Genomic DNA, 282,696 nt, shown 5'->3' on the forward strand with positions numbered 1-282,696 from the left:
CAAATAGATGAATTCTTAAAACTCTATGTGTACACCCATAACAAGCGAGCCGCCCAATTTTGCCACCAGCACGTGAGCTATCGTTTAAGATTATGTTTTAATAGATAAAATGCTCATATTAGAGAAGCGGTATATGCCGGCTGCGCGAAGCTAGAGAAGAAAACATGGATTTTCAGAAAAAATTTAGCAAAAAATTTTGGACGTAATTTTTTTTTTAAGTATTTTTTACGTGATCAGTGTATGCAAAACTACAAGTTCCTTCGCGCTTAGTATACCAATAGCGGGACACCCTGTAGAATTGAGAATATTTCCGATACTTTTTTTAGGTAATTATTTTGTTAAAGTAACTGGTAACCCATCAGTACGAAATGATTTTTTAATCGAGTGGCTAAACAACGTTTCAAAGAAGTTTGCAGACATCATGAGTTAAAAGTGACGTGTCATGAGATGAGAACCATTCGTGACATTGAGCACAAACGTATACAAACCATGTTTACTCAAATGTAAAAGGAAAGGATCCTACGCCTTTCATTAACTCATAGAACCCGAGGCTAGAATTGTGACAAAAAATAAAAGAGTAAGAAAAAGGGTTTACCTATATTACATCGTGCGCATAAGTCTGTCTTACGATGATGCATAGGTACCTACTTGAGTTTGGTTAACCGCGTGCGTACTGTGGCACACACCAAGCAATAAAAAATCCCTTCCCGACATAAAACTTAACGCGTGCTCATCCGACACGCAACAATTGGACGCAACTACGGGGACAAATATTTTTTACAAAAAAGTGATTTTATTTTTAAAAAATACCTTTCCCCCGTTAAACAGTTTAAAAAAGCCATAATGCGTCCCCGAACGAGCGCGAGCCGGCTGAAGATTTGACGCGCTCGCGCATGTGTTTATAATCGTCCCCTCGGAATTTACAATTTTTTCAAAAAAAATTCAAGCAGTTCAGTACGCAATGGCGATCGATAATAATGCGATCAAAAAAAGAGCGAATTGTTACATGCACGGAGCGGACAGTGAAGGAATAAAAAAGATTTTGAGTAGACGGTTCCGCACTTTTTCAACGGCAGGGGTCGAACGGCTGGACGTTATGGGCTCAGTATGTATAAGTAAGCTTAACGGTTTTTGTCTGACCCCCAATTTACTACACAAGGGACACATCGTACCTTGACATCTTAGCGTGCGTGGAGTTTAATGTAAATGTGGTACAAAAATGAGAATTTAAATGTGTAGGTAGCCCTTACGGAAGGCCCTTTGTATAAAATAGCCGTTAATACCGGTTCTTGAATAATTCCCTAATCTTGGAAAAAATTGGCCAAACCTATTTTAAAATTTTGGCTGCTAACTGTTATATTATGTCGAATTTATTTATACATGAATATAAAATAATACATTATACGATAAGTTAATAAATTCTTCACCCATTAATAATTATAATTTACTTGCATTATACAATTACCTGCAAGTTAAACTGAAACAAATTTTGAAATTAAAACGAATTCGCAGTAGGTACATCTTATGATTAATTATTTTTCACAAAATAAAAAAGCAATTATCTACTCGAGTACCTACTTAACTTAAAAAACAAGGTACGAAAATTATATTGAAATAGTTTTCAATAAATTTGTAATTTACGTGACTATTAAATAAAATAGAAAACTTAATAAAATATTCTCAATCTACATTAGGAATAGGCAGGAGATAAAAAAAATTTGGTAATTCCTAGAATAAGCTTGATATATCTTATCGGTTTATCTGCAAAAAATGTTGCGTCGCACAGGAAATTAACATGATCCGAGTTTTCCTCTGGGTACAGGGCTGAGATATCGGCAATAAATAAAATTGCCAAAAAGCAGCGGCGGGCGACCAATGGGCGGAAACGGAGTAAAAAACCACCAAGAATAGTGACTATTGACCCCTCGCCAAATACTGCTGTGTTTTCCTTAGTATCGATAAATTATTATTCCATTAATGGCAAAGATATTGGTAGGTAGATGACTTGATATTTTATCTAAAAGTTACCTTGTTACATTTATAATACTTCCCAACATTAATTATCAATTTCACGATAGAAAACACTACCTATCTACGAATCGAGAACGTCGTTTATTAAATAATGTCGATAAAAAACAAGATAATCTTTCTAAACATTATTGTATTGTTAACATTTGCACAAGTGAAACTTAAATAAATATCTATAACCTACTACTACTAAGTTTGGATTTCCTTGAAACATTTTGTTATACTAAAACTACATGCAAAACAATATTATTCCAAAACAAAACACATTGTTGATCTACTGCAGTCCACGCAATGAAAGTCCAATCTTAACGAGATATGTTTAGTTTAGGGCGCGGGTTAGGGTCAGACGCGTGGTCGCCGGGAGATAGCAAGGGAGACGTGAGTTGCACGACTCTTCACATGAAACGCATTTACATCAAAGCCTCGTTACCCGCCTCCACCAGTCGCCGAGTCATCGACAATCCACAACTATCAAAAACCAATGTCAAAAGAAATGCCTTGTTACTATTTTTAAGAAAAGAAATCATAAGTTGTGCAAATACAAAGCTTTTATAAAAAAAAATCATTTATTGGAACGTTCAAAGCAACCTTCTCAGAACCATTATTTTATGAACCTTACAAAGTTTAAAATCTGCAACATCTGTTTAGATCGTAAAATAAGTACAGGTAGCTGATTATAATTAAAAAATACTCCAGTCTGTGCGTGGACCGTGGTACTTTCAGTAAAGATAATATTTCATTTATTATGAAGTAAGTATTCTATAAATAATATCTTTATGTGAACGGAAAGTTTTCTATGAATAGGGAGCTTATGAGTGTATATAGTTGAGGGTGAGGAGTGAGGCGAGTTATTCGACGTAACCCTTTAATGCGGCAGTGTGGGGCAGGGCGGGGCCGCGGAAGGGTTACCGCCCGGTCGGGGCGGCAACAACCCCGCGCCCGACGCACTTTTACGACGAGCTTTTTTATCGTGCGTGCTGTCGTTTTTCCTTTTCTATTTTTTATGTTTATTTCCCCGACATCATAAATTATGTTTGAAAGAAGGGAACTCTCGGACGTTCTCGGCGTCAGGAACCAGGGTGAGCACGAGTGAGTTTTCTGTTTTGTTTTTTATGGTCTCTCATGCGTTGTCGAAGGGCTGCAGCGTTGCCACGGCAACTGCATCGCATTAGGCGGAGGAGGGTCGCTTACCACTACCGTACGGTAACCTGATTGCCGATACAGTAAAAATAAACAAGAATATTTGTTGTTGTAACGCGATCTGCACTGGCAAACATGCTTGTCTATATTCATTCGAGCTTTGTTTGTAGACAAACTGGCAAGATGGACGCTCTATCGCACATGTTTGCTCACACTCACTGGACCGTGGAGCGTGTAATTTTATCTGACAATATTTCGCTTTCTTATTTTGTGTATAATTTTTGATATAACTACATACTTATTATTTATAAATTAAGTATTATTTTTTCTATCTCCCACTTTCTTTTTATAGCATACCTACATACTAAATACCTATACAGTATTAAGGTAGGTACTTAAGTCTATTTCACAATAAACAATTATTTTTGCCCATAAGTAGGAAATTAATAATTATCTTACGTAGGTGCATTGTACCTATACCTTACTTGTAAATGCTTAATCGTCATTGAGTTTTTCTTCTCCACAGTAATTTGAACCCACATTCGTAACGTCTTTGATTTTTTTTTACTCAGATGCAAGAGATCATATTATTGTTGGTTTCATTTTTGCTACCTAATAGTAACTATAACGACCGCAATATATCCCAACAAAAGTAATTTTGTAACCAGTTAATTGCTCACCCTTGCCCGCGACAAAAAAAGCACACCATATTGCGTCCAGCAGACTAACCACCCGCGAAAGAGAAATTTACGAATAAAGCCGGAATAGTTACACGCTGCATTTAAAATTAAAACCCTTTAGGGCGCCACGCCGACAGACAAAGGGCGAATGGCGAATTGTCGGCAGGTAGCGAATATGCCAGAGTGAGCCCAATAATTACTAAGGGCTTCAGTTTAATAAATGGCTCTTTTTCTAAATTATGAAGGGCCGATCGCGCCATACGGACGTACCTGCCGCAAACCCTTCGCTATTTAATGAGTTAAAACCATTATATCGACAATCGAAATGGAAAATGTGATTGATGTTGGGTATTGCAAGACTTTTTAGTTGCTCGGAAAAAATCTGACCATGATGTAAAACGGCTATGTTGAAGAGTGAAGACTACGACTAGCTAGCAAGCTTTAAATAATTATCATTTTATTGGTGGTATTCTATTAGTTGTAAGTAGTTATGCCAAATATATTTTATATGAAATACCTCCCTATAGAGCAAAAATTTATTTGTAAAATTTTACGCATAGATAGGTAGGTATATGACATAAAATTTTAGGTAGGTATCTACTATTAAATGTAGATTGCATTTTATTATAATATTATAGCCTCTAATAAACAAATTAAAATGTATTTGATTTTAGATTTATGAACTTAGAACTTAGAGATAAAAATTACATTTCCAGGTGGTTCGCTTTGCATAGCAAAGGCCAAAGTCCTAAACAAAAACGAATGCAATGCACCATTGATATAATATTATCTAAAGGTAGACCTACTATAAATAGGTATTTATAAATAAATAAAAATAAAATAAAATAAAATAAAATAAAATAAAATAAAAAGCCTTTATTGTTGATCTTAATTTAAATTACAAAAACTTTTCTAAGTATGCCTCAGAACTAATTACTACTAGTAGTAATTAGTAGTAAATAGGTATTTATAGGTATATAATTCACAAGTATTTTACGTTATTCAATCACTATATTATTATACGAGTATAAATAAAGTCCTGATATAGGTATCGACTAGCTTTAGTTGAATATCGAAACTTAGGTAGAGCAGCAAAAAATATTGTAAAGAAGCTTTGTTTGGAAATTTAGTACCTAAATAACAGTATCAATAAAATGAAAGGGTAAAAATGTGACAACAAACACCCTTTGCCCAGAGGCAATGATCTGAATCATAATGATTTGTAATTCCGTGTTTTCGCTGTTAAAATCGCATTTCCTGAAGGCAACATTTAGCAAAGTCATCGAGGCGCACACGAGGACCTACGCCTGATGCCATCACAAAGAATATCACAAACAATACTTTCCGACTATTTAAAACGAATCCCTTGACGACTCCTACACATCTAACAAAATGTGACATGGTCCAATTTATAAGCGGACAGATAGAACAGAAATGTATACCAAACACAAAAATGTATCCCGTTACGTCTTCTCTGTTTTAGACTTAATAGGTATTATTTTAGATTAGTAGGTAGGTATCTTCGTCAGTTATTTTAGTTCATTTAATAACCAGTTATTGGAAACTGCTTTCTCTTTATAAAACATGATTTTTGCTTACTAACGGGAAATGTTACTTACGTAGGTATCACTTATACAACAGACAAAAACAACAACCTCCACTAAATATAATCAAACAGTATTTAAATAGAGATTCTTATACCTAGCATAGGTTTCATGAAAACAAAGTACATATGCCTCTCTTCCCGCTTAAACTTCTCACTTGTACCACAACATGATAACAAACAGTAGTTTAACGAGTGTCTCTGATCTAAAGTAACACACTCAACCGTAAAAATACCGCCGCTAATCCTTTACCGAGACAAGCCTTTCACGAGCGATAGCCTAGAAATATTTGTTAAATATTTTGGCGGATGGCACATTGTATCCATTGTACGAATCCATTACAAGACCGGTAATCTTCGAGAGAGCAGGAAGAGTTTAAAAAATATAGAGATATTAAATTTTGCTTCATTGTTAGTTACCATACTAAACGATTTATAATAATAAAAATCAATTTAATATATAGACAGGTACAAGGATTTCGTTTGATTTAAATAAGTGTGATATAGTATGCAAATATAGGACACTAAAAAAGGATTTAGTGAAAGAAGTGAAAGAAGAAAATTATGTTTTGCCCTTTACCCGGGAAATTAAGAATTGCCTATGTCGCTCTGAATAGTTTAGATTTATATTAGGGATGTAACGATACCGATACCGATACCGATATATCGGCCGATATATCGGCAAGCCGATATATCGGTATCGCCGATAATAAATCAACCGATACCGATATTTTTTTATTAAATTCTTTCTTTTCTTTTATGTTTTTGCATTGTATTCATTCATATTGTTTTATTTCTGTTTCTGTAATAGTGTTAAGGAAGAGCGGAACCTCCTGACACAAGCATTTTATTTGCTTACTAGGAGTGTTCCAATCACAAATTTGTTTATGTAAACTGTAAAGGAAAGAAATAAATAATTTTGAATTTTTTTAATTTTTAACGTGATAACGTTTTTAAAATCGTTTTAGTCGGGTGACATGTTCATAAACTTGAATGTGTCACACCAAAACTTCACGAGCGCGATCGCAGGTATAACGAGAGAGAGACGGACCGATCTCCCGTTTCATCTCGAGCGCTGCCACTGCATTATGTTATCACGTAAACATCTCGATCGTAAACCTACTTTACAAACAACCAATTTTTTTGATATCAAATAATTCAAAAATCCGCGCCCAATGAACGATGCGGGAGGCCGCCCGCGCGTGCGCACTTTGTTTTCTGAAAAAACTCTACCAATACTGCCGTCTTTTAACTAAAAAGCCGTTAACCCTCAAATGGTCAATTTTCAGTTTTAAATGTAGGGTGATAGAGTTCAGAATTCTCTATCTTTCTGTCTAAGAATCATTTCTCTAGCATTAATAGTTCAGCGATTCCATAACTTGAAAGCGTCTAACCAACACTACTTCGCTAAATTTCCTTTAAAGTACCTTAACCGCCAGATTTAATAATTATTTTTTAGCTTTTTACTTGACTAAAAGTACGTTATCAGATTATACTTGACTATAGAGACGCAAAAGGACTATAACTGCTTTATGATATGCTTTCATATAACGATTCCAATGGAAATCCTTACCTTATTTGCAGTTACTCGCCCTTAACGCTTTAGTTAAGTAATTTTATTTAGGAAAAATTCTAATAACACTTTTTTGCTTAGCTACAAAGCAGCTAACCCTCATTTTTTAGCTAAAAGGCAGTTATCCGATTCTGGTGATGCATCAGTTTTGGGGATGAGAGTGATGATGAAATAATATCGCTCCCAAGCAGAGTACCGATTGTTTTTGATTTTCTTTTACAAGACGTATTGTTTCTGATCAGGTTTACTAAGTTTTAAACAATCTAGCAGCTAAATTACGGAAAATATAACAAGTCAAAGTTACGAAAATTTGGTAGGTAATGGTTACGACAGTGCGAACTTTCAATCGTACTTCTCTGTTTAGACTCTGATTTGTCTCTGTAACCGAGAAAGAGAAGAAAGACAGTCTGTACTATTTAATTTTTAAAACTATTTACTAATTATGTAATTTACCCCTTGGGTGGAATTAGTAATCGACTGTCAAGCAATGTACTAGAGATGGTGATACAAAAATTGTTAGGAGTACACTACCTTTGACCCGCTGACGGGGAGTCCATTTTGCAACTATTGCTATTTTTTCTTATCTTTATATGTATTAGATTATTAAGATTTGTATTTTTTACATTGTAGCAAATAAAAAGTTTTCTACCTTCTGCTATTTTCCACATATTCTGGTATATTATATTTTCTGAATGTGGATGAAAGAGTCTTCTAATCATTTGATAAGCGGTTCTACATTATTTATTAAGAGCATCCCACATGTAAGAGCTTGAAGCCCTATTGAAACCAGGGTGTATTTTTTCAAAAACCTTGTGCACAAGTCTTAATTTTTTTTCAGGAAACGATTTATGTTTACATTGTTTGTGGTTCTATATGTACTCACATATCCGTGACTCGTATGATGGCTTCGCAGAAGAATATTTATAAAATAACGTTAAAATTGCAATACTAAATGAATATACGGTTCCAAAACCTATATAAAAAATGTACTTGTCCAGAGAGCCTATTACAGTATTAAGGAATTTATGGACGATAAAAACCCATGGAGGGTTGTCGCGTAAAAACCACAGGACAGTTCTTTGGCATATTATGATAATATATTATGATATTACATATGTAATTTGTAAAATTGTAAATCTGACATGATTAAAAAGAGCAACTATGGAGTTTCTTGCCGATTCTTCTCCGTAGATACTGCTTTCCGAATCGGTGGTAAATGTTAAAAATATGTACTTAATGACGTTTCAAAAGTGCTTCTAGAAGAAGTCTAATTGAATAAATAAATGTTTGAGTTTGAGTTTGAGTTTGAAAAAAGAAAAGCGAGAAGATTTATCTCAATCTTAACCCCTTAATGAGCCACTGTAATGAAATAAACGTGAACATGACGAGAAATAAAGGTTAATTTTATCGAAAACTTAAAAGAGTCATTTAGTAAAAGAGTTTAAAATATTTGTTACTCACAATAAGACGCTAAAACCATTAATTTAGATAGTGTTTAAATCCTTAATACTTAAACCTAAAAGCTTTTGATCCTTTTCCTTTCCATTGGTTGACCTAGAGGATGTAATTCCCGAGAGCAAAGCCTCAGACAGCAGCAAATTTTTAACATTAGTAAGATTAAAATTTAGTACAACTATATAGAATCATAGTACAAAAGCATCCAAAAGCCCTTAAACGCTGATTATAAAGTTTTTGAAATTTAAATTAAAACGAAAGTCATAGCTTAAAAGTAGTTATAGTAGCTTAACGACGTTTTAGGTAAGCATTTTATTACTAAATAAAAAAAAATCACAAAATGAAAATAAAAATACTAAATTACTTAGCTAAAAAGTCGCTTTGGTATGTGAACGGCCGTCTTGTCCAGTAAATAGTTAAAATTTTCAGATTATATGCTGAACTAACCGAGAAAAAGTGAATTTAAAAATAAATTATAACAGTTTCTGGGTAAAAACTAATATTTATATATAATATAATTAAATGTCGATCGATGTATCTCACAATAATTATTGTAAGTGTCATAATTTTTAAGAAATAACGATTTCCGTGTTTTTTGCCATTTACTCGAAACTCACTTCGTGGGCTTAACGGCTTTCTAGTTAAAGGACGGCAGAATAGTAAACTTTTATTAGGTACTGATTGTATGAGTATTACTTAAAGTTTAACTGACTTCGTAAAATAATAATACTAAAATAAATGGTTTTGTTGTTTTTTGATTTGGCATTTTTATTTAAAAGAATACGATTAACAGTTGTCTCTGTTAAATGTTGGTAACTTTTTATGCATAATTCACTATTTATTTTTCTACCAAGCCATCGATATCGGTATCGGTATCGGTATCGCCGATACATTACTACAAATATCGGTATCGGTATCGTATCGGCAAAATCATGTATCGTTACATCCCTAATTTATATGTTAGAAAAATTTCCATGATCGGATCAGGATTATCTTCCTAAGTTAGAAGCTATTCCTTATTTTAAAATTAGTCATAGATGTAATGTATTAATTGTATTTTCACTTTGGGCAATATAGAATTCTACATCGGTCTGTGCATTATCGTTGAACCTACGGCTACCTACATAATTAAAATTAATTATATTGGTACTGCTGTTCTATAGTAAAAATCTCTTCTACACATATCGTGATCTAATAAAACTTTAGATATAGGTATCGTGCGATTTCTTAACAATCATTTTCGTTCAATGGCCTGGTTTAGTCAGTACTCTTGAATAAATTGGTGACCAACACAAGGGATCTGGACACAAATGCCGATCATTAATACACGTCACGTAGAGACTACTAGATACATTTGAACTAAGATCACATCATTAATATTGAGTAGTGCTTGTAGGCGGTACCGGCAGAAAAGGATAAATTTCATGCAGAGGTGCTTTCGCCTTTCACCCGTTACGAGCTCAACTGTTTGACGAAAATGTCGTCTCGTACGCGAAATAAAAGATTCTATTCTTCAGTAAGCAAATACAGTCGGAATCATTAATATAGGTACCTGTGACAGTAATGATATCGGTTTTGTTACATTTCTTTTACAGGAAAATTTTACGCTTGTCTGAACGTTTAACATATTTAGGCTATCTCCCCTGAAGACTTATTTAATTTGAGTAATATTATATCCCTACAAAAAATCATTATACCTATCCTATATTAATAATAATATCTACTTTTTACAATCTCTCATATTATATTAAAATCCTTAGATACTTAGGTCCGGTAGCTACAAATCGAAAAATGTAATTAGTTGTAGACATTTGGAATTCCACAGTTATAACTGTGGTTATAAATACCCGATAAGGTATTTCCACCGCAATAATTCTTTTGTTTGTTATGACATCCCTTTCCTATAAGCCAAAATCCTTACAAACCCTTTGCAAAACTAAACATACCTAGGTAGTTAACTACACATTAGACATTAGATAATATTTTGTGTCACATGCGGTGAAACATATAATATACAAATCAACAAAATTTGGTAATATTCTTTAATGCCTGGATATAATTTTTTGCTCGCTATATTATCCTTTCGCATGCATATCCACACAATGACGCAGTAGTCGGCCGGTCAACCCATTAGCTGGCACGGCTCTGCGGGAGCTCATGATCACTTTGCTCATGTTAATTTATGTGCTTTGTTGCTTTGTCCACTCGACAATGGACACATTTTATTACATTCGGCTGCCGGACACCCAGATTAAAATCGACGTTAGTTTTGCCTTTCTCTGGTTTTGTGCAAGGACACAATGATCTAACTCTTACACCTGGCATTAATGGATTTAAAGTTATGGGCCAGCGAAAAAATCACATAAATATTGCTTCTGTCAATCTATTGTACAAAATAAGCACAAAAGGGTTGATTTAATGGTGAAATTGTGCCTTTGGACGCTATGGGAAAAAATTATTGATAACTATTTTGTCGTATAATAAAACACGTAGAACTTACAATATTTTATTATTTATCAATACTAGGACCTATAAATTAAAATATTTATAAACATAACTTTAATAACTTTAATTAATAATATTTTCCTATACCTCATAGAATTGTTACTAATGTCCATTCTGTTTCCTGGCCAGTTCACCATGTACTCGCACGCGATACACGCAAGTATACACAGAGTGTCCCCAGTTAGAGAATATCCTCAAACGAACTAAATTATACGGCTTAGCAGAAGGAGCTTGTACTTCAAAAAACTGTATGGGTTTTCCTTCTTTGTCATATTCGAACGATCCAAAATCATGTGGATACGGATCATTACGGAACTCCAAGCCTTCAAGTTGAAATAAGCGAGGTGCTGAAGAAATCTCTCTAGAAATAATTCAAATTAAAAGTTTTAAACGCAAATGTACATAGTGTCTGTTTGTAAACAATAGTTTTTTATTGTTAAGTAGGTACATATAAGTAGATGTTTTGGAATTAGCTCGCTATTTGAAATAATGCATTTGCCTACTGCAGTTTAAATGCTCTATCTACCTTATTGTACAGTCACGAGCAATAATATATGCCTAGGGGGCGATGTGCAAAAATATCTGTCACTAGAACTAATTCAATAATATCTGTCTGCCCGTATACAGCAAAAATATCTGACATTAGTAGGCAGCATAATAAAGTGGCATCAAAATTATGTGACGAAAATGTTACAGCAAATAATTGTGACAACCTCTCACGGCATAAATATGTGACATCAACTGGGAAGCAATAATATCTGACACAATTTCATATTTCTGTATTTTGCATCGATTCCTCATACAAATCTATACTAATATTATAAAGAGGAAAGGTTTGTATGTATGTATGTATGGTTTTCACGCATAAACTACTGGACCGATTTTGATGAAATTTGGCACAGATAATCTTTAGACCCTGAGAAAGAACATAGGCTACCTTTTATTTCGAAATATGTACCACGGGCGAAGCCGGGGCGGACCGCTAGTCATAAATATGTGACATCAACTAGGTGGCAATAATATCTGACACAATTTCATATTTCTATATTTTGCATAGATTCCTCACAAAAAGCATAAATATGTGACATCAACTAGGAAGCAATAATATCTGACACAATTTCATATTTCTATATTTTCCATCGATTCCTCACAAAAAGCATAAATATGTGACATCAACTAGGAAGCAATAATATCTGACACAATTTCATATTTCTGTATTTTGCATCGATTCCTCACACAAAGCATAAATATGTGACACCGACTAGGTGGCAATAATATCTGACACAATTTTATATTTTTGTATTTTGCGTTGATTCCACACTAAAAGCATAAATATGTGACATCAACTAGGAAGCAATAATATCTGACACAATTTTATTTTTAATTTAATATTGAATTAATACAAAATAAATAAATTTTATTTTAACTACGTTGTTTTAAAACATTATTACCATATTAATTAATATGTGCCGTCGTTGTATACTACATATTGTATGTCTATATATTACATATATCCTACTAGTTTAACACCCGCGGCTTCGCCCGCGTTTTCAAAGAAAAACCCGCATAGTTTCCGTTCCTGTGGGATTTCCAGGATAAAAGCTCTCATAAGCGTTAATCCAAGTTACCTTCTATGTGTGTGCTAAATTCCATTTTCTCTTTTATTTGTGTGAAAGAGTAACAAACATCCTTACATGATACTCACGAACTTTCGCATTTATAATATTAGAAGGATAAGATATCATGACAAAATTAAAGTATTCATATACTTATATGAATGCCCACTTGGGTAGATCTATTTTATTTGAAGGTTCAGTGTAACCTTCATGTATTATTTAGAAATTGTTTTGTCACATGTTTTGTTATATTTGACGTTAGCAGCGTTTGACACGATTGCTCCGTTATTCATTTTCATTTACCTATAATAATAATTAGCCTATAATATTGCTATTATTTTATTGAGTATCGAAAATTATGGCAAGTTATCATATTATCGTAATTTTATTAAAAAAAAATATTTACAAAATATAATGTGTCTTTTGTTCATATTCTTACCCCAGCAAAATACATATAACACTAATTCAATAAATAACGTTTTGCCTTTTTAAAATCCTATCCTATCTTATCCTACTAGTCCTACTATAATCCTACTTCCTATCCTACTAATCTAGTATTATTAATGCGAAAGTTTGTGAGGATGTGTATGTGTGTGTCTGTGTTTGTTACTCTTTCACGCAAATACTACTGAACCGATTACAATAAAATTTAGCAGACAAATAAAGGGTAACTTGGGTTAACACTTAGGATAGGTATTATCCCAAAATTCCCACGGGATCGGGAACTATGCGGTATTTCTGTGAAAACGCAGGCGAAGCCGCGAGCGGAAAGCTAGTGTCACATATTTATGCTTTTTGTGAGGAATCAATTATATTTTACAATACAGAAATATAAAATTGTGTCAGATATTATTGCCTCCTAGGTGACGTCACATATTTATGCTTCGAGAGGTTGTCACAATTATTTGCTGTAACATTTTCGTCACATAATTTTGATGCCACTTTATTATGCTGCCTACTAATGTCAGATATTTTTGCTGTATACGGGCAGACAGATATTATTGAACCCGTTCTTATGACAGATATTATTGCTAATCTGCAAATGGTAATATATTTATGCTTCTGACTGTACCTATCTAGGTATATCTATAACGTACTTAGTTGGAGATATATGAGGCGGTATGTGCTCCAAGCTCACTCCAGTTACATGAACACTGTCGAGTAAACGTATTGTTACTTCTCCTTTAGATCCTCTAAAGGCCCAACATTCCCCGGGTAAAGTACCAGGTCGAATAATAGCAGTAGCGCCCAGACATTCGCGACAGAACATGGCGGAAAGGACATGTAAAGCCCAGCTCACTGGTGACTCGTATATTAAATGCTCTACAGTGTTGCCTGTATCCACAATCTTAGCACCCGCAGATTCTAATGCAAAGTCTGCGATCTAAAATAAATTTGATTATTTTACCTTCATCTGTATGTGACTTCATAATTAGATTCGATTTCAACCCACTTAGACAGATTTAATTCAAACTTTGCTTTTTATCAAGGATCGGTGACAAGACCATAAATTTTTGGGGATCTGATTCACGGTTTTATTTTCTAATGATGATTATTACCTAGCTAATAAATGTTTTTACGTTCACGTTACCACGTAGATTAAAATAATAAAAGATTCTACATATTTGTTATTTTTTTATAATTGGTCCCACAATTACCTGTCTATCATAATCATGTACATCTACAGCATGTCTCTGATACCGAGAAGGTTCGAGCGCTTCCTTAGCACGACCCGCTGCAGCGGCAACCGCGGGAAGCGCTGTAGATATGCGTTCCATTTCTGTTTGCAATCGCTCATGCTTACGATTTATCTGTTTAGTGGTTGGTTAAACATTTTAAATGGTAATGGTAAAATGACATTGTTTAAAAAATAAAGAATAGATAATCTAATCTGCACTAGATGGATAGAATCCTGCGTCTTTCGTTTAATGGTGGGGTTGTGGGTTGAATTATTGAATACCCGCGTTGTGCTTTTTTATCGTGTAAATTTTTGTAAGCCGTGCTAAAACCACTCAAATTGTATGGCTGCGGATACATACCTCTGTAAGTCCGTGTGATAACTGTGTTATAACATATTTTATATCTGAAAAGTCACCCTCAATATTTTCTGTAGCTCCCCACAAATATGAGTAAACTTGCAAGCCAAGCAGCAAGGACAAAACTACGCAGACGAACGATTTAAATACATTCCGAAAACAACCTTCCTGTTCGTACTCGTAATCCATTTTAACAGAAAATACGTTATTTTAATATTGCTTTCCTATAAGTGCTGTTGTATTTTAAAGTTTCCTTTACTAATGTTCCCGTTCCGTTCCCGTAACGTTCCGTTCGTATTATCGGCCAAATATCGGCTTACAGTTTGAAGATGCATAATATTTATCGATATGACAGAAGTCAATATTCCTCTAAAACTGCCATGACAATATGACCGTCACTCAGAGAAATTGAGTAGAATAAACTTTTTAAGGAGTTTGTATTATGTATTATATAAATTCAACTGCAACTTCACTTGCAACTGTTATAAGTTGGTTACAAGAGTACAGTACTCCAAAATTAATAATGCGCATGCAGATCTTCGCCAATTATCTTATTTCCAGAAACACTCGAAGCACCCCGAATCATTGAATCGTAAGTGCCCTAAACAATGCACTTGCATCTTGCACCTTGTTCGAAAGAAATAGGAGTCAATTCAGAGTCATACACAATAGAAAACAATTCGGGCGATAGGTGACGGTAGCCTGTCAGGCAAAAAATTCAAAAATCCGTCAGTCGTCTTTATATATTGGTGGTGACCGCACGTATTATCTCTGTATGGAATTATATAGAGCTGCTGTTACATACCCTTCTTAGCTTTGTTTCAAAGTTGAATTTTCCGATAGAATGATTATTTGCACAGGTAGCAGATAGCAGTGGGGAAAGTGAAAGTTAATAAGAGCATAATGAAAGTTCTGATCATTCTACGATATCAGATAAATAGATAGATTTTTACAATCGAGTGTTTTAAAATATTTTTTTAAATATAAACTTTGTCTTATTTTAACCTTCCATACATCGATCATCACGCCAGCTTCAGTAAGACACTTTAATAGTTCTAAGTATAGAATTTTCCAAGTAAATCAATACAACAAATATATATTCGCAATCGTGTGGCTTATCCTCGCTATTAATTTACACATTGAATTATCGAAACAAATTTCGTTACTTATCTCTTTTACCATAAAACCACAATAAAACTCATAATTCTAATAAACTATGCATGAAAAAAATACATTTAACCACTCTATATACATATCGTCTTCGGAGGCTCGGGGAATATGACAGTTGCCGAACAGTGACGAATTTTTCTATGCGCATTATCAGTTTGGGAATACTGTATAATGTTATGTTCCTCCCTTGGTTCCTCCACACGCGACTTATTTTCTTTTGCTAAACCTTCAGATCATTTATTTAGTAAAATATAAACTTACGATAAGATTTCCCTTCAAATTGATTATCATGAAAAAATTATCTTACTTAGAAATTAGAATGTGTTAAACTATACTAAGACACAGAAAGACACAGAACTATATAGAAGTATTAAACTCATTAGAATATGTTCATATGAACTGCCACATAATAGAAAATTTAAGTATTATTAATTAGAATTAAATGACGATATACGAATAAAATGGAAGGTAGTAGGATTGGTAGTCGGTATCATAAATATACAATATATATATTAACTTCCAATACTTTATTTTCAGTTGTAAAGAAAGATTATCATACAAAATTGTGACAATATTACTTTTTACAAGATTTTTTAAACTTTACTAGAAAATGAATATAATTGCATACTGTGTTGTTTCTAAACCAATGTTCAGATTATTTTTTTCTATGGATGCGACACACTTCTTACTTAAAAAATGCTTTCATTAACTGTGTTTCATAACAATAGAATAAATACTATTTCAAATTTCTTTTTATGATTGATACATAAAATTTCATGACGGTTATTGAGTTTTCTCACTCATTTTTTTACCATTAATTCAGTATGTCGCAAGTTTCAATATTATTTTTCTATTATTGTGTAATATTCCCATCGCATTTATTTGCTAAACATAGGTGTTATCTGTCATAGTAGCCAGCTAATCATAGAATCAACGTTGGAAAGATCTTTATATGGTAGACAGGGTACATTTTTTTATAAATACAAAATCCATTTATGTGAATTTGCGTATTATCAATAATACGCATCTTAATTATATAAAGTATGTTTCATAGTTTTCAAAGCTTCATAAATTAAAAAATAAAAACCAATCTGACATTACTATATCAAAACATTTTGACACTGACAGCTGTCAATCTACAACAGATAACAAAAATTTCAAACTAATCAACGTTCCAAAACCGCAACACTAATTCGAAATTCAAACACTATGTTTAGCTACGGCGTGCGCTCAGGGTTTGGGCAGCTGCTGCGCGGCGTACTCGATCTGCGCGGTGGCGACGGACTTCATGGCCTCGTGCGCCTGGTGCACGTTCGCGCGCCACGCGAGCAGCACGTCGCGCAGTTGGCACCACTGCGCGCGCCCGAACGTGCGGTGCATCGTGCTCGATACGCGCACTAAACGCTGCGCTTGGTTCACGCGCGCGCGGACTAGACGCGTTTTTAGTACTGTAATTTTAGAAAACACATTTTCAATTTCTCTAAATATTATTCAAGATAATATAAATACGTTTATATAAACACATGTTGGTTGCATTTGTATACAAACATTCAGATTAAGCTTATTAAAGTATTTTTGAAAAATTCTAACAATTAACATAATTCCAAACAGTTAGAATTCTTAAATTGAAAATTATGTTTATGGTCTCAATATCGTCATAAGTATAGAACATTATCATTATTATTCAAGAATTTACCTTCAATAATAAAAGCTTCAACATCTTTCTCTTCAATCTGAAGTTCGGATGTAATCTCATCAAATGACAGTTCGGGATTTGATTCAGCCATTTGCATGAAAGTTAATATCCTCATTTTCTTAATATTCTGTTCATGGTTTAGACCTGAAAAAAAAATAAAAATTTGTAATAGACAGGACAGACAGGACAGATAGGAGGGTATCTGAAGAATAAATTACTCAAGTAATTTATAAATGTTGTAAGTAATTTTTTTTTTTTTATGAAAACTTCAGGGACGTGAGTGATTTCTACTTCCTAAAAAAATCCTATTTACTAACTGAATAAATAAAACAATTTATATCTTACCTTGGGAATGAACAAACTCTTTATGGTTTTCATAGAACTTTTGATAGCTGGATAGTTTTTCCGATACAAATATTGTTAATAAATCGTGAATAACCTCCCCTTCAAGGAAACGCACTGGTTTCAATTCCAGAAGGGGGTCCAAGAGGAATGATGTGGGGTCGGCTAATGCTGTGACAATACATTTAATGGCATCTTCTCTAGCGTATGAGGCATTCTCATCTGTATATGTACCTAGTAATTCAATCATCACTTTTGACGCGAGTTCACTGAAAATAATATGAAAATTAAACTTTAAAACATTTTTATTTATGTAAACTTTTATGAGCATTTATGAATATTCAACTACCACCAATTTGGATCATCAAAATGTATCAGTATAATTAATAAAAGTCATCTAATCAAACTCATACTGAAATGTATCTAATCTTTATGCAATAAATCAATAGAAATATTAACATTTTTACTAAAAGATACAAATGCAATTACCACTTGCAGATAATAAGAAATAATAGCAAAAATCAAAATAAATACCTAGAAGCAAATAGGTCATAGGGCCTAGGCAAAATCAGGAGGTACCGAACTATGAACATTATAATGATAAAGATATTAAAAAAAATATTCATATAAATACCTGTTTTGGTCCTTCAAAACTTGATGTAGCAGCCTATATAACTTCTGCATCTGTTCATTAGATGGAGGGCAGCTCGCAAACTCTTTCTTCAATTGTTCCACACTCTTGAACACATCGCCGACTGCACCAACTCTTGCCGCCAGTTCAATCACATGGTAGTACACATGGTACCTTAGGGGAGAGTTGGCCTCCAGATTGTTATATAGACGCCATAAACTGAAATAATACATTTTTCTTTCCTATATAACTCGCTAAATATCAATTAACTAGCTAAAAATATTAAAACTTATTTTCTGAAAGATTATGATAATTACATATTTCTTAGTAGATAAATAATGTATGACTATAAACTTACGATTGTAATGCCACCAAGCCAAGTTTGGGTCCTGGAGCTTTACCCAATCGTTGACTAAATGCTACAATCAAGTTCTCTCCACGCTCCAATGGAATCTGAAAAATGAATGGTTTGAATTCAAACTTATTTACTCCTCATTAGTTCAATAAATAGAGGAAATGGAGGCTGAGAAATTAATATAATTTATTTGTTGTTTGATGCAGGTTTTGCTTTCTAAATAAAATTTCATATTTTATATTTGATACATAATAATAATACTTACAGAAACCATGATGGAGACAATACTGTTTAAAATTGCTTCAATATCGGCCTCATTATTCTCTTTAAAGCACACATCACAGACACCAATAATTTTGTGCAAATCATCTTCAATACCTTTAGGTGACTTCTCCTCAGATATTTCAGCACCTAGACTCTTGAAGTATTTTCTTAATTCCTGAGCCTATCAAACATTAGCGTAATAAATATCAATAAAAACACAATTTTAACAATAATTTATGATTTACTATCTACAAAAACGTTTTGATAACTTAAAATATCTAAATTAAAGCGGTTTAGATCGATACATTTCATTTTAACTACCAATATAAATTCACAGAGTACAAGAATCGAATTTTCAACATATTTACAAGACGACAGCGAGGTTATGTGACTTCATGTGAACTTACTTGATCCTCAAGGGATATATCCATAAACACTGCCGGACCTTGCATCTTGTTCAGTTTATTTACTTCTGTAATGAATTCACTTCAATTCTTCTTCTAAATAAAGTTTAATCAAGTAAATACATGAGTACGTGGGATGCACGACCACAAAAAGAAGCCAATCGCAATCGGTGACAACAATTGACAAATGCTGTCATTTAAATAGTGATGCCCATGTCTCGCCGTCATACAAAAACCTAAGAAGCTGTTCACACTTCACGCAATATTTCATGATCTAAGAAACTTTCTGAGAATGTTGGCGAATACAATATTATTTAGTATCAATTTTAATATTAATGTTGAACACAAATTCATAACGCATTCAGGATTAGCTCCGATTATAAGGAAAATTACATAAATTATTAGTGTCCACTGAAGCAGAATTTCCGTAACGCCATGTTTCCTTATTTGTTTATTTAGTTCATTATAAAATAATTGGATAATATGAATTGGTAGCATTCGCCGTTTATTGTGTTAACTACACAAATTCTATTTTGATTCTATTATTTGCTCCCGGGTACAATATCTATAGTGACGATTCAAATAACATAGTCACGTGCACATCCCTGTATGTCAATTCAATTGTCAATGTCAATGCGCGAGTTCAAGATTTTGTTTACGAATGTGATAAATGTTCAGAAATGTCTGGATTTCATAAAATTGCAGATTCTCATTTGACGATTAATGGAACTAAAGTAAAAAATAATTTACCACTAGTTTCCTCAGGCATCCCATCCTTAGACTACGTAGTAGGTGTGTTCTGGAACTTGCATGAACTAACCTTTGTGGTAAAGACATGTTTTTCAATTAAAATTTTCATTTCCAGGCGGAGGTATACCTGCTGGTGGAATATTTGCAGTAGGTATGTATTGTAGAGGCATTTTCTTATTGGGCATATAAATCTCTTAAAATATTCTTACATTCTTTGACTAATAAGAATCTTTATATAAATCTTTCAGAGGAAGATGTTTTGGGAAGTTACAGCCGAGTACTGACAAAGTATTTCCTCGCTGAAGGAGTTGTGTGCAAACATGATTTGTTGGTAGTGTCAGCTGATGAGAATCCAAAGGGAATTGTAAGTTAACACACAACACAAATCCAATAAGAATACAAATATTTAATACTAAGAACAAATGCATATATGTAATAATAATCCAATCCAATTAGATAAATTCATCTAGCATTTATAATCCTTAATATTTATACCATAGCATTAAACTGTATATTTGTTTTTACTTTAATTTTAATCTCAAATCCCAAATTACATGTGAATTACTATAAATATATGTGCATAAGTATATGTCGGCGCAACGACGATAAACGACTACTCTCAAACTACTAAATAATTATAACTAGCTAAAGTTTACTTTGATCTTTTTAAATAAGTGGTTGATTCATTAATCAACCACTAATGAAATAATTAAATTAACGAAATAATTAATCTTTGTTAAAAATGATAAAAATTCATTGTAAAAATTCGAGTGGCAACACTCAAACTAATTCTTGTGAGTCATGGTTTGCTTTAAATGCGATCGCCCGACAGCACAGAGCACATTCACACGCCGGCCGTCGGAGCGTTCGGAGCTCTCTCTATAATTTCCACGTAGATTAAAAAGGCAGTAAAATACCTACGGACGTTCTACTTCGATTATGAACGTCCGCTCTGATGATGTTGACGTCAGAATTGCTGACGTCACTCTTTTTAAAAATAGCCTGCGGGCCCTTCTCCCGTCATATATATTCCTATACATCTATTATTATATTGTACAGGTTAAGGAGTTGCCTCAGCCATGTGTGGTTCAAAAAGAAGACAGTATCCCCATCGCTCCAAAAGATGAAATGAAAATTGCATGGAGATATGAAAGTTTAGCAAAGGTGGAGTCCTCGTTTGACAATGAAATAAATTTTGGACATCATTTTGATTTGAGCAGATACATTGATTCTGATACTATTAAGAACAGCAACATTACATATTGTTATTTAAAACCAGATAAAAATTATCAGGACCATGGTAATTATTGCTTAATTATTTACTTGTAAAGATTAAGTTTTATGATTTAGTTGCAAGTGCATTCCCTTAAAAAGTTTGCTAGTCTATATTTAAGATTATTTATTGAATTAACATTTAAATTCCAACAGCAAAGGATAACTTTTAGGATTATATTTTCCGAATTGCTTATTATCACAAGTAATCATGATATTTTTATGTATAACATAATTATAACTCCACAGGTTTTAAGAATGACCTATATATGCAGCTCCTTGCTAAAATTAAAACAGCATTAAGTAAAGAACAGTACAAACGAAGCAGTAAGGAAAAAAATATTTTGAGAATCTCCATACAATCTCTGGGTTCACCAAACTGGATGGCAATGGATTGTAATGAAGAGCCTTTAGATAATAGTTACGGCCAAGACTTAATTAAATTTATGTACTGTTTGAGACTGCTACTGCAAGACACTAATGCTGTAGTGTTTGTAACAATTCCCGCACATTTATTTGATGTAAGTAGAATACAATTTGATAGAAAAAAAATAGATAAAATTATGAATTACTTATTTATAGTTATATCTCACTCAAAAAGCTCTTGTTTCCATGTACATACTTACCAAAAAAACAATTTAGCAGATAAAAAATGTTAGAAGCAAATCTTTAAAACAACTTTTTATTTCACTCATTTCCAATACAGCACAATTATTATTAACCTAGCAATTTTTTTTTTCATTTTTTTCTTGTATTGTATTTCAGGATGATCACATAATGAATAGGCTGCTATATTCAATAGACAATGCAGTCAGGATAGAGTCATTTGCTGGCTCTGACAAAGAGGCTAACCCAGTTTACAATGAATACCATGGCCTATTCCATCTGACAAAACTATCAGCTCTGTATTCACTTGTGCCTTTCGTACCTTCGAGCTTAGACCTGGCCTTTAAACTTAAGAGAAAGAAGTTTGTTATTGAAAAGTTGCATTTGCCACCAGGTTAGTACAAACTACAAAGCATTCAGATTTTTTTAAAGGACAAATTATGGTTTTTTTAATCTAAAAATACATGAATATTAATTTAACTAGGCAATATAAATATTCAAGGGATATAATATGGCCCCTTTTTTATTAATGCTTATATACATTAATATTTTAACTTTACGCGTTTATCATATTTTGAATATTTGTTTTAAATTATAGTGTATTTTTTTCTTATTTTTTAGAACTGCAAGAGTCCAGTGAACGTGAACAAGACGACATTACAGCTACCCCACGCACTTGCGGTGGATTTAAAAAGAAAGATATAGATTTTTAAGCTAATAAAACAGCATAATCCAAGATGTAAATAAATGGTCTACACTGTTCAAATGTGTTTAATTTATTCTTCGAATACATTTATTACCACCATAAAGCACAGAGTTGTGTAATTGAGTATGTAAGCATATAAAAAAGTAACTCATGCATTAATTTTAAACGAAAATTCCTTAATTATTAGTCACCCCACCTGACTACCAGAGCGTATCTCCCTTAAACCGGCGCATCTATTCATCGCATATTTGGTCAAAACTCGAAACGGCACATACGTTTATATTTTACTCTAGGTCTAGTGTTTCATATAAATGAAAACAATAGATTTGAATCAAAATGAAAATAAAACAAGTTGCAAGTGCTAATTTGCTTTTTGGGTGTTTCAATAGTGTATTTTTTGTGAGTATAAAAACGGCGATACCTAATTTTTACCCGACTACGGCAAAGCAAAAGGAGGGTTATGATTTTGACAGGCTATGTATGTATGTATGTATGTATATATGTATATATGTATGTATGTATGTATGTTCATCTGTTCCCTCGTAACTTCTAAACTAGTTATCAGAATTCGACAAATGACATATCATTAGAAGCGTCTTAATTGTCCGCTGGTTATAGGCTATATGGGGTTTCACAAAATCTAATGTGGCGCCCTCTAGCGGACAAAACATACAGAGTAAAAAAATAAAGTTAAGATAAATATGCCGTGTTTGGTATCATTTGAAAGCTTTTTACTTGCACATTTTGAATATATATATATTACTAGCATTTGCTTGTGATTGTGTTTACCTGTATTCATGGGCTGATTGCATATAATTCACATCTTTTCGTTCATAGCTTCTTTATTAGTTCATCAATTTAACTTTTGTTTTATACTTTTTCAGCGTCGTTTTTTGTCGTAGTTGGGTTTTAGTTGTTTTACTTTTTATCTTGTTTAAATACTGATGGACTGTACAAATAATCTAGGAAATAATATTTTCTAGGTTTGTGGTTTCGTTCAAGTTGTGGGTGGTTTTTATCTCCTTTGCGATACACGGAGGATTCTTTTGTCGCGTTTGTTGGCGACGCCTGAAGAGGGGCTAGAGGAGCCACCGTTTTATTATGTTGCTCTTGCGTTGCTTGTATCCGGTTTGGCGATTTGCGCTCTTGCGTCTCTTGGTGTGTGGGCGACTTGTATGCCGGGATATATCGTATTAACATTGGTAAGTATCATAATCACTATCCATACGAATATACTAATATATACTTACTAATAATATTATAAATGCGAAAGTAACTCTGTCTGTCTGTCTGTTACTCAATCACGCCTTAACTACTGAACCAATTTGCATGAAATTTGGTATAGAGATATTTTGATACCCGAGAAAGGACATAGGCTACTTTTTACCCCGGGACATAGGATAGGTTTTATCCCGGAATTCCCACGGGAACGGAAATAACAATTCGATGCAATATTTTTATCATCATGTTGAAATAAAATTGTTACATTTAAAAGTATATCCTTTATCATTTCCAGTACTTCCTCGTAGTATTAGCGCTACTTCTATGCGAATGTGCCGCGGGTGTGATAGCAGCTATATGGCCCAGGTGCTTCGGCATACAGAACACACGCGGTGGTGCGGTTGGAGCGTTACAAGGATACTATGGAGTTCCTGACTATGAAGATTTTACTTCTGCTGTGGATCTTGCTCAGACTCAGGTAAAATGGAGTCGGTATTGTAAATAACTTGCATACAAAAAGCCGGATTAAATGCTATAAAACATTAATTCTGCGTATAATATTGTGTTAAGTAAAGCAGTTTTGGACAATATTTCAGTTAAAATGTTGCGGAATGACGAGTGCCCGTAACTACGACATGTCGGTGTGGCAGCTCCAACGTTTGGGCCCGCGCGGAATGGCCGTTCCACTTAGCTGCTGCGTCCAAAATGATCTAGAAATTTCTTACCTCAACCCAGCTCCTTTTAACCAGTCACGTTGCCAGGAAGTCAAGCCTAATGCGCAATTTCGTCATGTACCGGTGAGCCATTTAAATATTTTTACAAAACAACCGTGATTTAATGCTAAATTATATTTCTCATAGAGACGCTATTGCATAGCTTCTATCGCGGGCCTTGAGCGTGGGGACCGAATCGAGAAATTCCGTAACGAAAATACCTCACGCTCCCCACTCCGACGGACACGGAGGTGTGGCTTGAAGGCATGCTATGCGAGTGCCACACGTCTTTTTTAGTCAGTCTTTTTTTACATACTTACATATTTTTAGTCAATCATCAATCTATAGATATATTATAGTCCTATACAGTCAATTCTTAGCAATTCGCTTGGGATCTAATATTATTTTCGCTCGCAGTAAAAATATAATAAGATAATTTATTATTTACAGGGATGTTTAATGAAATTGGAGGATTGGTACCAACAGCAGTATTTCGTGTTCATGCTGGCCTTATTCATCATCGCCGTATTCAAGTTGGGCATACTTCTCACTACAGTTTTCTCTTGTATAAGACTGAGGAAACGGCGCCAAGAAATTCACATGTACATAAACAGCGGTAAAAGGAATGAGAATATTTACGAACGTAATATGGGTGAAAAAGACGAACCGATCACCACGAAATACGTTCATCCAAACAACTTCTACAGTCCTCGCGTGTGCAACCCCAGGCTTTTCCACACAAAACCGAATGAGATGGTATGAGAATTAGCCACGGAGATAAATTCTTTAGAGAAAAAACTTGATAAATTCTCCGATTTTCTGTACAAGCACCAAGCGGACTCGCTGATGTGGTAATAAATTCAGAAATTGGAATATTCACATACATAATTCAACTTTAGTGCCATAATATTCGTGTTCATATCAAACTCATTCTCATTTTTAATCTTGCTCTCTAAAGGATTTAGCTCCATTGTTCATAATTGTTTTTCGAAAAAAAAAATTGTTATGATTTATATTAGGATAGAAAATAAAATGCGTATTTTTTTCAATATGTAATATTATTTTTAAAAGAACATTCAAAAATTGGTCCTAAAGTTAAAACATTGTTAACAATGGCTCTGGAATGTTTTTAACATTTACAATTATTGGTTTATTGTTGTATAATAAACAGAGAGCTTTATATCGCCTTGACAAAATCATTAATAAATACATACATATCCTTACTTAAGGCAGTTTTAAAATATATGAAAATATAATACATAAATAACTTCATGTAACCAAAAACTCAATAGTTAAAATAAAACCAACATCGAGTATTCCAGAATTCCAAAAACCTCACCCTAAATGATACATGAGATCCTTAACAATAACAATAATCTATCTATTTATAATAATTGATACTATATTACCTATTGACCGTTGAGACCGACATCACAGTATAAACTAATAATTACATCTTAGGTACAGGAATGATCTTACGATATACTAAACCCTTAAAAAAATGTACATTTGCACTACAATTAAATATAGATTGGGCCATTCCAAGGCGGATAGAATAATCCCACCAATAACCTGTGCGCGAGAGACGCAAGATTATCGGTAAGACGTCAGTGGCGGTCCAGAAAACAAATAAATTACTATGCTGTAGTTAGATGGTAAAATACAAAATTCATCACTATAAAGTTTCTATAAATGTATTGCCCCGAATCTATTTCGTCATAAATAAATTTATTTCAATGTAAATAAAATTTATTGAATGTCTTTTGTGCTATCTTATTCCTATAAAAGCTATAAGAATAATAAATTTAACAATAAATAGTATACAGTTAAAAAATCTACACTGCGATAAAATGGAAAACTGAAATTTTATGGCATTAATTTCAGCTATTCTGGCTGACTCGAGTTTCACACTACGATAACGTCACCGAAAACTCTATATTACAATATCTATACAAACGAACGACTCGTGAACAATCGCAAATACTATATTAAAATACTACGAAATTTTACAATAAATAGTCTATAAAACGGAGCGTCATAAAGATTTAGGAAGATCACTACATTAATAAACGTTTACAAGAACATGATTATGAAATCTGGTGATAAATTCCTGTTTAATAACTTTGGTCAATATTTTACATTGGTCACGAATTTATTTTAGTCGGAAACGATGCGATCGTTTCGGTTAGATTTAGAGTATGTCGTTTAGGAAGGAGTTATCTAGAGAACTGAGTAGTTCTTGTGCGGTGAGGTTGGAGGTATCGGAGGAGGGCATGTTGTCGAGGAAGTCCAGGTTGAAGTCTGCCGTTTGTCCCGTGAAGGAAGACGTGTGCAGGGAGGGGAAGGAATGGCCTGCGCTATTTTGGCTTTGCATCTGTCCATTTTGTGACATCATAGAGTTCTGTTGCATGGGGTTGTTCTGCGCATGCATGGAAGTGGGCTGGCCTTGCATGGGACCATTCTGCATGGGACCGTTCTGCATGGGATTCCCTTGATGCGCGTTACCCATGTTGCCCATCCCTTGCATCGACATACTCTGCGATTGATTCATGTGTATGTTTGTCATCTGAAATTGTAAACAAATATTGTTTGATCGGAGCAACAACAAACATTGTTATTATTGACGATTATATTCATACATAGTATTAAATCATCGCAAATAAAATATGTATTAGGTATTTGCTGTTATATAAATATTTTACATGCTAATTTGGCACAAAAATGTTACGAATGAACGCTAAAAAATTAATACAACTTTTGTGTGTTCTAAAATATTATTATTTGGATATTATTATAAAAACAAAATTGTAATTACCTGTCCTTGTACACTCATCATTTGATTCTGCTGCATAATAAGATGTGTCATTGGTGACTGTTGCTGATTGGACGCCCTACAAACAATACATAATATGTATAATAATTAATAAGTATAATATAATAAGTAAATAACACTTCATGCGGTCAAGAGGAAAACTTGGATATGAATCATATTCGATTAAAGTTTTATGAATGAATTATATGCCCGTTGTTTGGGCATATTTGTATTCGTTTACGCATATAGAATCGGGGTATGTTTACATACTTTCGAAGATAAAACTGTGGATTTTAAAAGTTAGATGTTTTGCAGCTGCATTAAGTTAATCAATTTCTATTACCTTTAGTTACAGATTTTTTGATTTTATTCATTAACTACCACTGTTTCGAATACATAGGTAAATTATAATCTCCGAACTAATGTACCATAGTTGCAATATCATAATATAATACAAATGCAATCGAATAACATGAATTATCGCTTAGTTTCTCTAAAATTAACCTATTATAAATTTCGCATACAAAATATATTCATCAGATAACGGGACTTGACATTATTAAGGACAAATCTGTATTACAAAATACATAAATTCATACCTCTGTTGTTGTTGCTGCTGTTGTTGTTGTTGATGTTGCATCAACTGCTGCTGTTGTAAACGCGCTTGTTGCATTTGCAACTGTTGTTGCTGAGTCATACTGTTAACCCCGCCCACGTTGCCCATACCACCCATACCGCCCATGTTGAAACCTTCAAAGAAATGATAAGAAATTATAATTCATGAAAAAAAAGAAATGTAACTAATATAATATTATAAATGTGTTACTATCTTTTTGAAGTGAAACTTCTTTATCGGGGTTTGAAAAAAATTTAGTCTAACATTTTTCCGTTACTCGCCATCTTGTTTTTATCCCTACCACGCGTGATTGACGTATTTCTGTAAAGTTGCATAAAGGAAATTATTTCTTGAAAAATAAGGTCATAAAGAAGTTTCACTTCTTACGTGTGTACCTACACTAGTACACGCATACATTTTTTTCATTTCATTTTTCAATCACTCACCCTGATGGTGGTGCGGGAACTGCTGCCTCGCGCTCTGCTGCTGTATGAGCACGTGTCGCCAGTCGGGCGGGTAGCGCGCGTGCGGTGCGAAGGCGCGCGGCGCCGGGCGGCGGGCCGCCGTCACGAACCGCGCCTTGTACTCCGGCGGCGGCGGCCGCATCTGTTGCTGTTGCGCGCGCAACATCTGCTGTTGTTGCTGTTGCAACATTTTCGCTTGTTGCTCGCGCGATATGCCCGCTGCTGTTATGCCTGTAAATGGGAGTGTATTGTTGTGTGTACTAGTTAGGAAGACGAGATTGTGTACTTATTGCATTTTATTACCAGAAGATTAGGCAAACGAATCTGGATCTGGTGGTAAGCTATTCTACAGCCCATAGGCATCTACGAGGTGTCCGTAGTGTTGCCAAATTTTAAAGATGGAGATAGGCAAAATATATGCCTACGGATTTGTATTTTAAAGTTTGTACTCTCTAGTATATAGGAAAGAGTACGTTGTTTCTGCAGTTTTATCGTGAATACCCCAGCCAAATATTAAATAAGTCTTCGTATTTCTATTACAACATTTTTTATTTTCAAATATTACAGCAAATGTTTGAACGGAGCAATCAATATGTATGATGTAAGATTTCTATTGAATATAAACTATAGCATCGTGTAACAACAAATTATGTAACTTTGCGACTACAGAGAACTCTAATTCTGTATGTATTAAGTGTCGGCAATGGAAATAAATAGGTATATATACCTAATCGAAACTGAATAATGAATATTTTGTAATAAATTAGGTTTGCTTACTAAAGCTAATGTAAACAACTAAATAGGTAGTTCACAAAATCACAAATATTAATGGATGAGCCTAGTGTCGGTTTATTATACACTGATTTATTGAAACTACAATTACGTTATTGAATATCTGTTAAAATGCATCCGCCAAATATACGTAAAATATTTCTCGTCTCTCAGTTTGAAATTAAATTGGTTCGCCTCATATACTGCGTCTAACGCGACCTCAATATTCGCAATACAATTTCGATTCCTAGCAATTGACGCATAGGTAATTTTCAGAAAAGTAGGTTAAAGCTAATTGATTTATAATTAGTTATATTGTAACTTATTCATGATATGTTCATTATTCTAGTAACACTGATTACTAAAACTGCATACTTTATCATTAAAATATTTCCTACTATGTATTTATTTGTGGTTTAAACGTAGATACATATTTGCAAATATAGTTATTCGAAATACAGTTTAAGTTTTCCGAAGTTTATTATTTTAATATTTATAACTTAGAATATAGATTAGGTAACTACTAGTATTTTAACCAATATTGGCGACCTGCCATAAACTAATAAATACTAGCCAGGTTAATAATGATCATTGACTTATTATTTGTTAAACATAAACAATACATTGTTTTAAATAATATCGGCAAGTAATATAGTCATAATCAACGCGAAACAGTGGGCAATAAAATATTTGAACGTGATAAGTGTATTACGTATGGGTTTTTGTGCGATTAACATTATATCATCTCGAGGTACATTCATTTAATATACAGATGGTAAGAATTTGTTTTATATACTTACATATTTACTAAATTTAGGTAATTCAGATAATAATTATCCTCAAACTTGTATTTGTTAGAAAAACCCCATGTTATATCAACACCTAATCGTTGCTGTCATTTGTATATTTTAATATTCTGGAATTTTTACTTTAATTTTATTATTAAATCGAGGATAATTTAGAAAGTAGAAATTAAGTATTACACCCATGAAAATAACGATACATATTTAAATAATATTTCTCGGTTGTTCTCTCAGTAGGTATTCATTAGTTGCTGGTTATGATAACTGATAAGCCTATAAAGGAACAAGTCGCGAATATGCTACATATAAAGTTAAATTATTATTTAGTTCCAGTTGGAAGTAAGGAACGCTATAATGAAATTAATTTTTCACTAAGTAAATAGGTGTTATCATGCGTCAACTCTACGCATTTGCATGACGATAATGACGCAAGTTCTATTACATAGGTACGCCTTTAACTTTCGTTATTTAACTGCTGAATAAGTGAACTAAAGATTCCCTTATTTGTTGCATTATTATGAAATAAATCACAATTTGAAAACCAATTCTATCAATACAAATTTATATCCGTGCAGGTAAGCTTTAAGTCTTCTGTTTCCTGCCAGAATACCTCAAGTGCAGACGAGAGATAATCCCTAAATAAAAGTTTAATAAAAAAATTTAAAACAAATATTGAATTATAGGATTCTTACCCAAAGGCGGTTGTGGTCCCGGCGCAGTCTGCTGCGTGGGTCCCGCGGGCCGAGCTCGCATGCCCTGCGAGAAGTTCATACTCTGCGACTGAGACACGCTGTACGAATCGCAACCACCACCTAGAAAGCAACAAGTTCTATGAAAAGATGAATATAACGAACCCAACCTCGATGGACTTGCACGAACACCTTTAAGCTACATAATCGGACCCTGATCTACGTATGAAATTAGTAAAGGAAGTCTCATGATCATAAATGAATAGAAAGTAGGGGGAAAAAGATTCTTAGATATTAACTTTGTCACAGCTCGATCTAATCATCTTGTTTATATTTGCCAATAAAACAAAATCATCTAAAGTTGACCGCAAGAAGGACGTTAAGCTAGTCATGTAACAGGTTTAGTGAAATGAAATCTAATAGTACGTCGGTATAGAGCTTGCAAATATGTAGACAGACATATCTAGATTTTTTATCATTTTATTAATGATACAGTTATTTTTCTTTTTTTTTAGGAATTACAAAAATATCTGAAATGTTTTTCTGATAAATTTAGTAATTTATTACTTAGTGTGTTTATAAATAGAATCAAAGATACAGTTAACTTTATTTTTTTACGAATATATTTAGAATATTTTTTGTTGAATAATGTATATATTATGTATGTAATAAAATAATGTATGGCATTTACATAAAGTCATACACTGTGGTGACGCAAACTTGAATAGTCATGTATTCAAGGCTAGACAAGTTATCTAGCTTCGTTATAAATAATTTAGCCTAATAATTATTTTTATTATCTGTTTATATTAAAATCCTTGTGACATTTTTACGCTAATATTATGAGGAAAATCCTTTTTATTTTTTGAATGTAAACTTAATTGAGCGATTTCGCAAATTCTTTCACATGTTAACACTAAAAAGCTAGGTACATTATTTCTAAATTCTAAGCTTCAAAGAACTTTTTCTTACTTTTATCCCGGTTCAAAACAAGCGAAGCCAGAGCGAGTGAGTTATGATAAAAAACCATCTCTTGAATTAGAAAGTGACAAATTCTTAACTCAAATCTTAGATAGTTTTTAGATATTAATTCAAGTCTCGCTATCAATTGATAAAATTATTCATACAGAAATACGTAAACCAAGAAATTTTATAGATATAAATTAAATAAGATAAAATTCATGGTTACGCTAAAATTTCATTCATACAAAACAATTTGTTTTACGTTAGCATTATTGGAGATTTATGCAATTACACATCACGTCGCACTGACAAACGAGTCTTACCTGCTCCCTTTGCCATAAAAAGGGCAGGATATGAAAGGTTATCGCTTTGAACTTATCGACGATTGGATTAGGGATTCGAAAACGTCCTACAATAAAAATAAAACATTACGAGATTTGGAAATGCAAACGATCGTGTATAAACAGTTACGCATAATGTAAAAAGTGATATACAAATTACTAATTAACAAGATATAGGAACGTAATTAATAACAAGTATTTATAACAAGTTGGCATGATCACATGATTTCCTTACTACACTATGTTCCGTATAGGTACGTACGCTTCCTACAATTTAGAAAACGTGATTTGTTTATATTTTTCGAATTACACTATTTCCATATTTATATTAAACCTATAATTAAGTTAATTAGTATTAAATTTATTATTTATCGATATTTATCTTATCAATGAATATAAAATAATATAATTGTGAATAATCTGCACTACAATAATGAGCTTAAGTATTGAATTTCATAGTAATATAATATAAATACCAGGAAATGTTCAAAAACACAAAAGCATAGAAGTATCCCAAAAAAGTATTATCGAACTACCCGCTATTTACGATATACCTACTACGATCTCCCGCTAAATCGGTGGTCCTGCGCTGAAAACCATTCAAATGTACAAAATTAATAAGCGTTAGTTATTATTTTATGAATACTATCTATGAATATAGCCAATAAGTTTGTAGGAATGACAGCAGAGAACTGAAATTACAGTTATTTAGGTACGTTGTGTTGTGGTATATCATAAAGCGTACCCTTCTTCAGCGGATTGCGCTAGTCGTAAAAGAAAAACCCAAAATATTTTCACGTAAAGACCAAAAATACTTTTATTATAATCGAAATAAATAGTATAAAAAAGCTTTTAAACATTTATTATAATATTTTACCGACCTGGCCACAGCTCAAGTATAAAAGATGCTTATTAAGAGAATTCAAGGAAAAATCATTGGTTTTCATTTACTTAGACATTGGACGTGTCAACATAACAATGTATAACATCCCCGAAGTGTTCAGCATGGCGCATTCCCGCAGATCGTCAACCTCAGATGTTCCGTCCCCCCTCCCTCATCTGCTGATCATCCACTTTCAACCTTACATAACACTTAACACGTTAGCATAAGGCCGAATATGGCTCATGACATGCCATCTACTAGACACATACCCCTTCGTGCGTTGTACCGGGTGTTATGAAAAATAAAATAAGAATGCGATGTTTTACAATGTAAACCTATAAGTAGCTTGACATCTGAATATATGCGCAACGCATCCATTTATTGTATTGCTTATCCTTAACAGTGAAGGAAAAGTGCGTAAAAATATTATTTTGTAGAAAATTGTATGTTCTGATGTGTATTGTTTTCTTCAAAACTGGTTTCTCATTCGAGCAGTTAAGCCCGTATATGTCGTTATATAATATGTACTAATTTAGCTGTTATTCAAGCAGAGTGTAATTATAAAAATACACTACAATACGTGGCAATTGAAGTACATAACTGATTTCTAAAACTGTTTAAAATATTCATAGGGACGCGGACGTTACCGAAAAACTGAACTGTAAGGAATTAACAATGCATTATTAATTATTGAAAGGTTTATTAATAGGTATATTATGTAAAAGAGCCACTGCGTCGATGGACAGGTAAACAAAACAAGTTGCGATTACGTTCAAATGTTTTTGTTGAGACAAAAACGTTAACAAATTGTTTATCATTAATTTTCAAGTGAGCGCACGGCATTGATCGCTGTTCATACCCACTAGGCACTAGGTAATCGTAGTGTAATTCGTTATGCTAGGCGGTTTCTGATTAAAGAAAACCTAAAATCCCAATGGCAAAATAATGTCGAACTTAGACAAATAGATAATTAAATTGACAGCATTACTATTTACGGGGTTATATTGTCTTTCAAGGAAACCATTTAAATTGTTTTTCAATGTACAAGGAAAAATTGTATATTTGTGTAAAAATACCAGCTAAAGATTATGTAACGTATCTTTGAATAGTAGTGTGTATTCCGCAAACTGCAAATAAACATGTTTAACAAACGTTTTTCGAAAATCATATCGTTCAATTTCTATGTAGTATAAAATTGCATCAAAATTGTTTTCTGGTTATTTCTTTATTTCTGGAAGGTGACTTTCCGAATTCGATCAATGCACCAATATTTTTGCTATACAATTAATAATAACGTTCTATACTCAGAGCGCATCATAACAGAATTCACAGCTTAGTGCCCACTAACAATCATCAAATAGTGCCAAATAACGTAGCTGAGGAAGTATATAGGTATCTTACGTTACTGACTTACTGGTTACGTATGAAACCCGTCTCCTAGTCTACTATCTTCTACTCACGCATATCATATCCGAGCCATCTTACATGAGTGCCGTTTTAAAACAGTAACTAAAATCGCTGGACTACAAAATATAACAGCTATCAAGCCACAGTTTAATATTCCTTATGCTGGCCATACACCATACTTCCTATCGTCCATTCGGCATGACGCTACCGATTGGATCAGTTAGAACTGACCATGTGTGGGAGTGGATTGGCATTATTTGGCATGATAGTTATACTTGACGGAACAATCGAATTTCGATTCTTTTGGCTTGATCATGGCGATTGGATCATGTCGATTGGACCATGTATGGCGGTATGCGATCGTCACTTCAGTCTGGTCAATTTTCTGGTCATTTTTCGTCCAAGCTGAAGCATAGGCGCTTCGCTCGCTTGGTCGATAAATATGAAAGTATATGGATGTTTAGATGTCAACGGTTGCGGATTTGAATAACATTTGTTTGGGAGATAGATGAAGTACCAGATTACTTAACACATTGGGTACTTCTCATTAAATAGGTACATATATATAACAACAATCTTCCCGGCATATAATCCTTTTTTTGTTTCATTTTTACGAATAAAACGCCCAAAACGGCTACAACATCGTCGTCTGTCACCGGTGATGCCATGGCTTCAACTGAACGTTGCTGCCGATTGGACAATTCAAACGTTGTGTGTGTGGTCTCTATGGACAAACTGCAGATTGGATCAAGCTGCAGCGTCATGCCGATTGGACGATAGAAAGTATGGTGTATGGCCAGCATTATGAATACAATTTTAAAAGACACAATTGTGCTTGTTTATAAAATACCGGTTATTTTATTTTATTTAAACCGAGTGCCTGTAGAGCTCGTCACTGATTACGTAGCGTCATCCAAATATTCATGCATTATTCTTTCGTCAAAATTTGTATAAACATAAGCCTGAGGCTGATTTTTGATAAGGAACTTAACCGCATTCAAATGTAAGACGGTTAATCGGTATACAAATCATTATCGATTTTAAATCTTTTTGTCTCAAACTCTATTTATATCATTTTTTAACTTCAAATATAATTGTATAAGCATACAATATAATTATATATAGGTAAGTATATGTATTTAAATTTACTTAAGTAAATATTGATTTTGTTATTTAAATTAAATTGACCCTGCAAAAAAGAAGTTCAGAGTCCACCCCTCTTTAGGCAAATGTTTGACTAAGCATTTTAAGCTCAGTCATTGAGAGAATTAACCCAGCCAATGTACTTAGTATTATACAGGGATCCAAATAATTGCAATGTAAACCTAAATGTCATGAAAAAGTGATTTTTAGTACTTTTTTTACAGTACAATAGGGGAGCGCTTGGCCACGATCTCGCCTGATGGAAGCATCTTACTGATCCATATAATAAACTATAGAACTAGGTGTACCGTGCAGTATGCAATCAATCAGAAATGCGTATGGTCGCATCCCATTTCTGACTTGTTATTGCATTGATTGATTGACTGCATTACCCTGGAATAAAAATATTTCATTGGATTCACTTACCCTGGTGATGCTGTGATGAAGGTGTGCCTTGGTGTTGAAACGACGCATACATCCCTTGCTGGGCCGCAGCCGAGACGTGCCCGCCGCCCGCGCCACTCACTTGCATGTGCTGTGCGGCTGACACCTTATGTATGAAATGAAGATTTAATGCATGGCATTTTGGGATAAAAATGTGACTAATTCTTAGTTTTATGTTTCGTTCAATTGCAGGATTGGTAGGTTTTAACTTTGTATCAGTAGCGTGTAGTATGGTGGTGTAAGATATCGAAATGGTTTGTAAATTTGTGGCTATAGGAACAGATTTACTACATATAGAAAAAAAGAAGGAAAATTTTGCCAATATTATGTGAAACATAAAGCAAATTATCGAATAAAAATTAATTCTAAGAAAAATAGATCGAGTTGAAATCGGTTTACAAATTTTGCATAATTTATTGGGTTCAGCCTTCCTAAGCGATTCTATAAAGTGCGACTCCATCGCAGACTTATTTTTAAATCGTGTCCACAATATAAAACCTGTTTCAACGGATATCTTTATGGGTAATTGGGATATCTAGCGCTTTCGCCGATCGAAGCAGATCCACGACTAAATATACCGTTTCCGTATAAGTAAATACTACTTCGATAACATGTAATTACTGCATTTGTACTTTCTTCGGCTGTCGGTAGTTTTAGTCTAGAGTGTTTCCTGTAGATCCAGTGCGGGGTTCAAATCGAAGCATTGGGAAGATGCGTACATGGGGTTTGGTGCGTCTCGGTGACAGCTGCCAGTGAAGATAATATGAACACATATTCACACATTGGTTCTACCGGACGCCGCAAACCAGTTTTGCCGCCCGCACGCCTCGCCACGGTTTTGCCACTCGTCGACCGTCAATATAATATGCGTAATAGCCGCTTAGCCGTACTATACAGCCAGACAAGCTAACGGCACCGCTTATCTAGTCGCGCATCGGCTTTCCGCGCCGTCCGAGGATTGCTATCACGAATGCAGCCACGGGGTAATGCACTAGGCGAAACCGGCATACATCTATAGCATGTGTATCGCATGTATCCCGTTAGATATTCGTAGATTTCCTTAATAATATAACTATAACGCTGCTATATTTTTCATGTATAAACAGTTTTGTATTTCTAGAGTCAATAATAAAAACAATCATAATAATTAATCAATAAAAACGCATTCCCAATCTAATTCCCAGTAGATTGCGACGAATCCTTGTCGACGTGACGTCACAGGAGCAAGCTAACGGTATATAATATAGCGCGCCTACACAACTACGTCACTGACGCCCACCATGAACAGGTCAAAGGTGAAGTCTATAATTGTACCTGCATGGCTTATATAATTTTAAGTACCATACGCTGGTATTCGTGGAACACAAAAGGAACATCAATCAATCAATAGTTTGGCATTCGTTTTTTACGAAATAACTTGAATGTTATATTTTTACAGTATGTGCTAATTTAATTTCAATAGTTCAATATGTATATGTAATGATCTAGAAAATACTTGAATGCAATATGAGCAATAAATCATTACCAAGAATTATCATATTATGTTGATGAGATATTCACGATGGAGTGCAACACGTCACCTTTAGTATTCATACAGGCAACATACAGGCATAAATGATCAGACACCCGAGTGAAACAACTTACAATTTTATTAAATACTAACATAACAGTTTATGTATTGTTTGAAAGCAAGGGAAGCTTCAGAAGTAAAAGAAACAAAGGTGTATTGTTTTTGTTTGTTCTTTATGAACTCTCATCTAACTTCGATGTACAAACTCCATTACATAAGACGGCACCATGACTTATTTTTGCGTTTAAATAAAATTAAAGGAATTTCCGACATGACTAATACATTAGGGTCTAGGGATAGATTTTGTTAACGTTGTTACTATTTCTGCCTTACCCAAGTGATTGATTTCACTTAATTGTGACACGCACAGGGTTAGTGCTTTACAGTCTACCCTATCATGGAGAAGGTTAACCTCCTTTAATATTCTTTCTTTCTTGTTATATAATGCTCACTGAATTATTTTTAAGTTATTGTTTAAATAAAGCCTTTTTTTTTTCAACATAAACATCCAGCCACTTAATGATTATACAGGAGGAATTTTAAAAATATCATTTGTAATTTAAAGTGTTCTAAAGCTTTTAAAAACATTCTAATAGTTTGTGTAGAAATAACTAATGAATAAGACTTGCTCATATCAGCTGTATAAAATCGATTCTATAATAGTGCGAATCCATTACAGGCACTACAGCAAAATTACTAGCGTATTCCCATAACAGTATTGATTATGTATTTCGCTTATAAAATCTTTTATCTCTGAGTGCGCTTGGTACTGTGTTTTTAATTAAGGGAGTAGCGAGATAGTTATGGGTGGGGACACGTGTGTTCACAGGAAGTTATCGTGTAGACCGCTCTTTTTATACCATTCGAATAATACCGATGTCATCGTTCGTGTCGCGGCGCCTTATCGTACATTGTTACACTTTAGAAAGTTGTGGAGAGGACCGGTTCCACACAATGTACGGGGAACTAAGAATATCTAATACAGACCACTTACCGTTAATGTAAACCGATGACAACTTAAACAATGGAAATTAAGAGCGGCTTGCGTGGATGTTTACTAAAAACGTGTTAATCGAACCGGTGATGTAATTTCTATTTTGAGTCTCGCTTCAAGGTATCCGGACCCTACGAAATGCATTGTTTATTTTTTATTAGATCCGAATTGATGAGGATATGGCATCCGCATCGTTTACATATGCACCTACCTATTTATCAACTAAACTCTGCGCTTTTTCCATTAATATTATGCACGAAATAATTCAGCATCATATATTATGCATCGGTATAATGCAGCAAATATGTGGAAACGAACATGCTCAAACTTATTCAAATCAATTCTTTACTTTATGCTCCCGAGTCCTACACCTACCTAATGTTATATGTACATACATGATAATATAACTGCTCATGTAAGTAACCGTGCCCTTTTATGTCATCGTCTAGCGACAAAATATTACACTTATATTTAACGACAACTACAATGCCCCAGAAAAAAGTGAAAAGCCTAAAAGTAAATTAGGGCAGTTACAATGAGATTGAGTTGTTAGACGCATTGTAGAATTTTCGGTATGTACGGTCCTTGAATAGAGTTATGGTAATAAAGATAATTATTTTCAACATCCTAAGATGACATGAACAAAGTTCAATAATAGTTTTTTAAAACTCGCAATAAAACACGTATTTAAGAAAATCCCGAATAGCTCGATTAGATATATGTTAGTACTAGTGACCAAGAGGGAAATGGTGCATGATTTTACTACGCGAGCACACAAGTATCGACTTAATTACTTGTTCAATTATTCAAAAGTTTACACTTTCGAAAACAAAAGTGCGGCTCTTACTTTGCAATTCGTATCGCCGCATTGTTTCCGCAGGTCACAGATAAATCCTAGCAAAATAATATCTGTGAATCAAGTACGCGCAACTTTTTCACTTATAGACGGAACTTTATTTACAGTTCAAATATTGTAACATGTGGTCGGGCACATGTGTTATTTGCGAATCTTATTAGTAAACATAATTTAGATCTCTACGTAATGTGTTACGTTATTTATCTCAATGTCCATATAACGTATTAGTGTAAACGGGTAGATTGAACAGAATTTTTAATGGCATACAAATTAGCAAGTGCGAAATCGCGCTTGTTCATTAGCACTTATTTCGAAGCAGTGAATTCTAAGACATAATTTAGTGAAGCGGGCGTGGGTTTAGCTAGAAGAAGAAGGCACGGATAGTCGTGTCGCACTCGTCAACCCTTCGCAGTCTGCGAGTGGACGGGCAGCGCGCGCACTCTCACCCCGGTCGATAATACCCCAGACTCCTATGTTTTTTATGTCTTTTCACGTCAAGAATTACTCAATAAAGTAGAAACAATTATTAAATGCAATATACATACTTAAGTTTCATTACGTTTTATTTTCTTTTATCGTATTAGATTCTCATAGAAATGATACCTACATACAACCGATATCTTTGAACATAGGTCGCATCGGCGCTTTGCATTTGTTTCGTTTAAGTTTTGGCGCGAAGACTGTACCCCAACTTAATTGAATATATCGTTCTCTATTGAATTGTGAATAGAATAGAATTGTGTTGCTGTGTATACCAGTATACCGAATATGAATGAATAATCTTTGTAATCTATACCTAGTATTAGTTAAAATCTTACCTGTAGATTATGATGCGGTTGCGTAAGATGTAATTGTTGTTGCTGGGACATATGCAAATGGTCCATGGTAGGCTGGGTCGGCCGCGGCCGGTAGTTGTTGTACCCTCGATATCTCGCCCAATCGCCCCCGGTCGCCTGTTGGTGCTGTTCTGCCATGTGTTTGAGCGTTTGCGCAGCGGGTGACATCTCTCCTCCTCCATATGGTCTCGGTGCCGGTTCCCCTTCTGGCGGTTCTAAACTACCTATACTTCCCCCATTCAATTTTCCACCATCGAGATCGAAATCTTTCATAAACTCGGGATATTCCGATATTTCAGTAATGAGATCTTCAAATGTATCATCGCCGTCGTCTTCTCCTATTAAATCGGCTAAGCCCGGGAAGGCTGACGCGGCGTCTCTTTCTAGTGCAGCTGCACATTCGTCAAGACCAACGAATTCATCATCCGCGACTTCAGATTTGCATTCTGCTTTACATTCTCTTTCGCAATCTAAAGGCGTTGGAACTCGAGGTGGTTGAGAAGGTGGTGGCGAACCAGAAGTTTTGACAGCGTTGGCTAAAGCCTTAACTGTAACATTTGTTGAGATTTGCTGCGGTTGGGAGTCAGCTGCCGAAGTAGTAAACTCTAGCTGCTGAACTATTTCGACGGAGAATTTCGTAAGAGCTTCGCCAGCTCCGCTTCCGCCCGTGTTGCCACCTCCGCATTGTAATTTTGCGGGCGGTTCGTAATCACCGCATCCGAATTTTTGTTGCTGCAACAAACACATTTATAAGGAGTTTGTTTGTGATAAAGGTACTTAAGAATGATAGCAAATTTATAGTTAAATACAAATTTGAAACTTTTTATGGCTGAGGAACTTATTCCAATTGTAAGTAATGATTCGTGTAAGTTATTTAAATCAACACATTTGTCACGAATAAATATTATGTAATATTAGGTAGGTAGGTACATAATTTATAGTCATCAATGTTATTCGATACGAATACCTAAAGACAGAGCAGTTAAGAGTTCACAATGAAAAGATCATTGTAAACGTTTAATTTCCTGTCTACAACGAGCTTCACTTCCAATACCAAGTTGACTACACCCAGTCGATACAAAATATAGAGTCAGTCAGCATAACTATGGAAATGTTTCGATACAATAATTTAATGCTTTCCAAAGTAAGAAAATAAATTAACTGATAAGTTAGAAACTATAAAAGACCTTGTTAAAAGATCACGTGTTTAAATATAACACTTACTAACATACGTGTACGCGAAGTAAACAAAATGTTCACATTACGCGTACATTCGCCTCCTCGCTCAACGACAGCTATTTAAAGACATTGATTCAACTATGGGAGTGCAATGAGAGCAATAATGGAAAGAAATTTTACATCAATTCAACGTTTCAAAATATTCTGTTAATACATATTTAAACATGTCAAGAAGGACGTTGCAGACAGACATTGGCGTCTCTTATTTTTGTTTCTTTGTATTGTGTGCTCCAAAATTTCATAATAGATCGTAAAAATGTTCTTACAACAACCTCAATTTAAAGAGACATTGACCGCCAGTCATGAATGTAAATAAACTGTATAGGTACGAAGCAGACGATCACGCATTGTCATTTTGTAATAACATGACTACGATAACATTTATCCAGTGCCTAACGTTATTACCGTGATTGCAATCCTTAATATATAACACTTATGTCACATAACTTTCACTTTTCTCATATTTAGTTGAAAGGGATTAATTAAAATATTCCTTAGAATTATGAAGAAAATATTAAATAACCTTCAAGTCATACTTCGCTATTAGTTGGAAGATCAGGGTCTGTACTTTGTCGTCAGCACATTAAAATGAGAATAAAATTAAAAAATAATATTTAATAAAAAAAAGACCTGTGGTGGCACTCGGGGACTGCCGAGGTAAAGCTATTGCATGCTATGCCTTCAAGCCACACCTCCGCGCCCGTCGGAGTAGAGAGCGTGAGGTTTTTTCGTTACGGAATTTCTGGATTCGGTCCCCGCGCAAGGCCCGCGATAGAAGCTATGCAATAGCTTAAAAATTACCACAATACTGGTATCAAGACGAATAATCTGGAAATTCCTCAATTTTTTTTTAATTTTACTGACCAATAATGTTGATGTTGTCCTTGGTAGACGAGCAAAATTACCTTTTGGACCTCATTTGTAGATTTCGTTTAAAAAAAGGATTTTTTTTTCTATACTAAACCAATAATCCAGCGAATAATAAATTGTTTAATTAGGAATTTGATCCAAGATAAATGCAGTTTTGACTGATTAACCGTTTATAATTTATATGGTTACAGAAAACGGCTCAGGGCGCGCAGTCGGAGGTCACCGTAGTGAGCGGCGCGAGACAATGCGAGGCAATGGTTGCGAAATTGCGCAGTTTACACAACCGATCTGCTCAGCCCTACCATATATTTTCTAGTTTCAATGTACAATTACAATACCTTTGAAGGTTTTATGTAATTATATAGCGAGAGCTCATTATTCACACAATAGTATGTAAATAGTAATTTAGTAAATACATAAGTTTATTAGATATGGAATTCGCGAGCTATTTTCGAAAATGCGGATATCAGCTCCGTTTTATATTTCTCTGAATTTCTTAAATATATAACATCTTACATCACTATTCAATCTGTCACCGGACAAACCTTAACTCTGAAGTAGGGTTCGACAATTAAAGACAAGTTTAATGGCTTCCTTGTTATTTTTAAGTGGTAGTTTTAAATTTTAAAATTTCCATATTGTAACAGGTAACACGAAGGACTGCTGCATGCGTCATCACTAGGAGCGTTGTACCTACTCTGAGGAATCCATGACACATCGGATATTGCATGACTACGATGAGCTGCTTAAAATTAAAATTCTTGTATTTGAAACGAGAAGTCTCAAAATATTTTATTTAAAAGCACAAATTAAGCTTGAAGGATTTTCTAAGTGCCTGATATTAATTATTTGCGATTAAATAGCTATGTTCCAATAAAATGCAGTCAAGGGTAAGAATTGAATTCTTGTAATATCATCATTAGATAATAATGTATTCAGACGATAACATGATCAGGTTTCGAATGGTTTTGATTACGTTAGTGATTAAATAAATCTATTATCACGTCAATTCTCCGTAAAAATGCAAGCTCATCTGCATGAAACATAATATAGCTTATAAATTTAGATTTGCAGGATGAAAGAAACTCTGATGACTAACGGCAAGTTTAAAAGTTCATATTATAACGAGATCCTTGGAAATCCCCATAGAGACACATTTAAAATACCGCAATTATAAATGGACAAAATGTTTCGGCAATAATATCGGTGCGTGCGCGTAGGAAGCACGGGATGCGATGGCAGAGGGCAAGTCAATTGACGCCGGGTTACATCCGGGCGCGATTTCAATTGTCCCTACGAGCACGTGCTACATTAATTACAACGCTCCACCTGCTTTTACATTCCAACAACGTTTACATGCAAATAAACGAAAAATACCCTCGTGACGTGCTATGAAACGACTATGAATGATTAACAACGCCAAGCAGCAAAAAACTTAACTTCACAAAACTTTATGTAACGCCAACAACGCAACATCTAATCAATGAGCGATACTGAATACAGAGCGACGACGCAATTCAACATTACCCCATACGAACATAAAACAAAGTATTGTCGATGTTGCTAAATCTCAACGCAATAAATTAACAAGTCCTGCAGTATTTACTATACATAATATAACTCCATAAAAGGGCTGGACAATAATCATTGTAGCGCATTTTTATTTCTTATACACAGGTGGCGTGTGTCCATCACGGTGACACGGTGAAATAGCGGCGACACGTGTAGAGGCCTCACGTGTCACCATCGATACGGAAAGTTACGAGTATTTCTAATTGTTTTGTTGCATCTATTAAACATTTGAGTACAGAATATGTTGATTGTAAATGCAGTTTAGTTTTTTAAGGTTCCACACCAAAATGGTGGAAACTGGAAAGAAGACAGTATTTTTAAATTTCTGTTTCTACGGTCACAAAGTAGGTACTACTATATGTAAAAACTTCAATATGTCTCACTGTGATTTTTACAGAGATTTAGAATTTGAGTAACTTTTTAATTTGAGCTGGTAAAAGATGGTATGGAACATGAATTTAGCCACTTAAAACTAGATTTTATTAAAGAAAATCTACAATAAAGATAAATCTAGACTAAAAAAAAGTAAGTATAATCTTCTAATCTAAGACACCAGTCAAATAAAACAGTTTTATCCCTCATAGAATGTCAGGTATGCCAAATCCCTAACGGTACCTCATGAGTATGTCTACAGATTCCATTACATAGATTAGAATGTTGTCAACTCCATAACAATAACTCCGCTTCGTTATAAGTAACACTTCTGTACCATTCCGACATCTGCTCTTTTACCTTTCAATTTACATGAAATGCGCTTTTAATTATGGCATTATAATCGATATCAAATATGAATATGAATAACAGTCGAGACATTACTTACACCATAAAATTGCCATTATTATGTGTTAAATATTTAAAGCAATGGGATAAAGAGAAGATTATTAAGTAAAGTAGCTCACACAGCTCACATGCACGCTGCTATGCAGATTGCTGCTAATTGACGGCAGGTCCGGCTTGCGTTCCGTCTTCTTCGCTTGCCGCTTGGCCTTGCCTTCTAGGAACCTCTTCTGGAGTGCACTCGTCTCCAAGTTCTGCTGTTCGCAGGCGCCGGTGAACGACTGGTCGAACCTTGGCACACATTCCGATTGCCGTCGTCTATATGTTTCTATTCTTCGTCTGTGGAAGGGAAACTTTTTTTAATAAATAGCCAAAATGTATAATGCTTTCTTGTTTGGAGAATGGTTGGAATTAAAATCATGAAAAACCCTTATTACTACAGAAGTCGACAGAGGTGCAAAACAAAGGACAGAAGGAAGTTGTTCAATGAAACTGATATTGCGTGAGCCCGACACTAGGGTTGCCAACCGTACTATAATATATAGTATTGTACTATATTTCGGGTCTGCGTACTATATACTGTTGAAAACATATATAGTACGCAAAAATACTATATTTTCAACACCGACAAATGTCACAAACAAATCTTTAATTTAAAAAAAATGGCTAAGTCATATAACCTATTGCGCATATACCAGTGGCGAGAAGAAAGAAACAGAAGTAGTGTATCAATAATAAAAAATGAGCTTTTGATTTATATTAATTTAAAAATTGAATGTGACAAAGCTTGATACTTTTATTTTAAACATAAAAATGACTGCGTTAAAAACAACCGACTTCAAAAACGGAAAAGTACAAAATAAAAAAGATTTGATATCATTAATTACTACATAATACATATTATTTAGATGTGCTTTTTATTAAATAGGTTTGAAGTCGGTGCCAAACACTTAGTATTAAGCCCGTGCACCGACATCAAACCTATTTAATAAATAGCATATCCAAGCCCAATCTCAATAAAGTTGAGTCAATGTATTATGTACTAAGTTCCTATGGCCACCTTCCGATTCCATCATCAAATCAGCTCTCTGTCATGATAATTTTTCATCGCTATCCAATTTACATACCTACGTATACAAAATTTCAGCTCAATCGGTTACCGGGAAGTGAGTCAAAGTAACTTGGTACATTTCAATTAAGTCATCTAGTACAGACAAAAATGCTCATAAAATAAAAACTACTGGGCCTATCCGAATAAAATTTTTCTGGGATCAATTCGACACCATTCCGCATCGAATAAAAAAAGAATCACGTAAAACGGTTAAGAAACCTCGGAGTAATCAGTGTACATACTTAAAAGAAAATTATACCGGCCGAATTGATAACCTCCTCCTTTTTTTGAAGTCGGTTAAAAAAGCTGTTACACAGTGCAAGAAGTGCAAAAAAATATAGTTTTTATAAAAATAAATATATATTTGTCAATTTTTTTGTTTTTCCTATAAAATACTATATTTTTTTTAATGTACTATATTTTTTACACCTTTTTTGGAAAATACTATATTTTGATGATGAAGTGTTGGCAACCCTACCCGACACCCAATCATGGCCATTTATATTTATTTTTTATTAAACTGTACCGATTAATTTTATATATAATCTGCTCAAACGTATAAGAGATTTTTAGAGCAATGGACAGAAATACTTCGAAAAAACATGTATTTTTTCTAAGTGTTTTCCATCTCCCTCCATATTATTAAACAGGACAAGATTATTTCTGATGCTATAATAAAAAGAAAATTTTTACACATGAACTTCTTTTTTCTTATCGAAAATCGAAATACGAGGTGTCTATCTATTAGTGACATCACGAGACTGGAAACCGATTGGAGGCGCACGATACATGCAGTAAACAGTATTCCGAACGACGTGATGCTCACTCAGCCGCAACACCGACGGTCACCTTGAGCAAATGTTAATGCGGACAAGTCTACTTCGTAAAAAATATCATTACCAAGCTTTTCATTTATTCGACGAAAATATTTGTTTCCAAACGATATATTGTCCAAGGTTATCGTCAACTATGCTGGATTTGTAATACGCAAATTTAATATTCGAATACCGTGTGTCAGACGAAATTGTATCCATTTATACCTATCTACTTAAAATGCTGTAACCTTGAATGAGTTTCATGTACTTACTCAAAAAACCAAATTATAAAGTTCGAAATAAATGTACGTATTTCCGAATACGTAGTGATAATATTATAATCATCGCACGTTACTTTACAGTAACATAGAGCAGATAAGGTAGTAGACTGTCAGAAAAAAAAATCGGATCTTATTTTCAAAGCTCGGAGTAGGTGCCTAATATTTCAAATTTACGTAGACTTTACATACAAAGTAGGCATTTCACACAACGTATGTACGTATTCTTAACCATTACCTAATCGTTCGCTCGTACCTCTAGACATTACATAACGAGTTTATATCAACGGAACACGTCATTCGATTTCGGATTCGATATCAGCGCGCATACTACAAAATAATAAAAAGTACAACTCTTTATAGGTAACAAAATATGTAGAAGTATGTAGGTATTACGTTTTTCTAAACTACTAAGCACAGTAAAAGCCCTTGCAATCGATGTTTTGCTATGGAAACTTAAGATACTAAATATGTAGTTAGTTTTTAACCAGTCGCTTTTCATACTAGATGGAGACTACACAAGGAATCCATACTAATATTATAAATGCGAAAGTAACACTGTCTGTCTGTCTGTTACTCAATCACGCCTCAACTACTGAACCAATTTGCATGAAATTTAGTATAGAGATATTTTGATACCCGAGAAAGGACATAGGATAGGTTTTATCCCGGAAATCCTACGGGAACGGGTTTTTCTTTGTAAACGCGGGCGAAGCCGTGGGCGGAAAGCTAGTATGATATAAATACACCATATAGAATAAATCTATGGATACTAAGAAAAAAAATAATTATTTAAAATAAAAATATAGATTGTTGTAAGTACAAGTTTCTTTTTCACTCAATCTCTCATAGAGTATTCAGTTTCTCGGATTGCGTGTGAAATTTACTGTACCAGTACGTCGAAACTGCAATAAATTACTTTCTCTGAGTGAAATAGGTAATTTTATGATATTACCGACGAAGGCACTATAACTGAAGTCCATTATATGTCTGAGCACCCAGTAGCTGGGCATTGAGAAATCTCGGCATTTATAAATCGAGGGGCATGCATGGGTATTTCCTTAATACATATTAGAACCATCTTTAAAATTAGACATAAAACTAAAGATTTTTTTTTTTGATAAATACCTAATTTAAGATATAAAGTTACTTTTATTCAGCAATACTTATAGTATTTAGGATAATTTACAAAATATTCACAACTCTACTGAAACACGTTAGCTTGATTTTCACTCTTATTTTGTGATCGGGTAAGTACGTCTTGAGTTCGTGTGCCAAGTATACACAGACTGACAGGTTAGTTGAACCCGAAAGAAAAACCTTTAAGTCAACGGAATATAGTAATGACGTTGTTCGTCACGCTTGAGCTAGAACTCGACTCGTTGAGAAAACGGCATCCACACTCTTACTACGTTGACTTAAAAGGTTTTTTGTCTGCGGCAAGCCGATTCTTCATTGATGCATCGGGGGACACCTAAGGGACGCGAGGAACGATATGGCCGACTTCTGGTTGAAGGGTGAGCGACTAAAGGCGTATCGCACGCTGACGCACTATAAACTCGTAGGTGTTTTTGTTCAGTTCATTGACCAGCCGATGTGACTTGTAAGTGTCGCACACACCGCAAACAACGCCATCGATAAGTCAGAACATTTGATTGGACGTCACGATATGTCACTGACATCATTCAAGCGAAGATTATTATTTATCCTGAGCTTTTCCACCTGTTCACTTGTTTATTTGCGTTTGCGATTTAAGTAGCGTCTGGTTTGTTTCTCATCCCATTTAAAGTTGATTGCCATACATCCGACATAATATCAGTAATAATTATCAAGTTACATATAACTTATAACTGCATAATACATTGTCGGGGGACCAGCTTTGAGACTGGAAAGAGATAGACTGGAGAGAGTGGCAAGACTTATAAAACTAAGTGTAAAGGTAATCACAGTGTTTATTGGTTAAACCAATAACGTGACGTGATGAAATAAAGTCAGTTAATAGACAGAAAATCTTCAAAATATAGGTATGCTATACTATTTCTTAGTTTTATGATGATGGCCTCTATTTGCTCAATTGGAACGGTTAAACTAGTCTGATTTCCACATTCAATATAAATGACATAGGAGACGCAAATCTTATCTGCACTCTATATTAACTACTTTCACCGCACCGTCGCGTTGTGTACCTACACATAATGTTGCTCTAATATAAATAAGAAGACGGTGATTGCATGTTTTTATGAAAAAATAGTTGGGAATATTTTCAATGCCATACCAACAATTTATAAAATAAATCTATAATTGAATTGTTTACATATTATGTATTTAAAATTTACATAACATGCTTCAATTTGGGGATATACAGTGGTGGACGTTTAATTAGAAACAGGTAACACGATGAAGTAGTCATCAAGTTTATTTAACATTTGTGTATTAAAGTATTAGAGATTAAGCATTATTTCATATGTAATAGAACACCCGTTTATCTAGTTTTATAATAAATTGCTTAATTTTAATCAAACGTTAGCTTAAATTAATAAAATCAAACAACTTTAGGTGAAGTCTGATTTCCGCGTATTTTCAGTCTGGACAACAAATTAGAAACAGCATGTTTCGAGTGTTCTAAAGTCAAAACCTATTAAAATGCCGTCAATATTTTTTTCATCTATAAATATTTGCACCGTTTTTTAAACATTCTATCTAAAAGTTTCTGAAAATTAATTTACTTTGCAGCAAAAATGGGTAAAAGTAAGATTCGTGACCCATCAACAAGAAAAATAATTTTAAGTTTACATTTTGACAAAAACTGGAGTTACAGGAAAATTGCAAATCATTTAGAGTGTTCGATAAAAAGATATTCAATGCTATAGTTTATTTCAAAGAGCATGGTACTTCTGATTAAGTGCCTAGAAAAGCTTGACCATGAAAAACTACTGCTCGCGAGGATAGCTAAATTATTCTTTTCGCAAAGATAGATCCATTTAAAGGTTCCAATTCTATTAGGAAATATGTTTTTGCAAACGTGTGAAAATCTCTTACAATCTGAGCCACGACGTTGTAAAGCCGTTGTTGTCTATAAAGATTATAACAATCTAAAAACAACCCCATACTATAATGTTTCCTCCGCCTTGCTTAACTGTTTTTAATTTATTATCTAAGGTATGGTTAACTGGACGACGCGCGTATCTTTTGCCATCAGAATTGATTAAATTAATTTGTTTCGTCCCAAAATAAAACTTTTTCACTGGCGGACTGTTCTCAAACAATATTTCTTAGTAAATGCAAATCTTCGTTCCCTGCCTAATAAGAAGCTGTACTTTCCTGGCGTCTCTCACAAACAATTTTGCCTCGACTTACCACCCGAAAACCGATCTCATCGACACATGGCGTGGTTCATCTTCGGAAAAAACTAATTTTATAATAGAATTTGAGCTTTTAAATGGATCCATTTTTGCCAAAAGAATCATTTGCCTATCCTCGCGAGCAGTGATTTTTTATGGTCCAGCTTTTCTAGACACTTGATCAGAACTACCATGCTTATTGAAATAGACTGTAACATTGAATATCTTTTTATCGAACACTCTAAATGATTTGCAATTTTCCTGTAACTCCAGTTTTTGTCAAAATGAAAACTTAAAATTATTTTTCTTGTTGATGGGTCACGAATCTTACTTTTACCCATTTTTGCTGCAAAAAAATTAATTTTCAGAAACTTTTAGATAGAATGTTTAAAAACGGTGCAAATATTTATAGATGAAAAAAATATTGACGGCATTTTAATAGGTTTTGACTTTAGAACACTCGAAACATGCTGTTTCTAATTTGTTGTCCAGACTGAAAATACGCGGAAATCAGACTTCACCTAAAGTTGTTTGATTTTATTAATTTAAGCTAACGTTTGATTAAAATTAAGCAATTTATTATAAAACTAGATAAACGGGTGTTCTATTACATATATGAAATAATGCTTAATCTCTAATACTTTAATACACAAATGTTAAATAAACTTGATGACTACTTCATCGTGTTACCTGTTTCTAATTAAACGTCCACCACTGTAGGTACTTACATAAATTAGATAAAACATAAAAAATTACGATAATTTCCTTCTAGGTATCGTAATTTTAAAACTGTTTAGAGTGTGTACAAGGTACGCGCTGGTAATTGGTATACCTATATTAAGAAGAGCTGGAACGTCAACACATTTAAGGCTTTGTCAGATAGGACGCGTATTTTAGCGCTGCGTAGTAGCGCTACAGCGTCCTGTTTTAACGTCGCGCGAGGCTTCGTCAAACAGAACGCTTTAGCGCGCGTTAGGACACAGCAATTGATATTATTAAAGCTGCATGTTGTTTACATAATTATTACTTACGAACAAAACAAGGTACAGCGATATTAACTCCGGAGTCGGAAGAATTTTTTACTTACCAGTTTCATTAATTTCTTCTCCGATTTTTGCCCACAATTTTGCCTTCATTGATATATCTTTATAGTTTATATGAACTATCCTTCGTATTATATAAGCATGGATATTTTCTAACCAATTCTATCAAATTTTCGGTCATTATGCAGTATTTTATTATTATTTTACGCCTATTAACTCCGACGCTAAAATAAAATTTGTAAAAAAATACAACACCCGACGTTAAAGCGTCCTAACGCCGCGACAGAGCGTTGCGTACTGCTAGCGCCGGCGCTCTGTTTGACGGTATTCTACGATGGTAGTAGAACACATCTTAGCGTCATATCGCGGCGTCAACTTAACGCTCTGACGCGCGCTAAGTACGCGTCCTGTCTGACAAAGCCTTTACACATTGCACATGTTAGGCCGGGAGATACTGACACAAAATTTCGGGTCATTTGTAACAGGATGGCGGTCTAGAGGGGTCTTAGTACGCAATGACAAAAAGAAAAATGATGGTCAGAACTCAGAACGCTGGTACCGGTGGACTAGTCGCGTGGGCGTTAGTCACACTCGTCGGATAAATAGCGAAAGTCCAACGATTTGTAACACAAAAATTTTAGAATTTACCGATAGCACAGACTAATAATAATATACTACGTATACAACAGACGGTGCACTCCATACAAAAAAAGTTGCACTATGAATTTACGCAATTAAAGCGCCAGTGGGGAAATAACGTACTACATGATCGATTATATCTCTTAGTCTTTTGCTTTTAACACACTAGATGGCACGTTAAACACTGACTTGATGTTCTTTTCCTTCCAGAGCCACTAGATGGCACTAATGTAAATATATGTACACGTACCTTTTATTTTCAAGTCTTTGGCGTCAAGTGTCAACTGTCAACTGTCAACATAATATTTTGTACACGTTCGCAATAACAAATTTGTTCAAGAGAGGAGAAGAATTAATCCATCCCAAATGTAAATACGATTCTCCACAAAAACATTGTAGACACAAGAAAGGGATTTCTACATTTGCTACTAAGAAGGATATGGGATCATGAAGGATTTCATCTGTTTTAATACCAGTAAAATGGAATGAGCGCCGTGGCCGTGACTGTGTTTGGTACATAAAGAATGACAAACATTCAACTTAAAATTATTATGAGTGCATTACGGGCAAACACACAATAAGTTGTCCTTTGACTAAGATGTACTTAATTTTAAGGAACACTAAAATGGATGGCTAGAATAGGTATAATCGCATACATAGTATTTATTTCTAGTCTGTTGTATAAATAATCAAAGACTACAAAATATATAGTGAACTATGTCTTTAATATTAATTCTACAGTTTACAGTGTAGTGTGCAATCTATTGTATGTGTGCGTCTAGAATATATAGTCCTGTTGTTCTACAGTTTAAGCAGTTCAATACAAGCTTACAGTCGAGTCAAGTGTTTCATTAACCACCAACCATTGCATGGCAACCCTGCCAGTTTTGTAAATTGTAGTCTACCTAACCTGACTGTTGGTTTTGATTTGTATCACACAAAGAATACTATACCAAATTTCAAGAAATAAGAATTAAATATTTGATTAACTTTTACTAATATACAGGAGCTTATACATCAAACAAGACCAAAACAGGGCTTTGGAGAAAGTGTGTATGGACAAAGACCACAATACATATGGTGCGGACAACTGCATGAAAAGCATGCAGTAAGGGACATTAAATAAATAAATAAATAAAACACATTTATTGTCAAGATCACAACACGAGATACATATATAAACGAAGGAAAAACAAAAAGAAATAAAAAGAAAAATAATTAAATAAAAATAATCTTATTCCTAAGAACTGTAATGTGGCAGTGAGTGACCTGACAAATGGAGCCAACTCAGTATATGATGGCAAGGTGATTAATACCTCACCACCACTGATTTTCAGTGACCCCAAGTGACTATTGGAGTTTCAGTCTAGAATTGTATATAATGATAATTTAACATGAGTATATTATGTGAAAGATATATTTCTATTAATATGATAAATACTAATAAATAAATACATCAGTTAAAACATGATATACATATATATACATATATATATGTATAGGTAGATATAATATCAGTATGTAATTATGTATATACTTAATGTAAATAAATAAAATGAAATTATGTATAACTATGTTACCGGAAATGTATGAAATCAAGGAATTGTATACAAATCCTAGTGGTCTAAGATCCGAATATAAGTCGAAATGCAACGGGGTGATAATAGAATGAGACCAATTTTATAATAAATTAAGTGTATTAAAAATGGTTTGACTGGAAAAATCCTGGACAGGATATTTTTTATTAGTTATTAAAAAAAAAATATTTTCATTTTTTATTAATTGCAGTTTCGAGATAATAAAACAAACGTTATTTGAAGACTTATTTACGAATGGGTCTCAAACTAATAGGAAAAGTGTACAATGCCGATGCCACTTAGGAAATGTATAAAATATTGTTTAATAAACTATTTAATGCATACATATCCTAGTAAATGTATAATCTTCCTTGGAATTATATATAATTCCAATATCGTATTAGGAAATGTATATAAAGTAAATGATTTCTGTAATAAAACACGTTGTTATTTTTTTTTATTATAGCACTTATTGAGACAATCGGGTAACAGTCTTACCGTAAAATAATAATAATATGTTCATATTATCTTACTAATTAACATTTCTTAAATCAACTTATATTCAATCAAATCAAATTTTCATTTATTTAAGGGTGCTATTACCGATTTTTAACAAAAAACGCTATTTTACGGTACCATTTTAACTCAAAGCAATTACACGTGAGAACAAAGTAATATCTTAATTTAAAGATAATATATTCAGATCTACGATCATCTTATAAAAATTGTACGACGTCATACAAAATTGTCGCTGAAATACGATTTTCCCAGCACAATGATCGCATAAAATGCAAAAAAATGGGGTCTAAAACGGTACAATTTTAAGAAAATTAAAAGCCTAATCTATCTTCTTACCTATAAATTATTGAGGGATATATTATAGTCCTTTATAGATTCTGATAATTTTTTTGTATCTAAATCAAAATTTTATTTCAATTATTAGCTAAAAAAATACTTCTTGATTTCTTCATACATTTTGCTCTCGCGGGTCGTCAGACCGCGCTCAGAAGCGCTCTTGGAAGGACGGGTGTATCGCTCCTTGTCCCAAAAATAAAACGAATTAGAAAAAGATTATTGTGCGTGCACTGTCGTTTTCGTGATTTGAAATATTTGATACTTATCAGATGCTCTTTTTTATGGGTTGTTGAATAGATTGGTGGGGTAAAACAATTCAAGATGGCGTCGACGAAAATTTGACTTTTTTTCGTGATGGGTGTCATTTTCATAGTTTTTGGGGTAGCTATTAACGAATATGAGGTCAAAACTGAAATCCAAGATGGCGCCGACAAAACTTTTACATCTTTTCGTCATGGGTATCATTTTCATGGTTTTTGGGGTAGCTATTAACCAATATGAGGTTAAAACTGAATTCCAAGATGGCGCCGACGAAAATTGTACATCTTTTCGTTATGGGTGTCATTTTCATGGTTTTTGGGGTAGCTATTAACCAGTTTGAGGTCAAAACTAAAATCCAAGATGGCGCCGACGAAAAATTTTACATCTTTTCATCATGGGTGTCATTTTCATGGTTTTTGGGGTAGCTATTAACGAATATGAGGTCAAAACTATAATCCAAGATGGCGCTGACGAAAATTTGACTTTTTTCGTGATGGGTGTCATTTTCATGGTTTTTGGGATAGCTATTAACGAATATGAGGTCAAAACTAAAATCCAAGATGGTCGTCGAATTTCAAGATCGCGTCATGGTAATACTGTCGCGTTATGGAGCAAGGCGGCGATTTTGGTATCTATGAATCTGACACGTTTTCTCGGCACACACGTTCTTTTTTTTATTATCTTCGTTTAAATGTTTTAGATAAACTTTATTTTAAAAAAAGTTTAGCGAATATATTTAAAGTTAATAATATCTGTCAGAATATAAACACAGATGATGATTGCCACAGAGTTGCGTTTTATATTACATTTCTAAATTCTAATATTTAGAATTTAGAAATGTAATATAAAACACAACACACAATTTTAAAGAACATTGAAATGCATATGCATTTCAATGTTCTTTAAAATCGATCGTTTTTTTTAAGACTTTCTACAAAACTGTAGTTGTTAACGTTTTAGTTATTTTATTTAAGTTTACTTTAAAGGAGTAAGAAAAATATACCTAATTATCGACGGTTACATTGGGGATTTGGTAATACCTACATAGCTGTCTCAAAAACCTTGATAATGACACCCATGCCGAAAAGATGTAAGAGTTTCGTCGACACCATCTTGGATTTTAGCTTTGACCACATATTGGTAAATAGCTACCACAAAAACCATGAAAATGACACCCGTGATGAAAAGATGTAAAATTTTCGTCAGCGCCATCTTCGATTTTAGTTTTGACCTCATATTGGTTAATAGATATCCCAATAACCATGAAAATGACACCCATGACGAAAATATGTAAAATTTTCGTCCGCGCCATCTAGGATTTTAGTTTTGACCTCATATTGGTTAATAGCTACCCCAAAAACCATGAAAATGACACCCGTGTCGAAAAGATGTAAAATTTTCGTCGGCGCCATCTTGGATTTTAGTTTTGACCTCGTATTGGTTAATAGATACCCCAATTACCATGAAAATGACACCCATGACGAAAATATGTAAAATTTTCGTCCGCGCCATCTTGGATTTTAGTTTTGACCTCATATAGGTTAATAGATACCCCAATAACCATGAAAATGACACCCATGACGAAAATATGTAAAATTTTCGTCCGCGCCATCTTGGATTTTAGTTTTGACCTCATATTGGTTAATAGCTACCCCAAAAACCATGAAAATGACACCCATGACGAAAATATGTAAAATTTTCGTCCGCGCCATCTTGGATTTTAGTTTTGACCTCATATTGGTTAATAGCTACCCCAAAAACTATGAAAATGACACCCATGACGAAATGATGTCAAATTTTCGTCGGCGCCATTTTGGATTTGACCTCATATTGTTTAATAGCTACTCCAACTCCTTGAAAATGACACCCATGACGAAAAGATTTCAAATTTTCGTCGGCGCCATCTTGGATTTTAGTTTTGACCTCATATTGGTTAATAGCTACCCCAAAAACCACCCACAATTGCAATTGTGTTGGCTACTTAGGAAAAGTTCAGATTTAAAGATATAGATAATGTGACGAATTTAATTTATTTAATTCCGACTGTTTCTCGGAATAACATACCTACATTTACTAAGAATTGCATACAATGCCGGGTTTAATATATTGCCGGTAACATAATATTATGTATGATAATAATTCTTAAAAAAGTATTTTATATATTTCTTAAAAAGCTTCGATATTGTATACAATAATACAATTCATATTCAAATTGTTGTAAAATAGTCCCACTTTTTTAAGTTGGTTGAATACACTAAAATACTTATAAGGATCGTACCTACTAATAAAAGTAACAAAATGAATTTTTTAAAGTTCCCAGTAATCTTCTGGAATCAATTTCAATAAAAATATAAAAAAAAAATATCAAGTATGAAGATGGTCTATAAAATGGATTGCGCTATGTTTACGTGAGCGTGATGTCCCGCGAACCACGTTGCGACGTTAAATACCTAAATTTGAGTAACGCAGATTTGTGACAGCGTCCTTAAGGTAATCAGTCCCCTCGTCCTGCTGTCCCCGTGTACATGTCGCAGTTGGATTATATAATCCGCCGTATTACAAACGGCCGGCATTTTGTAATATGCCGAAATTCGTCTTTTTCAAACATTCTACAAAAAGACGGTCGCGAGCCGACGGAGCCCCACTTCGTGGGGCTCCTATTTCTGTTTAGTTCTAAAAAACACGAACCTAACCTAACCCACCCCCTTATCCAAACCAAAAAATTCTGATTACGAATTTTCGGCATATTACAAAATGCCGGCCGTTTGTAATTCGGCGGATTATACAATCCGATTGCGACATACATACCCCTCGTCCCGCGTACCTTCCAATATCTTAGATGTTTTACATTTCCGACTGTTAGTTAGGAAATGTATGGATTTCCTAGGAAATGTGTACTATAAAATAATTTATTTCACACATTTCCATGCGATTTTAGGAATTACATATACATTTCCTGGGAATTTTATACAATGACGGATTACATACATTTCCGTTAACATATACTTACAATGTTTATAATTATAATGATAAATAGGCAGAAAATAACGGTCTATATACTTAATGTTATGTTATATTATAACCAGTAAATAAAATAAATATTTAATTAAAGTTTATGTGTAAACTGTAATTCGATACAAATGCAGGGTTAGAACAGGATTTTAAAATATGTCTCCGGTATTGGAAACGAAAATTATTAATATTTGTTAAACTGGTTAAATGGTGGTGGAATGTTGTTCCAACACTTATGGCTCTTTCAATTTATGCGTTTCGTATCGGACCGCTAGTCGCTACAGTGCCGAAGCTGTGCGTTTGTCGTAACTCGTACGGCGCACGGCCGGTCGTTTGTTTTCATACAAAATGCACGGTGCGGCAACAGCGCGGCGTCCGTACCTAGGGAATGCAATCCGGATTGCCCGAAATCCGATAAATCCGGATTTTGCTCGAATTTAAATAGGCTTTTAAATCCGGATTTAAAGAAGGTTATCCGGATTTTTCGAACATATTAGCACAGTATTACAATATTTATAGGTTCTAATGTTTCTTGCGTTAGACGATAGATGGCACTGTAAGTGCATCCCGTTCCCGCGCAAGCAGTCGAATTTGGCGCGAATCGCGACACGTCGCGAAGCGGGCCTAGAAATAATACGTTTGAATTTAGATTTTATCACATTGCATTACTGTTGACTTTTGTTTACAACAATTTATTACCATTCGAAGCGTCGACTGGAACGTATTTCAGCTTACGCAGCTTCGAGTATTCGAGTGAAGACAGGCTAAATAATGGAGTAGCTTCCATTTATAATGTTTTATTTTAGCTATGATTAATAAGTATTTTTTTTTAACTTTGTAGAATCTTGTTTATTGAAGTTATACTTTGTGTGTAGTTCATGAAAATTTGAATTTTGTTATTACTGATTTTGATAAAAATAAGAACTCTGATGGAAAGACTGTCATCATTACTAATAAAGAATGAAAAAGCAAAATAAGATTTTGCTTACTGATTTAGAAAATTGAAGGTGTTTCGTTTTAATATGTACACTACATAGTATAAAACAAAGTCGCTTTCCCTGTCGCTATGTCCCTATGTCCCTATGTCCCTTTGTACGCTTAAATCTTTGAAACTACACAACGGATTTTGATGCGGTATTTTTTAATAGATAGAATGATTCAAGAGGAAGGTTTATATGTATAGTAACATCCATTAAATAGTGGAGAAGTACTGTTATTTTTGAGGTTTCTAATGTGATGTCGTAAAGAATTACATTTTTTCCGCTTAATATATTGCAAACGCAGGCTAAACCCTACGAGTTTTATCAAAATAATGTACTAAGTATTATACACATTGAAAAGGTCTACAGAAAAGTCCGCGATGGTATATGTCTATCTCTTATGGATAATCCACAATAACATATTTTTGTCATTTACTTTTTACGACAAATAATAGCTAATTTTCGAAGTGATTTTCACTAGGGCATGCACCCGGGTTTACCCGGTTCCGAAAAACCCGGGTAAACCCGGGTTTTTTGATGATCTTGAGAACCGGGTCTGAATAGTATGAAACCCGGTTCTCCCGGTTCCGACCAAAATATTAAAATATAAAGTATTATTTATATTTTGCTGCATTATTTTAACAAATTTATTGTATCTGGCAACGTCAGACTCACGTGCATCGCGAATTTTCGTGCCACGCCTCAAGCGTGACTCTGATTGGTTGTCTAACCTTAGATGCTATTAGTTTCCTACGGTTGTATTACCAAAAAAATAAATTAGGCTTCGAAAATGACAAAAATTAGGCTACAGAAATATTTTTATTAGATTTCTCGTGAATTTGAAAAGCTGTTAATTTTACTGTTTCATATAATGATCCAGTCATGTTTTTGTTTTTGGTATCAAGCTGAAATTTATATCGATACTCAAGTCTTCGGTCCCTTTTATGTGAAAAAGTCAAACTCACAAGCCAACGCATCAAAAGATACAGCCGAAATGCTGCTGAAAAGACATGCTGAAAATTTTCGCAAATTTCGATATTCGCATGGATCGCAGGACTCAAAACCTATAGCTGGGTACTTTTCATGTTTTTATGTGATATTATGATAACAAGAGCGCCGAGACAACCGTCAAAACGCTAAGGAATAGAATACGCTATCGATACAAATTGACAAGCGTATGATGTTTTGCCTAAGGATTCGGTCACCCTACCAACGACGACGACGACCACGAACAAAATTTTCATCCAGTCGAAATTAAATAAAATTGTGCAAAACACAAAAATTTTTTTTCGAGATCAATGGATAAAAAATAGGTTTTCGTAGAAACGGTAGCTCCTAGGAAAAAATGTATTTAACCTTTTTTTATAGATAATTTTATGATCTAAAATTTTGGTTCCAGGTGATTGTATGATAAACTTACCGTCTCGGCGAAAATCGCAAAAAAAACTATTTTTTTATTAATTGACCTCGAATTAATTTTTTATCCGAGTACCATAATGACGGGAGATTTAAATATTTTATTTTGAATAAATTTCGGCAAGATTGGAATTTTGGTCGTGGTCGTCATCGTCGTTGGTAGTGTGGCCGAACCATTACCAAAATGTCATGAGCTTATGTCAATAATAATTAGCGTTAGCAATTTCTATTCCTGGGCGATACTGACGTTTGACTAAGGGCCAAGGTACTTTTATAAGACTGATAAATAAAGAGAAGTATTGAAATTATTTTTCTTTATTAATTTAATAAAATAAAACACAAGCCGCGTAAAATAAAAGGCCCATCAGGTACTTTTACAGTTACTTTTGTTTAATTTCGTATTTTTTTCCGAAGTATTATAAAAGAACCGGGTTACCCGGTTCTACCCGGTTCTGAGCTCGATTTGGAACCGGGTTTCAGAAACTTGGAACCGGATCCGGTTCTGCATGCCCTAATTTTCACCAATAGAACATTAATTCTTAACCAATTATTATATATATATATTATTATTATCATAGGACATTATTACACAAATCGACCTAGTCCCACAGTAAGCTCAATTAAGGCTTGTGTTGTGGGTACTAGGCGACGAAAAATATAATATTTAATAAATACATATATAGATAATAACACCCAGACCCAAGAACAAATAATTGAGTTCATCACACAAATATTGCCTTGCCCTGACCGGGGATCGAACCCGGGACCGTCGGCTCAGTAGGCAGTTACCTCACCACTGCGCCAACCGCGTCGTCAATTAAATACCTTGAATACATTGTTCATTTAATATAGATCTATATGGCCCTTTACACCGTATGATTTAAGTGAATATTTTCGAAGATATTACAGATTTAAAAATTGCGGGACGTAGCATTTGCGGCGGTACCGGCCGGCCGCCCGGGCCGCTATGTTTTTATATACAACGTTCACAGTTTTTCTGTAGTGTATTTAGTATCAGCATTGCACCCGTGCGAAGCCGGGGCGGGTCGCTAGTTTGTATATAATGAAAACTCTGTTTGCAATTTATGTTGTTTCTATTATCTAAGAAAATATTAAATGTTTTGTTATAATGTTTATGTCTGATGGATGTGACAAGGAGTCTGCTTTATGTTTTTTCTTTACCAAAGTGTAAAAGTTTTTATTTTATTAGAATTTTAGAGTTTGTCTAGTTAATTTCTAGGTATTGAAAAATATAAATACATTTGATTTAACTAAGATTCATGTTTTTTATTGATTTTACATAATAATAAACGTTTCAAACGGAAATGTCAAATTTTTCATTCAAAATCCGCTAAATCCGGATTCTCCGGATTATTGTATTAATCCGTTTTTCAAAATCCGGATTTTGTAAAGTAAACGGATTTGCATTCCCTATCCGTACCGCGAACGCTCGACAGCAGGACGGCAATCTACAGATCACCCATATTTGGCAATCTCGCTTCACCTAATGGCCTTGTCTGTTCAAGCCGAAATGAATTAATTACCTACTGCAAAAATTAAATAATTTAGATTACCTGGAAAAGACAAGGAAAATAAATTTTAAAAAAGTGTTCGACCGATTATTACCAAGTAGGTAAATAAATTAATGACAAGACAAGGTAATATGCTAATAATTTCCTAAAGAAAACATTTTTTTTCAAAATTTTCACATAATAGGTACTAGTACCTAACTAGACTCAAAAGTTTATGATAAGTCAATGAATGATAAATAGAATATGTTTAAGTAAAATGAAGTAGTTTATTTTACAATAAATTAATCTTATAAATTACCAACTTTCATTCTACGGCTTCAACCGTGTGCCTTATTCAATCCCTGTTCCTACACCTTGAATCCAACTAATATTTATGCAACAAAATTGAGATGTCCTTTTTCAACGTAGGTATGTACCGTGTATGTATATCGAAATTTCCGTCAAAATCGGTTCAGACGCGTGCGGGAATACCTATTTTCTCGTGGTCCCACTATTTTCTATTTTGTCCTACTATGACGGAGTAACTTTCGTATTTATCTACAAAACAGAAATGATTTGATTGTTTGTTTGTTTGTATTGGATAGGATCCGAAACTACTGGATTGATTTGAAAAATTATTTCACCATTCGAAGCAAAAATTATACCTACCTGATGAACATAGGCTACTTTTTATAACGGGAAAATACTTCATTCTTATGGGAATCGATGTCGAAATATTTAATTTTAGGCGCATAAAGAAAAAAAACGCAAAGGATCATTCAAAACCTTTTCTACGGTTTAAATCTCAAAACTTTTTGGTTCATACTTCATATAAAGGTAATCTGATAGGATTATTTAGAAAATAAAACAAGATGACGTAGGTAGGTATTTAACTTTAGTTTCGATTTATTATCATTATGATGATTTCTTGATATTCTTAACGACGCGGTTGGCGCAGAGGTAAAGTAACTGCCTACTGAGCTGACGGTCCCGGGTTCGATCCCCGGTCAGGGCAAATATTTGTGTGATGAACTTGATTATGTGTTTTTGGGTCTGGGTGTTATCTATATATGTATTTATATCTATAATATAAAAATGAATCCCAAAATGTGTTGGTAAGCGCATAACTTGAGAAGGGCTGAACCGATTTCGTTAATTCTTTTTTTATTATATTCCTTGAAGTACGAGGATGGTTCTCACGTAGAGAAAACGTAAATATGTACCACGGGCGAAGCCGGGGCGGACTGCTAGTGTATTTATAAAATATTAAATTATATTTATCATCGTCTATACTCTGTCCATTATATTATTTGTTTTTTGACAGCTTCACGCCTATGAAGGATTGTATTGTCTATGTTAAAATGTCATACAAATAATTATCGTTCTTCATGGACAGGTCCCGCCCACTTAGTGATGTCTACACAGAATTATTCAATGATGGGTCGATAGATTATAATAATCGATAGAAATACTCTGTAAAATATATCCGATGCAGAATAACTCTTCTATTATGTTATATAATTTAAACGTAAAGACAACCAAATTGTAAGATAGAAACCAATAAATAATAAAATATTAGTTTAGTTTAGTTTTAACATACAATGCATAGATATGTGGTCTTATTATTACATATCTTATTAGTACGTTTACGTTGTAATTATTATTTACGTACCTGATTCGATTTATGATAATATTTTTAATTTATAATTGAAATGGTATCACAATCGATAATCTTTTGAACATCACTTCTGGTATCACCCGTCGAGCTGTCAAAAAGCAATTCTTATAGTCTTAGGGCGTATTCAGAAAGAAAGCTTGAAACTTATAAGCGCTTAAAAGCGCTTATCGGCGCTTATAAGCGCTGGTAACCCGCGCAGGAAAATATATGAACATGCGCTTATAAGCGCTGATAGGCGCCGACAAGTTCCAACAAGTTACAACAAACTTGTCGGCGCCGATCAGCGCTTATAAGCGCATGTTCATATATTTTCCTGCGCGGGTTACCGGCGCTTATAAGCGCCGATAAGCGCTTATAAGCGCTTATAAGTTTCAAGCTTTCTTTCTGAATACGCCCTTAGATTATACATCTAAGCTTATAGTGGACAGACTATAGTACCCACAACATAAGCCTTAATTGAGATTACTGTGGGACTAGGTCGATTTGTGTAATATTGTCCTTTAATATTTATTTATAATTTATATACTTATAATTAAATGTGACTAGAAATAATATACTTACTACGGTTTAAGTATAGGTTGTATTATGTATATTATTTTGTAATGAGATCTTGCAATCAAATATTCACACAATCTCGCAAGTTTTCCGACAATTCATTTTTCGTATGAAAACGATCAATACACTAGGTACCTACCTAATATAAGCCGCTACAGGAACGCAGTTAGTAATAATTAATAACGGCTTTAACCCATTTACAATATTTTTTATAGGTACTGCAAAGGCAATGAGGTTATGTATTAAAAACGTAGTACATATATTATTATTAGTCTGTGGTCTGTGATATTATTATTAGTCTGTGTTAAAAACGTGAAAAGTAACGTAAAAACGTCTTAGTGCCATCTAGTATTCGTTTAGCATCGCCAAATCGGAGGAGAATAACTTGTTTATAGTAGTTTCATGAGATGGCGTTGTTTTGAATATAAACTTTTCTGTAAAATTAGTTAAAATCGAGTGAAAATTAAATTAAATAGGTAGGTTCCATTTACAAAAGTATGTAAAAAATTATAAAAAGCAATGAAATTGCAATTAAATCTAATTTTGTTTCTTGCTGGTTAAAATGATACACTTAGCGGCATCTATTGGTAGACGGATGGCATTAATCGTCTTTTGTATGTAGTGCACCAGACATGCCGATAGCCCTTAAAAAAGATGTAGGCGGTAGTGTCATGCCATACTTTTACGATGTGACTTACAGTCCGCCTTACCGACGTGAATGCGTTGATTTAAAAAAAACAATTCAACCATTTGTATCGGGCTAACTTTTGCACAGGTAACCATCGTCGTGCAGCCATTTACTAAAATCGCCATGCCATACTTTTCGGACGATTCCAAATAGTCGCCATACCGCGGAAAATCTGCAAATATTTGAATTTTTTTTTCTCGCCAAACGATTTGTACCACCCTACATTTTTTTTCAACAACTCCTGAATGATTATAAATAGAAGTATGATAATGCCATACCTGTGGGAGGTGGCGAATGTGTATAAGATTTTTTTCTTATTGTAAGATTTTATTCGTAGTTTGAACGATTTGTAGCAGTATGGCACTAATTTTTCCCTCTATTAAAAGTATGGCAAATATAATAATGGTCACGTTGCATCATATACTTTCCAAAAATGCCGTACTGGTCAACGGCAAACAACCGACCGACCGACGACGACAAATCGCCAATTCTTTTCATTTTTTTTTACGTCTTGGCTTAAGTCTTACAATCATCCGCCCCATGTTTGCAATCTGCGATATTTTTTTCTAGGTAGAATTGTATACAAACAAACGGAATATAATGATCCCATACTGTAAAAAATTATTTTACGTATTGTACAGTCGTATTTTTGAAACGTGACGAATAAATTAATTTTTCAAGTATGGCAGCACTTTTTCCCACTACTAGAAGTATGGCAAATATAATAATGGTCACATTTTATCAAATACTCTCCAAAAATCCAAATGCACTACTGGTATAAATTGTTTGGCGAAAAAAATTTTTATTTGCAGATTTTCGACGGTATGGTGGCCATTTGGGATCGTCCGAAAAGTATGGCATGGCGATTTTCGTAAATGTCTGCACGATGATGATTACCTGTGCAAAAGTTAGCCTGATACAAATGGTTGAATTGTTTTTTTTTTTTTTTAATCAACGCATCGCGTCGGTATGGGGGGCTGTAAGTTACACCGGAAAAGTATGGCATGACACTACCGCCTACATCTTTTTTATGGGCTATCGGTAAATTCTAAAATTTTTGTGTTACAAATCGTTTGACTTTCGCTATTTATCCGACGAGTTCGACTAACGCCCACGCGACTAGTCCGCCGGTACCAGCGTTCTGACCATCATTTTTCTTTTTGTCATTGCGTAATAAGACCCCTGTAGAACCGCCATTCTGTTACAAATGACCCGAAATTTTGTGTCAGTATCTCCCGGCCTATGTGTAGCTTTTATTTTGCAATTGTTTATAAATACAGGGTGATGTAATTGGTGTAGTACGAATATCTAAAAATCTATGAAGAATTTTGTGATACAGTAAATGGAAGAATTACAGACTATTTACAGTATTTAATAAAATCATTTAATTTTTTGTTCATTTTCATTAGAAATGTCAATTTTTCTCACCAATGTGGAAATTTGGATGATAAGGATCTTGTTATAAAAATATAAATTTTGACTAAAATCGGCATTTTTTTTTTCAAAAATCTAATTACTAATTAATTATCAGAGTTATCACCATTTACATTAATTTACAAACGATATCGGTTGTTCTTACTTAAAATTGAATACCAATGTCTTATTGCGGTAGGTAACACATATTTGTAAGCGCGTATTGGTAGGTATTACGTACTTACTACAAATATAATATTTCTTAGATATCTTTACTCGACCAAAGTCAGGACAAGACTGCTCCGCAACTGCAGAAGACGTCCGTTATTTAAATCATTATCAAAACAACCATCCGTGTGTTGGGAGTGAGCGTACACGTGTTATTTGTATTGTTTTTATGACCTGAAATTTAATTATTACTTGATAATTGAATGATTATTATATTAATACTTTTATCCAATTGATTATTATTAGAATAATTAATAATTAAGTTTATCAATTGATTTACTTTTAAATTATAATTTTACAGGTAAATTATGAGAGCTTTCATAATTATATTTGCATATATTTATCTACAACGCACCATTTTACAATTCAAGTCTAAAATGAAACTAGAGAGAGTTTTATCGTGACAAAATCAAACGTTTATCTCGAGAAAAAAAGAGCGCCAAAAGTGGTTTATCGCAGATAAAACCAAAACTAAAAGTAATTACACAAAATGCTCTGACAAATATCTTGCAAATGTTTTAATATAATTGTTTATGAAAAAAAAATCATAATAAGTATTACCATGTCAAGTAGAAAACGTAAAAGTGTGAAAATTAGAGCTAACTTGGTGATTTTTTTTTATCGAGTAAATTTTAATATTTTATGTTTTTGATTAGACAGAATCGTTGAACATATCATCTAGTTTGATATATATTTTATTTTTTAGATTTGGTCTTGCATATTACACGTATCATCTAATAGAAGATTGGTTATTTTGCTTTATGCGCCCCCTTAAGCATCGCAAATAGCTACGAATTACCGTTAGCTCCTAGCGCCGATAGAAATATACACGGTTTACATACATTACTCAGGTATGCAATACAAACTGCAATGTTATATTTAGCAAACAGACTCGATGCGATATAGAAACGCACAAAGCATACTATCCATATGTGCACTGCATATTATATTTAATGTTTCACTTGTGTGTACTTAAAGTTATGATAAGTATTAAACAAACGTAACTGATAAAGTGATAACTGATAACCAAAGTGGTTCAAAATCAACCCCAAGACCTTCACCAGGTAAACAACCTAAAAAAATATATAAATGCATGATTAAAATTATATTCAGAAATAAAATTGTAAAAAAATGAAAAAATTGTAATTGTTTTTGTTGAGTGTCAAATATGAGTTGAATTAGAATATTTTTGGAGGTGCTGAAATATTTTCTTATTTTGCGAATTTATAATTTAGTTATTTTTCTGTTCATACGAACCTCATCAAATAATTAGTGATTAGTTTCTATGACTTTATTTAATGGAAAAAGCAATCAGTATCTATCTATGCTATAAGCAAATAATATGGTACCTATATTTCAGGACTGATGGTCAATTGTTGTTACTTACATTTAAAATTATCTTAACATTTTTTAAAATATATGGTTTTAAAATTACAAATTTTTATATTTTTAAAGTGAACTAAAAAAAGGAAACAAGATTTCAAGATGTCACTGTCGGGAACTTTTTAGAATTTGCCTCTATGTAGATACCAGATTAAAATTAAAAGCTCTGACAAATTGAGTTTAGTTTCAATCCTAAATTACTTAAATATTCACTGACTTAATTTTTTATTAAATAAATTTTATTTAAAAAAGTTAATCAAAGAAAAATCTTATAAGACTAAATCTTATTATTTTTTGTCTAATCCTATGGTACATTTTATATGAAAAATTGTGCCAAATACAACACAAGCATATATTTCAGCTGATATAATATCTATTTCTATTTTCTAAGACTTCATTAGCAATGGCCATTATAAATGTTGTAAATTTGTAACAAAAGCTTGACTATAATAACTAATAAGTGTCCCTTAATTAAGAGCCCCTTGTACTGAAAGTTTAGGCATTTTAGGCACTGAGATGGCTCGCGCCCGCGTTGCGCAGGAGCCGGCGCGGCATGAACTCCGGTGACCTATGAAGGCGGGCGATTATGCCACAGTATAAATAAATCAGTAGTTCGATTTTATTTGCTATCGTAGGAATGTTGTTGATAAATAAATTTACTACTTATCCTATACCATTAAACGAGCAATATTTGCATATTTATATATTTGTTTGTATATATACAGTGTGGAAATTTTCGATGTGCCCTGAATGGAAAGTACTTGAAATACTAGGGATAGCAAATTTTTCTGAAAGGAAACATTCCTTTTTCAAATTTTATTTTATTATTCAAATCGATAGAAACAATATAAAAGATAATTTATTGTTAATTTCTCGTAAAAATTTTTTGGTCTATTTTATACATACATTTAAAGTTTAAAATGAAACTCTCGTTCTGGATACATTAATTTATTTTCTTCTGAAAATATTGGTAATAATAATTAAAAGTAAAACAAATAAAAAAGGCAAAATAATAATTGAATATAAGTATGTAATAAGTAAGTTAGTGTATTCAACCAACTTAAAAAAGTGTGACTATTTTACAACAATTTGAATAATAATCAATTAATGATTTGTATTATTGTATACAATATCGAAGCTTTTTAAGAAATGTATAAAATACTTTTTTATGAATTTTTAATTATTATCATACATCATAATATTATGTTACCGGCAATATATTAAACCCTTCTTAGTAAATGTATGTTATTCCGAGAAACGGTCGGAATGAAATAAATTATATTCGTCACATTACCTATGATATCTTTAAATCTGAACTTTTCCTAAGTAGCAAATGTGGGTGGTTTTTGGGCTAGCGATTAACCAATATGAGGTCAAAATTAAAATCCAAGATGGCGCCGACGAAAATTTGAAATGTTTTCGTCATGGGTGTCATTTTCAAAGAGTTGGAGTAGCTATTAATCAATATGAGGTCAAATCTAAAATCCAAAATGGCGCCGACGAAAATTTGACAAAATTTCGTCACGGGTGTCATTTTCAAAGAGTTGGAGTAGCTATTAATCAATATGAGGTCAAATCTAAAATCCAAAATGGCGCCGACGAAAATTTGACAAAATTTCGTCACAGGTGTCATTTTCATGGTTTTTGGGGTAGCTATAATTAACCAATATGAGGTCAAAACTAAAATCCAAGATGGTGTCGACGAAAATTTTACATCTTTACGGCATGAGTTTCATTTTCAAGGTTTTTGAGACAGCTATGTACAAATCCCCAATATTACCGTCGATAATTTGGTAAGTATATTTTTCTTACAACCGTTTACATATTTTTCGAGCAGAATTCAGAAACCTTGAAAATGACACCCGTGACGAAAAGATGTAAAGTTTTCGTCCGCGCCATCTTGAATTTTAGTTTTGACCTCATATTGGTTAATAGCTACCCCAATAACCATGAAAATGACACCCATGACGAAAAGATGTAAAATTTTCGTCGGCGCCATCTTGGATTTTAGTTTTGACCTCATATTGGTTAATAGCTACCCCAAAACCCATGAAAATGACACCCATGACGAAAAGATGTAAAATTTTCGACGGCGCCATCTTGGATTATAGTTTTGACCTCATATTCGTTAATAGCTACCCCAAAAACCATGAAAATGACACCCATGACGAAAAGATGTAAGATTTTCATCGGCGCCATCTTGGATTTTAGTTTTGACCTCATATTTGTTAATAGCTACCCCAAAAACCATGAAAATGACACCCATGACGAAAAGATGTAAAATTTTCGTCGGCGCCATCTTGGATTTTAGTTTTGACCTCATATTGGTTAATAGCTACCCCAAAAACCATGAAAATGACACCCATGACGAAAAGATGTAAAATTTTCGTCGGCGCCATCTTGGATTATAGTTTTGACCTCATATTCGTTAATTGCTACCCCAAGAACCATGAAAATGACACCCATGACGAAAAGATGTAAAATTTTCGTCGGCGCCATCTTGGATTTTAGTTTTGACCTCATATTGGTTAATAGCTACCCCAAAAACCATGAAAATGACACCCATGACGAAAAGATGTAAAATTTTCGTCGGCGCCATCTTGGATTATAGTTTTGACCTCATATTCGTTAATTGCTACCCCAAAAACCATGAAAATGACACCCATCACGAAAAAAGTCAAATTTTCGTCGGCGCCATCTTGGATTGTTGTTTCATAAAAATAATATTTGTCATACTCATTGAATACAGATCAACCAACATCATAATAGTCTTTCTACTAGTACTTCAAAACTTTGCCGCTATTCCTATTCAATAACCCATAAAAAAGAGGATCTCAGGCAAGGTAATTTTTAAAACATAATTTTAAATCACTACATAGTATAAAACAAAGTCGCTTTCACTGTCCCTATGTCCCTTTGTACGCTTAAATCTTTGAAACTACGCAACGGATTTTGATGCGGTTTTAATAGTTCTTTCGATTCCCGGTCGAAGAAAATGAATTTTTGAAAATCTTTGAATGCAGTTCTATTTCTTTTTAAAAATAAAGGATATTTGCTATCTCCAGTATTTCTAGTACTTTCACCCAGGGCCCATCGAAAATTTCCACACTGTATTTACAAACAAATATATTAATATGCAAATATTGTTCGTTTAATAGTATAGAATAAGAAGTTAATTTATATTTACAACAATAATCCTAGGATAACTAACAAAATCAAACTACTGATTTATTTATACCGTGACATGCTCGCCGTTTTACTCGCCGCTCGGTTCTAATACGCGAGCGGCGACTGCAACGTGGTCGGGAGCAAAACTAGCACAGGTCCTCCTTCGATGACGTCCGGCTGGACTCTGGCGGCACTGACGTGGTGCGCGCGAGTCGCATTTTACGTATTATATTTTATATAGAAAAAAATAAGGGCTAAATTAAAAATCTATCCAAAAATTTCCCTGTAAAACCTGATTAGTAAATGAAATGTCAAATTTTCATAAACATAGCGTTCCCCTAATTCTCATAAAACTGATTATGCTTTTAAAATCGATGTTACTTCTGATTTTTTTTTGATCGAGTCAAATGTTTAATATTGTGTTTTTATCCAAAAAAGTCACTAGATCAAACGTTTATCTGTGCTATATATTTTTTTAGGATTTTAAATATGATGATTTCTATCCAAAAACCATGATTTAGAAACATACATTTCGGAGCAGGGCCCCTTAATTGCTCTCAGACATTAGTAATATTATTATGTATTTTAGTTGAAAATTGTGGCAGTACCATTTTTACAGCCTATTTATTTAATAATTAATATCAGAACAGAACAGTTTATATAATTTATTGTTTTATATGAATATTACTGACAATAAGCTGTTTCAAGTATGTACTTTATGTATATTCATCTTTCATGCCCATATTTCTATAAAATGTTTGTATCATTTCCATTACTATCAATAGCAGTATAAAATAAAAATATAATAAATTTAAACATGTATTTTATTTCAATATAACCTTAACACAAACAAAACCTTTATCAACATATTCATGGAGATAAGCAACTATACAACATTATTTTTATGATGAAAAATGCAGACTGTATGTGTTATTTTAGGTCTCTTATCATCATAATCTAAAATTAGAAAATATGTATGATAAAGTACAATAATAATAAAATACATATTAAAAAGAATAAAACAAATCATGAATAACTCCTGTATACCAATAAATATTGAATGCTTACCTAAGACGATCAACAACCGCTTGCCGTTTGGGTGGTAATATCATCTCCTCCATGGGCTGCAACATGTTCGGTGGATGCTGGGCGGGCGAGGCGCCGGGCAGCAGGCCGCCCGCGCCACCGCCTCCCACCAGGTGCTCCACGGTGATGATACCACTTCACCTCTGATCAACCATTGTCTTTTTGTACAATTCTACTTCTCAGAGATCAAGTGCTACAACGCAATTGGGACAACACAATGAGAAAATAACAACAGTTCGTCCTGTACACTCTCAACACATTTTTCATGTTTACACCTCCAACAGTCACTTGTTTATCACAAACTCTACTAACCAATAATTTAATGCTTAGTTACATTATAAAACTCCAATCATTTTGAACACAGTACGTATATTAAGATTTGAGCAAACAAAATATTTTAAAACAAAACTTGGAAAGTCACATCACAGTAGTCGTTGGGAAATATAGTTTTTGATGCAACACTTAGCAGCAACCCTTCAGAAAGTTTTGATGATGTGTCTTTTATATAGTAGAAATGAGTGTACTATATAATTTTTAATATTTAATACAAAAAGAAAATAACTTCATGCTTCAAGTCCACAATAACAGTTCAACGCCCACAAGTTCACAAACAAGAACTGATGATAAACTGACGGACGACGGCGACGCTACTTTGAAGTTTGCATTTTGAGTTTGACGCTGAACTAGCGAGGTTGCCAGCACAGAGCAAATAATATAGGTTGCCAGTACGCAATGTATCGTAACCTGTGATCGTACGATTCTCAACTTGATTCTCAAGTACTCTAGATATAATTTAAAATTTTCTCTATTTTAATTAAGTAGAATACAGGTAAAAAATATTATCAATTAAAGTCTTCGACTTCAAATATTTAAACATAAAATAAATTAAATTAAATTATATCTAACGCAAACAAGATTTTGAGATCGCATGAAATTGCTCTACTGATTTATAGATATATACTCGAGGGATTTTGATCAAATTTTATATTTTAATTTTGATGAGGCTGTTTATGAATTCCTTAAAAATAAGGCAAAAATTGCATCCGATCTGTGATCCGATCCATTATCCACAGAGTAAGTAGTATGTAATAACTTGCAACATTGTTGACTGTGTCAATCTCCGAGGTGTCAATTTAATATTATGTCAATTCGAAATTTGAATTGTCAAATCACAAATGTAACTTGAAGTTGTAAATCTTTTGCAGCAATTATTTTATCATAAAAAATTCTGATTTTCAATAAAATTGCACATAGAACTTAAAATAATATAATTAAAAAATAAAACAAGTGTTAAATTTTATTAACAATTATTTTCTGAATTAGGCTACAGACAATGTCGGCACTTCGAGCAAGATTATGCTCATCTCTTGTAGCAAGACGTTTACTTAGTCAAAATTTAAAGAATTCTAAACATATAAATGGTGTCGCTGTTTCTTCTCAGAATCGCAATGGTACCTACTTACAAAATGTAGCATGCAAGTACGATGTATGTCCATGTCGTGTCCAGTCTTTATAACCTTCATTTGTTTAAGGTACGGTCATCTTTCATACAAAATACAGCACCGTGTCTGATCAAAAACCGGAGGAAACTAAAGCTACTCCAGAAAAGAAGGAATTTCAAGCTGAAACTCGAATGTTATTAGATATAGTAGCCAGATCTTTATACTCTGATAAAGAGGTATGTAACCTATTCTATAAAGTTATTTGAAATATTTATGAATTGGATGAAATATCTTAAACCACTCAAAAAAATAAATTAAAGAAGAAACCTATAATAGCATTATTAAAACATATTTTTTTGTCTTTTAATTTTTTTCAGGTGTTCATCAGGGAACTTATATCGAATGCAAGTGATGCATTGGAGAAATTCCGATATCTTAGTGTCAGTTCTGCTCCAGATCTACCACCATTGGAGAACACTGACAGATCTTTAGAAATAAGACTTTCTACAGATAAACAAAATAGGACATTAGTATTTCAGGTACTATTTATTAAACACCACAGTTTTATATACTTATTATACTTTATGACTGACCTTAAAAAAATAACATAAAATTCAATATAAAATGTTATAGATGCTTAATATGTCTATATTTAATGTGTATGTTTTCCTCACACTATTATTATAGACATCACTCTAATCTATACAATCTGTTTTCTAATCAATATTTATGATCGTTTAAGGACTCTGGAATAGGTATGACTAAAGAAGAATTGATTCAAAACCTGGGTACAATAGCAAGATCGGGCTCAAAGTCATTCATAGAAGAGATTAAAAAGCAAGGGTCTGATCAGGCTAGTTCAATTATTGGACAATTTGGTGTGGGATTTTATTCAGCATTCATGGTTGCTGATAAGCTTGAAGTTTATACAAGAAGTAGTAAAACAGGATCACCAGGATTCAAGTGGAGTTCAGATGGGTAAGCTATTTTATCTATTTGCATATTACTGATTCCTTACAGCTATTTTTAAAACATTTACTTTAGTAACACTATAATATTGTCCCACGCTTTTTGTAAGGTGACACTTAACTGTGTGTATTCATACTCAAAATACTGTTTGCAGTTCCGGTACATATGAGATTGAAGAAGTAGATAATGTGCCCATTGGTACAAAAATAGTAGTGTACCTGAAAACAGATTGCAGAGAATTTGCAGATGAAGAGACAGTCAGAAGTAGGTATTTCATATTGTTAACATGGATAAAAGCTGTTATAGGTATTAAAATAATAATAGAAAGTAAGGACAGATAATATAGAAATGAAATTATGTAAAAATACAGCCAAATTATTGTAAAACAATGTGCTGCATATGCAGAATTTATTTATTATCAGCTTATATAATACTTTCACATTTCTTTCAGACATAATAATGAAATACAGCAATTTTATTGGAAGTCCCATTTACTTAAATGATGTTCAAGTGAATTCAATAAAGGTATGTTAAACTTAAATGTAGTATTGTTGTATAACTTAGGGTTTTAAAAATAGTGTATAACCTAGTCACATACCAACCAAATATGTACACATAAGTCTGTAATACAAGAATTATGGCTACAATATAAAGATTATTTTTATATTTTTTTCGTAATGAATAATATTTTTTAGCCTCTCTGGTTGATGGATCCAAAAGAAGTGACACATGAACAGCATGTGGAGTTTTATAGATTTGTTGGAAATTCTTATGACAAACCCCGCTATACTTTACATTATAAAACTGATGCTCCATTGAGTATAAGATCAATTCTGTATGTACCTGAAGGGAAACCTGGCTTGTTTGAAATGTCAAGGGACTCTGATGTCGGTGTTGCTTTGTACTCGCGAAAAATTCTGATTAAAAGCAAAGCAGAAAATATTCTTCCTAAATGGTTGAGATTTGTAAAAGGTAATGTATCAACAAAATCAAGTATTTTAACTTTTGTTCTAGAAACTAAAGTGTATTAAGTATAAAATATGTAATTAAAATTTCAGGTGTTGTTGATTCTGAAGACATTCCACTTAATCTCAGTAGAGAATTATTGCAAAATAGTGCTTTAATTGCGTAAGTATTTTATTTAAATGTAGAGAAAATATGTTATTGATTACAAAATATAGCAACAAACTACTAATCTAGTAATCGTCCATATTATATAAAATAATGCTTTATTTTCAGTAAACTTCGGCATGTTTTAACAAATAGATTCATTAAGTTCATGATTGATAATGCTCAAAAAGACCCAGTTGGCTATGACGCGTTTTACAAAGATTATTCCTTATTTTTCAAAGAAGGTATTGTCACTAGCCAAAGTCCGATAGAAAAGGTATGTATTAATGTTCATATGTGTGATATTAATATTAAAAAAATGGAGTTACTAAAATAATAAATATTATTTACAGGAAGACATTGCTAAATTATTGCGTTTTGAATCATCGAAACTTGAAAATGGTGTTAAAACGTCTCTGACAGACTACAGTACGAGACAAAACAACGATCAGAAATCAATTTACTACTTAGCTGCACCTAGGTAATAAGCTTAAAATATTTTATATTTATTTTTAAACATAACAGCTAATTTTTTGTCACAATAATCTGTTATCAGGGAATATTAGTCTCTAACATCTACATAACTTTCTTGGAATACATAAGAAAAAACATCAAATTCTGTTTATTACATAATATTATATTTTCCATACATTTATTTTTTAATATTTCACAAACAATTCACGTTTCTCAGTCGGGAGTTGGCCCAAACATCGCCATATTACGAATCTCTCAAGAAGCGCGACGTTGAAGTGCTGTTTTGTTACGAAATGTATGACGAACTTGTTCTACTTGAGCTCAAGGAGTTTGGTGGCAGAAAACTTGTGTCCGTAGAGAATGACATGCAAACAGACCCGGCTGCATCATCAGATACTATTATTGGTAAATAATATTTTAATCAGCTCTAGCAGAATTATATATATACTAGGTTTCCGCCCGCGGCTTCGCCCGCGCAGTCAAAGAAAAACCCGTATAGTTCCCGTTCCCGTGGAATTTCCGGGATTGCGTCATTTTCCCGGGATAAAAAGTAGCCTATGTCCTTTCTCGGGTATCAAAATATCTCCATACCAAATCTCATGTAAATTGGTTCAGTAGTTTAGGCGTGATTGAATAACAGACAGACAGACAGAGTTACTTTCGCATTTATCATGTTAGTATGGATATATCTTTAGCGTTTGTTGTAACTAAATTAAGTATGGACCTCTTCTGTTATGATGGAACTGAAAGTAGCTTAAGATAGTAGTTTTGAATAAGTTGGATTTCTTCATATTTGAGACTTGAGTTACATAATTCATGCCATATGATATGAAGTCCAAACAGCAAACAAATCTAATTTTAATTCAATTGTTTTTTTTTTCCAGGAAGTGAAGACTTACAACAAACCCAAGTGAATGAATTGATTTCATATCTCAAATCACATTTATCTGGCAAAGTATTTGAAGTAAGAACAACCCAGAAACTAGACTCGCATCCATGTGTTATAATTGTGCCGGAAATGGCTGCAGCAAGGCATTTTATTAGAACCCAAGCACAGAGTCTTAGTGAAGAAAATAGATTCGCATTATTGAGACCACAATTGGAAATTAATGCAAAGTAAGTTGAATAACACATCATTTTTTTCTTGTTTGATATGAAAATGTGAATTATTACCTATTTTCCGTTATTTTATTTTTTTTATATAATATGAAATATTATCAATGAAGATTCATATGATATTTAAGTATTATGTCTATTCACTAAAATGCAAGCTTGGATCATCGTCTTTTTAATAATATATTTTATTTTATTACAGACATCCAATCATCAAGAAACTTCATAAACTGATATCTAGCGACAAGGATCTGGCTAACATGGTTGCACAACAGTTATTCTCCAATGCTATGGTCACTGCAGGACTAGTTATGGATCCTAGAAATCTAATCACAAATATTAATGAACTCTTAGTCAAAGCATTAGAAAAGCATTAGTTATTATTTTATGATATAATGTTATCTTAATAAATATATTTCGTTCTGTTATCCTTTATTTTATGTGCTTGTTTTATTATACCCAGAATATAACTTATATTTTTAGCTGATACACTATAATTTCTAAGGAACTGTGGGTGCTGATGTACCTACTGATAGACAACCTTTATACATAATCCATGAGCTTTCATTTACATCCACATCCATTGTCTGGAGACATTTAAAAATAAAACTGGCAACATTATTTTAGGCGTTGGAATTGCCGCGTCAACAGGCCGCGTCTCATATAAATTTCTAAAACATAAGAAGACTATACCACAGTATTACCATTATTTCCTACAGTAGTGCGACGAATGTACTTGTGCAGAGAAACGGAGGGGAACTGGCGGGGGTCGGGCGACGCGGGCCGCGTAAAGCAAACACGCTTAGTTTGCTTTACCTAGCGCGAAAGGATGACGCAGTCGTATTTTTTGTGTAATAATTTTATTATACATAGGTACTTACATATTCTATTATGGCGCGCACAAACTGTTCGGTTTACGAATGTAAATCTACATTGAAATCCCAGAAGGAAACAATATTTCAGAAAGATTGTATTAATTGTATCTGTTGAATTAAAATCAAAGCTATGTATATATGTTGTCCTCATTATTTTCTAATCAGATTGTACATCCCAATGCGAATGCATTACTTAGTTAAATGTTATAATATACAATTAAGAACATCCAAAAATAAAGTGTCCACGTAAATAATATTTAGCAGTGCAATATCTGTAATTATATATTTATGAACAAATAATTACATCAGATTTAATAATCGCAATTATTTTGAATGTACATATGAATAAAGATTTCATCATAATATTAATAATCACAATTGTTCTATTTCCCATTTGTTGCAACCCTAGCGTATTTTCGTGTGGCAGCGTAAGTACCTACGCTGGCGGCGGCATCGCGCGACATCAAAGGCGATTCCTTACTGTAGGAAATAATGGTAATACTGTGACTATACTACGAGCAAAATATGACTTATTTTCATGTTTTAAAAGGTTTTCCTAGACATTGAAATAATAAGTAGATTATTATCTAACGGTGTTTACAATATTCCGATAACATATACCCAGACATAATTATATTCATATTCCGTAATCGAAACTTCCTTAGATGAAGTCTCGCATTGGGGTCGAATTAACCTGGTCCAATTTAACCCCAATAAGACACAAGTCTGCGCATTTACCGCTAAGAAGAATCCCTTTATGGCGACTCCCGTTTTTCAAACTACTCCTCTAAAAGCCACAGCCAGTATCGGAATTCTTGGACTCGAAATCTCGAGTGATGTGCAGTTCTCTTGTCATCTGGAAGGTAAAGCTAAGTTAGCTTCGCAGAAACTAGGTGTACTCTGTAGAGCGGGGCAGTATTTCACTCCGAGCCATCGCCTTAACCTTTATAAGGCGCAAGTCAGGCCGCATATGGAATACTGCTCCCATCTCTGGGCCGGTGCACCTCAACAGTATCTCCTTCCATTTGACCGAATTCAACGGAGAGCTGTGCGACTCGTTGGCGAGCCAAGTCTAACCGATCGGCTTGATTCTTTGGCATTGCGTAGAGAAGTCGCTTCCTTATGCGTCTTCTACCGCATTTATCATGGGGAGTGCTCTGAAGAACTGTTTGGTGCACTGCCTGCTGCTGAATTCCACCATCGTACGGCACGTCATAAGCTGAAATTCCACCCATACCATCTGGACAGCTGGCGATCAACAACTGTTCGCTTTAGAAGAAGTTTTTTGCCTCGTGCTACCGAAATTTGGAATCAGCTCCCGCGGGCAGTGTTTCCAATGAGTTACGATTTGGGGACCTTCAAGAAAAGAGCGTACACCTACCTTAAAGGCCGGCAACACACTCGCCATACCCCTGGTATTGTGGGTGCAAGTGGGCGACGATGATCATTTACCATCAGATGACTCGTCTGCTCGTTTGCCTGCTCTTCACATATAAAAAAATATATATATAAACTATGTTTTAGTTCTTAGTTCTTACACGTTCATAAAATTTAAAGGATACTAGCAAACCAGAGACACCTTTTCTTTGCTATAATTACACCTCACGGAGCCCGAGACCTTTCCAACGAATGCAAAACCGTGGAAATCGGTTCGTGCATTCTGGAGTTACAGCGTCAGGAAGGAAAACCCGACTTATTTTTATATAGTAGATTTACACTAGTTTTTCTAACAATTTGTCACTTATTTTGTGTGGCCATGGTCACCTTATTAGAAAGAGACAACTTCCCAAAAGAAACGCTCTCACTCGGACAGGTTTTGACGGTATAATGCGCTGACTGCGCAGTTTTTAGTATATGTTATAAGTTTATAACGTCTTTAAAGTTTGATAATATAATATATTGTGATCCCCTGGGATTAAAACTCACTGTCTAGATAATTTCATTCATAATATTCCACCCTATTTTTCCATCTTGTACAACAAAACTAATAATATATTAAATAAAAAAATACGTGTGGCACTCGAGGACTGCCGCGGCCGGCCGGGGTAAGCTATTGCATAACAATTAATCATTCGCATCGCTGTGCCGGTTGGAGTGGGGGGTGTTAGGATTTTTCGTACGGAATTTTTACATTTATTCACCGCGCTCAAAGTCTGAGATAAATAGTCCATTGAATGAGTCTGTAGGGGCTTGTAATGTGCGGGTGTAATAAAAGATGAAATAACTACGCAAAGGTTATATTTCGTTAACTACATATATATATTCGTATGTAATTAATATTCGACCTAATGCGACCAACCCGCGTCCCGACAAGCCCTTAACTAACTGTGCATAACGCACAAACTGTTTATATACGAGTTACCGTGTGAACCTATGGTGGGAACTTTCTTAGTAGGTACTACACTTGAAATATTTCGGTAACTCGTAAATTGGCTTGTCGTCGCTACATCATTCCCCCCTTAAAATAAAAAGGGTATACAAGTAAAAAAATCTTACAATAAAACTAAACAATAAACAAAGGGGTATATATAAAGTGTCGCTATATAAGATTACAAAATGTTTACAATATAAAGTATAAAAAATGTTCACAATATAAATCAATCATAACGTATACAAGTGGTTACAGTTAACACCTAATTTCGTTAAACTATTTATGGTTTTACAAAAACTCGGTTGGGTCTTCTAAGTGGCGTGCGATAATTTTTACACGTCAATTAACACTTAGTAACATCAACATTTCAAATCTCAATACGTTCTTAACACTTGTATCGTTTAATATTACAAAGGCTATTACTATACACTCATAAGCCATAAATCAAAAGTACTTAAATTTCTAAGTAGTAAACATTACAATAAAAACTCAACACAAACATAAATTTGAAATACCATACTTAAAACGTTAAACAATGAACTCATTTCAAAATTACTTAAGTTCTATTATTTATTAAATACGATGTGTGCGATTCCCATACTTTCGACCGCTAAACGATCTGCCTCTCGAGCCTGCAGATTCCAGCTGGTTTATCCGCTGCGTTAACTGTGTAATCTGTTCAACCAGCGTAGGTTGTATTGAGGATATTTTATCTCTGGCACACGATACCTCCTGTATCTCCGCGAAACGTGTCGTTTCTATAATTTTATCCGCCATGTTAGCTAATTTTTCTAAATCTTTTAATTCGCTAACTGTGAGGACTGCTTGCACGGCTGCGGGTAAATGTCCCATCCACAGCATCGTCAATGTTTCCTCCGAGAATTTATTTCGAGCCAGATCTCGCATACGCCGTAAAAGTTGCGATGGCTTCTGTTCGCCCAACTCAAGTTCTTTCAATAATTTCTGGACCTGACGCACTTCCGATTCTTCATAGACTACGAGCAACCGGTTTTTCAATGCTTCGTACTTCTTTGTATCGGGTGGTGCCAATACAATGTCACTAACCTGCTCAACGTGTTCGCGATTTAATTTCGCTACCACCAGGTTATATTTCGATTCGTCCGCCAGCTTCTGATTCGCCACCACTGCTTCAAACTGCGCGAACCAAAGTCGTGGTGATTCTTTCCAGAAGTCTGGAATTTTACTCGACACAGTGATCTGCGCGAGAGCATTTTCACTCTCGTCCGCTCTAATTGGAACTGCCGGATTCATTTTGAATTAAATTTTAAACAAACGATATCTATGCAATTCACTATATAATAATGTTCACTTTTCGTCGGGGGTCACCAATGTAGGGGCTTGTAATGTGCGGGTGTAATAAAAGATGAAATAACTACGCAAAGGTTATATTTCGTTAACTACATATATATATTCGTATGTAATTAATATTCGACCTAATGCGACCAACCCGCGTCCCGACAAGCCCTTAACTAACTGTGCATAACGCACAAACTGTTTATATACGAGTTACCGTGTGAACCTATGGTGGGAACTTTCTTAGTAGGTACTACACTTGAAATATTTCGGTAACTCGTAAATTGGCTTGTCGTCGCTACAAGTCCCTCCAAGGGGGGTCTAGAGTGCGTGAGTTAGTAACGTAAGATGTTTCTTCGGAAACATGTCAAGAGTCCCTAGGTAATAAACATACTAAAACCCCGGGACACTAGGAGGAGCCCCGGAGTGGGGGGAGGGGGGAAAAGGTCGATTTTTTTCATTTTTCGCTTAAATCTCAAAAACGGTACATGATAGAGAAAAACTTTCAAGGAAAAGTTGAAAGGCCATAAAATTATCTACAAGTTGTACCTCAATCATTTTTTTCTATTCACAGCCGTTTTCGAGCTACATCCCATGAAATGTGAAAAATTCGAAAGCGTTTTATTTTACCTAACTACTCTAATAAATTCAATACCTCCTAAACGCCTCCATGGTGGAATCTGTTTTTTTTTATCAATGATAGACCTAATTATGAGCAATCAATCTGAACCGGTCACAAGTTGCACTTTTGAGTTTTTTGGAAGAAAAAAATAAAAAGATCAAGTTCAGTACATATAACTCAAACTACCCTAATATAATATTTTGACAATCGATTCCTCCTAAAGGCTTCTATGGAGGAATGTGTTTATTTTACCAATTATAGACCTAATTAAAAGCAATCTATCAGTACCGGTCATTAGTTGCACATTTGAGTTTTTTGGAAGAAAAAAATAAAAAGTTCAAGTATCGTAACTACCCTAATAAAATTCAATTCCCCGTAAAGGCCTCCGTGGTGGAATCTGGTATTTTTATCAATGATAGACCTAATTATGAGCAATCTATCTGTACTGGTCACAAGTTGCACTTTTGAGTTTTTTGGGAGAAAAAAATAAAAAGATCAAGTTCAGTAACTCAAACTACCCTTTTTTTTTATGTATTAGCGGGCAAACGAGCTGGCGCGTCACCGGATTAATGCGATGATTGGCGCCGCCCATAATCACCCACAAGACCTGTATGGTTGCAGGTGTGTTGCCGGCCTTTTAGGGAAGAGTACGCTCTCTTTTTGAAGTACCCTAAGTCGTATCTGTCCGGAAATGCTGAGCTCGGGAGGTCGTTCCACAGAGGAGTGGTGCGTGGAAGAAAGTTCCTCCTAAATCGCACGGTGGAAGAGCGCCAAGTGTCCAGATGTTGAGGGTGACCCTAATATAATATTTTGACAATCGATTCCTCCTAAAGGCTTCCATGGAGGAATGTGTTTATTTTACCAATTATAGACCTAATTAAGAGCAATCTATCAGTACCGGTCACAAGTTGCACATTTGAGTTTTTTTGGAAGAAAGAAATATTTTTTGATCGTATGGGGAAATTGTTTGAGCCAAAATCATTATTTACTGCGTGTAACTCAGAAACGGTAGGATATAGGAAAAAATGATTTCGGTACAACTTGTAGATAATTTTATGGCCTTTCAACTTTTCCTTGAAAGTTTTTCTCTAACATGTACCGTTTTTGAGATTTAAGCGAAAAATGAAAAAAATCGACCTTTTCCCCCCTCTCCCCACTCCGGGGCTCCTCCTAGTATCCCGGGGTTTTAGTATGTTTATTACCTAGGGACTCTTGACATGTTTCCGAAGAAACATCTTACGTTACTAACTCACGCACTCTAGAACTTTTTATTCAATGGACTAAAAAGCTATGCAATAGCTTAAAAAAGCTTATTTCTCAAGGCTCGAAATCAAAATTATAGAGCAATCACCAAATATATTGTAAATACGTTATAACATAAATTATCTGTTCTCACTATGACGCATCTCTCATCTATGTTTTATACTCTATTGCATTATATTATCTGTGGTAAAAATCAATCGACTGAAGCGGGGAAAGTCTATGGCGGGGAAGTGGAAGTGGGAACGGCGCGGCTTTCTTTGCATTGAATTTATAAGTAAAAAACGAATCTATTTATTTATTGTTCTCTTAAAAACCAGATTGTATACAAAATATTTCAAATTTCTTCCGTACTTAAATACAAAAATCGTTGTTTAAGTGCGCATTGGTTGCATTAAAGGTTTGACATCAGAAGGTTGGAAAAAATATAATAATACAATAGCTCATACAATAGGTAACATCATATTTATGTCCTTTATACTCCATCAAACGCTATAGTTACCCTTCTATATCTTCAGGATAATATATAGTGTTTGATTTCATTCATGGTTTTGTGAGGGTGAACTGAAAAAATGAGTTCCATTGATATTAACAAAGCCGACACCGAAGATGACAACAAAACACTTGACAAAAAGCAAATAGAAGCCGAAGAAAAGGAAATAATGTTAAAAGCGGAAACCGAAGAAGATGTAGAACTGAGGCGCGATGGAGGTCCCGTTAAAACAGCACTGTCAGGAGATATAACAGAACAAGGTCGTGAAGTCAAACCTAAGTTTATTCCTATCGGGGCAATTAAAATGCCTGGATTCTTCACTAGAAATTCTGATAGAGAAAAGTCAAAGGTAATAATGTACACCATTTATAATAATGCATGGTATTACTATTTAGGATTATTACTATTAGATTTTATATTATATTGATTGTTTAATTATTTATAATTTATAATTGTATTTAGGATGAAGAAGCAATAGAAAAAGATACTGACAATGAAAAGAACCAGGAGAAAGCAGATGATGACAACCCTAAAAATCATTTCAAGTTTTTACAAAGTTGCCCTTTTTCAAACTTTTTAAAGAAACCTCAAAATGATGGTGGTATGTCTTTTTAAGAATTTTATCTGATATATATTTCATTAACTTATATTCAGAATGTTTAAAGCCTATGCCTTGATATCCTCTTTGTTTGTTACTTCTTAGTTTACAGAACTTATCAGATTTGAAATTCAACAACTCATTTACAAATTCTAATATCTGTTCCATATAATTTTATTATCAATATTTTTTTAGATGGAGATGTTGAAAAGAAGGAGTTTGTATTGTTCAATTTCACATATTCAAAAATGTTTAAGAAGCAACAACAAAAAAATGCAAGCGCAGCCCTGGCTTCTATGGAGACATTAGAAGATAAACTTGACACTCCAAATGATGGAATGGAGAATATTAAGTTAGATGTAACTGTAAGTTGTATTTTATTTAAACTTATATCTTAGAGGTTATTAAAAAATCATTATTATGCACATAAGTTACTGCTAGCAAACAAAATGTGGTTTTATTATTAAAGAAAATTCTTTCTTTCTTAGGAACCAGAAGAAGGAAAAGTTGCCACTCGATTGCCACTAAAAGAAAGAATTCGTCAAAAGAAATTCATAATTGGTAAGATATTTATACATTTTTTTGTAATACTCTAGTAATACAATTCAGGCCCTCAATTGTGCAAAATGGTAACAGATTTAAATTATGATTCAGATGATATAGTAGTGTGCGGTATTGTTCTGCTTGTGTTCCTGGCGGTGATCATTGGAATAGTGATTGGGGCTCGAGCCGGGCCACCATCTGAACGCCCACTGAGACTCGGCAAGTTCATCACCACACAGACTGCATGTGGATTAGTTGAAGGGTAAGTTAATGCTATAATCACAATAGGTACAAACAAATGTATTTTCTCTCTTTCTTTCTTATTTATTTCGTACTGGCTGCCCCAACAGACATTTTATTATATTTTTCACATTTTTGCTCTCCATAAGAAGCCTCCTTGTTAACAAAAAGTTAAAAAAATTAACCAAATTGCTGAAGCTATTTTCGAGTTTTACTCTTAGCAACACATTTGGTGATTCATTTTAATTTATACAGATTTAAGTTTTTAAAACATGTTTAATTAGAGACAAAGAATAGCACTCAATAAGACAATACATATTATTATACATATATCTTTTTCATACCCCACAAAGATACAGGATTTCAATTTCTATAATAGATGTAATGTAGCAGTTAAAATTATTTTCAACTTATTGTACAATTACTATCAACTGTTTTTTTTTTTCTTGTTAATTGGAAGTTTAACAGTCAAAGGTACTGGAATGATCTTTGAACCTATTGGTTTTAGATAACATTTTCGAAATCACTTTTAATAATTGGGTGATGTTCAATGTTGTTAAAGATTGATCAGCTTAAAAAAATCCTTACTGCCTATTTTTTTATGTATATTTAGGTAGTTTCAATGAACCATAAGCTTTATATCAAACATAATAGTGATGAGATGTCATTGAGTGCAGCAATAATTGATAAATGATACCCTTATTGGTATGAAAAGATAACTCTAGTCTGAGTATTAATAGAAAAATTACTACTATTTGTTGTGTTATTTACGTCGTGGGAATGATCAAATTCAAGACGATAAAGGCGGGCAGATAGTACTAAAATATACACAACTAATTTCCGCCCTCAGCTTCCCTGTTGTCTCAAACTTAACAAATTGTTAATAAAAAACCTAGCTAGAGATTTTGAGTTTATGGCTAGCCAAAAGATAGACAAACACCGTGCAGGACTTTATTTTATTTATTGCCACTGTAAAGCTTCTCTCTGCTTATTTAGCTGTTCATCTTAATACGAAGTACGAACCCTTTATACCATCAATACATACTTACTATAAAACAAAGTCGCTTTCTCTGTGATGCGGTGTTTTCTTTCATAGGTAGAGTGATTTAAGAGGAAGGTTTAAGTATATAATTTATTAGGTTTTTAAGTAAAGCGGGTGAATGCGGATAGTTGTACAAATTGTTATTTTTTTCTTGTGAAAAAAAAATGTATACAGATGCTTAGCTTAAGAATTATGCATTTTTTTTTTCATCTAACCTCATTCACTCATGCCGCACAGGATTTACTCGTGCCGCATACAGCTCATGTTGATGTAAATTGTCTCCCATTAAAAATTACCATTCCCTTATTTTTTCGCCTCTAAGTTTTATTGATGCGCGCTTCAAGTGTGGATGTATATTTTTGAAATTATATTGTTATGAAAATTTGTTTTTCTGGTGTCTTTATTTAAATATGCATTAAACATAAATCTATGTATTAACAAATTTTGATATAATATGAAAAAGTATTTATTTATGTGAGACCTATTTTGTTTCAGGGTGTTAGATGAAGGCGTTTACAAATTCCACGGCATTCCGTACGCAGCACCACCCATTAATGAACGAAGGTTTGCTGACGCACAACCATTCAACAACCTTTCGATGTGTTGGAATGATACCCTCGAAGTACACGAACCTGGACCTGTATGCATGCAGTTCTTAGAGAATGGAACAATTATTGGTGAAGAAGACTGCTTGACGCTAGACATTGTGACACCCCATGTACGATACGACTCCCCGCTTCCAGTCGTGGTTCTGATCGGAGCGAACACGTTGGCCGGCGGTATCAGCCCAGCTCAACCGTCAGCTCTATACGCTCGCACAAAAGAAGTTGTCTTTGTACGCCCTAACTTCAGACTAGGCCCATTCGGCTTTCTAGCCCTCGATATTATTTCTAACTCCAAATACCCGGCCACCTCAGGAAATTATGCTCTCAGCGACTTATACGTCGTATTGAAATGGATCAAGTATAATATTAAACATTTCGGAGGCGATGCGGAGTCTGTTACGCTGTTAGGTCACAGAGCCGGCGCGACGTTGACTGCGGCTTTGACTACCATTGATAAAGCTAAGAAACTATATTCCCGCGTGTGGTTGTCTTCCGCCTCGGTGATCTTTCCTGGCGAACCGTTAGAGGTTTCCGAGAAAAATAATGAACAGTTTAAACAAATCAGTAAGTGTAACGACATCGATTGCCTACGTCGCATGTCTGCACTAGAAGTATTATCTTCAACACCCGATACTTGGTTAGGAAATACTGTAGATACGTTGCCGAAATCTGAGGAATTTAAACGCTCCTGGCTCGTCCTAGACGGTCAACTGTTGCGAACTCACGCCTACGAGAGTTGGGATGCACAAAAAGAAGCGAAGAAGGAAGGGAAAGAAAAAGTTTTTAAACCTATGGTCTTCGGTACGACAGAACATTCCGGGCATTCAGATTTATTGCGTATGAAACACCTCAATTGGACAGCTGATATCGTCGAGAACATGGTGAAAGAGAGCTACATAGGCGAAAAGAACTTGACCGCAACAGTATTTCAGCATTTCAACAAAACGTATGAGGGATTAGTTGAAATAATTTCTTCGATTCGAACCCTTTGTCCATTGGTAAGTTTGGCTAGGATGCGTTTGGTGGCGCCCCTGTACGTGGTTCTGGGATCGGGAGCTAGCGGTGGTTTGAAGGGTTCACGTATTGCCGGCGTTAATTCCGACGTCGAGGCTATTTTGGGCACCTTCGATTCCGAAGTACCCGAACAGAGACGGTTTATGGCAGCTATGCAACAACTGTTTTACTATTACATTTGGCACGGCCGTTTGCCCGGCCCCGAAACCGGACTCATCGCTGTCGGACAAGACTTGCTCCCACACCACGGTCTACCCGCCTGCGATATGCTCATACAAGAAGACATCGTCCCGAGGTACGCACACGTTGACTAAATGAATATAGCGTTTTGAAACATTTTTATTCGTATATACGCGTTTATTTAATTGTATGCTTAAATGTTTTTAATCTTAAACCCCAGTAATTGTAATGTAGCTGTAAGAGACATTTTGTTTTCGTACCGCACGTTTTTTTATTATTTAATATTTAGTTTGTAATGTCGAAACTTGCCACCGCTCGATCTCCAAAGAGGCTTTTATAAAACCAACGTTAAGATTTAAAAGTATTACCTTAATGTATTTTTGAGCCCTACAATTGAAGCGCTTATTGTAATTTAAAATACTCAACATGATAAATGTTTCATATAAAGTACAAACTTTTGAGAAATATACCATCTCAAATCATTTTTAAAATATTGTGTATATTATAAGACTGACAATGGATCTGTTCTACATTGATCTCGTTACTGCTTTTATAACCAATTGATCGGTGATAATTGATAAAAATAATGCTCATTTGATTTTTAAGTGTATTGGTAGTTACCCTGTTTACATTGAAACATACCATAAAAATATAGGCATAGACTTAGTTAGGATAAGTATAAGTTTTGTATTTTTTTACTTTCGTAAACTCCATTTGTATTTATAATAATTATTGTGAACTGTAATTTATATCCCAAATGTTTACTTGTGATTTCATTTAAAGTCTGATTATCCAAAGAGTGATTATTATAATTAGCTTTTGTAACACATAACCATAGTTTGTATTGTGTCATGTAACAATTTAAGTGTGATAGGCATATTTAGTCTTTTTAATAGCATTTAAATATTCATAGCTTGAGTTTAACGATCAAGTAATTGTGAAATGCTTTTAAAGATTTTATACGATTTTTAATACTATCAGATGCCAAAGGATACCATTGCCGACTTGTTATTGTCGAATTTATAATTCTTATCTGCTTTGAAATGTGAATGCACTTTGTGATGACACTTTTTTCTGAATCGCGGAAGTGAAATGTTTTTGTTACTTTAACCAGAAACACCATTTCCCGACAACATACTTTGGGGCCTTAACGGTTAACAGCCGTCTATGAAACAAAATATATTGCTTGCACGATTCAGAACGAGGTGTACACTTTTAAACATATCTTTAGTTTTAACGTGTGACCGTATTTTTATATTTAATAAAACAGCCTATAATTTTTTTTTGCGATACCATTGAACACTAGAATAATTAAGTACATAGATAGTTTTGCTTTGTTTTGTAAATTGGTATTTTCGAAAATAAAAGTGTAAGACTGTAACTCGTTTCTTTATTTAAACGACACAACTCCCTTATAAATACCGCTATACATATTAAATTCCACTTGAAAAATAACCACTAATGTTGTTATAAAAAGCTCATAAAGGTTATTACTTATTACATTGCTCGATAAGCTTTTAAACATTTGCTTACACTAGTAGTATGTGTCAGTTGACAGCCGAAAGGTTTTTTTCTAGATTCATCGAAATTAACGAAAATCGAAAAAAAAAATGTAATCAAAACATACACACAAACATGTATGTACATGTTTTTTTTAGATATGAATAATATGAAGCCGTTGCTTATGTTAAACCAGCAATAGCTGGTATTGCCCGCAGCTTCGACCATGTGATCAAAATAAATTTTCATGTTACAAACTTTCATGCCCGAGGGTAGAATTTAACAAAATCTCTTTAGCAGGTGCCTTATAGTGGTTATCCGCATGCCAAATTTCAATCTAATTGGTCCCTACACGGTGTGCGTTGATAGATCAGTCAATCAGTTCATCTTTACATTTTATATATTATTATTAAGATTCAGAGAAAATAGTGAAACGGGTTTTAGTTCTATACGTAGTATATTATTATTAGTCTGTGGTTTTAGTTTCAATAAGATAAAAAGAAAAAACTGAATAAAATCACAAAATATATTTATTCAAATTTTGAACAGAAATATTCATTACAAATATTTTTAAATGACAAAAAATTAAAAAACACATGCTCAATGCAAATAAATAGGTAATAAATAGAAACAGTAAAACAGTACAAATAGTAACATGATTTTTCCTTTAACAAATTTTACAATTTCAAACAGAATTATAAGTTATACATGGACTAAAGTTGCATAAAATCAACTGTCAACTTAATGATTTCTTTCCCGTAACGGAGAAATTATAGTCTGAACATTTTCTTTTCCCATTTTATGAGCTTTACGCATGACCGCTGGGGACTTGGGTTTCATTTGAATTTGTTCGGCTTCTTTCTTCATCTTGTCAAGAAGAGACGACTGCTTAGCCACATTCATGGTTAGCTCTTCATTTTCTTGACGCAATAGGGATAATTCAACAACCAAAGATTGCTGATCTTGAATCTGAAAATAAGTCGACAAAATATGTATAATCATTTTTTTTTCTTAAAAACCCTGAAAAGATAGTCATTGTAATGATAAAATATGAGTTTAAAATCACAAACTATGTGATATATTATTACGTTCTACGTGATTATTTATAAGACCTCATTCACACGAGAGTTAAAAAAGCGTTGCGTTAAAACCCGGCGTTGGCGCTTTTTAAACGTTCTCTCTGTGATTGTTCATACTAACGCTTTAAAATCACTCATGTCTCGTCTCTGGCTTCAGTAAGACGTGGAAATGGTTTCTGCTAAATTAATGGCACTAGCGATTTGTGTTATTAAAAGACGAAAAAGAAAACAAAAGGCATTCTGGGTACATCCTCTGAATGAACAGAGATACTTAAAAGGGCAGTTTGTGACACTGTACGAAGAGTTAAGGCAATACCCCGGAATTTTTTTAATTATTTTCAAATGTCTATAACGATTTTGAATACAGGAACGGACGAGACTCCACATCTATAATTAATAGTTCGGGATCAACAATCCACGACATCGTATCGATTTTCTGATGATTATAAGCACAACAAACACGTGCTACCGCTGAGCGAGCGTGCGGCATACTGAACGCAGCGCCGGCGCTTTTTTAGCGCTCGTCTGAATAATAGTAAGAAGTTTCCTATGGTCTATTTTATTTAACGCCCAACGCCGAGCGTTGAAAATAGAACACTGAGCGATAAAAAAGCGTCGCGCTTTAAAAGCGCTGACGTGTGAACATATACTTGGGAATGCATTTGTTCTATTTGGACGCTTTTTTAACGGACGTTAAAAAAGCTCTCGTGTGAATTAGGTCTAAGAAACCGTTAAAAACCAAACAAATATTAGCACCAAAATGTTCCCTATAATATCAAAATTCACTATAGGTAGTTAAAAAAAAAGACGGGTTGCACTCCGGGAGTGCCGGCAAAAGTGAAAACTTGATTATTAACGTTGAGCATGTTTGATATTTTGGAATGGTATCCGTCTTACGCTTTTTCGATCAGGTCACGTGTCCTGACGCGAGTTTAAGATTTAATACCCATTACAGAAAAAGTGCTCAAGGCCGCTAAAGAAGTTTTCACTTCAAAAATTGACTTTTATAGTGTACCTGCTGCTGTAGACAATGGTTATCCTTCTCGAGGCGCGCGATTTCTGCCGCAGCTTGCGCAAGTAACACGCGCGACTGTTCCGCCGCCGCAGTCGCCTGACCCGCGTAATCAGTCGCTAGCTCGCATAGCATACGCTTCTTTTCGACCTACAATAATTCATTAAATAATAAATAAAAAAATGTTGTGTGGTTTTATGAAACCACGGTAAAAGTGAAACTTAGGCACAAAATTATCGTATTTGTACGATAATTATCGTACGGTTCGACCGTCACGCGACATGCGCTACACAGACCAAAAAGTTTGAGACGATGTAATAAAAGTTTCACTTTAAAATTCATTTATTTCAGGCCACATCGCCCATATAGTATTCGTAAAATTTTATCCTAGTGTTAGTATTACAAATTACCTACCTATTAACTAACTACATACATTTATTCCTACAGCCTAATTTACAAAGCCAATGTTTGCAAATAGCATTATCAAAATAGTTTAATACCTTTAATTAATCATCATTTGAATACTTTTAATTTTTATAGGATATAAAAATTTGTGTCTATTTGTGATTTCAAAATAACCGTTTTCTTACTTTAGAAAACGGTTATTTAATCCCTGTATTTCATAATATTATGTTCCATGATAATCTCAGAAATGGTTAATTTGTTTTTATCTTTTACTGCGTTTGTTTGACAACATCTACCTGCTTAATCATAAAAAAGTAAAAATTTTTACATTTTTGAAAGTAAAAAAATTTGGATGCACACAACAATCTACAACAACAATCACAGCATACTTTTCTTACCTCATCACGCAGAATTTTAATTTGAGAGTTTGATTCTTTCTTCAATAATTCAACATCTTCAATCAATTCATATTTGATAGTTCCAAGTTCACGGTAGGCCTCTTTTTCAACATTCTGCAAACTTTCTATCAAAGAAACATTGTGTTCCATGATACGGTTGTGTTCTTTTGCCAGAGCTGCTTTCGACTTTAATATGTTCACAAGAGCTTCCTTATACTCATTGCATTCCAGTAAAGTATTGTTCAAACTGTTCTTGTAAGTACTGAGCTCTTCTTCAAGAACTTCTTTTGAATTAGTTAGTGTTTGTACCTGATTTTCTAGATGTTCTAGCTCATTATCAGATTCTCTAAGACGCATTGTTAAAACTTGTACAATGTCCCGAGTAACTGATAATGACATTTCAAATTTATTCTTTTCTTTGATAGCTCTGTCTACATCCACAGTTAGCTTATTAATTTCATTTTCATAGTCAATATGTTTTTTCTTGTTTTCTTCTTTTAAATCCTCCAATTCTCGAACAATTGTGGACTTCTCATTCTTCAGTATCTCATTTTCATCCTTCAAATTGTTCACTTCCTTTAGTAGTGTACTATATCTATCTTCTGTGATGCTTAATTTGTATTGAAGTTCCTTTGCTTCAGTATGTAATTCTTGTATTTCTTTTTGTTGTTGTTCCCAATGCTCTTGAATGTTCCTACTGCGCTCCTCAAATTGAATTTCACATAATCTCAATTTTTCCCGAGTGGCTTCATCTATTTGCTCCAATTTAGCCCTCATCTCCTGATCCTTGGCATTAATCTGTTGTTGTAATTCATAAATTTTATCATCTTTTTCTTTTAATAGTTCATTCTTTATTGTTTCAATTGCTGTATTGTATTTCATCTTAGTCATTTCTTGTTCAGATTTACATTTGCTTATAATGTTCTGTTTTTCTTCCTCCATTTTCGACCTGAGTGTTTCTAATTCCAGTTTGTATTCTCTCCTTATGCTTTCATTTGCTTCAAGAGCTAAGGCATGATGTCCTTTTACCATTTCCAATCTTTGTTTGGTCTCTTCTAATGTTGCTTCCATATCAGTTAATTTCTTTTGTAAGTCTGAACACAGGCTATCTCTAATGGTGATTACTTCTTCCAGAGAGGTCAATTCAACTTGTTTGCTATTCAGCTCTTGTTCTAAATATTGGCATTGCTTATCTAAGTTATTAATTTCCATCTTCAAATCTTGAGAAGTTGTTTGTTCTTCTCTTTTCGTGTCATTGAGCAATGTAAGTTCATTGAATTTTTTATTTAATGTGTCAATATTAATATCCCCTTTGGTCAGTTCTTTTAAAAGTTTATGCAATCCTGCTATTTCATTTTTAAGATCATCAATTTGTTTGTTATATTCATTTATTGTGTAATCTTTATTCCTAAAATGGAATACATGATGATTAAAAATTGAACTAATTATAGAAAAAATATATATGTATAAAAAAAAGAAACATATAAATAAAAATACCTTATTTCAACCTCATGGGCCTTAATAAGATCCTCTTGTAATTTAACATTGCTTGTGACTTTGGTTACTGCTTTGGTATTTGATTTAGGCAAGACTGTACTTTTTAGAGAACTTGAAGTTTTTATTGCAGGTTTCACTGGTTTTGGCTGTAAGCATATACAAATTAGTTTAAAGTCTAGCAATAAAAATAAATAGGCAAATGAGTCAAAGAATTAAAGTCACTTACGGTAACAAAGGATTTAGTACTTCGGACAGAGCTGCATTGGGATAGAGTTTCTACATTTTGTTTTGAAGGTGTTAAAAGAGGTGCCTTTATTTTAGGGCATGTGGTCTTCTTCAATGGTTTATCATTTTCTTGTTTCGGTAATACTTTGGCTTGACTTTTGGTAGGAGCTTAAAAGTATAAAAATATATAAGAAAAACACATTTTTAACATACATGATTGATACACATACTGGTTAAACTACTTTACTGGATAAATATATTAATGTTATTTGTTAATAGGACAGCACAGCACCTAGACAACATACAAGTATTAAGATTTGTTGCAACAACTTACATAGAGAAATTGAACTTAGCCAATTATTATTATTTATGATAAGACCTGTGTGAGACATATGAAGAATATGGTTAATAAATAAATTAAAATTACCTACTTATTTAAGAAATTCAAAATATGGATAATATTGCGTAGTGTTTCAGAGTTAAATACCTATAGTATTTATTTTACTTTAAAGAATATTAATAAGTAACATTGTTTCGAGTAAAAATACGTTAAAAACTATGAGATTATAAATAGACAAAATTATTAAAACTTTTCAAATTACTTACCAATTGGTTCAAAACGTTTGGCTTTTGAAAACATAGCTTAAATAACTTAAAACTAAATTAAAACAAACTGATCTGTACTAAGTTTAGAAGCTTTCCAATACAAAGTAATAATTTTTTAGAAAATCTATAGAACCGAACTGTGACTTCGTGTAATAGCGCGCGAAACTGAATCTGCAGAACTCAATGCGACATTCGAGCTCAACTTCTTTGTATTGTTTTCTTTTTTTTTTGTAAAAAAGTCCGTTACATTACGTTCCGTTTCACCACAGTAGCCTTTACGGTCAAGTAATATGTTGAAAAAGAACTGTATAATATTATATTATCTGTGGTACTAGTAATGAATAAAATAAATATTTCATGCTATTATTTAAACATTTGGATAGTTAAAAATAACACTATTTTCTATTTAAATTGGTTTAAGTCCAATATAATCATCCTTATTATATTATACTTAACCCTTATTCAAACGCGAGCCTGTGGAGGAGCTAACAAAAAAGTAATATACGTTCCTGGGTAATTTTGGGTCGTAGATTTCAAAAATACACACAAAAAAGGGGTTAGTGGGGGGAAAGTACCCTTTTTTCGGTGGGAAGTATATATCCCGTCATCTGTTCTCTCTTGTAAAAAGTTTGGAAAAGTGGGAACTATAGCTCCCAGTGTCCACTCCAGACATCAATATTTTAAAACACTAGTTAGTTGCCCTGACTCCACTTGTGAATTTAATGTTATCGTAAAAAATTATAAAGATCAAGTTTTATAATAAAGGAGGTGAAAGTACTCATAAATGCAAGTTTCGTTTACTGAGGGAAGAATTCGGGAATTGAAAAATGAATGACTTCAATATAAAAATGGCATTTTTCTAAAACAAAATAAAAACAATAGGTAAATACTAATGTATTGAGTTAAGATTTCTAATTATCTGATCAGGAAATAACGAATAACAATAAATAAGTTGCTTATACCAACTAAAAAAGATTTTTTAGACACACAGATTTTATAGAATTTCCGAATGTCGTGTGCAGTGACGAACACTGGGATGATATCTTCCCACTTAAAGACTTAATTTCAATCGACTCTACCAAGGTATATACGAAAGATTCTGGGTATATTTTTACGTTTCACGCAACCGTAATATAGTCAAGTTTACATAGCTAGAACTCTCTACTTATCTAATTTTTTTTTGAGCACTACACCAAAAACTAAAAAATAACGGTCGTTTTCGGCTGCAAAATCACGTCTTCTAACTTTGACGTGTGTTTACCATTTACCATGACATGTAATAATTCTCTGAAAAGTGTTTCCATGAAAAAAAGTTCTCTAAAATGTTAAGATTGCGTAGATAAATATTACACTGCATTAGGTTTAAGCATATAAAAATGAAACACGATTTACTTCAATCTGAGACGTGGGAAGTATAGCTCCCAGCGTTTTAATAAGGGTTAACTAGACTTCCGCCCGCGTTTTCAAAGGAAAACCCGCATAGTTCCCGTTCCCGTGGGATTTCCGAGATAAAACCTATCCTATGTGTTAATCCAAGTTACCCTATATGTGTGCTAAATTTCATTGTAATCGGTTCAGTAGTATTTGCGTGAAAGAGTAACAAGCTCACACACATCCTCACAAACTTTCGCATTTATAATATTAGTAGGATTATAAGTTTTTTTGCGCTTTCACGAGGAAACACGAACTGATTTTGATGAAATTTTGTACATAGAAAGTTTACAAAAAAAAAATGGTTGCCTGTAAAGTCGGTTTTACGGGCGAAGATTTTACGTGACAACCACAGACATGTATCAAGATAGACTAAGCGAGTGTATGTACTTCCCGTGTCCAAACTAAGGTTATGAAACTTACTTGACGCTGGCCTACACTCAGTCCGCGCTCGCAGTTCGCCAAGGAAAGACGTGAAGCTGAATAAAGTAAAATGCCGAATTGCGCCGTTATAAACTGTAGAAACTCCACAGCTGTGAGTGGCCGAGTTAGCAGAGATGTTTCCTTCAACCGGTAAGTAATTTTCTAATCAGAATATGCACTATTTATTTTAAAATCAAATAAAGAATATCTGTGGAAAACGATCGTGACAAACACGGATACCAAATCATACGAAATGATTCGGAATACATTGCGGCTTTTACTTGGCACGGTAAAGATCGCGTCGTATGATAACAAGCAATGAATAGCGTCTTCTCATTTTTCTGTTCTCATTTTTCTGTCCAATTTTGTGGTTAGTGATGTTCATTTGATGCAACAGTTCTCGATTCTAATCGATTTTATAATCGAACAGAAAAATGATAATTTGAAGGAGCAATTTTTCAGAAAAAAAGGCATAGATTTTTTTTGTCACTTAATACGACTTGACCTAGAACTTTTAAGTATTTTAATACAAAGGTACTAAAAATAAATATTATGACATGGACGCCATTAGTTAAAGTGTCATCTTGGGAGTTTTTTAAGAAAACTCCTTATTGCTTAGACTATGTTTGTTTTTTCAGTTTTCCAAGTAACCCGAACATAAAAGGAAAATGGATCGATGCAACAGGACATAAAGATTGATTGATTGACAGTTTCATTACTTTCTTTCGATGGCCTCTCTAGTACGTAGTACATGGTAACTCAATGGGCATATGTAAGAAAAAGCTAAAACACATTAGTTTACTTGTTAGAATATTAAAAGGTTTATAACTTTATTTTATCATTCCTCTGTCTATGGTAATTATCATTTTTCTGTCTTGAATCGATTTAGTAATCGATTACGATTCATTTATTTGACTACCTCTTAGACATAGATCTAGTTTGATCTGATTTCTTTCGATTTACTTCGATGGGATAGGACGATACTAGAATTGCCACGCGAGTGGCGGCCTAATCGATTTAGCGTAAAATGAAATTAACATCACTAAAAAGCGCTCGTGACGTCATAACGCGTCAAGGTCAGTACAAAAAATATGACACGCTTGGTTTTCATACAGATCGCGGTACTTGCGTTGTCTACTTAAATATACATGTCTGTGGTGACAACGTCTTTTTCTCGATCATAGTTGAGTGGGAGAGAGACGCAAGGCATTCGGCGGGCCTCTCTCTCGTTCGGTGACTCATCGTAACGTTACCGAGCGTTACACCACAGTATTACCATTAGGAAATAATGGTAATACTGTGGTTACACTTTTTCTGTTTTCTTAAGTGACTCCCAGTCGCAACCTAATTTAAGACGTTGTCACGTCAAAAATAATAACACCTGCAATTTTTTTTTCATGTTTTCATTACAGAAATCACTCTTGAACTACAATTTTATTATATACTAGCTAAAAAACCCGGCTTCGCCCGGGAGTTGATATGAGATGACGTGGTAGAGTCGAAGTAAAAAAATAAACAATGACGTAAAAAGTAAAAAAAAAGTTTATTGAAAACGTTTTCTCATTATTTACAATACTTGTTTATAAACAACATTTTTCATTTTATTGTCCGGAGTATAATATATACATAAATTTTTCGGATTTCCTACTCTTGAGCAAGCTACATATAGCGGACCGTGAGAGAAGCAGGATTCTTTGAGGTTAATGCCACAACATTATTTTAAAGTTTGCCCTTGCGCTTTGTTAATTGTAAAACTAAAGGCTAATTTTATTGGAAACTGCAGTCTTTTAAATTGAAATGGCAATTCCGAAGAGATCAGAGGTATTCTAGGTATAAATACTGTCTGTCCTTTGGTCTTTCCAGAAATAAGTTCAGCTTCAATGATATTATTCGATAGCTGTTTTACGATCATTCTAGTTCCATTACATAATTTTGGGGAGTTGAGATTTCTGAGTAGTATGACGACGAAGGCAGTGTAATGGCATTCCTGGTACTTGTAAAGAGTTTAGAAATTCAGTGGGGAAGTTTTTCGCTGTTCAAATTAAACTAACTCTGGTGAGTGACACCGGGCTCTTATATATTCAGAGACACTTCAGAGTGCTAGGCTCTAGAATATTCGAGAAAATTTGAAAATATTCTCACACCTTCTAGAGTATTCTGGTCATTATCGTCCGCCATAATAAAAGGTTCTATAGCGGTAGCATTTGTAGTAAAAGCGCGAAATTTAAAAACCTAAATTAATGTTTTGAGAACTAATTTGGATAACTAATTTTATGTCGCTTTAACTCCAAAATATAAGTTAGCTAATGACGTATAAATACACAAAATTTAATAACTTTATTATAGCATCAAATTAAATTTAAGACTTTATTGAAATTGGAATTTTAAATTTCATGTCACTACTACACATGCTACAATTGCTCGCAACGCTTTTGGAAATTCAACCCAAACAATCGTTGGCCTGAATGAAGTTCAAATATTCGATAACAGATGGCGCCACTGCACTTAATTTCCAAGTTGAAAGGTCGGAAAGTCCCCTAAATCTTTAAAAACATGCCCTTTAGATTAAAACGGGAACTTTCTTGTTCGAGGGGGGATAAAGGGCTATCACACCACATAAGTCCCTTTATCGTGTCGGGACTCCTTTTTAAGTTTTATCGGCACGCACATTTTATCGACTTAGTTTTATTATATATATAGATATAACTATATGTATTGATATTTTAAATTAGAGAATTAAGATACTAGTAGCAATTTGGGTATAATGTAAGGTAGTAATAATGATAAAGCAAAAAATATTTGTCCTACAAAATCTATGGTTCGATCAAAGAGTCCCCCTTTCCAATGTGTATCGATAACGAAGTCATCATAATATATTATGATTACTAACCAGCTGATTTTTTTATTTTCACTTATTTAATTCAACAGACATATTGACCTACAAATTGCGTAATAAATATTTGAGAACCGTCAAATCAAAATTTTTTATCCTTGTTACCTCTGTAAGCTACCACAATCGAGAGTTTCGTACTTGAAATTATTGGGCATCTCATCAAAATAGAGCTACTCACGAAAAATTAGCTTAGGGCGATGGATCCCGAACTAATCATTAAAAAAGTCAGTTTTTTCTAGTAATAATACTAGTATTTTAATGATATACAAACAATATCAATGGTTTTTTCTTATTTATTTTATCAGAAAAGTAATAAAAATGCATATTTATCTTCACCAATTTATTTACAATACAATAAAAAATTACATAGAAGGAGGAGGTGGAGGCACTGGCATCAAAGGAGGTGGTGGTGGCACTCCCATCATGGGGGCTCCAGGTGGGGGCGGCAGACGAATGCCATGATTCTCCCACATTTTCGGTGGAGGCGGCGGCATTCTCAAGGGCTCCAATTTAAATGCAAACTGTAGGAAAAATTGCTTTGTATCCTTATTCCAGTGTGTCCAAAACTTGGAATCATGTTTTTCAACTTCCCTACTCGGTACTTTAAATGCAATAGTCTCATAAGGTTCAGCAGCAAAGAGCAAATATTGCCACCTGCGGTCTGGGGGCTCAATTTTTTGCTCATACGCTGACATGAAGCGATGCCTTGGCTGTACGCTATCTGCAATTTCTGAAAATAATGTACAGTTGTTAATTTTTAACATGGCATAAATATAACAAATTTTTTATTTGAGACTTTCCAAATTCAATCTGTAGGGGCTTTGTCAGAAGGTTGCGTGTTCATAACACGTCGATGTCACCAATGTAGGGGCTTGTTATATGCGAGTGTAATGAAAGATGAATAACTACGCAAAGGTTATATTTCAATAACTACATATATAATTTTGTATGTAATTAATATTCAACCTATGCGACCCACCCGCGTGCCAACAAGCCCGTGACTGTCCATGCATAGCGCACGAACTGTTTATATACGAGTTACCGTGTGAACTTTCTTAGGGCTACACTTGAATTTCGATAACTCGTAAATTGGCTTGTCGTCGCTACAAATCCATGCAAATGTGAAATTTGTTTTTACTTATAAATGAATTAATATAGAACTATCTATAAAGGTCTTTCTATATCTGTAAAGTAGAGTGATAATGATGATTATATTGGTGCTGCGCTTAAAAATCATTTCCTATTTAAGGGTAGCACAAGGGTACAACTAAATCTGTATGATTTTGTAAAGACCAAATTCTATATTTGTAAATACTATTCTATTTAAATTTATCAAACTAATGCATAGTAAAATAATTTCAATGAATTATTTTAATGTTTTATAAGTAAAAAAAACAAAAACCCATAACACCCATATAAGACAATATAGGTATCTACCTGGATAATCAACTTGAAACAATAAACTCTGCTGTCCATTCTCTGGGTCTTTTTGTTTGGTTACTCTGTAACCAGGACGTCCAATTTTAACAAACTTCTTAGGTTCAATTCTAGGTTTCTCTGGAGCCAGTTGCTGGGGAGCTTCCTTAGCTTCTTTTGCAGCTCTGCGTGCTAAATTAGCTTGATGTTTTTTTCCTTGCGTGTGAGCAAGATAACTCCCCTCGTTATTGTGTAAAGTTAGACATAACTTGCATTCATAGGAACCTGCAGACGAGAAGGAAACGATAAGAGTATATTACATACACTAAAATTAAATAAAATGAATCGTTATAGATACAGACCTAAATGATTTTTCATAAAATAAGGGTCCTTGTTAAGATCGATTGTCTCTAAAGCGAGTTGACGAAGTCTTTCACGTCTATCTCTGTTGCTTTCGGACCATGATGCCACTCCTCCACCTCCCGTTTTTCCTCCTGGTCGATTTTGAAAATCCATTATATCTGCTGTCCTACTTGTCTATTTTACCCTACTACTGTTTTATGAAATGTTCGTTGTTCACGAAAGTAAACAACGCATACTTTTATTAAACTTAAAAGCAACGCCGCAACTCGAAAGTGGCACTATGATGTTTGACACATTTGAATTTTGACAAATGACATTTGCTGATCGCTACCGACTTTTCTTTCTTTCTCCTTGGCAAGGAGATATGTCTTTTTGCCAGTGACATTTATCAAAGTATGACTTATGGGCGTATTCAGAAACAAAGCTTGAAACTTATAAGCGCTTATAAGCGCTTATCGGCGCTTATAAGCGCTGGTAACCCGAGCAGGAAAATATATGAATATGCGCTTATAAGTGCTGATAGGCGCCGACAAGTTTCAACAAGTTTCAACAAACTTGTCGGCGCTTATAAGCGCATGTTCATACATATATTTTCCTGCGCTGGTTACCAGCGCTTATAAGCGCCGATAAGCGCTTATAAGTTTCAAGCTTTCTTTCTGAATACGCCCTAAGAGACCATATCTTTTGTTTGTAAACTCGTTATACTAACGATAATTGGAGTAATATTGAATATTTGGAGATTAATAATGGTTATTTAATACATAATATTTTCTTTCTTATATGTATTAGATCAGACAGATTTCTGCTTCAGAAAAGCTGTCGTTTGAAATTGTCATGTTTACTTGCTGAAACTATGGACTCCGATAATCTGATAATTGAAAAAAAATATTGCACGCCTCATAAGCGAAGCGTTGAGGTGGGTACTACTGTCACTTCGCGCAAAACATCTGATTTTTCAAACTTAAAATGTCTTTATGTATCATACATTGCACTTGTAAGATAATACATACACACACATATTAAGAAAAAACACTTTTTTTAACGTTCATGATATTTTTGATGTCATTTTTGTTATTTAAACTAGTTAAAAGACAGTTTAAAAAAGTTCTGTCTTGGACGTCCGTGTGTCTGTATGTGCGGATCCTTTTTCTTGTTAACACGATAGCGACCGAAATACTTTACTAATCGAGTCTTTTTTTTTCTCTTACGCTTGAGTATGCTCAGGAATAGAACCCTTTCATTTTTCAGGGTCTGATTCGATGTGGTTTAATTGTTATTAAATAAACAAAAATAATAATTAATAAATATTTATTAAAAAAAAATTATGAGGCGTGCACTTTTGGATATTTTTATAATATTCTTTCTAAAACTATTTATAAGATTACCCTATTACCATGAATCCTACCAAAGAGTAAATACCTACCAAATGTCAATTTAAAAAATAAAGTGACATATGTCAAATTTCTGGTAAGTTTTGAAATTTCGGAATCTATGACACTCTTTTTACTTGTCAAAAGTTGCCGAAGGTACTGTTTTTCGAATAATAATCGATCTTTATTTCTGAAATCAACAAATAAATGTGAATTAAATGCAATTAAATTAAAATCGAAACGTCCGAATTATAAAGTGATACAAATATTTCTTTGGATATGTGCAATGTGAAAACTTCAAAATGATAACCTCGGTCACTTTCGTGTTTTGCAGGTAGTGGATCAAGATGTTGATGCCAAAACAAAACCGTGTGGCTATTTATGAGTACCTCTTCAAAGAGGGTGTTATGGTAGCCAAAAAGGACTACCATGCTCCCAAACACCCCGACCTGGAGAAAATCCCTAACCTTCAAGTTATCAAAGCTATGCAGTCACTGAAATCAAGAGGTTATGTTAAGGAACAGTTCGCCTGGAGGCATTTCTATTGGTAAGTTACCATACGATAATTGAGGAGCTTCGGAACAAAAACCGCTAAATCCACTTTCTAAGATTTTTGACAAATCGGAAAAAACGTTTTATTTCTTTGTTTTTTTAGGTAAAAGAGAGTAGAAAATCTTAATATATCAACATTAGCAACATTGTTTGGTGGCCAAAACAACAGATTCGTGTGTGAAGTAATAAACGAAAAAAAAAATAAAAAAAAATGGATATAGCGGTTTTTGCTTAGACTATCCGGATTTATCGTTTTTTGAAAAAATCAACTAAGGATTTATCGCTTTGTGAAAAAACCATTAACATTTTTGGTTAAAACTAAGTATATGAGGAATTAAATAATTAAAAATAAAAAATTGATATATCGGTTTTTGTCTCAACCTTATAAAAATCTATCAAATTTATGTAGGATTTATCGGTTTCTGTTAAGATATCAATTTTCTTTTACCTCATCAGTGGATTTATCGGTATCTGTATAGATCATTTAACTTGAAGCGCATTTTTCTACTAGATTCATCGGCTTTAGAACAGATTCAATAAGCTTATCATGTAAAATTATGCAAAAGCATCGAAATTACAAAAAAAAAAAAAAAAAATACAGCATGTCGTTTATCGGTTTTTGTTCCGACCCTCCTCAATTTCTACCTACTTCACGAATATTGAATATGTTATCAACAATTATCAACAATAAACAAGTTTAATAAAATAGCGCCAATTCGTATATTTCAAAGAAAAGTGATAAATGATATTACTACCCGTTCGCTTCGAGTTGGCCGTCGATGACCTTTACAAAATGACGTCACAGGCACATCAACTGATACCGTGGACAAAAAAATAATAACACTCCGAAAAATAAAATAACAAAAACAGTTCGTATTATTACTTACTACAGCGATTTCCTCGCTAATAGCAGTAAAAAACTATATAAAACTTAGCAATAATAATCAAACTTAACAAAACGATCAAATAACATAACCAAAAACAACGGGAGCGATATATATTAGTGACGGACGGGCGCACCGCGCACGTGATAGCGTTGCTGTCGGTACTGACAGGGTCTGTCTAGGAGTGCGGTGCGGTGAAGCGGGAAGGGTGGGAGCGGCCAACTCGAAGCGAACGGGTAGTATAAGTAAGAAGTAGAAATATTTATCAAATTAAAAATTAAATGTTGAGATTTATGAATTTTTCCATGCTTAAATTGGTCAATAGGTTTAATGCTTCACCTATTTTTTATAGTATTAGTGAATAACATTGAAAGTCAGTCAGTGAATTCATATGTATTCATCCAGAATATCTTCCAGGTACCTAACTAACGAGGGCATCGAGTACCTGAGGATATTCCTTCACTTGCCCCCTGAAATTGTGCCCGCTACACTGAAACGCTCAGTGCGAACAGAGACAGTCCGCCGCGGTGCCGTCGGCCGGCCTGACGCGCCCGCACGCTCAGCCGAAGACCGGTCAGCTTACCGTCGCGCCCCAACAACTCCTGGTGCACCTCACGACAAGAAGGCTGACGTTGGACCTGGATCAGCTGATGTTGAATTCGTAAGTTATTTGTTAGTTACTGAAGAACTAAACATAATAAGTGATTAAGTGATTGTGGAGCTTTTTTTTAGAGTTAGAAACAGTAACACCTTTCTTGGTCCAATTATAATTTAAGTTAAATCATATTTTCCTGGTTTTAGTATTAGTAAGTATAGACAAGAATAAAACAATGATAAAGAGAGAAGCTTTAAATGCTCTAAAAATGTTTTTAAAATCTTAAGTAGAAAAGATCACATACAGTATTGCACGCCTCATAAGCGAAGCGTTGAGGTGGGTACTACTGTCGCTTCGCGCAAAACATCTGATTTTTCAAACTTAAAATGTCTTTATGTATCATACATTGCACTTGTAAGATAATACATACACACACATATTAAGAAAAAACATTATTTTTAACGTTCATGATATTTTTGATGTCATTTTTGTTATTTAAACTAGTTAAAAAACAGTTTAAAAAAGTTCTGTCTTGGACGTCCGTGTGTCTGTATGTGCGGATCCTTTTTCTTGTTAACACAATAGCGACCGAAATACTTTACTAATCGAGTCTTTTTTTTCTCTTACGCTTGAGTATGCTCAGGAATAGAACCCTTTCATTTTTCAGGATCTGATTCGATGTGGTTTAATTTTTATTAAATAAACAAAAATAATAATTAATAAATATTTATTAAAAAAAAATTATGAGGCGTGCACTTTTGGATTTTCCAAATTATTTTATCTTGATACTAAAATTAATACTATTTGCAGCACCTGCAATGTAACTATGTAGTTCACCCAATTTTTTTTGTTAAAGATCAAAATAATTCTAGATTCTTTTTAAATATACTCAATAATTTTTTTCTGTTCTTACAGAGAGGTGGATATGGACGTGGCAGGCCTGCTCCCTAACTTAGGTTTAATAAAATATAATCTTTATTTTATTTTGTTTCATTTTAAACCATAACTTATTTCACCCCCCTGTATATGAATGAACTACTGTACTGTTTAACTACACCCATTTTGCAATAACAGCTTTTCAATTATAAAATTGTTTCTGAGCAAATCTACCAATAGATATGACAACATATCAATACAAAATACATTTTACAGATTTATAAAAGTAGCCTGTGTCACATTAGTATATTATTTATTTAATAAAATAAATAAATAATATATGCCTGTATCTATATGGGTCTGATCAGCTTTTATTATGAAAGATTGAATAGTAATATCTATACATTGAAAAGATTTTCGCATTTACATTATTATTAGGGATTGGGATGGGTAAATTACATGTGTTAGAAAAAGATAGGTAATAATTGTGAAATATGAAAATGGTCTACTCTACTCTATATACCTTCTTATTGAACTCCGGATTATTAAGTTTAGTAAAAAAGTAAGTGATGGTAATAATTTATTTCAATCCAATCTACAGATTTGACATGATATAAATAAATTGCGGCCGAACCCTTTCTACAGATTTACACTTGATTTATATTCTTATTCGGCATAGACTGGGGGTGGTGGTGGTTTTGGGAACTCTCCGAGTTGGTCAATGTAGAACAAGTAAGCGCGGTATGGTTTCAGTTCCCATGGAACTTGATCCTCCATATGAGTTAAGGTCACACCAAGGTCTTCTAGAGTTGGCAGATTCTTGTCAACAACGTCAGTTGTGGCCTCCTGCAATAATGCAATTTTAACATGAATTTCTTATACTAATACTATAAATGCGAAAGTAACTCTGTCTGTCTGTTACTCAATCACGCCTAAACTACTGAACCAATTTTCATGAAATTTGGTATGGAGATATTTTGATATCTGAGAAAGGACATAGGCTACTTTTTATCCCCGGAAAATGACGCAATCCCGGAAATCCCACGGGAACGGGAACTATGCGGTTTTTCTTTGACTGCGCTGGCGAAGCTGCGGGTGGAAACCTAGTTTCTTATATGACAAGTTATTTTCAGGCGCAATTAAATGGTAGCTACCTACATAATAAATAGAATTGATACAAAATTAATTGTCGTATTAAAAGAACTGCTAAAAAACATTAAAGATTGTATAGAGAGAACAAAATATATTGTCGCTAAATAGATTAGTATTAAAGTAAACAAGTATAGAAAGTCATCTATCACCTTTTCGAGACCTTCCCAGTGCAAGCAGCCAAACGGATATGCTGGTGACAATTTATTGGCCAGAGCCACTTTGAGTGGGAACAGAATAGGGTCATATTTCATGTCGTAATGCTTGAAGCCCCAGCTCTCATCCTTGCGCATCAAGCGATAGAACCATGTAACAAGATCTTTCCACATGTACCTTTTTGGTCTGCAAATAAATTAAATTAATTGTTTGTTTGTACTATCTGAATACTGTATGTATATTGAAAGGGATGCCTTTTTAATGTGGAAGATTATATTTGTCGTTTAGTTGTAATGATCAAATACCAACCTATGTTTTAAAGAACTTGTGTTTTGTATAATTTATCATATCAGATAAAGAATTTTATTTTATTTTTATGAATGAAATTATAAAATTTCAAATGACATCCATTTTAAGCCCACATTTTTTTAAACTATAAAATCTTTTATTTATAGAGTATTTGTAAGAAACATAATATACATATAAATACCCACCCAATAGCTTGGTACACTTGACACCTAGTGTCGGGATCGCGAGCTGCATTCACAATAGCTTGAGCTACGTCAGAAACGTAAACAGGCTGTTTGATTGTTGCCTCACCGTTCTTGTATAGTGGTATGTAGTGGGTGTGCAGCCTCCAGGGAGAGACAATGCTCCTGAAATTTAATTTAAGAAACCATTTTAAATATTATTTTGAATAAAATAATTACACATTTTTTAATGAATTGTTGAGGTAAGCATGAGAATTGATTTATATACAGTTCATCATTTTACAAAGATTTCACAATTCAGAATTCTACAATACAAGAAAAAGAAAACTTATGGTTTTCTCCCATAGCATGTTTCATATTATTATAGCTTTTATTGATTATCTATGGGCTATAAAAATCAATTTAATGTGAAGTTAAATAAAAACCAAAACCAAAAATTTAGAATAGCTGTAATAACTTCCACTAGACATGACACTGTTGAGTATATTCTAATGCAGAAAATAATTCTAAAATTCTAAAATTAAAGTAACATTTTCTGGATAATTACCTCAAAAATCTATCCTCTGAGCCATAAATATCAGAAGCTCTAATGATTGTGGCAGTAGGGAATTCCTCTTTAACAGCACACTCTCCCAAATATTTACTGATTTTGTACATAGAAGGAGTTTTCATAACCAGCGGCTTTGGGTTTTCTTCAGCATTTAAATAAGATAGATGTATGAATCTTTCAACACCCATTTCTCTGCTTATTCTGTTTAAAGAAAAGTTATCATATAATTTAATGTAAAGTAAGTATTTCAGAATATATTCATAATTCCATTTGCCCTTATTTCATATAGAACAACTAGTTTTATCAAAAAACATTCTTTATTCTATTCAGTTAAAACTCTTTTTCCAAAATTATATAGTTATTTATTATTGAATTTAATAATATGTGTTTAACAAACCTTGCAAGGCGTCTAGCACCTTCAACATGCACATCATTGTATTTAAAGTTCTTAGTTTCATAGTCTCTGCCAACAAGGTTGATCACTACATTGGAGTAGCGAACTGCTTTTGCAATGGATTCATCATCGCGAATATCAAATGGAGTAAATAGAACTTGGCCCAGATCTCCACAGACTTTCAATCTAGCAGCGTCGTAGAAGTCACCGCGGTACGGTAAAATCATCTAAAATGTTAAGAAAGTTTTACTGTATAGTGTATACTTGTTTTGAATCTTCAAATATGATACTTATTCCATTATATATACCTGAGTTCCAATCTTGCCAAGTTTGTTGCACAGGTAACGACCGACGAAACCAGTGCAACCGAAAACTGTGGCGACGATGCCATTGAAGCTGCTTCTACCCCCTGTTCCTCTTTTGTAAGCAGCAAGGTTAGTTTTAGCATCAGAACTATAGGATTCCGATTTTATGTAAATAATGCTGAATGATCCATTTTTGGCTATAAAATAATTATATTTCTTGAATAATAAATAAAATATTTAATTAGAATAGGTATTATTTATTTTGTAAAGGCATTATTGACAGTTAAAATCTTATCACATCCTACATGTCAAATTATGTAAGAATACCTTGCTAGATGTATCCTAAATTGAGAAGATCTAGTGTACTTACGAATTATTTTCGATACGAATTGGCCTTTTAAAGCTATTGAAGCCATTTTCGGCCTTTAAAATTGTAAATAATGATAATAAATCCCTGCTGAACGCTAAAGTTCAGCAATCATTACATTCATAGTCACAATTTAGAGAAATGTCATTTGTCAAATGCCAACGTCGAATAAATTTATGATAGTAGTGACAGTAATAGTGTTTGACATAATTTTAAAGTTTTTGCGCGTAACACACTACACTAAATTTAGAAGCTCATTTAGATATTAGGTATAAGAAACTTCTGATTACACTGTTCAGTAGCTGAATCATAATATGTGTAATGGAGATTATTAGTGTTTCAGAACTATTGAATGCAGAAATAAGAATTCGTTTGACATTTTACTTTAAATCGCATGACGTCGCATCTTATCATCAGATCGCATCGTTATTTCAAAAGCAATATATTTAAATTCTACGAGTATTAGTATTGAAGGAAAGCTAAGTCTTAGCCTGTGGTAATAGAAAATGCTATTATGATTTATAATTCGTTTCTTTAATATTCAACTTCTGACAAACATTATTCTTAAAAATATGTCTGTTCTTCTTCCTAGATGAGTTTTTAATTAGGTATTTAAAATATTAAATTAAAATAGACAGACAAAAACTTCAGTGCCATCTGAATTTAGGATTCTAATTTACAAAATGCGATTGCACTCTTCTAAATTTAGTGACGACTGAATTTTAGTCGTCTAAATTTAGTGTAGTGTAAGGAGCGCATTAGATTTATTAATAATAAAAATCAAAATGTTGAAGATAATTTATAACGAATGTAGTATAATAAAATTTATAACACTTCATTAACGCATATTTTCGGGCAAATTAATAAGAATTAACCACAGGAATAATTAACCATTCGCTTTTATCCACACATTTCACTTCGATAACCTCAGAGGAATAAGTTTATTCCTCTGAGTCGATAACAGTAAACAGCTGTCAAATGTCAATTGTCATTTGTCAATCGTTCTCAGTTCTCACACGGATCAGTCATCCGTCACACTCATCACAAAATACAGATTTAATACCTATTTAAACATTGGGTCTGTATTTGAATCATATTAGATTAATAAAAAGTAATTGAAGAGAAAAATGGACGAAAACGAAATATCCATTATAAGCAGTAAAGATTTCCCCAAGGTTGCCGAAGTCTTGCAAAACTTTGTAAACAAGGTACCTCTACCTATACAAATATAAAATTAATATTTTAAATTAAATAATAACTAGGGATAATATAAAATGTGTTTTTCAGTATGTAATTAATTTCCTGAAAATATTTTAAATCATATCTTATGTATTAAATAAATTGACACAAACTATTTATTTACAGAATGAAAATAAGTTTGATTTCCCATATCTCTCCGAAAATAACATGCGTATCTCCATTTGGGCGGCTTTATTCGAACACCTTCAAGACAAATCAGCAGAATCCATTCATACCCTTTGTTTAGCTACAGTAAGGGTCTTGAGGCAAGTATTATGTATACTTAAATGTATTTAAAGTTTCTAATTTGTTGAAAATGTTAACAGGAAATTTCACTTTGTCTTGTGTTAAACCTAATAATATTTTATTTCAGTCGTGACAAAACTGAGATGGAAAATCTCATATGTGAGAAGTGGATGATAACACTTATAGAAAAAGCAGGATTGTACAATTTCATAGACCCCAGTGAGGACATAACAGAAAATATAATTCCGTGCAAAGAAGTAGCAGTAGAAGCGCTTAAATGCCTGTGCAATGTTTCATTTAACAGTGAAGTGGCTAGAGCTCTGTGTGCCCATACAAGTATCGCTCAGGGTCTTGTTGCAAGACTACGGTCATACAAAGAGATACCTTATAAAGATGATATAATGATATTTGATATGAAAGTGCTGTTTATTCTAACTGCATTGAGGCAAGATATAAGAGCAAAGATAAAAAATGAACTCCATGGCATGGATTACTTGATAAGCTGCTTGGGTGAGCTGGTATCAGAGTCTTTGAAGGTTGATGAAGCTTCAGGGGGGTTACAACAAATAATACTGACTGTAAGTACTAAAAATATATTTTTTCTGATTCCCTTGTTACAAATATATGAATAAATCTGATTAAAGTTTTAGTTTTTTATGCGGCTTTTAGTTTTAGTTATTAATATTGAAATGTGTGTATTTTTTCTTTCAAATATTTGTTTAATTAAGAAATTTCTATAAACACCTATGAGTATCAGGAAAATGTTATTATTATCACCGCAGGATGATCAAGTAGCGATTGCATGTGAGATATTGAAGACGCAGTTTAACTTGATGTACCACAGTGGCCCAGAAGAACCTCTCACTGCAGAAGAAGAGGCTACATGCTTGAAACTTATGCCCGTCCTAACATCGCTGTTGATGGCTGAAACACACTCTTGGGACAAGTTAATGGATTTGCACAGTAATATCGCTAATTTGCTTACAAGGTTTGTGGATCTGATTTTTATGATGTTTTTTTTAATCTATCTCCTTTGTGAAAGGCTGTTGAAAATTTAAAAAATTTTAAACATAAATTCTTTTAAAATATTGATATTTCAAATTGTGTTGAAATTTGAATAATAGATAAATAAAATGTGTCAATATTCTGGAAATGGAATTTTTAATTTTTATTAATTTATTAAATATTTTGTTATAGTGTGCCACCCGAATTTTACGAGTATCTAACTCCAAAGTGCAATGATGGGGAACCAGTGAGACATTTTTACGACGGGAGAAATATGGAAGCCATCCATGGACTGTTGCAGTTGATGCAGCATAGATTGACTATCTCCACTGTGAGTTGAAAAAAGAAAAAAAAGAAGTTTTCTTGCATATTGTGTGATTATAGTTATGGTCATGTAGGTTTTGACTAAGTAAATTATTTTTATATGAGCTACCACAAGTATAATCTAGCAGTTATTAAAAAAATATATAAAAAAAAACTTTTATTGTCAACAAAACACAAAAAAAGCAGATTATTTCATATTGCGGTTTTAAATAATATTTGCGACTAAGATGTCGTAAATATCGTAAATATAAATGTTATTTGTACTAACTTACAACATAGTATGTGTCAAATCTAAAAAAATATGCATAATTTATGCTCAACAACATTGAGATAATATTACTACGTATGGAGGAGACACCACGAACAAAATCTGTGCGCCATTTTTTTGCTCTAAGTTTGAAAAAATATTATCTAGTTAGGTACTTACCGTTGAAAGTTATTCCTTTGCACTTTTCCGTATTATCATAACACACACGAAGGCATATTTGATGCGTTTCACTTTAAAACCATTAAAAAAACCGCTGAACATACGCCATATGGCGTATGTTGAGCGGAACATAAGTGATGTAGGCGGTATCGTCTCAATAATGCTCAACAAAAGTTGTATCCATAACATCCCCATTAATTTGCAGACCACACGTGGAATAATCGAGAACCTATCACCAATACTGACAGTACTGATCAAGAGTGCTCGCAGTGTAAGGGCGCAGAGGAAATACCTTCGGTTGACTGTGTTGCCGCCATTACGAGATGTGTCCCGACCACCGGAGAAGGGAACGACTCTTCGGAACCAACTTTGCAGACTATTGACCACTCCTGTGACGTCAGTCAGGGATCTTGTGGCCGAGTTCTTGTTCATTCTTTGCAAGGAAAAAGGTGAGATGGGTGGAAATGATATCATGGCAATTTAATATTGTAAATGTGTTTTTCTTTATTCCCTATTTCCTTAAGATAGTAAATAATTTACTGTATACTGCTATGTTGCATAATATGTTTTTTTGAAGTGAAAACTTCTTTAGCGGCGTTGAGCACTTTTTCTGTAATGGGTATAAAATCTTGAACTCGCGTCAGGACACGTGACCTGATCGAAAAAGCGTAAGACGGATACCATTCCAAAATATCAAACATGCTGAACGTTAATAATCAAGTTTTCACTTCTGCCGGCACTCCCGGAGTGCAACCCGTCTTTTTTTTTTAATCATGCTAAGGCGAAATTCCTGTTAAGCTTAATTTTAATAAAACCATGCTAAGGCGAAATTCTTGTTAAGCTATATTTTTAATAATCTGCCCGCGTGTACGAGTTAATGGACTCATATTTGCTCCTATTTGTCGTAGTATAATGTTATTGGTGACAATTCAGTAGTGTGTTATGTAACTAAAATTTCTCGTCATGTAACTAATTTTAGTGCTAAATATTTAAATAATTTATGAAATCTATTACTTATTTTGATTAAAAAGCTTACGCACAATAAACGAATATCGTCGAATTTATAATTTGCAAATCAACAACAGTTGTTAATAGCCAATGAATTTAAATTATGTTTATATGTTCTTTATATTTCTACATATTTTGAAGTAACTATCGAATTTCTTGAAATAAAGCTTTTTAGTGTGAGATTGAGTTTGAAATCTTTTTACAGTGGGTCGTATGGTGAAATACACTGGTTTTGGTAACGCAGCCGGTCATTTAGCTCAAAAGGGTCTGATGTCCGGTGGCCGGGGAATAGTTCGGTACTCATCGAGCAGTGAAGACTCAGACACCGAGGAATATTTGGAAGCCCAACCGAATATAGACCCAGTGGTGGGGTGTACTAGACCACCGAGGGCCAATCCCTTTGAGAATATGACTGAGGAACAGGTGCGTTTTATCTCAGAATACATAATAGTAGCTAAACGCTACAGAACGGACACTCTCCGCCTCCCGCCAAAATTAAACACTTACCTCACCCCGCACGATCAGGCTAAAAATGGTCCGCATTTTTCCGTAAGGACGATACGCAACGAAGATTGACAACATAAATCAAATTGACTTAAAGTAATTTTATTATTTTGAATTTGTGATTATCGTTTTTCGTAGAAAATGGTTAGGTATTGTGCTGTTTACGGATGTATTTCATCAGAAAAACGCGAATTTTTTTTTACGCTAGTCACAAATGTGCCAACCATAAAGCGTTAACACACACATTTGCAGTCTCTACAGTGTGACTGTCAAAATGATAATTTTGTACTAGTTTTCCGTCCGCGTAGTTAAAGAATAACCCGCTCGGTTCCCGTTCCCGTGAGATTTCCGGGATAAAACCTATCATGTGTCCTTTCTCAGGTATCAAGGTATCTTTGTACCAAATTTTATTGAAGTCGGTTCAGTGGTTGGCCTGACGAAGAAGAGACAGACTTACATACATATTTATATTGTTTGTTAGGATGTTGGATGAACTTTTTGTTTGTTGAAGTGATTGAAATTAAGTTTACCGAGTTCTGAATAGATACTTATTATTCTATTAAATGAGATAAAATATTTTTTTTCATTGCTATACCTCAATCCATCAATAATTAGAATCTTTTCTATCATTCACAGAAAGAACACGAGGCAATGAAACTCGTGAATCTATTCGATAAGATGGTGTCCCAGGGTGTAGTGAAGCCGGCGACAATTGGGCCGGACGGGAAACCGAAACCAGTGGAACATGTGCTAGAAATGAGGGAAAACCCACCGAATAGACCACAGTCTTAAATGTTCACTATTTATGTACTTTTTAGAGCAAGCGCGCACGAGCAACTTTGTCTCCGCAACTATTTTGTCTCTCCACCCATGGGCTAGTATGAAAGTGCGCGCACGTAGCGACGCAACTCCCCATACAAATTGATGGGAGAGACAAAATAGTTGCGGAGACAAAGTTGCTCGTGCGCGCTAGCTCTTATGGGAGATGTTTCAGAAAATATATTGGGTGTTATATAATTTTTGGATAAGTCTTTCTTTAATTTGAATTAAAATTGAATTTCACACGTGTAATATTTAAATGCAATGATTTATTTATTTTATTTTTGTTGTAATACAAAAAAGCAATTATTGAGTTGTGTGTCTAGAACCAAAACGAAGCATTTCCTAAAAGTATTATTGATATGCACGAATTTTTAAAATATAGATATCATTGAAATAACTTAAAAAGTAAAAAAAAAATTGACACTGTAGTTTATATTTATCTCTAAGACTATTTAGTTTGAGATATTGCATACATGTGTATTATAAGTACTTTCTTGGTATGAAACTATTTGATGTGTAATACTTTGGTATGTTATACAATATGTGCCAATTTATTTATTTACATAATATTACGAATTACGGACTAATCATTTTTTCGTAGTTTAAGATTGATCTCACTTATCGGGACTAGGTTAAGACGTAAATCGAACCCAAAGCAATTTTAATCTATTTATAATCTATGACAAAATAGTATTAGTTAGATTTTAAGGACATACGTTAAAAACTAAATAAAAATCGGTTAAGTGCGAGTCGGACTCGAGGCACTAAGGGTTCCGTACAAATAAGCTTCTTTAAATGACCTCTTTTAATCGCAGTATTAATAATATTTTAAACTAGCAGTCCGCCCCGGCTTCGCCCGTGGTACATATTTACGTTTTCTCTACATAAGAACCATCCTCGTACTTCAAGGAATATAATAAAAAAAGAATTATCGAAATCGGTTCAGCCGTTCTCGAGTTATGCGCTTACCAACACATTTTGCGATTCATTTTTATATATAAGAAGATTACATCTTTTTGTAATCATATGATAGCCCACTATTGAATATTTTACCGCTATTCGCTTTTGTGAATATCGAGCAAAAACTTACAAAAAATTAATTAGATGTTTGTTATAATTTCATTTAATTAATTATTTTTAAAGTGAATATACAGTGGTGGACGTTTAATTAGAAACACGTAACACGATAAAGTAGTCATCAAATTTATTTACATTTGTGTATTAACGTATTAGAAATTGAGTATTATTTCATTTGTAATAGAACACCCGTTTATCTAGTTTTATAAGAAATTGCTTAATTTTAATCAAACTTTAGCTTAAATTAATAAAATTAAACAACTTTAAGTGAAGTCTGATTTCCGAGTATTTTCAGTCTGGACAACAAATTAGAAACATCATGGTTCGAGTGTTCCAAAGTCAAAACCTGTTGAAATGCCGCCAATATTTTTTTCTTCTACAAATATTTGCACCGTTTTTTAAACATTCCATCAAAAAGTTTCTGAAAATTAATTTGCTTTGCAGTATAAATGGGTAAAAGTAAGATTTGTGACCCATCAACAAGAAAAGTAATTTTAAGTTTACATTTTGACAAAAACTGGAGTTACAGGAAAATTGAAAATAATTTAGAGTGTTCGATAAAAAGATATTCAATGCTACAGTTTATTTAAAAGAGCATGGTACTTCTGATTAAGTGCCTAAAAAAGCTCGACCATGAATAACCACTGCTCGCGAGCATATACAAATAATTCTTTTCGCAAAGATGGATCCATTTAAAGGTTCCAATTCTATTAGGAAATATGTTTTTGCAAACGTGTTAAAATCTCATATAATCTAAGCCACGACGTTGTTAAGCCGTTGTTGTCTATAAAGATTATAACAATCTAAAAACAACCCCATACGTGCCCATACTATAATTTTTCCTCCGCTATGCTGAACTGTTTATTTATTATCTAAGGCCCGGTTAACTGAACAACGCGCGTATCCTTTGCCATCAGAATTGATTAAATTAATTTTAGTTTGGTCCCAAAATAAAACTTTTTCACTGGCGGACTGTCCACGAGCAATATTTCTTAGTAAATGTAAATCGTTGTTGTCGCTGTACTGCCTAGTAAGAAGCTGTACTTTCCTGGGGGCTCTCCCAAAAAATTTTGCCTCGACTTACCGCCTGCGAACCGATCTCATCGACACATTGCGAGGTTCATCTTCGGAAAAAACTAATTTTATAATAGAATTTGAACTTTTAAATGGATCCATCTTTGCCCAAAGAATCATTTGCCTATCCTCGCGAGCAGTGGTTTTTCATGGTCGAGCTTTTCTAGGCACTTGATCGGAAGTAGCTTGCTTTTTTAAATAAACTATATCATTGAATATGTTTTTATTGAACACTCTAAATGATTTGCAATTTAACTGTAACTCCAGTTTTTGTCAAAATGTAAACTTAAAATTACTTTTCTTGTTGATGGGTCACAAATCTTACTTTTAACCATTTTTACTGCAAAGTTAATTAATTTTCAGAAATTTTTAGATAGAATGTTTAGAAAACGGTGCAAATATTTGTAGAATAAAAAAATATTGGTGGCATTTCAACAGGTTTTGACTTTGGAACACTCGAACCATGATGTTTCTAATTTGTTGTCCAGACTGAAAATACTCAGAAATCAGACTTCACTTAAAGTTGTTTAATTTTATTAATTTAAGCTAACGTTTGATAAAAATTAAGCATTTTCTTATAAAACTAGATAAACGGGTGTTCTATTACATATGAAATAATACTTAATCTCTAATACGTTAATACATAAATGTTAAATGAATTTGATGACTACTTCTTCGAGTTACGTGTTTCTAATTAAACGTCCACCATTGTATATAGCATATAGTGAATATATATATTTCAAGCATCCACGAAAAAAAATATTTGTTTGTTTTTTAGTAACTATTTGTAAATATGTATATCACCTCTAAAATTTTCAATTTCTAATTTTATCACGGTTCATGAGATTCAGCCTGATGACAGATTGTACCGTTTTACCCTTTCGCTACGGAACCCTAAAATTACGCTACATTTACTACGTACATTTACTTACTTAAGTAGTTAGTAATAGGAGTACTAAGGTAAAAATGTAATTTATAAAATCATTTTTTTCAGTAAAATCCAATTCCTAACAATGTCTGTGTTTATACTTTATATGTATACATTATAATTTTTAATTAATGGACAAAAAATAGCGTACTTTATTACGAAAGAAAAATGTTCAGTAACTGAACACATTTTCGTAAACATGAGTTAAATATATAGGTATAATTAAGTACATATAATAATAGGTCTTTTTTTATCTTAAAATTTTTATTTATCTTAAAAAAACTATAATTCTGGTGATATCAATCATTCATAGAGCCGGACATACATATTCTGTTATATAATAATATATCATTCATTGTGAGCGGTATTAAGCCAATGACCGCTACGTAGTTGTAGTATGCCCATAATAATTAAGGATTTACCTCAAACTTTAACTTGAAATAACTTTTGCATTTTGCATTTAAAAAGCAGCACCTTTCAGATTTACAATCGAAAAATATGCCGGTATTTAGCCTTTTTTGTCCAGTGATTAAAAACTGTGTATATTAATTTTGTTGCGTTGAATATTTTGAAACACACGCACATTATAGTCCTACGAATATTATTAGTATTTTTATTTTATTATGTATTAATATATTAATCAATTATGATCTATCTAAATTCTAATATATAAATCATCAAATTAATCGCCATTTAGTATAAGACACTTAAGTAAGAGAAAAAATAGTTACTAAGGTTTATCTTTAATCTGTAATCTTTCGAAACAGTAAACTAACTACATCAAAATGTATAAGCATTATTACGGTCTATTTATTTAATCAATAATTATATAATTAAAAAAAATACGATCGTGTATTATTTTATATCCAACCCTTATATCATCTATCCCACATACGAACATTACATTTTAGGTTAGTTGTTTTAAACTAGCTGTTCGTCCCCGCTCTGCTCGGGCAAAAAACCAACGTAGCCTCTAGATTATTTTCTATTCTGAATTTAAATATGCTTCCTACATTATAGTCCCTATGTTTTGTGTTGACTCAATTGCTTACAATACTACGAAGGGATTTAGGCAAGGGAAATGTTATAAATATATTTGTACCTCGTAATTGATATTTCCAGTAGTTTCTAAGAAAAAAGTGCCTCTTGACATGGTTTCTTGAAGGCGGTTAATGTGGGTAGTAATTAATAAGTATATAACGCTTTACGTAGGTAGGTCATCTTACCTCTGTGTCTTACCTCAAGGTTTGTGAGCTTTCGTAGCGCCTCTATTTCTAAAACGAGTGTCAAGATACCTACGTACATTTCTTTCATAATTGCTTGTATGTAATCTAAATAGTAGCTACACGTTTTTAAAACCTCGACATCGTGAAAAATATAAGTACAATACATTATTATAATCTACTATATAAATATAAGTCGGGTTTTCCTTCCTGACGCTGTAACTCCAGAACGCACGAACCGATTTCCACGGTTTTGCATTCGTTGGAAAGGTCTCAGGATCCGTGAGGTTTATAGAAAAGAAAAGGTGTCTCTGGTGGCAAAACGGAGTTCGCCGGGATTGCTAGTTTATACATAAAAAAATTAACAAAAGGTCAAATATGTATATAAGTACCCTTGATGCAAGATCAAGTATTAAAACATAATATGTATCGGTTTGTGGGCTTATGGTGCACAGAAAAACTTGAATGAGTTTATGATTGCATCAATGTAAATTATATCATCTAAGAATTAATATTATGTTAAATAAATAAATAAATAAATAAAATAAATAATGATACCAGCCTACCAGGTAGAGCCTATTATTAACTTGACTATTCAATCTATTACATATAATAAATCTGTAGAAGGGTCAATTCTGTACATTAAAAATATTGAAAAAATAAATAGCAGGGGGTGTTACTGGATCGATACCAAACCCAAATATGTGATTAAAAAAATTTTTGTCTGTCTGTCTGTCTGTCTGTATGTGAAGACATCACGTGAAAACTAACGGTTCGATTTCGATGAAACTTGGTATAATTATACCTTATTATCCTGGGCGTAAAATAGGATACTTTTTATCCTGAAAAAATACGAAGAAAAAAAAAATCTTATTTTTTCAGTTTTATCCATAGACGTTGTTCTGTAGAACAGCGAACACACGTTGGGTATTATTATTTATTATAGGCCTAGCCGTATTTGAGTCCAATAGATATTTATAAGATGTTATTGTCAGAGTTACTCAAAATGGAGAAATAAACCATCCACGCGAAGACCGACATCCGCGCGGACGGAGTCGCGGGCGGAAGCTAGTTTTAAATTAAAGCTTCTCGATCGCTAAGAATAGCATGATACATAATATCATGAATTACATATTACGTACTTATCGCGTGATAGCTTAATCCACGTAAAATGTTTTAATTTTCTAAAAAAAAATGAAGGCTTTCTATGTCCGTATTAAAATTTTCCGATTTCGGAAAATTTTTTGCTTTGCCTTAGCCTTAGTCTTAACTAGGTAGAATACTTAGACTTTGGCATATATAAATACGTAAGAATGTGTGGATGTACCACCTCTCTTTCACGCGAAAACCACTAAACAGATTTTAATGATACCTACTTGGCAATGATATATGTAGCTTACGAGAATAACGCTTAAGCCACAGAAATACTACTAGCTGTTGCTCGCGGATTCGAGCTTTAATAATAAATTGGAAAGCTTTCTTATGTTTATTTGTAGATACTATAAATAAGCTCGGAATACTCGAATTGTTAAAATTAATACAGCATCAAATGGTCCATCTTGAATATAGAGCTATTGAATGTAGAGCTTTTACGATCAATATAAGTAATTATAATAAATTTATTTTTCACCATTTATACTGAGCACATACTAGTGCATGTTTTACCTGAATTCCGAAAACATTAGAAAAACCTACAGCAAATTGTGTACTTTTTCAATTTACATAATTGATTAAAAAAATAATTTTGATGCACACGGAATATTTAAGAGAAAACATTAATTAATAAAGATGAAGTAGATGTCGCAATTTAATTCAATATATTAAAATAATGCGCATTTCGAATCGTTCATGCGTATCAAATTAAGGTAAATAAATCCAGGCTCACCCCGCTTCAAGGGATGAAACCGCAGTACTGTGGCGAGAGCCTCGTAGCGCGGGTGGATGACCGAACGCGCTTTTCGTAACATAATAACAAAGAAATATATTGCTAATATCCAATTAGTGTGTCATTTGATTGAGTACTTGTATATGATAAAAGTACTGAGTAATGATAAAGGTTGGTGACATTCCTTTGTGTCGTCAAGTATGGTTGGATTATTAGATTATAGTGCTCTTTGTGTACCTGGATACTTGCGGGTGCATGATATACTAAAGGCTTTAATATAGGCTCATAAATATTAATAAGAATCGATTCGTGAATTTTAAATGATTTTTCTATTTTAATTACAAGCGTGCGGATATACAGTTTCTTTGTTTGTAATTGAGTGTTTTTATAAATTTGAGTTTAGTATGTACATGTAGTACATTAAATATTCAAATACATTTATATATGTACAGTACATATATAAATGTACTTGAATATTTAATTTTCCAAGTTATAAAATAAAACATAAACAGATATTAAAAACAAATCAATGGAACAAATTGATGTTTTGGTAATCCAATACATACTTTAAAATAACATATTTACAATTAAAAATTTTACAATTAAAGTAAATTAAAGAGCTATGATTTAAAGTGTTTTTTTTTTTAAATATATCCGCTATAGGCTGTAGTTACTTAAGAACCAGTACGTAATTTTCTCGATTTTATAAGAAATATATGAAAATTTTTAGACTAAATAAGGAAGATTTAAATCCACTATGTTGCTGCTGATGATCATATCGTTTATCCCCCTTGTAAGGGGTGCGCCGGGACCCTGCGAGCGCGCCCCGCCGCACGCACAGCCCGCGGACGCACATTATAAACTGGGGGTAGCTGGAGACCCCGATTTATATCTACCGGGTGAACTTTACTCAGGTAATACTTTGTTTTCAGTTTTGTTTATATTTCAACTAGCCGCTCCTGCCTCCTACTACTAATTGTACATCACTTAGGATAAATGTATAATTAAACCGTGATTTACAAAATCTGTTAAAGTTTAAATGAAAATAAAGTTTAACGGGTTTATAAATTAATTATTGAAAGTCAGATAAAAAATTGAAAAATACGCACAAATCCACAAAAAATGAGTGAAGTAAATAAAAAAGCTGTTTGCGACGCTACGGTAGCGCAAATTGGATGACCACTCGATATTAGGGTCAAGATTTCTACACCGTTTTTTAGCCTCGGAAAAAAGGTACCACGATGACTGCGCGACTTTTAAATCCCGTTCATTTAACTTACGCATTCTGGTTTTTATGCATAATATAATCAATGAATGTTAATTCTCAGACGTTGTAGTAGGTATACGAAAAACTGGATTAATTTTCTTCATTGCGAGACATGTAGACTCTCGTGCTAATGGGGTTTGGGTTTCACACCATTTTTCACTAGCCGATTCGAATCGAACATAGGACATTTAGATTGTAGCGAGCTTACCACTTTACCTGCGGTCATTCGTATGTTTGAAACCTAATTCAAGCTAAAAGTGCGGTTTAGTGAATTTCAACAATTTGTATTCTGTTAACTTTGTACAGGGATAGTTTCAATGTATGGAAATTAATTTCCTAGTATGCCTCAACTACATATATTGAATACGTAGGTAATGCAATTTGAATAGAGTGTTCTGTATAACCTAGTATGTCCTATATCTGGGAGAGCTCTGAGTGCGGTTACGGATAACGCAATTATCGGCAGACATCTCGACACATATATATAAATCATATAATACTAGTATAGTATTATAATATTATCTGTTGATATAGGCACCTATGACGTACAATAGCTATCCTCGCACCCCTTTGAACTTTATGCTCATCCATTTGAAGTACTGAATTGAGAATTCATAATTCTATCACTGGAACCAGCTTTTTAACTGAGCTTAAAATCAATAAGTTTATCAAAATTGTAGTTTTCTAGAAGTAAAAGAATATTTAAAATTGATCTGATATTTTTAAAACTGAAAGAACGAAACAACTACACGTGAAATTCCTTGAAATGGACAAAATAGTATACAAAGTAATAACAATGGTAGTTTTTTTTTTCAGTATCATTACAAGGTGTTGATGGTGGCCAAGGGCCCACACCGTTTATAGGCTTTATCATTTGGGCGGAATTGGATCATGGTTTTAATTCAAGTGCCAACACTACTAATATTACCATAAGCAATGAGTCTCCAGGTATATTTCAGGCTTATGATGCCCAAACAAAACCACATGAATCCTGCATGCCCGCGGTGGATAATGCAACTGCACACCCTAAAACTGAAATACAGGTATACATAAGGATGAGCTATTAGTTAAAAATTGTCAGAAGTATGGTTGACGATATATTTTTTCCACTAAGTAAATCTAGTAAATATTGCTCCGCGTTTCTATCAGTACCTACATTTTCCACCGAATTTTTTTTGGAAAAAATCTTTCGCTCTGAAATATTTAAGCATTTTTAATGGTAGAGTTTATAATAAACTTTTCTTTCAGGTGATATGGAATGCGCCGTCCGGTTCAATTCAAACATGCGTGCGTCTATGCGCACGTGCGTTCCACCCCGATACGGGCGCGGTTTCGTCACTTGTGCGTAAGTTATGCCCGGCTCCTGTTTTACCCACAACACCTGATAGGCAGCCTCCTATAGTGGAGCCCTGCTGCGCGTGTGATGAAGCTAAGTATGAGGTGAGTTGAAGATGTATTTGGATTTTATTTATTATACATTTAATTAACTAGATATAGAGATTATACTCGTGTTCAATCAATCACAAGAATGGACTATGAAGATGGTATCTATTGTGTTTTAATTGTATCTACTTTTTAATTCCATGTTAGTCGTATAGAAAATTATTATACACCTCGATGTGCGCAAAAGGTTGGTACTTGGTAATATTATATTGCAAAATAATCAGAATATATTTTTTTATTATGGTACAAATTAAATGACAATCTGCAAGTACATTCTTATTTTTTTTTCAAGTGCAGTCTGCAATTATTAACAATTTCCATTAGGTAACCTTCGAAGGTCTATGGTCCCGTAACACGCATCCAAAGGAATTTCCACCGGAATCAGCTAGAGCTCATTTCGGAGATGTGATTGGTGCATCTCATACCGCGCAGTTCAGGGTGTGGCAGGAGGGTCGGGTGGCCACCGCTGGGTTGAGGAGATTGGCTGATGATGGGACCACCACGACATTGGAAAAAGAGCTGAAATCGGAGGTATGTTTCGTGTGTCATTCGTAAGTACGAAAAGAAAATAAAATAGCATAATAACTCATATGGAATCTCGTGATATTATATAATAGTTTGCCTTTTAATTCTGTTTGTACAGAGCGATCACATACGCACTATAATCAAAGCTCGCGGCATATCCTGGCAGCAAGTGGCCGGCACTGGTATACCCAGTACCTTTGCAGTGTTCCGAGTAGACGCTAAACACCATCTGGTGTCATTAGCCTCTAAACTAGCTCCATCACCTGACTGGATTGTTGGCGTGTCTGCGCTGGAGTTATGTAACTTGAACTGCACTTGGAGACGATCTGCAGTTTTGCCGCTATACCCTTATGATGCGGGGACGGATAGTGGAATTAGTTATACAGTACGTGATTATAACATAATATTTTAGTTTATTTACCGTATCTATCATGTGGGAGAAAAATAGTAGTCATGTTTTATTAAAATTGTAGAGCCTAAACATTGCAAATTAAAATCATAGGTATCTATACTAAATAACTCCATTATACATTAACATACTTTATATATTACAATCAACAAACATAATAAATTTTCTCAATCATAATCAGTCCAGACGTAGTCCAACCTTACCACCGGCGCCGGTTCGCGCTCTACGCCCGGAGTGGCCGCGCGATGTTCGCTCGCCTTTCTACAGCTCTACGGGCGAGATGCGGCCATTTGCACGGCTTCGCCTTAATAGACTGCGCTTGTATGAAAAGTCTTGTGATGTTACAGGTGTGTGTAGGTTTTGGTGGAAAATAAAAGTTACGTGGAATTTGATTATGATTTTTAATGATTTATGTGTAAATGAGCGCGTAACGAATGTTTATAGAGTGCTTTTAAATGTTTAAAATTCATTTAAGAATATTTCTAATGAAAATAGAGCAAAAATAACAGAACAAGTCATCACGTATGTTAACATTATTATGAAATATAAGGTTAGGTTAACATCCCAACTAGCATTTTGAAAATCACTTTAGATTATATTACCTTTTCTATAAAGGTTCAGAATCAGGTAGCGAGAAAACTCCCGAAGGAGTGATTCGTACTGGCGGGGGCTCTTGCGCCACTCATGCGTGGGGCCCCTGGGGCCCGTGCAGCGTCACGTGCGGGGAGGGACATGCGGCCCGCCAGCGGCACTATCTGTGGCCCGCGAGGGCGAAGGCTGACGCTTGTAGGACTCCGCTCACGGACTATAGACGCTGCCAAGGTCCGAGGTTGCATTGCAGGTGATTTTCGCCTAATAGAATAATATTATAAAGGTAATGTTATGGAAATCAAAATTGCATTTTAAATGTGATCTGAAGGAAGCTCCTAGCCTTTTACAAGAAAGCACCACATGCCTGTTTTAAATAAAATTTAAATTAAAAACAAACACAGAGTACAATCGGAATACGAGCCGGATCCCGCGGAGTCCACGGGCCCGTGCGCGGTATCCCCCTGGTCGGAGTGGTCGCCGTGCGCGGGGTGCGGGGTGCGCGCCCGAACGCGCCACTACATTGCACCACGCGCGCTCAAGCGCTGCAACGTGGGCTTTCGAGCGAGGATCGTGCTGAGCCAAGCTATGCCTTGTGAAGCTGGCCCGTGCTTCAAGTACATAGCTTTATGTTTAGATGTTAGAAATAAACACTTTTTCAACACGATTTCCGCTTAAATACTATACTTAAATATTTTTTTTTTAATTGCTCATTAGAAGATACTATATAGATTTTAGTGTGGGAAAATGAATTTTGTTCAAATGTTTGTCAAAGATATATTTTACTTAATATTTTTATTGGATTATGTTTAAATACGGTTATTTAAATTTTCATTTATTTAATATACAGGCCTCCGGGACAATTTGCAAATGCATCTAACTACGATTGGTTCTTCGTGGTAAGTTAAAACGTTATCTCTCTTCTTTATTTATTGGAAAAACTTGTACACAAATATATTCGTTACAACTTAAGTTTTATTATAATCGATCTTGAGCTTACATATTATAGACGTTTAATTATTTGTTTTACCGTTACTTAGGATAACCCACGCGGAGAGTGCGCGGTAACACCATGGGGAGCGTGGTCACCATGTTCCGCGAAGTGCGGGCGAGGTCGCAGGATCCGGACAAGGATGTACATTTCGAAGGATCCAAGGGTTCAGAAACTGTTAACAAGGCGGTTGCTTAGCGACTGGAACCAGCGGTTCGCGGAGTTCCAAAACTTGGTAAAGTTGGTTATTTTGGTGCTATTCTAGAAATGTCTTTAAATTTCATACAATTTCAATTTCAAAATAAATATTGGCTTTGACTAATGGGTGTCCCGGAGACTTTCTCAATATAAATTGCATTCTTATTTTTTTCCTATAATATATTTTAAAACATAATTGATCAATGATCATACATGAATATAAAACTTAGAAACAACTTCCAATTGAAAGCAAATCAAGGAAATATATATAATATTCAATTGACCTATTCTATAGACATTCCCAGCTGAGAACATAACGAGCGACAATCCGAATGTAGACCTTCTAGTCCAGGAGCATCTAGACAGATGTCAGTTCACGTTGACTCAGCAAGAGGCTCTGTGCGATGGGGACGACAGCTCTTGTGATGGTGGAATACCATTTGGTAAGTGTCGAAGCTGTTAACTTACTTAATGACAGATTGTTTCTGAATTTTCCGTATTTTTCTTGTTTTTTTTTTCGGGTTTATAGCACAGTAATTAAATGTCGTAATTGGTGCTCGAACGAAGTTTTTGAACTATTTTATTTCGTGTAACAGCTGAAGTACATATATTTTTTTACAGTCATTATGAAGACTTAAATTAATTTTGCGTTTTACTTGATAAGGATTCAAGGACTTAAACGTTTAATAATATATTATGTATACTGAGCCGCTTACTGCTTTCATATGATTTTTTATGAATTCAATTTATAACTTGATTTTCCATAAGTAACTAATCAGTAGAAAATTCTTACCATATTCTTATCACCAGAAATATGCAAGCTACCTATATCAGTGGGTCCTTGCCGAAGCTACGAGGAGCGTTGGTTCTACGACTCCAAGCGCGGGATTTGCGAGCCCTTCGGGTATACAGGGTGTGGCGGCAACTCTAATAACTTCCGCGACAGACAGACGTGTGAAAAAGCATGTGTTGGACGAAATGATACGGGCACTGGTAATTAATTTATGTGTTTTTATTGTTTTAAGGATAGGTCAGCTTATGTTCTAAATCTTGGACAATAAGGTGAGAAAAACATTTCAGTATTAAGACGATGAAGTGTAGGGTCTGGACTTCATATTTTTCCCTTATTTTTTGGTTATTTTATAGTAAAGTGACTGTTTTCGGGAAAATAGACTGAATGCATATATTTTTCATATTCGTAACAGAGCTGGTTATTTTGTAGTAATCCCACCCGTAGTAGAGGCGAGCACTAAAAAGCTAAAAGCGACACCACCTGCGGTCGATAATGAAGTACTACAGAACGACGCGCCACCGGTTGGTGAGTTACAAACATATTATGTACATAAAATCATGATTTTATAGGTTAGAATGTAGAAATCAAATAATGAATAAAAAGTCGTTTGATAGAATTTCTTTAAAACAACAGGGACAAAGATATATTGATTGAATTTGCATGTTCAAATAAGGTTGTCATCATCAGTAAATTTCAAATGAAACTCTGCTTCCTGAAGTTATATGTTTGTTCATATTTGATTTGTTAGTGAATAAAAAGAATGCAAGGTTTAATAGTTAAATGTTTGTGTATATTGATGGTGGCCAGAAGACGTGAACTGCGAGATGGGTCCGTGGCTCGGCTGGTCCGAGTGTTTCGGAGAATGCGATGTTGCAGTTAAACTTAACTTCAGGCTCGTTCAGGTTTGTTGTGTTTTATTATTTGTTAATGGTTTTTTATTTAATTTTATAGCTTTTAAAGTAATTTATAACTAATTAATATTACCAACTAGATATTAATATTCGCAAGGCGTCGCACTTCCAAGTTGCAACGGTGAGGCCAAGGATATATTCCCATTTGTGAATTTTGATGGCTATTGCGATTGACTTTAATATTGTAATATGTACATGATATCGACTACAAGTTTTCACGTAACGTCGTCAATGACCTTCAAATACTTAAAATTAGCACTAGCTTTCCGCCCGCAGTTTTGCTTGCGTGTTATTGTGAGGAAGCCGTTCTCCATACACATATATATAAATGTACTGCTTCAAGTTTTGTATAGATACTACGGTGCTAAAAATAGCCTTATGCTAAAGCATTAGACTATTTTCGATAAATCGAAGCTTAATAAAAAAATTCATGCCAAATGTTTGTGACGCTACAGACAGACAGACATATAATATATCAATAATTATGTTATTACTGCAATTGAAACGTGGACTATTTTGTGCATTTTATTGATTATAAGCAAATGGTTTTGTTTATTCTGCAGAACAATAAAAATTTGTAACGACCTTTTTAGTTATAAAGGAAACGATAAGGTTAGAAAGAAATAGATTTTATATTTAACACAAGGTTTTGGAACCGACGCAATTGTTAAATATAAAAGATTTCGTTCAATAACATAGTTTGATACAGATGACAGTAAAAATAAAAATATACCTATAGCTCAGTTAATAATTTGCAATACCTATCTATAACATTTTTATCAGACGCTGAAATTCATCATTCATAATTTGAAAAATTTTAACAATTTAGAAAAAAGTAGTTTTTGTCTTCGTTCGTAGAAGTAAACTTTTTTCGTAGAAATAACCTGAAATTAGTTTTAAATAGTTTACTTTTTCAGCCAGTAACACGTTTTAAACAATTTATCGTATTATCGGTATCGTATATATTTCCATGTCTGTATATCTATTACTGTTCTTTTTTTTACAGCGTCCCGCCTCCGGCTTAGGAAACCCTTGTCAGAAAGTAGTGAAAAGCCGTATTTGTAAACTGAGACACTGTAAACATAGTAACGTCTCAGATACCTTAAACGTTGAAGATAATAATAATTTTGAATAGTATGTAATTCATTCAATGTACTTGCAAATGTACCTACGTTTTGTTTAGGAATCCAGTAATAGTGCGTTGTATCATTTTTAAGATAATTCTTTGTTTACACAAAGCAAAGTAATAAATGTTTTATGAAATTGTTGTTTTATTTGTTCTTCTTCTGTTTTTAATGTAAAATAAAACAATGGTCGTATTATTTAACATTTTATTTGTTATAATTTATTAATAATCAACAAAAGTTTGTACGTAACTTATTCTTATTCTACATAGTTGTCAACTTAGCTTTTAATTCGGCACTCGGTCAACTTATTAATCCTAGCGTTTCCTATAATACTGTCTAGGAACATCACAGTCGCTTCAATTTTTCTTCTCATCATCAAACTATTCTATTATGGTATAGGTTACTTTTTAACAAAAACAAACTTATAAAATATTTATTAATTTATAGTAACATTACAATAACTTTATACACATTATCCTTATAATAATCGTATTACATTATAGAGGTTTTTCTATTTTTGTAAAATTTCCCTGGTCTGGTGATAAAAGGAAATCCCAAGAACTTACCCTAAACAAACATTACAGATAAACTTGTGCAATTTCTTAGTATTTATAAATTTAACATTTGTCGTTACTGATTTTTTACAAAAAAGCGCCAGACGTACATTTATCTGTCAGTACACAACAACAGACTAATATTATTTCGCTTAAAATAAGGTTCACATTCTATGTGTAACCGGCAAGATTAAAAAGTATCGAACAGAGGAACACATTATTTGAGCAATAACAATAATATAAAAACCTACCCCAAAAAGCATAACACATTTGGGTCGAGAGACAATATTGCAATGAACGCTTTATACAATGTTTAATCAGCGATCCATACTGCCTTCATTATCTCTAGTAATATGAAAGGCCATTGTAAAGTTGATTTAACAATGAGTTCATTTATGTGATCACACAATGGATCATTTCTTCGCATTCAATTAAATGTTTCAATGACATGCACCTAAGAACATAATATGTCATTTGAGTGCTTCCTGAGTTTCTATACTTACTTTCTTTTATGAGTACAAAGCATGTCAATTTACTACCTATTTTGTACATTCGATAAACTTGTTAGAAATGCAAGCCGGTCGGTAAGAAAAGTGGAAACAAATATATTACTATTTATAGAATGTCTTTGCGCAATAGTCGTATGGTTTCTTTGGTTGTACTATTGATACGTTTTATGTTATAATAAATCTTAATTTATTTATTTATATACAAATACGCATTTTTAATGCTTATTCAAAAATATAGATACCCTGTTTACAAAGTGTTTTGTAAAGAGCTTAAATATTTTGTATCTTTGTCTTTACTAATCATAGTCGACCTAAAATTAAAATATTGGTATATGGTTTATGCCACTTCTTAAATTGAGTATTGCAAAACTCCAATCAAAATTTAACAAAGTACATATATTCCTGCAATATTTTTCATTAATAAATGTAGATCAGCTACGGAAGATGGACCTCTTATATTAAAGTAATTAACACCAAAAAATCTCGAATAAAGATTTTACCATTAACTAAATGTTAGATACATGTATTGCGGCAAAACGTACGGATATTCCCATACTGTGCAGTATTTTAACAACTATTTTCAATACACAGTATAACAGCCTGGTTCATAGATAACAATTGCTATTGTAAGCAATAATTGAGTTAAATGCGAGTAATGGATGGTTTCCGCGGCGCGGCGCAGCACCTCGGCGCGCAGCACTCTTTCGCGCAAGGGCACGGACAAGACGCGTTCGCTAGTTCTACTAGGAGCTTCTTTTCTTCTACTGAACCTATGAGAAAATGGTTATACTTAGATTAACGAGAACAACAGTAGGAGCTTCTTTTGTGAAAATATATAAAAATAAAAAAGACGTGTGGCACTCGGGGACTGCCGCGGTAAAGCTATTGCATGCTATGCCTTCAAGCCACACCTCTGTGCCCGTCGGAGTGGGGAGCGTGAGGTTTTTTCGTTACGCAATTCTGGATTCGGTCCCCGCGCTCAAAGCCCGCGATAGAAGCTATGCAATAGCTAAAAAACTCATAGTCAAGTTATAACTTAAACAACCGTTTACACTAACCGTTTTAACTAACCAGTTTACGAACGACGACGAATAACGAATTTTTAACTTTTTTTATAATAGTTAAAAATTCGTTTCGTGTAAAAGTTGTTTGATAATTCAATATCTTTTACTCAAAGCTTTCCTGTTACTCCAAGCTCTCATAGATAAAGATATGATCGATCATCGATGCATTCAAGGAAATTGCTATGTTGAGAGTATTACTCTACGCCGGAGTCCCACATGTGTTGCGGTTTGTTACGCACTTCCTGAGTTATAAAATATAGATTAGGTAATCGTAACAATATGCCTGTAGCTTAGAAAACTGTAACCATATTATATACTTATACGTGAGTTATAAGGGGACTATATTTGTTTTCTTATGTTAAAAGGTTAAGATAGTCTATGTATTAATAATGATAGACAATGTAAAAATAATGTGTGATTGAATATTTACCAGTGATGGCCGCAAGCGTGAACTCTGGCTGCAGGGTCACGAGACCGATGCCGTGACGTTTAAACACGTCACAGACTAGACTAGAACTCTTCAGGAAATCCTGTTAGAATATTAAAAATTGTCAATCACTTATGTGGAAAATGGAACACGTAAGTGATAGTTTTAGAATTGCTATTATTTTACCTTTTACCTATTTATTTCAGTGATACGATCTTAATAAAAAATCCATTCTTATCAAATTATAGGTATTTAATAATTTATCAATGCAGGAGATTTAATAAATTTTTTATATCGGTACCTACTTACAGTTTTTTCGCGATTCACACTAATTTTAGTAACCGGACTAGTTGATCATCTGGCTAATAGTAATCTGCACTATAATATCCGACGGATCGAATTAGTTTTTGCGAGGATTAAAAATCCGGCATAATAGTCATAATATTATTGGTCTAAAAGGAGAAAATTTACAAATTAGCTTTTACGAGAGAGATTAAAAAGTAAAAACATAGTATAATAGTAACAATATACTGGTAATAGTATAAATATATAGCTAAAGTAAAATATTTTGAAGGAACTAGAACTACACCATACCTCTTCAGTATTATACGAAACATGCGCAGTAGCAACCAGCTGGTCCCGATGCAGCTGCCACACATGCAGTTCATGTATAGCCAGTACTCCTGGCACCTGGAGGGCCGCTGTTCGCAGATCACACGCCCCCAGGCCTTCGGGGACTGTCTGCAGCAGTACCAGCCCAGCGGAACGCACTGGGAGAAACATATTTAATTAAAATCGAATTGCCCGCACAAGCCAAGACCGCACTTATCATAATTATTTTTTAAGAGTAGGTAATAGAGCAGCGCTTCACTACAATCTCGACTGCTGCGAAAACGAAGGTGTCATATTTTATATACAATAGAACCTTACTGGTGAATGATTATCTTTGAAATACAATTTAAAATAGTACCTACAATCATGTTTGTAGTAGGAACTGATCACAGTTCTAGTATAAATTCCGCACAGCGAAATACTCTAGTATGCAATGGCTCTTTTATTTTATCAGATACTTCATTGCAATTTATTCGGTAGTTTTAATATTGGTGATAGTAAATGTTATAAATTAAAATTATCCTTGACTTAGTTGTTGAGTCTTTTCAACCAAAACTTATATTTTTTTTAGTTATATTGAAGTCTATTCCGCACTAATTCACGCATTTTTCTGCTCCTAAACTTTGGTATTCTTATCGATAAGCAATTATTTTTAGCCAATAGAGTAGATAATATATCAATCGAGTAGATATAATATAAATATTCAATTACTTATATTATTTATTTATATTTATAGCGTTTAAAGTTTAAAGATTCTTATTATTACGAAACTAGAAGTGGTCAGATCATTTTTAATGTTACACTTTGTTGTGACATCTTTTTGTTACAAGTTATAAATAGACCGAGACGATTACTGACCATTCAACAGACGATTAGTCTCTTATTATTTTATACAACATAAAAACGTTATTAATCTCCGTTGCAATGAATCAAATAAATACAAAAAAATATACAGCCCAAAGTAATAACCTGCTGGGATATAAATCACTGTCTGTTAACCGTAAATAAAAAGATGAAGATATTTTTCAAAATAAAAGTATACGCAGCTTATCGGTAATGTCAATGAACCCTCAGAAAATATTTATCCACTCTAACAATGCATTAAAAAACTATGCATAGAAAATAAGTGGGTACGCAGGAATGTTGCATTTGACCTACATATTTATATGACGTTATCTATTTCTATAAAAAAACGAATCTGCCAAAGTTGGTACATATATATTTTTTTTAATGAATTAATTTATTAACATCAATGTTATATTTCATCTATCTTTTATTTTTGTGATGCAGAACTAGCGGTACGTTCCTCATACATGATACATTATTTTTTAAATATAAACTAATATTATAAAGCTGAAGAGTTTGTTTGAACGCGCTAACCTCAGGAACTACTACTGGCCCGATTTGAAAAATTATTTTGGTGTTAGATAGCCCATTTATCGGGGAAGGACTATACATATCATCACCCTAAGACCATCAGGAGTGGAGCAATGCGGGTGAAACCGCGGAGCACAGCTAGTTATACAGAAAAACTTGATAAAAATACTGTCCCGTACAAACTGGTTACGCTTTGCTGGTGCACAATGACATCATTTTAATTAAACGAAGACATTTGTTACATACACACATGTAAGAACATTACATTACAACTATATTATCAACTAGAGGTCCGCCCGCGGCTTCGCAAACCCGCATAGTTACCGCAAGGAAAACCCGCATAGTTACCGTTCCCGTAGGATTTCCGGGATAAAACCTATCCTATGTGTTAATCCAAGTTACCCTCTATATGTGTGCTAAATTTCATTGTAATCGGTTCAGTAGTTTTTACGTGAAAGAGTAACAAACATCCATACATCCATACCATCCATACATCCATACATCCTTACAAACTTTCGCCTTTATAATATACTAGCGGTCCGCCCCGGCTTCGCCCGTGGTACATATTTACGTTTTCTCTACATAAGAACCATCCTCGTACTTCAAGGAATATAATAAAAAAAGAATTATCGAAATCGGTTCAGCCGTTCTCGAGTTATGCGCTTACCAACACATTTTGCGATTCATTTTTATATATAAGAGAAGATTAGATATATTAGATTTCAACCTTTTCCACGATATAAGTTTTTCCAGTAAAATTATTAGATAATGGTTAAATGTAGGAGGGTTTACACAATAGAAAGTCAGAAAAAATATGTTGCATAACAATTATAGGTATACCCACATCCGTCGTGAATACAATATGAGTATTTAATAATATGCAAACTTTGAACTAGGAATAATAGTTGTAAAACAAGTGTACGGTCTACTAATATTAATATAAATACACATAACAGCAGTTGTTGCAAAAAAATTAAGAAAAGGCAAAGATCTCATCATGATCGGGATTCCCCGTATCTATCGCTCTATCGTTGTATAAAAATGATAACCAAACTTGTCATGCTTTTTAATACTTACTGAAAGGATAGTTAAAAATAACAAGCAGAATGGCTGCGCACGCAGATAGGCCTGGATCAGCTATTCCTGCGGCACTTGCTTCCCATTCCAATGTTAAACCAGCTCCCATCACGAATAAACTGCCTGTACAAAAAACTTATTATAAAGTAAAAGATTTGGATAAATTATTACAATACATTTCAATATTAATAGGATCTGAAGTTGAAGAATTTAGTCTGGATAAGTAACTACATAGACTAGCTTTATTTATCAGAAGATTGTTATTCAATTCAGAAAAAGATAGAAGTTTTACAATGTTAAAGATAATTTATCGTAATATATTATGTATTTTATTTTCGAGGATATAGTTCCATAATTGTTTTTGTATCTACCTAAATCTAATAAGCGTAGTTAATTTTAATTATCTTGAATGTAATGCTTTACCATAACGGCTCTGCATCTAGAATTAGTATTTCATATTATTGTGAATTAAACGTAGCGTATAAATATTTGTATTTAGCTACGTTTATTATGCATGCATAGAATTTTACAATTAAAATGAGTGAACCATGTGGAATAAATTTAGCTGATAGGTATTCATTATTTTGTAAGAAACAGAAGTGTTTATTTTTAGTATCAAGTATCAACTAATTTCGGATGACATTTCATTTTAAATAATAAATTAGCTTATTATCTCAGAGCAATAAACTCTGAGCTTAGTTATTATATAGTTCAATAGATTTAATAACTCGTTAATATTATTTTAAAGTTAGAAGTAAGGCTATCATTACAGTTAAGTAAAGTATATTTTGCAATTTAGAATATAACCATTTATACTATGATAGCTTACTGGCAATATCAATAGGAGCATGAGCAAGGACTGGTTCCCTTGAACCTGACTTCAGAACGACTCCACCACCTTCCGTGACGCTTAATCTTCGACTGTAACTCAGTTCACGACCTGTGATAAAAAATAGAGTTGGAAATTTATGTTTTTTATCTAATGGTATAAATAAAAGTGAAGTTATTTTAGTTGTAGTATTTTAATTTTTCAGTATAATATAGACAGTCCAATAATTTTTTCAATACTTAAATGCAGTCAGATTAATGAGATGATCGTAGAACAATTTGATAATATCATTAATATCATAGGATCGTGCTTACCTGCCAGCAACATATAATTGATGGCGTTCAATAGCAGTCCGATGACACCAGCTCCCAATATCACACGTGGGTATCTCGGTGGCTGGACATGTGAGGAATGCACTCCAAGTTGTAGTGCATTCACCACTAATGCTAGCGCGAAAGACGCGAAGAGCACGTGCACAGATAGCCTGCCGAGGACCTCGATTCGCGCCCATCCGAATGTGTTGCGTAGTCTGCCTTCACGACCCGCGCCTTCGTCGGCTCGCTCGTACTGTTTCCAAAAAGATTTTCATAAAAAATGTTGCTTGTAAAAATATTTTTTTTATATTTGTTTATTTTTTTACATACACATTCTTTGATTTGCTATTATTATTTTATTTGTGTACGTTGAACCATACGAGTATTTATATTTTAAAATTAGTCGCATTATTTTTAATTTTTTATATTATAAATAAAAGATATCATTTTTATTTTTTACCTTCAAGATATCGTAATCGAGTGTAAAATCGATTAGGGAAGATTGTTTATAATTTAATTTATTAAAAGAATTTAACAAAATCATTTATGATAATAGTCTTGTAATGATAGTTAAATAATGATAAGAATTTAATAATATAGACCCTAAAAATAAATAATCTTAACAATAATTATTTTGATAATGCTATTTGTTGTTAATTTGGTGCATTTACGAAATTTGTATTTAACTTAAGTCCAAAGATTATTATTATTTCAGTGTGCACATAATCAAATTCCTTTTAAACAATAAAAATGTTTGGCTTTCTTATATTAATGATTTATTTGATAATATCTATACCTTAACCTAATTTATAACTGTCGAAAAAGCTAAAAAAAAAATCGCGAAAAGATTTCATTTTTCGAGTTTATCAAATGTATATGTATATTCGGCAATCGGCATTATTTTTAACTGTTATTTGGCTACTCCCTGAGACTACATTCAGAGGGATCTCTGTAATGGAATTTGTTATTGTATCTATCCTATTGCCATTCTTCTATACAGCGTGTCCCCCCGTCGGTATTCTAAGCTCAATGTATAGTTTTGCATACGCTGAGTACGTAAAAAATACTTACCAAATTCCAGATGCATTTTTTTCAAATAGATTAATTCTTAAAACTCTTTGTGTACACCTCTAACAAGCCACCCGTACGTGAGCTATCGTTTAAGATTATGTTTAAATAGACAAAATGCTCACATTAGCGAAGCATTATAATATGCTGGCTTTAAGTATTTTTTACGTGATCAGTGTATGCAAAATTACAAATCCCTTCGCGCATAGTATACCGATAGCGGGACACCCTGTATACGTTTATCCATATCTCGCCGTTCACTTTATTAAAATAAATGTAGAAGAGATGGTGCTTTTTCTTTTAAATTACACACATCGTTTTATATCTTTGCCTTTCAATAGTCGTGTATTTTATATCTTACCTTATAAGCCAGTAAAGTAGTGATGAGACCAATCAGCCGACACAAGGAGTGGCAGGCGTCAACAAGCAGTGTGGGGGAATGGGTCACGTGTGCTGCAAACAGCCGGCCACTGAATCCGATCACAGCAAGCAGGAGCGCCAGCAGCGAGCGTGGAGGTGGTAGCCATTGTAACCACTCCTTCATAGCCATCTTCTGGTGGTAAAGATAATGAAACATATTTAATGTTGTCTTTGGCATTTTTATTTAGTAACAAACATAATGTATGGTTCAGTAGATAGTGATAACTAGAAATTGGGTTCTGTGCGAAAATTATGCGTTTAGGTTAAACGTTATTTTTTATAATAATTATCTTCGATTTTTTCCCAGCATCCAAAGAGTAAGAAAAAATAATTTGGAAAATCCAAAAGTGCACGCCTCATAATTTTTTTTTAATAAATATTTATTAATTATTATTTTTGTTTATTTAATAACAATTAAACCACATCGAATCAGACCCTGAAAAATGAAAGGGTTCTATTCCTGAACATACTCAAGCGTAAGAGAAAAAAAAAAACTCGATTAAATTTCGGTCGCTATCGTGTTAACAAGAAAAAGGATCCGCACATACAGACACACGGACGTCCAAGACAGAACTTTTTTAAACTGTTTTTTAACTAGTTTAAATAACAAAAATGACATCAAAAATATCATGAACGTTAAAAATAGTGTTTTTTCTTAATATGCGTGTGTAGGTATGTATTATCTTACAAGTGCAATGTATGATACATAAAGACATTTTAAGTTTGAAAAATCAGATGTTTTGCGCGAAGTGACAGTAGTACCCACCTCAACGCTTCGCTTATGAGGCGTGCAAAAGTTCCTATATCATGTTTTCTCATATAACTACATGAGAAGTTTGTTGGGCATGTCTGGGTACAGGTATTTCGTTTTATCATTATTTTCAAATTAGCTCAAGTTCAATGCATGACACATCGTTTGATGACAATAGCGTATTAGTGTGGACTTAGTGTGGACAATAATGTCTGCTAAGTATTGAGATCATGGTATTGTTCTGAAATAACACGCTAATGATAACGATTCTCGGGAGCTCGAGCGATATTCCATTGAAAAGTGTTTATTTTCTTTGACTAGCCTTAACCCGTAGTGACACTACCGTATACTTATCGACTATTTCCATGCAAAATAGCCAATCTTCGCTAGTGAAGAAGGAAGAATTACATAGACAAACTTACGGTAATTACTAAACTAATGAATAATGGAATTACAAACAAGTCTTCTGTTTATACAGCTCTATCAAATATTTATGAAATAAACAATTAATTTACGGGGCATAACGATATCATGATATTTCTCTATTATTCGAAACCTTTTGTTGTTGATCAGTTATGATTCATAGAATCCATAACACAATAAAAGAATCATAAAACTTGGAATAGTGTCATCAATTATATAATTAGTCGATTGTATAATAGAATTTCATCATTATGCCTTACACATTGTCTATGGGGAACACGGATTGCCAAATTGATCGTCCTTATATGGGTTGCCCTGACGATTGTAGAATTTATTAACGTTACGTTTTTGTGACCTAGATTTCATATTTTACATATTATATGAGTGTTTATTAATACGATTTAAGTAAGGTTTCGTTATTTAATTACAAATGAGGATTGTTGTTTCCTTTTGGACGTTGGAAGATGTTCAACCGACACGAACGCGAACGTTCCAAAAGTAGGTAGGTACCTACTACCTAAGCTATGAATTGAAATTTCCGTTCAATTCATAGCTTACTTTTTTAGATCCCAAAGTGTTCTTGAGGGAATCAAAGTATAAAATTATGAGACAGAAGATTTAACGAGTCAAACAGAGATCTAATATAATGGGTAGCCAAATCAATGTATTGTAAATTGTATGAAAAAATAGTATAATACATGAAACTCTAGCTCTAGTCTCTATACACTAAATTTAATTAAAAACATAGACCGTGTTAATCAGGTAATGAAGTTTTCTATTAGCGAACGAGATAAATAGGCGCAAAAACAAAAAGTGTGAAATTATGCTTTAGAGGGCGCCATAAATAATTAAGTGTGACGTGAGATTAGAAGTCCGCTCAATAGGATTTTAATGAAGTCTCGTATACTGTGCTCGTATATAATATTTTAAGACAGACGTATAATAAATATACTCGTAATTATAAGTATTAACAATAAAGGTGTTTGAAAACCAACGTTGTGCTTTTAATAATTTTGAATCAATAACGCATATCTGAGATGGAATTAATCTTAAATTAATATATAGTTTTGAAGCAATATTTATTTTTAACTAAAGCACTATCAATATTGGTAATAACGCATATTTTAATTTGTTGTAATTTTAAAGCATGAAATGAATTTTTATTTATAGACATTTGACTAAAAATAAAAATAAATTCTAACGTATTGGCTCTTTGGTAGAGCGAGGCGCGGATTCAAATCTCACGATCGCGGTGTAATTTTATGATTAGTTGAATTGTTTTAATAGTTACACGAGTAACATAATATTGTAGGTAGGTTATGTATTATCCATTTTTATATCAGCGTTTCATAAAATATATTAGTGCGCATTACGGAAGAGCCAGTCATGTCGTAATAGTCAATCTCCGGCAATTGAAGGCATATACGACTGTGTGTTGCTGCTTATGTGAATCATACAGATTACGGAGGTCAGTGTTAGACAAAAACTTTTTATTCTTTTCACAAAATAAAACATGATATAACTATATCGTAAACGTGGGATAATAATCAGGAACATTTATGCAACACTTTAGAATATAATATCAGAAAAGATAAGTTGGGAAGCGATAAAAAGATTCTATTGATAAATCAATATCTATATCAAAATATTGCAAATTTGCGAAACATGAGCGGGGTTTGAATAGAATGCTATTAAGGTATTTTTTTAAACCATTTATTATTATTATACCGGTCTAGGATACTTTTTTAAATACTTTTTCCGATATCGATAAATATAGTGTAAAATTAAAAAAAGGTTATTCCAAAACCATTTAACGTTTATAAATATTACCATATGAATCATTATTAATTATAATTAGTATAGCTAGCTACTAGTTATTATTCAGTGTCTTATATGTCAACAGGAGGTTTCAGGAGCAATATAAAATTAATCGATTCTCTAAAACATATTTTAAATAGCAAATATAAGTTTTTTGTTAGTTGGTTACACTTTAACAAAAACTACTAGAATCGATTTCCTTAAGAAAGCTACATTTTCGGCGAGTAGGTAACAAAAGCTTCATTTTTTTCGAATCAAATCGAGCAAAGACAGGATAAGCAGCTACTATTAGCTAGTTATGTATAGTGTTCCAAAAAGGTTTTATTCAATAGTCTTTTGGTCGAATGTACATACATTATTCATATTGTGGAGACTCTGAAGGACCTTACTGAGATGACTAGATAAGATGATAATATAGGTTACACAGTAACGTGAGGAAATCAATTGTTCTTATTGTTGTAGAATATATCATGTTATTTCTATATATTTATTGCCTATACTTTAACCGCAGTAAATTTTAAAATATCGAAAGGTACTTGGTCCATGATTAGATAAATTTTGTGGTTCTAAACTGTTGCGGTATGTTTTATGTTATCATTATTCACGCAATAATAAACGAATGTATACAAAATTCTTGTTCAAGGGTGACACAAATCCAAACTATTTTCTACATCATAAACAGTTTTTCTCGCTGTACGTAAAGTAGGTGAATTGTCGATAAATAGATTTGTCCTCATTTTATATATTTTGTTTTCTGTTTGTTTGCAGGATGTTTATATTACAAACTACCTTATAGTTAAACAAAAAAATATGTATTGTTATTAGTTGTATATCTATTTTTAATTTGTGGCCAACTCTTTTGAAATACTGACTGAGATGAACCTTGAATATATTTAAAATTTGCTTTACATTTAGCAAAAATAAACCGTGGAATAACATCTACAAATTTAAACATGGCTTATCAAAATACAGGAAGTGTCACGCCTTAGTCCAATAGTGCCTAAGGATATCTTTAATAATAATCACATAATATTTACAGCAACCGCTACTATTTATTTCTGTTATCTTCTGATATTTACACCAATGTTCAAACATGGACTACAGATATTCAGTTAAACGGTTAACAATTCTTATATATAAAAATGAATCGCAAAATGTGTTGGTAAGCGCATAACTCGAGAACGGCTGAACCGATTTCGATAATTCTTTTTTTAATATATTCCTTGAAGTACGAGGATGGTTTTTATGTAGAGAAAACGTAAATATGTACCACGGGCGAAGCCGGGGCGAACCGCTAGTTTGTAATAAAAATATTATTATTTCACTTTTATGTGTGAAACTGTGAATTTTAATGTACTTTAATCATATTGTCCTTTACCTTTATCTTGAGAATATTAACATTATCTTTATATGACTAACTTTGCAAATACCAAAATAAATCTGGTATATCTGATGTTTATTGTAAGCTAACTGATATTTATTATTCGTGTTAACTTTTAACGATTTTAACCTCCAATCGGATCTAAATTCTAATCTTATTTTAAGAAACAGGCGTTGTGACATTCCTATATGTTGATATGATAATATATTACATTCTAATAAGAAATATTTTCAGACTATTCGTGCGTTCTTATTGTATTGCTTCCCTCGAGTAAAAATAGATATGTATATGAAAAGAACAAGCCACAAAAATGATTTATTTAGTACTAATTTACCTGCTTATTCTGGGCCTGAACAAACCTTCTTTTGACAATAATAAAAAAAAAAACGAAATTTTATTAAAATGAGTTAATGTAGTTTCAGAGCTAATCTCGAATATCAGGTACATATTGTAATAACAGATTTTTAACGAAGGTAAGTAGGTGATAGGAAGGTAGTTAATATTCATAAAAATAACCTATTTGGTAATTCAGTACATATCCATAATGTTGGTAATCCATAATGTCTACGCCATGCCAGGCCAATCCATACAATCTTTCGCGTTTATGAAAAGTAGGAACTACCGAACTAGGAAATAACAGTAGGATTACTTATAATTTATATACTTTAGCTTCAAATTAGGTACATTCAGGTAAGTAAACATACCTAAGACCTTAGTGTGTTGAAAGTGACGTAGGTTATGATAATTGAACCATTTTTATCAAGAAAACGCAAAACTTATAAAAAAGAGGCCATGAGTCAATTAATGTTAAAATTATTCTGACGCGTTGACGGTTTAATTACAAATGTCATGCCTATACTGAAAATAAGTAAACAGCATACAGCTGGGTCTTAGAAATATAAGGTTAATACAGTTATTCTGCTTCGGTAGGCTCTATGTCTATGGCATACAGTCAATTCATAATAAGTGAAGTCCCGTGTCCCCTAGTGGGGTAAGGGGCAGATACATTATCCATACATCTGTTTCACTGATCGATTTTCTTTAGGGACAAGTAGGTGATCAGCCTTCTGTGTCCTGTCATACCAAGACATTTTTTTTTCTTCGTCTCCACCGGGAATCGAACCCAGGATCCCTCGGTTCTACGCTCACGCGTCAACCACTGTACCAAAGAGGCGGTCGATATCAATTGATAATATTATATTGCTTTTAATCTTCTTCTTCAATTAGGTAACTAACTAAAATGTTTCTTCAAAGACATTAAAAAAAAATTATTGCACTAATAATATTTTTTTAAACAAGCGTCGAAGTGTATAATTATTGAATATTAGAATACATTTATTCAGCCCGTCTCTACAATTTATCGGTACAAATTACCCCAGAACTGCATATATGTATAATTTTAATTTACTATCGCATAAACTTTTTTATATCGATTATACCTATTGGCTGGTTTGTTGTCATAAATCAACATCTAACGAATGTTTCGTAATAAAGAGGAAAAGAAAGTTCTAATAAGAGAGTACCTACGGTGAGTGAAATTGAAGCTAAAGAGCCGGTAACGGTTGGATGCGCACGTTGATCTTCCAAAGGCCCGTCGAGAATCGAGATAATGTTTGCGTACTATGGTATTTTGGTTAATAGTAAATTTATAGAAGCAATTGTAAACATTGAGCAGCAATAACTCGTTCTAAAAAGAACAGGTCATCGACTCGTCAGCATCCTACGCAAAACTGTAAACTATTCCTCCTAAATTAAACTAGGTATTATGTGCAAAATTGTGCACTTACCTCTACAATCGAAGGTTCCGCTTCTATTAAAACAAACAGTTTAAAGTAAAAGCAATGTTCGTCATGGCACAGTTTACTAAACACGGGTCGGCAGTCAGGCACATATCAATTGTATTGTTTATATTTTGACGTATCGTTGTTGCGGTTACGGTGCGGCCGCGACGGGGTGCTGCGCCGGCGTCGCTCACGGCACTGGCGGCTGCGCGCGGGCACTCCGCACTCCGCGTTATCGACAAGCCTCTCGACGATAAGCGAACTATCGGACTTGTTAACTTCTCTTGCAAACTTATTGCAAACAACCCGTAACGTGCAACTGATGTTTGCACCAATCTACAATGTAATGTTACAGAAACTCAGGTCAAAGCCCTGTAGGTACGAGATGTGCCAGCTGATACACGTGCTGCTTGGCAATAAATAGTCTTAAAATATCAACTTGGTGTACCTAAATGTACATTATGTATTGAAATATACATTTTCATTTCATATACATAATTTATCAGTAAATTAATTGATATTTACACGGATTTGCATATTGTCTACTCTGCCTTAACATAATAAACATTTTCATAAAAATGCAAAAATTTGTTTTCCTATTTTTTCCACAGCACGTGCGGGATAACGTATAGGAAAACGAATCGCTATCGGGTCACGGTCGAACGTCGTTATTTTAGCGGCTCGGTGCGCGGCGCCCGCGCATTGCTGACCGAAATATCGTTATTCGTTAGAGTGTTAACATTGTTTACGAAATTTTTATCTTTGGTGTTATAAGATCAATATTCAAGTATTCTAATAATTTAAACAAGATTAATACAAAATTCATAGTAACAATAAATTCCGATACCGCTTTCAATGTAAGTAAAAGAATTAAAAGTATATCGCACGCTGAGAACGAAAGTGACCTAATACGAAATTCGTGTTTTTTGGGAATCATCAAAAAAGTGTTCGTAATTTACAGAACTATTTACAAATCTTGTCATAATTTGTTCACATGCAAAGTTATATAAGATATTAAAGTCTGATATCATTTTAGAGGATATTGTCCACCCATACAATCCATAAAAAATAAATTAAATTAAATTTAAATATTTTTTATCTTTTTTTAACCCTAGAGTGGGCGCGCTATGAGCATTTTGCCGCCCGCGCTAAAAAACCGTAAATATTTTTTAAAATAAATAGCCATTAGACTTGCGCTTCTTAGTAGCTGCCCCCACTCTCGTTAGCAACGTTTGCTGAGAATCTGGACGCCGTCAGTGCGCGGGGGACCGCTGGAGAAGAAGATTTGTACCATCACGTGTCGCCGGGCGGCAAATTGCTCATCGTGCGCCCACTCACGTAAGTAATTTTGTATAATGTATTTTTTGCAAACTCGAAATATTGACTATATTTTATGGTGCATTAATCATTCTAGTAACTAAAAATTTGTTTGTTTTAGGATTTCAAAGTATTCATTGATAATAATAAGAATATTTGAAACAAATTGCCATGGTTGTGAATTGCCATGGATATGACCACAAGGGCTTCTATAGGCACTTTAAATATTCCTTTGAGGACCCAAATTGCTCGCTTTGTCCCAGTATAACAAGGATCTTCTTCAAAAAAGGAGGGCAAATGCAGCATATGTCCCTCAAAGAAAAACAGGCGCACGAAAAAAGGGTGTTCCAGATGCGAAAAGTTACTGTGCAATGAACATTGTACATATCTTTGTGAAGACTGTTTTGATAAAGCGTATCCTGTAGATTTAGAAAATATATAATTTTGTTATTTTTTCCATTTTTTTTAAGTATTAAAAAGTATTATGTAGCATAAGAGAAAAAAAGTCAATTAAAATATTAAGTTTTCTAAAGTCTTTTGTAAACCAAAGTTTATAGAACAAAGTTGAATAAATATGTTGATTTATTATTACTTACTGTTTATTTATTTAAATCCTAAAAGAAAAAATATTAAATTGCTGTATTACTAGTCAAAATAGTCAAAGAAAATGAGGCGGCAAAATGCTCCCCACGCGCCTACTGACGTTACGCAAAAAGACGCGCCCACTCTAGGGTTAAAAATTACCATTAGATATTGCGTCACTTTAGTACTGAAAGCTTGTAAATCATCTTTGACTAGTTTGGGAATGAGTCACTTTAGTATTTTTGTTCTATGCATGCATTTGGACGTAACCTGAATTATGTCAACTTAGTATTAAAATATTAATGGGAAGTAGTCTAATGAAACCAAATGTTAACTAAGAAATTATATTTATTGTTTGTTTCAAGACTCATTTTTAGGGTTCCGTAGCCAAAATGGCAAAAACGGAACCCTTATAGTTTCGTCATGTCCGTCTGTCCGTCTGTCCGTCTGTCCGTCTGTCACAGCCGATTTACTCGGAAACTATAAGTACTACAGTGATGAAATTTGATGGGAATATGTGTTGTATGAACCGCTACAAAAATATGACACTAAATAGTAAAAAAAAGAATTGGGGGTGGGGCCCCCCATACATGTAACTGAGGGATGAAATTTTTTTTTTCGATGTACATACCCGTGTGGGGTATCAATGGAAAGGTCTTTTAAAATGATATAAAGTTTTCTAAAAAACATTTTTCTTAAAGTGAACGGTTTTTGAGATATCAGCTCTCAAAGTCGTAAAAAGTATGTCCCCCCCCCTCTATTTTTATAACTACGGGGTATAAAATTCTAAAAAAAATAGAGGTGATGCATGCTAATTAACTCTTTCAACGATTTTTGGTTTGATCAAAGTATCTCTTATAGTTTTTGAGATAGGTTGATTTAACTGTAATTTATTATATTTGCTGCTACGGAACCCTTTGTGCGCGAGCCCGACTCGCACTTGGCCGGTTTTATTACTATTTACTTAATACCTATGGGCAATCAACTCTAATATTGGTATTATTAATCAACAAAAAATTATACTTCAGTATAATTAATTAAAAAAAGTAATACAAAAGTGCAGTTTTAGTTAGGAACTAGCGGTCCGCCCCGGTTCCACCCGTGGTACATATTTCGCAATAAAAGGTAGTCTATGTTCTTTTTCAATGTATAAAGATTATCTGTGCCAAATTTCATCAAAATCGGTTCAGTAGTTTATGCGTGAAAACCATACATACATACAAACCTTTCCTCTTTATAATATTACTAGCTTACCGCCCGCGGCTTCGCCTACTTTGTTTCAAACCTAATAAATTATACACTAAAACCTTCCTATTTAATCACTCTATGAATTAAAAAAACCGCATCAAAATCCGTTCCGTAGTTTTAAAGATTTAAGCATACAAAGGGACATAGGAACAGAAAAAGCGACTTTGTTTTATACTATGTAGTATAGATTTATTTCGCACCTCTTAAAGTGAAAGTTTATCTAAAAATTTTGGCTCAGAGCAGATAGATAAATAGCGAACAAAACGCAAGTAAGATACTGGAAAGTACTAAGTAAAATTCTACTAACAGCTGCGAGTGAAAATCTAGGTAATGAGATACGATGCAGAAACAAGTGGCCGAATGCCAAAAGGTTACTAACGAAAAGAATGAAGCATACCTATCGTTACAGCAGACCTACACTTGCAGACGAGAGAGAGCATAAAGCGCGACGAAGGAAAAAAAATAACTACACAAGAGAAAGAAGAAGAAATGTGTTGATGTCAACTAACTTGAAGAGATTGCTAAAAGTTTCTCAACGAAGGACTCGAGAAACTTTTACAGCCAAACTAATAGAGGTAGGAAAGATTTCAAACCTAGAACCTCAGCTTGTAAAAGTAAAGATGGTGAGCTACTAAATAGTAAGAACGATATTATTAAAAGATGGAATTAGTACTTCCAAGAACTGCTAAATAGCACAGAAACTGCTGAAACACCTTCTGCCATACAAAATTATACTAACATCCCAGATATCTCGCTGCCTACAAATAGACGAAGTTAGATTGGCCATTAGGAAACTCAAAAATCATAAGCCACCAGGAACTGATTACATCTCTGTGGAATTGCTTAAATATGCTGAAACTAGCTTTAAGGAGAAATTTTATAAGCTGATAGTCCAGGTGTGGAAGTCTGAAACGACGCCCTGTTAACTTTTCTTTATTCTTTCTAAAAGCACATTGCCTTACACATTGCATAGGTACATGAACCACAGACTAAGTACAGGGTTGCCACAACAATGACATAAGAAAAATTATAGTTAAGTTTTTCTAATATCTAATAATACGCCCGATGAGTGGAACATCGCAGTAACATAGGGTATATATTACAGCGGTGTGTACAGCACAAGAAAGGTGACATATTTGATTGCTAGAATTATCACGGTATATCTCTTTTAAGCACGGCATATAAAATCTTCGCCTATGTCCTTTTCAATAGAATATCTCCATACACAGAAGACAAACTAGGCGACTACCAGTACGCTTGGGGCCCTAACCGTTCGACTACTGATCAGATTTTGAAACACTTGAGTTCAATGTCATAACACACCATATTATTTTCGTGAATTTTAAGGCTGCATACGACAATGTTCACCGAAATTTCCTGTACCAAGCGTTGACTGAGATCGGCATTCCACCACAATAATTGGTGTCACTTACAGCAATGACGTTAAAAAAATAAAAAAGCGTCGTTCGGATCCATTCAGTATCTTGCAACCTTTTAGGGCAATGGAAGGCCTTAGGCAGGGTGATGCGCTCTCCAGCCTTCTGATTAACATAGCCTTAGAAAAATGCATCCGAGATTCCAGAAATTGAGACATCGGGCACTTTATTTTTCGAATAGATACAAATACTGAGATACGCGGATGATATAGACCTGGATCGGGAGGACGCTACCAGCAGTGATCCTCTACTGCTGTTAACGCATATCTTGCTATAGACAAAACTGCCCAAAAGCTCGGTCTACAAGTCAAGTTCGTGGCTGTACGTGACTTTGTGTACCTGGCATAATTAATAACAAACCAGAACGAAATATCTGCAGAAATATGTAAACGAATTATGGCTGATTCGGCCTTATAAGATATTTTTGATCGAAACTGCTATCCCGAAACATAAAGGTACTGCTATAAAAGACCCTACTAAGACCAGTACTAACATACAGGTCCGAAAGTTGGGTCCTGAGCAAAAAAATGAGGATTGCCTGCGGTGTTCGAGCGAAAAATCCTTAGACGGATTTTCGGTGCTGTGCTGGAAAATAGACATTGGAGAACGCGGTATAACCATGAGCTTTATGAAATGTACGAGGAGCCGAATATGTCTTATAGACCATAAAACTAGGCCGTTTACGCTGGGCCGGATACGAGGCACGTATGGACGACAAGAAGGCACCTCTGCGTCTTCTCTATGGAAAACCAGATGGGCCGAAGCTCCGATGGTTGGATGGCATCTAATGATTGCTGTGAAAATCTGGAGAACTCAGACAAAGGACCGAGAGATCTGGAAGAAAATACTGGACCAGGCCAAGGCCCACTAGCAGCTGTAGAGCCTCAGATGATGATGATCACTCAGCGAGGAAACTCTTGTATTTCATGATAACTTTTTGGGTATGAATTTTTCGTTTTCTTTTTCATTTTCTTGAACCATTTGTAATATAAAATCATCTTTAATCTCTTCATATAATGACCTAAACATAAATATTTAAACAAATTATTATTGAAACAACGACATAAACTTTAATACGCCATAAAATTAACTTATCAAAATATTATTAAAACGGCCTATTTATACATAATACACTTAAACAAAGAAAGCATTTAATAAAGTACAGGCATAACGAGAAATATGTCGTTACCTTTAGAATAGTTGATAATACAAAAATGACTTAATATGATTTAAGTCACAATTCAAAAACTGCATTTTAGTACAAAAGTGACCTAATACGAATAACGGTCTTGTTAGGATTATAACATTGACAAAATATTTACTTACCTTTCGGTAAATAAACGCCGCAATCAGGATTAAATCACTTTAAAACTAAGAAATGGAATCACCGTGCCGACATAATACTAAAACGGTCACTATTTTAGCGGAGGGACGTTTAAAATACGCAAATTATAAAGAGACGCAACATACGTGATTTTCGGTTTCTAGGTGACATAGGATAGTTTTTGATTTATTAGATGATAGAATACCTTATTCTGAGTCATTTTATGAGTATAACTCATTTTTGCAAAATTTTGAGTTAGGTCACTTTCGTTCTCAGCGTGCGATATATCGGCATGGTCTGTTTGATAAAGTTTTTGCCTTTAATTTTAACGAGTTTCTCTCGTTCTTTCTTTTTCAATACCTCCTATTCAATTTAATCAATATTGAAATAGCGCGATTACAGTGAAACTGAAAGTAAAGTAACAAACAGCGATAGAGATTCAATTAAGTACCTAAGTATAGGTATTTTAATTAAAACGTCGATTTTATCTCGCTTTTTATTTATAATGGCATTAATATACTGTGTGTTACGTATTGTGTCATTAATACATACATATTGTATAAAGCTAGTTATTGAATAATTAGGGCACGTGTAAGTACTTATAATCTAAAGCCGTGCCAATTACGTTGTTTTCGATAGCAATAACGAAACGCAATATTCTCAAGAGTGTTTTATAGAGATCTACTTTATATTATAGGTCCTTGATTTTAAGAAAAGTCTGTCGAAAGCCGAAAGCGGTTTCTATTCTATCCAACTAGACAAAGATTTTTTTTATAGAGTAGGATTTTGCGGTTAATTCCTTTCTATGTTATTACATTATGAGACTTATTAATTTTAATGTGGTATAGATTAGGTTTAAGGGTTTCAAGAGCAGTTTGAATAAACGTTTTTTTAGCCCCAGTATAACCTATTTAATGATTGCCATCTTGATCTGATTGATCGTAGGGCTTTTTTTCAGCAATTCAGAGCTTCAATTAACAAAAATAATTTCTGTTGTTCATAATTATTTTTAAAATCCCAAATGAAGGCTAAATATCTTATAAACGTTGCATAGGTCATAGATATTATTGGAGGCCATAATTTAATGATAAAAATTATCATTTTACGTCGTTGAATATATACCTACTTAATATACTTAAAAGATAAACACAGAAGATAAATCATACTGACTGTGTTGCTATGCGTTAGATTAGGCGAAGGTTTGACTTTTTTGGTAAAAATACTTTTTTGTCATAAATAGGTAATTCTTTCACAAATGAGTGACATTCATTAGTTGTGGGTTGACAAAATTTATAAGATTAAAGTACAAATAATATTTATTTTAAAACATAATGCTCAGATCAGGCTGTAATTCAAATCCTTTACCAGGTCAGTACAAATAAACTTTACCTGTAATAAATAAACTGATATGCATAATTAAGCTTTTTACAGATTCTTAAATCGAGCTAAACTTCTTTAGTATACAAATATTATCATCACCATCACTACATTGTATAAAACAAAGTCGCTTTCTCTGTCCCTATGTCCCTTTGTACGCTTCAATCTTTGAAACTACGGATCAACGGATTTTGATGCAGTTTTTTTTAATAGAGTGATTCAAGAGGAAGGTTTATATGTATAATAACATCCATTAAATAGTGGAGAAGCACTGTTATTTTTGAGGTTTCTAATGTGATGTCGTAAAAAATTAAATTTTTTCCGCTTACATTGCAAACGTAGGCTGAACCCTACGAGTTTTATCAAAATAATGTACTAAGTATTGTACACATTGAAAAGGTCTACAGAAAAGTCTGCGATGGTATATGTCTATCTCTTATGGATAACCCACAATAACTTTTTTTTGTCATTTACTTTTTACGATAAATAATGGTTAATTTTCGAAGCGATTTTAACCAATACAGCATTAATCCTTAACGAATTAAATACCTTGAATACATTGTTCATTTGTATAAACTTTTACACCGTATGATATAAGTGAATATTTTCGAAGATAATTTACAGATTTAAAAATTGCGGGACGTAGCGTTTGCGGCGGTACCGGCCGGCCGCCATTTCACCCGTGCGAAGCCGGGGCGGGTCGCTAGTTAGGTATAAACCTTAGTATAAACAAACTTTTAATAATGTTTCTTGCAAAGTTCTTATTCTTATATATTGAAGCTAATAAATTATTTCTTATGTTGTTAATGTATTTAAAATTACTCACATTTATATAAACGTAGGTAGTTAATAGGTATAGAAATGCCGTACAGCCTTCTGTTATGTTCGAACAATATATTAAGCAATATTGTAGTTTATATCAGTTCAATGGAGATTAGCCCTATCTATAACACTTCAATTACAGAAAGATAGCACTGGTGAAAATATTATTTTGTCTAGTAGGCTATTCACTACTTAAGCCGATAAGACAAACAGTTTCAACACGAATTTAATTGCTGTATAATTGTAGTTCCCTAACTACATTGATAATAGGTGCCTACATCTTTTTTTCGTCAAGGATTTTTTTCAATAAATTTAGTTTAATCTTGTTTCTTTGGTTTCGTTACTGAAAATGCACTCGGCATTTTCAGTAACGAAACCTATTTTTTGTCACAAACAATTCATACAACTGATCTAAATACACTAATTCGTGGTCCAAGATTTTGCTCTAAATTGCGATTATTTTATCTAAATTGTTTGATAATAATCTGATCATTAAATAACTATCGTGATAAAGTTTTAGTAGAGTCGACGCTAGGTAGGTAGTAACTAGTAGGTACTCATTATACCATGATTTTAGGAATATAGAGCACGACATTGGACGAGTACATTTTTAAAATTATTCTATATTTTATAATCAGAATTCAGAGCCCAATATGTACCTTTATGTTTTCTTACATTTCCATTTCACGCCTAAGTCTCTACTTGTTCGAAACAATATTAGCATATAACCTATGTGATAAGGGGATCCTACGACGAACACAACAAGAAATGTTCATATGCAGTAATATATAATATAAATTAATTTTATAAAATTAAAAATATTGTAGGTGGCGACACCGATAAAAAGCATCCGAGGCCGACGACGTACAAAAGAGCTAATTCTTGCAGCCCTATCGGTCAACGACCACGCGTAAGTCTCTTATTGAAAAAAAAAAACTTAAAATAATAAGGAGCTGATGAGTATTTACGTTATCCTTTGTAAATATTACCTACAATTCTACACCGATTACCTAGCTCCTATCGAGTGTTTTGATTCTTGACTATTTATAAGAGAGCTAATATTTTTGAACTAAATTTAAAATTATGAATGGAAATTTGATGATTTAAATATATGTATTTCATATAAAAATACTATAATAACAATTATAGTATTTTTATAAGTAAATATAGTATGCAAAGCATTACTATTGAATTTATAATTCTAAAAAATCACTTATATCTGAATCGATTGTTAAATTAGATTTACATGCAATAATCTGGGTTCGAGGAATTTAATCTTAAGGTACAGCTCCAACAATTCGATTAATTCGTATGATGTATTGTTGGTTCTCAGAAACCCGGCAGGGTCGAGATGATATGAGTAAACGGTTATTTATTTCAATCTTATCCACCCATCAAAATATTTTTAAAAATCTTTTAATTCTTATTTATATTTTATTGTTACATTAAGTAGGTACGCATTGGCGTCGTATTGTGATTTCTTTTGGTTACTACGAACTTTTATATGTGACTAACAATTTTCACAAAGATATGATATGATAATAGAATAGAATATGATATGATAAGAGAATAGAATATTTAAATAAAACTATGCTCATACAAGTATTGCAATAATCTTTATATTTTTAGAGCCCCGCCTTAGCAAAGAAAAACATTAAGGACAGAAGATGCCAAAGCTTATCACCATCAAACGTTAGTTTGACTACTACTCATACTGTGTATTTTTTAAATACTTACTAAGTTGTACCATAATTAAAAAAGGAAATAAATTTTAATTTATGATTTTTTTTATAGCAGATGACCAAAAAATCGTTAGAACATATAGATTATGGCGATGACTATGATCCAGAAAAATTAAATGAATCACAAAGTTCACAAAATTACATGTTTCAAGAACCAGGTTATTACGTTTTTATTTATATTATTTCTGTTACCTTTTCAAAGAGAAGAAAGAGTAGGTCACAAAGTGTAGATTATAATGTTTTTTATACAATTTGGATCATGGGCTTAAAAAATAATCAACAGAAAAAGAGCTCGCCATGCCGCACTGCTTGGTGACAAAAGCCCTCCGCGCTCTTGCTACTAAAAAACGAGACTTTTTTAAATTAAGGAAAAGTTTACTCAACCAACAGGTAAGTTTATTGCTTACTTCCATTATCAATAGAAGTTTCACCTGTGGTATTACTGCTAATATGATCTAATTTTAGAACATGTTGCTGGAGCAATTCGCAGCATTGAAAGACTTAGAGAATCGGGCTGGAATTAATGATGAAACATTGGGTGAGGTACGAATACTGTCCGTGTCAGGTTGGCCACCGCACGACCTGCTGCTGCTTTTGAGGGATGACCTCGAAATACCGCTAAAGTCAGATATACGAGGAAGTTTGGGTAACATTTTTAATTCACCGTGCCTTTATTTTTATGTAGATATAATTGTAGAGGATGACGATAATATTTAAATGGTGGTAATAAATTGTAGATGATACAAAATTAAAAATTATAATGCGATTTTGTTAATTTTTAGGCTAATTACTAAAATAATTATGGTATCGCTGTCTAGAGGACGCCTACTTTCTCATTTCATGTTTATCTCAGTTTGAAGAATTTTGTTTTGAATATTGTTTTTTACAGGTCCTCAGGTGTTACAGCAGTTGCAGGCACAACTCAATCCGATTCCCGAAGAAGTTTTGGGCATGGGAGCAGAGCTGATGGCGCGAAGGATTGAACTTCTGAATTTACTGCGTTGCAAACATCGATGTGATCGATCTACTTATCTTACGGTTGAAATTGAGTCCTATATACTTATCTTAATTACATATAAATATTTTTTATATAAAATTCATCAATTTCTACCGCACTGAATTACAAAAGACTGCAAAATTGATAAATATGTGTGTAAAAATATATCATTAGATAAATGATGATTTATATTTTTGTAATTTATGAATACGTAATTAATTTTAATGAATCTGTGGAATTACAAGATTTCTTTGCTTTAGCTTTAGCTATCAAATAAAACTTACCAAAAAATATTGGATTTGTTTTGTTTAAGAATTTAGAATGGAAGACTAAGAATATGGAGTTCGACACTGAAACTGAAAAACTACACAGACTTATTGCCGGGACAGCGGAAAATTTGAAAGCGAAAATTACATATTCCATGGACTTAGCTAAGTATGTAAAACATGAACAAATTCTTTTTTTTTATTTAAATTTATTTATGATATATAAATATTATTTTTGTTTAAAGAGTACCATGGCTAGACAGGGACGCATTTATGAATAAAATTGAACGTTTACAAAAAGAAAACTCTCTACTTCAATTAAAAATTGAGGAACTGTCAAAGAAGGAGTCTCACCAAGATACTAATAAAAATTCAACACCAAATGTTGACAATACGCCTAATTATCAAGTAAGCATAAATTTACTGGTCAATTTAATCGATTCTATATTATTGTTTCAAATGAAACCAAAAGTGTTTAATAAAGAAAAGTTGGCTTAACATTGAGAAAATAGTAACATCAATAATATAACTAAGGTTATTTTTAGGAAAGTTAGTAAATTTTTTGTGTTATTGTGTAATAACATGTTGCATAATTATCAATATTTCAGTCATTATGCGAGGAATTAGCAAAAGAGCGAGTCGCACGAGATTCGATAAAGGAAGTGTTAACAGGCGCTGAAAGTATGTTGCGAGTTGCTCGGGCACGTATCGCAACACTCGAGAAACAATTGAAAGACACTCGTGTTGAGTTGGAAACAGCGCGGCGGAAGCATAAAGACCTAGAGCAACTAGTGAGTTAACCGAGTTACGAGATTAGTTGATTAGGGATTATGAGATTAGTTGATAATGTTCTCGTCCAATCCATACTAATATTATAAATGCGAAAGTAACTCTGTCTGTCTGTTACTCAATCACGCCTAAACTACTGAACCAATTTTCATGAAATTTGGTATGGAGATATTTTGATACCCGAGAAAGGACATAGGCTACTTTTTATCCCGAGAAAATGATGCAATCCCGGAAATCCCACGGGAACGAGAACTATGCGGGTTTTTCTTTGACTGCGCGGGCGAAGTCGCGGGCGAAAACCTAGTAATGTATATGTTACAGTTTCAAACCAAGCGTCTTTTGACTGACTGTTGAGGCTATATTTAAAGCATTAGATCAAATCCATGAAAACATTTATTCAAAGAACTAATACTAATAAACCTCTTTTATTTAAGTATCGTCACCGGGAATCGAGCTATGACGCTCGTTCTAGGAAACTCTTGGAGGTATCAAAAACCGGAGAAATAACCATAGACACTTTGTCGCGCCAGCGTGATGCCTTGGAACTAAGGTACTTGTTTATTTTAAATACTAATTTAAAATAAACAATGAGCTACCGAATAATGTAGTAATCAACAAAATGGAATGCATTGCAGAGTGAAAGAATTAAGAGAACAAGCAGAGGCAGCAGAAAAGGAGGCTGAAGCCCGAGAAATGGAACAAAAGATGCGCAACGAGACGCTGCAGGCGAAGGTAGCAGAACAGGTGCCATGATGTTATACAAAGTATTATTGTGTACTTGCTGTTACCCGCGGCTTTTCTGTCGTAGTCAAAAGAAATTTCCATGGAAATGAGATGTTTCACTGCGGTATATTTTCAGACACAAAAAGATCATAATATCATAAAATCACTCTGTTGCTACGTGAAATTTAGAGAAACAAACAAATACTCTAACGCATTTAGAAAATTTGTAATATTAGTAAAGATAGAAAACAAGATTATGAGAAAAATTAGATACTTAGAAAATTTGTTTGTGAATTTCACTTCCTGTTTTATTAAATGACAGGAAAAGGGAAAGCATGCTGCTGAAGCTCGTGTGCAAGAATTGGAAACACGAGTTAAGGAACAAGAAGAACAATTGCAATCTTTGCGAGAGCGTTCAATGCGTCTGGTTGATTTAGAACGAAGACGTTGCTTCGAATATGTACCATCAAAAGGTAAATTATGTATGACGTATGTGGCACTAATGATTTGTTACCTGAATAAGCAATACTAATACTAATAGAGGGAAAGTTTCGTTTGTCGGTACAGTGATACTTAAATGATTAATTAGAGAACAAAAAAAAAAGGAATCCTCTACTTTGTAGAAAATGAACCGTCTGATAGAGAAACTGATATTTGGAAGGAACTTCAGGTGACAAGGGTGGCTTTATCTCGAGCTGAAGACGAATTACGCCAGAGTCGCGCCGACAAGGAGAGCTTTTTAAATTCCCTCTCAAAGATTGCGGTATTTTTTTCAAATAATGGGAATTTACATTATAATTACTGTTAAATATAAAATTATACTAATTTTGTAGCAAGAAGAAGGTGCTGACAAAGAAGATAAGTTAGCGGCTGAGTTATTAAATAGAGAACAGAAGATTATGTCACTTCAACGTATTATAGAGGAACAGCGAGACAATGAAAAGATTATGTATGTATTATAATATGAGTACCTACTCCGGGTCTTCTAAACTTATGTTACTAATTTTATAAAAATATAGGGAACAAAGCATGACTGAGTACGAAAATCGGCTGGCTGCTTTGCGTCTGGAGGTAAAAAGGTTAAGAAATTACGACTGTTATTCCAAAGAGACTTCCTATCAAGATTTGCAAACAGAGGTAGATATCATCATGCAACTGTATCGATATGTGTTATACTTTAGAAAGAGTTTAGAATCTGCAATAGATCCGAAATCTTCACCCAACATGAACAACATTATCGCAAAAACTAATATTACAGATACTAGAACTGCACATGCAAGTGGAAACGCTGTCCCGCGAGCGGTCAGCGCTAGTGTCCGCGGCCGCATCACGCGCGCTCATGCTCGAGCGACATGAGCGAGCCGCCGACCTGTTCGCGAGAATGACTAGAGCGAGGAGGGACTTGGCCGCTCATCTTAGTGGGCAAACTGATCCTCCAGCTATGGACGAGAATGTTCATCCTGAGGTGTATCTTAGATTTTTGGTAAACATAGAAAGAGACAGGCCGTGACAGTAGATATTAATTATTTAGCATCTACAAATATTGCCTACTTATTTTTAAAAAAGATGCAAAAATGTGACAATTGCACGCCTCATATGCGAAGCGTTGAGGTGGGTACTACTGTCACTTCGCGCATAACATCTGATTTTTCAAACTTAAAATGTCTTTATGTATCATACATTGCACTTGTAAGATAATGCATACACACACATATTAAGAAAAAACACTATTTTTAACGTTCATGATATTTTTGATGTCATTTTTGTTATTTAAACTAGTTAAAAAACAGTTTAAAAAAGTTCTGTCTTGGACGTCCGTGTGTCTGTATGTGCGGATCCTTTTTCTTGTTAACACGATAGCGACCGAAATACTTTACTAATCGAGTCTTTTTTTTTCTCTTACGCTTGAGTATGCTCAGGAATAGAACCCTTTCATTTTTCAGGGTCTGATTCGATGTGGTTTAATTGTTATTAAATAAACAAAAATAATAATTAATAAATATTTATTAAAAAAAAATTATGAGGCGTGCACTTTTGGATTTTCCAAATTATTTTGTTTCTTTGCAAGTTTACAGTGTAATATTAACGATCAGCTAGAACAATTTTCATCATCTTTATAATTATCATGGTCAAGGTGTCCCGTTCGCTGTCTTCAATATGTGCTTGCGCCGCGGACACCTGGTCGGCATTACGTGCTGAGCGAGCTAGAGTTCTACGCCTAGAGAGCGCCGTACTTGCTCAAAGCTTGCAGCTCGAGAGAGAGGGGAGAGTTAGAACACAACTTGAGCGCCGAAGAGCCATTTTAGAACGTGAAATTTTACGTGCCAGACATACACCGACATCTCAACCGAAAATCGGAACTAATCCCAGTTGGGTTTTATAACATTTTTTTTATATAGACCCATCATAGTCTTACTTGTTAATATTGAATTTCGTTTTTCAGATTCAAGCATTTTCTTTGAATGATACTGGGAGATCTAAAGTTAATATTTTCTTTTAAATTTGCTATTGTTACATGTGTTTTATGAATACTAAATACATTAAAAATACATAATAAATGCGTTTTTCTTTTTTAATCAGATCGTAATAAACAACACTCACAAAACTATACCACAAATGGACGATGACCATACAGATTACATTCTATGACTAGCTAGTTTAAGCATTTTATATTGCCTGTCATCTTGAAAATTATTTGGCACAAAAAGCGGCAGATTGCGAGTTACATATTTGTCTTTTGAATGTCCTACTGTAACTGCCTCACGAATAGGAGGCGCAAATGTATTTTTCCTTGAAGGTAGAGTCGGTACAAAACAATTATCGCAACCCGATATCCATTTTAGGGTTTCTAACTGAGTTGCTTTTTTCCGACTCATATTTTCTTTCTTGACTTTCTTATAATTAACAGGTTTGTTATCAAAATGGTTTACGTCGACATTTGGACCGTTCTTTGCATACTCTGTTTCAAATAACTTCTGCTTTGGGGTATATTCTTGTTTAAGCTGCTGTTCCATGTGCTTGCTTGTAAAATTATTTCTACCGTCACCTTTAATATTATACTGTTGTTCGAACGAATTTCCTAACTCATCTTCAAGGATTTCAAATAAAGTGTCCAAATTTTTTGCTCGACTCTCATTATTGTTTCTATCGTCCATATACGACTTATATTCTTGATTTTGCTGCTCTAGTATATTGATCTTCTCATCATTATTTCGTTTTTGCTGACTAATTTCCCGGATTTGCTCTTCTAAAGTTAAAATTATCTTTTCTAATTGTGATATTTGTCCCTTTCTGGTCTCTAAACTATTAATTAGTACATTAATTTCTTCATTTTTCTCTGTTATTTGACTATTTAACTGAAATTAAATTGACAATTAGCTATTTATTTAAGTGTCTGCACTAATCATATTGATTTGTGCAGACACTGAAACGACACTGAAAGGGAAATATTTGTTTTTCTCTCTTCTTTCTCTAATATCAAAATCTACTAAACAGCTATGAAAGATACGTTATTTCTGAAGGGCTTATGTTTAGGCTTACGTTTTGACTGTAAAAAAATAACCAATGAAAATTCACCTCCGAATCCTTTTGAGACCTAATTTCGAGGTTGTTCCGCAATAATTTTATGATATTAGCTTGCTCTTCCTCCTTTTGCGACAGTACTTTAATAATTTCCTCATTTTGTTTGAGTGCATGTTCCTGACGTGCAATTGTTTCCAAGTGTACTTCCAAATCAATATTTCGCCTTTGCAGTGTTTCAGCAAGTTCATTGTTTTTGCGTGTCATTTCTTGCACTTTATTCTTATGTAGATTTAGCTGAAATAAAAATAGTTATTTTCATATTTTTTAACTGTTAATAATTAGAAATGAATTTTCGGGATTCATACCATTTCGCGAAGATCATTCATATTTTCGTATTCACCAAAGCACTCTTGTAATTGTAAAATGTGGGTTTTAAGAGATGATAACTGTTCTTCATAAAGCTCCATTTTTGAATCGCTAAAATAAGAATAATAATAAAGCATTCAGACTATTCTCTATTTACATCCTATAAAAATATATTCACGAACCTGTCACGTAGCAAATTTTCTAAATGGCATTTCTTCTTCTCTAATGTAACTATGCAATCTTCTTTATTTATAAGATCATTTCTCAATCTCTCTTCAATCAATCGAGACTCCTTAAATTTTCCCTAGAAACATAAATAGATTACTTACAAACAATTATGCGAGTGATCTTTTATAATGAAAAATCTTACCTCAAATTCTTTGATTGTGTCTCCTTGTTCCATTAAGCGATTTTGGCAGTGCTCATTTTCTGATTTCATTCTTAATAGTTCACCTTCTACAGATTCTAACTTTTTATCACGTTCACCTGTATCAATATAGCGAAAATAATTTTCTCCATAAGTTTAACAAACAACTTTCAAATAAGAGAGACTACATGTACTTATTATATCAATTTTATAGATATACGAATAACTAATAAGTATTGAAATAACACTTACTGATTTGCGTTTCAAATTCTTGTAACTTCTGACACAAATCTTTATAACGCAGTTCAGCTTCCACAAGTTGAGCGCACTGAGTCTCAACTATTTCTTTCAAACGTTTATTTTCATCCATCTCTATATTATATTTTTTCTCAGCTTCTATCAGAAGTGTTATTTTGTTATTCAATTCATGTTTCAAATTACATAGTGATTCTGTGTAATGTGTTGATAGTTCTTCAAGGCGTTTTTCCAAATCTTCTTTTCTACTCAGGAAAATATAAAGTTTAGCCATGCTAACTATATTGAAATTTCTCAACATTTATAAAAATGATGAATGAAACTTACTCCGATTGTAGTTTTTCTCGAGCATCAGCGATTTCTTCTAAATGAGCAGTATTCTCCTTAATTGATTCGTTTAATTTATTCAATTCCGTATCGAAGTCAGATTGGAGTCGTTCATTCTGGGATTTGAAATAAAACAATATTAGAGTAGTTAAAATAAGATAACTAATTTTATTTTAATTTTATTAAGATTAAAACCTGTTCTTGCAGTTGCAATACGGTTCGATCCAGATTTCTTGTTTGAATCCGTGCTTGTTTTAAAGCAGCATCCAAATTAGTTGACTTTTCTTTTTCCATCTTGACCTCACAATTACAATGTGTCAAACGTTTACGTAATGAAGCACGCTCCATTTTCTCTTCCTTTAATTCTTTTTCCAATTCCTGAATATTATTTATGGTTTAGTTTTGTACAAAAAAATTGTCTTGCCTTTTGCTTTGATTAAAGCTTTTTTTTTTACAAAATATTGATTTTAGACTCGGACTACGCGTTAATTCCCTATTTACGATCATTCTAATAGGAAGATAGATATTTTTTTAAACTTATCTCTTTGAAAGATTGTATTTAAATCTTACCTCAATCTTAGCTCTATGATTTTGAGATTTAAGTTGCTCCGCAGTGTGCAGTTGTTTACGAAGATCGATGATTTTCGAGTTTAAGTCCGATATTTCGTACGTCAACTGTTCATTTCGCAACTGAAGAGGCATTGTTTCATTTATGCATTTCCTATAAAGTTAGTAATATCGTTAGAAATTATGTACTTATGCAAATATATAAAGTACAAAAATTGTAATTTACCTCAAGAATTCCATAATTTCACCCGACTCCTTCAGAAATTCGTTTTGACCAGTATGCAACAAACCATTAAGCATTTCATTTTCTGAGTTAAATTCCATCAGTTTCTTTGATAATAAGCTTATGCTGCACTCCTACAGTTATAAAATTATACGTTATACGTGAAATATTTTCATTGTTATATTCATTGACTTTGCTTCCTTTTGTATATGAAGTTAGAACCTTCTTTAAACTAACCTTTTCCTGTGTTATTAAGTTTTTAAACCAACTCGTCAAGTCTTTCTGATGAGCCAATATTTGTTCGCAAGTCGTAACTAATTTCATGGGAATATTATTTAGTCTATTTACATCGATTGGCAGTGATTGTTTTGCTGATAGAGTATCTGAAATTAGTTAATAATAATATCGTGCGTAAATATCCTGGCTGGGATAATGAATTCTCTTGGTCAAATCCTACTAATATTATAAATGAGAAAGTGTGCGAGGATGGTCGTAGGTATATGTGTTTGTTTCTCTATCACAAAAAATAACTACTGGACGGGTTTGAATTTAACTTTACAGTAATATAGGTTCTACATCAGAATAACGCATGAGCTATAGAAATACATTATTTACATAGCTAGTAGGTATATATAAAATCTATCTGTAAAGTAAAATGACTCCAACCATCTTTAATCCGTTTTGACTCTTCGCAAAGTTGCAACAATTGTGCCGGAGACATATTGGACACATTCATCACTTTCAAGTTTTCCGTTGTTGGCAGCGACGCCTTCTGCCCCAGTTTGGAGAGTTGCTGTTGCATTCCACGAAGTGTTGCGTACATTTGCAATATTGTATTCTATAATTTAAATTTACCTTTATTGAAACTATTATTATAAAGAGGAATGTTTTGATTGTGTCTTTAGGTCCCAAAACTACTGGACCGATTTGAAACAATATTTCACTAGCTGAAGCCTGAAAGCTACATTATTGCTGAGTGACATAGGCTATTTTATTTACCGTTTACCGCTATTTGGTAAAAGGTAAAGATTTTCCCCTAAACTTTATTAACAAATAAGTTTATGATGTCATCTGATGGGTATTTCAAACGACCGCTTTTTAATATCCACCTCCAGGATCTAACCCGAAACTTACTCATTAATTAAATAAATTTTCTAATAATTTTCATCATAAAAATTAAGCTCTAGATACAAGACAATAACATAACCTGTCGATCGTTTAATTCGCGTTTCATCTTCTCAAACTGAGCTAGTTTCTCTTGCCAATTCATTTGTAGCTGCACTACTTTTTCACTTCGTGTTGTAATCGATTCTAAAAAAAAATTATACGTTTTATAATAGACTATTAAATCATATTTAAACCACTGTATATTTAAATAAATATTATTCAAAATAATTCAATGATAGAAAAAATCGAACCCTCGTCGTTTTCCGTAAAAGTTTCATTCGAATCGTATAAGTCGTATAGATATCCGAAATCATCTTGCGCCTCCAATTCTTCACATCTTTTAATTGTTTCCTAATATTCAATCAAAAAACATTAAAATCCTGTTCTGAACCAATGAATAATAATTATTTAAGGAAGGAAAAATTTGATACTTTTATTTAACCACTTGAATAAGCTATTAAGATGAGAAAATTTTTGAATACAATGTAGATACTGACATACCTGATCCGGAAGTATTGAACAAGTTTTATTGTTATACGGATTTCTCGCTGTCTGTTTCTGTAAATCAAATATTTTAATCAAACACCTACGTAAGTACCAAGATGATAACAGTTAGTTCCTAGTTTAAATTTTAACTAAGAACGCACTTGCAGTAATTTTCACATTTTCACTAACTGGCTTACGTACCTATAACAAATTCATAGCATTTTCTTAGAAACGATGGAAATGGCCTCGTTTGTTTTTGAGGAAGTGGGAAAGAAATTGCGATTAATTTTCATTGCACTACTTACAATAACACACAATAAAACTCGTAACATGTTGCAATTGCAAAAATAATACGAAGATTAATTATTAATTTGAATATAATATTACATACATGTTTAACTATTGTACTTTGATTATTTAACTGAAAGTAGATAATTAGAAAAAAAACTGGCCATAAAAATGTAGGGTGAATCATTAAAGACTTCTGAAAATATCTCATAAATGTTTTTATTTTCTTTTCACCTGTTTTACAGGTACTGTTATGGTCCTTGGTGATCTATAAGCCGGTGGCACATCAAATTTCTGACGGTCATTAACGTTCCGCCTTGTTGGTAATATTTTCTGAAAAATAGCCACATATTTATTATTGTCACAATTGTATTGTTTACTATGTTATGTTGTTTCAGCCGTCATACAGTCCGGAACTAATTTACGTGATGGATTGTTAAATAGCATACACCGTATTATACATATGTTATTTATTGTAAATAATAATCCTTGAATTTAAGTGGATGTTATTGAAAAAGTTTTTAAATGTTTCATAGATTGCTTAATTATTGTTTTATTTATGGGGGTTTCCTTAATCAACTATAAGGGCTCTCCTCTATAATTACATACATATATTCTTTAGTGTCTCATAGTTATCATTATTATCGAGCCCATTACGCACGGGTATGATATGGGTTAGGCAAAATCTCTTCAAACTAAAACTACTGACATTTTGCACTCTAATCCGACATATCCGTAGTAGCCACTTCGTTCTGAAATTTCGGATACATACTGCGTGCTCATTGCTTATGTCTCTCTTTTTTTCCTTCTACCTGCCTTGGTGCATTTTTAGAGCTTAATAGCATATCATAGTGATTCAGCCAGTCATTTTTCATCATTAGAACTCTGCAAATAATATAAGCTCTTTCACCTTTTGCGTATCCGTTTCCATGACGCGCACCATTCGCTGTGCAGGTTGACTTTGTAAAACTTGATTAATTTCTTCCTTCACTCGGTTAGCAGACTTCGGTCGAGCTTGCTATATAATATGAAGCAATTATTTTTTTCCAATATTTTGTACAATTTTACGTAACTAAACTTGTGGTACAGTGATATTCTCGTAATAATAATATTATGTAATAAACATTATTAAATACAACCTTGTTTAAAAGCTGGAAAAAGCAACCAAACAATAGATTCCTTAATTAATGGATATGATACTTATACTCACTTCACCTGAACGGGGTCGCGGTGAGCTTCTCGCGTTGAAACGAGGTTGGTGTGCCGTTTCCAACTTATTTTTCTGTAAATAAAAATAAAAAGACGATATATAATATTATGATTTAATACAAATCAAACACCACTCGTAGAGGATCCGGAAAGATACATGATGCTTTATTCATTTAAAGGAATACTTCAAAATGTCTATTAATGACTTATTTATTTATGTAATCCTGGCAATTGTACTAAGTAGTAGGTAGGTATATTATAATCTATCTACAAAAGCTCCTATATTGAAACACAATGCCGTCTAAAAACCATAGGTATACCAAAGTCCAAACCACCCATACATTAACATACTGCGATTACCAAAACTATTAAAAACATATTTGATATGATACATTATACATACTATCGGATCAACATTGGTGTTAGCTTTAGATCTAAGCTGGAAACGCTGACGTCCCGCTGGAAGACGCTGTGGTATTCGAGATTTCTGTTGATTCGTGTGCACATCTGAAATGTCATTTTAAATACCCCTTGTTCAAAATGTTATTTCTGCTACTACTAGCCAACTTGTAGATACGAGCGTTATGTTTGTAAATAGCCAATAGTCTAATCTTAGAAAATTGTTTATTATTCACATATTATTCACCTTGTGTTTGAAGATCTCCAGACATACCTAAGGGTCTAAAACATAATTTTAAATTTTCAATTAAAAATCGACATAACAGAAATTTTAACAAACATAAAATCAACAACGAATTCAAAAATAAAAAAATGTTACAATGACGTTATAATACGTCAAAGAAGAAAGCTAAGTCCTTTCTTAGATCAAAGAGTTTTGCTAAGAATTTTTTAATTTATGGGAATTATTAAAATAGCCTAAATAGCAATAAAATGGGAGGTAAATCCAGCGCCGGTGGTATTTATTTATCAAGATGGTATGGCGCCCCGTACGTATGTGATATAGGGAATGCAATCTCAGATCTCGCGAGATCTCGGCCCTTTTCTGCGAGATTAATCTCGGCCTAAAAATGGGCGAGATCTCGCGAGATTAGCGAGATTAAGAATAACTGCCTGCAAAGACCCTAGAAAAGCAAATATTTCGCTGGACCAATTGTTGAAGAAGGAAATGAATCGATACGAGTCCGGGGGGTCTAAAGGAGAACTTTTGCAGTTCGCTGATAACTGCCTCACAACTATAGTACCAACAAGTGTGGAATCTGAAAGGGCATTCTCAGCGGCTGGCTATCTAGCCTGCAAAATAAGGTGTAGGTTAGGTGACGATACCTTAAATACGTTGTGCTTTCTAAGAAGCTACTTCCAAAACAGTTTGTGAATAATTGTATAGCGAGATGTTGCTAATGTTCCTAATTTGATTGTTTTTATTTGGTTTTCACTTTATATTCTATTTCTCTTTTAAGTTTGGCGAAATGAGCCTTTGATTTGATTGATCTCAACTCAAATTCTATTATTTTTGTTAATTAATCTTTTGGACTTCGTAAAAATAAATGTTGATTTCAAAATACCTATGGTTATTTTTCTTTCAATGTCCCGGGAGTTCTATATCTATTTTATTAGTGAAATTATTTGCAAAAATTGATACTCTGAACTACCAATCTCGCGAGATCTCGAAATTGGCGAGATCTCGCGAGATTATGAAAATCAATCTCGCGAGATCTCGACAATTTCGTCCGATGCTCAATCTCGCGAGATTGCATTCCCTGAATGTGAAGATGAAGTGCACTTTATTTTTCTGTTTTATCTTTTTAATAAGACCTATTAAGACGTATTGTGTTCTTAGAGTAAGGAATAAAATATTAAGAGAATACAGAAGGTGGTTGCGAAAATTCTTCCGCAATAAGTACCTACATTTGACCTACATGGTACACACAAACTTAAACATTCGTGCAAGGAGGTCTCAATTTAATAATATATAAAGCTTATGTCAAGTTTAAAATCAGAATTGAAAAATGACATAGACATTTTCTTGCAGGTTTACGCCTCACGGTTTTGTAAATTGTATTATCTAAATTAATTTTGTAGTTTTGCCTACATTTTGGCCTTTTACAGATGAATTAACTATGTCTACTTCAGTGAAATCCATAAAAGATAAGCCTCGTAAGTATTATTTCAGTATGAAATCACGTATGAGGTGTAGAAATTTGAAGCGCTTCCATACCTAGAGCCGATTAATTAAGTATAATTCCCGAACTTTAATGTTACATACAAAGTTACATATGTAGGTATATAAATACTTTCTACGGTATAATATAAAGTGGTTATGTCATGATTCAAATTAGGTCATCCAGAATATTGTGGTTTAGCAGCATACTAATATTTATTGGTTTTATTTGTTGTCCTTTCTTTCCCAGTCGTACAATTTCATTAAAATTTAAAATTAACTTGACAAAAAGTTGTAAATGTCATGAAGTTGAAATGTTTCCTTTCTCCGTGTGCGGTTTTTAAGAGATATTTTTTGTATTCCTTATTGTCTTTTTGTACAGATGCAGCGTCACGTATCATGCCCAGACAAACGGTTGCGTCAGCCGCGCGAGCAGCTCGCAATGCTACCAATAGAAATCTTGCTCTGCCGAACTCCCAACGGCTCTCTCCAGCCAGGGTCCCGCCATCTCCCGCTGCGTCTAAGGTTTTTACGAAATCTTAAAAATATGAACGAACACGCAAAGCGTGCAAAAATGATGAAAATAAACATTATTTATTTTTCTGTATGATTTTCTTAATATTATTGTGCGTACGTAGATACATATTATATCAACAATTTCATAGTTTGTTTTGTCAAGTGTGAGTGTATATACTTATATGAAGTTCCTGCTGTGTGCATATATGAAACACTGCAGCTACCATTTCTTTATATATTTTTTTTTATAATTACAGTGTAAGAATAAGATCCTTATATTTCAGATAAAAACCGCTATTCAACGCAGTGGTAAATCAGATTCAAAAACCGAAATTCAGGTAGGTACATACAAAATTATTATTTATGTAGAAATAATGATAAAATAAGTATTAAGTTTACATATTCTTTTCCAGGTAAATAAAGCCCGTGAACCAGAAGCTGTAGCGGATTCGGACATTTTTGTGAGTATTTTTTAACCGTTAGATTCCTGATAGTTATCATAAGTAGGTACAATTATTGACGGCAAATAATATTTTTATAGTTTCTACATAATAAGGAACCAGTTTCGGAAGTAGTAGAAGGACAGATTGAAGAAGTTGCATTGCAAGATAAAATCAAAGAAATTACAACAGAAGACGTTCAAAATAACCTTGACAGAAGTGATATTGGTATGTATAATTAAAATTCAATTCAATTCAAATGAATAAAGTCCTTATTATTTTTAGATCATACTTTTTTACCCTTACCCCACTTTGACAGATATCCTGAGAAGCATTGATGAAAATTACAATAGCTCCATTACGTTAGATCCTGAAAAGCTCCTGCTTACAAGTGGTAAATATCTTTTAACTTTTTTGGTCAATCTACTCGTGATCATGTAGTAATCAGTATAGCGTATTATTTAATTATCCAGAAAGCGAAGAAATATCGCGTCCTCAAACGCCTGTACCAAGTCTTCCTCAAACGCCAAATACCGTATCCAGCCGTCCGCAAACTCCTCGTCTACCAAGCCGGCCAACCACGCCCGCTACGTCAGCACAACGGAACAACACTCCATACAGCCGCCCCAATACCCCACAAAAGGCTACACCAATGCGACCAAAAACACCATCAAAGCTTGCACCAGCCCGACCAACGACTCCAATAGCGTACAGTCTTTCGAAATTACCCGCTAAAGAGGATGATATCAAGGCTACGTATGCTGCGAAACAAAAGCAATTTCATCGCATGAAGAAAGAACTGGATTTAAAACAAGTATGGAAATGCATTGTTAAAGTATGCTTTATCTTATTGAATTCACGTAAGAAAATAAATCAATCAATTCGGTTGTAGATCACAGTACTTAGGTTAATAGTAAACATCTTTTAACATTCTTTAAAGAACCCAATTTCACTAACGAGATCACATTTGGTAACATTTTTAGCAAGCCCTATTAGAACTGTTTGACATCTTGCGAAATTTACGTGAGCGTATGATAAATGAGGGTATATCTGCTGGTGGAGAAGGAGTGTCTAAATTGGTATTGTTCAATGTCGCTGATTGGACGGCTGATGAAATAACCCAGCTCTGTCGAAGTGCTGCTAATCCTTCAATTACTGATGGCGCCGTTGAACTGTTCAATACAAGTGTTTCGATAGGTAAGTTAAAATATACCTACCTAATTATTTCTGTTCATAAAATGCTCTGCCTCAATTCAACTAACATAAGATATTTCATTTTGTTTTCTTATGCATAGATGAAGAAACGTTAACCGATGTTGAAAGTAAAGCTCTCAATATACCAGCTTGTTTTGCGGATTTGTGTTTGAAAGCATTTACGGCGCGACAGGAATTGATTGACTGGATGAAAGAATACTTAGAGAAAGAGGTATATATTGCAATTTATATTATATGGGAGTTTTTACCCACTATTAATAAAATAAAGAGCAAAATTTAATAAGTTCAAATTTTTAGCAAGAAGTTGACAACAATGCTTTGGACAGAATTGCTCTCTACAATAATCAGGGGCTACAAATGTGCGAAGCACTTCGTGATTTAAAATCTCGTGCTGACGAAGCAGTCAACACCATCACAGTACTTTCAAAGTAACCATATATTGTACTTTATGAAAAATAATTAAATACTTACTTCAATTATTAGATTTAATTTAATGAATAAGACAAATAATTTAAATCACTAGATACATATCATATGTTGATGAAAGGTAAATTTTTTTGATAGACGTGCATGTCGAGAAAGGGCTACTCTATTATCTGTTGGTGAATCCTTAGTAAGAGAAGTAGCGCGCCTACGACAGGATTTGGAAGAACGAACCGCATCCAGAAGTGACGAGACAAGTAATGACACCGAAACAGCAAAAATCCTGGAGGTAATATAAGCATAATATTATGTTCATATAATTATGTTAAAATATGTGTATAATATTTTGAATATAACATGCATTAAAGGAAACACGTAAAGAACTAGAGGATGAGCGGGCTGCGAAAGGATTGATAAAAGAGAAGCTCGCTACAACTGAATCCCAATTGCGACAGACACGTTTGAGAGTTTCTAAAATGGATCGGCAGTTGCGTGAAGCTGAAGCAAGCATTGCCAGCCTTACTGGCACCGTTAAAAGTCTAGAAGATCAGGTAAAAATATCTAAATGTATGGTAAATTTAAGTACGTCTTATTTTGCTTTAGAAGCAGCTAATTTTTTTTTTCAAAACAGAGCCGCCAACGAGAAGTACAACTCGAGGCAAGAGCAAGAAAGTTAAAGGAATCACTAAAGACAGGTGAAGTGGCGAGCAATCATTTGGCACAGCAACGAGACGCTCTTCAGGCCGAGTAATACTTTAAATATACAATTTTTAATAACAAAATTATGTTTAATATTATTTTTGACATGATTTTTTCTTTTCAGGGTCGCTGATTTAACAGAGCAAATCAAGAACATGACATCTCAGCATAAATCAGCTATACAAGATCTTAATAATAAATTAAAAGATTTAAATCTTACATTAGAAGCTGAGCGGGAATCTTCTCAAAGAGAAGCAGAACTTAACAGCGAGCTTAGAAACTCACTAGCAGAAAGTCAAAATACCATAGAAGAACTTAAATCAAAAATAACTGAACTTGAAAATAGTAGACCGAACCCTGGTAAATTACCATTATGATAAAAGCTATATTTAAGTAGGTCGTAGTATTTTTGTTGTCCGTCGCAATAATCATTTCCAATTTGATAATAGATTTTCCAACGGAGAGAGAAATGGATTTGTGGGCGGAACTACAGGCGACCAAAGACACGTTACGCTTAGCTGAAGAAGAAGTAACAGCATCTAAAAAAGAAAAAGTTCGTTTCCTAGAAACGCTTACTAAAATGAATGTAAATATTATTTATCCTATTAATTAAAATATTTACAAATATGTATGCCTATGGATTATAACAATATTTTCATCATCCTAAGGAACCGGAGAACAAAATGGGTCTTCAACAGAAACTGGCTGCTGAATTACTGGGAAAAGAAGAGATAATTAGCAAAATGCAAACACAGCTTCGAGATCTAACAAAAAATATTAAACTTAAGTGAGTGGTTAATTAATAATAATAAGTGAAACATGCATAATTCTGCATTTACAGTTGTGATTTAAATTTTAAATTCGCAACTAAAATTTATTAAAAGGCATTGATGAGATTGCATTCTACGTAGATTTATAAAACTGCTGCTATTTGACCCTTTAAAGAGTTTATTTTTAATTGTATGTTTTCTAGTGAACAAAAAGTAATACAGTACGAACAATACGTGCGAGATTTGCAAGCTCACAATCGTGCCATCGCGAACTGTCAAGAGACACCCAATGGTATCAGTTATCAAGATTTACAACAAGAGGTATAAGTTATGATTGTTATAATAATTTTGGATGCCTATTTTTTATATACAAAAAAAATGTAGAGTATAAAAAGTGCATGGCTTAAAAACCCTCTCTTTGTTTTACCTACATACCTACATAGTCCTACATAGTCAAAATATATTTTATATGAATACAGATAATGAGTTTGAAGATGGGTCTCCTTGACGCAGTTCACCGCAATGAGGAATTATCAGAAATGTTGGCACAAAAAGAGCAGCAACTCGAACAACAGGACAAAACATCTCGTGCACAGGCAAGAGTCATCAAGGTTATTTTATGACAATTTATTTAACTAAATTTATGAAAAATTTTTGTTGAATAAAAACCTGCTTCTATTTTTTACATCAAATCATGCCATTGGAAATCCGAAATATTAAAACGATATTTTTTATATTTTTATGGAATGATTTTAATTAACGAGTAGGTATCACAGATCCGAGAAGAATTAATCAACATGCTGAAGAACAAGGAAACGGAGCAGAGTCGTGAGCTTGCCGCTTTACAACAAGATTTGGAGCATCGAATGAAAATTGTAGACGATGTGAGAATCGCGTTTTTTTTTCAATATTTATTTTTCGATCTTTGTATTACAAAAAGGGTAATTCATAAATAAGAAAATGAAACCTTAACAAAATATTATAAATATTGTTTTATTTACAAATGCACACTCGGTTTTATTATTACCGTAACAGCTAATGTTCGATAATAATAATTCTTACAAAACAGGTGAACAAGCAGATCGCAGCCAAGGCTGACGAGATTCAAGAGCTGTTCTCGACTCTAGAAACAAAACAGCAACAGATCCATCGGCTCGAGAAGATCGTGCTGGCTCTTGAAGAACAGCAGCGGCGGGCTCAGGCGCAGCGGACCCGGCACGAGGAAAAGATTGCTGCGCTTGAGCATGAGCTTGCCGCAGGGGGCAATAGGAAAGACAAGTACATAATGTGTTTAATAATATTGTTTTGTTACTATAATCGTGTGTATTCTTAGGGTGCTTTTGCTATAGAAGGTAATACAAATAAGACTTTAGTGGCAAACTACTCGAGTACGGAGTAGTGTGTTCTTGTAGTATGATATTTTAAGGCCTATTCAAATAACAGCGGTATCCGTTACCGCCGTGGGTAGCGGTATCCCGATGGATACGGGATTATCTCTTACGTACTACCTATATTATAAAGACTATTCGCATACCGATTCGAGTGCGGTAGCGAACAGCCGATCGGTACCCAGTACCCACGGCGCTAGCGGATACCGCTATAGTTTGAATAGGCCTATAGGCCTTTACAAGTAAATACAAAATTTAAAATATGTATTATCTTACAAGTGCAATGTATGATACATAAAGACATTTTAAGTTTGAAAAATCAGATGTTTTGCGCGAAGTGACAGTAGTACCCACCTCAACGCTTCGCTTATGAGGCGTGCAATACTAGAAGATCCGAACATAGGTCGACCTTCACCGGCGTGATAATAGAATGAGACCAATTTTATAATAAATGTAGTCTATTAAAAATGTATTATATATTTGGGCTCATTTTATTATCACGTCGGTGAAGGTCGACCTATATTCAGATCTTAGACCAAAACTGAAGAATTAAGTTAAACGAGTCCCATCACTAACCTTTGTTTTCTTCTTTTCAGGAGGTTCGTCTTCTTTTGAAATGAGATGAACAAGTTTTTGAAAAATAAATAATCCGTGAAAATTTGTGTTACTGTCTTACTTTTGTCGTACTTTTTGGGTGTTTTGTAAATTAGAATGTAATTTTCTGAATAAAAATTTAATTATGATAACATTAGGAAATAATTGAAGGCCTTAAATTCCTCATGAACTGTCTCCCGTTGCATATTATTCACTTTTTATCTGAGAACCGCGAGGCGCGAACAGAACATTTTTTTTTTTTCTATAAAATACTATGGGATCTTACTTAACTATGTACTTCCGTGAATTTTTTTACTAATAATCTCGCTAATAATAGATAAAAATTATTTCCTCAAAATATTGACATTGGGATTTGGAATGAGACTAATGATAAAATATTTATTTTATTTTTATATTATTATTAGATGGCTAGTAATTTAAATCACTTTAAAAAAATATAAATGTGGCATTTCGGTCATTTTTTAGGTGGGTAATTAAGTTATGTTTCCGAGTTTGACATGACTGACGTGACATACAATGATGGCAGTTGACAATTGACATTTAATAATTATCAAACATCGTGTTGTGTAATGTGTTGTGTTTGGTGAAACTACGTCTGCAAAGCGTATAAAATATTTTACTTATTACTTAGTCAATCAGAATTCCTATATAAGAATAACAATTTAATCAGCTAAAATGTCGGAAAGAAAAGTTTTAAATGTAAGTACTTTTGTTCTAAGTTATGTATGTAACATTGTTGCCATTCTCTATATAATATTTTGCTTATTTCTCAATTTCAGAAATATTATCCCCCGGATTTCGATCCGTCTAAAATCCCTCGCATGAAATTAGCGAAAAACCGACAATATACCGTAAGATTGATGGCTCCATTTAATATGCGATGTGCCACTTGTGGAGAGTACATTTATAAGGGAAAGAAATTTAACGCCCGAAAGGAAGACGTGGAAAACGAAGATTACTTGGGTATCAGGATATACAGATTTTATATTAAAGTAAGTACCTAGGTATCATGCGGGCATTTTTATCTAGGTTCAATTATTTTGGCACACTGATATTTTCAGGAGCCTTCAATCGTTTGGATTATCTCACAGGTTGGAGATTGGATCCCCCGTTTTCACATTGAAAAAATGAAAATGAAAAATAAATTTATTTCATACACACAATTTTCAAATACAGAAAGTGGATGAGTCCTCCTAGTAAGTTTACAAAAACCTGTGTCAGGAGGACCCTAAAGGAGGACATTAAATCTGAAGTAATAATAATAATTTTTATTGTTTTTGTATTTTACCAATTTTAGATTTGCCTTTTTGTTACATTTTATTTATCCTTCTCCCGCTCACTTTTTCATATTAAACATCTTTACTAGAAATATATTAATAAAACGTTACAGTGTACACGGTGTCTACAAGAAATATCGTTCAAGACAGATCCCAAAAATACAGATTATGAAATAGAAGCGGGTGCGACCAGAAATTTCATGGCATTGAAATTGGCTGAAGAACAAGCTAAAAGAGAAGAAGAGGAACAGAAGGAAGAAGAAGCTAATAATCCCATGAAATTATTAGGTATTACATTATAATATGATAAAAGAAAGTACAGTGGATTTCATTAATAACGACCTCGGTTGTAACGACCTTTCGGTTATAGCGACGTCGAACTTACGTCCCTAGAATTTGAAGCATACTTTCGTATAAATCCATTCGGCAATAGCGACTCCGGATATAACGCCTAATTCGGGTATAACGACTTGTTTTTATGAACTATTTGGGACAGATTCCTAGAAATTCATTGCGGATATTGAGACGGAGTCAGCAAAGGCGCAAAGACTCATTCATCAACTTTAACTATTAAGCTTGTATTATGTAGGAATGTAAACAAAGGATAAGAATCTTTTGTTTACATTCGCAGATGGTCAAGTGATTTGTTTCTGTGTAGGATTACTTAGCACGTGCATGAAGTTAAAATTATGAAGAAGAGGATTGCAATGTAAACGAGATTCCAACAATTAGAGATGCATTATGTGCTATTACAACGCTCAAAAAGTACTGTTTATTTGGAGAAGCCAGTAATAATTTAGATGTAGAGGGAATTATGAAAATGGAATATACCTTACAGCGTGCACAAAAGTCTAAACGCAGTGCACTATAACTCGTTTTTTTAATAAAAGCCTTGTATAATATAAATAAGTGATAAATAAATAACTACGTATGTATATATACATAATGTACGTGATTTTTTATTATTTCGGATATAGAGACCTCCGGATATAGCGACAACATTAAAGTGGTCCCTCCGCCGTCGTTATAACCGAAATCCACTGTATATCATAACAAACATAAGTGAATAAATTGAATAAATAACCTTTAATAAAAGTTCCGATGGGTCAAGTAAATTTAGAGCATTAGAGATCTTTGATATTATCTTTTAACTCAGTTAATTTTTTTACCTTTATATTAATGAAGCAATACCTTAATTTATGATTTTTTATTGACCTATGATCTTCATATTTCCTAAAATGAATAATTTTACAACTTTCTAATTATAAAGTTTGTGCAATATATAATTTTTTTGTCACATTCCAGAATACAGAACAGAACAGTCAAGGCAAGAAATTGAATTGTTGGAGAGTCTTGAAGAACTCAAAGAGCTAAATCGTAGACAAAGAACGGTGGATTATGAGGGAATGCTGAAGCAATTCCAACCAGAAACAGCAGAACAAAGAAAGGCGCGCGAGGAACAAGAAGATAATGAATTTATAAAGTAAGAAATTCAAAAATTCTACTTAAAGTATATTTCGTATGAAAGTGTCTTAAGAGTATATTCTAAGCATAGCACAAAACATGACAATAATTAATGGCATAATATGTACTTAAGGAAACTTGAATTACTATCCATAATTATTAATATCAATAAGCAATAATTTACTAGACTTTTTATGTTAAAACTGGTTATCAGGACAATATTTAATTATATTAACTATGTATATCTGTCCTATCTTTGTCTCTATAATAATTAATAACTAAAATGAAATATCCAATATTCAAAAAGGTTAAATAAAAACATATAGCTACTACTATATACAATAAGATAGGAATTTTTAAGAATATTATAATACATATATGTATGTATATTGCTGTATGTAAATTATTTTTTCGATCAAATATTGAATTTCTTCACTGAATAATTTAAAAGATTAATGTAATGTAGTGTAGTCAACAATTTTATAAAACCTCAGAAGTAGCTGGAATTTTGATTTTTGATGTCAGTTTTAGGACCATCAACAACATGTTTCCTTCTCTCCTTTTTTTTTATTTAGTGGAGTAAACTTTTTAACTATTCTTCTAGAATATTATAATATCAATATCAATTCAGTTAAATTAAATATCTATACTAATATCTATATATATCTACTAGAGGTCCGCCCCGGCTTCGCCCGTGGTACATATTTCGCAATAAAAGGTAGCCTATGTCCTTTCTCGGGTATCAAAATATCTCCATACCAAAGTTCATGCAAATTGGTTCAGTAGTTTAGGCGTGATTGAGTAACAGACAGACAGACAGAGTTACTTTCGCATTTATAATATTACCTTATAATTCTCTAAGTTTTCTAGAAAATACATCATAAAATTGCTCTGTTGCAAACTGAAAAAAAGACAAATAAACAACATTTTCGCATAATTTATAATATCAGTATTAAGCTGAAAATACCTATTCATTTTCTTATAAATAAAAATTATAGGTTTTATAAGATTCCTATTAATATTAACTTATTGAAATGTTAGCTTAAGTTGATTGAAGCAGACCTTACAAACATAGTAAACATTCACACATTTTTCATCACAGTGCACAGGGGCGTATTAAATTTTTTTTATTTTTTTATTATTATATCTGCGATCAGTCGCTAGACTATAAGCGGATATGTTGAAGGCGCGTATGGCAGGAAGGATGCTGCTCCCATTGGAGTCCACCCTTTATTTTATCGGGCTTGGTAGCCGGCAGTGTTGACTAGTCAAAAATGTCTCGTCGCTTTTTGAGACGACGCACGTTTTCAGGTTCAAGCAGTTTTGTAGCAAGAGGGTTTGGATGTTTTCCCAATCGCACTTTGTATGAAAAATGTTGCGTACATATTTCCTCTTTGATGGTTGGTATGTTCAAGAAAGTGTGGACCTCTTCTGTTCTGATGAACCAGGGAGCACCTTTTTTTTTTTTTTTTTTTTTTTTTTTTATAGTGGGGAAATCTTCCAAAGATACCCACGGCCCCCGGGGAAGGAGCCGTGGGTTATGTCGGATTCTTACCGACTAAAACCCCACTGTGTTCCGTCGAGCCGCTTTAATGATGGGGCCGCGGGTATTTGTTGGAATTCTTCCGCGACCCCCTCGGCGGCAGCCCATCTCCAGGCCAGGCGCAAGCCAAGAACAGGAAAGGTAGTTTGCCTGCTCTTCCCTCCCGTTGGCGGCATGAGCGGAACACGTCTCAAGCCGCCTCACCGCACCGGACGATGGATTACATTCCCCGTTCCACCGCCCGGCGCCCTTCGTCAAGGAGGCACGTTGCGACCGTGTAAAGCGGCCGCAACACGGCGACGACGCCCAATAAGACGTCTGCGCCGGATCGGGTCCGCGTGAGGAAACCAGGGAGCACCTGATAATTGCTTGAGAATATAGTTTTGAACTCGTTGCATTATCATTATATTAGAGTTACAGCTTGCACCCCAAAGTTGCAGTCCGTATGTCCATATTGGTTTAAGGACTGTTTTATAAATGAGGAGTTTGTTGTTCATGGACAGTTTTGAGTTTCGACCTAGAAGCCAGTGGAGTCCTCTGTATTTTAAATTTATTTCGTCCCTTTTTTTTTAATGTGTTCTGTTCGTATTAAAATTTATAAAAACTTAATGACATGTTTAACAGTTCACAAAGAGGAAGTCTGCGTGACGTGGGTCAGATAAGCTAGTAAGCAAATAAACATAAAAATAATTTTGTTACAGGTCAGTTAAATTCAACAATCCTTCAAAGCACAAAGTAGTGTCAGAAGAAATAATCGAAGATGTTGATGAAGATTATGAGCCAATTGCAAAGAATATTAAAACAGAAGATCCACCACCCAAGCCAGTAGTTGCAAAGAAAGAAACCTGGAACAAAAGCATAGGTGTCATATCTAAGAAGACACCTTTAGCCAATCTAGTAAGGAGTAAGAAACCAGAGACAAGTAAAAGTGCCAGTGAAAAAGATGTACAAGGTTCGTCAAATTGTTCTAATAGTGGAAATAGTAAAGATAGTGAGCAAGCAAAGCCTTCTGGACTATCGCTATTAGCTGATTATTCAGGCAGTGACAGTGATTCACAGTGAGTTATCATTTACATGTTTTCTTACATTGACTCTGTATGTAGGTTTTATGTGGTCTAATTGGAGTACAAATAAAAGCAAATATAATGATTATGTTACATATGTTGGGTTTTTTATTTTCATGTGACATAATTACTGCTCCGATTCTTATGGTTGTTGCTAAAAAGATTTGAATTATTGACCAAGAAAGTATTGACCATAGGCTACATTGAAATAACGCTTTTAATAGGTACATATAGATATGATTTAAATACTTGACTACTTTGTGTACTATATTTCGTTTAGAACATGCTTTCATTTTTTTTTCTTTTGTCAATTTTATAATGGTTCCGTGATAAGTACTAGTTTTATTTCTTATATTTTCTTCCATAAGTATTGACTTATTGAAAATGTCTATTTGTTAAAGTTATTTCTAATTTAAACATATTTTGATCTATGTGAAGTATAATTTTTTGATTGCTTACGATATGTACCGGAAATCGACGTAATATATTTCTTATCAAATTACACAACAACTTTTTAATGTGGATGATTATGTGCGGCATTTCTGAGGTACGGCCTGTTCTAATTTCCTCTTAGATTGCATTATTTTATGTTATGATATTTTATGAGAGATACGAATTTCTGTCAATCCATACTAATATTATAAATGCGAAAGTAACTCTGTCTGTCTGTCTGTTACTCAATCACGCCTAAACTACTAAACCAATTTGCATGAAATTTGGTATAGAGATATTTTGATAGCCGAGAAAGGACATAGGCTACTTTTTACCCCGGGAAATAGGATAGTTTTTATCCCGGAAATCCCACGGGAACGGGAACTATGCGGGTTTTTTTGACTGCGCGGGCGAAACTGCGGGTGGAAAGCTAGTTATATATATGCCCCTTTTCTAAATGCACAAGAAAATTATGTTAGATAGGTTATGGTACAGTTCGGTCAGTTACAGGGAAAGTTTAGTTTGGGTAGACATAAAATAACATTTAATTTTAACATCATAGCAGAAAGATAACAGTTATTTTCGATACTCATCGTATGTGTCTCTTTTCGACCTTTCCTTTGATATTGTTATTATTTGTATGCATTGGTAATTCAATAACTTTGTCATTCAGACCCTGATATTAGCTGATAATACAAAAAAAGTTAACAGCAAATCTCCGCTAAAATCGGATTACGTCTAGCCGATGCTCTCATGCTATTGTACTGCACTTTTTCTATAATGGTGTCAATTCTCTGCAAAAAATGAAGGATACCACATTGGTCGTATATGTTTTCAAAGAATAAGTAATAACATTTGATATTGTGTACGTATAATAAGATTTATCTCATTAGTAAGTGGTTAATGATGAAAAAATGAAATCTTTATTTGAAAAATATTGCTTAGTTGTCTATACAATATATGGCAAAAATCAACAGGTATACCCCAAAGGTTATTACCGGGTAAATTTGTAAGACAGTATGGATGTATGTAATTGTTACTCCTATGCGAAAATAACTGAAAATATTTTTGTAGAAATACTATTGTTCGTACGCGGGTCAAACCGTGCGGCATAGCTAGTTATACCACAGATTACTAAATAATTACTACCCAAGTAATACCTTCAGCTATAAAGAAAAGCCGCTCATAATGATGAATATCAAGTGTTAAAGCACTTAAATCTTCAATGTTATCGTAAAGAAATGTCATGCAATGTGGAATATTTTTGTCCATGACAAAATTTTCGGAATTATCAAATTGATACCGAAACACATTTGCAACTGGCGCTTTCAACTTTATAGAAATTACAGTAAGAACTGTAACTTTTTATCATTACAATGGTATTTATCGTTAAAAGATAACTCATAATTATGATGATTTATTAAAAGAAAATATTTTTGTGATATTATTTGATTTTTAAACAATTTGTGTTTTGGTAGCGTCATGATACCTATAAGTGCGGAATTTTATTTTGTATGTCATCAATATTCAGTAGGTAATAGGTATGTATTTGGATAATACGAAACTTGCAATTTTTTATCTAAATTAAACATCTAACAAACATCGAACATTAAACATCTCTACAGTGTCGATGATGTTTTCACGCGTAATTTTCCTATAATTTTTATGTCAAAGAGTTTACTCTTTTTTAATTTGAGAATGTGCTGAATGTCTGTATTAGATAGTTTTTTATTTTTTTTTATTTAGAAAGACAAAACAATTTATCCTACAGAAAAATAGCCATTGTTGGTTTTTACATTTTGAGATAACTGCTATTTTTTCTATGACTCACATCAAAATAAATAAACAAACAATTTTTATGAAATCTCTTACTGAAATATAAAGAATCTAATCGGAATTTATTATCTGATCTCTTGTGATTATAATAATGCAAGCATTATTTTTAGTTGTGTTTTTGTTTACTATACATAATATAAATTTCACATTGAGTCAAAATTTTAAAATAATGCTAAGGTATAAAGTATTGCAGTATTGCATTATTATGTGCATTATTATTTTAATTTTGACAACCAACAAGTATGGTAGGTAGGTAGGTACTCATTAATCTTCAAAGAAAATGACAAATTCCATCTGTTTGAGAATCTCGCGCAATCTTATAATGTCGTTTTGTCTATAGATAAACAAGATTAAGATAGATAGGCTTAAATCCTAAAGAGAAATCTCTTTCAGGCATTGGCAAGAACATGTGGGGCATTTAAATGAGGCCATTTAACAATACAGCGTTCAACATGCGGATTAATTAAAAAAAATTATATTATGGATATCAGGCATAAAAATGTTAAACAAACGAGAATATTGTCGGTAAAATAAAACTACAATTGTAAGAAAACGACGCATGCACGCCGCCGCATGCCATGCAATCTTTACATGGCAACACATAATTTTCGCTCTGTCTCGCAGACATTTCATACGTTTTCGTTACGGTTTTAAGGTACATTTTTTTAATAAAATTGAATATTTAATTCCGATTGTATTGCTACTCTCCTTTAATAGAGTATTTAGCACGCAATTCTATCCATTTTCCACAAATTAATGTAAAGCTAAGTTTTTTTCATACACACTTACCCCTTTTTTTTTTTTTTTAAGTGGGGAAATCTTGCATAGATACCCGCGGCCTCCGGGGAAGGGGCCGTGGGTTATGTCGGATTCCTACCGACCAAAACCCCACTGTGTTCCGTCAAGCCGCATCAACGACGGGGCCACGGGTATGATACACACTTACCCCTGCCAAATCTGCGTTCTGTCACGTACTCAACCATTTATCAATTACACCATTGTATTTGTATAGGCTATCCAGAATCCATGCGACGTTCTTCATGATACCTTCAAGGAACTTTGACTTACCATTTACGAAGAGTTATTAAACTTAATTCGTAAGGTAATTACAGTATGTACATACACAAGTCGTCACACGATCCTCCTTGCGCTCGGTGAACGCTGGAACGATTAACAACATTCCGTGTTTTGAAATTTAAATTATTATGATTATTTTGTGGGACGCGATATATGTACGAGCATGTAGCTCTTGTCATAGAGCTCGCGGTGAATCTTTATCATGATAAATTCTTCCATGGAAGTAAGGTGCTTGTAATACCTACTACGTTTACGTTACGTTATTCTTAGTTACTTAGATTTTCCATGATCGATATTCATATAGGTTATTTTTCCTGAAGCAGATTTTTTCATTAGAAGATAACATATTAATAAAGGTACTTAATATGTTCCTACCTACATTGAAACAGTATGCTATCCGCCAGTGGTGTTGCCCGCGTTTTCTACAACTTAATAAATTATATAGGAACTAAGCTTTCTCGAGAACCACACTATTCATTGGTGAAAACAGAATGAAAATCGGTGCAGTAGTTTTTGTGTTTATCGCGAACAGACGTATATTTGTTTAAAGTATCTAGTAAGGCAATCTATTTTCTTATCTATTTATATGTTGGTATATTCACAATTTCCATCTACAAATTAATGCAAGAGATTTTTATACTTAGAGCTTTTTTCTAGAAAGATTACACCTAAACCATTAACCATGACAATGTTCTTAGTGCAATATATATCTAACATTCCTTTTTCTACCTTTCTATCTAGGCATTGAGCATATTACACAAACCAGTTTAAGTAGTAATTTTCATAGCTAGTGTTAAGTGTACCTTAATGGAATTTCGCGGAATAATTTCTGTCTGCTATTTAATTGTTAAAGATTTTGCATGTTGCTATGGACAGTGTCATAGGTGTGTCTATTCGGAAATCAGTATTCGTTCCGCGCAATGTATGATTTGCGTATAATGTAACGGTGAATTTGTTGAACATTTTTAAATCAGAGTCCGTTAAAACAAGCTCGGCCAGGCATGCGATTCAGGTTCAAAGTCAAAACGGCTGTCAGCTTAAAGGCTCTACTACCTGTATTTGCTGTCCTTGGAATGTATTAGAGAATACCAAAAGGAATTATTTTATTATTTAAACTCATATTTGTTTATGAAATGATTGCGATCGAGTTGCAGATGGGATGAGATGTAATTACTCGTATAATTGTGTAACAAAGAATTATTTGAATGTAGTATAAAATAAGCTCCAATTTGACTGCACATTTTATGTATTTTTCTGGTAATATGTGTACTTCTTATGAGTATTTCTTTTTGAGTAAGAATTTTCAAACCTCTATGAAACAAAATGTGAATTTTTAATTACTTGAAAATACCAAAAATAATTACCCCATTTTTGTGCTAAATTATATTTAATAAAAAATGTCCGTGCATTATAATAATTACGTACTTTTACAATTAATGTAATGTGTTGGCCACGCCCACTGCCCACGTCGTCAATATGTTTAACAAATTGATGTGTTGTTTTACGCCCTAGGCGGATTCCTGCAAATCGGGGTTTAAACAAAAAGCTCATAGCTCACGGTTTGAGATAAATACGAGTCGTATCCCGATTTTTTCGTCCACATAAATATCGCTTTTTTCGAAATGTAACGGCTTCGAGCCGACACGTCGGTGTTCGGTTCTGGGAAGTTTGGTTGTCGCGGCGCCGGTCCTGTGTTGCTGCTTGCTCGTCTAATAAATAAAAGCCTGCTTGGGAAATATTATGTTACGTCTCGGGGTGTTTTTTGGAAGTGCGTGCGGCCCTGTCTTCGGTTTGGCCACTCGAGCCTGAGTAATGGACTTTTTACCGAATGGACCTTGGGAAAAAGGATAGCTTTCTTTGTTTATAATAACTATACCTAATCTTTACTGTGTATAAATATGGAAACCCGGCAAACTGTTAAAGTTTTCATTTCGAACATTTCTTACAACAACATGTAACGTAGTTTATGTGGCCCAGTTTGTATTGTTTCTAATTGATAAAGACTTTACTCCATATCGCAGTGCTGTTGGAACAAACTAACCATAATTTGATGTCGTAATACCAACGAATTTAAAGATTAATGGTTTTCGCTGTCGGTTTGAGCAATTGTTATCACCGGATACTACTTGTATACCATGTGATTGATTAAAAAGCCGCAAGTTATTCATGCCACTATAAATAAAGTTGTTAATGGAAGGCGGTCTGATAGTAATTGGGCCTTAAAATTCTTTAAGACACACGCACACAGAGATCCCTCCCGTTTGAAGGGATGTGTAAACCAGTATCATTCATATGCCTCACTAATCTCTTCGAAAGTGTAAGCTAATGAGAATCGGGTTTATCAATCGATATTTTATTTGTTGTAATCACAAGCGTCGTAAATATTTATTATACCATTTTCTTTCATAAATTTTGAAGACAAATTATATTCAATACTTTATGGCATTCTTCAACCCGTAAGTGGACCAAGAGAAATAGAATTATAAAATATATTTTATTATTGATTCAGAGACCTAGTTTATTTAATTTTTATATTTTTGATACACAACCATAACATATCATATACCTAGGTACATACAATTTATATAGGGTCAACCGGGGCAAATGCAACTATGGGGCTAGTGCAACTAGTTATCATAACTAATTTATTAGAGTTGTTGTAATAAATCGCCACCTATGATTCAATAGCTCAACGACTAATAAATCTTACAAGTAATAGATGGTGCCCCTACGATGAAAACTATTTGATTGATAGGCCATTGTGTCAAACCGCTATTTTGAAGTTGGTGTGCGTAAAAACAGGTGTCGAGTTTTGCAGACAAAAAAATTGTTTAGGAGTGATTTTTTGCAGGTGTTTTTGATTGGACACGATTATCACAAGCCGTTAAGCATATTTCATTTATATTTTTAGTGCGTTAGTTGACTCTATTTTGTGTTATTGATGCAGTTACAATTGCCTCATGAAAATTTCACTGTGGGGTTATTGCAACTGTGAGGTTAGTTACAATAGCCCCTTATATTTTTGTATGAAACTAAAAACACTAGTGATGTGACAGTGTCGATATTTTTATCATGTATCCTTCTTGGTAGTCAAAATATATTTTCTTTATGATTAATTAAAGAAGAACCATCGATTATTTCTTCGATATTATACCAAGAGACGGGTTCATAAGTAAAATTCAAATTAGATAAAGCGTGGTTAAAGAATATAAGTAACTAAAAACGATAGGTAGGATAGTTCTGTGATTGTTCAAGTAATTTTTAGTAAACGGTTGATTAACTAATAAATGTATTTTGTTTGGTTTACGTTTTTAACAATATTTAACACAAAGAATATTGTTTGTTCTGACCAAAAACTAAAATTGACTTAGTAGGTAGTACACTGTTATTTTTTTTGTTGCGATTTAAAGTGGTAAATCAAAGTAGGTACATGAGTTTTTCCTCTAAATAATGCGGCGCCATCTACGATCGCAACGTTATTGTATAGATAACGTTATTGTATATATATATAGAATAATAAAAATATATCGATGAATAAGTTTTTTGCATTCCCCACACTAATTCTCTAACAAATAGTTGCATTTGCCCCACAACCAGAAAAATAAGATTTTTCCTGAAAACTCGTTCTTGCTACACGGTAATCCAGTTCAAAATCCTATGAATAACATTAAATCTCATAAATATATTCTATATTCGTTGTTTTATATGAAATAGAAGAAGAGCTATGGCAGTTAGTTGCATTTACCCCCGACTAGGGGTTAATGTAACTTTTTCTACCAATTTTAGGAAATATTCTCACTACCAGTTATTTATAAGACTACTGTATTGCTTGATTGGTTGAAAATAATCTTGAATATATACAAAAATCACTAAATGGGTCAAATAAATGACCAAATATAAAAGGAGATAACTGCAACCGATCAAACTTGAAACTTGTTATTTTTTAGTTGCATTTGCCCCGGTTGACCCTAAATAAAATAATTTGCCAAAATTTAAGGATTGACCTGAATCAAAGTAAATATAATATCTATTCACAAAACATTAATACCTATTCAAGCTTGTGTAGTAACTTCTATTAAAAAGATAAATACTTGAGAAAGAGAGATTCAATTAAGATAATAAATAGTTTTCGTCACATTTTGCAAAGAAAATAAAGTCTTAAATATGTTAAACGTTTAATGGCATGGTCCGCAGTATTTACCCTGTCCCTATTATTAAATAGTCGTTAGAGACCCCTAACGATAAGCCTCTTTCTGAATATAATATGTATGTTCGAATCTAATATAAACGTATGTGATATATGGGTTTTAATACGGTCCATATGATCGAGAGCCTTTGAATATTCAGGACGTGTACACCATAAGTTTCATAGAACTCCTGAGAAACTGCCCATTAAAATTATGACAGGCCATCTACATTCCTGAACAACAAAAGACGACCTTACGATTAAAATAACACCTCCTTCGTAGAACGTATACATACATTTCGCTTCACAAGGGCCCGTAACGTTTCCGCTGGGGCTCGATGATACCTTTTTTCCGAGGCAATAGAAAAAACTTGGCGTCCCATTAACAATAAGATCAAAACTAGCCGCGCGCCACAATGGTCGGCGAGCGCCAGCCTCCGACCGCTCTAAAGACACTTCCAGGAATCGCGCCCTTTAAAAAAAGTTCCAACTCATCCTGGGTGTGTGAGAGTTGGCGAACTTGCATTCCTGGACCAGCGCACTGCACCCCGATCTAAGCGCCAACGACTCTTCCTCCCTTATCTATGCTATGCACCGTACAAACAGCGCGCAATATTTAAATTCCACTCATAAAATAATAAATTCTTTGTATCACTCGGATAGATGATAAAGGACCCACTGTACCGTACCGAGAAGTTTCCGATAAACGTATCATTCATAACTCCACAATAAAATCACTTAACATAGATAAAATCTAAAGTGTTAAAGTTTAATATGTCGACTCAATGAAACATTCGATCGTCATATTAAGTGGCGAAGCAATGTAATGCGATACGCATTTATCGAATGTAGTACAAAACAATTTCAATTGCTGCAAAAACAGCGATGGGCTTCGAAGGGAAAGGCGATCGAGTTCTATACATTATGCAATGCGGTTAGTCACATTGTGCGTGAGGTGGACAAAAAACGACAACAATTATACAAAAGTAATAAGACGATATGAACATCCATTAGAGGATACCCCCGCAAGGCTCCCACGCTCGATTGTCCTTCAGGGTGGCTTCGATACCGTCAATAAAGAGTAATATACGTCACGTGTGCGTGAAAGCAAATCGCATCCACCTGCTTGACACTATTGAAAATATTTATGTTATAAATGGTTTTACTTAGCTAAATAATTAAAAATGTTTACGTTCTCATCTTGAACGTTTTACTGCTAAAACTGTTTGTATTCTGTGAAATATAAAATACTAGCTTACCGCCCGCGGCTTCGCCCGCTTTGTCTAAAACCTAATAAATTATATACTAAAACCTTCCTCTTGAATCACTCTATCTATTAAAAAAACCGCATCAAAATCCGTTGCGTAGTTTTAAAGATTTAAGCATACAAAGGGACATAGGGATTAGGGACAGAGAAAGCGACTTTGTTTTATACTATGTAGTGATATTATATTAGGTACCTATATAATATGTAAGTATATTGTGATGGATATTGTTTAACATTGAGTTTCTATAATTTAACGGCTAACAAAGGCTACAAATAATAAAGAATCCTCTTAATGTCGGATCCGTTCTGACCGATCGGTTCTTGTAATGAAATACACATCGTCATCGAACCCCCCGCTAATATTTATCGACAACAAATTCTTTACCTTTAAAATAGTGGAACTTGAAAATTTGAAGTATTCCTATTTTCTGGTTATTAATGATCTGGCTTGGTGTACAAAAACGTCTGACAACGTAAAGTATAGGCTTTTACAACCTTAATTGTTTTCGTTTAAGATGAACCGTTGTTGAAAAAAAAATGATAATGAACTTCCTGAAAACGAATCCAAAGTTATAAATAAACATATTTAAGTTTAGTGTGGTGAACAAAATTAATAAAATACTAATTAATAAGAGAATATACAGAACAACATTGGACATATTAGATAACTAGCTGTGCCCGCGACTTCGTCCGCGTGGAATAGTGACTGCATAGTAGTTACTACTTAACTCACAATTATTGAGTAAACACGTCTTGAAACACGTACTATCATATACAACTAAATTATAAGTACTTACACATTATTATAAAGTTAAGAAATAAAATAAATAATAACACAAAAGAACTGTTAGTAAAATTTATTACTAAACTGAGCTATAAAACTTAGGTACAGAAGAGTTCAAAATTTCCAGGATGTGGTTATTCTCCCGCTCCCATATTCCTTCTACTTTCACAGACTTTCAACTTTTCCCTTTCACCCCTAGTAAATGGCAGAACCGATTTTGATCTAAATTCTAAACCATGTCTAATCATACCTATATATTATGTACATGTCATATCCTTTCGTTTGGTACTCCATTTGAATTATGTATCCCCACTATCACCCCAAGGTGCCCTATATGTAATAAACAGATTAACCAATTTTGATAAAACATGACTAATTGTAATTCACACGTCATTTGATATGCCACTTGATTATATTATTTGACCACATTCGATTATTAATTCCCACTTTTACCGCTATAAATCAATAAATGGATGAACCGATTTTGATTAAATATGCCTCATCATACTTCTCACGTCAGGTCATGCCCTTTCATTTGATATGCCACTTGGGTATATTATTTGACAACTTTTATTCCCACTTTTATACCTATATCCAATAAATGGATGAACCAATTTTGATAAAATATTGTACTTTACACGTCATGTCTTTCATTAGATAAGTCACTTGAGTATATTTGATAAAATTTATTTATTTATTCCCACTTTAACCCCTATATCAAATAAATTGATGAACCGATTTTGATATAATTTTACTTGTTGTTACTGACAGGTCGTCTTATTTCATTTGATATATCACTTGGGTATAACAGACAACATTCGTTTTTTTCATTCCCACTTTTACCCCTCTACTATATAATAAATGGATGAACCGATTTTGATTAAATACCTATGCCTCATTATACTTCTCACGTCAGGTCATGCCCTTTCATTTGATATGCCACTTAGGTATATTTGACAACTTTTATTGCCACTTTTATCCAATAAATGGATGAACCAATTTTGATAAAATATTTCTTATTGTACTTTACACGTCATGTCTTTCATTAGATACGTCACTTGAGTATATTTGATAAAATTCATTTATTTATTCCCACTTTTACCCCTATATCAAATAAATGGATGAACCGATTTTGATAAAATTTGACTAATTGTTTCTGACATGTCGTCTATTTTCATTTGATATATCACTTGGGTATAACCTACAATCTACATTAACAACTAACATTCGTTTTTTTCATTCCCACTTACCCCTATATAATATAATAAACAACTAATGTAACAAAAAAACGCATCTAATTCGTATTACCCGTTAGTGAGCTACGGTGGCACAGACAGACACGCAATACACACATAGCGGACATAACACCCCTCTTTTTGCGTCGGGGGTTAAAAATATAATACCTACGACATAATTTCAAAGACCTTTTATATAGAAAATTTACCTAGAAGTAACCATAATGCTATTTGTGCAGGTTTTAGACTTATGAGCAAAAATCTAAATAAAGTTCCTTTGACCCCCCCTACTACCCCCTCAGCATAACCACCCCCCCCCCACGCTTGGGAACTTTCGATATGATCATCTGGACATGTCAAGGAATAACTTTAGCGTATAATTTACGTAATAAAGTTATTCATGTATAGAATGCCTTAGCAAATGTTCGCTGTGATTACTTAAATGGTCATAACTTTTTTATTTATGAACCGATTGACATGAAATAAACACTAAATGTTAAATGAAGCTTACCACAATATATTAGTGAAAACCGCGTTTAAATCGGATAAGCCGTTTCTGAGATTAGCGTGTTCAAACATACAGACAAACAGACAAACCGACAAACAGACAAACAGACAAAAAATTTTTTAACGACAGTTTTGGGTTTGGGATCGATTTAGTAATAACCCCTGCTAATTTTTTTTTACATATTTTCATTGTACAGACACCACTTTTCTAGAATTTTATTATATGTATTGATGATGATAAAGACGAAGAGTAGCTCTCGATTTGTTAAAATATCTAATTGTTAACTTAGTATAATGTAACTTAGTTCAAACAAAATATTGTTACATTTATACTACACAAGCTTCATATTGAAGGCATTATGCCTTCAATATAAAAAGCTTACACAATCATTAAGTTCTTTCCTAGTAAGAGTAACGGAATCTTGGCTACGTCAACGACACTAGGTGTGAATGTTTACGTGTAGGTATGATCAACATCCGTCATCGTTACAGTAGGTACTTACAAAGCGACCGATGGCTTATCAAGAATCACTGACCTATGGACTGACGGCCCGTGATAACTGCATGGGAAATGCACACCATGAGAACTAGGTGATTAATGCATGTACCTCTATAGATTAGATGGAACTCTGCACGGTATTCAGGGAACGATTGTTCTTGCATTAACTTGCCTGTTTTTGTTCCGTCATTATGTGATCTGTTTATGAATGGGAGACGGAATAGTTGTTCAGTACGAAACTTACTGTTGTGGGAAGTAACGTGTGATTAAATATAAATATGATTACTAAGAGTTTGATCGAAGGTATCGGTCAATTAAGGAAAGCTGGCATGTTCACAGTACTCACACTTATGCAATTTCACTTACAGTATGTTCAAAAATAAATGCGACTCTAGTTTCATTTTAGACTTGAATTGTAAAATGGGTGCGTTGTAGATAAATATATGCAAATATAATTATGAAAGCTCTCATAATTTACCTGTAAAATTATAATTTAAAAGTAAATCAATTGATGAAGTTAAATATTTATTCTAATAATAATCAATTAGATAAAAGTATTAATAATTATTCAATTATCAAATAATAATTAAATTTCAGGTCATAAAAACAATACAAATAACACGTGCGCTCACTCCCAACATACACCAGGGCCAATCCCTTCCAAAATTATAAAAACCTAAAAAAAATAGTAGTAGGATGAAACCCATTAGAAAAGGAGGAGAATAAATGAGTCAGTGTAATTATCTACTTTTGGTTCTAATTGAATATATTTTTCCTCATGTTCTCGCGGTCTCTCTCGGTCTTTCTCCAAACGTCACTAAACATATCCAGACTAATTGCATTTGCTTCCTTTCTAAATAATGCTTCCACAGTTTTCAAGTTAAAGTTCACATTTTGTGATGCTACTTTCCCTTTAATTATGCCCCATAGTAACTCTATTGGGTTGAGTTCTGGATGGTATGGTGGAAGGCGCAATACACTATGTCCATGATCTTTGAGGATTGCATCAAGTAGGTAAAAATGGTGTATAGTTTGGCTTATTTTTTTAATAATGTGATAACTCTGATTATTAATTAGTAATTTGATTTTTGAAAAAAAAATGCCGATTTTAGTCAAAATTTATATTTTTCTAACAAGATCCTTATCATCCAAATTTCCACCTCGGTGAGAAAAATTGACATTTCTAATGAAAATGAACAAAAAATTAAATGATTTTATTAAATACTGTAAAATAGTCTATAATTCTTCCATTTACTGTATCACAAAATTCTTCATAGATTTTTAGATATTCGTACTACACCAATTACATCACCCTGTATTTATAAACAATTGCAAAATATGACACATACATAGGCCGGGAGATACTGACACAAAATTTCGGGTCATTTGTAACAGAATGGCGGTTCTACAGAGGTCTTATTACGCAATGACTAAAAGAAAAATGATGGTCAGAACGCTGGTACCGGCGGACTAGTCGCGTGGGCGTTAGTCGAACTCGTCGGATAAATAGCGAAAGTCAAACGATTTGTAACACAAAAATTTTAGAATTTACCGATAGCCCATAAAAAAGATGTAGGCGGTAGTGTCATGCCATACTTTTCCGGTGTAACTTACAGCCCCCCATACCGACGCGATGCGTTGATTTAAAAAAAAAACAATTCAACCATTTGTACCAGGCTAACTTTTGCACAGGTAATCATCATCGTGCAGACATTTACGAAAATCGCCATGCCATACTTTTCGGACGATTCCAAATGGCCACCATACCGCCGAAAATCTGCAAATTTTTGAATTTTTTTTCTCGCCAAACGATTTGTACCACCCTACATTTTTTTTCAACAACTCCTGAATGATTATAAATAGAAGTGTGATAATGCCATACCTGTGGGAGGTGACGAATGTGTATAAGATTTTTTTCTCATTGTAAGATTTTATTGGCCCCTCTAGACCGCCATCCTGTTACAAATGACCCGAAATTTTGTGTCAGTATCTCCCGGCCTAACATGTGCAATGTGTAAATGTGTTGACGTTCCAGCTCTTCTTAATATACCTATACATATCGTATCATCAATCTGTCTATCTAAATAATGATGATGAAGTTTTATTAATTGTTTCTTAAAATAATAAGAAATTCATGTCATTCTTAAAGTATACATAGTACTAAATTGTCTTTCAAAATTATGGGCCAATTGAAGGCAGGCTGAGTTGATAGAGTACATTTACATTCTACATATATATAACAGTGGTATACATAACATTTAATAAAAATAAGTTAAGTTTAAAATAGGATATTTCTAACGTTAAATATTTTTATCTACTCTTCCCACGATAGTATGATTTATAATATTATATAAATTCCTGCCTTTAAGGAAAGGCGCCGATCAACTGCAAACATATTAGTTTGTTTATGGATATCTAAATCTGTAGAAATGTTGACGCCTAGATTTGTGCAATACACGAAACACGAACATAAATGTTTTATTAACGAGCCATTTATTACTCATGAGTTACTCAATCCGCATACGGGCATATCGATTTTAAACAGCAAATAAACCCAATTCCCTGCTTGCCATCGTAACATAATAATCACGTCATATAGAACCCCATTTTGATCATTGAGGACCCTTAATTTTGCTTGACGAGGCAATTGTGGCGAATCTACGGCACGTGACCACTATTTGCCACAAACACATCACCGTACGTATAACATTGATCTTGTTGATGCTCTCAATTAAGTCGTCTCGTAATTAACGAATGCGGGCGTGCGGCCCCTTTACCATTGCTTGCAAATTTTAAAATATAGTCTAACGGGGGCTTGCGTTCGTAAATAATTTGGATTAAACTTTATTGGATGCACAGCGATAAGAGTCGGAATGGCGGCGAGACGGTTCATATCCGGCCGTCGATATAATGATAAACTAACCATATTATGCAAACAAATATATATAAATGGCTGGGTTATCAATAAATCAACTGTAGGAAATATTGGCTTCGCTATTAGTATATCCCAGATTCGGAATCCCAAGAGAAAAATAACAGGTTCACGGAAGCGCTTTAGAATGCTATTCATTGAGGTACGGTTGTTAAAGAATAAGCAATAGATATTACACAATAGAGCACGGATCTGGCGCCAACATGTCGCACCAACGGCTTCATAACGGTCGCATTAACCTGCGAGCAATTGTCGAAGAGTGCCTGTTCATTGTGCCGCAGGTATCAACTTTACGCCTTACTTTATCTCCTGGACAAATAATTCTGAAAAGAACAGGAAGCGAAAGCGCACTTGGCGTCGAAAATAAGCCATACTAAATACTCGAACCCACGTAGATTTCAGTTTGAATAGATTTCTGTAGTTTTGGTTACAGATAATATTATTCGGTCTATTAACAATGAACTGCTCAATAAACAATTACAATGGACAAATTCTTTAATACTACAAAATAGTGACTGTTCTGGGTACTTAACGTTATACTGTATATTTATAAACCTGGTAGGTGGTTTTTCCATAACAATTTTTTTTGTTTATTTTATAGCTTTTTAATTTTTTGCCTTATAAATCGCTGTATATCCACCCCAAAAATTCTCGTACTATAATTGTATTACAGTATACAGATTTACAAATCCCGTTAGATTTTACTATCTTTACGAAACTGAAAAAAATCGGAAGTCCCAAACAATAAAGACGGTATTCCACGAAGTGTCCAATCGGTCACGTCTTTTTGCACAAGACAATGTATGCGCCACATGTCAGAGGCCGGGGGGCACCGGGCTGGATTGTCGCACATGTGTTTACGCACTCATTCATTGCGTTGCTATTAATGAACCATTCAACGGCATTGTCTTGCACATGCGCCGGAAACTGCGCCCCTCACTCATGGACCACCACGCCCTCGAGAGACAAATTAGCAGAAACAATAATAATTACGATGTGTGCACAACGGTTTATGGTTATCTTATAGTTGGTTTTACGATTAAACGGCTGTAAACATAATTTTCATTCAAAGTAACATGAGAATGTTATATGAAATAATGTTTAAAAAAATGTTATATTTTTTGGGTTATAATACAGGATTATTTTAACCCTAGAACCACAACATTGGGTCATGGGTGACCCCACGCACACGTATTTTTATTTTAATTTAGCGAGTTTTGCACCTACAACATTGTGCATCTAGGTACCTTCCGTAATTAGTAATCAGTGGCCCGTGACGCATGGCGGGGTGCCCACGCCCATTAGGTTCGGAGATATAGCAGTTTGGGGTCGCCCGCGACCCGTGTTGTGGTTATCGAAACTATTTTTTTGTGATTATTTTTGTGTGATTTCACGTTTATTTCACGAATAGTTTTTCAATATGGCCTCAACATCACGAGCCCTTGAAAGTAATGAAATTGAGCAACTTTTGGAGGAATATGAAGGTGAAACCTCCAGTTTTTCGGACGAAGATGGATCTGAAACTGCAGAAGATGAACACTCCGATGAAGATGATTTGTTTGATGTTGAATCTGGATCAGATGATGATGATGTTCTTCTGTCTGATTTCTGTATGGGCAAAAATGGTTATACTTGACGAAGAACTCCGTTCACTGTTCCTTATACACGCACTGCAAGTAGAAACATCGTGATAAATCAACCTGGTCCTAAAGGTATCGCACGCGACGCAAAAACCGAGTTAGAAGCGTGGAAGCTATTTTTTCCAGACTAAATATTGGATATTATTGTGATGCATACCAATGCACAAATTGACAGACTTTCTGAAACCATAAAAGAAAGTCATTCTAAGACAACAGTAAGAAAAACACGAAGGTGGCCGCTAAGATTTTTCTACGGCATTCTTGATGCTGGTGGTGTAAATTCCTATGTAATACTCAAGGCAAACATTCGCAGGAGTAAACTGAAAAGGAGGAACTACTTTTTTAAGAAACCTAATCCTTCAATTAGTACAGCCCTACGTGAAACGCTGCCTTGATGAGGTTAAAAATTTGCCCCAATTTCTTAAAGTGATAATGCTTCATGTTTGGGGAGTAGATGACTAAAACAGTGCTCAGGTAGCTCAAGCTCGATCAACTTCAAGTTCCCACTGCTATTTATGCACTAGAGCCAAAGATAGGAAGGGCAGAGAGAAATGTGTACAGTGCTCCAAAAAAAATATGTGCACAACATAGGTTACCTATTTGTCACTATTGTATCTAGATTTTCAGATTTGTACTAAATTTTTTTCCCTTAAACATTCCATTAATATCCAAAAAACCTTGTAATAATTGTTTAAATTTATTAAAGTTTAATATTTTGTAAGTAATCATTTTTTTATTTTGGGGTCACCCAGGACCCATGTTGTGGTTCATTTAATTAAATTTGGATGTTGTAGTTCTAGGGTTAATAATTCTTATTTATAAAAATTCAAATGTAATATTTATTACTGAAAATAAACGTGTAACTGAATTTTTTCAAAAAAAAGTCTGAGTTCTTTACGCGCATGGGACGGATCAAAATAACTGCTACGAGTCTCGTAGCTCAACGGCGTAGCATGTTGCTACGAAACTAATTCCAGGCTGTATGTCTGTAACAATTAAAAGAAAATGCGATAAAAGCGATTTATCTAAAAACAAAGGAAGTGTTAAGTTATTTCTATGTATTGTTAAAGGAATTTTCGATTTGGTTCTATATCTTGCGATAAAATTAATTGTCAACCAAAAAAACCAATACCGACTTATTAACGAGGTTGTGTAGAAAACATTTTGAATAGTATTAATTTATTTGTGTCGAGACACATAATGCGAGTTTTGGGAAGGGTTTGATCGTGTGAAATTGTATCTTGTATCACGTCTATCTGTGTCCCATAAATTCCAGCTTAAAATCGAGCACGTTCGGATAACCACCCATTGCGCCGCTTTCAGGTACCGACACTAGAGAGCTGATAATTGACTCGTCCGACTAGTTTGCGCCTGACCACCCTTTCCATAAATATTTCCCGATCAAATTATTATGCGTTCTAAAAAATGCCACGAGCTCGATTCCCAGAACTTAGAGCGAGGGCGGTTATATTCAAAGTTGCGGGGAGAGATAGTGCCATCGGTGCGCGCCCACGTTAGAGCGAGATAAATGCTGAATGGAATGAGGCTCAGAGCAGTCAAAGGGGCGAACAGTGAGAATTACAAGAAATGGATTTATTTATTGATCTTCGTTGTTCCGTTATGGCACTAGTATCAATAAACGTTGCATTTATGTGCGCTAATGCCATAAGTTGACATCGAAAATATTTATAAATAAAATCAAGTCCCTTCTGCCCTTAGCAAAAAAGTGTCGAAAGAAATTTCATTGTTTAAGAAACACAATATAGTTTCTGTGCGATTTATTTACTAAGTTGTGATTATTTATGAAACTGCGAATTTGAATCTTATTCGAGGCCGAAATTAGGTACATACAACTAAGGTACAATATACGTACCTATATTAACATTCACCGAACTTTAAATCAATCACTGGATAAGTATTTGGTCTATTCCCATACAGCGAGACACCTTTGATAATAAATCCCTAATGGCAAAATAATATTCTTAAACATCATCCTTGTAAAAGTGCCAATCGATGTTAATTTCTATTCAGTACATTTTTATATGAATAAAAACACTACGATGATCAAACAGGCTCAGATAGGCATTTTCGCCCCTATCTTTGTATGTGGGCCTCTTGTTGCGTTCAAAAGGCTTAATGGAATTCATTATAATGGCTTCTTTAGATAAGTCTTGATTGTAAAAGCCTGTCCATGTTAAAGCGATACTCGTCAAGGAATAGAGATATTCGCTACATTTCTTAAGCCCTTTAATTCAAGTTTATACCTACTTGAGAAATATGTGTATTCCTATACTTAGCTTATAAAGCAGACATCCATACTAATATTATGAATGCGAAAGTAACTCTGTCTGTCTGTTACTCTATAACGCCTTAACTACTGAACCAATTTGCATGAAATTTGGTATAGAGATATTCTGATACCCGAGAAAGGACATAGGCTACTTTTTACCCCGGGAAATACGATAGGCTTTATCCCGGAAATCCCACGAAAACGAGAACTATGCGGGTTTTTCTTTGACTGCGCGGACGAAGTCGCGGGTGGAAAGCTAGTATGGTATATGTTATGATTCTCTAACTTCAATTTCGATACGAACAAAAGACTATGTAACGGTATGTATCAAGTCTCAAACATAGTGCAACATGCTTAACAGCACTATCGTCACTATGGCAAAGAATACAACAGCGATTATCGATTGTACAATACTCATAAACAATAGTTTATTACTATGACTAAGCCTATTCAAGTTCTAGTTGTTCGCTCCCTGAGGCACTATTTCTATAGAAGTGTTGTTGTTTTATTTCATCTTCTATAAATTTATCATCAATAAAATAATACGATATTAGATGTTTAATATTTGTATCATAGTTACACGAAATAGTACCTAGGTACCTCCTTTGCCATATCAAAGCTTTTGCTCTTTTACTTTCTTCATACATTGTATTCCTAAATATCATTAGTATTATGGCATATTCTTTAGTACACAAAACTGGGCTTTCTTGTATAAGCCATTCGTCTCCGCGTTAATTATCATCTGTTCACGGTGAAAGACAGTTGTTTATGTAGAGAATGCATCCATTGCGTTAACAATTTTGGGATTCCTTTTTTTACCATTTCAGGGTCGTGAGAATAGATGGCATGCAGTCGACACATCTCATTAGGTAAACAGTATTGGGAAATGTTTGTTTATAAACATTGATAGAAAGCATGTTCTTACGACTGATTAAAATTCATAAACCAAAAATGTTACGCTTTGCACCGCGGTATAATCAACACTGTTGGTGTAAAGTCAAAGGTATGTGGAGGACTATTTAACTTTGTTGTCTGTTCCCAGGGATGATATCTAATCAGAGATTAACCCGCTATTACGATTCCGTTTGGATACCCTGAAAGGCATCTCGCGTCTTTTGCGTTTTCCGACTAAATTAAATATTATAATAGGAGGCTTCCTTTTGATAAGCCACTTCTCACGAGCTCCGTTGTAACCCTTGATACTGTTAAAGATACTATGAGATAACGATAAAATATTATAAATGAAAATCATTCCTTCGCTAAAATTGCAACAAATTCTTTGGAACATTTGGAAGGTCATTCATTCATAAATTATTCTAGTTCGTACTAAATTCTCGACACGAACATAAAAAAATTAAAACAATGTTAAGTACTTAATTTGGTGTACACAGTACAGATCATCTCCCTTCTATGAAGATTTATAATATAATAGAACAAGAACCATAAGAAGATAGCGACTAAAATGATATTTGTTCAGTAAGCTCGATGATGGTAATATTTATGTTGTTTAAATTACTTAGAGTGGATGGTGGAGGAGCGCCGGAGCGCAGGGTGGTCGGGTCGGTGGCGCGGGCGCTCCGCTTTGCCGCAGCTATGCGCACTGTCAACACGTAGCCACACCACACTAAACACTACAGTTTTTTATACGCACATGTGCGCTGTACGCCGCTCAGACTAACCACAAATATTTGCCTTCAATTCTAAAACGTTTAGACCCACCAATTTTATATTACGACTAACGGGTCAATCGTATCCTTGTTCACGGATGCAATTCATTCTCACTTACATTCAACAAACTGTTAATTTGTATTTTAAACTCAATGGAGATTTCAAATTATCTTTTATAAACATGCTATAATTCGAATCAATTAAGCAGGTTCGATCAGTTTCAAGACTTAATCGATTGGCCTCCCACAGGACACATTATACCTTCCATTTATAATAATCAAAGATAACGCGAGTTTTGTTAGCATTCCTTTATACAGGTACTTCGTTATACCTTGCCTGTCAAAACGTTCAAAATAAATTAGTTTCTTCTAATGCCTAAGCAGCCGGTAGGTACCAAAAATAAACCAAGTAACGGCGCAATCCATTAATTGACCGGACCCGCTTGTGAGCAAAAAAAAATCTATCAGATAAAGCGGGTAAGTGTTTACGATTTCTCACGAACCTCGGCCAACCCTCAATGGCGCCTCGCTGATTGATAGTACTTTAACCTGCCTTCGCACCTTCAGCGAAACAAGAGATTAACTACCTTAATAGCACGCTACAAAGTTACTTTTAACCCTTAATTACTCGCGTGGGGTATATCTAACCCCACGGCGTATTTGAAGCGTCATATCTCCGCCATTTTTAAAGCTACCTGCGTGTCTTTCTTAGTAGCTGCCTAAATACCTTCCCCTGCCGTGAATCACTCGCGAGCGCCGCTCCATGTCGTGTGGTTGTGTCAGGACATCGCGTCTGGGGTATATATTGCCCCACGCGAGTATTCGTGCAACTTTTTTGGACGAGTGAGTATGTGTATTTTTATTTTATAATGTGCATTTCATATACTAAATGCTTCGTTTTTTACTTATCTTTGTTTTATGTTTATTTGTTTTAGGTTAGAACGCCTAAAATGACAAGTAAGCGTCTTTCTGACTACCAGATTGTTGAGCGTTTGGAAGACGATGAAGAAAGCATCATACATAGTTCCGATGAAGATGAGGTAGACGAGGTCGTGATCCAGAGTGACCACAACTCAACCAAATGTGTGCTAACTATAACGTCGGCAGACGAACAAAAAGATGGCCTATGGTTATATTTACCACACTGCCTAGGGCCATACAAAAACGGCTAAAAAAATGCTCAAGTTCAGGATCCTAGCCCCACTTCCAGAGGTGGTCCATCGACAACTTATAAAAAGTGCCGTATCTGTCCAAGGTCAAAGGATAAAAAAATAAAATTTATGTGTGCCAAATTCCACCAGCAAGTTTGTCACGACCATTCCACTATGATATGTGATAAATGTATTGAATAAAAAGGTCCTAAATTTAAAGTTTCATCTTTAAAAGTTTATTATATTTATATTGATTAAAGATAGTATTATAATTTAGAACAATGTTGTCTCTTTCTAATTTTTATAATAAAAATAAAAGTATGTCATTAAAAATATGTTTTATTGTACCTTAAAAATTGGGGTTAAATATACCCCACGCGAGCGTAAGTGTAACTATATGGACGCGAGTAATTAAGGGTTAAGCTTAAACCAGTTTTAAGACAATTTTTAAAACATCCTATGCGTGATCTTACTAATGTGAACTCAAATTCTATGGCATAAAGACAAAAATGAGATGACAAACGAACGCTTTATAACGCCCATTCAAAGAATTCTGCACCCTCATAGCGAGTACCTGTCCGCGGCCACCTCCAAAGGATTCGACAAAAAATATTATGTTAATTTGTAATATCAAAGCATTATTCATAGATTCCATAATAGCTTTGTTATCATTATTGGGTAACATTCCCTTGTAATTGTCGGCGGTTTAACTTCCCGCCGATACGTTTTCAAATGTTAATACACACGTAGGAAAAAAGTTATTTCATGCATATCACCGTGACCCTAATGATCAGGTAAGCAACGTTGAAAATGCAGAAAACCCGCTTGTTAACATACTTTACGGCTTGAAATTAAACTCAAAAGCCATAAAATTACGTATTAAAGATCGAGTTTGGGGTTAACACGATGAGAAATTTAATAAATAAATATATTTTACATATGTATTGATTTTTTTAATTATATGGATTACGGTTATTGTTGTTGCAGCATATATAGATAATATATATTTTAAAAATAAAAAAGTTTTTAGGATTTTGCAAAAATTAAACAATCAGGTAGGTAGAGCATTTAATAAAAAAACAAAAGATTTATATGACAGTTGTAACTATAGCAAAATAATAAGAACACAACGCTTTACGAATCAATCCCGGATACGTATTACCTTACGGCGTTTATATTAAGGTGTATTTTCTGTTGCTTAATATATTATTTCAAAAGGATGTTTTGGAAGTGGAACATTCTAATATGTATTTTGGTGAATTCCATTGCATGTAACGAGGCGTGATGAGGCGGGCGGCCCCGGGCCTCCGACGAGTCTCGGCGGCCGCTCTGTAATCCCATAGTCGGTGTCGGCTTACGGCGCCTCCTGCAATTATCATATTCCACCTAAACACATTATATTGTGCACGCAATTTTAAAAATAACTCGCGTCCGGCCCGACCTCTATCGATCTTGATTTATAGCGGGCGCCGTGAGAGCCCACGGTTTATCCCAAAGAAAATAATATAAACTCCCGATCTTTGATACCACCTAATTCGGAATCCCTTTCTCTAGAGACGAACATTTTTTTAAACTACCGATCTCCACCCACTCGTATTGTATTTGTTGTTTTGATACATTCCACAGTGCGCCTTCGATATATTTACAACCACCATTATTTAAATACCTATAATATATAATATATAATGCACAAATATTAACCTAAGCGTAAATAGATATATTGTAATTGTTATCTAATTTTTCTTATTAAAATCCCGTTTGACGTCGATATATTTTATCAGACAAAGCGTTTTATCGCATCGCAACATAAAATATTATGTCATAACTGCACGCGAACAAAGTGGTATCAATAAAACACGATTTCGATGCAGTTCATTATAGCTCCTCTCGCACAGTTATTATATGTAGAGCGTCTATTGTGGTGGGGTCATGAGCAAGTAATCAACAATGCCCTTAGCGCACACAATTCATGAATCAAATGCATGAATGGCCACGTGTCGCTGTTCTCACGCTCGTCGACTCGGCTTTTTATCGCGTCTACATTTTTTTGAGGCGTTGTCGCGTGGGCTACATCTGCGGATCGCTACCCCCCCGACGCTGCTACACATGCTATCTTCGCTAATTGCTTATTCGTGGAACTATTTAACGACAAATCTATAACGCACGCCTGCGTAATGTAACCCTATTAATGTGACCTTTCAAATACGATAACAAAAAAAACCCCGTCTTTATACGACCACAACGCAGCCGCTACGTTACTCAAAGAATTAAATTAATCGCGCTTTCTTTATTAAAGGCATTGTGGACATGAATGAAGATGGGACAAAAATAAATTATTGGATCACCTGATACAATTTGTAAGCCGCTTTTTAGGGTTCCGTACCTCAAAAGGAAAAAACGGAACCCTTATAGGATCACTTTGTTGTCCGTCTGTCCGTCCGTCCGTCCGTCCGTCTGTCAAGACCCTTTTTCTCAGGAACGCGTGGAGGTATGAAGCTGAAATTTATATCAATTACTCAGGTCTACTGTCCCTTGAAGCTGTGAAAAAATCAAACTTCTAAGCCAACGCAATCAAAAGATACAGCCGTTTATGCCGCAAATTTTCGACACTTGCACGGGAATCAAAACCTACAGGGTGCTTCCCGTGAACTCAGAATCTTGAAATTTGGTACGAAGCAACGTCTTATAGCATAGATAAAGGAAAAATTACGAAAACCATAAATTTTTAGTTACATCACATAATATATTTTTTTTTAATAATTTTAAACTTACTACCCATTTCCTCATAAACGCGTAGAGGTATTAAATTGAAATTTATACCAAATACTCAAGTCTATAATACCTTTAAGCTGTAACAAAATCAAACTTCTATGTCAACGCAATCAAAAGAAACAGCAATTTAAGCTGCATATTTTGAAACTCGCAAGTACTCGCAAGGGAATCAAAACCTAAAGGGTACTTCCAGTCGACCTAGAATCTTGAAATTTGGCATGAAGGAACGTTTTATAGCACACATAAAGGAAAAATTCCGAAAACCTTAAATTTTTAGTTACATCATCATCATCACACATCACATCAGCCTATTCCCGTCCACTGCTGGACGTAGGCCTCTCCGGATCGCGCCACTTTTCTCTTTCCTCGGCATACCGCATCCACCCAATACCGGCCACCTTCTTCAAGTCGTCAGTCCATCGCGCCGCAGGGCGTCCTACACTACGCTTGCCTGTACGTGGTCTCCATTCGAGTACATGCCGACTCCATCGACCGTCCGTTCTCCTACACACATGGCCAGCCCACCGCCACTTCAACGTGCTTATTTTGCGGGCTATGTTGGTTACTTTGGTTCTTTGTCGGATAACCTCGTTACGAATTTTATCAGACAAAGAAACTCCTAACATAGCTTTAAGTTACATTACAAAATATATATTTATTTTTTAATAAATATAAACTTATTACTCTTTTCCTCATGAACGCGTAGAGCTATAAAGTTGAAATTCATATCAAATACTTAGATCTAATTGCCTTTAACCCGTGAAAAAAAAATTGCAGGTTTGTACGGAACCCTCGGTGCGCGAGTCCGACTCGCACTTGGCCGGTTTTTGTTTGTACAATCACGACAAGAAAACAGATGACGCTTTAAAAACTTTTGACGTGGTCTAGGCGTAACACCATTTCGAGTATCCAAGCGGAAATAAAGAGAAATAAAACGTCAAACATAAGACTAGTTCCATTCGCGCGTGCAAATTGTTCAAGTCAACAATCGCGTTTGGACGAACTTAATGGAAGGCCGCATTCTTTTTCTTCGCCATTAGTTTAACAAACGGTTGTCACGACTCGAAGCTGGAATGATGGGCCTGCGGGCTGCGGCGCAGTACCCACATCTACGATAACAACCATAACTAACAAGGATGTATGCTCACAACATTTGCGCTAATCATCATCTCCTTACAGAACTTAGGAATACCGTCCTGCTTCATAACGAGCTTTCAGCGACAACATAACTATATCATAACTAAATATAGATGATCTCGAATTATTTTTAATTTGCAAAGTTCGTGCTCCATTAACACCACTTAGAAAAACAAATAAGTGCCATTAGGATGTTAGTGAATAATTTGATGTGTCCAAACCACAAATTAGGACGTCCATAAAATTACTATGATGCGCGTGGCAGCGGTCCGAGCATTGGAAGGGGCCTTAGGCCGAATCGTGCCGCAAATTATGTTCATCAAGGCAATATCTCGCTGTCATGTGTGGAAACGTAATCACACAAACAAAATTTAAAGCAAATAATGCACTATTGTTGTATCAACGTCCATGTATAATAAAGATGCAAACAGTTGAAATTTTATTTCCGTAATTCGAGTCAAATGGAACTTTCCGTTTTGTCCGTACATATTTCGAATTTAATAATAATTTATTTTAGTTAGTAACACATATCTATTTCATTACACTGCCATTTATGCACATGTGAATCATTTAATCAGTTATTCCAAGCAGAGGGGTCTGTAAGGCCAAATATACTTATGGATTGATAATAGCACTTGTTAAAGATTACGAAAAGTATGTAACACGACAATGCTCGCTCGGAATGCGGAGAGTGTTCTTGTCTTTAACATAAAGTAGAGCAATAATTTAAATAACTGGTACGCTACTGCCGCTTCGCTGGTGAAATTCATGCTTTCACAAAATCATACAAGTCATCAATAATGTCTAATTTGTCGAGTGTTTTGAAATTCTTTGTACTTACAGTGTTTAGACAAAAAGAAAAACGTATCCTATTCTTAAAGAATGATTCTAATAGATACGATTTGATGGTAATCTTCACTTATCAAAGCTCGTTATACCTATAAGCTTAGATAATATTTACGACGAAGAAACATCAATTTCGATACAGCAATAAACGGCTACTTTTATGTAAAAAGGTGAAAAGAAATGTATATGCAAGCAATAAGGAGTAATTATTAATATACAGTTACTGGATAGTAATAAGTCAAAGCTTTTCTAGGAATTGGTTGTTCATTTTTAAAATCTACAAGAATGTTGGTGCTTTCATTGATCCGGGCGATGACTTTGCCAGCAATACGAATCGAAATATCGATAGATTGGTTTTTTGTGTATCGTCTACTAACTTAACTGAAACGGTGTTTTTATGCTATCCTACAAAAATCGATGTTGCTACATTGTGACAGGTTTTATCTTCTTATCAATGACTGTTTTTGTTAACGAAGAATTTCTGTTTTAATTTACCGGCTATTTTCCTTCTAAACAAAACGATTAAAGGAGCCGCCGCTTTTATTATCACCAAAAATATGGCAAACGTCTTGAAAATAGCGGAGTCAGCCAAATGATTCTCAATGAAGAGTCTGAATGACGTAATTCCTTAAGTAATTCGCTTGAGCACATGCTGTTTAGGACTAATTAGTCTGTTGTGTATGTAGCTCTGCGTGCAGAAAGGTCACCCTACGCATCGACCGTAGCCACAGCTTCCTGCGCTGGGACGGTCGTACTCAATTAAAACTTATTACAGGGTCGTGTGAACTGGCGAACGCGCGTCAGTCCCCTTGCCCCACAGGAAATAGTGCTTGTCTAAGCTATCTCCGCGTTTTCGGTCAATAAACCCTAGCTCACAAGCCTCCGATATCGAATGAAAACCTATCCATTATCACCTCGAGTCGACGAACTAACGACATAAAAGCGACGGCTTTGTACCTCGGCGACCGGATCAAATAAGCTGGTTTGGATAAATTATTATTAATCGCTTAGATAATTTAAGATTCATACCCAAAAAAATTATTGAGCATAAATAATTAATAACATAATCTATCCTTTATTCTTTATTGCTTTAAGCTTTTTTATTGAACCCTGTTTAATGGTTATACCGAAAAACTAAGCACGTAATATGTATTGGAATTTTATTACATACACATTACTAGTTTTAGATTACCTCTAACACTGGAAAAAAATATTCTAATGCTTTATATACGTAGTAGTTTATTTCAAATAGTCGATCCTTGAGAAAGCTTTCCAGTCACAGTAAATCTAAAAGCAAAACCCTGAGAAAAAATTCACATCATCACTATGCCGTTAACAGAATGCTTAAGGGGAATCATCAATTAATAGCTCTTAATTAATTATCTTGCACGCATTTTCCATATAGCTGTTGTCGGTTTTTATAAGATCTTCAAGTTATCGCAATGAAAACAATCCTAAATATAGGCAACCTTTGCATTCCATCACGCAAAAATAGTGATGTCTATTGGATTTGTTGAAGTCGATGAATATAAGGTCATATTTCTCATGCTTTAGATTTATGTCGACGAAAACACATTTTTGTTACAAATTTATTACAATAAACCGCATTTATTCGCGAAATACTCGTAAATAAATGCCACATTCAAATTGGATGCTGCATCATCGGTATCGCCCACAACATTCTCATTTTATGTTCCCAAGAATATATTTTCTATCTTTGTCATTTAATTATGAACACTTCTTTCTATAACTGCGACTTTAAAAGTATCTCGGAATTTTATAGTCGTGTACCAATATATTATTTTCATATTTTGTTATAGATTGGTCTGTTTGTATTACGAAAAGAGGAGAAGCCTTGACCTACCTAACTTTATCTATGTATATAAACATGAACAATGTCAAAGTATAGACTAAAATAATGTAATTTTAAGACGGAAATATTTCATCAAAAAACTAAAAACAATTAAGTATAAATGAAATAATGTCTAATTTGTTCGCATCTAAGTAAATGAAGTGAACTCTACAATAATAACAAGGAAGTCGACTCTAATAATCCTATAATTAAACTAATTAATTTAAATTAGTTCTTTTTCTGTTATTTGTATACTGTTAACTAAATTCCAAAGCGAGTGCAACTACATGGGTGAATATTAATAGAATGCAATTGTAAAGCCATAAAAAACTTAAACAAGTAGGAGAGGCTTCTATAGCTTCTTTATATAAATTTCGCGTTTTTATTTTTTGTTTATCTTAACCTAAAGTCTAAGCAGAAAAATTAATACTAGTGAGGAAAAAACGGGGAGCAGTAAATTGAAATAACATTTTTTTTTTACTTAAATATAAACTAGATATTGTTTCTTTTAGTGACTTTTAAGCCCTCGGGTCCTATTTGAATTTGAATAATTTCCTAGGTATTTAAGTCTTTTGAACCCCATACCGTCTTTAGTAAGTTAAATTAAATGTAGGTAAATATGCATAAGTATATCTAATAAATATAAAATTATAGCCGTGTTTTATCTGGTTTCATATTATTATGTTTCTCGGAATAGTTGCTACTAAATAGCATAACATATCTGATGACCAAACTTAGCATATTAAACACTTATTAAACTCTAAAGGTCGTGGGATCCGAACCGAAAACAACATTGTATTTTAAGGTAAAATTAAAGCAAAGGGAAACATAAAACGTTTTACAATTATTATGGTCTGGTACGAATGGGTAATGTAGGCAAGATTAGCACAGTGTGTCGTTTGAATACGCCACGATAACGCCCCCATTCCCGCTCGTGAATATGACCGGCATGCTAACACTGATAAGCGCCCACCAATGTTTAGCGCATTCAGTGCCTTTTTTTTAAATTGCGTTTACTTCATACATAAACAACGGTATATTCTCTCTATTCAAATCAGTTTTCAATGTAATGTTTGAGCAACCAGCTAGAATCCTACGCATGCGAACATTCGAAAATCTCAATTTACCCTCATTATATTATATGTCAATGAAGAGATTCTGATGTAATATAATACGTCTTTCATGTCGTGTTTTATAAATAGAGTATGGGTAGATAGCGAAGAGGCCCGATTTCTGTCTACCACGGTCTCAAGGCCCGCGAGTCATTGGCACGCCCCGCTTCAAGGCGACTGCTAATTCATGTACTACAGGATTCATATTAAATTAACACTTAGATGACACTTAAAAAGTGTTGAATTCTTGTGTCAGAATATTATCATTATGGAAACTTTTTCTTTATAATCAAAATAGATGTATTTTCGAGTTAGAATTTGACTTTTTCTTTTGTGTTCAAAATTATAAAAAAAAAATACCTACCTGGTTCGTGAAAATAATATTTTAAAATATGTATAATATTGTATAATATACCCAAAATATTAAAAAGTATTTATATTTATACTGAAATACATATTTATTAAATGTGTATGTTGTATAATGTATATTGTACGAGATACCCACTAATTTTGAGCAAGATATAAGATATTAGACGGGTAGAGCACACATAGAGGCCCTAAGACCTGATAAGAACGCAGCGGGTGTTCTCCAAATAGAGGCGGTTCGAAGAACCGATTCGACTGGTTTTAATGGTAAAAGAACAGCAGTACTACGTGCTTTATCCAAAAATCCTATTCAGTTTAATGAAACAGTTTACTGCTATGTATATGAGACCCGAAATATTGTACACTATATAAAATGACTACCTACTCTAAAGCTTTTAGTCATTAATTATTTCAAGTTTAGAACATAATATTTTAAATTGCTAAAATCATATTCGCAAGGTTTGGTATTTACTACTAACCACAAAACCTGTAAAAGAGGAAGTACAAAAACGTAGGTGTAGATAAATCACATGATAAATTGTTCGACGGGTACCCAAAACTCGTTTGGAAATTCTAAAGAACTATTTCGTGAATATAAAGTGAGCAGTGCCCTATTTATTAGCGAACGAACGACGTGAATTTGAAGTCCTGCACGAGCTACATACCATCGTTTTTTACAACAATTTACTTATCAACCATCTTTTAGCGAGCATCTGCCGAAATTGTGTATTTTGATACTTACAAGATAAACATCATGCTTAAGGTTCAGGGTCGATCACTGGGGGGCAATTTAGCCATAGATCTATCATCTGGATTGGAAATAATGTACTTTAACGTAGCATGTGTCTAAATTCCTGTTGATCCTTGTTATTAAATAGACGTTTGATCGTTGAACTCGTATCATGTGGTATCCATTTGTTGCCTAGTAGCTTTAAAATTCTGTACGACATTTTAAATATTCCTTGTCGTTATATAAATATACACAAGTATACAAAACAGCAGTTCAATAACATCATCGTGATATAACGATTCGAGCTTGCAACGGTCAAATTTTGAATTCAGTCGCGTTGATCGACCGTTGCTTTACGTCGCATTAAATACAGGTTCATTTGTGGGAATACGAACGAATTCAGTAGGTTCCATTAAAAGTTTAGTTTTTTGTCACCATGGAATAAATTTTATAATTCTATTTAAGTATATACTATTTTAAATAATTGATTATAATTTATATTTTTGCATGATATTCAAAGTTAAATTTGCTATGATAAGAAATATAAAACGATAATAGTATTTATTCCTCTGTGTCCAACGACGTATTACAATATGTATATACATAAATATACATGGAAATGAAATAAAACACTCTTTCCGGGAGCTGATTACATTAAAATAACCTATTGTTACCAACTTTATTACCGAATACAGCTGTTGAATTAATTTCTGTATGGGTTTATTACATAATAATAATCACCAGTCTTCAAGGACAATAAATTTGAATAAGACACCATAGAGAATAGACAATAATTGTTTGCTTCCGGCCTTACGTATGAAGTTGCATCAATAAAATTAGTATAAATATAAAATGTATTTTCTTAATGCTTAATAACCACAGTTAATAACAATTAACAGAGATCAATTTGGGTTTTTGAAAGCTACTTAAAGGATTTTCACTCGATATAGGTATACCAGATGTTTTTTATCTTCTTTCATCGTATTTAGTAGACCAGTACATTTACTGATTTATATTGTTCTTCTTACATTGGCTGTTTAGTACTTCTATCTATAAAAAAAATTATGATTATCGTAATGTTCTATGTCATGCATTACAATACAGTCTTTTCGGATCTGTATTCGTTTTTTCATTAAAATATTACTAAAAAGTCCGTCGCTGGATAAACCAAAGCATTACGCGTATTTTATTCAAGAACCTTCTTATTTTACCAATCTATATGACAGTATTTCGAAGATCCACTTACCGATGAACTTTGGAAGTGTTTAAGGCTATATTCTTTAATTTAGCAGGTGATATTTAAAATCAGAGTAAACACCGAGCATACGTTAAAATTTGTCTCGGACTGGTTTTCAATTGCATGTCATTTCTTTAAGTATCTTATTCCAGTATTTATAGATATTATGCATGCAATAAATTGGTTTAAAATCTACACAACATAATAAATGTATTTTTGATATTCTTATTGTAATGAGAGGTTAATGTGGGTGTTCAGCATGGATGCAACCTCATGCAACATCACCTCACGACGCGGCGCCCAAACGATTTGCTTAATTAGAAAGCGCTGCAATCTCATATTATCAAAAAAATTTTGTACCTGGGATCTTTATTTGTCTTTCGATTAGCTTTGATAGAAGATTTTGTAGTATTTTTGTATTGTTAAAATATGTAGTACCTATCGTTGAATAAGGACATTTTTAAATTAAAAGACGTTCAAATGCTTGCCCTAAATTACATAACAACGGTCGGAAAGATATGGGCATCCGGTATTATGCGGTTAGTTTATAACTTATCTAATTTGCCTATTTATGGAATATTATTCATTAAATAACTAGATTAGGTATTTATTATGTATTATGTTATCCTGTTGTTTAGAATCTTCATAATACTATTAAATATTTATTGAAGGTTATTATTCTTTTATTCAATCTTTTTATCAATATAAAGCTTCCTACCTGTTTCTGATCCATGGATATTTGGTAAAATTATAATAAAATTGTTAGCTATTTACTTGTAACAACAAGTACAACAAAAACTTTTTAATATAACAATATTTATTAAAAGATTGAATAATAAGGAAGTGTTGAGCTCTCAAGTGAACCGGGCTCATTCTGATGAATAAAACTTTTTTAAAGGTATTATATTATTATATATAACCGAACTACTTATATGATTTAATTTATATAAAGGAAACGATAATAAGATATATTTATTTTACTTTAGCAGTCGTCACTGAAAACCAGTGTTACAGAAACTCCTTCTAACTTTTGCTGATGTGGGGACCTTTTTGGGATCGGCATAATGTTAAATTTGTATTTTACCTGTTAATTTGTTAGTCTTCTGTCTTAACTGCATTCTTGTATTGGTACCAAATAAATTAATTTGAATATAAGGCACAAACAAATTACATTTTAAAGTAAAAACACGTAGCTCAAAAGGAGTAAGGTACTTGTAGTGCTAGTGTACGTAATTGTTTAAATATAAGTATTAAGTATGTATTAAAGTAGAAAAAATGATTACATTAATTAAAGCAATAATTTTTAAATTCATGTTCAAAAACCGACCTTGTTTCTTTAAAATCGAATTTTTTTTACTGAAATTTTTCTAACTTCCGGAAAATGTGAACCAAACGGGTGATTTTATTACATATATACATATGTAATTAAAGCAAATTCATTTATTTAAACATTTTTATTTTATTTATTAAAAGCGGATGCTGTTGTAAAATATGATAATGAAAAAGCGTTTCTTATTTGATAAAAACTCTATTACGCAACATATTCAATTAAAACATAAAACAAATTAACATAACGTGTGAAACAAAAATCGTGGTGCGAAGCCAATCGTCGGCACCGACTGACAAAGCTTCGAGAGATCGCAGCATCAATATAAGTGCGTCGATCAGACAATCAACGGAGACAAACGTTTTGGCCATTCCCACGGGGCGGGTGCCCGGTGTCATTCCGGTTTTCGCCAACTTAAATGTTTGTTGTCAAATTAATCTGAAGTCGCTTATTATGCGCCAGCCGACCAGTCGAGCAACTATTCATTCATAGTCTGAGGAATGTTAGATCGCTCGTGGTTCGCCTCGACCGACCTTCGCCGCTGTCGCCCCGCAAAAAGTGTGTGAGCCATCGTGACGCTCGCTCAACTATGTGGAAGTACCAGATCGGCTACTTACACGCTCCTGCATTGCCCTCCCGTGCGACGAAGCCCTGCTTTTATTTCACATCTACTGATATCACCATGATCGACATGTTTTTGTATCATATTGCACGACAGTTCGCACAGTGAGTCAATGAGCGAACAGTTACGTCTAGGCGCACGTCCTTTTTGCTTGTTAATTAATAAGCAAAAAGGACGAACAGGTTCACAGATATATAAAGCGTAATTTATCGATTTGGCTTGGATTTCATGTAAGCGATCAATACGCACTTAATATTCTGATCGCAGTGGCTGGATAGAACATCTACCAATTATCTTTTTTTTCTAGAACATTAGAAAGCACTCAATTTTATTATTTGATTATTATTAGACATATAAAATTACGTCATAAGATTGTATTTGCTTAAATTGTCGCGTTCTCATTGAACACCGGATGCTTAATGTCGTCGACCCCATTACTACGCGGGTGATAGAATTTTAATTATAACCAGATCAAGTAATCTTAGAATTCGTTATCAATAAAAATTATATTTTAGGTAAACTATCAAAAATATTTCAGTTTTTATGTAATTCAAAATATGTCTCAATATGCTGTCTTTATAGCAGCAAAGCACTGATCGTGGCAATTTAATACAAGTCGTTCGAAGCTTGCCGCGAAGGGACCACAGAACTGTCTTTCAAGTTCGATCTACTGAAACCCATCGGCACCTCCACAGTGACGTCAGTCCGGACGTGGCCCGCAGCCCGCGCCGTCCAAGGACAGTAAACATTTACCAGGTCAATGCTCGCTGCCGTCTCTAGTCGCTAGTTTTTTCAATGTGGCCCTGACTGTACTGCCAAAAGCCGTGTGGTTCAGTGAGGCCCACTTAATGTGCGACTATATTATATTCGCCACTTCAAGGTACGAGGAAAATTCGAATTGGAACATGAAGGGTTTCAAAAGTATTATTTTAAATGGAACTAACAATAGAGTAATGTACCAGTAATTTATTATTTAAGCTACCGCTGATTGCAATCGTGTTAGATAACGATAAAATAATCGGCCAAAATATATCTTTGTGAGTTCACTGTTCGAAGAACTCTTTAGAGACCTCACACAACTGTCAACGGAAATGTTTAGTGTATCCTGCGATGGCGATACGTGTTACCACATAAGATGTTCTATTATACGTTGGTGTAACGGCTTTCCGTATTGACCTGTAGGATTAGATCTAGTTATATATAAAACCGGACTCGAAAGTGATCGTTGAGTTTTGGATCTAGTGTTAAATCTTTGTATACCTATAGGTAATATAGGAGGATGAAACGGTTGAGATATTAAAGATAAAAAATATTGCAACAAACCAAATAGTAATTAACTAATATTTATGAATTTATTACAATTATCAGTACATACCTTATAATCCACGTTAATGTGTATTGTGTAATTCCTATAGGGCTAGACAAAAAAAGAATGGTATTTATAAGTATGATTAAAATTTAAAACATATTTATTTTTAAAGTCAGTGCCATTTAACATCTACCTAACATTTACTACCTTTGCTAAAATAAAAATTTCATTTAAGTATAAAAAGTCTTCTGAGAAAATTGCAATTTAACAGATAAGGTTTGGTTGTCCATAGAAATCTTAAATAAGTAGGTAAGCTAAAAATAAAATACTTTATTTAGATAGTGATTCACAGAACTGTTTGTAATTACCTACCGTCACAAAATTTCGTTTGTAAGACAATCATCACAGGCAACTGTTGGCGCACTGGTATGAGTGGAATCTAACAATAGGGTAATTAACTTTTAAATACATAATATTTTAAAGCAAAACCAAAACATGGATTTCCAAGATAAGCTCAATGTGTGAAATGAAAGGTCTCGTCGTAAAGTTGCAAATACATATTACTTTCAACGTAGAAATTAATTTAGCACAACAAAAATAAGTTCGTATCATAGAATATAGATTATAGACATATTCTAAGAGTTACTTAGATATTGAGATATAACTATAAATATAACAATTATACAATATCTAGGTTTTTTATAGTATATTTTGAAATATGTTACTGTATTACATAGACACACAGTAATAAAGTTAGCAAATATGTACGTCTATAATGGTGATCAATGTAACATACACGTAAAACAGGTAACATATAGTTAACCAGCTTACTGCTTTCCAATTATAATGAAACCACAATTTATTAAAGGCTTTAAAACTGAAGTTATGTAAGATTAGAACAGTTTTGCCAGTACATAGAAGCGTTATAATTGTATACAATGTACCTACGAACAATGTCGATTTCGTTATTTATGTGAACACCAACGTGAACAGAAATTAGTTAAAGTATGTATAAAACTGTTTCCCGGGGATAGTCGATTGTTCGAACGGTTACATTCCATTTTGCCGTGCATGCCGCAGCTTTGAGATTCTGAGAAAAGTGACGTCTCTCTCGCACTAAGCATTCCACTTTATTGCCTGTGTTTTGGAATCTTGTTCATTGTTTTCGTTCAAGCTCATTTCAATACAAGCGCGGAAATATCTTAAAGCTACTTATATCCGGTCAAAGGTCAACCCTTTTACTTTTTATTGGCTATTTATTATTCTGAAATGAACCATAAAAGCCGACCGTTTTCAATTTGGTTTTAAAATGTAGGTATTAAGTATTAACCCAATGTTCTTATTCTCGGTTTCATGCATACCATATAAATGAGGTTTAGACGAAACTAATAATAATAAATGTCCTTAATCTAATATATTTTAATTAAATTTTGAATAATTTTCTCAAATGACCTCTTAAATGACCAAAACTCTGGTGCCTGCTGGATGTATATGATCCTTCGTAAAATAACCCTCGTTCGGATCTTTAAAAATTTGAACACCTACAAAATTTGTTGGTGGGTACCTATGTAACACTATGCTTTTTCAGCCAACGAAGAAATCTTGTTTCTTAACCAATAAGGTATGGTGATAGCTTGTTTCCTGCATAAAGCAAGCACTCATCGATTAATTTATTTAAAAACAAAAGAACTGATCAATTCCCAGTCACATTGTCACATCGACGCTGTCATATGACCGTTGACATTTGGCAATGAAGGTAACACAACTTTCGAAGCATTTGATTCAGTTCATTAACATTTGCACATTGAAACTATCTGTGATCTAATTCTATTGAATATTTAAATATGTCCTATTGAAGCTAGTGTATCTGCTTGTTGCTATTGTTCTTTTAGAACATTTATTCATTATTGCACGCCTCATAAGCGAAGCGTTGAGGTGGGTACTACTGTCACTTCGCGCAAAACATCTGATTTTTCAAACTTAAAATGTCTTTATGTATCATACATTGCACTTGTAAGATAATACATACACACACATATTAAGAAAAAACACTATTTTTAACGTTCATGATATTTTTGATGTCATTTTTGTTATTTAAACTAGTTAAAAAACAGTTTAAAAAAGTTCTGTCTTGGACGTCCGTGTGTCTGTATGTGCGGATCCTTTTTCTTGTTAACACGATAGCGACCGAAATACTTTACTAATCGAGTCTTTTTTTTTCTCTTACGCTTGAGTATGCTCAGGAATAGAACCCTTTCATTTTTCAGGGTCTGATTCGATGTGGTTTAATTGTTATTAAATAAACAAAAATAATAATTAATAAATATTTATTAAAAAAAAATTATGAGGCGTGCACTTTTGGCTTTTCCAAATTATTTTTATATTCAAAAGTGGGTTTCTTCGTAGTTAATACTATTAACGAAGAAGTTTTTATTATATTCTGATAGTGTTGCCTACGATTAAGTATTCTGTAATATAATGTAATACTTCGACGTCTATGCTAACGGCTAAACCAAAGAATCTAATTTGGGACTCTTGTAAGATCGTGGATAAGTTATTCATGAAGTGACTGGTTTGAACTCTCTACTGCCCAACATCGAACGGTAAAAGGCTGTTGCCAAGGCTGATACATTAGATCCTGTAATTTTAAATGGGAAACCATAATATAAAATTAACAAACAGTAAATTACAGTTACATTATAACGATTATTCATAACTTATTTATGCATAAACAGGTTGATTTTCTTACGTTAATTAAGAATTATAAATTTTCGCTTTATCTTTGATTTATATATTAATAAAGACATGTTCAAATCATCAGATTAATGTAGGTATTCATTGTATCTGTGTTGAATAGATGATAAATAAAACCCAACCACATTCTAGTAAATAGGTTTTAGTTACATAATTTCTTAATAAAAAATGCAATTGTTTTTTTTTGACATCAGCCGTAATTCTAGATAAACTTGTGATATTTACCTAATGCACAACAAGAAAGAATGTGCGATTAATAAATAATTTCGTAGTAATCAGATATATGGCTAATGCTTACCTTCTGTTGATACAAACGTATCAGCTGACAAAGACAGCTGATTGATAATAATGCTTTGTTCATATGATTGCTCTTGAAAATTTTTAATTGATTCGATAGACTTATTATTTTTGAGCATTTCAATAACGCTGTATCAATGTTATACCTACTGAGGTATTTTTTATTTAGTTGATATTTAACGCAGAATAGAAAATATGTTCGCACTAGAGTTGTGGAAATAGTTAGGTGTTTACAATAACTGACTAACATATCTAAATTAAGTAAATATAATTAGTTCTATCAAAGCCTGTTTTAATAGAAGGCCAGCAAGCGGGACTGTGGGTAATCAAGAACATACTAAGCCTTTATCCTAGGCCAGTTATAAATTAATACTACTTCATTATCTCGAAAGTCGAACACCGAAATAGATTAAAGAGTCATTATTTATATTTGTATTCACATATATTTACAACTAAACTACTCATTCAAACGCTATTTTCAGCGTTTCAAACACGGACATGTATCAAGATAGACTAAGCGAGTGTATGTACTTCCCGTGTCCAAACTAAGATTATGAAACTTACTTGACGCTGGCCTACACTCAGTCCGCGCTTGCAGTTCGCCAAGGAAAGACGTGAAGCTGAATAAAGTAAAATGCCGAATTACGCCGTTATAAACTGTAGAAACTCCACAGCTGTGAGTGGCCGAGTTAGCAGAGATGTTTCCTTCCACCGGTAAGTAATTTTCTAATCAGAATATGCACTATTTATTTTAAAATCAAATAAAGAATATCTGTGGAAAACGATCGTGACAAACACGGATACCAAATCATACGAAATGATTCGGAATACATTGCGGCTTTTACTTGGCACGGTAAAGATCGAGTCGTATGATAACAAGCAATGTATAGCGTCTTCTCATTTTTCTGTTCTCATTTTTCTGTCCAATTTTGTGGTTAGTGATGTTCATTTGATGCAACAGTTCTCGATTCTAATCGATTTTATAATCGAACAGAAAAATGATAATTTGAAGGAGCAATTTTTCAGAAAAAAAGGCATAGATTTTTTTTGTCAAAACTCCTTATTGCTTAGACTATGTTTGTTTTTTCAGTTTTCCAAGTAACCCGAACATAAAAGAAAAATGGATTGATGCAACGGGACATAAAGATTGATTGATTGACAGTTTCATTACTTTCTTTCGATGGCCTCTCTAGTACGTAGTACACGGTAACTCAATGGGCATATGTAAGAAAAAGCTAAAACACATTAGTTTACTTGTTAGAATATTAAAAGGTTTATAAATTTATTTTATCATTCCTCTGTCTATGGTAATTATCATTTTTCTGTCTTGAATCGATTTAGTAATCGATTACGATTCATTTATTTAATTACCTCTTAGACATAGATCTAGTTTGATCTGATTTCTTTCGATTTACTTCGATGGGATAGGACGATACTAGAATCGCCGCGCGAGTGGCGTCCTAATCGATTTAGCGTAAAATGAAATTACCATCACTAAAAAGCGCTCGTGACGTCATAACGCGTCAAGGTCAGTACAAAAAATATGACAATTGGTTTTCATACAGATCGCGGTACTTGCGTAGTCTATCTATGTCTGTGGTTTCAAACATAATTACATATGGAAGGTATTTTTGAATACAATTGTAATTATATTTTAACATTTACAAAACTAACTTATAAGTAAACAATAAACATAAATTTATAATATTAAAATAAAATTATTCGCCGTTGTGGACACTACAATAATTGTATTTCAGTGGAAAATTATGCAATGTTTGTCGTCGAGAATTGCTACATAATTAATTTTCAAATATCTACGTTTTGGAACTTATAACTAGGTAGGTACTTATTGTTTAATTAACCTGAATACCTTAAAAAATATGTAAAACAAAATTTCACGTGCGAGTAAGATTAATAATTATTATTTATTATTATTTATTATTTAGGTACCTATAGTCCTAACTCCTATACGATAAGTTTCGTATACTAAACACGAATAGATTAGAGAAAATAAAGTACTAAAGTGTTGAATTAAAGTAGGTAAGTAGGTAAGTAGGTACCTATGGTATTATATTAAAGGTCAAAGGTGTGTCTCTTTATATAACCCCAAATCCCATAGGTAGTGTTAATTTAAGTTAAATCTCATATAGGGTGTCCCACTGTTGGTATACTAAGCTCAAAGGAGGTTATAGTTTTGCATACGCTGAGTTTGTAAAAAATATTTATAAAATTCCAAACGCATTTTTTTCTCAAATAGATGAATTCTTAAAACTCTATATGTGTACAGTGTACATCCATAAACAAGCAACCCCTCCAACTTTGCCACCAGCACGTGAGCCTATCGTTTAAGATTATGTTTTCATAGACAAAATGCTCACATAAGCGAAGCGGTATATTCTGACTGCGCGAAGCTAGAGAAGAAAACAAGGATTTTCAGGAAAAAATTAGCAAAAAATTTTTGACGTAATTTTGTTGTTTAAGAATTTTTTACGTGATTCATCATCATCATCATTGGCCTTTACGTCTATCACAGACGATTTATAGTGTGTTGCCTGAGCAATATTTCTGGTGTCCAAACAATCCAATGCGGGATCGACACACTTTTCCGCAGGTCGGACAGGGGAAGTTTGCAGAAGCCGATTCAGAGTCGTCTTGGTGGCGTTTCCTCCTTCTGTCTGCGAGTACTCTGAACCAAGACTCATCACAGGATCTGCAACCTTCGGAAACAAGTTTGCGCCATTCTTACGTGATTAGTGCATGCAAAACTACAAGTCTCTTCGCGCTTAGTATACCAATTACCAATAGTGGGACACCCTGTATAGATACCTAATAAAAATGAATCACAAAATGTGGTGGTAAGCGCATAACTAGAGGTCACATGAACTCGAACGTAGAGAAAACATAAACATGTATACCACGGGCGAAGCCGAGGCGGACCGCAGTCCGCTTGTAAGGAGTAAGAATACATATATTAAATATTGTTATATGTAGTACCTATATAACATTATTTACCCAATTACACTATTTAATGTAGGTGTTTCGATCAAGGAAATTATTAGTACCTATATACTCATATATATATACGCCTTCGATGAGATATCAGGCAATAATAATAATTATTAATAACTCTATGTCAGTTTCTCATGCTCATAGTTCCACGTACCGCTATTAAATTCCCAGACAATTGCAAACTCACGTTAAAAAGCTTTTCACTAGAGAAGGAAATGAGTTAATTGAGTAGGTACCTGTGTAGGTCTACCTATTTAAAGTATGTTTAATTACCGTTATTGATATTGTACTTGTTTTTATTACAAATCGATCATCACCATAAATATATTGTCTTATTTCACCGTTTTTGCTTCGAAACGAATGAAACAATTGGTAGTTGGCACAATATAGCTTCATTCTGCAAGTCGTGCAAAATTAAGTGAATACCTAGTTATTAATAAATCGATTTTCATTGTATTCTTACCTAACTATACATACATGAAAACTTAGACACTCATATCTACGAATGAATTTAAAAATATGAATACAAACCAGTCTTTATATTATACCTATTTCCATATACCTTTCGCTCGTCAACGATCCGACAAGTGAAAAGTTCATGACACGATTTTTGGACAGCCTCATCCACGGCGTAGCAACAGAAATTAACACTTTTTTTTGGATTCTAACGATTCTTGCTTGGAGTGAAATGAGACAACGCAACAGTGTGAAATTTATAATATGTTTATATGTATAGGTATGCGAAGCAGTAAATGGCTGAATTTTAAACATAAATGTAGATATATGATGATGTCATGCTATTTTATATTGGAAGATGATTGTTTTGATGTTTATTTTTATTACCCCCTAAGTCCTAAAATGAATAAATCAAATTATAATATGCAACAAAATGAAGGGAACCTTAGGCAGCGAATATTTTTATTTTTTTTAACTTAGGTAGGTATGTTCCTAGTTTCCTACCTAGTTTACAAGTGTTTATTTTTGTTTGCCTTGTGTCCACAATGACAATGCAATTTGCACCGAATTATACCTACCGAATAACAATATTTAATATTATTTATAATTTTTCCTTATGAAATCACGCTTCTGCAATATTTTTTTGTATTGCATTATACCTAGGTACGGTCTACCTACTTAGGTATCTATCGATCTCTTTGATTTGTAAATTTGGGTATTAATTATTGTACATACAACAATCTCATAGTGTACCTAGGTACATACCTACCTACCTACCGAGTAGGTACTTAATAGTGTGTTAAGTTAATACAGTTAATACCTACTGGACCTTATAAATTAGGAAGGAACCAACTAAAACTTCTTTAATATGTGTTACCTAGGTAAGTAGGTAGGTAGTTAGTTCTATAAATTTTTGACTTTTTTGGTAGGTACCTATTGTTTCCAAATTTTATGAGTAGGTATTAATAATTATTGTTATATTCATATCATACCTATGTTTCGTTGGATTTTGGAAAACTTATCCCCATTCGGGTAAAGTAGCATACAAAATTTAATTAACGACTGACATATTCGGTTATCGGCATATATACAAAGGTTTCATAGTGGGGTATGGGCACTGTAATAATCAAGCCATGGAATCCATCTCATTTTGTAAATAACAGAATGAGAAGCAAGAATCAGGATAGAATGTGAGCGAGCAAGAAAACGTGTTATGTATTATTATTCGAACGTCGAATCGGGAGAAACCTGCGTGCGGGCCTCACAGGCGGCGCCCCGCCCCGCGCCCCTCCGATCATATGTTCGCCGGCCGGTCGCTCGCACCAGCCGCTCACTCACTGTGACTCGGGCTCTCGCCGTCGTCGCAACACAACGTTCTCGCACAACCGCCTACCGCTCGCGCGCTCGATCAGCTGTCCGCCGACACGACTACGCCGAGTCGAGCCCTTGATAAGCCGCTGTGCGGTGCCATGGAGCTGCTGTGCGCGGAGCGCGTGAGTCCCGGGAGCGGCGAGCGCAGCAGGCCCGGGCCTGCGCCGGCGCCGGCCGCCGCCTCCGACCCGGTGCTGATGCGCCGCCGCGTGCTCGACAACTTGTTGCGCACGGAGGAGCGCTACGCGGTCACCGCCAACTACTTCGGCACCGTGCAGACCGAGGTCACTCCGCACATGCGCCGAGTGGTCGCCGAGTGGATGCTAGAGGTGAGCGCACCGGAGCCGCATGCTCATGCCGCACCCACACCCCGCTCGTTCGCCATCTTGTCGCTCGGCTCGTACCACTCGCCACTCGGCACTCGGCCACGTGTAGGTACCATCATCTCTGGCACCGTATGCACTCGCCACGGATGATTCATGCCGATTCTAGACTATAGTACCTGCCCTGGAATGTTAATCTCTGATCTCTATTGATGTATGTGTACGGATGTGCCGTCTCAAAAACGTGTTTATAATAATCCGGTGCATTTAACAACTAGGTCAGGTTTTTATGTGTTACTGTCAATATTATACGGGTATCGGTTTCATTGTTTACACGATCAGCTGATTATGTTTATACTGCTTTCGTATAGGAATCTTGTAAGAGGAATGATATTTTGTTCAAAGCCTATTAGTAGGTAATAAATACTTGTTGTTTTTATGAATAACTACAATATGTCTGTAAAAAGTAATATTACTGTTTAACACTGATATTTGTAGAGGTGTTTTTAAAAAGTAAAGATGTGTTCAGACTTCAGACCGACATGAAATTTGTTTAGAAATGTAAAGTCATTATGTTGTAATCATTCGGAATGTACTCGCGTAGTTGGCGTAGTGGAGCTGCGCGAGGGGCCCCGGCCGGAACGCGCAGGCGGTCGCCGACCGATGCGACTCGCTCGTTCTATTTGAATAATCAGCTGTTTTTGACACGCATACAGCTGACGCCGGACGCGCCTTTATCTTTGCTAGTAGACAAGTAGATATTATGTACATACGACTTCCAGCGCATAATTAACGTCACCACGTATTCCGTTGATTGTATTATATGAAGCTCTGTTGATAAAATATAATATTACTACGATAAGCATTCGGGGAGGAAAGCGTTATTTTTAAATGATAAGGATTATCTATCGAGTAGGAGGTATTGGATGTATCTGAGGCCATATGAGAGCAGTCAGCTGTGAAGCCGAGTCGGCCACGTGGGAGCGGCGCGGTCCGCTGACGTCACCGCTGCGATGGCGGCGCATTGCCTCGTTGCGACTACCACTTGCCACTTTATGGTTAGGTACCATTTAAACGTGAAACCAGTCGCATACCAAATTACGAGACAACCACCGAAAATCGCTTCGGTTCCCGAAAGGTCGATGACACATCAACGTTCCTAGTTCATTAAAAAGCAATTCATTTAATTTCGTTGATTAGCAACATTCAACTGTAGATTAGTCGTCCAAATATTATAATAGAAGTACCTATATGCTCGCCTAAATTTAAAATTGATATTTCTGATAGGTAAATTACGTATATATACATATACATACATATACATATTCATTATTCATACATAATATACTAATTCAAATTAATGCCTTTTATCTAGGTAGGTACTCATAAATTCTATGAAAACCGATATTTATCCTGAATCCATCGTCATAATGGCGACAATACATAATTATTATTATTTATTCTGCCATTTCCGCCTTTTGCATTTTCGCAAAAATGACTTATCTTAATGAGGTGACTTTGAAACTCATTACTTTTTATCTGGAAACATAATGTCAAATAATAATATGTGTGGGTTCTTTATACATAATGTTTATACATACCTATATAAAATCCAGGTCTAATACTTAACGAAATTAAAAAATAATTTCGCCGAGTAAACTTTTTGAATGCATATTTAATGATTACAAGTTACAACTAATGATTACAACATTTCATGATAATGACGTTGATGCATTGTTACATTCTTGTATCTGGTAACAGAACAAAGGCCCGTTTAGCGGAGACATGAGTTAATCAGCTGACAGTGAGCTCATGGGCGTGAGAGTCGACTGAGTAGTGAGTACCTACTGTACATATACCGTAGCTACAATGGTCGGTGTAGACTGTAGACGGTGCATCCGCGTTGCTTCAGATTACACCGTGCGAAACTATGTGGGAACAGTTCGCGTCTCTCGTGACATTCTCTATTTACTAACTAGTTCAATGCAGTCTGCTTCACTTTCTCCTTTTCATTTAGAGACACACTGGAAACTAATCATTTTATACGATCATACACCGCTAATTGCAACGATGCACGATTTTTCGAAACAATGCCTAGTTAAATCTTCCTTATTGCGAAAACAACGGTGCAACAGAGCTTATATTTATGTATAATGTGCTGAGTATCTATGTAAATAATTGTTACGCGTTGGAATATCTTAGCGAAGAAACGTACTTGTAACAATTTCGATAAGAAACTCAAGTAGGAAAGTAACATGCCTTGTTTTTATCGCACTTAGTGTGAATTTCAATTTTATGGAATATATAGGTTATCAGGAATTCCGTGTGATAAAATCGTCGATGGGTGCGGCGCCGCCGGCTCTATTTCTCGATGAATACACTACTATAAAGTTAATTCTTCTTTCACAGGTGTGCGAAGACCAGAGCTGTCAGGAGGAGGTATTCCCTTTGGCGATATCTTATTTGGATCGGTTTTTGAGCACATGTACCGTTGGCAAAAGTCAGTTGCAACTGTTGGGAACTGCGTGCCTGTTACTGGCATCGAAGTTACGGGAACCGAGCTCTCGAGGGCTACCTGCAGATTTACTGGTCTTCTACACAGCTAACAGCATCACTCTTACAGATCTATGCGTAAGTTTCACTTACAATTTTCATAAAACGTATCGTACCTACTTAAATATAATGACATTATTGTGCAATATAGTGTGACCTCTGTTTATCTAATGAATACTGCAATTCGTAAGTAATAAAACGTTTAATATCTATATGATATCCGTTATATTAATAATTATGTTGACGGAATGTTTCAAAATTGATTATAGTACTTTTGTAGTAAGTAGACGATGAAAGTTATAGAAAAGTTATGGAATAAATTCTACGTATTGCATAATACAGTCTAGACTGTAGACAGGCAATTATAAATTACAATTTTGTTTTATACACTCGTACACATGCCACTAAGTATGTAGGTACTATGTAGCTATGTCGGAGATGTTAACGTTTTAAAAAATTCTAAATATTTTTCGTAATCACGCATCCTCTACAAGCCTTGTAAATCAAATTATGCGGTCATTGCCCACCGGAGCTACGAGCTATTTCCACCGTAGATTAATAAGTTCACATAGGAATAAAGTAAGACGCTATCTAGTACCTAATTAACTTTCCACGCGATGAAACAGTTGATCAAAATATTATGCAGTTCAATATTTTTCTTTAACAATACATATATATGCTTATACGAGTGCGAATGTAGTATCTACATTGTTTTTATAAAATTCATACTCTATTTACCCTATAATAAAATATTCCATTAAAAGCAGTTATTAATACGCACTGGTACTAGGTACTTAAAATATTTTAAATACTATAAGTATCAAAATTGTTACCGAAGAACGTCATTGTTAAATACAATTTCTATGAAAAACTCGTTCACCTTAAAATATCATTCACATTAACTGTAATTTATTTACCTACGTCTGCGATCTTTTCGATACATCACCTGTAGGCTGTAGGTGTGAAGTAGATACAACATTCTTCGTCTCTTTTTTCATTTTATAAATATAAATAAAATAGGAAAACATGATTCATATTTTATTGAAATACACATAAATCTCAATGATTTTAATTTTTAAATATTGTAAAAAATAAATATAAATCGTGTGGCTCTCCTTAATCCTTAATACCTATATTATTCGGTTGTGCTATAATATCATCAATTGTGTCGGAAGGTGCGCATAATATTGACGATCCCCAAAATAACAAAGTATAATAGGTACGTTATTTACATTTGCGTTGAATGTATCGTGTGTGGATGTGCGCCGTGCGGTGCATTTGGAGCGTTGCGACGCGGCCACCCGACGGGGCCCCGCCTGTCCTCCCGTAGATAATAAGTGCACGCCGCATCTTTAACGTCATACGTTTTACTTGGCCTGTTTTTAAACGCATTCCATATTCACTCGTTTCGTTAGCGGTTACGTGACTGCGGTAACCGCCCGCTATCGGGTAAATCATATCTTTTCACGTGAAACTATTCCGCAAATCAATTTATCGCAAATTACGATAATTTTCGAATCGAGTAAGTTGAATTGCATCATTGTTTCGGTCGGAAAAAAGTTTAGGTCCAAAATCGGTTCGTTCGATAAGGAATGCGGCAGGGAGCGGGTCCGGGAGGAGGGCTACCCTGCGGACAGTGTCCCCTAACGAGCCGACAGGCTTCTCGGAAGCACCGCCGAACGAGAGCCGCGTTTCAATCAGACCAATTACAGACGAAGCATGCCGCTTATTTTTTCTCACGGCCGCACGACCGCGACTAACCTTGCTCGCTTGCTCACCGCCGAAGCGCTGGCGTGAACTCGACGCCCAGCGCCAAATGAAATTATACATTCAATTTGACTATTTATAATTTTTCACACTTGAGTAAGCTTTTATAGACTGCGCATTTCCTATAAGTCACGATCGTATAGCCACGTTTTTTTAACGTCTCATGCATTTAAAATGCAGAATTTGATTAATTTCTATTTGAAATTGAATTTAAGGCAAAGTATAGTCCAATAAGGTTCCGAATTAATTAAAATTTTACCTGTAATTAACTCAAGCGGTGAAGAAAGTTTGATTTTTTTGTTTTGACTTAATAACTCAGTACAATGTCACGAATACTATAAAAGCGTTAAATCATTTCGTAAAAATGTTGTTTTGAGTCAAGTTAAGTAAAATAATGATTTATTTTATTTGTAACTATCTTATTTCTAATAAGACATGACTCGTAGCAGCAGCGTAGAGCAGCTACGAAATATCGTAGACATATTCAGGAGTTTAAACTCGGCCCCTGAAAGTATTGAAAAAAGCTATTTTTAGTATTTTTTTAAATGTGATTTCAAAAGAACTAAAGCCACGTCGTGTTTTAGACGATAATTAAATGTGTATTTTTACTCTTACGATCGCATAACGCCGTCACACTGGCTGCATGTAAAGTTACGCTCGTCTATAATGGATTAACCAAGTGAGACGAATGGCAGCCGGCCGGTGCTGCGGATGTGTTAGTAATTAATACGAAACTAATTATTTGAATAATGAATGAAAAGAAACAATCAAATTTAGAAAAAAAGCTACCTAATAGGTACTATAGAATACTTTCTGTAAAGGGCGGTGATTGGTATTGTGAGTATTAAGTCCGTCAAGGGCTTTGAGATGCAAACAAAAAGGTTTCACCGGAGACAGCTTTAATACAGGGTTCACGCGCAACCTCGGTTTGATCATAAAATCGCATTCTCACATCCAAACAGTACCTACATTTAAAAATGTATTATGTTAAGATTAAGAAAGTGTAAATCCAATAAGTCCGTATCTATTTTGACATAGAAAAAGTAATATTTTCTTAATTAACAGTATCTCTTCATTATGTTTTGCGACGCTATCTTTTTGTTTATATACATACTTATTATGAAACACCTAAAGATTACAAATGTGAAAGATGATGCAAAGCGTCAGAGAAACTTTGGAATATAGTATTTTCATTTACCCGAACAATAATTACTAAAATTTTAATACATTGGAGAATTAAACAATGTTTTCTTTACATAAAATGAAAAAATAAAACAGTGTAACATCACAAAAGCTAAAAATCATTAGCAATCTCGACTAAACCTTACACAGTACACACAGAGAAAGAGTAAAACAACACTACACATGTTTGCAGATCTCACGACTCTGTAACGTTCGTTTCTGACGTTAATGAAACTTCCCGTGCTGATTAGCAAAGTCTATTGCTATTTGTTTTTGCTAATACAACAAAATTATGACACCTCGTGCGTGTCTTAGATCGTTCGAATCATCGTCAATTATAGAACTGCTAAGAAAACATAATGGGTGCTTCGCAATAACTAGATCTTATTGAATTCGAGTCGTACTTTCTTACTATTGTTTCCCACGAGAGTAGTCGTTAATGTTCAGGCGAGTGTGGGGGGAGCGGGGTTGAACGAGTCGCATTCCACGCGAGGCGGTCGGGTCCTTGCTGTTTTCCAAAGAAACTCCGTCGATTGTAGCCAGAACAACTCATATTATCACCATACTTAGCACAGCCATAAATATACCATCTACGTGTTCTTCAAATCGATGGTTTTTATACGATTAAGAGAATGCTCTCAGAAATTATTATTGTAACTTATGAATAGTCGGTGCCTAAAGAAATATTTTAACAACTTACTTCAAACGTGTATTACCAACAGTAACATTAACGTTGAGATCTATTAATATATTGTTTATACTTTTTTAGTTTTATATCTTACCTAATAATAGCTCATGAACATCATGCTTACATTAAGTTGGTTACCCACCCTAATACCTTCTTTCAAAGAATATCCTATTAATTTATGAAATATACATTTATACAGTTTGAAATTCTTGTAGGTATAGAAATTAAATTATTCTGATGAGATTGAATATAACTATAAATACTTTTAAAATCAATAAATTCAACTTTGTTTTATTCTTACTTTTCGTCATCATTGAAGAGTTCACCACTTAAAGTCTTTTAACGGCAATAAAATGTCAAGTCGTACCAGTTAAATAAAACACCATCTATGCGGGCGCAAGCAATGAGAAGAAAAAGTATGGATTATGTGGTTACGATAGAATTTTACGCACTATTGACTGTTGCTCATTATAATTTGCATTTAACATAATACAGACACAAATCTATGAATTTACAGTAAAGTTAAAAGAAACGTTGCAGCAACTACAATAAATCGTACTAAACATTAAATGCTTCGTGATTTCAAAATTGACATTACTCAAGAATGTATTCTGCAATCACCAAACATACACTTTACAGGAATTTGCTGTGATGAGTCTTACGTAAGCTCTACAAGTATGCGTATCACGTTTTGCACACTCGAGGTAACTTACGTATTCAAGCGTACTTGTTAGGCTTCCGACCGTAACGTTGGCAATGAACTGTCTATAATGTCTGAAGACCTAAAACTTCTCGGATTTATTTCATATTTCCTGCAATAAAAAATAATTATATATTAATATCTCACGAATTATTTTAAACGGGAAAAATAAGTTTGATAAACATTATGGTTGCGCGTAAAGCTCATTGTTTGTCGGCAATAGCGCAGCAGCACAGTTCGATGAAATTGGATAAAGCATGGGAACCGAGAACGGAATTCAGCGAGTGTGTCGCGACTCGCGACTCGCGGCGAGGGCTGTTTGCATAGCGCGCTTTATTGGCTGTAACGTGGTTCTATAACTGCCACCGCCGCGCCCGCGCCGGTCAGCTTCTAATGAACACCGACTTGGAAATTTATGAGCTGCATTCCACACGTATCAAGTTATATTTGTACATTCACACGCCCGTATTATAATTCTAAATAGTACTAAAATTTCAAGCACATCGATCTCAATTCATCGTCTCAATCTAGCATAGAGACAGAACATCCGGCTGGTATATAGGTGGCGATGTCTGCGGTGAATGCTTTATGATCGTATTGTGTCCGAAGCTTTTCAATGATAGCGACTCGCGAAGAGACGGAATCCTCTCAGTTCGCGGTCGACCCGCATACCACCATATCGTTAACCGCTTTCGCTCACCTGTTCTTTTTAGTTTCGAAGCATCCTATAAGCTATTATTATCTCCTACACATTAACCGGATTATTTAGACCTCACGGTTAGTTGACGCACACTGACACACGATCTTATATCGTGCGACTTCCAGTGATGAACCTTCGTTCATTCACAAGTGCTGCATGTTGAAAACCATTTTGACTTAACTTTACATCTTAACACTCAAATCTGAACTCTATCCTTATCGATATTCGAAACACATTCGTTTGGGATAGTAAAGTAAACGTTGCCGCTTCGGACGACCCCATCGTTTGAGTTAAGTAAACATCGAGTATTATCTGTCAACGGCCATGCATCGCTGACATGTGGATGTGTGAGTGAGCACAAAATAATCAAGTTATTCATAAAACCATTCATATCGCAAACTTTACATATAAAGGTCGTCATTATCTGAACGCTTATGAGTAATTAATCTAGGTCAGCCAAAATTATTAGATAAAATTCGAACGGAGAAAGAAACTTTATTTATATTGTGTTTACATAAAATATAAAGTCATTGTTAATAACAATTGACTATAATAATGTTATACTCTCTAGTCTCTATATTGTGTTATCAATGGAAAAGTTTTAAGTGAGGCAGTCTAAAAACCGAATATGATTAAAATATAAAGTTGATAGTATAACAATGTACCGGGGACTACCTACGCTCCGTTCCGGGAAGTCAAGCGAAACTCGGCGTGTTTACGATTATAGTTAGCGGATGTGGCGACTGGAATGCAGCATTATTGTACTAGCCAATAAGCACTTCTTTGTGTTCGATCCGCTTTCGAGCTATTTAGCTTTGCTAATACTTTTTATGCTTGTCATAAGTTTCCTGCATTAGTATACATCGATAGGCAGCGATACTGAACACTAAGCTTAACTTAACTATATTGCATAATAATGTTACATTTATAATATGATAGAATAACATATTACACGAAAGGAATAAATTAACTTTTTAAGATTGTTAATAAACTGTAATTATAACCGATCATAATATAGTTCCTTGAAAAACAAGACTTCTTGAAGTCATGTACTTAGTTCGTTGCCCTAGACTTGAAGGATTATTTATTGTGTCGTTATAATATGAAAATATGAAATAAATCGTTTTGTCCACAGAGTTGGGAACTGCTAGTGCTGTCCAAGCTAAAATGGGACGTAGCTGGAGTGACGGCCCATGACTTTCTTCCACTTCTCTTGTCCCGGCTGCCGTTACGTGGCCGTGTGAATACCGAAATGGTTCACAGGCACGCACAAACCTTCATATCGCTAGCAGCGAGAGGTAAGATCTTTTTCTTCCCATAATCTCTAGACAAACGAACCTTTCTGCAACTAGATATAACTGCATAGTTATTAATAATATTTTTATGAGCTCCCATAGATCATAATCCATATTTATGATGCGTGTAGTAACTCAATAGGATATACTCCTATAGCCTTTTTTCATATTAATAGTACTAATTAATATTATTCTATATAATGTATTCAATAACAGCGTTCACGCAAGAATTATGTTAATTGCCTACATTATAAAATTATATTTTACTTGACGCTATCAATATGATGAAGTCATAAGGCCTTCGTTTCTCACGTCCCATCGAAGGGTTAAGCCAATCAATACGCTTTGTTTGCGGCGTCAGATTTTAATTAGCATCTCGATTCGCGATAACACGTCATGGCTCAATGTCGCATTCGATCCACCTAGCTCGTCCATCATTGCATGTCACGTGTCACTGAACTTAACACGACCGATGAATAGAGTACAAGCACTATGAAACCGGAATAGTTTTCGGATGCATACTCATGTTCCTTTTACGTCATAAACCGTGCATTCCAAATGATTTACCCATTCAACGACCGGAGGCTCTCATGGTTGGGCCACAAAGTTGCAGTTCACTACAGTATCTACGCTAAGCTTACCTACTACGCTAAGCTAATTACCGGAAACTAATTGTCTGCTGAATAACGTGCAGTCACGATGAACATAAGCTCAAAAATCAACAATTTACCTAATTTCATCGCATTAACCTTCATTTTGTTTTTAATTGTCTAAATTGGAGTACGTCAACGTTTATTCGTAGGAAAGGCAATTAATTTCTAGATGTTGAGCTGAAATAAGCTATCGTAGGTTGCGTGCAAATTTTTGTTAGCTTCTTTAGTGAGGATCGGGTGGATGCTGGGATGTGAATAGGTTTGTTTACAGTGAGGGTTAGAGAGGGCGAGTGTGTGTGGCGGCGGCGCCTCCCACGCCGCTCGCTCGAGCGCATTCCAGCACGCCTCGGGCACCCCCCGCGCCCCGCCGCCCCGACGATCCCTCATGGGATCATATGTTTTTATGCAACGGTTTTTGTTGTTCGCCGCCGCAGTCGTGTCGTTTTTTTGGTGGAGTTCACGCTCCAGCTCTTTTATTTCACTTGCTCCTCAGGTATCATCTCTCACTTGTCAGACAGCAGATAGTATAATCGCTTACCTACTTTATTTGCGAATCGGGATTAAGCAAGTTTAAGTGCATAAAGCGGTGCATAAATTCCATGTACTACTATAGATAACTAATAGGTATGAGAAATACAGATTAGTACTTAGTAGTTATTATCTCAAATTAGGGAAGGGGATCAGTACATTATTTGCTTGTCTTTAAAGTGAATTTATGAAATTAACATTACAATATGGTAGTACCAAGTAGTTTTCAGAGTTTACACTGTATACTGTGTTCGCATATAAAGCTGCCTAAGTGTCGGCAACTGCCCTGCATGAAGTGGTAGTTACACTTCGCGGTATCGAGCGAACCCGCATTATGTATCATTATTCGAATGGCACAATTTACTCAGAGGAGTCATAACTTGCCGGGGTATTAAATTTGTAATGGGTTATTTTAGTACTGACATGTTCAGCGGAGCTTTGTTGAAGATAAATTATACATATATGTATATACATTTATATTAAAGTTTATACCGCAGCTGATGTTACAACGATAGACTCGTTAATGCAATAATTGAGCATAGCGAACATTTTTACGCGATCAATTTCGGTTTGGTCTTTGATTGTGTAGATAAGATACCGCATAGATTTCGGAATAAAAACTTCTTTATGAAAGAGGCACTGGTAAATTTTTCGTTACTTATTCGTTTAGTTAGTAGTTACTAGTTACCTACTACCGCGGCCTCGCGAGATCGTTCACCTCGCAAATAGACGTTGAACGTTAGTCGCTCGCTACGATGATGTCTGTGGTACCTCCATAGAAATCTAAATAACAAGACACTAGAAGTCGTAAGCGTGCGTGACCTTGTCGCCACTCAGGTGATTTGCACATCACCAGTGCATTCGTCACTGTTCAGTTGCTCTGGAGACGTATGAGTGTATACATGGTGTGTTTCAGCAATTCCCATTGCGGAAATTCTTCCACAAGTTGTAGTTATACTTATAAAGGAATAATATTTCATCGGAAAATATTTTTTTTTAGAAATAATGCCGTTTTTCCTTAAAATTATAGAATATTTACAAGTATTACGAGTGTCACCATAGTAATCGAAATAACAATGAATGACACAGTCGACCATTCTTATTATCACGTTTGTTCGTATTGGAGCAAAAAGTCTCATATACTTAGGGATGTTATTCTAAAATAAACCGTAAATTCGTGCGTTAGGATACATATTCAAAAGCTTAATTTAATAGATAAGTTAGTTTTCACTAAAATCAAGCTGTCCAATAAAAGGCATAGTTTACTTGTGTGTACTGTTTAGCTTTCGGTTTGAATGTGTTGATTTTGGCGACAGCGGTTTTCATACGAATTATGACATTATAGCCCTTCTATGTGTCTTGTTATTTAGATTTCTATGGGTACCTCCATACATGTACAACGATAATACCTAATGAGACGATTATGTCATTGGCGACTCATTGGCTATAAATGTAAGTCTGTGACAATACCGAAATTACACACCTCACAATTACATATTTACTTCTTGTATGACGATGAAAAGCCAATGATGTCAAACAAAATGTATATTAGTAAGGTTGAGAGGCCGAAATTCCTCTGCTACGCATCGCTTTCCGCTGGTCGTGGGACCGGTCGCCGTCGGTCGAGGCGGTAGGGCTTCAATGTTTGATTAACATCAGATTATGCAAACGAGTGAGCGGCCGCTCTCGTTGTTTCATATCTTCGTTTTTGTTCCTTCCCTCAGCCCAGACCCTTTATCTCGGGTATGCCGCCATGCAAATTAAAAAAAACCTTTAAATAAAGCTGAAAGAGTGTTCGGTATCCATACGCTGTTCAATATAATGGAATATACTTAATAATGAATGGAGAGCTCTTGGATGCTCCGTTCACATCGTCAACGTTCCCATACTTTTCAGTATTTGAAATTGCGAGCTTCTTCAATGCCAACAGTTGTTTTAGTTTTTTATCGATATATTTATTAATCCTGGTGCACATTCAACAGTTGTGTACGAGTATTTCATTAATTGTAAAGGTCAAATGAATTTTCCTCGTGTTTTATCAAATTATAATGTCGACCGGGAAACGATAATTTATTCGAAACGGAATAAGGATCATTAATTAGCGTAGCATCAACATTATAAATTATGTCTGGGACCCTGATAGGTAGGATTAGGTAGGTACCTAACCACTTTGTTTAAGTAGTTACATGACATTTTTAAATAACCTTCCGCAAAACGGAGGCTACAGGTATTCATCGAATACATTTTTTTCTGGTTTACCCAAAAAATTACACGTGTCACGGTGTCCTACGTGTAATTTGTAGATTAGGTTAAGGTAAAACTACCTATTTAAGAACCAAGAAATAACGTTTTCTTACGTTTAATTTGAAACCAATTACAGCATTTTACGAATACAGCTTGATCAATTCAATCAGACTTGTCCAGGCCTGAATTGGTCGATAGTAGGTTCCTTTTTAGGCTATCTTATAGGTATAATAATGTTATGCCAGAGCGAGCTCGTGAGAAATATTCCGGTGAATCGGGCGCGCAGGCGCAGCGAAGGAATGCGGCCGTGAGGGCGGATGCCGGCTCCATTGAGGCTGCACTCTCCAGACAGGGACCAACAACCTGCGGGAAGGAGAAAGGCACATTTCATTACCCGATACTCCTTTACTCCTCGCGGCACACCGCTAATGTGTTGACATTGTCTAAACTTTCCACGTACTTTTCTACAGCATAAGCGAAATATTTTCATGACACTCGGTTGATGCTCGTTAAACATAATAACTTTGTTTCACATCCGCTTTATACGTACCTATGCACTTACCGTGTAAGCATACTGACCCGGTTTCGAACTGATATCGCTCGGCAAAACGTTCGTTTGTTATTTAAATCATAGGCTGCAATAACTTGCGGGAATTATAGGTATAGCATTATTGAGGGCAAATTTAATAGGAAGTAGGTACATTGTTCACTATGTTGAGTCGAGAGCGATAATTGAAAACAATATTCCTTGTTACAGATTACGAGTTCACTTTGTACTCCGCGAGCACACTCGCTTCGAGCAGCATTGCAGCCGCTCTGCGGGGTCTCGGCGTAGATGGACATCTTCCGCGCTTACACGATTTAACTGGCATCGATTTGGTAAGTATCTTTTTATTAATTTAATGTTTATATTATTATTTTTTAAAGCCACTCAACTAACCGTATCTTTTATCAACAGGACTGCCTCCAAACGTGCTTGGAGCAGATCGAGGAGATGGTGCAAGGGCTGATCGATGTGATCGCAGTCCCAAACGGACAAGCCCGGGAGGCGGCAGGGTGGACGCCTCCCCCCAACAATGACAAAGCCCACAACAACGCCGCCACTCCCACCGATGTCAGAGACGTACACTTTTAACCCTCAGAAGAAAGAATCCGGTTAAGGGAGCCCGAGGGCCGTTGCTTTAATTTCGGTGCATTAGTACGAAAATACTATAAACTAGAACATTTTTACGGTGCATCCGTGATCAAGGACTGATACCAAGACTGACAATTGCATATTGTGTCTAACGTAGGTACCTTCTTATTGCATGAATAGTCTAGGAAGTTAATGTTGATAGATGTTATAACGGTGAGCTATTCGCTACTTGTATATTAGCCTCTAGTCTTAAAATATTTCTTACAACACGACGGAGGCATTGCACTGAACCAACTATTATCTTAGGAAATGCGATAACACCTTTCATTTCTAGTTGATAATGTCTTGAAATTACGATCTACCTCTTTATTTATAAGAAAGAATTTTCATTATCGCCAGACACAAGTTCGATACTATAAAAAAATAGCTGTAACATATTTAGACTAAGCTATATGTTGTATTCGGGACCAAAGTTATATAATTTTTTCTCCGTAAAATAAATATTACAGCCATTATTTATAGGATTTACTTGTCAGAAAATCGAATTATAGATATCGCGACTATTAATCATGGACATTATCTGGTGATGTTGATGTATCCAAACTTTTCGCTTATATTCAGATTATATTATAGATTTTAAAATAAAAATTCATATTATCTACTTTACATATAGTACCTTTCGGTAATGCCGGTTTTTTATTTACTGAATATTATATTCATCAGATTCAAGGTATATCGGGGGAAGGCAATAAATTACGCTTTTAATTTGTAAAATATTAATCTACCATAATCTATATCAGCAACAGAAAAATGGCATTACCAGCAACTTGCTTATATTTTTGTATACATTTATATCACAGTAGGCAAATAAATAGAAGCGAATGTCTAAAAGTTACGAAACTTAAAAAATAAATGATAAAAAGATGAAAGAATTCTCGTTCCTTTTGACTTTGTACCAACAATTAGTATATAAGTGCCTAACATTTAATGTGATAGTTTAATGTAGCTGATTAAACTTGATTTCATAGTCACTTCCAGTCATAATATGTTAAATTAGGAGTACTATGTTATTTCGTAAGATTGTTATAAGCAAAATCTGGAAAGAAGAAACATGTGATTGATTTTATATTATATTTAGAAGTTAGAAATTAATTTCCATATAATTGTTCCTAAAAACGATTTGACCTTTGGATATAAGTAAAATGCAATAGTCTAGAATTACAATTTCGTACTTAAAGTTTCTACGTAATGTTATAGAAAATATAAGTAAAACTTTACTTTAAAAATGTGATATAGTTTCCACAGATATTATTTTAGTTATTTTTATGTTTATACTGTAAGTACGGGTGGCGTAGTTAGACAAGGCTAAAGTTAGTTTATCTATAGATCTACTAGATTTATTTCTTATAAGTAATTATATAAAACGTTCAGTGCATTTAAGAATAAAACATATTATTATTAGTCCAACGTCTTCCATATAAAATATAAGCTTGAGATGTGCTCCCCTAAGTGCCTTATCGGAACACGAAATATATTTGTTATATATTTATCCTATATGCTAATTATATATTTTTCATTAAGGAATATCCATGTGTAAATAACATTATTTAAATGTACATATAAAGTATGTTATGCTATAAGCATTGGTGCCATAAGTAAATGACTATAAAGCTATTTCGGTTAATCAATATTAATGACATGTAGGTATATTCCATTCTAATTAATCCGCAATTGTTTGGTGGATTCGTGAACGGACGAAAGAGTTAATGTGTAAATATGTCGGTTGTGGTATTTACATAATTATAGCGTGTATCAGAAAACTATCTTTTATATTATGTTATTGTATGTAAAACTATGTGGGAAAGAATACGCGTTACATAATAGTTTATTTAATGCTTTTGGCTTTGGACTGGCTTTTGACATAGATTAGAATAAGATTGTTATGAAATAGAATATTTTGTAAGTTTGCTGAATGCTAAGATATTTTTGAAATTGTATATAAAACTTAGGAAAATAAGGCCTCCTCACAGACGTGATCTTAATATTTCTATGGCACATTTGGTGTAAGTTTTTTTAATAAACTTCTAAATTCTAAAGATTATAATCTTTACGCGATTTTATGTGACTTAGCGTTATTTGATTTTTATATGTGATTATTACTTTTAAGTTAGGTACATTGTAATGAATGATCGTTGACTTTATGACGTAGATATTTGAAAATCTGCAATAAAAAATGTTCAAAATTATTATGTTGTTTACATTCCTCCTAATATCCGGTCCCTTGTATACTAATTAAGTACATAGAAAAATAATCCGCAGTAACACGAAACACATTTTTTTAAAGTAATATTAGTGAATATTAATCCTTAGGAAGATTAACATTCATTTATATTCACCACTCACACAAAAAACTCAGGTCTATAATACCTTTAAGCTGTGACACAGACTAATAATAATAAACTACGTATACACTATACAAGCTGTAATAAAATTAAACTTCTATGTCAACGCAATCAGAAGATACAGCCGTAAATGCTGAAAATTTTCGCAAATTTCGACATTTGCAAGGGAATCAAAACTGAAACTGAAAAGTGCTTCATATTGGTTGAAAATTGAAATGGTTGTTAATCATCTCAATAGATGGCGCGCGGTGTGTCCCTTCAGACACATAAAACTGAAAGAATAGAATAAATTCGATTGCTCTGGCGGGTCACGAGTGGCTGAGTTGGTCAGGCATCCGCCCCGGAATGGCGCGAAGGATGCGGGTTCGAGTCCCGCCTCGTGATCGAATTTTTTCTATTCTTTATAAATTTATAAGCCTATGTCCTTTCTCGGGTATCAAAATATCTCCATACCAAATTTCATGCAAATTGGTTCAGTAGTTTAGGCGTGATTGAATAACAGACATACAGACAGAGTTACTTTCGCATTTATAATATTAAGTATGGATGTACTGAAGTCTACGTTCCTTTCTTAGATTACAAAATCTTGTGGAAGTGTTGAATGGAAATTTTTAATTTCCTATGTTTTTTCAAGAGTAGTCTAAGCAAATATTTTTCTTAACAGATATCTTGAAAGGATTACCTACCAGATACAATTTTGATTATACTATAATATAAACCTTGCTTGGCATGCATGCAACAATGCTTGGCATTAGATATACATGCAAAAATCATAAGGTAATCCGGTAGGTAATTTGGCACTTTAAAATTATAACCATTAAGGGGCACGTCCATTTAGACAGAAATAAAAAACTAATTTCAATCAATTAGCATTTAATGATAAACTATACAATTTCATATACAAATGCTGCAAATCACCTTGAATTAAATTATTATACATAATAATATTATATACATGGAAGCATTAAATTTATATTTAACAAATAATACAGGTTAATAGCATCTAACTCCAATACAATAGAAATTAAAGGCACCATTATTTTTTGCACTAATCATTTTGGTCGAATTACAGTAACATACAATATTATGGTAGGATTATATCATGGTTTACAATCACGGTGGTATATATTTTATTCTAAGATTTTCTTGGAATATTTTTTTACAGTTCGATCGTTCGTTTTAATAAGCGATTGCGCTTCGTTTCGTAAAATCTGTTTATACAATACAAAATATCGAAAAATTATTGATAGACAAATTACAAGAATACAATATACATAGTTAATAAGATTAAAAATGAAAAGAGAGGGATTCAAAATAATACCAACATTAGTTGATCAAGTTAAATAGATAGATAGAACTTAAATAAGAACAAATGTGAAAGTATGTGTGTAAGTTATAAATGAAAACTGAAATATAGTATTGTATTTAATATTATTTGTGAAGATCTTGCTAATTGATTATACGGAAACTACATCTAAAACAACACTATTTATTATTACACATATTAAGTTTCGTTTTTCGCTGACAAGCGCATGTGCACAATTAACAGTTATTTGTTGCCACAAACATTATCGAATTGTGCTTAGTGCAGTGGTGGCGTAAATGCAGGACTACTTTACTAGCACATAACATTGACAGTGGGATATAAACAAAGCTAAGACTAAAAACATATCTTTAGAATTGCTATCGAAACAAAATAATAGCTTTAAAATTCGGCTTACCCATGTAAAGGTTGTAACATTATCAACGATAATCCCAGACATAATTTATTAAAAATTTTATTCAACAATGAACCATTTGGCGTATAATATTAATAACTAAAGACTATATAACTTTTACATACAATATACAAATTACATATGGACAACTTTCGGGGTGCTCTTCCCTCGAAGCCAATTAAGTAGAACGGTAGGAGTGCTTTGTGAATCCCGAGCTGAAAAAGAAAACATCACAATAATTATAATAATGTTAGAAATGTAAAGGGGCTGGCTGTTTGTATGTAATAAGAATGTACTGCAATTCTGCACAACTACCTAATTGATGCAATCAATTGTAAACAAATTGCATCCAGTCACAAAGACTATTAACAAAGTGAGGGTAGTTGCCTCGAACATCGATATAAATTGACACAGAAAATTCTTTGAAAAAAAATTTATTTCAATTGTGAAAAACATATGACTCAGTATTTATGTGTACCGTACACATAAATACTGCCACATTCTGGTAATGTGTTTATGTTTTTTTACTATCAGAAGCGTAAAAAAAGATGTTCACTACGTGTCTCGTAACCCATAGGACTACGAAAATCCCAAACAAATTACAAAGCGTATGCAATTGTAATCGATAGAACTATAAAAATCCTCGACTCACATAGCGTATGGTGCGCCTGGTTGAGCTGGTCCACGGCCTCTGGCGGCAGGTTGGCCACGTCCCGGCTCAGCAGGCGCATGCCGAGCTGCCGCTGCTCGCTCTCGTGCCGCAGCCGCACGTCGCGGCTGTGCTTCACGCTGCGCAGCTCTGATAGCCTGGTACCGTGGGATGATGTTTAAATAAATAAAATTGGTTGTTTGTAAAGTAGGTTTACGATCGAGATGTTTACGTGATAACATAATGCAGTGGCAGCGCTCGAGATGAGACGGGAGATCGGTCCGTCTCTCTCTCGTTATACCTGCGATCGCGCTCGTGAGGTTTTGGTGTGACACAAGTTTCTGAACATGTCACCCGACTAAAACGATTTTAAAGACGTTATCACGTCAATAAATAAATAAATATTTCAGGACAATTTTCACACACGGCACGATCTGATCCCATAATAAGCTTTCGCTTGTGTTATGGAAACCAGATGGCTGATAAACATATATATAATTTTAAAATAAATACTTATATATTTTATTTTATAAACAAAGATTCCGACCAATTGAGAACCTCCTCCTTTGTTTAAGTCGGTAAAGTGTCATTGTATCGGATGGAAATTGGCACGGATATAAATTAAGTATGGAAACCCACTTTTGTCTAGCTACTTTTGGATGTACAACGGGCTCTCTGTCTAGTAGTGGTAGTACTTGTAGGAGATTAGAAATACGTTATAAATGAATTAATGTATATTAATAGTATACCATACATTAAGAATAAAGTTAAAAAGAATAGAGGAAAAAAAGATTTCTTTAGTTTAGATTATGAATAAAATTTACCTTGTACGAAGTTTCATAGATAAATATAATTTAAAATATAATTTATTTAAAGATGAAGTCAATTTAAACGATTAGCATTTATAAAAGAAATTAACTCACTTAGCTTGTAGTTTAGGTTTTTCTCCATCCATTTCGCTTATGCTGCTACTTCTCGACGAATGTGCACGGTGAGTATCCACAAAGTGGGATTCCTTTTCTATACTGAAGCTTGGAAGCTCGGATACTGTGTCTTGACTTGAGCTAGTAGATACGTCGAGCCCAACAGACCCGTATCGCGCCTTCAACTCTTCGTAAGAACGTAAACTATCTGACAGTCGAAGTTGTAGAGTATCCCTCTCTTCTAACAATTGTGTCAATTCCATGGTAAGTTCCTCGCAGCGAACGTCCCTTTGATGAAGCATGTATAACGCCAAATCTAATTCAGCTCTAGGGACGGCGTCGAGCAATTCTTTATTAAGTGTACTTTCGGACACATTACCGGTATGTTCTTTAGTACCAGAAGCAAATGTAACGTGCTTCTCAATTTTGTTACTGGCTGATCTCAAAGCGTTCTTCATACTTTCAATTTCATCTTTTAGAGTTACTATCTCTATTTCTTGGCTTTCTAAAACTAATTGTGTTTCAGCTGCTTTATTTGCATATTCTTCTAAAATTTTATTCAAATCATTTATTTGCTTGTTAAGATTGGTGCATTCCAAGATTTTCGCATTCAATGCTTCCGCTATCATTCCTTTTTCTTCTTCTAATCCTTGGCGCATCTTTTCATAGTGTTCATCAGTTTCATGCATTTTTAACCTTAGTACTGCTAATTCGGACTCTTTTTCATAAGTTAAATCTTCAACTTTCTTTTCATATTCTATTAATTGTTTCCTAACATTTTCAAATTCCGTGTTCCTATCTGAGAGCGTAATTGTATAGTCATGCGTTTTCTGGAATATTTCACTTTCTTTTTGTTTAATTTGTTTATTTAATTCAGATATTTTTGACTCATATTCTCTATTAATTTCATCAATGCGTTGATTCAAGCTGTCATTAACAGTTTTCGTGGCGACTAGTTCAAGATTTAATGCATCAGTAGATTCCTGCTGCTCGGATCGCTTTTGAATTTCACCTCTTAATTCCTTTATGGTTTTTTCATATTCTTCCTGTTGAACAAGAATTTTATTCTCATTCATTAATTTTTCATCTTCCATCTCTGACCGTAACATTTCAAGTTGATGCATGACATCTGTATATTTATCATGCAGTGAATTGAGTTGATCTTCCTTCTCCTGTAATTTATTTTGTAAAGATGACACTTGCTCAATAATTACAATTTTATTAGTTTCCTCTTGGGTAGATGATTGCATATTATCAAGAAGTTGTTGATATTTACTCTCTGAAGCATTTAACTGTGATCTTAGATCTTGTTCAATTTGTTGGAAATCATTTTCTCTTTGCGTTAAATGTTGTTTCCATAATTCAGCGATTTCGAAGCCACGCTGGTCCATGGCGCTTGATATTGATGACCTTAACTCAGTAACTGTTGACAATAATTCATCATTTTCTGAATTTAATTGTTGTAATTTTGATTCAAGCTCATTTATTTTCTCCTGTGCTTTTTCCGCGTCCTGCAGAAGCGTTCTGTTTTCAAGTTCTAAATCTTGCATTATTTTACTAGCGTTATCAACCTTTTGTTTTAAAATTTCACATTCAGACTGAACTTTTTCATAACATTCTGTTAATGATTTCATATCTTCAATCTGAGCCGCGGCAAGTTGGCTTTGTTGTAATTGCATGTTTACATTTTCAAGATCAGATTTAAGTATTTGAATTTGACTAATAGCATCATCTCTTTCAACTCGAAGTAATTGCATTTTGTCTAATAAAGCTGAATTTTCCTCAAATAATTCTTTGCTCTTACTTTCTAGTGATTTGTATTTTATATTTTCTTGTCTACTTTTTTCTGTTAATTCATTATTTTGTAATTCTAAGGCCGATAATCCTGTTTGCAGTTCTAAACAATTGTTGCTTAATTCTTTATTTTTTAATTTCAAATCTTCTATTTCAGCCTTATTTACTTCATTGACTGCTAAGGACACACATTTTTCATTTAGATTTGCTACTTCATTCTTTAATGTTAAGATTTCTTCTGTGAGTTCTTTGTTTGTTTGCGATATATTATCAACTATAGACTGCAATTCTTCATTTTCTTTTTCAAGTTTTGTAATTTCTTCTTCAAACTGAGTTTCATTTTTAGTTAACACTGTTGATGGTGGAGTTACAATATTATCCTGGTTTTCGACATATTGTTGTTGAGAGGATAATTTATCATTTGCTTGTTTAAAATTGTATTTCCACAGTTCTACTTCGTTGTCCATTTTTTCTTTCATTTCTATTAACCTTTCATTTGCATTTTTAAAAACTTCATTCTGTTTGGTTAGAACTTCTTTTTCTTTTTTCTCCTTAGTTAGAGCGTCGTTGAGCTCTTGAACTTTTTTCTCTAGAATATTCATGTTACTAGCTAATTCACTTTCGATAGCCATATCTAATAATGACGAATTTGATATTTGCTTAGACAATTTTAATTCGTTGGCTAGCATATCGTTAGCAGCCTTGAGTTCTTTTAATTTTTTAATAGCTTTTAATAATTTCGCATTTGATGCATCTAATTCTTTCTTTAATCGTTCGTTTGCCTCTTTTAAGCTTTGTATTTCTTGATTTAGTTTTGAAGTTCCAGGTGTGACATCGTAGGAATCGGCATTTTCTTCCAATCCCCAACCTTCTTCTGAATTGAATGGATCTTCATCTTTAATCTCATCATCTTTTTGGAAACAAACATACGTTTTTTTAGGTACAATAAGAGGTTCTATGGATCCTTCCGAAAATTGTGTAATATTTGATGGCTTTTCGCTATGTTTTAATTCTTTTTTAACAATTATTTCTGCTTGTTTATTGGATATATCAGCATCTGAAAGTATTTGCGATTGTAAGGAGGAAATATCTGTAGCTGATTTTTGTTCATCGCTCATTTCTTCTATAGTAGAAGAAATAGTCATTCCTTCTGTTTTTGGTATGTTCATCTCAAATACAACTTTTTTCTTTTCCATTAATTGTTTGATCTGATCTTCCTTTTGGTATAATAAGTTAGCGAGTTCCTGATTATCACATTTTAATTTAGCATTTTCTGTCGTTAATTCATCAAGAGGGTATGAAGATTGTGCAAGTTTTGATGATAACTCCGTAATTTTTTGTTCTAATGAACATTTAAGGGTATTATGTTGTGCTTGTAAATTCTGTAATTTATTTTGGTATTCGGTTAGTTGTACATTTTTGTTATTTAAAGCAGCATTTAACTTATTGATTTCCGCTACATATTGCTCTGTATAATCTGGCATAGGAGGATTCTCTGTTTTGGATGTTTCAGCAAGCTTGATATTTTCAGAAGTTAATTCTTCCAAGTTGTTATGAAGGTTTGTTATTGTTGTTTTATAGCCTTGGTTTTCATATTCTAGTCTGGATAGATGCTCATTCAACTTTTCAAGTTTCTCACTAAGCAATTTCTTTTCTTTAATAGCCTCTTCAATTTGAGTATTAAATTCAGTTTCAATTTCATCAATTTCAACTTTTCTCTGTGCTAGAAGACTATTATGTTCATTAGTTATTTTTTTCAGGTTATTTTCAAGGCTCTCAATTTTTGCATGATAAGACATATTTTCAGTTTCCAAAAGTTCAGTTTTTGCCGCTTTGCTTTCAATAGCTTTGCAATGAACTTGTAAGTCTGAATATGATTTTTGTATGTTCTGTAGCTCTTCATTGAGATATTGAACTTTATACTGTAACTCTTTGTTATCGTTTTCTATTTCATGGACTTGTTTCTCTAGAACCCTATCATGATCCATCAATACAGCTAAACGGGTTATTAGCTCATCCTCCTGAGTTGTATATTCAGAATATGATTTTCGCTTTTCTTGTAATTGTGTATCAAGCTGATCAGCTTTCTTTTCTAGTGATTGACGTCTATTTTCCATTTCAGAAATACTTTCTTCAAGTCTACAAATACGATTTTTGTACTTTTCCATTTCAATCTGTAAGTTTTCAATATACATGTCTCGTTCTTGAATTTTAGCTTCGTGTCCAAATTGCATCTGATTTAAACTTTGTTCCCCATTTTGTAATTGATTCATCAAATCAGAAATTTGTGATTGTTTTTGGTTTATATCTGCTTCTAAACAAGAAATCTTTGTCAAAAGATTGGTATTATTCTTTTGTTCCAATTCGTATTCAACCAATTTATTATTTAAGCTTTCTAAATTAGATTTAACATTAGCATTTTCTTCATGAGCTATATACAAGTCTTTATTTAAGAAGTCTATTCTTTCATTTAACTTTATTATTTCATTTTGAGCTTCTTCATATTTATATTGTAAGGATGTAATTTCACTTTGAATCTCCTGATTTTTCTTTTCAAGTAGATTTTTCTCTGCTTGACGGCTATTAAGTTCCTCATTAGCATATTTAATTTTTTCCTGTAATGCAGGTATGGTTTCAACTTGTATCATTGCTTGTTCATATTGTTCCATTTTTATTTCATACTGCTTCTGTAATTCACTAAATTGATGTTCTAACTCAGTGTACATTGAGGATTTTTTCTTAATACTCAGAGCAAACTTTTTCAATTTCTCCATCAATTCTTTGTTTTTACTTTCTAATGCTGTAAATTGATCACTTTGAGAACTTTGGTCTAGATTTATGGACTCAAGCTTTTGTTTGACTTGTTCATATTGCTTTGAAGTTTCTTCTATGGCGAGGTCTTTTTGTTGTATTGCGGTTCTTAATTTTTCATTTTCAATTGATTCTTTTCTTAATTGTAATTTAATTTCGTGTATTTCTTCATCACGTTCTTTAGATTGTGTCATAATTTCTAAAAATTCTGCTTTTTGTTTTTGTTGTTGCAATTGTAACTCTTCTAGTAATTTTTGTTTTTCATTTAAGGTCTGTTTTAAGTTTGTCAGGTCAGTTTCCAGTATATTGTTCTTATTTTCTAATTTAGATTTTAAGGATGATAACTGGGCTTTTTCCTCTTCAAACATTCTAAGTTTTTCTTCGCAATCAGCAAGTGCATTTTGATAAAGAGCTATTTGTTTATTTAAAGATTTTATCAATTCACTGTTTTGGTCTTTAGCTTTTTCGTCTTCTAAGCTTTCTATTCTAGATTTTAATTTCTGAGATAAGTCATTTAATTTGGTGATTTGATTTATATATTCATTGATTTCTTTGTCTTTTTGCTGCAAGGAATTACCATAATTAAATACCTGCTTTTCATATTCTCTTAACATTTGTTCCAGATTTTGAATATTAGCATCGCGACTTGTAATGGCAGCGCTATATTCTCTTTGAATTTTTTGTATTTCTTGATGCAAGGACTCAATAGTATCTTTAAGTTGCAATTGTTGTTGTTCAGATGCATCATTTGTCACAGTATCCAGTTCTAACTTAAGGTTTTTGTTTTCTTCGGTCAATTGCTTAATTTTGTTTTCATAATCCATATTAGTTTTCAATAAATCTGAATGCTTTTGGTGTTGTTCCTCAAGGGAGAGAATTTTCATTTGACAATCTGCTATTTCATCTTCTCTTTCTTTAATTACGTTTTTCAATTTTAATATTTCTTTAGTTAACTGTTTCACAGATTTTGTGCCTTTACCTCCTTTGTCACTAGCTGCCTTGTCATCGTGATGAATTTCAGCCAGAGGGCTATCAACGGAATCTTCAGTTGTCAAAGGTTTTGTAGTTTCGGCTGTTTCTTTAATTATTTCAATTCTTTCGCGCTTTAATTCTTCAATTTGGGAATTCAATTCCTCATTTAGCGTTTGAATTTCAGATTTTTCATTGTTTAAAATTGAAATGGTTTGTTTTAATTCTTGACATTCAAATTCGAAGTCCTCTATTTGTTTGTGTAATGAGTTATTTTCTGTACAAATTGTATTCATTTTTTCCATGACTTCCTGTCTCTCTTGAGTAAATAATTCAATTTTATTTTTTAATTCGGCACTTTCTTGAAGAACACTATCAATAGTTATGTTTTGTCTAGAACTCAAGTCATCTTGGCTCTCAGAATTATTATCATCCAATTTGTCTCTATCGATTCCCTTATTATATTCTTCTATTTCTAACTTCTCTTGAGTTGTAAGAGAGTCAACTATTTCTATCGATTCTGCCGAACTTACTTTTTCAGCACTAAGCTTTTCTAGTTTATCAGTTAATTCCATGTTCTCCTGTATGTAATTTTCTAATTTTTGCAATAATTCTTCTTTTTCACTTTGAAGCAATTTGATATTTCCTTCTAGCTGATCTTTATCCAGTTTTATATTTTCTATTACCAATTCTAGCTCTTTTTTATTGGCAGTAAGTTCATCGATTTGTTCTTCTAATTGTACTGATTTAATTTCTGAACAAACTTGTTCATTTTGAAGTTGTGATATATCTGCTAATTTATCTTCCATTTCTGCGTTCTTTTGTTGCAATAGATGCAATTCTGAAAAGTAAGAATAAGTTTGAATTGTGAACATAAGAAAATGTACACAAATTGTATTTGCAAGAATGAAGATACAATCACAAGATGAACATTAAAAAATCATAATTAACATCTTAAGATGTTTCCAGATTTTTATACTATATTCACCAAAAAACCATTGCAAGGGTTTAAAGCTTAAAACTAAATGGACACCTCATCTTATAAAAATAATTATAAATACAATTCAATATCTGCAAGCCAGTACCTTGAACCAAGTCGAATTTTTGTGTTTCTAGCAAACTTATGGATTTCAATCTAGTTTCTGCTAAGTTCTCCATTTCAACCATTTTCTTATACACCTCAGTATCTGTTACTGTAAAGAAGAAATTACATAATTTATACACCATTTCCAAAAACATAAACAATCACATTATAAATGGATTACTTCAAATATTACTTACATCTTCCACTGTCATAATCTACAAGATGTAATTGTAGATTACCTTTCTCTTCTTCTAGTTCTGCTACTTTTTGCGATAATTGATGTATTTCTTCATTGAGGCGCAGGATTTCAGCATTTGTGTCAGATACCTTACTAAAGTTCTCAATAGTTTTCTGCATTTGTTTTAATTTTAATTTCGAGTTTGATTTCACCTTTATCATATTTTTGTTTGCAGCATCAATTTCTTCATTTAATGATGCAATTTGCTCTTGAGCTAATTTTAATTTTTCTTCCAGGTCTTTAACATCTTGTTGCCCACCAGATGTTGGGTAAGTCTCATCTTCTTTAATTTTCTCCGTACTTATTTCTACATCTACTTTTTCAACAGTTTTTGAAATAATTTGTGATTTAAGTTCATTTATAATATCATCCTTCTGTTTGTTATCAGCTTGTAAATTTATTATAACAGCTTCTTTTTGTGATATAGCATATTCCTTCTCTAAAATGTCTTTATTAAGAGCTTGTAAAATTATTTCTGTCTTTCCAGCATCTGTTTTTCCTGTCTTCTTCTCGGGTTCTTGATTAAGAGATTCTGCTGAAAGCTTGCTCCAAGGGGATTTCAATTTAGCAGATGTATTTCTTCCACCTTTGCGTGTTGGCAGAGGGCTGCCCTTTTTGCTAGGTGAGCTCACTGTGGTACTTGGTTTGGGGTCAAGATTTACTGAAGTGAGCTGATTTTCAAGTTCCTTATTAGTTTGTCGTATTTGATAATTAATTTGCTCTAATAGCTCAATTTTTTTAGTTAATTCTTCCATATCTGCAATTTCCTTGGAACCTTTCTCTTCTATCTGCTGTGGCTCAGTTTCAAGTATGGATTCTTGTGTTTTTGCTAGTTTGGATATCTGTTCTTGTAGTTCTTTAATTTCTTGATTTTTTAACTCAAGTTCTTCAATAAGCTTTGAATGTGCTATACTTATTTCAAATCGAGAATTTTCAAGTATAGTATTTGCCTCACTGAGACTTTTAATTTTTTCATTTTTCTCTTCAATTTCTGATAGTAGCTTAAGTTTTTCTTCCTTCCATTCAGACTCCATAGTTACAAAATTTTGTTGCATTTTAGACATTTGCTCTTTGGTGTCTTCCAGTAAATGTAAAGTATCCTTTTCTAATACATGAAAATAAAGAAGTTAGATTAATAATGGAAATTAAAAATAAAACAATTTCACTATAAGTACTATCCATTTTTGTGGAAATAGAATATTTAAGAAATAAGTTTTTTTTTACCTTTTTTAGTTAAACTGTCAGATATAAGAGTTGTGGCTTTATTTTTTGCTTCTATTATTTGGTCTTTTTCATTAATTTTTTCTTGTAAGTCCAAAATGGTGGTCTCCATTGCCCTTAACTTTACTTGCATGACACTTAATGCATTTTCTTTATCTTTCACAATAGTCATTAAATTGGACACCTCACTGGGATCAGAACTCTGGAAAAAAAACGAAACTATAATTTGATCTGTTTACTACAAAAATTAATCATTGCAACAAATATGAGCTTCAAGAGGTTTAAGTAAATCACCTTGCTTAATTCTGTACTTTCCAGTGCCAGTTCCTTCTTCTTAACAACAATTGGATTCCTTGGTCTTTTACTTATTTCCTTATATTGTTTTATTCTTTCCATTAAAATTTCCTTTTGCTTCAAAGTGTTTGCTAAACTTTCACTAATACCTGGAACTGAGTATTGATGTTGATATGAATATCAGTTTCAATTTTTTCACTAAATAAAACACTACATAGTATAGTAGTAGTTACCTGAAGCTGTTGTCTCTATTTATATCTTTAAATCTATGTAATGGATTGCATGTTGCAGGTTGTTAAAAAGATAGTGTATTTAGCATTAATAATTACACCCGTGCAATGTGGGGCTAGTTAGAGCTAGTGATATTTATACAATCTCAAACTCAAACTCAAACATTTATTTATTCAATTAGACTTCTTCTAGAAGCACTTTTGAAACGTCATAGGTACATATTTTTAACATTTACCACTCAGTACTTAAATTGCTTTTTGTTGACATAACAAGTACATGCTGAGTATAAAATGAAATAGCATAATGCTTTAAAACATGAATGTTTGCATTATGGATATAGCATTGAGCAGCATATACATCTTCCACTTTCAAGGAAAAATAGCCAAGAAGTTTTTAAGGTCACTTTAGCACTCATCATCAAATAGCAACTTAATGCATAATATACTTGATATTATAAGACTAGTACTGAGTGTTTTTATAGAAAATATTCAATTGTTAATTCCCAATTTGAACAAGGATTAAATTTAAGTTATTGGATTATGATGCAAAGCATATGTACAGATCAATGTTAGAACAGTATATTATACATAACCAATATATCTGAGGTCATGTTACAATGACCTTAAGCTGTACACTCATTTTATTATTTATATGACCCAGTTTTTTATCAGAACAACAGAAAAAAACAATTTAAGCATATTCAGAAACTTCAATAGATTATCCTGATTATAAAAAATTAATATTACTTACTGTTCAATGCATCTTGGACTGATAAAGTTGTGGATGTGTCAGTAGCTACTGAATAACCTGTTTTCTCACTCACGGCGGTTGCCATCTCTGATTGTGTATCTGTAGTATCATCCTCTGAAAATAATTGTAATAAAAATAATTAAAAACAATTAATATACTTTTATTACAAGTATTATTTAAACTGAAACTTACCGAATGGCCGACCCAATAATTCTGCTGTAGCTTTACGATGCTCTTTAATCTTTTTAGATACAAGTGCAGCATTTTCCAAGCACTTCTGAGCTCTTTCAAATTTAATTTGCCTCTCTGCTGTTGTCGAAAGCTATAAAAAAGCGATAAAACGGATTTATTAATAAAGTATCTTACATTTCACATACTAAACTCAAGAGGTATGCCATGCAATCCATGCTAATAAACGGCATAAATTGGAGACATATGTCATTAGAATTGTTAATTTTTCACTGTGTCGTACTTTACTCAATAATTGTATTATGATTTATGCAATGTTTTACCTTAGTGGTTGCTGTGCTACTTCTTCCCGTCACACTAGCAACATCACCTTTAGATACTGCTAAATTGGAATCGACTTCGACTTGATCCTTTTCAAGAGGACTATTGATGTTTTTATTATCGGACATCGTTGTTTATGTGATGACAACATGAATACAACAACGAAGAGATACACTGAGCACAATCACAACTGATCAGGAATACGGCTGTTAAATTAAAGACAATGTAGAGAATGTAAAAAATACTAAATCAAAATATTTAGCCACCACTTAGCACTCAATCACTTGCCATTTTTTGATCCACGTCAGCACAGATATAGAACAGCTGTTAAATGCAGATAAACAAAAATGTTAAAAAAAAGAAATTGTATAAAATAATTAATAAAATAATTGATTACATTATTCGCACATCATTCGTATCCAAATCCAAGGATATTTTTAGCTACAATTTTGTACTTTTTCATACAAAGTAGGTTTACATAATAGTGATTTTGTTGAACTGATGTTTTGTGATTTTGTTGAAAATTAGACATGTTATCTATATAATATACTTGAAAAAAATATCACAAAGAATCACAATACTGTCATAGTTTTAATTATGATCATAAAGATTATTTCTGAAAACGAATTTTTTATTAAATGACACACGTTGTATTGTTCTATTGTTCACACCACATATTCTGTGGTTCAAACTTCAAACATTGTTCATCTACTTCTTATCTACTTCTGTTCTTCGTTGGTAATTATCTATGTAATCTGTGTGGGAATAATCAAATTTTTGACATTTGACAAGCTGTCAGGATTTTTTAAAGCTAAAAATTTGGGGTTTGCAAGTTGGGTTATTTGCAAATTATTATTGTTACATGACACTTTTTCCACATAAATAAATGGCCACTTCCCGTATTCAGGTAATAATAAATAGTGTTTTCATTAGATAAACAAAAATATTGCATCATCTATCAATATTGTTGACACTGTGAACGTGTGACCTTATCATTGCAACAATATATTTTCTTTTACTACGCAACTTTTACAGGCGACAGCGCGTCAGTTGTCCAAGACATATAAAAGAAGGAGTAGATTTGATATAGGCATTGCGTCTGAGCTACCTGCTGCTTACAAGAAATTTTGGCATGAATGGAAAGTGCTTAAACCTGCAGCTGTGCACTTTATTCCTCAAGATAGCAAGTGGAAGAGAGACGAATTGACTGGTGAAACGTTACCTGTACAAAATGTACCTATCCCCTTGAAATATCCTCCAGAAATACACGAAGGGATATGGGGAGGAGAGGCTATAATCAAAGGTAAATCTTTGCAGTACCGTAAGTCCTTCACTCAAAACTTTAAATATTCTAATCAGAATGAAGACTTTATTACTATTATTTCTACAATGGCAGCTTACCCTATATTTAGTGTTTCATTTTATTAAATAACTTAAATACTTTATATATAATGAGGTATAGGTATTTGATAATAAAAAGCAGTGATTGATTGCATTCTCTTTCAGGTTTCCAGAAGCGCGATTTAAAGAAACGCAGAGTACCCCATTACTGGGTGCCCGTTCTTAAAAGAACTGTAGTCAAATCAGAAGTGTTAAATACCCATCTTTCAGTGACCGTCACTGATCGGACAATTAAGCTTATCAATGACCACTATGGCTTTGACCACTACTTGCTCAAAACACCAGCTTGCGACCTTGTTTCAATGTTAGCCCTGAAACTGAAAAAACAAATCCTAATTGAATTAATGAATGGATGCCCACGACATGCACATGATCCAGCGAAGCAAAAGGAAATTTATGAGGAATATAAAACATATTTATCCTCTGTAAGAAATTTTCAAATTGTTTATTGAATCATATTTTTAGACTGAAAGAAAGATGTTACTAACTTTATCAATATTTATTATGAATTATAATAAATATTTTTTGTTTTTCAGTACACCCCCGAAGAAGTAGAGTGGTATGGTTTGACTTGGTATGAAGCCCTCAGTAAAGTAGCAAAAATGAAGGAAGCAAATAAACCTGTTCCTTTGAAAAGTGTGTATAGAAAGAATTTAGTTGAAAAACTGAAAGCAGCAGGCATTGAAGCAAAACCTTCCGCTGATGAAATATCGTAAGACAATTTTTAATTTCATATCAGAGAGTTGTATTACATTTCTCTCTTTTTTTTATTTATATTTTTGACAATCCAATTTCCTTGCATATACAAATGTATCAAAAGAATGTTTAATTATTAAACAATTTTTAATATTTAATTTCATAAACTTTTCAGGTCCACTACTTCATGGTTGTCGAAAATGAATCCGTTTGGAAAGAAAGATGAAGCTTAGTGTATTGTTTTAGTGAATATGTAGAAATAAAACTATTAAATTGTTGCGTTGTAGAAAACTGTAATATTGAAAATAAATAGATATTTTACTGCCAAAACTAGCTTTCTTTTTGTATTTACCACCATCATCCTCATAGGATAAGACTAGACATGGTGGTTCATACCTCCAAACACCATTATTTTAATTAAGTTATAGTAGCTTGAAGGGTGTGCTTATTGGATTGATCTCTTCTATATCTATCTCCATACCAAATGTTATAAAGATCAGGTTTTATTGTAGAAGATTTATAAGCATGCATCTATACATTCTTATGGTATTGAGATCAAAATACAATGTCAAAATATTATAAATTTATTAGCTCATATATGCATCATAAGCATAGATAAGAAAAAAAAAGTGATATTCAGGAAAGGGACAGGAAGATTTAAATAAATAAAAGCCGATTGTAACTATTAAAATCTTTAATTTTTTTCAGGAATTCTACAGTAATTGTTATGTACTATGTAGTATATGTTACTACATAATAAATATCATTAATTCTTTAAATACTGCAACAAAATAATAAAAATGAAATTATAATTTAATTGATACAAAATTTTATAAAAATAACAATATGCTCTTCTCTTTTTTTGTATGGTTTTGATATGAAAATTATTTATTAAACATACAAAATTTTAATCATTTCGTTACTGCTATTGTTATGCGATAATGCCATTCTTATTTATTGTATTCAATTTCCAGCATAAAAACGGTATATTAATATTGTCATTTAAAATATGATAATAGAATTGAATCTTATTTTAATGTAAAAATGTATATAACTTACTAGAAGGAGGTATCTAAAGAAAAGCTTAAATTATAAACAATCTACAGATCTAAAAACTGAATCGAATACAAATCGAAACAACAGATTATACAGGGTGTAATCGTTAAGTGTGCGCAGGCGATTATTCCGTAACTATTGCAGATATTTAAAAATTTAAACTGATATTGAAAGTACTATATTATACCGTGGGATATGGGAGCGTTTCATGTAACATTTTTGGATATGTTTCGTTTTATTTTTTAAAAGTTATTATTGTCATTTTGCTCATTAGCTATAGTACTTTCAATATCAGTTTAATTTTTTTGATATCAGTAATAGTTACGGAATAATCGCTTGCGCACACTTAACGATTACACCCGTCCTATATGTAGGTATGTTACTATTCTACAAAAAAAAACTATACATAATAGTAGAAAAAAGTCGTCACTAGTATCCTTCAACATTCCGTTACACATAAAAGATTAATACATAAGAGGTTGATTTATAATGAAGGACCATAGTATAGTTTTTATTTAGGAACTTTTTGAATTGCAATCAATTATGATCCTAGACACATTGGCAATCTACTATGTAGATACTGGGCTAGAGAAATGTTCTTAGGAATTCTTATTTATAGAAAATTTAAGTAGAAGACACTGAACGAAGAATTATACTAAAACAAATCTACTAATTCCGATATTATTATTCCTAGTAATACCCAATATCATATAACAGCTAACACATCCCAATGTTTTGAAAAATTTTATAAGTATAAAGTTGTTTGTTGTGATAGAAACAATGTGAGAAATTATTCGTCGTATGAGCGAAAGGTCTTTAATTGCGGTACGCTGATTAGAATACACTGCGCGGCAACGGCGCGCGCATTGCAATGTCCGTCACATAAATTTTGTCGTTACCATGACAACAAGCACGCGTAAATGATTTGTCCCGCGGCATGCAGTCCGCCAGCAGTGCGGCAACAGCGCGCGCGGTTTGTATGAGAACTTAACAATTAGCCAGGGACGTCATGGTGCACTCCAGTTGCAGCGTATCCGGCGGAATGCGGTCCACTAGCAGCGCGGCAACCGCGCGTGCATCGTACGTCATCATGGACTACACACTACTAGTATGCTCAATTCTGCCACAGCGCGTGCGGCAAGTGCGGCAACAGCGCGCGTCGATCCTACAACTTTGACTCAATAGAGGGAATTACGTGATGGTGCACTCGAGCGGCGTGTCGGGCGGCATGCGGTCGGCCAGCAGCGCGGCGACGGCCCGCGCGAGGTACGTCATGGTGCCGTAGCTGCCGCTGGGCGCGCTGTCGTACAGCAGCTGGCACACGCCGGCCGCGCCGCCGCACACCTGCGCGCCGCCGAACGCAGCCTTCGCGCAGCACAGCGTCGCGTCGCCGTTGCAACGCATCTGTACGGATGCACATATTATTTTTTTAAGCTATTGCATAGCTTCTATCGCGGGCCTTGAGCGCGGGCACCGAATCCAGAAATTTAGTAACGAAAAACCTCACGCTCCTCACTCCGACGGGCGCGGAGGTGTGGCTTGAAGGCTTAGCATGCAATAGCTTTACCGCGGCAGTCCCCGAGTGCCACACGTCTTTTTTTTAATGAAGGATTTGTTTGTAACATTTGTCGGTGTTGAAAATAATATTATTTGATTTGCCAACAGATGTACATCATATATGTAATAATATAATATATTATGTGACATAATTAGCATACATAGCAAGATGTAGATCCAATTACAGGCAAATACAACATACATTTTTGACTTGTTTCAAATTATAATAATTATATTACATGAAAATAGAGCTGTCATAGAATACATAATATACATGTGTAAGCAATGAAAATTAGCTTCACTAAATCAATCCAAACGAAATTTGTTCAACGCCTTTTTTAAGACGGTTAAAAAATTTATGTTTTTACATACTAAAATTATTTATTGCCTCTGAACTCGCATTACTCTACGCTACGCATCTTGCGCGCGTAGGCAAAATATCGGCACGTGTTGCGGGGCGACGCGGCGGTGGTGATGCACAAAATATATATAGACCAATTAATAAATAACCGAAGTAGCAAATATTTTTTTGTTTTATTTTTTCTGGGTTATTTTTCTGAAATTGTAAAAAATCGTTTAACAAGTGATGCTGGGATTGATGTAGCGAAGCTGCCTGCGAGGGGTAATGCGCTAATTTTCATTACCCTGTATATTGGTATCAGGCGAAAAGCTAGAAGAGCTTTCCACCCGCTATAATTATGCTGAAAATTTTGTTGACACAATGACACATTTGACACAATTTTTCATATCTTTTTGTTTTTTTTCCAATAAGCTTCACGTGAGCAGTTCATATGTACGCGAGTACACGAGAAGCATCCATGGTGTTTTTGTAACACATGAAATTTTGCAAATATTTTTATACAATTTTTGATTTGCGATTATCGTTGGACTAAGAAAAATATACGAAAACAAAAAGAGCATTTAAACCATTTAATAGTACGTCTAGTATTGAGGTGGCTAAAATGATTGAATACTGAAAATAATTAGATTACATAATAAAATACGGAATGAAATACATGCCATCTACTCCTAATTTTATTTATGAATATAATATAATCACAGTATACAAACCTGATCTTCCAAAAATATCTGATTGGCCTTGTGCACCAAATGTTCTACCGTGATCATTCCACCAAGGTTGTTTATTGTCTTATACTCTACCAGTAGAGTAAGAACCATAAGAGCTTCAACGACCAATTGCCTGTACTCGGGTTGTGGGATCGAATTCAGAACTGTTTCAACTGCCAGTGCGAATTTCAACTCTCCGGATGTCATCTCTTGGGTCAGATTCGGTTGCAAAATTTTGCCCTGGATTACTAGGCCTTGACACTGTAACAGTTATAATGCTTATTGAAATAGATATTATACTTAACACAAAATACTCGATGACTATGATAAAATTGAAGATTTGAAAGATTATTTTTTACTAAGTATGAAGCGATTTCGCACGTGAAAGTTAAAAATGTCAAATTTTGGCTCAGTGAAACGTTTAGTTTTCAGTCGAATTACTTTCAATACATTGAAACAACCAACCTTTTCCAAAACTCCCCAAACCCTTGGATAGAAGTCCCTTGGCACGCGATTGAGAGCTCCGTCCAAACGGCGACGTCTCAACCATTGGCCTTGACGATCTGGCTCCACTGTTGGGGCTGCAAATTAAATGTATATTACAAAGTTATAAATAAGTTGTTTAGATATTTTTGATATTCAGATTGGTTACAGAAACAGGGATGATAGTAGAAATTCAATAATCGTGTTTTTATCGGACTTATGAAAATATATAGAGAATCAATTTTAGATTTTATGCATATTTTTTTTATTTATAGATATCGACGACAGTTGTGAATAAAACTTCATACGTGTTTTATTTGAAAACGAGCTTAAATTTTAAGACGTTTCAAAACTGAGAAAGTCCTAACATAAACTAAGAAATTTTTAATTACAATAAATATTAACGACTTACTTTCTTCAATACCACCCTGAATGTTCTGTCCTTCGAGCACTATTTGTGACTTCTTTCCATAACGATTCGATTTGTTACTCACTATGGAAAAGTTGCCGCGTCCTGCTAAAAAAATATTGATTATTAATTATTGAAACATTGTATAATATAATTGATGACACATTTTCGATCTTTCAGAGAAAGATATGTGTTTTTTTCATCTGTAGGTATATAACGTGAATTGAAGCTCATAATGATTGCGAGTCGTATCAGAATAACAAATGGTTTCAAATAACATTTTATTTACACATAAAAATTGAATCGGGACAGTTATGCATAAACAGCATAAGGCAATTAGTATGCTTCATAATATTATGAACGTGGATCTCATCTTTTTCTATAATTTTTGAAAGGAATTTTTCTTTTTTTTTTACATACACTCGGGTGCAAAAAAATCGCACACCCCCTTTCATATTTTGATATACGCCATATTTTCCAAATACGTTTAAAACATAAAAATAATTGAGGTTGAACTTAAAATATAGGGGGTGTGCGATTTTTTTGCACCCGAGTGTATATAGCAATAATTACCACGCTTTGGAATCATTAACAATAAAATATAAGCACTGGAATGAGGTTTTTCGTAACAAAACACACCACAAGTGTTGTGTTAAAACATTGTCCTCATTTTAAACGAAACATAAGCAACTTTGATTTTTTTGATTGCGTTAGTTACTACAGAGGTTATAATATATGGAGGGACCAAACAATTTCATAATACATAACAATTTCAAGCTAGCATACTACATATCAATTTTAAGCACAAGTAAATATTAAAATTATTTAAAAAAATACAATATTGGGACAATCATAAGGTTACGACAATTTAACTCGCCTTCCCGTTTGATTTTTTCCCTTATACCAAACAGAGAATTTGCTGCAAAGGAAACTTTGAGTTACAAATGGTGATAGAAATGTTATATTTACTGACTACTGAAAAACTTTTCTTACAAGTTAACATATAGCCCTAATCGGCTTTATGTTTACCGCAGTCCTTTTAAAACGTAATGTTCTACGAAGGAAATTCTACTAGAAATGGCTAAAATAGATTTAAATGAGAAAAATGAAAAGTTAATTCAAGAAGTCTATTGAAGAAATTTAAAATAAGTTTGAAAATTATATGATCTGCAAATTTCCAATTGATTGATAACAAGATGGAGTAATAGGTTAAAACTCACCACTATTGATAGCAAACTCTTTTCCACTGAGAATGTGGTATAAAAGATTCTTCATTTCAAACGGAGACAAGTTGAGCAGATGTTCGGACGCCTCCTCACCATCGCAAGAAAGCGTTCGAGAAAGTTCTGTTGCCATTACCTATCATTTTATAAAAAAGTGAAAATATTGAAAAGGAAAAAAAATCATATATGTAGTTGAATCTGTTAGTGCAATCTGGAATTCGATTTTTGTACTAAAACAACGATTAAATAATAAAAAGAAAAACATTGAAAAAAAAGAATGATTTATTCTCATATTTTCGTTTATTTACCTGAATAATAAGTCCGACACGAAGACGCAACATTTCCAAGAAAAGTTGTGGTTCCGTGCGTATAAACATTGCCAAGTATACGAGTAGCTCTTGCGTTAACATAGCCGTACTTTCATCATCACCATACGCCTTAAAATATAATAAATATATTAACTGTACTTATCTAAACATACCAACGCTGACGATCGCGATGCATACAAATATTTGAACAATAAAATCTAAGTTTCGTTAATGTCCCTAGATTCTCCAAGCACTGAGTGGATGTATCCATTAATGTACTGTATAGTTATATTTAACTAGCGGTCCGCCCCGGCTTCGCCCGTGGTACATATTATTTACATTTTCTCTACATAAAAACCATCCACGTACTTCAAGGAATATAATAAAAAAAGAATTAACGAAATCGGTTCGGCCGTTCTCGAGTTATGCGCTTACCAACACATTTTGCGATTCATTTTTATATATAAGATTATTATAATAATTTTTATTTATAATATGTTAACGGTACAAATAAATGTATTTTCTTTCTCTCAAATTTCAATACAATATCACATATGACTTAGAACAGTTCAACATGACAATAGACGCGTGTGCGACGTTGCCGCTCCGGTAGAAAGTCTCGGTTTGAGTAGATGCGGCAATGCGTATCCGGGCAGGTGCACACGTAACCTTCTGGTCGACGTTATATTTTGAGGCAGTACTAATTCCAGTATGTGAAAGTGATGGCGCTAGAAGACATTTATAGCTCTGTCTTTACCCACACTGGAATTAGTAACGCTTTAAAAAGTCACGGTTATCCCCCTGGTCTGGCAGGTTTCTTACAGTTTCATACATAACTTTGTTTTCACTTTTTGAAAAATTAAAAAAAAAATATTAACTGTATAACTATACCTTTTTACTTCCATTCTGACGAAATGACTGCATATAACATATTAAAAAAGATTAAATAACTAAAAGGAGCGTGTCATAAATCTTATTAACGGTGCCATTTTAACTAACAGATAAAAGAGAAACTCACACAATGAATCAGCTGCCTCAACTCGTTCTCCGGTAAAGGCGCGGTTATAGTGTACTCATTGTTAGGCGGCATTCCCACTGTGATCTGTTTCTGTCTCACTAGCAAGTCTGTTACGGCCTTAGCCAAGTCTTCCACCCTCTTGCCCAACATACCCGCAGAGTGACGAACGAGTCCCCAAAGCTTTTGGGAACATGCCTTTTCATATAGCACTTTGAGCAGATCTTTTACTATTACTGGCTTGCCATTTTCCAACATTCCTGAAGAGTATAATAAAATAAAGATTATTATTAATTATTATTCTGATTACTTTGACTGAGATATGTATGACAATTAGGACCTAGTCATTGTCCAGTACCAAAAACTCAAAAGGCGAAAAATTTTCCTACACTGTAGCTTCACTCTATACATAAAGTCATCCAAAATATGGTAATTATTTATGGCGTTTAATCTAAATCAATTTTTCTTGTATTTATTCAATGGAGCAATTGAAAATTTTATAATAATAAAAAAAAATACCCGTATTAAACTCCAGTCCATGTGTATCGACCAGATACTGCAATATATCTCCCTGTTCATCTAAACTCTCAGTTTCACGCAGCATGCCGATCAGTTCATCCGTTTCTTGTTCTGCGTACACTAAGCTCTGACTTTCAGATATCGTACGATTGCGCACAATTACACTCTTGTTCATAACTGTGGGAAGATAATAATTAAATAATGAAAAAAATCACCAAAATCCTTAGGTACCCAGACGAAAGTTCTCAGGTAACAAACAAACAAGAATACAGTACAATTTAGAAGCTCTTTTTTTGAAGTCGGTTGGAACTTCAATAAGAAAATATACAATTTTATAAATATAAAACATATTGTAATACCTTCTTCTTTTGGAGGCGATGGTGATTTTTCCTTGGTAATTTCGATTGTAGGTGTTACTCCTAAGTTTGTAGTAGACGTCCCCCTTAAACAATAACATTCAAGAATTTAGTAAATTAATTGTACTTATTTAAAATTTTAATTAATGTGAGTAAATATAAAAGTATAACTTTATCTAATGTTCTATTCTCTTGCATGTGCTAATTAAATATGCTAAAACGTATCAGTTAAAGTTCTAATTTCTCATTTACTAATTAAAAACCAATTACGAGTTTAAATACACTTACTTAGTAAATGATTTCCTCTTAGCATCCTCAGGCGAAGGACTACGCCCATACACTGGGTCCACTTCTAACCACGACGGTTTCCTCTCCAATACACCGTGCGGTCCGTTCTCCCCTTCCATTCCTAATGTTTCCGCTATAAATAATCAATTATTATTGCAAGTAATCTAATTGATTTTAAACTCTAAACTTTTTTTTAAATGAGCAAACTCTAAACGTTTTATGACGAGCACAGTCACGCGCATCACAAGTATTGACGGTGTTTATTCAAAAAACATATAAAACATTTATTATTTTATGTACTTTACTATTAAGTGATTAAAACATTTCAAATGGAATATAGTTTTTAATTGAAAATTATATAAATAGGAAATACATCATTAAAAAAAAACATATTATTTATATTTTTTTAATAGCAACACAAGAAAATATATTTATAATTTAAACACAAAAAAATGAAATAGTCACAAACAAACAGCTAAATTAGTAAACTAGATTAGTCTGAAACTTGGATAGACATCAACATGAATTAATTCAAAATAAAATAAATAAAAACATAACTCACAATCGACATTAATCGATCGCGTTTTCTTTATAGCTCCGCGCACGGACATGCGGCGACGCAACGAACGTCCGCGAGCCGCAGGCCGCGATAGCAGATTGAACTTAGTACTGAAAGACTTCAGAAGATGTTCTTCTAGGTAGCTCTGCACTTGGGGGTTTAATTCTGAAAAGTGCACGTTTAATTCGATAAGTTTTTAAATATTGCATTATTTATAAGACTGTGTATTTAGTACACGCATAGTCACTTATATGCGTGTAATGTCAAAGTGACAGATTTCTAGCAGGATGAACAAATGTAAAAATCTGCTTAACAGGTGGAACACGCACACACAAAATATTATATGAAAACAAATGTACTATAAACCCATCATTAAAATGTAATATTTGATATTTTTTGTTACACTTACTATCAGGATATCCATCTTCTTGGCTCCCAAGGAAACTCAGATTTGTTATAGCCGAAGTACTCAAGAAATCACCGAGATTACCCAATGTCACTCTTGTTCCGTTTATATAACCAGATTTCAACTTTTTCATTGTTGTAATCATGGCCATTGGTATTTTTCCATGATCTAAAAATTGCATTTGCGTACAGTAGTTGAATATTGACACACAAAATATTCAAGCAAAAGCAAAAAAAACATATTGACAACAGTGGTGTTTAAGCTACTAAATATATATAAAGCATTATTAATATACATATACATACGAATTTAGTAACAAAAATATGTGATGATGATTTTATTTATTATTTAAGGATTGTTACATGCATAATATATTGTTTGTTTTCCATACAATTATTTCTTCATTCAATGTGCATATTGATATAAAAAATTGACTTTAACCCATGCAAATATATTCCCATAACAGATGATAGAAGATGCATAAAGTCATCCAAAATATGGTGTAAAAGGGGATATGTACCTAATAAATATTGTGTGGCTAATAACGTGATTGTCGGCCTTCCTAACATTTGTTTCCAACTCATGCCAAGGAAAGCGACGTTCGCCGTAAACGTGCTGGCGAGCAAATCCGGGTCACGAGTCATGTAGTACTCCTCGTAGTCAAAATTCTAAGGCACATTCATGCACAATTGTTATGGCGAAATACAAAAACCATGATATTAATAACAACCTTCAACTAACAATCTAAACTCCTTTTTGTTAAAATAAAACAATGTTTGATGATGACTGAAAACCATTCTGGATATGCGACATTGAATAAAATGTTGAATAGCTCATTATATTATATTAATTGCGTTTTATATAAATGCACGGGATAATCTTTTTTAACACAGAGGACAAGGGATACTCCGCAAGCGAATATAGCAAAATATGAAAATAAAATACCTAAATTCATTTCATTCAAAGCTAAAACAATAAGTGGTCTTCCTAGAAGGTTTTGCCAAGAGGACTTCAAGAAATAAATCTCGGATTTGAGCATGTCTACCATCAACTCGTAATCAGAAGCAATGTAGAAACGCTTCATATCAGAAAACTAATAAAATAGACAAAAAATAAATAACCTTTAAAGCAGTACATTAACTATAAAAAGTGTAATAAAAAATTTATTTCTACAATAAATGCGCTATAAAGGAACGTGTAATAATTTTTAAATAAATTATAACAAAAAAATAATGTAATTTAAAAAAATGCATTCAATAAAACCCAATCCATCTTACCTGTGGTGTAAAAGCAAAAATTCTATCATTCAATGAATAAAGCTTGCTTGTGCTTAGAATACCGACGTCACGCGATTTTCTGCCTGAGAGACCTAATTTTTTATTTCTACCTGCAATTAAAAAAAAAATTGTTTATTTTTTTTCTAAATTATTTTTATTATTGATCTTATGGATTTTATGTTTCTTAAGGTAAGATATGATGTATGATTTACCTAAATAAGTATAAAGATGGCTCAGAACCCTGGCTGGCTGCACTTCAATAGGTGCAACTTCATTAATAGTTTGCACATGTAGGTCATATTCCAAAAGTTTATCCCTAATCTCATTATCCTCAGCTAAAATTACAATTTGTACTACAACGTCAGGTTTCTTTTCTGAACATAATCTTCTGTTTAGCGGATCTAATTCTCCAACTGCCAAAAATCCCTGAAATAATTTAAATAATTTTTTGATTACAACTGTAAACTGTTTTTGAAAACAAATTTCTGTAGTCTGTACTTATTTCTATTTTCAAGATTTCATAGTTATCTTAATGTATACCTTCCATATCAATTTTAAGTAATTTTCATGGGTGGAAATATACATATTACTAGGGGTCCGCCCCGGCTTCGCCCGTGGTACATATGAAAAATAGATGTTGGCCGATTCTCAGACTTACCCAATATGCACAGAAAATTTCATGAGAATCGGTCCACCCGTTTTGGAGGAGTATGCAGACTAACATTGTGACATGAGAATTTTATATATAAGATATTAGTGTATATGTTACGGCTAAAGGTAGGTGAGAACATAAACTTAAGATTAGCCGGCTAAACTTAGGTTTATTTTCGACGAGGTGTTAATGTTAGTTTGTTCTATCTTTAGCCGGCTAAACTTAAGTGTAACCGCAGGCCCGTGGCTAAAAATGTCGGGGTGGGTAGATTTGGTTACTATAATACATGTAAGGAACAGGGCGAGTGTTTTCTGGCACTTCGCCGGCTGCTGCCGCAGCACGCTCGCTGCGCTCGCTCGGCTCGTGCGGGTCTTAAGAGTTCTAACCTAACCTAACCTAGCCACCAGCTTTCTGCCCTGAGTCGGGGTGGGTAGATTTGGTTACTATAATACATGTAAGGAACAGGGCGAGTGTTTTCTGGCACTGTGCGGGCCCCTCAAGCCCTCCACCGGCCCGGCGCTAACCAAATCTACCCACCCCGACATTTTTAGCCACGGGCCTGCGGTTACACTTAAGTTTAGCCGGCTAAAGATAGAACAAACTAACATTAACACCTCGTCGAAAATAAACCTAAGTTTAGCCGGCTAATCTTAAGTTTATGTTCTCACCTACCTTTAGCCGTGACATATATAAATCAAAATGATTTGAAATTACATACAAACAAAAGCGATTAAAATAAAAATTATCACACAATTTCCTTTAATTTAATTAAATATTATGAACTAAAAATAAGAAATAATAGCAGGATTGATTTAAAAAACATAACACATAATACTTACTTCTTGTAGCAGTTTTCCCAGGATATAAAGAGATTGAGCCCAAATAAATGGGCATCTACCCAATGGGATCCTCTCTTGACTGCCAGGTTCACTTTGTTCTAAGTGTGCTTTATCTGCAGGCACAGAATACAATTCAGGCACCAACTTCATACCATCATCCTTCCTAATCATTATCATTTCCAACTTCTGCATGTATTCTGATACATTATTCTTGTCTCCTTGAAAACAGTAGTCCAATATAAGATAGCAAAAAAATAAAGGCCATTCACATTCAATGTTTTCAAACATTCTCAATTCCCATGGTTCATAGTAAAGCCTGTTTGGGTCTTCTCTTGGTGTTTTGTGCCCATCTCTCAAGAATCTTTTGCAACCAAACTTTCCTTGCAATTTATTTACTATTGTTTCTCTAGTCTTAATTATCAAGTTGGGATCATCAACTGCAAATGCTGGGTAGCTTATAATGGATAGCAGGCCAGAATCTAACTCTTTGCTGTTTGACTCCCTCGGTAACATGGATTGTAGCACAGCTTGACATTTTTGTGCTTCATCAGCTAAAACATGAATAACACTTGAAGGACCTCCCCGAGCGCCAAACAGATCTAATTCATTCATGGCTTCTAATGCTGCTTTAGCCATGCCAATTGAACTCGCATTCAGTTCAGGTAATCCATGATTAGTTTTGTCACCTCTCTCCCAAATACCATAATCAGGAGTACAATAAGCTGATTCAATGTAGAATACTAAGTTTTGGATAAAGGCTACTTCATCCAAAGAGAAAACTATCTGTAAACCAGAAGCTGTCATTTGTGCAAGAACTAGTAGGTACAAAGAAATGGCATCAATTTGTAAATGTCCCCATTCAGTATCGGTGACAACAGTGCGGCCTGTTATGGATGAATACTTTGCATGCAGAGAATCATGAGGATTTTGAGTGCTTTTAAATTTCTCAACTTTTTCCTTTTGCTGCATCATGGCCATCAGGAGACCTAAAATGATATTGTATTTTTAAAAACTGTATAAGAAAGTGGTTGAAAAATGAATAAGTACATAAAAAAAGTTGCTTCCTGTTGTCTGTTGGTGTACCTATTGCTATGTATGTTTAGGTAGATAGTGTAATTAATTGTAGTAGTATATTTAGTACTGTATTTGTTCAGTTAGTCAGTAGTTCAAAATATAAGTAGAATGAAAAAACTCACCTCGCATAAGTTTAACACAACTTTGCTCCAACTCATATGTTTTAGCGCGATCTTCATCTTGATCGGCAATTTTCTTGAATGCCATTGAGAGCCCCCATACCGCCAAAATACAGTATAAATTATCTCTAATCCAAGCATGATCGTTTTGTGGGCTAGCAGGGAATAACCCAGTAACGGGTTGTTGATGATCAAGAATGAGCTTATGGACAATCCGTTGGTAGTAATCCAGGCGGACGCCCGAATTACTCCGGGTCCTCATCTTTTTGTACAGCTTCGACGTCTTATTTTTATTTTTAGCTACTGTTAGATTTTACATTTTATAAAGAGACACATGATCGAACTTCAAGACCATACACGACAAATTATATGTGGTTATTGATTAGAGTATCCAGTCGTCGAAATTAAATGAATTACCTACCACAAAAATGATCCTTTTAAATTATTTTTAAATTATTTTACAATATTTTGATGTGAGATTATGATTAGTATGTCATTGATATGTCATTTGAAAGTCAATAAAAATTAAAATCATACAGAAAAAAAATTGCTGCATTCACAATACTTATCAAAGATTGACCGCTCAAATTCAATTTTATAAATTAGTAATTAGCATATGTATATTACTCTTTATTCAAGTATCCAGCTTGTGTTTGAGAGTAGTTTTTAAATTTAACTTGGAAAATATTGTTATATTGTGTAAAACCACAGTGTTTAAAAAACTGATTATAAAAATATCGTGTAGATGCAGCCTTACCACACACAATTGAAAAATATTTGACATAAAAAATGTCAATTTTGACAATTTATTAATGACAATTGACAATATTTTGTCACTGTCCAAATCAGTTCATACGTATCATATTTTGATCTTATTTATTTTTTATTTATTTATTTTATTTTATATTATTTGGCGACTTTCACTTTAGTTTCATGTGTTGTGTTGATAACAATAAGTTATTACTTAGTTGTAACTGTGATTATCGTCTAAAGAAATATCTTCGACGGTAAAACGATAAAATGATTATTTACCTAACTATTTGTAACATATTTTTCATTTCATTTGCATCTTCTAGCAGTATTATTCCTCCTCCAATTAAAACGGTTTCAAATAAAACCGAATTGTCGATTCAACTTCATGAACAACATAATAAAACGAAAATAATAATTCCAAGTGAAGGGGGTACACTTCTCTCCAGTCTCCCTGAGACATTGTCAAAGGATAATCAGCCACTATTACTGAGTCTAGACAAGGACCAAGTTAAGAATAAAGAAAAGTCAGTTGTTGCCAGAAAAGGAGTAAAGTATGTGCCTAAAGATGATAGTAGTATTGAACATGACAACAGTATACAGAATGTAGATAATAAAACAGTTCTCATTGAATCCACCCTCTCCAAAACTACAAGTAAACCACCAAGTAATGTTGGCAATGCATCTAGTACTGAGAAACTTCCCACTACTACTAAAATTCACAAACCATTAGTGTTATCCTCTGAACTTCTGGACAAAAGTAGTCCAAATATTGAAATTGAACCAAATATGAAAATAAAGAAAATGAGTGAAAACAGTCGTCCAGATCTTATAATGCCAATTGTGATTACAATTTTGGTTGTACCAATGTTTGCAGTTATTGGTTATATGGCTTTGAAAAGAGGCCAAGAGGCTTGGAAAAATCGACATTATAAAAGAATGGATTTTCTTTTGGATGGAATGTATAATGAATGAGGAAATTAAAAAAAATAAACTTTAATAAATTAATTAATTCAAGCATATCTCTGTCCGCTTGACTTGTTATTATATCCAAAGAAATGTGGTAAGAAAAGTCTGCTTAAATGAAGATTTACTCATAAGTGAAGTATGAGGGTATATTTGATATTAAATTTTGCATTTATTTTAAAAACTTAAATGGAATATTCATATTTTGATAAATTATATTAAAAATAACCTTCTATAGCAATAATGTGGTGCTACTTAATTAAAGTGCCTTAGTGATATGAACAATGTTTTGCTTGTTGTGAATATAATTTTTTTTTATATTTTACATTATAATGCAAATTTATATTAAATTGTCTTCCATTATAAGAAATAACATGTGATAATATACTCAAAACTAACATAGTGTCAAGATGGTTAGTTGGTTTTGTATGTTTTACAAGTAATTTTAAAAATATATTATTTACTCAATTTAACTATTGTTTTATTGTCTTAACCCATTGACCACCGAGCGGCCCGATCGGGCCGAGACACAATAGATTTTCTATTGTGTCTGTGATCCGAGGACTGATAGATTAAAACAATGAATACCAAAGTATCAAATCAAAGATCCTTTCCAAAGATTACTTCATACAAAGTTGAAACTACCTCTATTATACTAGTATAGATATGTGAGAATTTAGATATAGGTGCTGGTTGGAATTTAATGCTAATCCTATAAATAGAAAAAGATACATTTCTTTGAAAAGAAAGAAATTGCAATACAGGATTTAAAAAAATTGATTTCACACCAGGGAAAAATTCCCATTAAAGCCTATTAATATAAACCCACACTTTTATTGTATCGATTGTGTATTATATATTCGAGGGTTAATAAATTTTAGTATGAAATGAGATGAAATCTCTTAAAGAAATCTCTAACAAATTTGAATTACCAATTTCAAGATAAAATTCCTACTTTGTACTAATGTTAACAGGCGAGTGACTAGTGAGTGATAATTGAGATGATTGAGACCACCTGATTGAGACACTGCATTTTACATGCACATTTTTTCAACTAGGTAATATGTATTTTCCAATTTTCACGTATTTTCACTTACTCTGTGTCACACGTAGAATTTTTTTATGACTTTGACAAGTATAACAATTGATTGTAAAGTGTAAACGTCACTTTAGACATTTAACGTCAGTATTGAAGTACTTGTTGTCGATGTTGTAGTTTGCAGAGGCACAAAAATTTCGCGAATACTGGATTGTGGGATTATTCAATGAATCTAAGCTTGGACAGTGCTAAGAGTATGATATTTTAATGTTATAGTTTAAAAAAATATTTTTCTTGTTTTGATAAGTGTTATCTTTATTAATATAGTTCAATAAGGTGATTTCTTTCACAAAAACCTATAACCTTGGTCTTAAAATGGTGAGTTTAGCAACATAGCAATTATTTTTTATTTCAAATTACTTAATTTATATTTTATAAAAAACATCGAATGCTTTTTAATACTTCTAATAAAAGTCTGGCATGTTTCTGATAAATTTAATGTATTGTTTTAAAATTAAAATATAAAATTGCATTTTTAAAAATCAATTTATATTAGAATAAAAAATTGTTATAAATACATTATGTTAATATTAATGGCATGAAATATTCTCAGCTGTGTTGGCTTTTTATTAATGGAATAGCTACATATATTTAGATGAAGTGGTCTATCCTTAAACTTGAAGACTAATAGCCATTTATTAGAAAATATTATTTTACTGTTAGTGTAGTAAATCACTAAATATCGCAATACCAAAGCTAAAGGCAAGAAATAAATTTTTGTTTTAACAAATAGCTAATATGAGAATTTGTATATCTTTGTTTACATTTGTTGGCCATTAGTGATGACTCTAATGACCTAGATATCAATCAGTATGATTACAGAGCTAGGCGCCGCGACATCACTGCTAATTTTGAATTAAGTAATAACTTGTGAAAATTTTCGAAATGTATTGAAAAGAATGGATTTTTGGTGATGCAAACTGATAGACAATGAGTGCACACAGTGGATGCATGGGTTGCAATGAAGCTTCTGAACATTTTGAATCTAAGCATGATGTTGAGTGTTCTGAAGGAGAGGACACTCAAATCAGATTGGCGCCACATGTACAAGCATATTTGGCACATAATAACTCAACAACCAATTGCTGTGGCTTCGGTATACCTATTGCTTTTGAAAGGGCTGCACCAGGAACATGGTGGAACCCTAGATTTGACTCGGAAATACTTGAAGGGCAATACAGAAGCAGCTCCTTTAGGCAGATAAGATTACGATTCAGGTAAGTGTATATACACTTTGTGTGTTACATATACTGCCTGTTTTATAGAACATATTTTTTGTGTTGTTTACATTATGTTTTATTATTCCTTTTCAGATTTGCACTTTTATACATTTTGATATTTTCCATAACATGGTTTATCTACTTTGTGGTTCTTGGCTTGAATGATGTGACTGTGAAGTGGCCATTTTTATGTTCAATATTTGCTGGAGTACTTTTGATAACTTCTGTCATGCTCTTTATTACCTTCACACAAATATATAAGGTCTATACATTTAGATTGTCTTTGGTAATGGCACTCGCTCTGTGTACACTGAGCCTATCCCTGATTGCCCTCACCACCCAAATAGAAACTTCATCTCAGGTTGCCGATATCAGCCAATCAGGTCATTTTACTATGTGCATTGAAATCCTTTTGATAATATATACATTGACCCCACTGCCCCTATTTGCTTGTGTATCCATAGGACTTCTCTTTTCTATAGCATTTGAGACATTAAATGTGTTTTTGCACTTATCTGAACAAGAATGGCAATATCCTGGGATGTTAGTAAGAATTTTACTTCATCTTTGTGTTCATATTATTGGTGTACACATCTATCTTATGACATTTGTAAGAATGCGTGGCACATTTATGAAAGTAGGGCAAAGTTTATTGGTGAGAAGACAACTAGAAATGGAGAAACAGTTAAAGGAGAAAATGATTCATTCAGTCATGCCACCAAAGCTAGCCAGTTGGTTAATGGAAGAACAAGTGCAGGATACAGAAACTTTATCTAAAAGTCATGACCCACTTCAACCCAGAACGTCCAATCCAGGAGCATCTGATATTAAATCCTTATTTAGACCATTCAACATGAGCTCTATGGACAATGTTAGCATTTTATTTGCTGATATTGTTGGCTTTACGAAAATGTCTAGTAACAAAGGGGCAGAAGAATTAGTGAATATATTGAATGACCTATTTGAAAAGTTTGATGAGTTGTGCTTAGTACATGGGTGTGAAAAGATTTCAACATTAGGAGACTGTTATTATTGTGTGTCCGGGTGCCCCGAGCCCAGACCGGATCACGCAACCTGCTGTGTCGAAATGGGTCTCGGTGAGTAACAAAAGCAATGAAACATTACAGTAGAATTATTTTACAAACAATGTACATGTTTATTTTTCTTTGCATGGAAAAGTTCGTTGATATATCGATCGTAACATCGACCGATAAAATGGCTCAGTTGACCTCGATCTTTGTTACATCCATATGCTATAATCCCCTGATTGGTTTATATATTTACAGCAAAGCAAACAGTTATGGTATTGTAAACTTTGGCGTCATAACTATTTTTTAAGTCGATAATTCATAGTTTTTTATATCATAAATTTATAGAGTTTCATATTTCAGGTATGATTGAAGCAATACAGGATTTTGACCGGGAGCGTGGCGAAGGTGTTAACATGAGAGTGGGGGTTCACACGGGAACCGTCCTTTGCGGGATAGTCGGGACACGTAGGTTTAAATTCGATGTATGGAGCAACGATGTTACATTAGCCAATAAAATGGAATCTACTGGGAAACCAGGTCGCGTTCACATATCAGAAGAAACGAGTCGATTTCTCGGAGGCTCCTATGTTTTAGAGGAAGGCGAAGAAGTGTTCGGTGAGCTTTTTTTTCTAACACGCAAAGAAATATGATCAAAAGTTGCAAGAATTCTAACTTTTCACTAAAATTGCAGGTCATAAAACGTATTTCATAGAGGGCCGTCAGTTTAGCTCTCCATACGACCACGATAACTGTCTCAGTCCTTCTAATCCCGTGAACCTCCGTCTCATTATTTCCCCCGCAGCCTCTCCACAATCAGTCCTCTCTATCAGTCATTCACCGCTGCCACTTTCCGCCAAGACTAGTGATGCATCGAGCGACGATAAGTCGAACAAACCCGATGCCAAATACTCAAGCAATTTCCTCTCTCCGAGCCCCTTTAATTTTCGCAATAAAGCCAGTTCATTACCCAGTATATTGGATTCGGATACAGAATTAGACGATAAGCGGGATAAAAGATTTACTAACGGAAACGATAACTCATCGAAAAGTCCGACGTCCATAGGTGAGTAAATATTTATATAGGTATGTATTACTGATAAATGTTACAATATATAATATGTATTAGTTATTATTATTTGATAGAATGCGAATTGTTTTACTAATGTAGGTTTTAAAGCTCTTTCTTTGATATTTGAAATAAAACGCAGTTTGTTATAGGTACCATACTTCCGACCGTTGAATGAGTAACTAAATCGGATTCCGCTATTAAACCTGAAATAATAACAATATTCAATTTTATTTTATTATGCAGTTCATTAAAAAAAAAAAATTAAAGAAGCTAATCTTTAATGGCGGCCAAAGCTGACACTGACGTATGGTAGGGTCAGCAGAAAAGAAAATAAAAATATCGTAAATGGATAATTATTTTATTAATTATTTCAAATTGTTTGTTGACAAACTTTTTTAGTTGACAAAGTTTTAAATCAAACAAATAAATAAATTATGGTATGAGATATAGTACATTTTAGAAATAAGTGTTTAGATTTATAGCGGAAATTTGCTCAAACGAATAAACGTGACTACTTTGTTCAATAAGATGTTTCTAGTTGGGAATTGTGATTTCTGCTGGAAAAGGAAATGAATGATACATGATCGCTGTTTACACGCGCGTACTATATTTATAACGAATCGAATCGGAAATCTGATAAAGTCTTCGTGATTGATTGTACACTAAATATCTGCGATCAACACTAAATATAAGTAGATTCGATCAAAATAGACGCATTGCATCTATTTCTATTCAAGCATTCCTACTTAATGTTCGTTTTAGACACAGGAACGCGTGCAGAATTCGGCTAAACAATCAAGTAGAATTTAAGTGTACCGTTGACTTTTAATCAGGGACATGACCAATCGTAAAATCTCTTTTATTTGAACAATAATGTTACTTACTATCAGAATCAAGAGCAGTTTTACTCTTTAGTCTTTACTCATGACTGCTAATGTTTTTATTATGAGAAAATCCATTACATGCTTTTTTTACATGCGAACAATAGTAAATTATATGCAAATGCACTGTCATCGAGTGCTCGTATTCATGAGTTATATCACGTTATATGAACGTTTATTGTTTAGCCACACAAATAGCTAGGTACTTATATTACAAGCTGTCACTGACCGCATGTTTAATATCTCCTTACGTTCTTATAATTAAGCTATTTGATGCTTATGGGTTTTTTCAATGTTATTTATAGCATCAGTTTACAGTTTTACAAGCTTAGTTTACAAGTAGGTATATTTTTCATAATATACATAGTTAGATGAGGGCTCTTATCCTTAAATGTTTATGATAGAACAAGTACATTTACATATTTTTTTTATAAAATTAAATGAGGATACATTGAAACCTTATGTTACTTAATATATCTCTCATTAAAATAACACTAAAGATTCTATCCTCTAATTGGTACCGTATCACATTACTGTAGGTACTATGTATTATAAAATGAACGTTCACTCTGCATATTATATACAGGGTCGAGCCCTCCTTGCTCCATAGTTTGCTTATATATTGGTTTCATACAATATGTTAAACAGTTTTTCGTGTAAAGTGCTCTTTCGAGTGACGCATATGTTAACTAAACAATAATTTCGAACGTATAGAGCAAAAGCAAACAATATTCGCTATCCTAATAAATCTGTATCAAAACACTTGAAAAGGACTCTCGATGGTTATTTATTACGATAGATATACCTATACAATATATCTACATAATGGTACAACAATTCCGCAAGAAACCAGGCCATGCCGCTAGGGCCTTCTTATATAAAGATGAAGGACAATTACATTTTCTCGTTCCCATAAATCGAGTCATTTGTTGTTACCCTGGAGCGAAGGAGTTATTAATAATTAAATAACACGTACTTGTAAAAACAGCAGCCGTGACTCGATGAAAAATTCTTGGAAACAATTTTGTTTATTGATAATAATCAAAGCTTGGAGTTTTATTATTTCCTGTAACAAATGAACGTTCAGTGCAATGACGACACTTCAAAATAATTAATAAGGCGCTATCGATAGGTACGGTCAGCATAAAAAGTCGTTTTGTTGGTAAATTGCATTTATTTGCTGACATTATAAAGTACAGTACTTTCCTATTTGTATTACGTAGTTGATATTTACATGTTAAGTGATTGTTCGATCAGTAGCGTGTTACCAACTTGTCTAAACTATCGATAAGTGATCTGGTTTTTGATAATGTCTTTTTACTGTTTTGTAAAGTGACTTTTTGATTTTGTTTGAAGATAAACATTTTTATTTTATAAAATACATATAACAAACATAATATCTTGAATCGATATTAAGAAGGTTAGATTGTACGAATCTACCCATAGATTCAGGTTTAATTTAGGTATCAAATAAACGTAAAAATGACTACTATGTTAAGAAATATACCTACTTATTGGCTAAGTTGCCAATTGGGATAATGATGAACTTTGCAATTTATTAATCGATAACCATAAATGCCACGTTAGAACAGTGATGTATCTAAATATGGTCGACTTACTCGTGTGCATCGTTTTATCATCGTAAAATTATTTTACGTTTTATTGTTTGGTAAACAGCCAATATTAGAGATAGTAAAATGATGGGGTTTATGTGCATTTTATTAATAAATTTTAGTATTTCATGTCATGGTTACATTATATAATATTATTTTATACATGTAATAATAATAACATTATTTTCGCGTTATTCAAAGAGTTTTAATAAGAATAGAAGTCTGTATGACCCAGCTTATTCCAAATTTCATTCAAATCGGTACTATAGTTTAGCCATGAAAGCGTAACAGACAACTTTCGATTTAAAAAACAAATTACATTTGCAAATCGTTAACAAATTCTTATGAGTATCATTAACTATAAATAAACCGTTATATCAGGGGAATAAGAGTAATTGCTTTCATTAAGCGGGAATATTGACGTGGGATTTGAGAACTCGATAAAACGCAATTCTCGCGTGTTAAACTGGAACTTGACACAGTTATTTTTATTTCAGGGAGCTGCGGTAAATACACAAACAAAATTAAGCAGTGGAAAGTGCCCAAGTTCTTAAGGAAACACTCCGACACGCCACTGCATGAAATGAAAAAACAAAACTTTAGCGATAAAACCATACATTTCGTGGAATCTGGTGACGGGGCAATACAATCTAATAATGGTTATCATAAAGTGCCCATCGTGATAGAATCTCATGACGCGAAATGCGTCAGGCCATTACAGAGTAGCAGTAAGATAAACAACATTCGAAACCAAGAAATGGCATTATTTGAAAAGGAAATAATTGATATTCGCTCATATTTGAGTCAATCTAGAAGTAATATGTCACCTTTCGCGAGAAGTAGCAGCTACAGATCTCAATATGGAAGGCCTAATATAGAGGTAAGTTTGCTAGGAGTTTGTTTATACCAATTAATTTACGTGATGGTACCATACAATAGTTAGCCGAGTTTCCAGAATAAAAGTAAGCGTAGCACTCGCCTACTAGCACTCAATTATTTGTGTGAAGGTTGAATTTAATGAGGAGAGCTAAGGCTTTGGTATACAAGCTGAAAAAGTTATCAATAATATACAATATGTATAGGGTTTAGGACATTTATAAACCACAGAATTTTAAATTCTTCTCTTTATTGATATTTGATTCTTATAACTCACTTCTATAAATGTTATAATTATTAAGCTTAAGTACCTATGCCATAAAATGTTTTCAATTTTCATAGATGATGCCCATAAATATTCATTGAAATCTTTACGGCAGTCGGCACTTAAGGCATAAATTAATCTCCATAAATTCGATAGATTTTATTGTATGGATATACCGCCTACCTACGTTATACTTTGCGTACTATGTGACTTTTAAACAGTAAAAGGTACAATAAAAAGACTATTACATATACTAAAAAAATGTTACATGTGTTTTTTTAATTTTGCATACAATCGCTTGACATAAATTTACTAAAAACGTTTATGAGAAATCATATATAAACAGGATGCGTACATAATGTGTAATGTCCTACTTCCTACTTTCTACTTCCTAATAATATTATAAACGTAAAAGTTAAGTTCACACCGTCACAGCTGTTCAGATAAGTATAAAAAAATTTAAAGATATGTTTTTAGTTTGGATAGATAACTACCACACCACAGATAATATAATACTATACTATTATTATTTTATATACTATAGTAGTACATATTATTATATACATTACTGGTTACCCAGTTAAGACGTGAGTAATGCAGTGGGCTCAAACTAGTAATTTGTAGGATGATTATAGGCTTAATAACTGTTTATGTTACTTAGCCAATTAAGAGCTTCATATCTCCATGTATTTCTTTTGAATCCCTGCACACACATGTGCTAATAACTGTTAAGAATATAGTTAAGAGATATTTTGCTTAATGTTTACTTATGAAGATGAAGATGAATAAATAAAATAAAAAAATACGTGTGGCACTCGGGGACTGCCGCGGTAAAGCTATTGCATGCTATACCTTCAAGCCACACCTCCGCGCCCGTCGGAGTGGGGAGCGTGAGGTTTTTCGTTACTAAATTTCTAGATTCGGTCCCCGCGCTCAAGGCCCGCGATAGAATCTATGCAATAGCCTAATAAATCTCAGCAGGTCCAATATTAAGCACATGGTCCAATTTTGCCTTTGCCAATTTTTTTGACTTATTATTTTAATCACAGCAGGTACCGGTAAGTCGTGCTCGTAGTTCCACACTAGCTACGCAAGGAGAACTAATCAGGCCAAAGGAACGCAAGTTGAATCTTCCGATTCCACCGAACCAGGTTCGGCCACCAGAAGACATAGTCAGTCTGTGCCCTTCGGTCAATAGCCGCAAGGATTCCGGGATACGGAGTACGAGCAGACGATCTAGTATACAACAACAGGTGAGATTTTGTGTTTTTTTTATTTTAATTTTTTAGCTGTGCAGTTACAATCTATGATTGACTGTAAAATTCTGGGAGGCATTCCTTTCAATATGTAGGTAAATTACATAGAAAAATCAGTCTAGCCCCGGAAACACAGACACAATAGAAAATCTATTGTGTCTGGGACCGATCGGGCCCATTGGGGTTCAATGGGTTAAGTAATTTTAAAGTGTAATACTACACGTATTAGTAGTAATATTAAACCTTTAAAAAATATAGGTAGTTATTTTATAACTAAAAATAAATAGATCGTACGAGCTTATCTCGTGGTTGCTTGGTTCGAAATGAACAATTCTTCATCTGTTGGATAGGTAATTTATTGGGCTATCATGATATTGACTTTATTCCTAAAAACATGATAAAGACTGCATATTTTTTTCCTTTACTACTTCAATGATTTTGATGATAGTTTTACGGTCACCAGAAATTAACAATACTAATATTATGTAATCGAGTAAAAACTTAACACTGTTATGTCCTGTGGTTATGTCAATTCAATTTATTGTTTCGAACCTATTGGATGCTTATAGATATTTTGTTTATTTTTGATATCGTAAGATCAAAAACATGTTCTGAAATTTTAAAAGTCATTTAAAAATATCACTTATATTGAGCGTACATAAAATTCGTACCTGATTTTAAGTATCATGCTTATTTGTAATGTGCAGAAAGGCAATAAAGAACTTTGTACGTATTCATTCAAATTAATTTAAGACTTACCTGAACATTATGCCCTTACAAAAATATGCTCAATTACAACGAAGAATTTTAAAAAAGGTGACAAGAAGATTTCGATTTAAACTGTTTTCTTTTGTTAGAACCGTGTTAACTTCATTGGCAGGCTATATATTCATATATAACCTTTGTTGAAAATAATAAACTAAATATTTGATAAACAATAATAGACTTCTAATAATAGAACCTTCAGTGTGTTGGTCTCATTTGAACCATTATCTTATTTGTTAACGGCACTAGAACAAATACGTATCTTCCTTGAGAAGTATGTATTAACAAGTAAAACGAAAATAATAAATCATACTCCTTCAAAATCTTGCACAATTCACATTGCATATTTATTTTTGTATCAAAAGAAACATTTCGTAGTATAAATATTTACACTACCCGTGAACTTGTTGAGATTTATATTTAGATATCTAATCATAATGAACACAAGTCGTGTCCGTGTTTATCAAATGGGAATTTGTGAAAATTTCAGATTTTCGCGCTAAATCATGTTTCGTTGGCAACGTCCCAAGTGGATATAATGCAGCACCGCGTCTCCGGCTACTATACATCGAGCCAATCGTCTCTCAACGACGTGCCTTCTCGAACGAGGCTCCCGGCGCCCCTTAACGAACAACAAGTCCAATCCCTACAGAAACTAAGAAAACAATCCGATCTGCAATTAATACGATGCGTTCAAGACAACGCAAGGTCCGGAATTAACTATTTTGTCCAACCTCCCCTTAATGGTCTAACTCTTTGCTTCAAACAACCAGAAATGGAGAGACTCTATCGCGATAAGGCTCACAGAAGTGACGACTGTGAAGACTTTCCACCCACCCTTACAACCTCGCGATACAATACCGCATTAGACATTCTGGTATCATTAATTATATTCCTAATCGTTGCTGCTTCTATTGTAATAGTTTACAAAGAGTGGCGATATTCATTAGGCTGGTTTATTCTATTTATGACAATGGAGATAATGGCCATATCGTTATGCGTATACAGGCACTATTTAAAATGGAGGACGAAAAGCGACCCTGAAGATATAACGACTACACTGAGAAGATCTGTAAAAGTTTTCAGGAAACTATCAAATTGGTACCCTTGGCATTTATCTGGGAGTTTACTAATAAGCCTACCCGTATTAGCGGTTCTAGTGAATTTTTCTTGCCAAAATACGACACTTACTATTTTAAAAGGCAAACAGTCCTTTTATGTGTACCTATTAAATGTGAGTATTGTACATTTTTGTAACTTCACACAAATGAGCTGGCTCGTAAAAAACGCTCTCGTTACTTTATATGCGGGTCTATTTCTGTTCCTTTCCTTATTAGGATGCCGCGAAGTAAATACTCAATTTTTAAATTCTGATATTAATTCACCTTTAAACCTAGTTGCTCAAAATAGTACAATTTTAAATGCTACTATATTGTTGGAGGAATTGTTTGAAGGTAACAGTACAAATGTGTTTAACGCCGTTCAACATGAGATGCATTTGCAAGAATTGTATTTAGATGTTGCGTTATTATTAATTTTAGTGTGGTTTTTGAACAGAGAATTCGAAATCAGCTATCGGCTCAGTTTCTATAGTAATGTGGTTGCGAATCGCGATAAACAGCGGGTGCAAAATATGAGAAATCAAGCGGATTGGTTGTTGCACAATATCATTCCTCGACACGTCGCTGAACAATTGAAAAATACGGCTAAATATTCTGAAAATCATAAAGATGTCGCTATTATATTCGCCAGTATAGTTAACTTTAATGAAATGTATGACGAGTCATATTTGAAAGGGAAAGAATACCTCCGCGTTCTCAATGAACTCATAGCCGATTTCGATGAACTGTTGGAGAGACCACAATTTCAACACGTTGAAAAAATTAAAACGATCGGTAGCACGTTTATGGCAGCTAGCGGTTTGAATCCAAACTTGAGGCAATCTTCACAGTCGTGTCATGAGCATCTATATCAATTGATGGATTTTGCTTTAGAGATGCAAAAAGTTGTTGAAAATTTCAATCAAGATTTACTCGAATTTGATTTCATTCTTCGTATAGGATATAATTTTGGCGACGTCACGGCGGGTGTGATCGGAACGACAAAATTGTATTACGATATTTGGGGAGACGCTGTGAATATGGCTTCTCGGATGGATTCCACGGGCGTAGTGAAGAGAATACAGGTAGGAGAGGCTTGTATTCCTGTTTTATCGACTAGATACGACTTTGAACCGCGCGGTAGCGTGTACGTTAAAGGCAAAGACAATATGAATGTCTATCTCGTTATTGGTAAGAAGGATACGTAGGTAAGGGAACTATTTCTAAAGAAATGTAGCATCTGTGATTTAACTATTTATATTTAAATTAAATATAATAATAAATTAATAATTGGTGTATTATATAGGATGTTTTGCTTTATTTATTTATTGCGTGCGTTAACGGATTGGTATGGGAGATATACTCTGCGAACTTAATCAGCTATTTATATTTATTGTTCGATCAGAGGTTACGTGACAATTATTACATAACTAATAATCATATAATAATAACGTTGGAATAATGAATATGCTTGAAACTCATTATTGTTTTTTGTATGATAATAATGTTAAGTGCTTGTGTGACCAGTGTTCTAGTCGGCTATCCTATACAGTTTTGGAGTATATTCATGTTCGTATTTATTTGTAACTAAATGAACTGAAACATTTAAAATTGTAATTTTAAACCTTTCTAGGTCTATGTATATATCTGAATTGTATAATTTGTGTTCGGTCATCTGTGCTAAGTATATGTATATTATAAGAAATAATATACCTTGTTAGGAGAAATTTATACAAGTTTTGTATAATTATAAAATTATGATATTAAATTATATATTATAAAAGTATTGGAATTGAGTAACAAATAGAATGAATATTTAAAAGAAAATATTTACCTTTGTAGCGAATAGATGACTAATACATATATTGAGAATGTAAATATTTACGCATAGGGGATCTTTCTTGGTTTGTAACAATTTTGTAGGGCTTCAATGTAATGTTTACCATTATATGTATGAGAATGGATTTAGTGCTTCATTTTGAAATTTGAATGAATTTGTAGACGATACATTGTAAAATTATATTTCATTTGGGCTAATTTTATACCTTGAACTTTGTACATGTATGTATTTTAAAGGAACATAATAGCTATAATTAAACCCTTTACTTATTTTTCCGATCATCATTATTAATAATTATATGTTTATAGTTTTGGTTCACATCCCATTTTATGTCTCTAGAAACTGCTCTCAGTTTTATTTTAATAACTTTTTAATTACATTCGAAGAAACTAAAATGTTTTTAAATCTTTTTGAATGTAATTGTATTGGCCGATTAAGAAGAGCTGGGACGTCAACACATTTAAACATTGCACATGTGTAGTGTCTGCGAAGACGCGCGCGGCGTGAGGTCATAGTGCATACGCATCATGAAAAGTCTGTCTATCTCTCTCGCGCGCCGACTAGCTTATGATCGTGAAGGGGACAATTATTATTGTTTTTATGTTGCAATTGTTTATAAATACAGGATGATGTCATTTAAACAAAGACGTTAGGTATATCTACTACTAACTATATTCGACGAGATACTTCGCGGCACGCGGATAAGAATATTTTTTTACTTTACCAAGGTTAATTAATTATGTAATCATTTTAATAAGTTTTGTAAACAAAATGTAAACGCCGTAAGTTAAAATTTTCATTCATAGCTGAACAATACAGCTTTTATTGTAATGTAGCCTTATCTCTTACGTGCTCGGTGCTAGGGTTTCGCTAATACTATATTACAATTGATTATGAGAATAAATAATCGTTCATCGATTGAGTTACTTTTAAATTGTAATTTTACATATAAATTATGAGTGCTTTCATAATTATATTTATCTACAACGCACTCATTTTACAATTCAAGTCTACAATAATTAAACTAGAGTCGCATTTATTTTTGAACATACTGTATAGTAAAATTGCATATGTGTGAGTACTGTGAAGATGCCAGCTTTCCTTAATCGGCCAGTACAGTCTTTATGAGAATGTTATGTAGGAGTTTTACACACTTATTACAATATATTGTATCATGGCCATAAATATATATTAATCTAGGGTTATACTTTTATTTTTGGGAAATAATAAACAATAGGCACAATACTGGTGGGGATACAAGTCACCAGCAAAGGCACAAATAATTATATTTTACAAAGGTATTTAATTAATTACTTTTTTTTAATAATTTATATTTATTCAAATTCATTAGTCAGGAGTCAAAGATCATTTCATTAGTCAGGAGATATAAAACATCTGTTGATGTATAAGAATAACTATAAATTTAGTCTTTACTGTGGCACTAAAAAAACGTTAAAAGTGAAACTTTTTACTGTAGTAACATTTTAAATCATTCTAAAATCTTGAAAGGAAAAATACAGTAGCTCAATTTTTGAAGCAGACATTTAAAATTGTTGATATTTATTTTCAAGGGCAAAGTTAATAGTTCTCGTAAAAGTGATATTAGTCAGTGACATCGATATTTTTTTCTATATCTTACATTTTCATTAAATATGTACTTACATATAACTAAATACAACGATTTTTTGCATCATATAGCGTTTTTGACGAAGCTGGTTACTGGTTAGTTAGGTTACCAAATTTTTTATACTATTCATATTTACAACGTATTAAGTATGTCTTATTTGTGTATTTATTTTATTTTATAAAATACAAGAAATATTCTAATTAGTATCATACTGTGGGCAAATTTGATAGAAAAGATTTTTAAATCATATTGTGTGTAATTTTAAAGAATTTGTTAAAAAATATCCGAAAAGTAGCATTTAAATGTCATACATGTTTAAAAAATGTGATACCTTTTTGCCGTTGGTCATTAATGTGTAATTCATATAGATTTTAAGAATGCTTGTGCCTGCTATCAAATTTACACATTTACTATGTTATGTTTAATTACTTATATTTTTTTATAATAGTACTTTCAGAAAGATTGGAGCAGTTACATTCTTGCCATAATGTATATTAATCGATTTTACGTGTTTATTTTTCATACTTCTTACTTTTTGGACATTTTAATATTTATTTAAACAA

At 33.7% G+C, this 282,696-nt stretch overlaps 25 protein-coding genes across 35 annotated transcripts; 14 read left to right on the forward strand and 11 right to left on the reverse strand.

Moving 5' to 3' along the window:
* Positions 1-11,086: 11,086 nt before the first annotated feature.
* Positions 11,087-16,111, reverse strand: LOC149902435 (SUN domain-containing protein 3-like). Its single transcript, XM_090110239.1, has 4 exons — positions 14,640-16,111; positions 14,259-14,411; positions 13,698-13,984; positions 11,087-11,345 (listed from the first exon to the last, which is right to left on the reverse strand). Exons 1-4 carry the CDS (start codon positions 14,823-14,825, stop codon positions 11,087-11,089), a joined length of 885 nt encoding a protein of 294 aa, XP_089966365.1. The 5' UTR covers positions 14,826-16,111.
* Positions 16,112-16,318: 207 nt separating this feature from the next.
* On the reverse strand, positions 16,319-19,673 carry eIF3m (eukaryotic translation initiation factor 3 subunit m). Its single transcript, XM_090110172.1, has 7 exons — positions 19,502-19,673; positions 19,096-19,275; positions 18,834-18,928; positions 18,479-18,694; positions 17,848-18,113; positions 17,503-17,646; positions 16,319-17,254 (listed from the first exon to the last, which is right to left on the reverse strand). The coding sequence occupies exons 1-7, from the start codon at positions 19,544-19,546 to the stop codon at positions 17,037-17,039; spliced, it is 1,164 nt and encodes a 387-aa protein (XP_089966298.1). The 5' UTR covers positions 19,547-19,673; the 3' UTR covers positions 16,319-17,036.
* Positions 19,674-20,132: 459 nt separating this feature from the next.
* On the forward strand, positions 20,133-22,886 carry Elp4 (Elongator complex protein 4). The gene is made up of 7 exons (XM_090110116.1): positions 20,133-20,290; positions 20,364-20,399; positions 20,497-20,612; positions 21,308-21,548; positions 21,770-22,041; positions 22,286-22,520; positions 22,748-22,886. The coding sequence occupies exons 1-7, from the start codon at positions 20,179-20,181 to the stop codon at positions 22,837-22,839; spliced, it is 1,104 nt and encodes a 367-aa protein (XP_089966242.1). The 5' UTR covers positions 20,133-20,178; the 3' UTR covers positions 22,840-22,886.
* A 210-nt stretch (positions 22,887-23,096) lies between these two features.
* Tsp68C (Tetraspanin 68C) lies at positions 23,097-25,807 on the forward strand. Its single transcript, XM_090109831.1, has 5 exons — positions 23,097-23,231; positions 23,816-24,034; positions 24,349-24,531; positions 24,650-24,850; positions 25,217-25,807. Exons 1-5 carry the CDS (start codon positions 23,169-23,171, stop codon positions 25,526-25,528), a joined length of 978 nt encoding a protein of 325 aa, XP_089965957.1. The 5' UTR covers positions 23,097-23,168; the 3' UTR covers positions 25,529-25,807.
* A 51-nt stretch (positions 25,808-25,858) lies between these two features.
* LOC149902439 (uncharacterized) lies at positions 25,859-72,499 on the reverse strand. Of its 2 annotated transcripts, none has more exons than XM_090109830.1 (9): positions 71,837-72,499; positions 44,948-45,155; positions 40,341-41,090; positions 36,085-36,208; positions 30,925-31,044; positions 28,641-28,889; positions 28,178-28,328; positions 27,582-27,657; positions 25,859-27,332 (listed from the first exon to the last, which is right to left on the reverse strand). In XM_090109830.1, the coding sequence occupies exons 1-9, from the start codon at positions 71,899-71,901 to the stop codon at positions 26,958-26,960; spliced, it is 2,118 nt and encodes a 705-aa protein (XP_089965956.1). In that variant the 5' UTR covers positions 71,902-72,499; the 3' UTR covers positions 25,859-26,957. The 2 variants fall into 2 exon arrangements, with proteins under 2 accessions (XP_089965956.1, XP_089965955.1); XM_090109829.1 differs by having other exon boundaries at positions 25,860-27,332; positions 44,939-45,155; positions 71,837-72,498.
* Positions 72,500-73,015: 516 nt separating this feature from the next.
* Positions 73,016-77,402, forward strand: Trap1 (TNF receptor associated protein 1). Its single transcript, XM_090110315.1, has 13 exons — positions 73,016-73,305; positions 73,387-73,532; positions 73,674-73,835; positions 74,039-74,274; positions 74,420-74,529; positions 74,717-74,790; positions 74,961-75,237; positions 75,324-75,393; positions 75,505-75,652; positions 75,729-75,856; positions 76,067-76,254; positions 76,734-76,965; positions 77,165-77,402. Exons 1-13 carry the CDS (start codon positions 73,188-73,190, stop codon positions 77,337-77,339), a joined length of 2,064 nt encoding a protein of 687 aa, XP_089966441.1. The 5' UTR covers positions 73,016-73,187; the 3' UTR covers positions 77,340-77,402.
* A 3,379-nt stretch (positions 77,403-80,781) lies between these two features.
* Positions 80,782-81,811, reverse strand: LOC149902441 (uncharacterized). The gene has a single exon (XM_090110240.1). The coding sequence runs from the start codon at positions 81,478-81,480 to the stop codon at positions 80,782-80,784; it is 699 nt and encodes a 232-aa protein (XP_089966366.1). The 5' UTR covers positions 81,481-81,811.
* Positions 81,812-83,631: 1,820 nt separating this feature from the next.
* On the forward strand, positions 83,632-89,486 carry Nrt (Neurotactin). Of its 2 annotated transcripts, XM_090110146.1 has the most exons (7): positions 83,632-83,681; positions 83,923-84,246; positions 84,360-84,498; positions 84,691-84,860; positions 84,984-85,056; positions 85,150-85,300; positions 86,816-89,486. In XM_090110146.1, the coding sequence occupies exons 2-7, from the start codon at positions 83,977-83,979 to the stop codon at positions 88,251-88,253; spliced, it is 2,241 nt and encodes a 746-aa protein (XP_089966272.1). In that variant the 5' UTR covers positions 83,632-83,681; positions 83,923-83,976; the 3' UTR covers positions 88,254-89,486. The 2 variants fall into 2 exon arrangements, with proteins under 2 accessions (XP_089966272.1, XP_089966271.1); XM_090110145.1 differs by having other exon boundaries at positions 83,636-84,246.
* Positions 89,487-90,200: 714 nt separating this feature from the next.
* Positions 90,201-95,025, reverse strand: LOC149902443 (uncharacterized). The gene is made up of 6 exons (XM_090110138.1): positions 94,842-95,025; positions 94,237-94,403; positions 94,011-94,156; positions 92,514-93,921; positions 91,714-91,860; positions 90,201-90,588 (listed from the first exon to the last, which is right to left on the reverse strand). Exons 1-6 carry the CDS (start codon positions 94,873-94,875, stop codon positions 90,361-90,363), a joined length of 2,130 nt encoding a protein of 709 aa, XP_089966264.1. The 5' UTR covers positions 94,876-95,025; the 3' UTR covers positions 90,201-90,360.
* Positions 95,026-99,913: 4,888 nt separating this feature from the next.
* Positions 99,914-101,647, reverse strand: Sf3a2 (splicing factor 3a subunit 2). The gene is made up of 3 exons (XM_090110028.1): positions 101,367-101,647; positions 101,026-101,289; positions 99,914-100,318 (listed from the first exon to the last, which is right to left on the reverse strand). The coding sequence occupies exons 1-3, from the start codon at positions 101,518-101,520 to the stop codon at positions 99,951-99,953; spliced, it is 786 nt and encodes a 261-aa protein (XP_089966154.1). The 5' UTR covers positions 101,521-101,647; the 3' UTR covers positions 99,914-99,950.
* Positions 101,648-102,787: 1,140 nt separating this feature from the next.
* On the forward strand, positions 102,788-105,746 carry LOC149902445 (small ribosomal subunit protein eS10). Of its 2 annotated transcripts, none has more exons than XM_090110300.1 (4): positions 102,788-102,893; positions 103,072-103,284; positions 104,591-104,834; positions 105,684-105,746. In XM_090110300.1, the coding sequence occupies exons 2-4, from the start codon at positions 103,085-103,087 to the stop codon at positions 105,717-105,719; spliced, it is 480 nt and encodes a 159-aa protein (XP_089966426.1). In that variant the 5' UTR covers positions 102,788-102,893; positions 103,072-103,084; the 3' UTR covers positions 105,720-105,746. The 2 variants fall into 2 exon arrangements, with proteins under 2 accessions (XP_089966426.1, XP_089966427.1); XM_090110301.1 differs by lacking the exon at positions 102,788-102,893 and adding an exon at positions 102,897-102,993.
* Positions 105,747-106,211: 465 nt separating this feature from the next.
* Positions 106,212-109,219, reverse strand: ND-39 (NADH:ubiquinone oxidoreductase subunit 39). Its single transcript, XM_090110325.1, has 7 exons — positions 109,060-109,219; positions 108,693-108,886; positions 108,388-108,611; positions 107,988-108,191; positions 107,444-107,605; positions 106,946-107,135; positions 106,212-106,490 (listed from the first exon to the last, which is right to left on the reverse strand). The coding sequence occupies exons 1-7, from the start codon at positions 109,103-109,105 to the stop codon at positions 106,311-106,313; spliced, it is 1,200 nt and encodes a 399-aa protein (XP_089966451.1). The 5' UTR covers positions 109,106-109,219; the 3' UTR covers positions 106,212-106,310.
* An 854-nt stretch (positions 109,220-110,073) lies between these two features.
* Positions 110,074-114,837, forward strand: ric8a (ric8 guanine nucleotide exchange factor A). The gene is made up of 8 exons (XM_090110392.1): positions 110,074-110,264; positions 110,422-110,561; positions 110,669-111,119; positions 111,324-111,529; positions 111,739-111,877; positions 112,503-112,746; positions 113,511-113,728; positions 114,446-114,837. Exons 1-8 carry the CDS (start codon positions 110,184-110,186, stop codon positions 114,599-114,601), a joined length of 1,635 nt encoding a protein of 544 aa, XP_089966518.1. The 5' UTR covers positions 110,074-110,183; the 3' UTR covers positions 114,602-114,837.
* Positions 114,838-120,860: 6,023 nt separating this feature from the next.
* On the forward strand, positions 120,861-129,195 carry LOC149902448 (spondin-1-like). 2 transcript variants are annotated; one of them, XR_016457527.1, is made up of 16 exons: positions 120,861-120,989; positions 121,549-121,732; positions 122,902-123,128; positions 123,334-123,525; positions 123,853-124,059; positions 124,172-124,438; positions 124,644-124,809; positions 125,078-125,303; positions 125,455-125,667; positions 125,901-125,949; positions 126,091-126,276; positions 126,535-126,682; positions 127,050-127,232; positions 127,462-127,554; positions 127,826-127,934; positions 128,950-128,999. XR_016457527.1 is itself a non-coding variant. In XM_090110173.1 (16 exons), exons 2-16 carry the CDS (start codon positions 121,576-121,578, stop codon positions 129,076-129,078), a joined length of 2,541 nt encoding a protein of 846 aa, XP_089966299.1. In that variant the 5' UTR covers positions 120,861-120,989; positions 121,549-121,575; the 3' UTR covers positions 129,079-129,195. The 2 variants fall into 2 exon arrangements, 1 of the variants encoding a protein (XP_089966299.1); XM_090110173.1 differs by having other exon boundaries at positions 127,462-127,557; positions 127,840-127,934; positions 128,950-129,195.
* Positions 129,196-130,456: 1,261 nt separating this feature from the next.
* Positions 130,457-143,730, reverse strand: ZnT77C (Zinc transporter 77C). 2 transcript variants are annotated; one of them, XM_090110214.1, is made up of 8 exons: positions 143,482-143,730; positions 137,263-137,451; positions 135,834-136,086; positions 135,520-135,630; positions 134,691-134,813; positions 132,219-132,394; positions 131,628-131,727; positions 130,457-130,903 (listed from the first exon to the last, which is right to left on the reverse strand). In XM_090110214.1, the coding sequence occupies exons 2-8, from the start codon at positions 137,449-137,451 to the stop codon at positions 130,776-130,778; spliced, it is 1,080 nt and encodes a 359-aa protein (XP_089966340.1). In that variant the 5' UTR covers positions 143,482-143,730; the 3' UTR covers positions 130,457-130,775. The 2 variants fall into 2 exon arrangements, with proteins under 2 accessions (XP_089966340.1, XP_089966339.1); XM_090110213.1 differs by having other exon boundaries at positions 137,263-137,454; positions 143,482-143,728.
* A 6,983-nt stretch (positions 143,731-150,713) lies between these two features.
* LOC149902450 (uncharacterized) lies at positions 150,714-158,656 on the forward strand. The gene is made up of 18 exons (XM_090110203.1): positions 150,714-150,750; positions 152,409-152,491; positions 153,211-153,273; positions 153,376-153,481; positions 153,607-153,713; positions 153,789-153,969; positions 154,213-154,361; positions 154,634-154,755; positions 154,832-154,994; positions 155,195-155,377; positions 155,810-155,925; positions 156,011-156,119; positions 156,421-156,571; positions 156,722-156,861; positions 156,932-157,047; positions 157,118-157,235; positions 157,357-157,563; positions 158,233-158,656. The coding sequence occupies exons 1-18, from the start codon at positions 150,714-150,716 to the stop codon at positions 158,479-158,481; spliced, it is 2,400 nt and encodes a 799-aa protein (XP_089966329.1). The 3' UTR covers positions 158,482-158,656.
* Positions 158,657-158,714: 58 nt separating this feature from the next.
* On the reverse strand, positions 158,715-165,546 carry LOC149902451 (uncharacterized). Its single transcript, XM_090110204.1, has 20 exons — positions 165,522-165,546; positions 165,279-165,382; positions 164,877-164,948; positions 164,577-164,684; positions 163,901-163,999; positions 163,394-163,450; positions 163,144-163,243; positions 162,933-163,036; positions 162,392-162,563; positions 161,963-162,108; positions 161,729-161,859; positions 161,506-161,656; positions 161,131-161,313; positions 160,936-161,051; positions 160,606-160,853; positions 160,357-160,472; positions 160,169-160,290; positions 159,986-160,097; positions 159,675-159,914; positions 158,715-159,454 (listed from the first exon to the last, which is right to left on the reverse strand). Exons 1-20 carry the CDS (start codon positions 165,544-165,546, stop codon positions 158,735-158,737), a joined length of 3,126 nt encoding a protein of 1,041 aa, XP_089966330.1. The 3' UTR covers positions 158,715-158,734.
* A 1,407-nt stretch (positions 165,547-166,953) lies between these two features.
* LOC149902452 (uncharacterized) lies at positions 166,954-173,060 on the forward strand. Its single transcript, XM_090110529.1, has 21 exons — positions 166,954-166,990; positions 167,377-167,519; positions 167,795-167,848; positions 167,924-167,971; positions 168,052-168,178; positions 168,270-168,344; positions 168,424-168,764; positions 168,934-169,147; positions 169,246-169,376; positions 169,463-169,593; positions 169,730-169,877; positions 169,957-170,139; positions 170,220-170,335; positions 170,412-170,647; positions 170,737-170,873; positions 170,956-171,074; positions 171,261-171,378; positions 171,537-171,668; positions 171,825-171,941; positions 172,127-172,335; positions 173,042-173,060. The coding sequence occupies exons 1-21, from the start codon at positions 166,954-166,956 to the stop codon at positions 173,058-173,060; spliced, it is 2,835 nt and encodes a 944-aa protein (XP_089966655.1).
* A 546-nt stretch (positions 173,061-173,606) lies between these two features.
* Positions 173,607-178,492, forward strand: LOC149902453 (splicing factor YJU2). The gene is made up of 5 exons (XM_090109778.1): positions 173,607-173,759; positions 173,840-174,052; positions 174,451-174,625; positions 175,643-175,820; positions 178,046-178,492. Exons 1-5 carry the CDS (start codon positions 173,736-173,738, stop codon positions 178,404-178,406), a joined length of 951 nt encoding a protein of 316 aa, XP_089965904.1. The 5' UTR covers positions 173,607-173,735; the 3' UTR covers positions 178,407-178,492.
* Positions 178,493-220,759: 42,267 nt separating this feature from the next.
* CycD (cyclin D) lies at positions 220,760-237,122 on the forward strand. Its single transcript, XM_090109779.1, has 5 exons — positions 220,760-221,437; positions 223,841-224,062; positions 230,157-230,319; positions 234,499-234,620; positions 234,700-237,122. Exons 1-5 carry the CDS (start codon positions 221,207-221,209, stop codon positions 234,874-234,876), a joined length of 915 nt encoding a protein of 304 aa, XP_089965905.1. The 5' UTR covers positions 220,760-221,206; the 3' UTR covers positions 234,877-237,122.
* A 1,787-nt stretch (positions 237,123-238,909) lies between these two features.
* LOC149902455 (uncharacterized) lies at positions 238,910-250,777 on the reverse strand. The gene is made up of 10 exons (XM_090110137.1): positions 250,473-250,777; positions 250,153-250,282; positions 249,961-250,074; positions 248,980-249,134; positions 248,689-248,887; positions 247,424-248,569; positions 247,228-247,335; positions 240,569-246,983; positions 239,649-239,803; positions 238,910-239,211 (listed from the first exon to the last, which is right to left on the reverse strand). Exons 1-10 carry the CDS (start codon positions 250,596-250,598, stop codon positions 239,132-239,134), a joined length of 8,628 nt encoding a protein of 2,875 aa, XP_089966263.1. The 5' UTR covers positions 250,599-250,777; the 3' UTR covers positions 238,910-239,131.
* Positions 250,778-251,238: 461 nt separating this feature from the next.
* mRpL28 (mitochondrial ribosomal protein L28) lies at positions 251,239-252,900 on the forward strand. The gene is made up of 5 exons (XM_090110016.1): positions 251,239-251,377; positions 251,506-251,773; positions 251,977-252,296; positions 252,408-252,583; positions 252,743-252,900. Exons 1-5 carry the CDS (start codon positions 251,357-251,359, stop codon positions 252,798-252,800), a joined length of 843 nt encoding a protein of 280 aa, XP_089966142.1. The 5' UTR covers positions 251,239-251,356; the 3' UTR covers positions 252,801-252,900.
* A 1,542-nt stretch (positions 252,901-254,442) lies between these two features.
* LOC149902457 (putative phosphorylase b kinase regulatory subunit alpha) lies at positions 254,443-266,271 on the reverse strand. Of its 3 annotated transcripts, none has more exons than XM_090109873.1 (17): positions 265,779-266,271; positions 264,583-265,568; positions 263,304-263,517; positions 263,092-263,201; positions 262,335-262,482; positions 261,818-261,982; positions 261,412-261,573; positions 260,850-260,982; positions 260,565-260,647; positions 260,206-260,382; positions 259,690-259,946; positions 258,672-258,800; positions 258,361-258,499; positions 257,144-257,245; positions 256,714-256,829; positions 256,252-256,509; positions 254,443-255,027 (listed from the first exon to the last, which is right to left on the reverse strand). In XM_090109873.1, the coding sequence occupies exons 1-17, from the start codon at positions 266,035-266,037 to the stop codon at positions 254,815-254,817; spliced, it is 3,651 nt and encodes a 1,216-aa protein (XP_089965999.1). In that variant the 5' UTR covers positions 266,038-266,271; the 3' UTR covers positions 254,443-254,814. The 3 variants fall into 3 exon arrangements, with proteins under 3 accessions (XP_089965999.1, XP_089965997.1, XP_089965998.1); XM_090109871.1 differs by having other exon boundaries at positions 257,144-257,248; XM_090109872.1 differs by lacking the exon at positions 262,335-262,482 and adding an exon at positions 262,760-262,907 and having other exon boundaries at positions 257,144-257,248.
* A 342-nt stretch (positions 266,272-266,613) lies between these two features.
* Positions 266,614-267,964, forward strand: LOC149902458 (uncharacterized). Its single transcript, XM_090110448.1, has one exon. It carries the CDS (start codon positions 266,796-266,798, stop codon positions 267,498-267,500), a length of 705 nt encoding a protein of 234 aa, XP_089966574.1. The 5' UTR covers positions 266,614-266,795; the 3' UTR covers positions 267,501-267,964.
* Positions 267,965-268,742: 778 nt separating this feature from the next.
* Positions 268,743-280,643, forward strand: Ac13E (Adenylyl cyclase 13E). Of its 4 annotated transcripts, none has more exons than XM_090109789.1 (8): positions 268,743-268,908; positions 269,402-269,807; positions 269,904-270,907; positions 271,202-271,456; positions 271,533-271,904; positions 274,902-275,284; positions 276,595-276,798; positions 278,057-280,643. In XM_090109789.1, the coding sequence occupies exons 2-8, from the start codon at positions 269,521-269,523 to the stop codon at positions 279,872-279,874; spliced, it is 4,323 nt and encodes a 1,440-aa protein (XP_089965915.1). In that variant the 5' UTR covers positions 268,743-268,908; positions 269,402-269,520; the 3' UTR covers positions 279,875-280,643. The 4 variants fall into 4 exon arrangements, with proteins under 4 accessions (XP_089965915.1, XP_089965917.1, XP_089965919.1 ...); XM_090109791.1 differs by having other exon boundaries at positions 269,413-269,807; XM_090109793.1 differs by having other exon boundaries at positions 268,767-268,784; positions 269,413-269,807.
* Positions 280,644-282,696: the final 2,053 nt, after the last annotated feature.

Source organism: Colias eurytheme, chromosome 15, assembly GCF_061535395.1.
Source record: "Colias eurytheme isolate Ceu_HAF_F1 chromosome 15, ilColEury1 Martin Lab GWU primary, whole genome shotgun sequence".
Taxonomy (NCBI): domain Eukaryota; kingdom Metazoa; phylum Arthropoda; class Insecta; order Lepidoptera; family Pieridae; genus Colias; species Colias eurytheme.

Excerpts from the sequence above, each read along its gene's own strand:
- LOC149902435 (XM_090110239.1), bottom strand. The coding sequence starts at position 14,825 with ATGGATTACGAGTACGAACAGGAAGGTTGTTTTCGGAATGTATTTAAA. Across the intron at positions 14,412-14,639 it reads TATCACACGGACTTACAGAG|ATAAATCGTAAGCATGAGCG; the intron begins GTATGTATCCGC and ends ACCACTAAACAG. Across the intron at positions 11,346-13,697 it reads CCTCATATATCTCCAACTAA|AGAGATTTCTTCAGCACCTC; the intron begins GTACGTTATAGA and ends AATTATTTCTAG.
- eIF3m (XM_090110172.1), bottom strand. The coding sequence starts at position 19,546 with ATGCAAGGTCCGGCAGTGTTTATGGATATATCCCTTGAGGATCAA. Across the intron at positions 17,647-17,847 it reads AGAGTTTGTTCATTCCCAAG|GTCTAAACCATGAACAGAAT; the intron begins GTAAGATATAAA and ends TTTTTTTTTCAG. Across the intron at positions 17,255-17,502 it reads TGAAGCTTTTATTATTGAAG|TACTAAAAACGCGTCTAGTC; the intron begins GTAAATTCTTGA and ends CTAAAATTACAG.
- Elp4 (XM_090110116.1), top strand. The coding sequence starts at position 20,179 with ATGTCTGGATTTCATAAAATTGCAGATTCTCATTTGACGATTAATGGA. Across the intron at positions 22,042-22,285 it reads TTCCCGCACATTTATTTGAT|GATGATCACATAATGAATAG; the intron begins GTAAGTAGAATA and ends ATTGTATTTCAG. Across the intron at positions 22,521-22,747 it reads AAAGTTGCATTTGCCACCAG|AACTGCAAGAGTCCAGTGAA; the intron begins GTTAGTACAAAC and ends CTTATTTTTTAG.
- Tsp68C (XM_090109831.1), top strand. The coding sequence starts at position 23,169 with ATGAAAATAAAACAAGTTGCAAGTGCTAATTTGCTTTTTGGGTGTTTC. Across the intron at positions 24,532-24,649 it reads TGGATCTTGCTCAGACTCAG|TTAAAATGTTGCGGAATGAC; the intron begins GTAAAATGGAGT and ends ACAATATTTCAG. Across the intron at positions 24,851-25,216 it reads CGCAATTTCGTCATGTACCG|GGATGTTTAATGAAATTGGA; the intron begins GTGAGCCATTTA and ends TATTATTTACAG.
- LOC149902439 (XM_090109829.1), bottom strand. The coding sequence starts at position 71,901 with ATGTTGCAGCCCATGGAGGAGATGATATTACCACCCAAACGGCAAGCG. Across the intron at positions 41,091-44,938 it reads GCAGCGTGCATGTGAGCTGT|CAACAAAAATTCGGATGCGG; the intron begins GTGAGCTACTTT and ends TGTTTGTTGCAG. Across the intron at positions 36,209-40,340 it reads AACCGCATCATAATCTACAG|GTGTCAGCCGCACAGCACAT; the intron begins GTAAGATTTTAA and ends TTCATACATAAG.
- Trap1 (XM_090110315.1), top strand. The coding sequence starts at position 73,188 with ATGTCGGCACTTCGAGCAAGATTATGCTCATCTCTTGTAGCAAGACGT. Across the intron at positions 73,533-73,673 it reads CTTTATACTCTGATAAAGAG|GTGTTCATCAGGGAACTTAT; the intron begins GTATGTAACCTA and ends AATTTTTTTCAG. Across the intron at positions 75,857-76,066 it reads TACTACTTAGCTGCACCTAG|TCGGGAGTTGGCCCAAACAT; the intron begins GTAATAAGCTTA and ends CACGTTTCTCAG.
- LOC149902441 (XM_090110240.1), bottom strand. The coding sequence starts at position 81,480 with ATGAATCCGGCAGTTCCAATTAGAGCGGACGAGAGTGAAAATGCTCTC.
- Nrt (XM_090110146.1), top strand. The coding sequence starts at position 83,977 with ATGAGTTCCATTGATATTAACAAAGCCGACACCGAAGATGACAACAAA. Across the intron at positions 84,247-84,359 it reads CTGATAGAGAAAAGTCAAAG|GATGAAGAAGCAATAGAAAA; the intron begins GTAATAATGTAC and ends AATTGTATTTAG. Across the intron at positions 84,499-84,690 it reads GAAACCTCAAAATGATGGTG|ATGGAGATGTTGAAAAGAAG; the intron begins GTATGTCTTTTT and ends ATATTTTTTTAG.
- LOC149902443 (XM_090110138.1), bottom strand. The coding sequence starts at position 94,875 with ATGTTTTCAAAAGCCAAACGTTTTGAACCAATTG. Across the intron at positions 91,861-92,513 it reads TTAAAATTCTGCGTGATGAG|GTCGAAAAGAAGCGTATGCT; the intron begins GTAAGAAAAGTA and ends GAATTATTGTAG. Across the intron at positions 90,589-91,713 it reads ACCATTGTCTACAGCAGCAG|ATTCAAGATCAGCAATCTTT; the intron begins GTACACTATAAA and ends ACTTATTTTCAG.
- Sf3a2 (XM_090110028.1), bottom strand. The coding sequence starts at position 101,520 with ATGGATTTTCAAAATCGACCAGGAGGAAAAACGGGAGGTGGAGGAGTG. Across the intron at positions 101,290-101,366 it reads TTTTATGAAAAATCATTTAG|GTTCCTATGAATGCAAGTTA; the intron begins GTCTGTATCTAT and ends TCTCGTCTGCAG. Across the intron at positions 100,319-101,025 it reads GTTTCAAGTTGATTATCCAG|AAATTGCAGATAGCGTACAG; the intron begins GTAGATACCTAT and ends CATTATTTTCAG.
- LOC149902445 (XM_090110300.1), top strand. The coding sequence starts at position 103,085 with ATGTTGATGCCAAAACAAAACCGTGTGGCTATTTATGAGTACCTCTTC. Across the intron at positions 103,285-104,590 it reads GCCTGGAGGCATTTCTATTG|GTACCTAACTAACGAGGGCA; the intron begins GTAAGTTACCAT and ends AATATCTTCCAG. Across the intron at positions 104,835-105,683 it reads GATCAGCTGATGTTGAATTC|AGAGGTGGATATGGACGTGG; the intron begins GTAAGTTATTTG and ends CTGTTCTTACAG.
- ND-39 (XM_090110325.1), bottom strand. The coding sequence starts at position 109,105 with ATGGCTTCAATAGCTTTAAAAGGCCAATTCGTATCGAAAATAATTC. Across the intron at positions 108,192-108,387 it reads GGTGCTAGACGCCTTGCAAG|AATAAGCAGAGAAATGGGTG; the intron begins GTTTGTTAAACA and ends TTCTTTAAACAG. Across the intron at positions 106,491-106,945 it reads ACTGGGAAGGTCTCGAAAAG|GAGGCCACAACTGACGTTGT; the intron begins GTGATAGATGAC and ends GCATTATTGCAG.
- ric8a (XM_090110392.1), top strand. The coding sequence starts at position 110,184 with ATGGACGAAAACGAAATATCCATTATAAGCAGTAAAGATTTCCCCAAG. Across the intron at positions 111,120-111,323 it reads TACAACAAATAATACTGACT|GATGATCAAGTAGCGATTGC; the intron begins GTAAGTACTAAA and ends TTATCACCGCAG. Across the intron at positions 112,747-113,510 it reads CATTCTTTGCAAGGAAAAAG|TGGGTCGTATGGTGAAATAC; the intron begins GTGAGATGGGTG and ends ATCTTTTTACAG.
- LOC149902448 (XM_090110173.1), top strand. The coding sequence starts at position 121,576 with ATGTTGCTGCTGATGATCATATCGTTTATCCCCCTTGTAAGGGGTGCG. Across the intron at positions 124,439-124,643 it reads ATAGTGGAATTAGTTATACA|TCCAGACGTAGTCCAACCTT; the intron begins GTACGTGATTAT and ends AATCATAATCAG. Across the intron at positions 126,683-127,049 it reads TGATGGTGGAATACCATTTG|AAATATGCAAGCTACCTATA; the intron begins GTAAGTGTCGAA and ends TCTTATCACCAG.
- ZnT77C (XM_090110214.1), bottom strand. The coding sequence starts at position 137,451 with ATGGCTATGAAGGAGTGGTTACAATGGCTACCACCTCCACGCTCGCTG. Across the intron at positions 136,087-137,262 it reads CTACTTTACTGGCTTATAAG|TACGAGCGAGCCGACGAAGG; the intron begins GTAAGATATAAA and ends TTTTGGAAACAG. Across the intron at positions 130,904-131,627 it reads CACGCTTGCGGCCATCACTG|GTTCAGTAGAAGAAAAGAAG; the intron begins GTAAATATTCAA and ends ATTTTCTCATAG.
- LOC149902450 (XM_090110203.1), top strand. The coding sequence starts at position 150,714 with ATGCTCAGATCAGGCTGTAATTCAAATCCTTTACCAG. Across the intron at positions 153,274-153,375 it reads AAAGCTTATCACCATCAAAC|CAGATGACCAAAAAATCGTT; the intron begins GTTAGTTTGACT and ends TTTTTTTTATAG. Across the intron at positions 156,572-156,721 it reads CGAATATGTACCATCAAAAG|AAAATGAACCGTCTGATAGA; the intron begins GTAAATTATGTA and ends TCTACTTTGTAG.
- LOC149902451 (XM_090110204.1), bottom strand. The coding sequence starts at position 165,546 with ATGTCTGGAGATCTTCAAACACAAG. Across the intron at positions 161,314-161,505 it reads ATCATAGAGCTAAGATTGAG|GAATTGGAAAAAGAATTAAA; the intron begins GTAAGATTTAAA and ends AATAATATTCAG. Across the intron at positions 159,915-159,985 it reads TGAATGATCTTCGCGAAATG|CTAAATCTACATAAGAATAA; the intron begins GTATGAATCCCG and ends TTTTTATTTCAG.
- LOC149902452 (XM_090110529.1), top strand. The coding sequence starts at position 166,954 with ATGTCTACTTCAGTGAAATCCATAAAAGATAAGCCTC. Across the intron at positions 167,972-168,051 it reads TAGCGGATTCGGACATTTTT|TTTCTACATAATAAGGAACC; the intron begins GTGAGTATTTTT and ends ATATTTTTATAG. Across the intron at positions 170,336-170,411 it reads CGAGACGCTCTTCAGGCCGA|GGTCGCTGATTTAACAGAGC; the intron begins GTAATACTTTAA and ends TTTTCTTTTCAG.
- LOC149902453 (XM_090109778.1), top strand. The coding sequence starts at position 173,736 with ATGTCGGAAAGAAAAGTTTTAAAT. Across the intron at positions 174,053-174,450 it reads TATACAGATTTTATATTAAA|TGTACACGGTGTCTACAAGA; the intron begins GTAAGTACCTAG and ends AAAACGTTACAG. Across the intron at positions 174,626-175,642 it reads TAATCCCATGAAATTATTAG|AATACAGAACAGAACAGTCA; the intron begins GTATTACATTAT and ends GTCACATTCCAG.
- CycD (XM_090109779.1), top strand. The coding sequence starts at position 221,207 with ATGGAGCTGCTGTGCGCGGAGCGCGTGAGTCCCGGGAGCGGCGAGCGC. Across the intron at positions 224,063-230,156 it reads TCACTCTTACAGATCTATGC|AGTTGGGAACTGCTAGTGCT; the intron begins GTAAGTTTCACT and ends TTTTGTCCACAG. Across the intron at positions 234,621-234,699 it reads ATTTAACTGGCATCGATTTG|GACTGCCTCCAAACGTGCTT; the intron begins GTAAGTATCTTT and ends TTTTATCAACAG.
- LOC149902455 (XM_090110137.1), bottom strand. The coding sequence starts at position 250,598 with ATGTCCGATAATAAAAACATCAATAGTCCTCTTGAAAAGGATCAAGTC. Across the intron at positions 247,336-247,423 it reads AGATTATGACAGTGGAAGAT|TAACAGATACTGAGGTGTAT; the intron begins GTAAGTAATATT and ends TCTTCTTTACAG. Across the intron at positions 246,984-247,227 it reads AAAATTCGACTTGGTTCAAG|AATTGCATCTATTGCAACAA; the intron begins GTACTGGCTTGC and ends CTTACTTTTCAG.
- mRpL28 (XM_090110016.1), top strand. The coding sequence starts at position 251,357 with ATGGCCACTTCCCGTATTCAG. Across the intron at positions 252,297-252,407 it reads ATAAAACATATTTATCCTCT|TACACCCCCGAAGAAGTAGA; the intron begins GTAAGAAATTTT and ends TTTGTTTTTCAG. Across the intron at positions 252,584-252,742 it reads CCTTCCGCTGATGAAATATC|GTCCACTACTTCATGGTTGT; the intron begins GTAAGACAATTT and ends TAAACTTTTCAG.
- LOC149902457 (XM_090109871.1), bottom strand. The coding sequence starts at position 266,037 with ATGAGGACCCGGAGTAATTCGGGCGTCCGCCTGGATTACTACCAACGG. Across the intron at positions 261,574-261,817 it reads AGAAGATGGATATCCTGATA|AATTAAACCCCCAAGTGCAG; the intron begins GTAAGTGTAACA and ends TGCACTTTTCAG. Across the intron at positions 256,510-256,713 it reads TTTGGGGAGTTTTGGAAAAG|TGTCAAGGCCTAGTAATCCA; the intron begins GTTGGTTGTTTC and ends TAACTGTTACAG.
- LOC149902458 (XM_090110448.1), top strand. The coding sequence starts at position 266,796 with ATGATTATTTACCTAACTATTTGTAACATATTTTTCATTTCATTTGCA.
- Ac13E (XM_090109789.1), top strand. The coding sequence starts at position 269,521 with ATGAGTGCACACAGTGGATGCATGGGTTGCAATGAAGCTTCTGAACAT. Across the intron at positions 271,457-271,532 it reads GGAAGGCGAAGAAGTGTTCG|GTCATAAAACGTATTTCATA; the intron begins GTGAGCTTTTTT and ends CTAAAATTGCAG. Across the intron at positions 275,285-276,594 it reads ATGGAAGGCCTAATATAGAG|CAGGTACCGGTAAGTCGTGC; the intron begins GTAAGTTTGCTA and ends TTTTAATCACAG.